Source organism: Mauremys reevesii, linkage group 18 (genome assembly GCF_016161935.1).
Source record: "Mauremys reevesii isolate NIE-2019 linkage group 18, ASM1616193v1, whole genome shotgun sequence".
Classification (NCBI taxonomy): Eukaryota; Metazoa; Chordata; order Testudines; family Geoemydidae; genus Mauremys; species Mauremys reevesii.
The window spans coordinates 4,848,306-5,088,559 of NC_052640.1; the positions used below are offsets into that span (position 1 = coordinate 4,848,306).

The 240,254-nt window shown below is 45.3% G+C and overlaps 2 protein-coding genes across 8 annotated transcripts; both read right to left on the minus strand.

Moving 5' to 3' along the window:
* Window positions 1-1,346: 1,346 nt before the first annotated feature.
* Window positions 1,347-135,158, minus strand: RPH3A (rabphilin 3A). 7 transcript variants are annotated; one of them, XM_039505229.1, is made up of 22 exons: window positions 135,033-135,158; window positions 79,918-80,013; window positions 63,637-63,780; window positions 47,178-47,298; window positions 46,176-46,262; window positions 44,761-44,926; window positions 43,464-43,505; window positions 41,249-41,287; window positions 40,662-40,769; window positions 37,858-38,019; window positions 30,806-30,889; window positions 30,272-30,331; window positions 27,324-27,560; window positions 24,812-24,891; window positions 21,866-21,940; window positions 19,108-19,217; window positions 17,224-17,350; window positions 16,016-16,072; window positions 14,566-14,717; window positions 12,177-12,258; window positions 9,679-9,775; window positions 1,347-8,410 (listed from the first exon to the last, which is right to left on the minus strand). In XM_039505229.1, the coding sequence occupies exons 2-22, from the start codon at window positions 79,992-79,994 to the stop codon at window positions 8,280-8,282; spliced, it is 2,238 nt and encodes a 745-aa protein (XP_039361163.1). In that variant the 5' UTR covers window positions 79,995-80,013; window positions 135,033-135,158; the 3' UTR covers window positions 1,347-8,279. The 7 variants fall into 7 exon arrangements, with proteins under 7 accessions (XP_039361163.1, XP_039361162.1, XP_039361164.1 ...); XM_039505228.1 differs by lacking the exon at window positions 135,033-135,158 and adding an exon at window positions 114,094-114,575; XM_039505230.1 differs by lacking the exon at window positions 135,033-135,158 and adding an exon at window positions 114,442-114,565.
* Window positions 135,159-198,457: 63,299 nt separating this feature from the next.
* Window positions 198,458-237,899, minus strand: PTPN11 (protein tyrosine phosphatase non-receptor type 11). Its single transcript, XM_039504915.1, has 16 exons — window positions 237,731-237,899; window positions 230,924-231,046; window positions 228,667-228,861; window positions 227,242-227,434; window positions 224,027-224,143; window positions 223,315-223,428; window positions 214,316-214,412; window positions 213,707-213,786; window positions 213,419-213,577; window positions 209,650-209,781; window positions 208,071-208,225; window positions 207,827-207,894; window positions 206,788-206,939; window positions 203,237-203,349; window positions 201,715-201,816; window positions 198,458-199,160 (listed from the first exon to the last, which is right to left on the minus strand). Exons 1-15 carry the CDS (start codon window positions 237,742-237,744, stop codon window positions 201,744-201,746), a joined length of 1,785 nt encoding a protein of 594 aa, XP_039360849.1. The 5' UTR covers window positions 237,745-237,899; the 3' UTR covers window positions 198,458-199,160; window positions 201,715-201,743.
* Window positions 237,900-240,254: the final 2,355 nt, after the last annotated feature.

The following is a 240,254-nucleotide window of genomic DNA, read 5'->3' on the forward strand; positions in this document are numbered from 1 at the left end:
TTTCTGCTTGCAGACCAATCCCAGTCAAGTCAGTTGTATTCATCGAATTCTGCCTCAGCACCTAGATCCCTTAAACTCCCTTCTGGCCTGACAGTTCTATGAGTCTATGACTAGTTTGCAGGTGACCATTTTCAGATCAGGTCTCCACAAACTCTGCTATTCGACATTCATGGTGTGCAGCTGCTCATCTATAGGTACATCTACACAGCCACCAGAAGGTGTCACTTACAGCTCGGGCAGATGGACAAGGTCCCACGCTAAACACTGCAGCGCAGCTCCAGTGGCATAGGCAGCTGCTCTGGCTAGCCATGCGAACACCACCTCATCTGCCACCCTGGGTACGTGCTTGGGTGGCTAGCCCGAGCCACTGCCCCGGCTGCAGTGCCCACGCTGTTATTTAGGTGCTAGCCCGAGCGGAACTACTGCGGGTACCTCTACCTGAACTGCGAATCGCCTCCCAACTGCAGGGTAGATGCAACCTAAGTTACACGGGGCTGTGTCTGGATTGAGGACGTCCCTGGGAGTTAAACACATGCTTAAATGTTTGACTGGGCAGGGGCCTAAGGGACTGGCATGCTTTAGCTCGGAGAGCACCCAGCAGCAGAGGTGCCGTACGACGTTGCCGGTGACCAATCATTCATGGTACAATCGGATTCACAAACATCTTTGCCATATGTGGGGGCTGAGATGGCAGAGACCTTGGGGAGTTTTACCTTCCTCTGCAGTGTGTGGGTTTGGGTCTCTTGCCAGGATTATCTGGGTGTCTCTCACTTAATCAGTTCTCCTGAGGGCTGTAATCCTTGGTCTAATTCTGGTTGTTGGGTTTGGTGTGCAGGGGCTGGGTGCTGTTGATGGTCTGTGCCATACAGGAGGTCAGAACTGCATGGCATGGGGTCCCTTCTAGCCTTAAATTCTATGATCCATTGTGGTTGCTGGAATACAGGTGAATAATAATCCCTACCAGTAACTGAAGTGACGTGACCTCAGGTCTTGGATTCACCATTCTGACTAAAGGCCAATTCCACAGTGTTCCTACGATTTGAAGTAATATCATTCACTAAAGTCAGCCCACACTAACACAGTATGGTATACACCCATTCCTGAAACACGCACTGTGTCCCTAAACTCACAGTGAAGCTAAACAGGACTTTTTACCATTAGACACATTAAGCCAGATCCTCCGCAGCGGGGGTAAATCTATTGTGATCAACGAGGTCATGCTGATGTATGCCAGCTCAGGATCTGGCCCATTTGGTTGTCCTATTGAAGTCCTCTTTGCTGCTTCTACTGAAGTGACTCTCCTTCAATCAGGTTGTTGAATTAAAATTAAAACCAAGAAGCTGGTCTGGGTTTTTTCCAATAGTCTTACTTTATTAGATATCACACGAAGAGAGAAGATGTTGGTACCTGCATGCAGCGGAAGACTGGAGAGTATTTCTAGTTTCTGTGTTACATTTCTCTTTCATTATTGGTAAACTGACATTTTGCTGTAAAATCACTGCATGCTAGTTAGAACGCAAACATCAGTAGACAAGGCTCCTGCACCATTCCCAAGCCATGTGTGCATGCTTTATTTACAAAGGCAAAAACTAGGTCAGGTCACAAATCGCCAACACAAAAATCAAACGGATGAGAAATGGAGACATTTAGCGCGACTTACGCAATACTCAGAAAGTGGTATCAGCAATGGAAAAATGTTTGACTAAGTATATGACTTGAATATAACTTCTTCAAAAGTAAAGCAGACCAAGTCGGGAACGTTAAGAGAGGTAATGGTAAGAAGTTGCCAGGTAAAGTCAATCTTTGTTTAATTGTTCTGTGTGTATATATGTATATATACAAAGAAGGCTTTACTGCCATTATCTTTTAAAGGAATTGCTTAGAAGGTTTTTTTGGAGGGGGAGGTGTCCCCCAAGAATTAACATCTCCATCCAAACTTTGCTCCTTAACACATCAGGATTAGCTAAATTATGTCATCAATTCTATAATAGAACATTACAGCACAGGACACTGTTAGATCTATAAATACTGTGAGCCCAATTTCCACACTCAGCATCGAAGGTGGTCAGTTCTGAATTGGGAGAGTCTAATGCAGATTATCTGGACGCCTATGACAAGGTAAGTACTCAAATTAATGCCCCACAATAAGCATCCAAGTTTGAAAATTAAGCCTTGTTTGCAAACCACTTTTTATATACTTAGCATAAAAAGGCAAATTTATATAAAGCCTCTGGAAAATAGGGAGGGAATGATAGATTTGGCAAAAAAGGCATTTAGATTTAAGAAAAGACTGAGGGCACTTTAGACGTGTATGCTCAAATTTACCACTAGGAAAGGTACTGAAAATGGGGGAGGGAAGGCAGAAATAGACCAGAAAAGCAGAACAGGTAGAAATGACAATTTTAGTTCGGATTCTCAGTGTAGATCAGCTACTATGGACATAATTTATTTGGACTCTGTACATAGCTGAGAAGTGCAATCCACGAAGGAAGGATGGAAGGACATTTTCAAAGTACACAACCCCCATTAAACTTTCAGGGGGCACCTAACTGCCCTTGTGAATATCCCTCTAAGTTTCTTGAGTGAAGAAATAAATGAATATAAAATATAGAAGACACTCAGGTGTGGAAAAAATATGGGATGGAAGGAAGGAGCAGCCTTCACCGGCCACGGGAAGTTAAAAGGATCAGTGCGAGGGTTTGCATCAGTTTTGTTCACTTTACGTCTCAATGGCCTAAGAGAACAGCCTTGCAGAGGATAATGAGATGGTAACGTTTGCCGGTGATACAAAAGTTAGCAAGGCAGAGCCAAAAGCAGCAGCTGTCGGTCGAAAGGACAAAGGCAATAACATCTCACTTGACTTCAGGAGTCTAGCGGCAGAGAACGGTGAGCACTTTATGGAATTCTGTGCAGAGAAATGCAAGGTAATGAGGCTAGGAACCAAGGACATGAAACAGAAATATGTCCTTAATTTAAAAAGAGTCTGAAAAGCATAGATCTACAGGTAGCAGGGGATAAAGAGAACATCTTCAGGTTACTTAGCAGCAACACTGCAGAGAGGCACAGAGGTACTGAACTCAAATGGCAAAGAAGTTAAGCTAAATGTGCATAATGGGTTAGCGAGACCCCAAGTGAGTACGGTGAACTGCTCTGATAGCCGTAATATAAAAAAAGACTATTCTAGCAATGGAGACAATGCAGCCAGGACTGGCCATAAAGAAACAGGGACTGGAGAATCTGCGGCCATGACCCTGCGTGATGCAATTGCCGTTGGCTTCAAGGATCAGCTATTCTGAATGGCCAGATAAGCTGCCCTTATGTATCGCTATGGAAACAGGGCTTAAGCCTCAGGGAGATGCAACGTTTCTCAATGGGGGACACAACATCAGAGCTGGTTTTAAACAAACAAATTTAGGGAGGGCACTACAGTCTCATTCAGGAAAGCTCCTAAGCATGTGCCTAATTTTAAGCATATGCTTAAAGTTGAAGACAGTGGATTTAAGAAAGTGCATCAGTGCTTTCCTGACACAGGGCCTAGAAAACACTGGGCAGAATTTCTTCACCCAACTATAGAGAAAAATAAATATGTCTCGATGGGAACTAGGTTAATATTTGGAGAGAAATGTTTCAGGGCTGTGGCAGGAACTCTGATCTCAAGAGCTCCTCTGCAAAACGTGCTTTTAAGAGAGTTGGCGTTAACTATTTTAGATGATTTCTGAGATCTCACCCATTTCTAAATCAGTTTTAGTGTCCCAGAGCAACGACTCATGTCCTAGGCCTGAGTCTGTGTTACCTTGTACTGTGTCGTGGCAGTCACACTGGTGCAAAATGCCTCGGCAGCAGGTACACAAACACTAGTGTTTTATGCCCTCTTAGCACAGTGTAAATGAGGACACGGGGTGCAGAACAGCAAAGAATCAGGCCCTCTGCTTTTAACTGGTCCCACTGGCTGAAAGAGGCTCTCAGACTTGAGGGTTTCTATTCTGCATCACAGTGGCAGCAGCTTGGAGTTACCGGGAATTCCGGTTACTTGCAACGAACGGCCATTCACAACCCAGACTTCACTGGGGGGATCGGGGGCTGCCTTCCTGGATTCCTCTGTCCTTAGAGCAGCTTTGACTTCTGAACCCCCCTCACCTGTTCAAAAGGAGTTGAGAAAGCAGCAATATAGATGCACACCCAAGAGTGAGTCTAACCCAGGGAAAGGAAGAGGGTGGAGAGATTATTGTACTGAACCCCCCCGCCCCAAGCCAAATTGCTCTGAAATAAATTAGGAAGGGTGTCTCAGTGTGGGGCATTGGAGCTAAGAAGGGTGTCTCAGTGTGGGGCATTGGAGCTAAGATGCCGAAAATAAATGTACCAATGTAGAGAAAAATTCCCTTCAAACCAGAGCTGAAGGGCCCTGAATAATCATCATTGCTTGGTCAAGCAGAAGAAGCTGATAGAAATGTGATCATATTCCCCAGACATTTGGATTGTACAATCAGAAGCGCATCTGCAAAAGGTGTCCCATCTGGGGAAAGATTGTGAGCATTTCCCTATGCTGCCTTGCAAATCTTCTCTACGCTGCGGTCTTGCCTTTTACTGGCCACCCCGGCGTCAAGTGTGCGCTTTAACGACTTTCCTGTGGAAGCCTGTCTGCTCCCAAAGGAGGGTTCAGCCCTTCACTGTTCAGGCCTGAGACATTTTGGTCATAGTAAACCTGCCCAGCTGTTTAACTGCAAACCCCAGAGGAAAGTCAGGTTCCTCCATTACCGAGTTCCGGAGGGCTTTCCCCCCTCCCCCCCTCCCCTGAGGCAGGTGTCTACAAGCAGCTGGGCCCCTTGTCCAGAAGGAACCTTTGCAGGTGGTTCGAGTGGTTTCTGGCTCAAGGCACAAGTTTCCAGGCAGCAGAGCTGGGGCTTCAACAAGAAGCCCTGAAAGCCGAGCTCTCCAGAACGAGCAAAGAGCCCGTAAGGACTGTTGAGGAGAGGCTCTGGAGTAAGACGCTGTCCCTTCTGTTTTGCTGCATCTTGCAGAGCCTGGTCAAGGTGATTACCCGCAGCAGAAAAGGAGAGCGAACCTGCCTGCCTGAAGCAGCCTGGCTGTCCATTCTGCCAGAAAGGCGCACAGCTGGAAGGCTGCTCTGCCACTGCATTATGAGCAGTAGTGTGTTTTTACACTGGACAAAGGGAAGCCCTGCACTATATCAAGGAAGAAACCCTGCAGCCAGGAACTGACAGGCTGCTGTCTCTCTCCTGAGCCCAGCACGGGCAGAGAACGTGGCATCCAGGAACTTCCACAGGGTAGTTACCAAATACACAGGGCAGCCGATCCGACACCCAGTGAGGTCGCTGGGAGTCTTTCCATTGACGTCAAAGGACACGGATAAGCCTCAAGGCTCCCCCTGGACGCGAGTGGCAGGAGATTTGATTGAGAAGAGGACAGGATTCATTCGCACTGGGAATGGCCTGGTCTCCTTTGGTGCAGTGCCAGAGAGAAATCTGAGGAAAGGAAGTTAGCAGGGTGCCTATACATTTCAGTGGACCCTCCCTCACACAAGTATCCAGGCAGATTCAGCTCAGAGAGGCTGGGCCTGGCCTGTATGCCCCGTTCAGTACACCAGTCACCTCAGGGGGCAGACGGCCCCACCATCTTGAAAAGGGAAGAAGGGCTGAGTAGACATGCAGGTTCCTTAGCCGAAAACCCAGCTCTGAGTCCCGCAGCCTTGGGAAAGGTCAGGATGTGACCTTCACATCACGGGCCCAACTCCAACACTCTGGGTTGACCCGAATGAACCATAAAATGCCTGCAGCACGGACCCACCCACTCTAAGGCAGAGAAAAGACTGGCCCTCCGAAATCACAGCTGGGGGAGGAGGGACAGTCAGAGGGGGAAGGGGAACCAAAGGAAGGCACCATAAACATTAGCATTGCCACCTGCCTGTCGAAAGAGGGGAGGGGACATGCACCAGGTCTGGATGTGACCCCGTATCAAATCGAGGGTGCAGCAGTCCCCTGCTGTGGTTTGGCCCAGAGCAACAGCATCCTGCAGTGTTGTGTGGATGGGTGTCTGAGGGAGCAGAAAGCCTTTGTTGGTTTTAATCAGAACAATGCAAACAATATTGAGCTTTATTCACTTTGGAGAGGGAGAGAGAGAGAGAGAGAGCGCGAGAGAGAGCTCATCTCGATTTTATCCCATTGACATTTAAATGATCACAGGAGCCAGCACTCCCTGTAACGCTATACATCTATGTTCTACGAGCGTGAAAGAATCACACTGCACAAGAGGACAAGAAACAATCTACAAACTAAAACAGCAGCTCCGGAGACATGCGCAGGGCCCACGATCTGGTGATGCGCTAGGAGTGAGGTTATTCAGTTGAGCAATGCACTTCCTTCACTTGCAGGGACTGCCCTCATGGTCTCAAGGCTCTAAAAGAAACGGCGGGTAAAGAAAGCGAAAGACTCTGGGTAGGAGAATTACTAGCCTATAGTTTCTTCTGTATAAAAGCACATCACAGGAATACAGTACGGTGACAGCCCATTGAAACCTTCATGCGGGAGAGAGGGTTGGATTTTCCCCTCTGTCTGTGAAGTTAAAGCTTTATAAAGATGTTCATTGCAAATGACTAGTACTATTAAATTCCACTGAAAAAAGCCAAGAATAAGAAAATAACTCATCAAAATAGAAAATTAAAGGACACTGAGGTACAGCTCAGTTCAGAATACACCACGCAACACCACCACCGTAGCAGAGAGGAGAGCAGCAGCCTGCAAAGGAGTCATGAACCAAGGAGCCTGAACCAAGGTCTTTAGGTTTTGTTTAGCATGCTAAGTTTGTAGCTGAGCGACCATATATTCCAGGAGTACTTACTGTACTAATCTTGACATTGCTATGCTTGAAGGTTGTACAAAACAGCAGATGGATCAGACTGGTATCAAAAAGATCAATATCAATTCAAGAGCTTGTCGACTCTCCTTTTGTTGATATGAAATAAAATACCCACAAACAAGAAATTAAGCACAGATTGAAGCAAATCTTTCTTTTGTGCAATAATAAAAGGAAACCCACCAGAAAATTGAAGTTGGAAGACCACTAACTGTTCCAGATAATTTCATTAAGTGCTGTATTTTAAAAGGAAAACAAATACTTAAACACATCAACTCCTTAGGAAATGTTTTCCCACCTGCAGGTGGTAAAATGAACATCTATGAAATTATTATGAAACAGAAAACACTGTCACAAGAGAGCTTAACAAACTCAGCCCCCAAAATACAGCTATTTGCTAGATTAGGTAGCCATATCCAGTGGAATGGGAGGTGGTCACAAGTCTAAGACAAGGAAGGATTCCTAGAGTAAGAGCATGTGCAGGTTCCTAGTTCCAAAATTAATTGTGTCTGAAACAAACCAAAACTCAGATCTGGTGTTTCCAAAATGAGCATGCAGAAGGTGGCGCTCTATCTCCAGTTATTTATTGAAATGCCATAACACTCAGTGTCCTTTCTGTGAAAACTCAAAAGTATTTACCACCCCATCTGCTAGCTCTATACACTGCAAAAATGTTCCCTTTGGAAAAGAAGCCAAATACCTAGTGCTCTCCGGATTATACCAGTGGAAATGCAGTTACTAAGTTATGTTTATAACCAAACCCAGCACAGAACAAAGAGCCTTTTGCTTATTGCAACGGAGGTATTGATATCAAATGAACTGAACTGTCCGATGCTGTGATACCAACTTTCAAACTGCTCCCCCCCCTCCACATGCTGAAAACAACAACAGGGTAGGTTCAATGACTGTGCATCCCAATAGACAGAACTGATGTTAAAAGTATTTCAGTTGGCGAAGAGAAAATGAGAGGAGTGGAAAGAGACGTGCAGAGAGAAAAATAAACGCACTTGGGTTAATGAGGACAGAACAATGAGCACCCAAGTGAAACACCACCTCACGAACAAACATCTTCAACAAACAGAACAGGAAGCAATATTATGATGCAGGTTAGACTGGTGAGAAATGAAGACAAATGAAAATCCTCAGTGTGTGGCTATTGCTTGACAAAATCATACATCAGAATGATGCACTGTCAGAAATGGATTTGAACACACGAGATCCAGGTTGCTCTTTGGGATGAGAATGGTGAACAGAGGATGCTGGCGTCAAGGAGACAGGGCAGCATAACGTTCCTGGGATCCAAAGAGATGTAGGCAAGGCATGTAGCATCGGCTTCGGAAGACAGACATTGGAAATCTACTGTGACTTGGCAGAGGACGTGGACTTCAGAGAGACTTGTGCTGGGGACCTTAATCGCTTGCAACGTGGTTCTCGTTTTGTAAAGTGTGCCAGCGTTCAATTTTCTTATCCTTATTCTTCAGACACTCGTACCAGTGTTTCAAACGCTCCCCCTTGGCGGTGATGCCCAGCTGACATCCGCCTGCAGGAAAGAAGCAGGCAGGACAGTCAAAGACGACACCAGGGTTCCAATTACCCATCTCTGTGGTGCCACTTTTTTCTGTATTTCTTTTTTTCCTCCCCAGTTTAAAATTTCATGTGAATTTAATGCTGGCAAAAGGGCCCAGACTGACAAGCTCTGGAGACTGGGGTCTTCTAGTCAGCACAAAATAAAGGCAGCACCACGGACGACCGAAACTTGTCTAAAATGGAGCCCCAGTGGGAGACCCTCACCCCACCCCTCTGCACAGGACAGCCTGGACCCTAGGATTCTGAATAGCCGAACACGAAATATTTCGTTTTTCAAACCATGTTCTCATCCTACAACCCCTCCTCCTATTATTGTCGGCTTAACCCAGCGGAAGCAGCGTGGCATGGGAGATCCAGATGCACATTACAGTACCCTGCAGCTGCAGCTGTAGCTGGAGAAGTTCTTCCTGTGGCATGATCCTGCTGGGATACAGGAGCCGCATACCCAGGTTCGGCTACTTTGATATTTATGTACAGGGTGCAGGCAGAAGAGGGTGATAGCCACGCCGATATTGGGGGGTCTAGCACCATGCACTATTGATACCACCTTCCCCTGCCTTCAAGCGACTGGGCTCTGGCTCCTCCCTGCTCAATGCACGTGGCTGAGAGCAGAGCTGTCTAAGCACCCGCCCGTCTGCAGAAAGGCCACAATCTGGCCTGAAGTTTCCCTGCTCCCCAGGTTCCTCTGACCTAGAGCCAGGCACCACGTTAGAGTTCGAAAAAGGTGCTGACCAAAAAAAGGGGTCAAATGGGCAAATTTTATAAAATCGGCCCAGAGCAGAATCCGCTCGTGAGCCCAGGTCCTCTATACAATGGTGCAACATGAGGAGTCGCAGCTGAGTCACCGGACCTGCTGCCCAACGAGGTCCTACTTCAATGCTTAAAATGAAACTTCTTTGTATTTCAGAGCATTGAAGACAGGTGAGTCATTTAAAAATCACTGAACACTTCAAATACAGAGAGAACACTTTGTGGCAGAGAGACTGCAGCCACGCTCCGATAAGCCCAACCCACGCTTAGCACCCTCCCCGCCAAAGTGCTTGCCATTTTTAATCACACCCAGCACTTTGATCACTTCCAGATTCCAAAGCAGAGCCGGCCAGCTGTCAGCAATCCTTTGCCTCTCCCCTCTGACCTGGCACTGTGTGTGACCTCAGAGCGACTGCAGGGAAACACCCTGTTCCCATCAATCAGCAGAGAGCAGACAGACCTGTAACTCACCGATATAATCGTTAGATTTGCCAATATCATAATCCCAGACCGATATGTCCAGTGATTTCTTGGCCAGATCGCTGTGTTTTATGTCATAGAAAAACTCCTGGAAAGCACAAAGTATTAAAATTACACCCAAACCTCAGCTTTAAGAGAAGAATCTAAGGAAGCATTACATTCTAAAGCTTATTGTGCACACTGAATTTAAAAGACTCACACAGAGATTTAATAAACTGCTAGCAAATAATCATACTCTGCTCTTTGACCGTGGCTCATATCCTTGGCTCTAAAATGCACTTACATGGTAAGTTCTCCCCTTATAACTATCATAGGCATTTGCAAGGCCCCTATCAAGGGGACATCTAGGCCGTGGTGAGGTGCCAGGATTGTCCATTTTACAGACTGGCCAACTCCAAAGCCAGAGATGAACTCTGGCCTGATTCTCTGGGGGTGCTGAGCTGCGGGTGCTCAGCGCCTCTGAAAAATCAGTGGGGCCAGGATTTCCCGCCCAGGAGTCCAGACTGCCAGTCTCCTGCTCTGACCACTAGGCCACCCTGTGTGTCATTCTGCGAGTCGCACAGTAGCAAAGCCTCCTCAATCCAAGGCTTGAATGGCGGGAACTTGCTCTTCCCTTCAGCGCAATCTCCAGACATAGCAAAGGATCAGTCATGGAGGGACGGCATTTGGCCTTTGCTCCTGAGCTGAGCCTCACTTCAAACAGCTGCCCGAGGAGCACCACTGTTCATACTGCCTTTTTAAAGCCACGGAGAAACTGGAGACCAGTAATACAACCCAGACCTGAAAGGTGCGGGCTGCTCCCAATTCTCCTGGAAGCCAGTGGGGAATCAAGGATGCAAAGTACCTCACAGAATCAAGCCCTTTGTAAGGTAAAATGTCTTATGGGGAGCTTGTGTGTCATCGCTGGGTTTTTTTTATAATAATAATTCAGACTATCCCTACATTTCAGAGACGTTTTAACCATGATCCTTTCCAGCAGCAGGAGAATATGGTGAGAAGAGGTCTGATCTAGGGGACAGCAGTCAGTTCCTTGCCAGTGTCATCTCAGCAATCTTCGTTTGCAATGCACTCCTTCCCAGGAGTTTCGAGCATTTGGAAGCTAGTTATGAAACTGATCACACCCCAGAAGCTTTCCACATAGGGACAACATAACCCCTGCTGCTCACTACTCACTCAGCCCAAATTGTATTGTGGGAAGAGACTAGGTTATACTGGGGCCTCTGATTCAGTCAGTGCAGAGATCTCAGCATGTACCTGTGGTGTAGAATCGTGATTTAGTTAGATCACTCGCTCTCTCATAGAGGGGGAGACGACACTCAATTATTGGGATTGATCTAGCATGTATATTTCTCCCCGATCAAGGAGATAAGGCCAAAATATCAAACACTTCAATTAGGCTGCCAAGATTCCTGACTCATAGAATCATAGGACTAGAAGGAATCTCGAGAGGTCATCTAGTCCAGTCCCCTGCACTCACGGCAGGACTAAGTGTTATCTAGATCATCCCTGACAGCTGTTTGTCTAACCTGCTCTTAAAAATCTCCAACCTCCCTAAGCAATTTATTCCAGTGCTTAACCACCCTGACAGTTAGGAAGTTTTTCCCTAATGTCCAACCTAAATCTCCCTTGCTGCAGTTTAAGCCCATTGCTTCTTGTCCTGTCCTCAGAAGTTAAGAACAATTTTTCTCCCTCCCCCTTGTAACAATCTTTTACGTACTTGAAAACTGTTACCATGTCCCCTCTCAGTCTTCTCTTCTCCAGATTAAACAAACCCAATTTTTTCAACCTTCCCACATAGGTCATGTTTTCTAGACCTTTAATCATTTTTGTTGCTCATCTCTGGACTTTCTCCAATTTGTCCACATCTTTCCTGAAATGTGGTGCCCAGAACTGGACACAGTACTCCGGTTGAGGCCTAATCAGTGTGGAGTAGAGCAGAAGAATGACTTCTTGTGTCTTGCTCACAACACTCTTGCTAATACATCCCAGAATGATGTTTCCTTTTTTTGCAACAGCATTACACTGTTGACTCATGCATCCGACGAAGTCGGTATTCACCCATGAAAGCTCATGCTCCAATACTTCTGTTAGTCTATAAGGTTCCACAGAACTCTGTCATATTTAGCTTGTGATCCACTATGACCCCCAGCTCCCTTTCCACAGCGCTCCTTCCTAAGCAGTCATTTCCCATTTTGTCTGTGTGCAACTGATTGTTCCTTCCTAAGTGGAGTACTTTGCATTTGTCCTTATTGAATTTCATGCTATTTATTTCAGACCATTTCTCCAGTTTGTCCAGAACATTTTGAATTATAATCCTATCCTCCATAGCTGGTGATTAACTTTGTACTCATTTATTTCAGAAATATCCCTGAACAGTATGAAGACAGGAAGGAGTCTGAAAGAGCAGTTGTCGCTTGGCAATGCCTTGTGTTTTACACGCACAAAGAATTAATAGTTTGTCCCATTTAAAAAAATGGATCCATCCTTACCTCATTAAATTCAGGATTCAATGTCTTCCTTTTAATCTGCGTCTTATGCTTGGCCTTTTTCCCCATGTCAGGTTTCAGCCAACTAGGAGCAACATAAAGCAGTTTAGAACTGAAGTGAATGAACAGAGCCAGTTTGCAAGCTAAAGAAAAAGGAGTTTCTGGACTGGAAGAATAGCAGCTAAGGAAGTTAAAACTTAATAAAAAATAACAAAATGAGTAAAAAAACCTGTTTCAGATCATCAGGTTAAAGTCTAAGACTAGAACAATTCACTTTGCACTGGTTACTGAACTCAGCATAAATCTCTCTATATAGATGCACTGTTGGTACTTAAATTAGAAAGACAACCTTTAAAAAGAATCATGCTAAATCCGAATAGCTAGCACCCCTCTCACTTGGATCTGTTGTAGAATGAGCTTGTAGAAGAGATCGAACGGAGGCAGTTTATTTGTAACCTGCTCCACAATTTTCTCACAAGGCACCTCGATGGAAAATTGCAATGATCAAAGCAATGGCTAGAGGAGTGTTAAAATGCCCAAGGGACTAAACTGAAAATACACGTACAACTCAAAAAGGGCTTCACTGATGCTAGTGAGAGCTACAAGCGTGGCAAGGCTGAAATAATCATGACATTGACAAGCAGTAGACAAGTTGGTTATTATATGATGCCAAACCACTTTTAATCTCCACAGCAAGCTAATCCATTGTGCCTCTGCTCCTGAGAATTTCAAGAGTGCGCAAACACAAACTAGTCTAGAGAGACTTGAAAAAAACCCCAACTACTACTGATAATCAATTAGCATTTAATGAAGCACAGATTAGCATACTGAATTAATTTTACTTATAAGTATGGAAACAATTAGCTGTCTTAACAGTCCAGTCCAAACTCAATGCTAAATTGTACAGTTTGTGTTAATTAAATCTTTGTTTAAATTACCTTTGAAAGTAAAAATTTCAGTGTTCTATTTGTTGAGCATGAGAGAGAATGAAGCACGACATTGGAGGAAAACATTCAACTTTGTTGAACAGCAAACAAGACTTGCAGATCGCTATGGGCAGGGGTTATCAGTGTTTTTAATTTCATTTTTAGGGAGAAAGTGTTCTTGTTGTAAGGGGAGAAAGGAAATGGAAAACGACCGGGGGTGGGGGGGAGAGGGAGAATATATGTGGTTTAGGTGTAGAGCAGGGGTAAGCAACCTATGGCATGCGTGCCGAAGACGGCACACGAGCTGATTTTCAGTGGCACTCACACTGCTCGAGTCCTGGCCACCGGTCCAGGGGGCTCTGCATTTTAATTTAATTTTAAATGAAGCTTCTTAAACATTTTTAAAACCTTATTTATTTTACGTACAACAATAGTTTAGTTATATATTATAGATTTATAGAAAGAGACCTTCTAAAAACGTTAAAATGTATTACAGGCACGCAAAACCTTAAATCAGAGTGAATAAATGAAGACTCGGCACAGCACTTCTGAAAGGTTGCCGACCCCTGGTGTAGAGGGAAGTTCTATCCTGAAAGGATAACTGTGGAATATCTATTCCGGATTAAGAGCTTCAAATTAAAATTTGCCCAGTTTACAAATTGATTACATGTCATTTGACTTTGCAGCGAGCTGAGAACGTGAATAACTGTGTGTGTTCTTCCTCCCTCTTGCAGTGTCACATGTACCTGAGTTATTGTTAAAAAAAATGCATATTTCTGGATGCAGTGGGGCATCACCACCATGACGTGCAGTAAAGGCCAGCCTGGCTCTGCTCATGGCAAGGGCATGGGACAGATCAGAATCTGGGCAGCAGGGATGAACAGCGAATCTCATATGCACCACCATGCCCGCAGCCAACGGCGAGATTGTTTTGTGTATATACCACACGATTATCAAGACTTCAATCACAATGGGTCAGCTACTGAGGGTCTGATTCTCCACTCTGCTGCAGCCGTCTTACACAGGTGTGTCTTGAGGAGTGAAGAATCAGAACCCGAGTTTGGAATCGCTCTGGAATGCACGCGGAAAAGGCGCATCAGAAGCCCACGTAGTGTGTATGTATTTGCACCGTGTGAATGGCAGCATGCCTCATTGCAATCCCGAAGACTGCAGGTACAGTTCAGCTGACAATGTCACTGGTTTTGCATGAAGCTGGATAGAATCCATTTTGCCCTTCCACTGTTGTACGGGCTTTGCAGCAATAATGCCAGTTAAAAATGCATTTCGGGTGGTGAAATTCACGGAGCAGATACATGACAGAATTAGAAGCCATCACGTTTAACAGAGTTATTCCTCTGACAATAACCAGGCTTTAAGGTCACCCCCCTCGCACACGCTCCAGCATGGAGTTTGCTCCCCGCACGATGGCACAACAAACACTTCAGGACTTTTGGGTTCCAACTTACAGTTTAACGAAAGGATCCGAGTATCCATTGGCATCCATGGCAGCTAAATGGACACAACGGACAATGCCAACAATCAGGCCTCCCTGCTGGGTGCTGTACATGAGGGACACAAGGATCTTTCCTCGTTCTTCGACATCACCACCGCGGTCTACCTACGAGACGAAGCCAGAGGAATGAGTGGGGACTGGGATAAGAGAGACCAGAAACACGCCCACACGGGAATATGGAGCCAGGGACTCACCATAATCCATTGTGCAGGAAAGAGGAAATGACTAAGGGAAAAGCTTGAAAAGGGACCACACGAGATGACAGGAGGAAGCGAGGAAGTGTTTAAGCACAGGGACCTATTTGCTGAAGGTGAGCAATACAATGTGCAGAAGCCACGCCCAGTCATTATGATTCTATTTTTAATATTCGATAAGGATTGAAAAGCTTTGCACGTGTCAGTTAGGTTAAACTCGGCAGCCCCCGTTTAATGGTTTGCAAAAAAGTTGTAGCTGTTTTCACTTTGTCTGGGGGGGGGTCACACGTGGCACCTTTTAGTCTCAGGTTCAGGTTGGAATGAACCTACAATCTGAAAGGGCCTTGGCAAGCAGATGCTCTGAAGGCAGAACAGGGAGAGAGAGATCACACTTGTAACATTTCCACCTCCCACCTGGCACTTCGGCAGCTCCTTCTACAACCATTAACTAACCCTCTCCTCTTGTCACAAGGGGTCTGAGACAGGAAAAAAGTGACAGCTCATGGGGGAAATGCCTGAGTCCTCCAGGCCTGCAAAGCAGTCAGAGAAACTCACCTCCACTATTAGCATCAGCACCACGACTAGACGTTTGAGCTGGCACCAGAGAGATATGCACATCCCACCCAACTGGTAGCATGATGGGTTCCCCCGTGAGATACCTGGGCTCAGGAATGACCTTGGGATCCCACCCCCCAGCGGGCTCTATACTGGGGGCATCGGGAGAGCAATTCTGTTACTCACTCAAGAGGCGGATAACAGGGAAGCGGTGCACTCTTAGGGTACGTCTACACGACAATCAGAGACGGGATTGCAGCACGTGTAGCTATACCCAAGATAGCATCACTCTAGCTAGTGCAAGTACCAATAGCAGTATGTGCAAGCCCACCCAGGACCCTGGCTATGTACTCCAGCGGTAATCCACACTGCCAGCACTTGAGTGCTATCAGCACTCGAGCTAGATAGCTTACAGAGAGCAGATATATTGGCAAACACACCTCCGACTGCAGCGCCGTCATACCTAGAGCATGACTCTTGCTATGGCCCTGCACAGGTAACCTGCATAATAAGCAGCTGCTGAGATGCTCCAGAAGTGGGATTATAAAACAAAAAAGCTATCATTCACTAGGGGCACCAAGAGGATAGAAAACAGTGCCTCTTGCCCTTTAGCTAAGGATGCCCTTTGAAAGCAGAGCCAGAGGAGCCTCTTACCTCCTCTTCATACAGCGCCATCCCGCGAGAGGAGCCGGTCGTTCCAGCCCGCTTCATCTTGGAATAGGAACAAAGAGAGATTCCCTTTAATAACTCCACAGGCAGAGAGAGGCCTCTCCCTACAGAAACAATATTCATGCACACACCCAACAGGTCAAACTCAGCCACGGTGCCCCTCTCACTGACCTCGGGGGGAGGAGGGGTGTGAATTTGTCCCACACACCTACAGGCTCTTCAGCGAGTGATGTGGCTTCTGTCCACTCATCGAACTTCAAGAGTTTCTTTATTCCTATTTTCCGATGGCCAGAGCCATAGATCTGAATCTATTCCACGCACACGGGAGTGCAATGTTTTCCCCACCCATGTAATCAGTCATCTCCCCTAAGTTCCCTTCTGGAAAATTGTGGGCGGATACTGGATTGCAGGGCACTCTCTTGTCAGGAGAGCTACAGGCCACCAAACTATTTAAAGCAGCTTGTGGGTGTCCATATGAGTTATTTCTAGGGAAGGAAGCCACCCATATTCCAAAGCTGTACACAGGAGCATGCAATATGCTACTCGCTCATGGGGGTCAGTCCTTTATGTAGGATTCCTTCTCTAGTTTTAAACAGTTGGACAGGAACGCCACATAGGCTGCTCAGACAGGTTCCTGCTAGAACTATTAGTGATCTTACCTCAGCAATTTGCCTAGTTTTTCTTGTTTAAAGCCTATGATCAAAAATCTGCTCTCAATCCTAAAGTAGTGATCTCAGCTCTGTTACGCTGCTCTTCCTACATTTACAGAACTGTCTCTGGGAGACCAGGGTACAAGAGTCAGCATGCAGATCCAAGAGCAGAGTTTTGCCCTTTGTCCACATCACAGGATGTGTTCGGGGTGCAGCGGGGTTAATATCTTATAAATTAGACTTGTGCTAGTCCATGGAACATAGCGTCCCATGCACTGAAGAACTGTTCATCACACCAACAGGCTAGGCAGGCTAGGCAGATTCTGATCTCCATGACGGCCTACAATGGAGTTACTTCATATTTATACTGCAACCAGAAACTGGTCCTAAGGTTCTGAACACCTTCCCAGAGACCTTCACTTTCACAGGTCACATCGCCACTCAGGAGTCTCAAATTCACTGTCACTCCAAAGTCCATTGAATGCTACTTTTATATCAAGCACCAGAAGTAATGACAACATAGCAGAACTTCATGAGACTTACCGGTATTACTCTCTCCAAGCAGATGTTGAAGTTCTTTTTCTGGTTGGATTTGAGCTTCTTCAAAGAAACTCTAGTTTCACCGATAAATTCATTGTGGCCAAATTTGTCTTCATCGCACACCGAGATCCTGAATTGAACAAGAAAAAGGACCTAATATTGAATGGGCTGGAGCATTTCCCAGCTCAGACTCTGTGCTATGCAACCCAAAAAATTTGTTTACGGGAGTAATGTAGACAACAAACCCTAAAAATCTCACATCTAAGATACCTGCCAAATCGAGCAGCCTTGATTTAACTTCTGACCAGAGCTGGTTGGAAAACAGAATTTCCTTTCCTCAAGAAATTGACATTTTTTAATTTGTTCCAATTCAGAGCAAAAAGCCAAAATTTTGAAATTTCCTGCAGAACGGAAATTCTGAAAGACATCAGTTCAGAACCACTGAAATATTTTGCTAGAATAATGTGAAAACATCTAGTTTCAATAAGTTAAAAACATTTCATTTTGATGTGAAAATAGAATATAAAATATTTAATATTAAATAGACAATATATTATTTAAATTATAATAGTACACAAGTTTAAAGGAAATAAAACATGATGAAGTCAAAGTGAAATATTTTGACATTATCTAAACCAGGGGCAGGCAACCTATGGCATGGGTGCCAAAGGCGGCACGCAAGCTGATTTTCAGTGGCACTCACACTGCCCAGGTCCTGGCCACCAGACCAGGGGGCTCTGCATTTCAATTTAATTTTAAATGAAGCTTTTAAAACATTTTAAAACCCTTATTTACTTTACATACAACAACAATTTAGTTATATATTATAGACTTATAGAAAGAGACCTTCTAAAAACGTTACAATGTATTACTGGCATGCGAAACCTTAAATTAGACTGAATAAATGAAGACTCAGCACACCACTTCTGAAAGGTTGCCAACCCCTGATCTAAACAATTTGTTAAGACTTTCTTCCATCAAAAATTTCACTGAAAATCGACACATCCCCATGAAATGTTGTGGTTTTGATTAAGCTGCATTTTCCAATGAAAAACTGTTCCTACCCCTACCCATCCAGCTCTACTTCTGCCCAATTTCTTAAAGGGTTGCAAAGGTAGCTAACTTTAAGTGCTGCAACAGGGAATGACACTCACTCCTGTGCAGAAGGCGCACGCAGTTCCCCATCACAGTGCACTTTCATAGAATCAGAGAAAATTAGGGTTGGAAGAGACCTCAGGAGGTCATCTAGTCCAACCCCCTGCTCAAAGCAGGACCAACCCCAACTAAATCATCCCAGCCAGCACCTTAAAAAACCTTTAAGGAAGGAGATTCCACTACCTCCCTAGAGTAACCCATTCCAGTGCTTCACCATCCTCCTAGTGAAAGTTTTTCCTAATATCCAACCTAGACCTCCCCCACTGCAACTTGAGACCATTGCTCCTTGTTCTGTCTTCTGCCACCATTCAGAACAGCCAAGCTCCATCCTCTTTGGAGCTCCCTTCAGGTAGTTGAAGACTGCTATCAAATCCCCCCTCACTCTTCTCTTCTGCAGACTAAATAAGCCCAGTTCCCTCAGCCTCTCCTCATAAGCCATGTGCCCCAGCCCCCTAATCATTTTCATTGCCCTCCACTGGACTCTTTCCAATTTGTCCACATTCTTTCAGTAGTGGGGAGACCAAAACGGGATGCAATACTCCAGTTGTGGCCTCACCAGTGCCGAATAGAGGGGAATAATCATTTCCCTCGACCTGCTGGCAATGCTCCTACTAATGAAGCACAATATGCAGTTAGCCTTCTTGGCAACAAGGGCACACTGCTGACTCATACCCAGCTTCTTGTCCACTGTAATTCCCAGTGTAAGACACTGGGAGTTTGTCTTCAACTTGCCTGAGTGTTTTCCTTTGCATATCTTCATCCGTAATGCCATGATACACCAGTGTCTCATTCCACATGGGGTTGCGAGTGTTGCGCAGAGTCTTGGTCCTCAATTTGTTTGACTGTTGGGTTTCAAAAATTAAAACAAAGAACTAATCACACACACTGTCTGCAGCCTAAAATGGTCCCGAGTCAACCGTTATGCAATTCTGTGATCTTTCCTCACATGAGCAGTCCCACGGTTCCCCTGTATTTGACTTCATTGGGGGCCACTCACCCAAGCCTAACATTTTAAATTTTTTTAAGTAATGTCTGTAAACCAAAATTGCCAAACTAGTCTCATTTAAGAGTCAAACTCCAATCCTCATCATTTGACCCAGATCCACATGGCCTCTTCTTCTAAAGGAAGTTGAGGTGTTTACCATGCCATGGCAATTTAGAAGATCAGGCACAGCCCACTGGAAAATGAACTTTGTGGCCTAAAATAAATGAAAAGCCTAAGAAGCTGGAACTTTCTTGCCTCCCTCTCACTTGTTCATATTTACTTACTATCTGCCAATTCAGCCCTCGTACAAACAGAAAATTAACTGATTCCCAAGTTAGTAAAGTCTTGGTTTCTGCATCTCTTGTGCCACATGGGAAAATTATTCCTACTAATCAAGATTCCACATCTAGCTGGGATTCTCTGCGTGGGCAAGATTAGTAGCCTCCTTCCACTGTTGCAAAGTAGAAGGATACGCCATAGATGAAAATTGGATGAACAGAGGCACCTAAAGCTAACAACAAGATCCCAGATGCTTCTAACTGGAGAAGTTTTTTCCAATGTATGAAAAAAAAAAAAAAGGATGAGAAAGGAAGACTACACTGGGGACATAGACTACTCAGATCTTACACTAGGGATGGATTCTGTCCATATTTTGTGGTTGTGCCGGAATATTTCTTTTGTTTTGGTGTTTGAGCCAATCTGATCCCAAAGTGCATAAAGTGTAAATTACAAACTTTTTAACAACATTATTTTGAAAGAGGTTGGCACCTCAGTCATTTCCTTTGAGTATAATTCAGCCAGAGAGAGAAAAAAAAATCTTTGAATCCCCACAGGAAACAGAAGAGACATTTGTTAGGCAGTGGGCCAACAATGTTTATTTCTTCCTAGAAGTTTTCTCCACTGAATTCAATTCAGCTGGTCCTGGGAGCGAGAGTTTACAGAGCTTTCTTTGATGAGGAAACTAATTGGCGCATTTACTCACTTGGTGGAATTTTTTCATAACTCTAATTAGAACACGCAAAACCTTCAAAGTAAAATTGATCTTTCAGACTCCAGTAATAATTAGATTTTGTGTCAGATGTTTTGCGTTGCATTAACAATGTCACCTTCGCGGAGGCTTCTCTGTGCTCATTAACTAGGTATTAGTCTTTCGAGATGTTCTGTACGCTGCTCACTTCTGCAAGGCTGCTGTGAAACATGCAAAACCGAAGGCAATACGAAAAAGACACTCGTCCATTAACAAAGGCCACCGGGCTGAGCTATTCCGCTCCCTATTCACCAGTGTCCTATTCATTTCCATCCAAAATTAAGGAGGTGCTGATACCCTTACAATAATAAACACTTTGCTCCACTAACAGCAGAATTGACTTCATTGGGACAAAGGCCAAGGTTCTGTTTAACAGCGACGAGGGCGTTAGAAGCCGGTCATCGGGTGAAGGAGGAGCCTGCTTGGTACACGGTGTGTAAATAACACAATCAATCCAATTAATCTTAATGTGCTAAAGGAGAAAAAAAAAAAAGACTAGAGCTGACTCAGACAAAAAAAATCCAGATCCAGATTGGGAGGAACCAGCCAGAGATTCCAGCTGGTAGGAGCAGCGGCAGAAGCAGCCAGTGCAGAGGGTCCTGCTGTAAACTCTCCAGGGCAGAGACAATCTGCTGTTCTGTGTTAGTACAGGACCTCCCACCATGGGCCCTGCTCTTGGTGGGTCCTTAGGCATAACCATAATTAACATGATTAAAAAAATAATCAGATTCAAACTTTTCCAACACAACAAGTGTTCTCAGCTCTGGGGTTTGATATCAGCCTGTTGAGCCAATCCCATCTGTTCGCATCCAGATATGAACAGTGTTAAGGGGTGTTCAGATCGGTCGTCTCATGGGGTGGACCCCAGAAAGCATCTTTTTTCTGAACGTTAGTGAGCAGCCATCACACAGGAAATATCCTAGAAGGCCTGTGTGAGCTCTTGAGAGTGTCAGGGAACAGCGGAACATTTAGTGTAGTTCATCTCTACTGAGTTACTGTAGGTTTCACACTTCTGATTTTCCATGACCTACATCACAGTGTCAACAATCACCATTCATCCTAAGAGATGCAGGCGTCAGGAAGGTTGCTTGGCCCAAGACTTCATTTTCTTGAGCAGGCCACATACTGGATAACAGCAAGGGGAGAGACCCAGGCAACCTTCCGAATAGCAACAGAGCAGCTGCCTTTGCGACCTTCCCTCATTCCTTCCACACACGCTATTGTTATTTTCAGGTTTAAAAGTATCAATACTCAGGATTAACGCAGCATTGTAGGTTTTTCTCTCCATGTGGAATATTTTTAGGCCTGTGAGCTGAGATTTCCTGAGCAGCCTAGACGATTTGAATGTCAAGCTCTTATTAATTGTAATGGGAATTAGCCATCTTAGTCCTTTGGAAAATCTCCACAGCAGCACTGTAATATTTTTGTTCACAGTTTCAATGTAACAGAGTTAAGCAAATGAATTGATAGATATTTACCTTACTGGCTCCTGGCAATAGGTGCAACTTTACATAAGGATCAGCTAAACCATTGGAGTCCATTGGTTTTAAGCCCTAAAAGATAATGAAGGGGGTTAGCCATCTTTAAATACAATGCGGGGAAGGATTTAGCAATAGTTTATTACGAAATATAAATTAATAAAGGGAACGGAAGGTATGTGCTGGATAAATGGATAAGTGGAAATAATAAGTGGAATAAGTGGATCTGAATAAGTGGAAAGCCCAATATCCAGCTCCAACATTGAACCAACACTGTGAATTCATTTTCTAAATATCAGACCAATGCTACTTTCTGCTATTGACTTCCTCACATTGTGTTCGAGTCCTGTGCGACCTAATGGACAGATCTGCATTATCCCCAGCCAGCTTCCAAACTCACATCCAAGAAACAAAGGTTTGCCTCCATGTCTTCATCCCCTACAAAAGGGAATGAAGAGCTAGCCCAAAATGACACCGGTGGGGCACCATGTTTAGCACAAAGAGGAGAGACCTCCTTCATCCAGGAAGTCATTCCTGAACACGTAAGAGGATTGAGCTCTTCCAGAGAGAGCGAATGAATGGGAAGCTGGGATGCAGTAGGAGATGAGGCATGTTCAGAGGTGCACGTTGGCATTTTCAAAGTGGAAAATGCTGCACACTTCACTACCACCGGCACATCTACGCACTGGAATTACCAGCCTTCTCTACAGGACAGCAATTGCAGGAATTCGAGCATTCAATGGCAGTCACCCTACAGAACTGGTGAAATGTGAACATCAGTTTCCCCTCAGGCCTGCAGGATCCCCCATTACCTTCAGCGGGACCAACCAGAGTTCTACGCAGGGAGGAGAATCAGACTTCAGGACTTTACCTCTGTTTCTCAAGGCACTAGGGATGCAAGTCCATCCTATGGCCTCACCACAAACTATTGAAACACAGTTGGCTGCAGCAGAAAGCACTTGGGCCTACATTTTCCCACGTGACTAGGGATTTTGGGTGCGCACCTCAAGGCATCTTAAAAGGGGCCTGATCTTCTAGAAGTGCTGAGAACCCACCCTCTGGAAATCAAACCTATTTGAGGTAGGCACCCAAAATCACTAGTGGCTTTGGCAAATGTAGGCTTTTGTCTATAGGACTGTCTCAGAGTTAACCGGGGTATTCGCCTTTGTCAGGTGTTTCAGTTTGAGATGTTCACTGCTATGGGAAAAATCAGACTGTGTTTGTCAGATCTGAGGTTTGGGGAATTTTCACTGCAGAGCGCAGCCTGTTCCCATCAGGCAATATGGAGGAATGGCAGCCTGACGTCACCTGCTCTAACCAGATACGATATGAGCGCTGCGGGCGCACGGGCAGCCAGGTACATTATCTGTGAATGTCTAGTGACAGTAACAAATTCTGGATTCAGACCTGAATCTGTGCTGTTAAATTCAGAGCTTTTGTGGACTTCTCTGCTTTGCAATTTTAACAGGAGTGAGAGTAGAGTTTTATGACCTAGTCAGACATTGCTCACAGTGCTGGAGCTTGGGGTTTCACTGCACATACACTCAATGGCAGCTAAACGTTGCTGATTTTGCCCGATAGCAAGAACAGAAATGGCAGGTCGACTGAATCATTACAAACAGGAATCATGGAAATAAAGGGCTGACGTCTTAACTTGTCTGCTGCCGTCTCTGCAAGGTCCCTGCTCAGTACTGAGAGCCTTGGTACTAACGGCTGTTGCAGGTGGTTAAAGGAGATGGAATTAACTACCCCAATTATTTTCAGCGTAATTCAAGTAACTGTCCTGGTTACAGTTGCTATAATCAACCCGCTGCACATGGGCAGAAGTAACCCCAATAACCCCATGAGATGGCTGTGGGAAATCAATTAACCTGAGCAAGCTGGTGGGTAGTTACAGCGCACTCAGCCTCTCGGATGCACTCCTATCCAGAACACGCATCTGCACGCTAAGGCATACGTTGCCTCCAGCTAGGCTCAGGTCAAACATGTGATACCAGCTCCTGGCAAGTGGCCTCTGAAGCCGGCTCAAGTCTCCGTTATCTGCTCAACTGCTGCAAGAAATAATCGCCTCCTCTGGTCCATCGCCTAATGACATTCTTCAGCACAGGGATTCCAGTTCAGAGACACATCACACTGGAAATTACCTATTCAAGAACCTGATGGCCTTAAGCAGCTGCGCCTTAGCTATCCTGCCTACCCAAGTCTACTTCAGCAGATACATGCGAGGCGGACGCTACAGCAGATGATGATGAAACCACATGTTGTAACTTGCTGTGTCCAGGGACAGACTGTTTTTTGGAGGAGGAACCTCAGCAGGAGAGTTTGCTACCACTAGCCATTAGACTGAGCCCGTGACTTGCTACCTTTTAGGGCCCAATACAAGACCCTCCCATCTGCCTTTTTCTGTATGGCAGAACAGGGGCTCACTTATGCCTCCTACCCTGGAAAAAAACACTTCTGCCACTTTTAGGGACAGCAGAGGTTTCCGAGATGTTCCCTACACTTGGAATGGGGAATCTCTCTAGAACCAGTAGGCACTCTAGCGCTGGAAGGAAGCTTAGACGTGCCCAATGCTGCCCTGACACCTCTCAAGTCTGCAGCGAGGTGGAAGGGCAGAGAATCCTGCACCTCGCCCTTAAGGGAATTATTGTTACCTCCACCACCCAGCTATTACAGAAATGGATATCACGCATCCTTGTTAGTAATGCCTGTGTGGGTCGCCTGGCTGGGGCGGGAGAGAGAGATGGTGGCAGAACTAGCTTCAGTTCCATTGCATTCAGTTAGGTGGAAACCTGACGAGGTCGTGGGGAGCGTATGAAAATAGAGAGAGGTGTTTCTGAAATACGCTCTTCCAGGGGAGGACAATGGCCTGTGTACGTAGAACGAGCATGTGCCTCTGCCAACCTACTCCTAGGTCATTTTATTTTGCTCCAAGGGCACACTTACTTTGGCTTTGATGAGAGTGCAGTGCAAAGAGCTCTTCTCCTGGTCGTAGAGCAGACTGAACTCCAGCGCCCCCAGTGTGGCTAATTAGCAAGAGGGGGAGGGAAAGGTAAGAGACGGTTTTATTAAGAACAAAGCCACTAGAGATATTTCATCCACCCGGCCTAGCAATACCAATATGAAACCCTGGAGGCTCCTAGCACCAAAAGCAGAGCAGCACTAAGGAAGGGAGGGTACCACGCAGTCCAACGCGCATTCTGCCATGCCAGTGAGAGCTGACAGGACGGCAATTCCATTTCATGGCAACTCCCGAGGTTCTAAAATTTGTTTTCATTCCCGTTGGAACAAGAAAATCTTTTGAAGATTTTCACAAAAATGTGGGGGGAGGTGAGAGAGACCAGGTTTAAAGTCCCTGCTTGCCTGATTCAAAGGAGTTTTTCATCCCAGACCACCCCAATTCAGCCAGAGCAGGGGCTTGAACTGGGGCTCCCAGTGCCTTCACCAAGCAATAAAATCTCACTTCATCCAAAGCATTCTGACCAGCTCTCCATACCATTTGCCTGGCAAGTCTCCTCCCAAAACTCACCCCAGGCAGAGACACCATTTTAAATTGCTGACCGTGACCTTGGCCGCTCTCTCCTAAAAGGACAGCACCGCTCTGCCAAGGGCCATTCCAACATCATAGAGAGCCCAAACCTCTTGGAGTACAGGGCAACCATGGTGCATCACATCACGAAGACTTCAATCTACAGCATTATGACACGCAATACATTTTAGCTGCTAATTTAACACCCAGAATTGACTATGGGCACAAGTAATTGGGACTGCAAAGGATAGCCTCTAACGACCTGGTCTGCAGGCTTGATCTATATGTTCCCCTTTGCTCTTGTGACTGCAGGTGAAAAATTGTGTGCATGAGTTTAAAGGGCATTTAAAACACTGCAGCCATTATTACACACAGTCACCAACTAACCTACCATCACAGCATCTCCTGGCCAAATTCATGAGCTGCAGTAGTCAGAACATTATCAGAACAGAGCTATGCAAACATTTACCTGGAACACAGAGGAGGGACCACTGAGAGTTTTAGCAGACTTTAGTGATCAGCATGCAAACAAGGAAGTGACAGCACAAGCGAGACCTATTAAAGGCACAAAGCAGCTGCACAATGCAGATCACATCTTTATATGACCTGCTAATGCACTTTAGCCCTGAACTTCAGCAGCTTCTCCCAAGTGAGCAGAGACTGCCAATTACCCCAAGTTTCATGTTGTTCCAGCCTGGGTTCTGCACACTCGTTTCGTTGGGTGCTCACCCAAATTTAACTGGAGAGAGGAAATGTTAGACACGGGCTCCCATTGTACTAAATTTCTTCATGGCCACTTTCCTCTCTGCCTAATATTTATGCACTGCCTCGTGGTTCCTAACCACCCTCGTCCTTCTCCCCAGAAAAAGGTTTGAAACCATGAAGTGATGCCTTCTTGGAGTTCTTGAACTTCACTCTTATGGCCAGTAAACTCATGAATTAGGATGGGGGGGGGGGGCAATCTTAGTGCAGAAGTACTGAAATCACAAGGATCTCTCCTTTATACAGATGGATCTGTCTATTGGCATTTCATGCAGCTAAAGAAAAATAGAGGCTTCACCTGAACTTCTTTTCATATGTGTAGAAACGTGGACATCTGCATTTACACACACACTACATAATGGCATATATTAGAGAGAGTAAAATAAACTAAGGTCCTGGGGCCATAGGCTTGGGCGCCTACATAGCTTTAAAAATCTGGGCCCTGATCCTGCAAGCCGTGCCGAAATCAATGGGAGCGCCTCTTGAGGAACGTTTGTAGGATTTAGCTCTAGGTCAAAGCCATAGTCTCCTCTCAGTCTCTGCAAATACTGCGCCTTTAACGGGGCTCTGCATTATCAGTTCAGGTTTTGACTTTCCCCTTTTTCAAGGTTTAAAACCAAGTTGCACGGAGTTGCCATTTATACCCTTGGGCGCCTTCCTAAAAGGATGAATTATTCAACTCAAATGCTGAATTTTTGGAGACGGTTTGTTATTTTCAGTCAGAGAGCAATGGAGTCACAAAATAGCACAATTCCCTCCCTGATTACTTATTTACCAAGCATTAAAAGCACTTAGTGGATGCCGGGAACATGACATGAGCCTCCGAGGATCAAAGCTGCAGTCACTTAAAAAGGACGGTGTTCCCATTTTTTGCCAAATATAAAACATTCAAGAGTATAGGGCGACATAAAAAATAGAAGAGTTTCTCACAAGGTGCACTTTGCAGGGACCTGCTGACCTCACATTTATAGTCACATTCCCACAACGCAGCCCTCTGAGCCATCTCCACTCCCCCTCTGAATAAGGGGCACTGAGCGCTGATGAAGCCAGAGGGAAAAGCAGATCCTCAGCAATTCAGGATCTGGCCCAAGATTTGTTACTTTTCTTATGTGGCTCAAAATAACCCATCTGTACCGGAGCCGGACGGTATGACACAAGGCTACGTACTTGCTTCATCAGAATCGTAGCTGTTGGCCTCATCCTCTTCGTCATCCTGAGGCGGCGGGAGTTGACGTGCAGGTGGCGCAGGCGGAGCGGCGGCTTGCGTATATGGGGCAGGCTGGCGCATAGCCCTCTCCTCTCTGGCTGCAGGCATCGAGTAAGCACCGCCACCTCCTCTCTCATCCCTGGGTGCTGCTGCTGAATAGGCCGGGTCTGTCTGGGGAGGGCCCATCGACTGGCTCACTGTGCAAAAGAAAATAGGCATTGAACATAGATGAGATGGGGTGCAGCACTGGAGACCAGAACTCCAGGTGAAGAATGAAAGTTGCTCATGTCCGAAAGTTCAGCTAGGCCAGTTTTATCAAGGTTATTGGGCACCTGGGATCTGGATCTGCACAGTTCGTGATCCTACTTGATTTTCAGAGATTCTAAGACCAGAAGGGACCACGGTGATCATCTAGTCTGATTTCCTGGATAACAGGCCAGAGAACTGCCCCCAAAATAATTCCTGTTTGAACTAGAGCAGATCTTTCAGAAAAACATCCAATCTTGATTTAAAACTTGCCAATGATGGAGAATCCAGCACAACACCTGGTAAGCTGCTCCAATGATTAATGACCCTCACTTACATTTACAACTTTACTTGCTGTCTGAAATTTTTCTAGCTTCAACTTTCTGCCATTGAATCTTATCAATTTTAAATTCCTCTCCCCTCTGCTTCTCCCACCCACTAGATCTCTAGCTTATTCTGTGGACTCCTTCATAAAAGGGAGGAATCGCCTCATGGCTTTTTTACACTAAAAAGTATTTCCTTTCATCATTTTTAAGTTTGTTACCCTATACGGATTCACCCGCCAAGAAGGGCTCTGCCGCCTACTGCCAGTCTGGCTACCCACGGGTTTGAAAACCCCACCCGTAGATTGGTTTTGGTGTGTTTGAGACATGAGATGAGCATTGGAATCCTTTCTACGGCAACAGTGACACACATCTAGCAGCGGTTCTCCTGCCACTTCAAACCTGTTGCCTGTTGTGATGATTTGATCTACATAAGTTCATGGAGGATAGGTCCATCAATGGCTGTTAGCCAAGAGGGTCAGGGACACAACTCTATGCTCCAGGTGTCCCTAAACAACCAACTTCCAGCAGCTCAGAATTGCCCTGTTCTGTTCATTCCCTCTGAAGCATCTGGCCCTGGCCACCAACAGAAGACAGACCATTGGGCTGACCCAGCATGCCCACGCTTGTGTCCTTATTTGCATAAGCAAATCTGACAGTCCACATTCTATGGGACTGCAGCTCATTTATACAGGTCCTTTCCCCCTTCAATTGCTCGGTGGATGGGCAACCCGTGATGTGCTAAGGCGTTTGGGGGAAACTCTGCTTGGCTTCTGTGCCTTGTGTATATTATACCCAGGCTTGTGGGGCCAATGCCCAAGTGGGCAAGCTTTATGTTTGTTTCCCCCAAGCCTCCATGCGAGTAAAGCACAAGCTCCTGCTGAAAGCAAACACAAAAAGGGGGTAGCCTGGTTTACTGCCTAGAATGCAGGCCTGGGAGTCAGGTGACCTGGCTTCTAATCTGCCCCAGGCACTTAGGTGCTCAGATACCGAAGGGATGGATGTGGCATAAGGACCGCATTAAACAAAGGGGTCTGAGCATGGCCATGGTGATCGGCCAAGATGGCTGCTTGGCTTACGGCTGATTCAGCTAGTAAATTAAGCAGGGAGGAAAATCCAGGGTGAGCGAAAAATGAACTTCATCCTGGATTATTTCTTACCCCATTTTGCTCTATGTAAGCCACAGTAACGCGTCTATCTGGGGCCCTTTATGCTTCTGCATAATGCACGTGCGAGGGGTTTGGGGTTTTTAATCACGTGATCGCTACATAATAGGGTTCTCACAGTTTCCTTTGCCGTGGGATTAAGCCGTAAGTGGTGGAGGTGCTACATTTCAAGCCAACCTTTCGCTGAGTCAGAATTCCCCAAATACAAGGGGCTCAGTCAAGGAAAATCTAAAAGCTCAGAAACAGATAGCTGACCCACTTCTACTCTCAGATCTTGGGATGAAAGCCTGAGGGGAATACAGCAGCACCTTGTTAATGTGAATTAATAGAGGAGATGGAACTGAATGCTTATAATTAACATCTTGAAATTCAAATGTGGCACAGCTTGTTTCTCCAGGAAGGGAAGGTGAAAGAAGACATTCATTTTAATTTGAGCATTTTTTTTATTTTTTTGTAATACTACACAGGCAAAATTTTATTCTCAGTTACTCGGGTGCAAATCAGGTTACCCCATCAACATCAGTAGTTACTCCAGATTTACACAAGGGTAAATGAAAGCAGAATTTAACCTTCTAAGAGGAAAAGCAAAGCTTTAAATAAATCATAACCTGCAAAATTGCTCAGAAAGCCAGTCCCCTGACCTGGCCTGACAATTAACGTTGGCAGAGACTTAGCCATTTAATCCATCATTACGGGGCAGAATGAAAGAAATGGGAGCAACACAGAGAGATGAATCAGTGAGGCACATGGACTAAAAGAGGGGGAGAGCAATCTGCTCCCAATGCCACCATCAATCCACCTTTTCTAAGCCATGTATCTTTACGGCCATGCTAGTAACATACTGACAGGTCACTAGCCTAGAAGAATTTCTTGCCCTGATGCAGCGAACAGGCCGTTTACAATATGGAAATATCTGAAATGGTGTGTGTTAAATACCAGAGATCAGACAGGTAAGCTGCAGAAGAGACAGTTTAGGTGCAATAGCCCTGATTCATTCTGCTCTGAATGATATTTTCATCCCAAAATCTCCATGTTTTCCATTAACTCTGTCCCCTGCTTTGTCACCCTTTCGAAGCATTTTGACATAAGGGCGGGAACATCTCTTACAGCAGGAAACTGTGTGACCCCAAATAAGTGTGTTACAGTAGATGGGGACCCATTGAGATTCTTTACCTTGTCTTTCTGGATATCTCCCAGCGGGCCCGGGCTCTTGTCTGCCACCCACTGGAGGAGCTGTGGTATAAAAAGTTATCTTGTTATCCTGCAGCAGGCAGCAAAGCCAATGGCCCCTCAAGGGCAGGTGATTAGAACCCCCTTCTCCCCCCTACCCCACGGTTGGTCCTTGGGAATGGAGTCATTTTTACCACTGATCAAGCAGCAGTGAGAGAATGGGGCATGCAACCTCATTCACCTCCTGGCACAGGCCCAGGAAACAAAGACCTACCACAGCCTGTACCAAGCCGTGTGTGTGTGTGTGTGTGTGTGTGTGTGTGTGTGTGTGTGTGTGTGTGTGTGTGTGTGTGTGTGTGTGTGTGTGTGTGTGTGTGTAAGTAAAATGGGGGGGGATAACCCTGATCTACCTCAGTGATCAGTAGTGCCTTCAAAGCACAGTCCTGCACCCCGGGAAGCCATTCTGCACCGTCCCAACACAAGCCAGCACCTCCATGGCACAAACAGACCCAGAATACGTAAAAGCAGAACGTGTACCTGGCTGACTAGCCTGGGCAGCAGAGCTCTGACTAGTCACTGGAGGAGGCCTGGAGGCTTGAACGGAATTGGCACGTTTTACACCTACAAGGAGGAGAGAAGATTAGAGGCGAAACGGAGCATTTAGAATCCGTAGACACGGGCAACTGCAGAGCCATGACAGCTGTTCGGTAAGAGACAGAAACATGCACGTCAGTGAGTGGCATGAAAAAAATCACTGGATCTGGTGGGTGGGTCTATTGCTAGTCATGTCAGCATGGCTCCGTTAATCATCAATGGAGCACCACTGATTGACACCAGCGGAGTGCCTGGCTTTATTTTCAGAGAGGGAAGAGAACCCACCACCGCCACAAATTGCATTAGCACAAAGGCCATCCCCTGCTCGGTCATATCCAGGGGGAGTATGCGAGAATTCAACTCAAAGCCCATATCAAAGTTTCCTAAAACAGGGTCCCCGCTTACCCAACTGGGGATGTATTTGTACACACAGGCCCAGATCTGAAAGGTGTTTAGGCGCCTACCTCCCACTGAAATCAAATAGTTCTGAAAAACTGAGCCATGGGGACTCACCTAGTACCAGTCTCTCCCAGCACCTTTCGCTATAGCAAGAGTAGCTGCCTACACACTGAGATGCTCAGATCCGAGAAGTAAAGTGCATTGCAAAACTGGGCCAGTACTGTTGTCGGGGACAATGAGGCACAGAGCAATTCAGTGACTGACCTGTGGGTGCCCATTTACAGTGTGGACTGTCCATAGTAGATTCATTTTCCCCAAATTTCCCACCTTTGCTACTACCATTGCAGCCCTACTGGTGGCAGGAAGGGGAGCGGACTAGCGTGGGCCAGCGGCTGTTTTAAACTCTGCGTCTAGCCCAGTTCAGAACAGGCTTAGTAACATGATGATCAAACGCGCCAGCAGCCCCCAGAGCCCAGTCATACCAGCACTTCCACCGGGGCTAGCAACAGTGGGGAATGTTAGGAGAATAACCCGACGACAGCGTGGCCAAGACAGGGTTAAAATGGAGATTTCTGGTCTCCAACAGCCAGATGAAAGGCAGCGTTACTTAGCGACACTACAGAGGATGTGTGGCCCTGTGCATAGAGCGCTGGCAGTGAAGCAATTTGGCTCCACCATTGGCCTGCTGGGTGAGCTTGAGCAAGTCACTTCACCGCTTTGTGCCTCAGTTTCTCTATCTGTAAAATAGGGATAATGATGCTGACCTCCTTTGTAACTCACCTGGAGTTCTACCAATGAAAAGCACTATATCAGAGCCCAGTTTTATTATTATTAGATGCTACTATTTTCCCGGTTCTTCTCGGATATTCTTCATCTGTGTCAACAACACACAGTTGACTTCACTCATTTCTTATTGCTGCTGTTTCAATGCTAGTTCCATGCGCAGTTCTTTTAAAACCAGCTGTGGAAGCATGGCTTTAATGAGATACCCCCCTATTGCTACATACAGTGAAACGAGCCAGTGTACTGCATGCACTTAACATCCATTTATCCACCCAGCAAAACGGCTCACTCCACTTTGTGCTTCTTGTGTCCAAAAAACAGTAGGCAACAGAGAGAGATGGACGTGAGAATACGGTGAAGGAAATGGACTTTGTGGCCAGCGAACAGTGTGGAGTTTATTCCCATAGGGATTAAGCTATTCACGAAGGGCAGAACCACCATCTGCCAAAAGCCAAACAAAAGGGACTTTGAGCAGGGATGCGCCATAGGGGTTGGGTGGAGGCAGTCTACTCCCGATCCCCCACTGCCAGGGGCACTGATAGATGCTCTCTGGTCACCACTGCACTCCACTGACTGCACAAGTCTCCACAGCTGTGCACATCACTGTTTTCCCCCTTTAAAGGAAAGAAAGGGGCTTTGTCCAGTAAAGCCACATATTCTAACAGCCTGCCCTGTGCACAGCCCCAGGTGTTGCCCCAGCCACCATGACTAAGGCTAAGATTTTGTCACGCATATTTTTAGTAAAAGTCCCAGACAGGTCAAGGGCAATAAAGAAAATTCACAGAAGTCCCATCCAGGACATTTACTAAAAATATGCATGACAAAATGGGGAGCTGCAGGGTCCCCACATTGCCCGCGGGGGGGGAGGGGGCAGCTCAGAGCTGCAGGGTTCCCCCACCCCCCGTGGCTCGGATGGACTGCTGCCGGGAGCTATGGGGGCCCCCACCCACCCCCCGGGAGCCTTGCCTGTGGCAGCTCCCAGAGGCCCTGCTGCCCCGGTAGCTTGGAGCTCCCTGAGGCCCTGCTGCCCGCAGTGGCTGGGAGCTGCAGGGTCCCCCAGATGCCCACGGTGGCTCAGAGTTTGGGAGGTCCCCGGTACCCCACAGTTCCCCAGCCGCCACAAGCTGAAGTCACAGAGGTCTCTGGAAGTCATGGAATCCGTGACTCCCAGCAACCTCTGCGACAAAAACGTAGCCTTAACCATAACACAGCAGAACTAGGCCCACTCCGGGGCCTTTCAGTCCTGTCAGTCACAGAACTGGGGGCCTGGCTTCGGGCCTAGCCTGAAACATTTCAGATGAGGCTGAGGTAATTAAAGCCTCTTGATACCTATGTGACACAGGAAAATCACGCTGTTCACAGGAGGGCTGCAGAGCGCAGGGGAGAGGCACTGCTGCAGCCAAACACCATCCAGAAGGCAGGAAACAAGAGATTTCACTCAAAGGAGAGAGCAACTGGCTGAGCTCTATTTAGCAGAAATGAAATAAGGAGGAGATATATGTGGGACACTGGTGTGTGTGGGAAGCATGGAGTGGAGAACAGAAACTGATTAGGAGCCTTGTTACAAGGTAGAACGTCTCAAACACCCACTGCTATGAAAACTTCCATTGATCCCAGAGCCTGACAGGTCTCAGAACTGGTTTCAATCACCTACCCCTTCATTTCTGTGGGTCAGGTAACCTCTGGGTACAAGCTGGCCTCTTGCCCCTCTCCAGCAGCCAGGTGTAAGGAGGGCAGGAAGAGGTGAAGATTTGGGGCAGTCCCCACAGGGATCAGAGCAGAAAAGCTGCCAAGCATCCACACCACTGACTGGCACTAACACGGTCACATCAGACACGAACGCAAGCACCAAGAAGGTGAAGCAGAGTTTTTCAGTGACTGCTACCAGCAGAGGCTGATCAAGCAAAGCCAGATCAGCATGGCCTCTGGGAAGTTATATTTATAGGCAACAGAATAAGGTTCCGTGTCTGTTGCACAGCTGGAGTTATGACCTTACAGGATGTGATAGAACAGGTGCTCCTCTTTGTCACAGACAAGGAGAAAAACTGTGCCCCATAAAACTGAATACAATGGCCTGGTGGACAAGCAGCCCTAGGACCTAATTCTGCAAGCTGCTGCGGGGTGAAGGGAACTCAGCACCTTGCAAGATCAAGCCCACAACCCATTCACTTCAGACGATGTCTAGTGCCCCTATCAATACGTACGTGCACTGAGAATCATTTGAACAGGGCACAGAAAGAGCAAGCCATGCTTCCACCTTTATCTGTTACTGGCCACTATTAGGGACAATATACTGGACTAGGTGGACCCTGGGTCTGATCCAGCCCGGCAGTTCCTGCGTTCAAGTTCTTCTCAGCCACATATTGCCACAAGATCAGTTACACTCCACATCCTGAAGGGTGCACTGTGTTTTCCAAAGCAATTTTTATCTCCACTTTAATGTGAGATGCCATACATACAGCTGAGCAAATTATTTGCAACAAATAAGTTATTCAACGAACTCACTTCTTCAGCTCACACAGTGTTCACGAGCAGGTCGCAACTAACTCAAATGCATTTTTTTTTTTAAACAACCCTTTTTTCCCTGATTGATTTTAACCTGGGTAGAGACTAGAGCAAAAAAATCCTCAACAAAGATTCACCATTCAAGCTGTGCTGAGTGGGAATGAAGTGAGTCACATGGTATTGTTTCTTCCCTCTGATTGGATGAGTGTGTCAGGAAAGTATCCCTATTCCGGAAAGCATTTCAGCTTATGTTTAACTTTAAGCACATGCTTAGGCCCCATTGCTTTCTGGAACAGGGAAGGACTTAAGCACTTGTTTAAAGCACAGCTGAGCTGAATTCAGCTGCAAACCTTATTCACAGGACATTTTATGCAGTATTCACTCAGCCCTCACTGCGTGGGTGCACCGGGGAAAATCTTTACGAAGTTTCCTGATGCAGTCCTTCCAACCTACTGCACCGGGTGGTTAGCCCAGCGCGTATGACAATGAACTCTGCTGGTAGACAGATTACACTGATTCGCTACAAGTAACTCTAAGATAATAGAACTACTGTCTCAATCTCCACTGCACATACATATGGATTGGATTAAACAACGGAACTACAGCCAGGCTGTACTGTTAAACAGAGATTATGGTGGATGAGATAAACTAGGAAAGTACAGCTCAGAGGCCCTGAGGGCTCCTGCATGACCCGCAAGCTGATAGACACCCTTAATATTCAGTCCATTGTACTGCTTTTATTCACAGGAACATGAAATTGCAAGCACAGACTCCATCTGGCATCAGGCAAGGGAATTACATGATTAGTATCTCCAGCAGTTTGCTATTAAGTATTCCTTTTATAGCCAAGGAATTAAAGAGAACTTGGATTTTTTCGAGTGGCGTTTAGCTCAAGAAATAAATTTGCCAGCTCAGCTCTCAGCTGAAAGGCCGTCTCTGAAGTTGCCTGTCAACCTACAACGCCCCGTAGGGAGAATTCTGTCCTCGACAAGCTTTGGCATAAACTGTCAGTCATCAGTTTTTATCCGAACAATTTACAATAGCTTGGGGCCCATTAAATTTTCATGGAACAAGTGACACCGAGCAGAATCAATGCAGCAGCCTTCATCAATGAAGCTTTGAAATTACCACACGGAGAGTCACGTGCAGCATCAGTGTGTTATGGCGGGGATCATTCAGCACCTGTCTCCTCTTCCAAGATGAGGCGGACATGTTTGGGAAACTGTCTGAATTCTCCAAAGGTAACAATTATCTTGCATTTAATCTAGTTTTATAACAATAAAAATGCCGGGTACATAGCACCTTTTATCTGGGGATCGCAAAGCACTTTGCAAATACACACACACAGCCTCTCAACCCCACCCTCTGTGGGTTAGGGAGATATCTCCATTTCACAGATACGGGCATGGAGAAATGGGGCCCTGACTTAGTCGGGTCTCTAGGTGCTACTGCAATATAGATGTTAAATAAATAACAACAAGTGGCTTGCTCAAAGCACTTGGGGCCTCACTGAAGTCAATAAAAAAACTTTCCATTGACTATTATAGAAGTAGGGTCAGGTCTACAGAGAATCTGCCACAGAGCAGGGAATAGAACAAAACGTTACGGTCGTGTATCACAGCATCCTACTTTATACAGCACCCCCTAGATATTTAATATGGTTGGGTAGGATTGTGGAAGAAGAGGTTAGGTTTGATATAAGGGCGAAAGAATATACTTCACACCCGTGTATGTGTATAATACACACACACACAATTATATATTATGTATTGTGTATAATACATGTGTGTGTGTGTGTGTGTGTGTGTGTGTGTGTGTGTGTGTGTGTGTACACACACACACACATTATACATATATAATTCATATTAAACACACACACACACACAGATACACCTGCACACACCCCAGCATGAGAAAGGCAAGAGAGATTGACACATATTCAGCACGGTGGCCTAACGGAAGGACTGGGTCCCAGGACTCTTTGGGTGCAAAGTCTGGTCCACGTACTAACTGCAGGAGCTTGGACAAGCCTCCTGACCTTTGTACCTCAGTTTCCTCATCTGTAGAATTTTTACCTACCTCAAGATTAAGTACTGAGGATAAATTAAACAACCCAGCCCACGAGAAATTCTGTGGGAGTCTGGCGTAAATAATGACAGCAGGATCTCTCCTCTGTTTGTGCTTAAAGGGAGCAGCTCAGACAGACTGAGGGCTTGGCTACACTTACAAATGTGCAGCGCTGCAGCAGGGTGTGAAAACACACCCTCTCCAGCGCTGCAAAGCGCCAGTGTGGTCAAAGCCCCAGCGCTGGGAGCGCGGCTCCCAGCACTGTCCGTTATTCCCCACAGGGAGGTGGAGTACGGACAGCGCTGGGAGAGCTCTCTCCCAGCGCTGGCGCTTTGACTACACTTAGCGCTTCAAAGCGCTACCACGGCAGCGCTTTGAAGTGCTAAGTGTAGCCACCGCCCCAGGCAAACAATGGTGCTCTTTCTCTTCAAGGAGGGGGTGAGTGTGCAAGCCCCCTCCTACATAAGCACAGCTCCGTGCAAGCAGATTCACTTCTTGCATGGTCAGTTCTGAACGTAGCCTTTGGTGATTAGTTGTGCCAGTCAATCTCACTCCTACAAACATTCCTGGGTAGCAAAACCCAGTAGGGGGCACTGGCACGGCCAGAGCAAATTCAGCTGAGCAGCCCTGGAAACGATTTCTGACGTGCTCCCCGTTCTCCCTTACGCTGGGAAAGTGAAGAAGGGAAATCATGTCAGTGTTGAGGAGGGAAATAAAGTCTGTGTCTGCCCAGCATCAGTGACTGGGACCAGAGCTCCTCCTGGGGGAGGGAGGGAGGGACAGAGGCTGATCTCGTTATTCAAATCCGATGAGCCTGACTGGGCTCTGGGCTTCAAGCCTCCTGAAGCTGAAGGGAGTGTTGGGCTTGGGCTTGTCCAGAAACCCAGCCACATTCAGAGCCAGATTTATTTGGTCTGCAGCAGCATTCAGTCTAAGTGTGGTGTAGTGAGGCTTGTGTTGGCTGCTGTCACTTTAAGGGGAGGGATAAGGGGTCCTGCTTGCCAGCTAGGAGGAAGCTCTGGAGGGTCAGTTGGGACAAAGCAGGCTGCTCCCTATAAGGCAGAGAGGCACAACTTACCCCACTTCATTCCAGGCTGGCTCTTTCCAGGCCGACACTGATCGCACACTATCCTACACAACCCGATAGCCTGCAGGCAGGACCAGGAATCCACTCCCACCCTTCCACCCTCCCCCTGACACCCAACTGCCCCCACAGTAGACTTTTCATTGCTTTCTCTCACTTCCAGGGCTCCGGTTGACTTCACTTTCCGCTGCGTACTCCCAGTTCTCAGCAACCCTGCCAGCAAACTCGCTGCCACTTGGAGCCATTCTGACCTCAGACGGTTTGCGGCTAGGAGGTGGGTAGCTTCCCCGGCCAGAAGCAGCAGCCGTTGGTTCACTGCCTGAAAGCACAGCAACAGCAGCAGCAGGGAGGTTGGCTTTTCTCGATCACAGTTATAAATCCATCCCATTTACATGTATCACAATCACCCCAAATGGAACTCTGGGAATGTCGTCAGACCCGGGGATTTTTTTATTGCCCAGAACAATCGTGTTTATGAAGCTAACGTTGCTTTGTGGAAGGGCAGCTTCCAGCTTTATCACCTCCTCTGCCACGAGCACACGTCACAGCAAGGGAGGGAGAGACGGGAAAGGGCAGAGAGGAAAACTGAGGGGAGGGAGAAGAAATGTGCTAGCATTAGCCACCTAGAGGAGAAGGACAATGGGAATGAAGGATTAAGCCGGAGGGGATGTACCGTGGCCTGCTTACAATAGCCAGCTATCCCCAGCTAGATGATATTGGTTTCTTGGAATCACACAAATTTGATCAATCAAGCCACCAAAGCCAGCCAAGAAAACCGGCGGCTGTTAGCAACAGCCAGCGCGAAGGTGGCCGGCGGAGAGCACGCTTTTGAAGAACAAAATGACCCAGGACTCATTCCGTCTCACAGTAGGGTGAAACTCAACGGCATGAAATGTATGAGACTGCCTGAATTCATCCAACAGATCCAAGCAGACGGCTTCGCCACGTGTCTCCAATCCAACCATTTTGTTAGGCAGATCTGGAAAGAAACAACTTCTCAGCAGATTCTGGCTACGCTCATTGAGACCTCAAGTGAAGCCTGTCATCTCTAGCTAAGGGTTGCAGTCCTGCTCCTTCGCATGCAGTTCACTTCACGCTTTGTGCCAGCTGGGGGAAGCAGGAGCTCAATCAATTGAGTTGCTCCTGCTTATGCCAGCTGTGAATCTGGCACGTCAGCTGTTTGCACCAAACCACAATTACAAGCATAAATGCACAAAACACTGTTTGACAGCAATGCATTGGGACGAAATACCTGTAAGGACGCATGACCAAGCCCAGGGAGTCTTCTAAAGAGGCACATGTATGACTGGGTATTTTGCAATATTCAGGGTATGTTACGCCATGCAGGGACACTTACAGGTCCTACTGAGCAATGGCTTCTCCTCAGCTCAGCTGCTCGGGGGAGGCTTGTAAGAGTGGATGCTTGGGAGACAGAGGGGGAAATGCCTTTGGGAGGTCGGGTTCTATGCGCAGGGGCCATAGGGCTAAGTTGAAACTCATGCTGGAGACTTTTCCCTTTATGTTAATGTCTCGTGCTCACTAACGAAATGACAGCCTTACTGTGCCCTATATTCTATCACCTCCCCTTTAAGAGACAACCCCGATGACTGTCTTTGTCTTTATTTACATTCATCTGGTGCCAGCAGTCTGAATAGATAAATTACAGCCACGCTGGTTAGTGATTCTGGTCTCCTCTTGTTGATAAATTGCAACCCCCGGCTGGAATGCAAAAGGTCTCAGCACTTACCTGGCTTGTGCTGAAGATGCCAGGTATAAATCTTTCTTACGACATAAATGGTATCTTTACCCTTGGATGAATTCTCAGGGTCACCACACGCCAGGAGAGCGTGTATAGCAACAGGTGGGGGGCAGCTATGTAAGTGCAGAGAGAGTTAACGTGGGGAAAAAACGTGCCTCTCGCACCAGGAGCCTTGTCTCTGCAGAACAGCCGGGATATATACAAAAGGCAGCCTTGGGAAAGTCATTGGCACACTACGAGGGCTCTGATAACCAGGAGCAGCCTGGTTAAACAGTGATAAACGGTCACACGCAATAATGGTTTAAAGGTCAGTTAAGACCCTGCCTACATTGGGGGCAGAAATGCGCAAGCGGCAGCCATATTTAAACAGGGTGACTGTCTCCAGTCATCGTACACAGGAAAGGTTTTGCAGCATGGTTGGGCTGTGGGCTAGTGTGCTGTTTAAACCAGCTGCATGCTCAGGAACCCCTCCCCACCCACAGGGCTGCTCTCAGTGGGTGAAATCCGCCCCTGGGCAGAGGTCCCAGCAAAAGGCCTAGGCCTTCCCCTCAGCCTTGGATTGTGGCGGCCTCCAGTTTTGGGTGTCAAGGCAACCAAAAATCCGAGGCTGGGGGGACTTGAGCGGTGTGTGAGTGCTGCGCTAGCCATCCGCATAGAGCTGAGTTTTGCTCAGTATGGAGAAAAGTCTAAAGGCCTGGTTTTCATTCGGGCCTAGAACCTGCAACACTATCTGAGTTCAGTGAGAGCAGCAGGTGCTCATTGCCTGGGACAATCAGGCCAGGAAAGATTCAGCCCTGGCATAAACAGGGGAGACTCCTAAGCAAGTGCACCTGCCTACATCCAGGCCCAAGCTTTCCCCGAGCCAAATCAACCCCCCAGAGTCAACTGCATGCGTCAGTGCTGGGAGCGGAGAGTGCACGTAAAGCGGTGACGTAGCTCAGGGTGTTGCCTTGCCAGATTTCCTGAGCGAAAGCTGGGGGCGGCGGCAGCCAGCCTCTCTCCGCTTTCCATTCAGAGAAACTTTAGCACCTGAATTCCCGTTCAGGCTTGGACTGAGGCACCTGCAGGCGCATTGCCAACGGGATGTGTCACAGCCACCAGAGGGTGTTCTCTGGCCCATCAAGAGCCAGCAGAGCCATTGCACAGAATCCCAATCCTCCCTGCATTAGTCACTGCTCTCAGCCAAGCTCGCAAATCTTTACCTGCTTCTGGCCTCTGTCTCGTCCCCTTCCTTCCCCTGTAGGCAGCAGGATTCTCTTCTTCAGAACTATAGCCACGTTCAGAATCGTGGCTGGGGTCACGGGATTTGACTAAACAAACAAAAACAGACTTGGATTAAAACAGACACAAAACCCAAAAGCAAACTGCAACACCGTGCAAATCAACAGGCTAGTGTGTATATGCACTTCTGCCTTCTACTGGATGGAAACAGAATTGCTCAAGTGTGGGTCATAAGCCCTATACTGCTAATGGCAAATGGAGATTCTCCTTTAGTGCATGTGGCAGGGCCTGTGGTGTTGGAGTCTGGGCGCTATTCTGCTATCACTGTGGAATGCTGAGTGGCTACTGTGTGCTTCAGAGGCTAAAGCCCTAGGTAGCCATGGCTTTGTCAGAATATTGTGTATGCACTTGGAAATTAAACATGGCTTCACTAACTAATAATCGAAACTTCCAAGCTATTGAAGGCAGTTGGGCATCTGCCCCAGCAAATTCTGGCTCTGGAATAAATTCAGGGAGGAAACCCTTTATTAAGGAAGGGGAAAAAGGCATCCATAGCTTAGAAACAAACCTGGTTTCCTGCCCACTCCCCTCTTCTCCTCAGGGCCACCTGAAAGGAAATGGAGAAGGTGAATGTTTGCAGCGACACGAGGCTGAGGGTTCTGCTTTTGTACTGCTGGCCAGACCTCAGTCTGCAAGAGCCATACTGATCAGTGACACTCTGCTGCTCTGACGACAAAGTAACCAGCAGGCTAATCGTTATTCTGACAGCCTCAATGTGCCTGGCATTAAACGTGGGGGTCAGGTAATTCTATGGGATTTACACTGTGATTCAGATTTTAATCATGGGGCTACGATTCCAAATAAATAGGCCGACCTGGTGATGGCAGCTCACAGCCAGGCAGGAGAACTGAGCTTGGGACCAAGCACCACCCCTCGCTCCCCACCAGCCACGCACAGGAGTACAGAGAGAATGCTGCACACTGTGACCCTGGCTCTCCCCAGTCCAGGTAAGGGTCCCCAAGGAACCTCCATCCAGGACCAATGAAAGCAGGTTTCATCCCACCTCTGTCCAGAAGCCAGGGGCTGCCTGATACAAGGCCAGGTTAAAAATCAGGGGGAAAAAAAAATCTTGGACCACCCTGCCAGGAAAGGCAGATGTTAAGGAAGTGACTGTAACCCAATTGATAGGATAGATGTGAGTAACAATGCTGCCCCTCGAATAATACCACCTAGCACCTGTAGAGCACAGGTCACCTTCAAAGTGCTTTACATTCATGTATTTATTCATACCTGCCCCCCTGGAGTAGTTAATCAGCAGCATCCTCCTTCACCACAATGAGAAAAGTAAGGCTAACCCACCCCCCGGGTTCGGCGAGAAGCCAGGACTGTCAGTGCTACCAACAGGCAGTTCTTCTAGCTGGAAGCTGTAGTAAGCTCGTATCCTCTTTGTGGACCAGGCACTAATAGGGGCCAGCTTCCCACTCGGTGCTAGTATTGCCATTCTAGGGTTGTGGTCTCAGTCTCTTTAACGAGGTGTCATCGTCAGCTGCCCCTCTCTGAAGTTTCTCTCGCATGAAGGGTTTTGGGGGAGGGGTTGTGTGACTCGTATTAAATAACCTGACAATACAGTGAGGAGCATGTGAATCCACGTCAGGAAACACCCCCTACAGATACAGCTCGGCTCTTTCAATTTTAACATTTCAACTGAGAAATGGACAGGAGGTGGGAGTGCCCCCAAAATAACTAAATTCCTGTGAAATGGGTGGTGTCGGTGTAAAAATACCCTGTTATGTGACAGGCTTCCCACAACTACATTACAGGGATAAAAATAACCACTGCAGAAAGGGCTTAATATTTGCAATTGATTAATGACAAGAAAACAGTGGAGATTCTATTATGACTTGTGTTATGAAGGAGGTCAGGCTCAGTGATCACAGGGGTCCTTTCTGGCTTCATAAATCCAAGATGAGACCAATCCAGAACCCCAACTCCAAACATCCCCTGACTTTGGGAGCTTGAAATTTGGACCTGAATTTTGCAGCTGACCCATCTCTAACCATAGCTTTGGACAGAATCCTAAGAAGTTCCCGATAAAAACTCACAAGCAGCACAAGCCAACTCCCACTGAAATCAACAGAAACATTCCAGTTGGTCACCTGGCAGACTGGTCACCTGGCAGCAGGTTTTCAAGCCGATATTTACACAATCTCATGAACAGCACTGTTTTGCTATGGTCCCCGTGTGACTGCAAGTCCAGCCACGAATGAGTGAGTCATTTCGGGGCATGGGAGGGGGTCACAAGAAGAGAGGGAAGATTAAACAAGCTAGCAAGAGCTCTGGATTCTTGCTACAGAGAGGGGTAGGCTGCCGGAAGACGTTTTTCAGAATGGAGGAGTGGAAGCACATAAGAGGAACGTGGGAAACAAGAGGCGAGCACCTCTAAGCCAGATGCCACGGGCATCATTGCTCAGCAGGACGGTACTGGTCACCTCTCTGGGTAAATGAGCCTTTTCCATAGCATGGGAAGCGTTCTCTGAAGTCATCACACCCTCCCCCCCCCCACACACACACACACCTGTTTATAAATTACAAAGGAAAAACTGAAGAGGAAATTAAATGTAATCAAAAGCTTTCATGCACTTACTGGCCCTGTTGATGGATTGCAGAGGGGTGGGGGAGAAACCTGGCTGCTGCATGTCCCTGAGCATTAGCAGGCAGGCACTTTTAGCAAACGCGCTAATGAGAGAGCAGCCTGGTAGAGGTTTGAAAGCCAGCACTCTTACCGTAAGAGTCCTGTTCGGCAGGGGCCCCAGCCTCAGCTTGGCCTGAGCAGCACAAACAAAGAGCAATCAATGAATGGAGCGAACACTCACACCAAGATGAAAAGAGGAGGAGATCCGCAATGAGCACTGTAGTGCTGTCCTCCTAGCCAATGCAGCTGTTAGCTTGAAGCATATGTGAGAGTTCATCCTCCTGGGACAGGGATGTATGGCTTAGATTAAGGTAAAACCAATTTCCACTCACAGGGGGTTAATAGCCTACAGTACCCTCAGCATCGTGAATTTACAGGGAAGAGGGGACTAGGTAGAAGAAGCTGAGCCAACCGTTACAGAAAAGCCGGGAGAAACAGGCGAGTTGCAGGGCTTTCTGAACGTGGCCAGGATCAGAACTGGGCATGGAAGACAATGAAGCCTTGTCTTAACCACTTGAGGAATAAACTAAAGTAGGATGCCTCAGCCTCAATCTTCAATGAACAGACAATTATGGGATCCTGAAGCTCCAGGGACATCCCACCAAATGGAGGTCACCTACTGGAAGAATTTTAGCTGTGCTTCCCCATGAGGTTTTACTGATCAGGATTTGAACTCAGGATTGAGGCTCCCTTCCCTGTTTCACTCCATGCTGGAATTTAGCAGAGATCCTCCCAGCTGATTAGATGCATATGATTAAGTTAGCGGAAGCTTTTGAACAAGGCGGTGGGCGGAGTTGCTCTCCTTTATCTCCAGACCAAAATCAAAATCCAAGGCTCACTCTAGAGAGCACCAACCAGGCTGCTGGTTTACTGTGTGAACACGCCTGTCGTTCTAAAGGGCACTGCAGCCCACTGAGCGTTTTAACTGAATCCATAAGGGGTCAAAATTGTTCTGTTGAGATTTCTTATTGTAATTGCTGCAGTACCAAGGTTTCGCATTAATCCACTTTCCCTGCAATCATCTCAGTGACTTTGTCTCCCTGCACAGGGCACACTTTGGTACTTACCGCAAGCGTGGGTGGGGCTTAGGTTAGAGAACCTTTAAAAAGCTACCCGGGGCCTTGGAGATCTTCTAGGTAGATAGGGCACAAGGGCTGAGCCTTGAGGAGTAGGGGATGGAGCCACCCAGCTACCCCCAGGAAAAAAATAAAAAGGACAAAACTACTAGCAATAAAACAACTGGGTATTTTACTGTCAATGTGTGTTCACGTAGGGATGGAACTTCTGAACTATCACTACCAGATACAGTGCTCTATTGCCATGAGCCACCCCACCACTCCCTCAGGCTGCGTTAGAGAGAGACAGAAGGACAGAAATCCACCCCCTACCTCGGCTCGGTGTGCGGGAGTGAAGTTTCGGGTCCTGAGCAGGTGGCTCCGAGGAGGCAGGTTCGCCGGGGGCTTGCGGCGGCTTGTTCTTGCTGACGGGCATTGGCTGAGGCAGCACTTGCTTCGGCAAGCCCTTGAAGAACCACGCCCCTGAACGCTTCCACACCTGGGAAAAGAGGCAGAGCACGAGGGAGGTTCAGAGGGAGGTTCTCGCTCTCCCGAAAATGACAGCGCTTCATCCACAAGAGCATCTATTTATTAAACAAGGTGGGATGTGACCCACATTTAAGGGTCAAATCAGCTCTCAGCAGCTGCCCCATAGCTACATTCTGGCTGGGCAGATCAGCCTTCGAGAGCTCGTTTGATGCTTATCACCTTGTTTATTGAAATGATGAGCATGGTACCCAAAGTGATGGTGGGTGGAGCCTCCTGATAGCCAGCCTGGAATTAACTCTCCAGCCTGCTTGAACAAATGATTCTAGCTTTTCACACACAGCAGTTTTTTGACTCACTCTCCAACTCACAAGCATGCTGGGTGATTGTGCAATAGGCAGGGCCATGGTGAATGGTGTATCACATACACCAGTGCAAAGTGAGTGCAGAACCTTGCCAGCCCAAAATGGCAGCACCTTACGCCCACTTGGCACTGGGGCAAATGACCTGACCAGGCGCCATGAATTGGGTCCTTGTATTCCAGACTCAACAGACACATGGAGTACCAAGGCTCCAAACTTCACCTCTCTTTGAACAGACCCCATGTTACAGAACATCTATATCCACAGAGCTTGAAAGCAACCTGTCAGAAAGGGAAAGTCTCCAAGTAACCTAGTCTCTCAATTTGTGAGCGATAGTACAGAAGCACAGGGCAAGCCAATTGACAGGGCTGATGACCATGAAACCCTCTCCAGAACAGATGATCGTTACATGCAAAAGTGGTTAATTTTCTTGGGGGGAAACACATCTTCTTCAATCTGCTTTTCATTAAAAAAAAAAATTGCCCCTATCTATACCGAGAGGGTCCAGCTAACTAGGAGCTGTTCATCTATCAGTGGGAGTTTGTCCACGGAGTGAGGGTAGAGAATGTGGGGGAGAGAAGAGAGAGATTTAAATGATTGAATGGCTTGGTAAAGAAGTTGGCCCTATATCTAATTAACACAGTTCCTTCCGGGATTCTTGGGACAAGCCTACTCAGAATTAATATTGTACGAGCATGCAGCCAGCCCCTTATATAATGCTCCACGTGGCAGGATGCTTAATATCAAGAAATGCTTAGGACAACTATCGTTAAACTCTGACTTAAAACCGCTACCGATTGTGGAACCACTAACCTGCAGGACATCCCAGACACAGGATTTAATAAAGCATCACTGCAGTAGCAGAGAGGAAGTAAATCCAGCCAGGAGCATTGCACTAACCTCTCTCTGCTCGCTGCAGATCTTGCACAACCAGATGGAATGAGGGCGGCTGTTGGTCGCCTCGACGCCACACTTCGTGCAGACATTCTACCAACAAAACAAAGCACACGTTTATGGCACAACGTGACACTAAATCGCTGCAACAGAGCATTGCCAGAAAGGCCTTGTGCAGAACAATAACTGACTCCTGCTGTAGTTAAAGACTCACAGTCATTCACCCTAAGGGGTGTGTTTGGGTCTGATTTCAAAGGTAGAAAAATAAATGATCAAGGAAGTTGAAAAAGTTAAGACTGAGACTTTGCCAGCAATGCTCACCAGGCTGTGATGCGGCGTTAGAGAGAGTCCAAAACAGGAGGACATTTTGCACAGCATATGTTCTGCTATGTCAACGTGCAACCGAGGGACATCATTTCAGATTTAGTGATAATGATTACACTTGACATTTAATATGGCACGTCTCACATTCAAAATGGTTTAAAAATGATTTCTCATGAACCCCCCAAAGCCATGCGGGGGTAGGCTCATTTCACTGAGGCATAAAGTTTAAGGTTGAGATTTGCAAAGCTGACCAACAGATTCAGACTAAAGCTGGGAAATATTTTCTGAAATGTCTTGATTCAAAAAGACTTTTTGTTCTGAAACTTACTTCAATTTTTTTTTTTTAAATTAAAAACCTGAAAAAAACTCAAAACCTAAATGAAAAACTCAACACTTTGCTCTACCCAAAACAAATGTATTTTCATTTTTTCAGCACTGCAAGTGAACAAGAAAAAAAAATTATTCCGCCAGATCTCATTTAGACACACATCTTCCATTAAAACTAATGGGAGTGGTGTATCTTATTCCCCGACTCAGTTTTCAAAAATCTCAACCTATGTGATTTGCTCAAGGGAGTCGATGTCCGAGCCAGGGTAGAACACAGGAGTCCCCGAACACACAAGCTGAAGGTTGTACCATTAGTATTATCTGCTGTTCTCCAGCTCAGCCTAGGTGAGGTCTCACCTTTTTGCAGTCCTCACACACGACACAAGCTGATCCCAGCTGTTCTCCGCACAGGATGCAGCGATTGACCCCATCGCCAGCCACATTCTTGCGCATGTCTTCCAAGCGGTTCATGAGACGCCTGCACACAGAACATGACACGGTAGCACAAAGACAGACAGTGCAAGAGATAGGAGAATGGTGTTGGCGTGCCCAGTTCTGCTGGACCCCACAGATACTTATTTTAGCCCTTTAGTTCATGGTTTCTCAACTAACAACCCAAGGACCAGTGCCGGTCCAAGAGATCGCCCTGACACAGTTTAGGAAAGCATTGGTCCCGGTATCAAAAGGTTGAGAAACACTGCTAGTTAACAGATATATTTCCATTGGTAATGCCCTAGCAGCCACTAACATGACAAAGACTCTTCCTTTAGATCGGGCAAAGATATGTACGACCTTCCCTCTTTGATCAGGTTTTCCCCTCAGTAGCAGAGCCTCCCTCAGACTAACCCAACAAGGAGTCAATTAGGAGGGAAAAGCAGACTAGAAGGAAAGCAGCAGCATAAGGCGTTTGGGAGGAGAAGAAAGAAGAATGGGTACTGTCAAAGGTTAATGTCTCAAGTTCGCCCCCTTGGGGTGAGAGCAGACACCTCACTTACCTCCCATGTTATTCTCTGGGCAACCACAATCCAGTGGTCTTGTTGGAGCGTACAGCCCTCTGGCTGTACCTTTGAGAGAGTCCTCCCCGTTTCAGGGGATATAAAGCTGTCCAAACAATAGGAAAATATTTCCCTGACCCCCATTCTTGTGCTAGGGAGAGGGAAGCTGTGATGCAGCTGCCCTGCCATACACTCTCTGTGTAGCTGCTCTAAGCCGACAGGAGAAAGTTCTCTCAATGAGTTAATTAATCCATCCCCAATGAGTGGCAGCAGCTATGTCAGCAGGACAAGCTCTCCCACTGACATAAGTGCCGGTGTGGACAGCAATAAGTCGGCATAAGTTATGTCGCTCGGGGGTGTCTCATTCACATCATTGAGCAACATAACTTATGTCATGTAATGTAGCCATAGCCACAGAGTCAGATCCTTACAGGTGCTAAGCATGAGCACCAACAGCCCATTCAAAACCAAGATCAGGTTACAGGGAAATGGAACACTGGCCATCCTTTCTCTCTTTCCCAAGAATCCCAGGATCTGTAACTTTCACCATCCTGGACGGCCACCAAGGACCTGATCCAAAGCCCATTGTAGTCAATGGGAAGACACCCATGCACTTCCACAGGCTCTGAATTAGAACCCAAAGCTGGCCAAAAGGGACCTCAATGTAACAGTCAGCACTGCATAATAGACCAAGTCCCAGATAATCCAGTAACCATCCAACCCAGAGACAAGTGTTGCATCATAACTAGCCTGGCAGAACTCAATTTTTATTCTTCTTATAATTTTAATGGATAATATTGAGGTTTATTTTTAAGCATTTTTTCCTATTTTTATTGACTCGTTTTCATAGGTGCACAAAATTATGGGTTTTAAACTTTATTTGTTTAAATGTTCAGAGTTGCAGAAAATTATGGGAGTCAGACAATAAATATTTAATGACAGTCGATATTGATATTTGTAAAGTTAAAACTTTGTAACTGTTAAAAGAAGTTGCGAACATCACATGTCAAAATATACAAAGTAACTATCATTAAAATCAAACTCGCATAAATTCTCAAGCAGCATTTCTTACTTTGTTTATCTGTACATTTCAATTATTATTGATGGAAATATTTTTATCAGAGTGTGAGTGTGAGTGTGAGTGAGAGAGAGAGATGAATAAAAATCTAATCCTTCCAAGTCTAGTCATAGACTGTATGAGTCAGTATGGTTAAGTGAAGATAAAAAGATCCTGTAGGTTGAATGAAGTAAAACATAATTAGGAAACGTAAAAGTAATTAACCTGAAGAAAATGTGTCACTTTCCACTATCATTTTACCTGAAAATATTGAGAAATCTACAGCTGTTAGTGTCCAATCTAATACATTATGGGAATCTCTTGAGATACTCTTAATAGGCAGCCAATTTAAAACAAAACAAAAGAAAGTGCTTCTTCACACAATGCACAGTTAACCTGTAGAACTTGTAGTCAGGGAATGTAGTGAAGACCAGAGGTATAACTGGGTTCAAAAAATAATTAGATAAGTTCATAGAGGATAGGTCCATCAATGGGAATTAGCCAAGGTGGTCAAGGACACAACCGCATTCTCCGGGTTGCTCTAAACCTCCGCCAGAAGCTGGAACTAGACAACAGGAGATGGATCACTCAGAATTGCCCTGCTCTGCCATTCCCACTGAAGCATCTGGCACTGGCCTTTGTAGGAAGACAGGCTACTGGGCTAGATGGCCTATTGGTCTGACGCAGTGTGGCCGTTCTTATGTTCTTAATACACACACAGCATGATAGAGAAACGTTACAGCTAGGTGAATGCTAGACAGTATCTCCAATAAATATTTTCAGGTTTTCAAACAAGTTCCCCTCGAGTGTGTTGTCCCCTCTTTCGCATTTGCTTTACACATGTATTTTAGAAAATGAGTTTATCAACAGGAATGTTGACCCAGACAGTAAATATTGCAGAATATCCATGGAAAGCAAGCTTCAGACTGGGAACTGAAAGTATTCACAGTGGGTCCCGAGTCTAAGAGCCAGGTTAATCCATTCAGCGAACGAGAAATACACCATGTGATTTACACTTCCAATCAAAAACAACTCACATTGGAAATGCTCAATTTTCACAAACTGCTGAGGAATCAGCTACGGACAAGAAGTGTAAAGTATCTGGCAAATAAAATTAAAGCAAAAAAAGCATCTGTTTGTGGCCAATTTATCAAATAATCTCATTGCTCTGAATTATTCCCTAGCTAACAAACACCAGTGTACACTGCGTAGACTGTATTGGCATGCTCCCAGCGCTCAAACTGAGAGGGGTGGGGAAAATGTATATAGCTATACTCTACTCCAAACATACCCACTCTATCTTCATTGAAACAAGAGGCAGTGGTGAGATGTATGGGTACCGGAAACATTGTGTCGGAGGAAGCACAGTCTAACTGAGCAAAGGGCACCAGGTCAAAGGGTTGTACATTCTTATCCTGGCACTCCTATCCTATTGACTTGCTCTGCGATCTTGGACAATCATTTCTCTCCCTCAGTTTCCCCAGCCCAAAAAAAGCGAGGATTACACTGCTGTCCCTATCCGTCAGAGAGGCCATGACGATTAACCTTTGTCAAGCACTTAGAATATGTAAAGTTCTAGACAAATAAATAATACTGTTCCTCAAAATGGCAATACTATTTCCTTAAATACCTGTGCCCGCTAGTTACGGTCACAGCCTGCTTGGGAACTTAGTCAAAACCCTTCAGGACTTTTCTTCTAGAGCTGGTCAAGAACCGAATTTCCATTCTGTGGGAAATTCCAACATTTCAGGGAGAAAAAAATCATTCCAATTTGAAACAAAAAGCCAAAATTCTTCAATCTCCCATCAAACTAGAATTCTGAAAATGTGGATCCAGGGCCTTCAAAACATTTTGTTTGAATAGTGTTTTGGTTCATTTTGTTTCCGCTTTAATATCATATTTAAAATATTATATATTATACATGGTGCATATTAGTGAAATAAATATAAATGTTGAAATTAAATGACTTATAGAATATCAGGGTTGGAAGGGACCTCAGGAGGTCATCTACTCCAACCTGCTGCTCAAAGCAGGGCCAATCCCCAGACAGATTTTTGCCCCAGATCCCTAAGTGGTCACCTCAAGGATTGAACTCACAACCCTGGGTTTAGCAAGCCAATGTTCAAACCACTGAGCTGTCCCTCCCCCCATGAAAGAACACTATGAAGCATTGTGACTTTTGCCTATTGAAAGGTTTCATCAAAATCAACATGTCCCCATAAAATGTTTCAATTCCAAACAAAACTGCATTTTTCTATGGAAAACTTCTGTCTAAAAATTTTTGAGCAGCTCTAGTTTCTGTCTGTGAAAGGGATGCAGGATGAAGACAGCGTATTTTCGGGGATGGCATGTAGTGTATTAATAATGCCTTCTTTACTTTTCTAAGAAAAAAAATTAAATATTTTACTTTGTTGCAATTGTTAATCTTTTGAGTAAAATGCAAAAAGCCCACCAGAGACTGCAACTGTGCAAACCCATCTGTGTACTGTGCAGGTGAAGAGACACAACTAGCAACTTCTGAAAAGCCAACAACAGAAACAGAAGTTTGCAAGCTCTGGAAAGACACAACACCACAAAAGGTTTGAGTGGTAAACTGTACAACTGGTTAACTTACAAACCAGCTAGCTAAAAATAGCAGAATCTAAAATGCATTATTTATTCCATTCAAAGCGGGGGCGGAGGGGAAGCGGGGGAGAGAGATCCTTACTTGAGAGAATTTCAGGGGAAAAAAAAATCAAACCCGCAGGGGCTTTATACACTCCCATTGCAGTGTGACCCAAATCTGACAAAGCAGCTAAAACAGCATCCATTAAAAAAAAAAGACATCGTCCCTCATGTCTTATGACAGTTACACGGACCACACTTTCAGATTATTTACAAACTATATGATCCCTAATTTACATGTGACAAACTCTGAAAAAACTTTACTGAGAGCCATGAATTTCAGCCTTAAACTGCCGGTTGTTCAGAGAGTGGAACCCAAGAATACCATGTACTGCATAGAGAATACGTAAGCACTCGACAAAGGAATATGCCTTGACAGTGCAGCAAGAGATAGAAAATACATTGTATGTACCAAGCCATTTTATTTCAGTTCATACAGTGCCTGATCCAAAGCTGGTTGAAGTCAGTGGGAGTCTTTCCACTGACTTCTCTAGATTTGATTCAGGTCCAAAATGCTGAAGTCTTGTTCTATGGGTGTTTATTAAAGGGACACTATCAGGTCAAGTTTGACCCCAAATTCAGGTATCTCAAAAAACAGGAGTGAAATCTATTGAAATCAATGGCAAAATTCCCATTCACTTCAATGTTTCATCCTAGGTTTTTACTATACTGTACTTGAGACTAATAGAAAAGTTTCCAGTTTTAAGGGGGGGGAGGGGAAATAGGGGGGTTTATATTTAAAAAATGTCTAATATAGAGCACATATCTGCAATACATACAGTGGGAGCACAGCAGCTAGAGCAGGGGACCCTGAAACTGAATCACTAGAAAATGACTATTGGCAAAACTGAAACAGACCAGTCTCTCTGCATTGTCCAAAAGCAAACCACCAACAAACGGGGTGAAAACTCAAGTCAAGGGTTTTAATTCTTTCAGTTTGCATAATCTGAAACACTGTCAATAATGCAAGCAAGGCACTTTTTTTTAAAAAAGTAATTCTGATTTTTTAACCTGACAATATACTTTCTAAAAGGAATAAAATGGGTTAAAGATTAACAGTCTCTGGTCTGAGTTAGGTGGGTTGATGACTTTCTCCAATACTTTTAATGTTTAAACTATTTTCTAGCATAATTCTCTCTCATGCCTTCATTCCTTAAGCATGCTGCTATCTATCCCTTTCTTTGAGCCAGTGTTCAGGACACTGGAGATCATTCATCCATGATTCTTTTCTAGATGTTAACTCAGCTGTCAGACCTGGAGATGCAGGGGAATCACTCCTGATCTTACATCGATAGGTTTAACATTTCATGGGGAATACATTTAGTTGCAAACACTAAGGGTCCCATTGATTTTAATGGGCACTGGATTAGGCCCTTAATATTTAGATCAGAATGAAGATTATTCCAATGTTTCTAAAAAGAGAAAATTGGCTGTTCTCAACACACTCAATTAAATTAACCACTGAATTTCTATGCTATGGTATGGGCAGCTTCTCTGTCAACTATCTGCACAGGGCACTGGAGCATATTATGGAAGTGTGGCAAGTGGATGAAACCAACAAATCTGGGAATATCATTGTCTAGCATGTCTGGTGTTAGCGTTATATTGCGGACTATGGCAAGTACTGTATATCTTTGTTTAGAAGCCCCAGCAGCAGATACATTTCATTTTTTAATCCAGTGGTTTATCTAGGGACATAATCTGTTACTTTCCCCATAGATTGCATGCTACTGCTGCTAACCCAGGAGTGCCTTCTGCAATTCACTCCTTATGTTTTATGCAATTGGATGTAGAGGTTTTGTTTTGTGCAACATTTTTGGCAAAATGGCTATTTTCATAGCAAAAACATCTGCAAGTACAAATGTTCCCTTTTTTCCAATGCCAAACCAGCTATGCTACAAAATGGGTCCATTTCCATTGAGCAAATCTGCATGTCCAAACAAAGCCCTTCCATGGAAAATTGAAACAAATTGCAAAAACAAAACAAAATATCCTTTAACCTCAAGCAATTTTGAATTTGGCTCCAAATGTTTTGCAAAACCACCGCTTATAGGCATCATCATCACAAAGAAATTGAGCCTAGTGCAAAAAGATAACAATTTGTGTACTCGTACCGGGATTGCAGGACTACTTTAAAAACAAACATTTACCTTATTACAGCATTGATGCTATAATCATAAATGCTGCTCTTTTCTTAGAATGTAATGCTGCAGCCAGGAGTTTGTACCCCAAAGCGGTAAAGATTTTCTTTTCACAATTACACACACACACACACACACACTCCTTCCAAGCGGGGATGTTAAATTGAGGCCTGTGACCCATCTTTGAGGATCAGCCAGGCTAGAAGTTAAAGATCCCCTGGGAATCATCAGAAGGTTCTAATGTTCAGAACTGTGCAATAGTGAATTGTGGCTGAGTGCACAACAACTGATGATTTTGCCATGCAGCAATTGCACTATTAGCACCTAACTCCTAGTTTCTTTAAGTTCCTGGGGGTGCTTTAAGACAGAAAAGTGCTCTAGAAATCAGATTACATTCCATTCTGTCCCCCTTTTATTGGAGGGGAAACAATTCACAGAGCCACGGGATAGTCCCTAATACGAGCATCTGAATTTCCAGGACACTCAAAAAATTCATATCCGTATCTGCTCCACAATGACTCAAGGATCCTCAGGCAATGGTGCACCCCTATGCATCCCTTTGATCCCCCTCTCTTTAAACTTTCTCAGTCCCACAGCTTTGCCTTCCCTCTGTCTGAGGTTGATTTTTCATTGTCACTGCACCTGAAACAGCCTGCCTTCCTCCTTGCTCTGCTTTCCCTCCTTAAGATGCAGTTCAGACACCACCCCCCCTTCCATGATGCCAACAGCTAGGGAGCTGTCACAAGTTCCCCACACTATCACTTACCAGTCCTTCACGCTTCTCCTGATCTACTGCTTCCTCCTACTTACACACCTTCTGATTTTAACTGCTCTACTTTGTAAGAAAGGCATGCTATAATTAAATTGCAATAGACTGTACTTGACACTGGAACAAAAAGGTCTGGTTCTCATCAGCCTATGTCCTCCTCCATTATGAGGTCTGTTACTTTAGGGCTATCTACATACAGGATTTGCTCCAGTTTCACTAATGCACTAATTTAATTCAATGGGTACATCTGTGTGTGGACACTTGTACACCGGTATAAATCTGGCTTTCATTGGTTTAGTTTGCCCCAAGTTATTTAACTGGGGCAATCAACACTCACACTTGGCCCTGGTATGCAAACTGGTTCTCATCTCTATATTTAGTGCTAATAGAATCCTGAGAGGAAGGATGATCCAATGATTAGGATCCCTGTTCTGCCACGGACTTCCTGTGTGACCATGGCCAAGTCATCTAGCATCTCTTTGCCTCCGTTCTTCATCCCTAAAATGGGGGTGAGCAGTGCCCCACCTCACAGGAATGTTGTGAAGACGGGCTCGGATACCATGATAACAAGTCCATGCAAGTACCACAGATAAACCAGAATGAAATGTTAACAGAAAGGTGGGGTTAGCCTATCTGCTGAAGGTGGATCAATGCAGAGCCAGCCCCGTCTATAAGAGCGAAGGAAGGTGCATTACACAGGCCACCTAAATTATCCTCCGCCAGACTCCATTTTGGAAACCAGAGACTGATAACGAAGGACAGCGAGAGAGACCAGGGCTATTCAGCTCATACATATGGCATGAGGGCAAGCTGAACAGAAGCTACACACAATGGTAAGTTATTGATTCAAGCTTAATTACTGGGATCAAAAGGTCCAGGTACTCCCGACTGGAATAAACTCTGATTTCTTCCAATGAAACCAAATCCATAATCCATCTTTGCAGCAAGATGGATTCAATGTAGACTCAATTTTCACTGCTGCTAACAGCTAGAGAGATTTATATTGTAACAAACCATCTTCCGTTCGCAACACTTTTCAGCTGGTCTTACATTTTAGGTCAATCTCATTCAGCTAATACAATTCAATTGCAAAACATTTCAGTTTGCAAGAAGTCTATGTAACCGTATCAGTCTTACTCAACTAATGGCATTCCGCTGCTCAGTCATTGCTATGAATCAGCATCGAGGCTTCCTCGCGGCTTTTCCTCCCCTCGCCTGGAGATGTCATTTGTTTATCTTTCTAATTTTTGCTGCACGTATAAATTAACCATCCAATTAATCACTTTCTACTAAGTGTCTCTAACACAGTGGCTGGATTTTAATTACCATTATGCACATCTCCAAAGTGCCCATCACTGTGGTATCTAATAGGCTAATTTTAAAAAGCAGTGCATACATTTTATGACTATTAAAATCTGCAGCTGAACTGGCCAAGATAAGAGTAATCCAGTGCTTCTCAAACTTTTGTCCTGGTGACCCCTTTCACAAAACAAGCCTCTGAGAGCAACCCCCCTAATAAATTAAAAAACACTTTTTTATATATTTAACACCATTATAAATGCTGGAGGCAAAGCGGGGCTGAGGGTGGAGGCTGACAGCTCGCGACCCCCGAGGTAATAACCTCGCGACCCCCTGAAGGGTCCCGACCCCCAGTTTGAGAACCCCTGGAGTAATCAAATCACAGGCTACAGTGCACTCTATCAGAGGCACAGGGAGCAGTATTTTCCCCCGTGGACAGTCCTTATGGTGGGAGGAGCAGTATCCATCCTCTAACAAATCAGGAATTGGTCACTGACGGAAGCAAGATATGGGCCTCTTGGACTGGTATAATATTTCCTGTGTTCCTAACATTTTCCCCAGGCAAAGTAAGCTTATTATTTGTCTGGCTCTATAAATCTAGACTGTGCTGTTCGGAAGACAAAACCAAACTCCTTCGCCAGTTAGGGATACTCTACAAGCACCTCCTCAGAGTTATGATGGCTCTTGCTGAGCCCCCGAGAGTTCATCCATGTATGTCATCATCTCTAGACCAGTGTCTAAGCCACCATGGGTGACACTGTACCATCCTACAGAGCCATGAAGAAGACCTTGCAAGAGACTTGGGGACTCCACAACAGAGGTGACGTAGTCTTTCTTCAGAGGAGGGGGTATAGGACAGCATTATTCCTGCACCACCTGTTGGCCAGTCCATGCAACCATTCTGAAGAGGCTACAGAAGAGGCTTCGGTTAACGTTTGAGTGCCTAACATGAGGCACCTGTATCTATTTAGGTACCTAATTCAATGGCTTGATTCACGGGGTCCTGGGCACCCGCACCGCCCACTGACTGCTATTATTAGTAACATCACTGCAGTGCCCAAGAGCCCTAGTCATAGACCAGACGCCCGTTACGGTACGTGCTGCACAAACACAGGGCAAAAAAAGACCGTCCCTGCCCCCAAAGAGTTTACAGCCGAAGTGTAAGACAAGAAAGAACAGGTGGATATGGTCAGACAGGGGAGTACAAGGAAACAATATTGGTCAGCATGACAGGTCTCAGCAGCCTAACCATTGACTATATCAACCTTAGTGTCTCACTACCCTGGTCAGAACAAAGATGCTGTAGTAACAGTCCCTGCCCTACCCCACAGTGATGAATACGAAACAAATGTCTCGATAGACCAAGAGTATTTCAGCAGGAGCTTTGTGTTCAGCTTGACCTCTATTGCAGAAGCAGCAATTGCGCGCGCGCACGCACACACACACCCCCCATATACTGTGCCTCTCACTGCAGTACACGAGAGCAGCACCGTCCCAGCAACCCTGCAGCACCATGGCATGGCATTTTCTCTTGCTTTTTTATTCAGGACAAGCTGTAATCAACAAGGGGAATACAGAAAGAACTTTTATTAAATGCTGATTCCTCTGCAAAACAAGAATTGGCACCAGCGTATGCATGCAAAAGTTCTCTGTATTTAAATATTTATTGTAGCTCCACAAAAATGAACAACAAAGACAAGCCTAATGGGTTTGAAACAGCACCAAGCAGTAGGTTCAATGCAGCACGCAGTATAAACTGGGGGAAAAAAAAAAAAAAACCCTGAATCACAAAGGATAAATGGTTTTATGCCTGGCCTCGCAACTGCACAGAGTTGAACACTGAAATTCTATGATCAGTCTTAAAAAACACAACACTCCTGTCACAACAGATTTGACCGGAATAAGCTTGTATAGTGATTTTGCAAAGATTTCTAAGAAAAGGGAAAAAGTTAATGCAATACACAAAAAAAGGTCACCCAGCTAACTCCGGAATTAAGCCACTACTATTTCTACTGGGAACTCATGAGTATTAAAGGTCTGAATATTAAAACTAAACTTAACATGAAAGTCAAAAAAATGAAACATGTGATCCAATGTTTTTTTAAAAAATTAAAATTAGGATCAAAAGTTTAGGAGCAGTTTTCTTTATAGATGCACACACCTCTAATGGCAAAATGTGATTCTACCATTTTCTCAGCTTGAGATACTGAATTAGGGTGACCAGACAGCAAATGTGAAAAATCAGGACAGGGGGTGGGGGGCAATAGGAGCCTATATAAGAAAAAGACCCAAAAATCGGAACTGTCCCTATAAAATCGGGACATCTGGTCACCCTATACTGAATGATCACGAACTTGGTGCATTCAGTGTTTAAGTACATAGAATATCAGTGCAATGCAATGATGCCTTTTGTTAGGCTTTCAGCATTTTTATATGCCTGCAACTACTGTTTCATGTGCAGGGACTTTCATTTCTGTACACACACGAGTCACACTCTGGAGGTATTCCTGCACAGCAGGTAAAAATCTCACACATTTCATCAAGCCACCTTTGATCCAAATCCACCAGGATGCTAGCTAGTTACACACATGCTGAAACCAAACTGAGGCTGGCCATGAATAGAGAAAGGGGGGAAAAAACCAGAAAGGAAAACAAGAGAGCTGATACATTCCCTGCAGAACTTGTGAAGGCTGAACATCAGCAACATGAAGAGTTAAGGTGAAAAGTCAAGCCCATCTTATGAACCCAGCAATATGCTGTGCCAGATTACACAAAACCAGCCTGTCTATAGAGGACATTGGTACCTCCCGGCTGAAATCTGCTAGCCATTTCAAACAGGCAACGCCAATACCTACAAATCTCTACTGTAAACAAAAGGCGGAGATCACAAATGTTAAAGAGAGGAATTCAATATGCTCTTCTAAGGTGAGGGGTTGGAGTCACAAGGAGCTCGGAGATGAGGAGACAAACAAAATATAGAGCTTTTGCAACTGGAAAAATTTCCTGCAACACACACACAGACACAGAGTCACTCCCAACCAGAAATTGCAGAACTGGAATTAATTTGCAAACTGGACACCATCAAATTAGGCCTGGATAAGGACTGGAAGTGGATGGGTCACTATAAAAACTAATTTCCTCCTGCCGATTCTCACACCTTCTTGTCAACTGTTTGAAATGGGCTCCCTTTGATTGCATTGGCCTCATTAGCACTACAAAAGTAATTTCCATTCCTTCTTGTCAACTGTTGAGAATAGGCCACTTCCACCTTAATTGAATTGGCTCGTTAGCACTGACCACCCACACACTTGGTAAGGCAACTCCCATCTTTTCATTTGCTGTGTATTTATATCTCCCTAGTGTATGTTCCACTCCATGCAGGGCCGGCTCCAGGCACTAGTGAAGGAAGCAGGTGCCTGGGGCGGTCAATAGAAAGGGGCGGCAGTTTGTCCGTTGTGCGGGCGGCACGTCTGGGTCTGCAGCAGCAATTCGGCCGCGGCAAGTCAATCGCTTCAGTCTTGGGCGGCACTTTGGTGGCAAGTCAATCGGGTTTTTGTTTTGTTTTTTTATAAAAACACTGCTTGACGCGGCAAAAAAGCTGGAGCCAGCCCTGACTCCATGCATCTGATGAAGTGGGTTTTAGCCCACAAAAGCTTATGCCCAAATATATGTGTTAGGCTCTAAGGTGCCACAAGGGCTCCTCAAAAAGAACAGGAGTACTCGTGGCACCTTAGAGACTAACAAATTTATTTCAGCATAAGCTTTCGTGGGCTACACCTCACTTCTTCAGATGCATAGAATGGAACACACAGACAGGAGATATTTATACATACAGAGAACATGAAAAGGTGGAAGTACCCATACCAACTGTAAGAGTCCAATCAACTGAGATGAGCTATCACCAGCAGGAGAAAAAAACCTCTGAAGTGATAATCGAGATGACCCATAGAAAGTGTGAGGAGAACTTAACATAGGGAAATTGATTCAATTAGTGTAATGACCCAACCATTCCCAGTCTCTGTTTAAACTTAAGTTAATTGAATTAATATGCAAATTAGATACGAGTTCAGCAGTCTCTCTTTGGAGTCTGTTTTTAAAGTTTTTTTGTTGCAAAATTGCCACCTTCAAGTCTGTCACTGAGAGGTTGAAGTGTTCTCCCACTGGTTTTTGAATGTTATGATTCCTGATGTCAGGAATCCCCGTTGTTTTTGCTGATACAGACTTTTTAACACAGCTACCACTCTGAAACCACACACACAGAGGTTTCTTTTCTTGGAGACTTAGCTCTATTCCTCCGTGATTTCAAGAAGTGAACTTTCCCAAGTGGAATATCCACCATCACTCTCTAGCTGGGTATTTTACCATACATTTGAAGGTCTGCTTGGGAAGTTTGCCTCTGATCTCCCCACCTCCACCTGCCCATGCATTCCACAGAAAGTTGGGGAGGAGGGGGAGAAACAAGCACTACTGGATAAGGTTTGGCTTTGAATAGAGCATGTTGCTGCTCTCAGAACTGCTGCTGCTCTCTTGCCGACTCTGAACTAGCTTGCGAATGAACAAACATTTCAGGGCTTCTTATACAACCAGGCCTTTTATCCTCAAATTACACGTCAGCAACAGGGGGAAAAAAAAAAAACTAACCACCCTCACGAGGACTTCTGCACCACCAGCATCTCTGTGCTTTTCAGAAAAGCCAGTCTGACAGATGGTTTCCCCTGCATTGCTTCAGCAGCTCTTCAACTGTGTTTGAACCATAGGAGAAACTTTGGATTTCGCATGCTTAACTTCACCAAATTCAGCACCTCGGGAGCCCTTCTCCTCCCACACTCCAAGCTTCTTTCCAGCCCTATTTAGAGAAGAGTTCTAATTATATTTTTACAGCTTACTTTGAATTCACTTTTACAGTCAGGTTAACAGGGACTAGATCTCAGCTGAGTCAGAAGCAGCCAGGCTACAGAATCCGTGGGTTTGGTTTTCAAACACTCGTTTGCTTTTAACGCCCATGTGTTGTTTTTCCATTTTTGGGAGAGGGAACTGCTCTGCCTTTTTATGAATCAACTGCCCCTGAGGGCAACTTACTTGTAGTAAACAACTAGAGGGGTTTTTAACTGTTTTTCAGAGAATGTTAATAATGCTGGCGCTGGCTTGCCCGACTCTCACCCCAGATGGAAAAAACAAGGAGCTGACTAAGCCTGAATAGAATACAATCACCTGCTGTCCTTAAAACAAACACAGGATGTTAGACACGTAGGATTATAGGATTTCCCTCTGTGAAACAGTCACTGATGGAGCAGGTTGATATATAACAATTATTATTTTGCTCTTCTCGGGTATCTTCTCCAATGCATGGTACAAACATGGATGCTGAAAGGAACTGGTGGAATCTTCTCGTATTGCTCTGGGATCTGGGGCAAGGGACAGGATGCAGAGACCCCACGGCATTGGGGTCCCCCTGCGTGCTGCACAGCATTCCACCACAGGCAAGAGCATTATTATTAGGAAGGCGGGGGGCATGGCAGGAAACCTTCAGCTGCTGCAGGCTTGCTCGGGTGGAGGTCTGGAACCCAGGGAGGGGAGGGTGGATGGTAAGATGCTGTACTCCTTCAGAATTCCCCTGCACCAAGTCCATTTACTTGCGCTTGACCGAGGAGAGAGGATTTAGGCCCATTGATAAAAGTCAACGTGCCAATTTCTGCTCTCTCATTCATGCTGGGCTAAACCCAGAGGCACTCCAGTGGTGGCAATAGAGCAACTGGACTGGCCTGGGTAACATAGCAGTATCTGGCCCGGCAAGGAGGGCCTGGTGGCTGTCTCCATGGATGTGCTGGATGTTAGACTGTTACACAGACACGGTTGTATCCCACACTTACTCGGGGTGGCTCTCTCCCCAAGCGGCTGGACAGCTTAGAGGTTTGAGCCCACTGCTGGCTTTGAGCTAACAGGGCTGGGTCTTTTAGCTCATGCAATAGAGGCTCATGCTTTCAGATCCAGAGGTCCATGGTCTTCTCCCCACTGCCAGCCACCCATGCTGGGCATCATCTTACATCGGTACCCCCCGAAAAAGGCTAGACCGCAATTTAAATGGGTTTTAAAAACAGGGAGGAGAGGAAGAGCCCACCAACTAACTAAAGGAGCGCGAGAGGCCAAGAGATACTGACAGGGATACTAAGAGAACCAAGCTTGAAGACTGAACAGCACAAACCAAATGGCAAATACCGAGCACGTGACAGGTCAGTGGCAGGCAGTGAAGCTTTGTAGCGTGACAATCTACCTTCCAATGCATCAGCTCAAAGCAGGACACCATTTATATGGTTCACCCTGGAGCCGTCCCTCATAGCAGCCATAGGTCTGGTTTCCCAGGAACCAGGACGCACAGTTGAAATCTCTCTACATACTGCACGTGTGCGCACTTATCAGGACAGGTCAGCAGGGCGCCAGGAAACGGGCACCCAGGCACAACTCAGATCAGTCCAATATTCAGCTTCAAATCCCCTCCAGTTCCAGGGTGTCTAGCTCTGAGGATCTGACTTGCCCTGTTTGAGGGAGAACCAAAATGGAGATGTGGCTCTGACTTTGAATCAGACACCTCATGAGTTCAGGGAGGCTCCAATTCAGCAGTTTCATCTTCGCCCACCTAATTTTGACTTTTGGTGTAAGTCAGTCTCCCTGCCAGTGAAGGATTAATTACTAGATCCTTCAGCAAAACTCAGTCTTATATTGTCTTTCGTTGTACAGTAGTTCACACACACGGCATTGGGTGTTCTCAGCTTACTTAACAAAACTCTCCTTGAAAAACCCTTCTGCTCCCATCCTGATATGCAAGAGAACACAAGCTGAAACTTCCAGGATATGTTGGGACCCCAGTTTGTTCATTTATTTACTAAAAGAACTGCTATCCCAGTGTCCACGTATCATTTTCAGCAATTAAAGAGACATCCATACACAATCAAATCAGTACAACATCAAATACAGTAGCATGGCACTGCTACATACAACCACAGTCAACAAAAATTAAATTACAAAACAAAATCTCCCCACCCAAAGTTTCCAAAAGAACTGCCTACCTCCCCTCAGCCTTCCCCAAATGCCCTTGTGGTATGTCTACGCTTACCGGATCAACGCTGTGGCAATTGATGCACATGGAGTCGATTTAGCAGGTCTAGTGAGGACCCGCTAAATCGACTACTGATCGCTCTCCCGTCGACTCCGCTACTCCACCGGAACGAGAAGCGGAAGGTAAGTCGACAGGAGAATTTCTCCCATCGACCCAGTGCAGTGTAGATACCACAATAAGTCAACATAAGCTACTTCAACTCCAGCTGTTATTCATGTAGCTGGAGTTGCATAACTTAGGCCAACTTACCCCAATAGTGTAGACCAGGCCTCTGTCTCTTGTCTATTTAGATTGTAAAGTCTTTGGGGCAGTGCTTGTACAGCCCCTAGTACAATGAGGCCTTGCTGAGGCCTTTATGTGCTTCTGTAATACAAGTCAATAAGAATAATAAAAATGGATTTTCCAGGATGCCCCCTAGGTCAATAGATTTACGCTATTTTGTTCCAGGACTAGGAAACTAATTCCAAAATATAGGGGCCCTCTTGGGGAATCAATCTTCTTGTAATGGAAGATTTGATTTCAGCTTGCCCAGATGCATTGGATGGGCAAAGCCATGTTAGCATTGCACAAATATCTGGGCTCAAAGAGGTTTTGGAAGGAGGTAGGTGGTAGCAGGCAGCAAGCAGATGCAGTTCTGTGGTATGATTATCAAATGGGCTCCCCTATGATTTTCATGCCACAAGGCTGAATCTAATACATACAAAGTGAAGCCCATGCACTGACTCATGTTACCATCTCATGGGTTCCTTGGAGTGATTAGCCAGGTCGTTTCCTTACCCAATACGCTCCTGCTCCATTTCTTCCATTTTCTCTGCTCGAGCTATTACTCGGTTGATGATCTCCTTCTCTTCATCTGTCAGCTCTTCATTTTTCCGTTGCCTTTCCGGCTGGTTTCCACGTACCGACCATCCAGCAGGGAGTCTACAAAGCACACAAAGGCAGTGAGATTTGGAGCAGGAGGACAGGTACATTAGACAAGCACAGGGCCCACTAGAAATACGTTTCCCAGAATAGAAAGAGTGCGGACAATAAGCACACAGAGAGTGAGCTTTATAATTGTCTCATGTTTACCAGTTCTCTCCCCATTTATAGGTTTTAACCACTTGTTGAATCTCCATGCATGGGAAAAACTCCTTGTCAAAATTCACTGAGTGCCACCTTACAGTCTACCAGCCATCAGTCACCGCATTAGCCATCAGCATCTAGAACTTCCATCCTGGAAATTGTATCAGCAGCTGTGAAATTGGCTGTTGACATTTGAAATGAGAGATGGGAAGCTGTTTCCCCACTTAAGCTCCTCTCCCTCCCTCTCCAATCCTCCACTTTTCCACACGCTGGTCATGCTTTGACCACCACAGCACGAAGGCTCTACAGAGGAAAGATAGGTCTCTTTTGCAGACAGCACCGATCGTCCAAGCTGTAAGAAAAATGGTGAGACCACCACCCGGGTAGAAGAGCTGAGATTCTTTTACCCAGCTCTGAGCATTTTCTTAGCTAAATTCTTTCCCCAATACATCCTTTGCTGCTTACCCGATTCCAGTGACACTGCTCACAATAGGGACACCTAAAATACGACAAGTCCTATTATCCCATTTGGAAACGGACTGTGTTTCTGCAGAGTCTCCATGAAATTATCTACAACTCCCGTTTCTGCTTAGAACAGGCAACACCAAACAGATACTTATTAAGAGGGAGGGGAAGGGATAGCTCAGTAGTTTGAGCATTGGCTTACTAAACCCAGGGTTCAATACTTGAGGGGGCCATTTAGGAATCTGGGACAAAAATCTGTCTGGGGATTGGTCCTGCTTTGAGCAGGGGGTTGGGCTAGATGACCTCCTGAGGTCCCTTCCAACCCTGATAGTTTATGATTCTAGAAGATACGGTTCCTCTACTAGGTTCTCTCACACTGTTTTGTGCAAGAGGAACCTAACGGAAAGCAGAGCTCCCAATAGGATGGGTTAAAGCAGCTGGATGCATTAGTTTAACTAAAACGAGACTACCTTGATTGTGAGATGTAGACCTTAGTTGGTTCTTTACCAGATTTCAGGCTTTGTGAAGAATTAGCCATTAACCCATTCCCATTTTGTATGCATCTATACAGGAATTGCACATTTTGATTTGCTGACCCAAGTCCAGACATCGTTAACAAAACAATAGGCATTATTTGAAACGACTAATTGCCTAGGATCTCATTAGAAGGTGAGAGGCGTATCTGCCTAATTTCATTCAGCTTTAGCTAGTCAATCTATACCATTGCATGCAGACACAAAATGACTGTCCTCTTCCTTTCTCTCTTTCTCCCCCCTCAACCTTTTTAAATTTGAAATATATATAAACATCCCTGGCATAATCTTCCTTTTGTTTCTCCAAACCCAGTTCCCCTGGCACAATGGACACAACTGACAAATAGGGAGAGGCAATTTTGAAGATTCCCTCCCATATGCCCCTGTGTGTTTGTATCGTGATGTGGAAGGAAATCTCTGGAGAATAAAATTGGTTTGACAAACCGAACCTGCTGTTCTGAAATGAAAATCCATTTCATAGTGGTTCGTTTTCTGATGTTACTTTCAGTTCACCTTGGTCCCACTGGGAAAATTGTACAGGGGGAGGAAAGCAGGGGCATATGTTCAGTGACCAGCTCGATCAAAAATAAATAAAACATCCCGTCACAAGACCGGTATGCAATGCTTCCTTGACACTTCCAGCATCAGAATTCGATATTAAGTGATAAGCTCTGCATAAAGCCACTCTTTTCCTCCTGAAATCCAGTCAGCCACCTAGCACAGTACATGACCTTTCCAGTCAAGTATCATCAGTCCCCACGGACATGAATCTCCCAGAAGCCACTGCCCGTCCTCTAGACTAATGGGCTAGCATAATCTTCTGTGGGTCGCAGATAGTTGACAATCAGCATATCTAAAAGGCTGTGGGCCCAATCCTGCAATGTACTGAGTTCCCCCAGCAGTCTTGTCTACACTAGGGACATTTTTAGAACATTTCCCTCGTGTAGACATGGCTCAGGAGTTGAAAGCGCTCAGCGGCCTCCACGAGGTGTTCAGGCCCAGATTTAAGGCATTGCAATGGTAAGTGCAGCAATGCCAGTTAATTCAGGAGTCTTAAAATCTCCTAAGTGTCTAAATCCCATTGACTGTCAATGCCTAAGTGCCTAAATCCCTTTAGGAAATGAGATTTTAAGACTCCTACATCAGTTAGGCATTGCGATGCTGAGCACAGCAATATCAACACCTTTAAAAATCTGGGCCTTTGAACTACACACCCTAATTGCAAGAGAAGCTTGTTTATTCTGAAAGTGTGGGAGTCACACAACTATAATATCCAAGTACAACCTCAGAAAAATGCATCCCCATAGATCTAACACAGTTCAAGGGAGAAAGAAGACAGCGCTCTCTGTTTGCAGCTTGCTAATATGGGGATTATTGCTCTATATTACATGTGTCTGTAGGGCCGGTCAGAACATTTTTGATTAAATGAAATTGTCAAAATATGCAATTTCCTCGGAGCTGGGAATGTTTCAGTGATGGCCTCATCAGCAGAAAGCTTTTTTGGTTGAGAGAAGAGGTGGTGAGACATCCCGATTCATATCCCTGCTCTGTCTGAATCAGAGTGATCTGGATGAAAAAACTCTGCTCTGAATTAGTTGGAGCACAGACATGAACGAGACGCTCACACACAAATTGGTTTTGTTCTGCATTGCAGTGAAAACAAAACCGAGTTGGAAACCTCAAAAGTTGCTGTGAAATAGAGTTGTCATCCTCTAGTCAGCTGTAACCCCACGCTTGGTAGCATGTCCCAGCTAATCTGTGCGCTGCTTTGAATGTTTATCCCATCATACATTACTACACAGCCCTAGGTAACACATTTACCTTGGGGGGGAAACTACCTTGAAAAGAACACTAGAGCTCTGTCTGAAATTCACCGAAGGAACAAAATCTAGGCTTAGGGTCAACCCCTTAGAGATAAGAACTGTCATTTACTTTTCTTTTGTTGATTCCAGAGAAGTTTGACATTCATCTGCTGAAACACTTACAAAACGGTAAATGTAAAGTTACTATTATAACTAAACCCACTTCCTCTAAACAGTCTCTTCCCCAGCTCCAAAAGCTCAATAACTTCCCAGGCAGAAGACATGGCTGCAGAATTCCTCCTCTGATTTGCAGGATGATTTGCTAAATATATTATGAAGTTAGCTCAATCCCCATTCCTCTCCATTCCAGAATCTTCAGGCATAAAATGGGGTTGTTCGTTTATTTAAAACAGCACCACGCTGCCAAAAGAAATCCTGAGCAATTCAGCCTGTTCCCACAGCATAGGAATGTAATGAGATGGAGGGACTCAGGATTCTAAAGATTTAAAAATCCTGTAGAATGGAATGGGGGAGGGGCAGAGAAGGGCAACATTTTCAGTCACTTTCAAGGGGACTTGGGCACATTTGAAAATTGCACAACCAAACCAATAGGATCCTGTAGAAATTACTCTCAAAACCTACAGAAATGAATAGAGACTTAGCTCCCTGGTCTAGAGTTGTCCAAGTGGGACTGAAAAGTCTATCGAAAGGCTCCAATTCTCTGTTACACTCTGTGGCACTTTGCTCTGAAGGCCCTGCCCTCAGAGCTGAGCCATTTGTCCTAGTCATGGAGGGAACTTCTGAAAAAAACACGTCCCGCTGTTGAGCTACAGGCTAGGGACAAACGCACCAAGTCAAGGAGCTCCGCACACGGGCACAGGAATCTGCATGCACAAAACAACTGGAAGGGTCAGGGTCTTAGGGTCAGATTTTCAAAGGTCTCTAAGCACCAGATGATGCAGCTAGGCACCTACTGGGATGTTCAAAAGCATCTAAGCAGCTAGAAACCTAACTCCCATTGAAATCCCTTGGGAAGAGTCACCCTAGGCATCTACCTGCATATTTTGGCACCTATATACCTTTGAAAAGCTGGCCCTTTAGTGATAGATGCCCTGATCCTGCAAACACTTACCACATACTTACTTTTCAGCAAGTTGAATAGTCCCATTGAAATCAATGGGACTTCAAATTAAGCACATGCATGTTTTCGCATAAGGGTCTAACTCATTATGCTTAACTCTCCATCACTAGACAGACTGAAGGCACCAATTATAGACTGAAAGCACCAATTATAATGTGATGTTCCACGTTAAATCAGACTACGTTTCCCTGCTGTTTCTGACAGCTGTTAAACAAAAAGTGAACGACCTAAAACAAAAATCCTCACACGCACACCCGTGCACAGGCTTTTAAAATAGAGAAAAAACTCTTTGGTTGATGCACATGGGATTCTTGCAACATCTCTGGAGTGAGTATGTGGAATTCAACTCGCTGCCCTGCTTATGTGTAAAGTGAATCCTGTTTGCTGCTATTTGTACCGAGCGTGTACGTAGGGCAGCACTGTGACGGATTGTTGCACACTTCCTCCTCCATATCCCACACGGCGATCTAATGCGTGTGAGCTATGGAGGGAAGACTCTGATACCGTGAAGGGGAAAGAGACCCAAGAGCATTAAACATATTTGGGGGGGTGGGGGGAGAGGAAGTGGTAGACTTCTTTTAATGTTAGGTCCCATAGGAAATAACTTCAGTTACAAAGATTCCCATAGCAACTTCATAGCTCCCAGCTAACGTAAATAGCCGCCAGAGTTACAGCAAGCCTTTGTCAAAAATCTTTCCAGGCTGGTGATACATTTATTTATTCCAAACCCACTCCAGTCCCAGGCTGACTAGATCTGACTAGCCCCAGCTCAGCCCATGCTCCCTGGCCAAACTGACTCTTCCAAAGCCAGGGCAAGCTTTATAGCTCCAGAATCCCGCCTCCAACAAACTCCAGCCAATCAGCAACCACTCTCAGTGATGGCCACTCCAACACACAAAGCTACTACACAATCTGCGCGCTAACGTGGCTCCGTTATGTTAGAGACAGGGGTTCCTGTCCCAGATCTTCCTGACGTGAGCTTGTGCAACCCCTCAGTTATGTTACCCGTGAGATGGGTGAATGCTAACTAGCCTCCAACGTCACAGTAGGAGACCCCAGCTAATAATGAGGGTTGTGAAGGGCACAGAAATATTAAAGAGCAATCAGCAGAAGATCTGGGGCAAGAACTCTGAGCCTGCAGTTTAGAGCACCTTCCCCTAGATTACAGGAGACTGATCTGGGGATGGAGTGTCCTCCCCACTCCCAATTTTGCTTCCTGAACATCATGCAAAGACCTACAGTAGGGGCCAGAGTTGGGTTAATCATGAGAGACTAATCAGATTTGGCAACACCAATTCCCACCATGGAAACACAAAGTAAATGCATAAGGGTTTGGCATTTGTCTGTGAAAGACATGGATGGACAGAAGCTGTGCCACACTCATCAGAGGCCCCCAGTTATTTAATCTGGGCTTTGTAATAAATTCTTCGTGCTGAATTTATTTCAGGCTGCGCTGACATCATGCAAATAGATCTTTGCCTTCCAAGCGCTGCCTAAAGGTGTTTTCAGAAGGTCCCATTTTTAGATTAGCAGGTCCTTCTATTGCAGTTTGCAGATCACAAAAAATAAATTTAACAGGGGTGTAGTGACAAGTAATTTATTGCCAGTAAAGATTAACACTTGCAAAGAGGAAAAAAACTAGGAGGCCTGTTTCATACAGAGAAAAGCAATTTCCTTTCCTAAATTATTTCCATAATTTCAAGTTAAGCAAATGATCCAGTTACATTTTATACACTATTCTTTCCCTTATTTGTCAGCTAGACTGTGCAATAACACAAGGGCCTCCTTCTCTTGTCAGATATGATCCCTGCACACAAAACATTTCATTATGTTTAGATTTTTCTTAATTGTTATCCTTAACATTTCAAAACATCCCATTTGAAACAAAAAAAGTGCTTCCAAGTGATTGTAGTGTGTAAATAGGGTGACCAGATGTCCCAATTTTATAGGGACTGTCCCGATTTTGGGGTCTTTTTCTTATATAGGCTCCTATTACCCCCCACCCCCTGTCCCGATTTTTCACAGTTGCTGTCTGGTCACCCTATTTGTAAACTTATTGACTACCGTGTTAGTTCTGTATGTTAATGTTCTGCACAGAAAGAGCTAACTAACCACTAAAATTGCTAATGAGGGGAGTAAGTGGACGTTTAAGAGAGATGTTAAGATCAGAAGTTAGTTCCCAGTTCACATGCTGGTATCACATCAGGAGAGATTACAATTATATTCCCTTTCTGCTCAGCAATTTCTAGGCAAGCTGCTTCACTGTGTATGCAAAATAAACAAGCACAGATTCATCTCTGTGTTGGGGGTGGGCGGGAGGGAAGGTCTACAAGGAAAACATCTGTCAACATTTTATTAAACATTCCACTGCCTACATTGAATTTCAAACCCTATTGTAAAGCCATGTATTGTAAGCACATGGATGCATCATGCTTCAGGTATCTCGGCCAACTAGTCAGTTAAAGTGATGGTCCTATTCAACCACTTAATGGAGAGTGAATAATCCATAAGATGTCCCGAATGATCCTACAGAACTTTAACACCCCATTAGAGACATACGCTACACGTTATCCTCCAGTTGGGAGGACAGACTTGAAGGCTGATGGGCACAGTGCAAATACTACCCATCCCCAACGCCCAAGTGCAATCAACAGGAGGTGCACAGCTCAGGTAGCAAGATAACCAAGGCTGAATTCAGTCTCAGGGCCTGCTCAGCACGTTTGCCAGTCAGTGCAGGTGTGTTCTGTACCAATGGAAAACAGGTCGCTGATGGGTTCTTGCACTGAAGGGCATGGTGCTGCTGCTGCTGGCAAACCACTCAGTCAAACTAGCTGCTCTTTACTTATTTAGGGTTATTACTCCTGAGGGCATTCTGCGCCAACACATTAAAAATTCTGCGCCAAAAAAATAAAAAATGTTGTGCACAAGATTTTAAAATTCTGCAAGTTTTATTTGTCAATAAGTAAATGCAGAGGCTCCAGCATGGCAGTGCACAAAGGGGGGAGACCACGCTGCAGCCTCCCCACCCTCGATCCCGGGGACACGGACTCAGTGATGAGGCTGCATTTGACACAGCACAAGGCCTGGACCTGTCCCAGAAACACCCTGGGGCCCTGCTCCTCTGCACCAGGCTCAACCAGGCAGGATCCAAGTGTGGAGGGGCTCAGATCTGGATGCACAGAGGCTCGTTGGAGGGAGGGGTTCCAGGTGCAGGAGCAGTGGGACTCTGCAGGAGCTTCCAGGTGAAAGTGGTTGGGGCTCAGCAAAAGGGTCGGGGTGCTGGGGGTGTGGGGCTTGGTGGGGTGGGCGTCTGGGTGTAGCTAATTGGGGGTCAGTGACATGGGGGTCTGGATGTGGGGGCTCAGGGTGGCGCAGGGGTGTGGGGCTCACCAGGGTGGGGGTTTGAGTGCAGGAAGCTCAACGGGGATGGTCTGGGTGCAGGGGTGGGGATCCAGAGTCATGGGGTCTGGGTGCGGGGGGCTCCAGATGCAGGGGTTGAGGTTCAGTGGGGTAGGGTTCGGGTATGGAGGGCTAGGGGTTCTGGGTGTACAGGGTGGGGCTTGGTGGGGGGGGGTGAGTATGGGAGGTCCGGATGCATGGTGGTTGGGCGGATGGGGGAGCAGCTCCCCGTACAGTGACCCCTCCCCTTCACAGCTGAGGAGCAATGGGGGCAGGAAGCAGGGGAGCATGCTGAGCTTCCTGCAGCTGGGGGAGGATCTGACACAGCCCTAGCCACTCCTTGCAGGGGAAGAGGAAGGAGCCACTGGCTGGGGTGTCCCTGCAGTGATTTACCTCTCCAATGGCTGCTCTAGATGCCTGAAATGATGTACCTGCACAGCTAGGGAGTAGAGTGTGACTGCTCTTGCAGCTTCTCTGTCACAAAGTCATTTTTCTGCGGGGAAGCAAAGAAACCTGCAGGGGACATGAATTCTGAGCATGCGCAGTGCCACATAATTCCCCCAGGAGTAGTTTATATGGGACATGGAGAACAGAGAGCACCTAGCCAGGGCTGCAAACGCTTTTGCCATCACTGCAGCACAAGCAAAACTGAAATCTATTAAACATCCCAAAAGCACCCAAACAGCAACCATCAATGCAACCCTCCTTCCCCACAGCCCTGGGGAAAGAGGTGCACTTTGCAGCACACTGTGGAAGGCAACAGCCGCGGGCTATTTCAAATCAAGGGGCAAGAGGCGAATCCCACATTCAGAGGCTCTTAAAGACAATACTTTGGCAGCTGCTTCCTCCCCGTTAGACCGCTGGGACTCTGCTCAAGCACTTCTACTGACCATGGCTACAGCTAGGGTTGGCCGCACCCCAGAACTTCTGTTCCATGGGAAGTTCTGACATTTTTTATTCTTTCCAAGCTGAATCGGAACAAAAAACTGAAATTTTTGATATTTCCAGTGGAACAAAAATTCCCAAAACACCTCCCGTTTGGGATCTGACCTTTGATAAGGTCAAAAGTTTCATTCTGATAACGTCAGAGCGTTATACAATTATTAGTTTAGAATGTAAAAATCCAAACAAAATGAAACATGACTGAAATGAGAAAGGTGTAACAGTTCATTTAGACTTCTTCCGGTTGAAAATAACACATTCCTGCAAAACATTTTGATTTTGACTAACCAGCATTTTCTAATGGAAAACTATTCCATAAAAACAAAATAAATTTGGCTGGCTCTCCCTATGGTGGTAGAACACAGAAAAAGGCCGTCTCCTCAGGCAGACAGGCCCCGAGCTGCTAAGGGTACATCTACCCTGGAATAAAGGACCCGCTGCATGGCCGTGGCTGGCCCGGGTCAGCTGACTCAGGCTGCGGGGCTAAAAATTTCCATGGAGACATTTGGGATCAGGCTGCAGCCCAGTTTCTGGGACCCTCCCCGTTGCGAGGTCCCAGAACTCAGGGTCCAGCCCAAGGCTGAACATTTACATACCACTTTTACAGCCCCTCACCCTGAGCCCCTCAAGTCCGAGTCAGCTGACCCAGGCCAGCCAGGGGTGTTTAACTGCAGTGTAGACACCCACAGGGCTCTATAGGTCAAAAAAGCAGAGCCTCGGACTCCACCCTGCAGCCACCGGTCTGTACAGAGCCCAGAGCACTGTGGCTAACAGCCATGTATTGGAAGCGATTTATTTTTCCACTAATGGGAGTTGATAAGTTTCCTCTAGAAATGGACACAAGCTTTGATGTTTGGATCAGGATCTGAACAGCCCCAAATTCCAAGGGGATCTGGATCAGGGGGATGGTTCAGTACATTACAAAGAAGGGCCCGGTCATGTCAACATTTGGAGGGATTCAGAGGCAGGATTTGGGCTCCACCCATCTCTTTGGTAACCAAGAGCAGAACCTTCTAGATTTCCTGCTCCTTCCAGACCCTGGTCAGCAGGGTCTCACTGGTGCAAATCTCCACGAAATGGTTAGTGTCTCTTATCACACAGCCACAGCGTCCAACCAAGCCCCTTGTCTCAGCCTTAAGACTTCAAATAACTCTCTCTGTCCCATTCAATTACGGAAGGCAAGAGCAGCAGGACTGCTCAGCTGAGCGGTCTGCAGTCTAGGGGGATGACAACCCACAGCAGATTGCGAGGTAGCTGCAGCAGCAATACAAATTGCTCACACCCTCCGTGCCAACAGAGGCAGAATGAGCAGCTGCCGACATTCTGTATGGTGCATAAGGGGAGAGTGGGGGAGACAGACTTCTATGAATTTATAATGCAAGAAAAAACACAGTAACACACTCTTCCTAGTCCAGCCCAGAAGCAAAGCCATGATAGACATTTTGCAGTTCATCAGCAACTATTTCCATAAATCTTGCTGAGCTGCCACATTCTCTCCGTTTGAGAGACCAACACATCAGCATACTGGTGTTGCATTAGCTGCCAGGTTCTGCTGAGCATTTCTTTTCCAATCAATACAGAACGCATCTTCTTTTTTAAAGTCTTTATCTTATGCACTCTTCAGTGATGCACTAAATATTCCACTGAACTTCTTCATTAATAAAACAGAACTCCCCACAAAGGCCCCGTGATGGAGTCTAACCATAGTTTCTAAGACTCGGGGGGATTTTCAATCCTGTGGTCCTCAGAACACATTTTTCTCCTTCTGCACTATTCAGCAGAATAGCTAAGGCCCCTGTGAGAAATACAGCAGATTATGCACTCGCGAATCCTGAAAGAAAGGTATTGGCGGAGGGGGGTGGACGGAGGGACGTCAATTACACAAACTCTGCACACGTGCTGCTGAAGTACCTGGCAAATCAAGGCAAGCTAACCTCCTTACATCGGGACCGACAGGATAAAGCTATGGAATTTACAAGTGCCATTGGCAGAGGAAAATAAATACGAACTGACTGCCCTTGAGAACACCAACAGCTTGCCAGGAAAAAAAATAGTACAGTAACTCTTCCTTCTTGCCTACAGCTAGGGTTGCCAGGAGTCCGTTTTTTGACCGGAATGCCTGGCCGAAAAGGGACTCCGGCTGCTCCAGTCGGGACTGCTGACCAGGCTGTTAAAAGTCCAGTCAGTGGGGCAGGGGGCTAAGGCAGGCTCCATGCCTGCCCTGGCTCCATGCGGCTCCCAGAAGAGGCGATATGTCCCTTCGGGCGGCCCTATGGCAGAGAGGCCAGGAGACTCCACGTGTTGCCCCCGCCCTGATCTCCTGCTCTGCAGCTCCCATTGGCCGGAAGCCGTGGCCAATGGGAGCTGCAAGTTCGGCATCTGCGGGCAAGGGCAGCACGTACCACGCACCAAGCAGAGCCGCCTGGCCCCTCTGCCTAGGAGCTGTCCAGAGGGACATACTGCTGCTTCCAGGAGACACCTGAAGTTTGCGCCATCCAGAGCCCGCACCCTAATCCCCTCCCAGAGCCCGCACCCCCTCCCCCTGCCCCAGTCCAGAGCTCCCTCTTGAACCCCAAACCCCTCATCTCTGGCCCCACCCCAGAGCCCACACCCCCTCCTGCACCCCAACCCAGAGCCCCCTCCCATACTTCAAACCCCACAGCTGCACCCCTCAGCCTGAAGCCCCATCCTGCACCCCAAACCCCTCATTCCCAGCACCCCCCACACTCCAAACCCCTGCCCCAAGCCCCTTCCCGCACCCCAAATCCCTCATCCGCAGCCCCACCCTAGAGCCCACATCCCCAGCTGGAACCTTTACCCCCCACCCCAACCCCATCCCCCTGCTCCAGCCCAGTGAAAATGAGTGCGGCTGCGGGGGAGTGAGCGATGGGGAGGGGTGGAGTGAGCGGGAGCGGCCCCTGGAGAAGGGAAGGAGCACAAAATTTTGCACACTCAAATATTGATACCCTCCCCACCCCAACTTTGGGAAGAGCTTGAGTCAAACTACAAAATTACAGGGATTCAGATCCTGGGTTTGGGCTCAAGCCCGTGCCTTGCTGTGGGGTACCAAGGACTCATTTTTACATAAAAAAAGTAATTCTGGCACCCAAATGTGGGAGTTGGATGCCCAACTTCCTGACCTGCCCATGCAAAAAAACAAAAACAAAAAAAACTGAGTTTCTGAGCATCCAGAATCCTAGCCAGGAACAACGTAGTAGCTGCCTATGAGAATTTGCCATGTCAAGGTTAGGAAATTAGAACCATTTCAAGTAGTCAAAGGCTGCACGTAGGCCAAGTCTCCAAGTCAAAGGCTCCTCCAGCACGCTAACAGAAAACAATGGCTTAATCAGAAACTTTACAATCTGGAACACTGGAAATCGTCCATTAAGAAGTCCTTCCATAGGCAAGCCCCTGTCTTAACCAAGTAGTTTAGAGTATCTCCAGGTAACTTCCCCTACAATTGTAAGGGATTGTGGCTTAGGCAGTCTGGCCTAGCAGTCAGGGCTGATTTTGTTTTTAGCTCCATCCTAATGGGTCTTCAGCCACTCCCCACAAAGTGTGATACAAGGTGGGTAAATTAGGAGTTGCATCTGAATGGTTTAGCGACTATGAAAATGTGTAACGTAGATGGCAAGTGTTTGAAGCATCCAAGTCGTTTTTGAGGGATAAATATGATGTTTCTCTTTCCGGATGAACAGTGCTGGATTTCAAATGTCTGATTTCTTCGTAACATTCTCGACATGGATATGAAACTCTCTTAAACAAGGATTTGTCAACATGCCACTAAGGAGATTAGGCAACAGTGATTTACAATTTGTGTTTCAGATACACACCTACTGAATTGAACCGATTCATATAAATAGATGACTGCAACATAACAGCTTCAAGCAGGAATCATTTCTATTATTTCATGCTCCCTACATAGCAGCAGCTGGCGCTCCAAACAAAGACAGCATGCCAGGGAGCAAAATATTGTGTGTCTATATAGCACAAATTGTTCTTACTACTGCTTGCAACATGTGAATTGGACACTATGTTCCCTATTCTCATGTATGGGCTGTAGGATCCTGTGCGTTACACAGGTAGAACAAGTAAATGTCTGCTGTTCATTGCATTCTATTTCGTTGTCCAACTGCCTTGGCTGGGTCCTGCGTTAAAGTAAAGCCAGATCTGATTAATGGCAGATTGAGCAGCAATTTAGCCTTGCACTAACGTGGAGGAGAAGGGGCCTTGTTTTTAGACGTTCTAAGGCGTATTGACCCCAGATATCAATGTGGCAGGTTATTACAAAGGGTAACTTACCCCGCAGTAAGATTATGGCTTGTAATTAGTTAGGGACTGATTCAAAGCCCATTGTATTCAACGAGAATCTTTCCACTGACTTTGATGGGCTTTACTTCAGATCTTACAGGAGAAAGGCAGTAAGAACAGGGAGATAATACAGTGGCAAAAATGTCTCGGAGGCTGCTCCTACTGCAGTTCCCCTGCAAATGCAACAGTGAGTCCGCTGATATTTCTCCAGCCAACGCCACAGGATTAAGTAGGGGATTCACTGTTAAATTGTTTTGCACCAGGCTTGACTGCGTGAGCCACATCAGTCATTCATTTACAGCGCTGCCTCCAAGGCAGCCTGCCCCCGCACCGCCCAAAGGCTGAGCACCGATGCATTGGCACAAGCGTCTTCAGTCCGGCCCCTGGCATTAATTTCAACTCCACAGTCTGCAGGGCAAATTGTTTTAAATAAATAATAACCCACTCACAGGGCGTTTCGTTTCTGTCTCTCCCTGTCCTAAGGGCATCACAGAGGCTCATTTGTGCAAGTGGAATCCTAGCTAATTCAATGCGTTTGAGTTAGGTGTGTTTGCACTTTTGCAGTGATTCGGGTGTTTTAAGAGAGAATGGTTCTGATCCAGATCTCCTACCAGTGTAGAGCAGGGGGATCTACACTGGCTTTAATGGAGCTGCTCCTGATTTACACAGGAGGTGAAAGGAGAGGCGGGCTCTTTCAGTTTCACAAGTCCACTAGGTCAGAAATGCTGGCCAGAGATTCCCCTCAGAAGAGTGCTCTCTCAGGAAACACTAGAAGATTGTGCGTGAAGGGGAATAAATCTGGATCCCCTCCAGTTGAGAAGGTTCAGCACATCTCACCGCAAACACCAAGAAGCCAAAGATCATTTTTCATACAGACGAAGATAGAAAATAAAAAAAAAAGACTAAAAATTTGCTTAAGCAATTCTCTTCACTCATCCTCCAGCCAGCCATGCAAGTTTGCCATTGGGACTGCAAAACCAGTCTCCTCTGTAGCTCCCACCATCTGGAACAGCTTCCCTGTATCTCTCTCAACTCTGCCGGCTAGGTCTTCAGCCGATAGAAATCAATGGCAGTCAGGTCTGTTTACTTCTGGGGAGCCACACAGATACACACCAGCCAGGGATCTGGCCTGTCACCTCTCTTCAAATCTCAGATAAAGCCCTAAATCTCTTTCTCCCTGGCCTCTGCAGGTTCATTTTTCTCTGCCTGTGCTATTTAATGCAGTTATTAGCTCTTAGAGCTGTAAAGTGCCTTGGCATGCAAGATGTACATGTTACAGCTTGTACATATGCCCAATACAGTTGCATTGCATTACTGCATGAGGGGACAAAGCAGAGAGGTTTGGGGATGCTGTGGAGCTTTTTGAAAAATTCCCTGAATTTGCTTAAAATATATGACTTTTTCAAAAGCTGTTATTTGTAACGACATCTTGCCTTTCCTTTGAAGCCCATAAAAATGCCTCTGGGTGCAAGCAAAATAGAACAGATGAAGAAGAAAGCGGGATACTTACTGTTCCTTTTCACTGCAGGAAGGCATCCAAAAAAAGAGAGGGAATAAAGATTAGGTGAGAAAAACAATGACAACAACTCATTCCAGCAGCAGTAACGGCATTTCTTGTTTCATCCGTGATTCTAACTGACAGTTTGTCGCTCTCTCGAGACTGTTCCCATTACTCCTCCAGAACCCGATTCAGAGAAGCAGGCTGCTGAGCCCAAGTATCAGAGCAGGCGTGAGTCATCTGGGGCCTCCTCCTCCCCCCCCACCCCCCCACACACACAGAGGAGAGGCTACACGGTCTCCTTTCTTTCCCCAAAGACCCCGCTGCACAGGAAATGGAAAATGCATCTCAGGCACTGGAATACGATGGCCATGGCCCTTAGCAATGGCAGCAAACACACAGAGGGAAGGAACAGGGACAGGTCGTAACTGCTAAAGAGAGAGGTCCCAAGTAAAATCCTGGGCCCAACAGGCCTGAATTTAGGAAAATGCAGACCTAGCTCCAAACACCAACACTAACCTATGCAAGAGGCCTTAGCTCTGTATGGTTCTGAACAAGCTCTGAAAATCGAAATACTCCCAAGCTCTGGGGACCTTTAGATCCAGCTTCTGTGTAGCCATGGTCCCATCTCCTGTCATCAAGTCCTATTAACCTTTAACTTCTGTTTTCTCTCGGCAAATCTTTCCATCCTTGCAATAGTCGATCATTTTGACTGCAGTACAGATTCTTCCATAAACAATTAGCATGACATGCTGTCCTAGAAATTACTCAAGTCATTCACACTGATCTTCGAAGCTCACTTTCCCAACGCAGTAGGTTAATACAAATCAGTGTTTCCATCATAAACTCTTTCTCCCCCTCCTGCCCCCCACCCCCACCACACTTAAAAAAAAAATGCTGAAGGTTAGAAGTTGCAAACCAACTTGGCTAACAGGTCCGAGTCTTTCTTGGAAAGAAATGTTTCATGTGATCTCCTAGCTTGGGGAAGATATAATTAACACCAGTTCACCTTTTTCTTGTATAAATAGAGATGGCTCCCTTTTCTGAGGGAGTGAGAGATCAGGTATGTAGAACAATGTCACTTACACGGCTCTGAGATTTGATCAGCAAACAATTTAATTTCTGATCAACTCACTACAGAATACAGCGAGCTCTGCGAACGTCTATGATGTCTCAACATTAGAAAATAAAAACAAATCCCTGATATATTTATAAGGGATACATCACACATCCATTCATTTAAATTATTTGGATTTAATTCCAGAGCAAATTGACTGGCTTGATTGTTATTTTTTTATTTATTAAGGTCTGGTAACAAAAATTGGATTCACTAGCACAAGACCTGTTTGGATGCATCTAAATCCCGTGTTCACCAGAGACACACAGGGTATGCTTGAAGTGTGAGGATTTGTTGAAAATACCATTGTTGTGATCCACACAGCTCCGTCAGTGCTGACAGTGGTAAAAGTGCCAATGCAGACCAGGCACAGCATTTTAACCATCATATGAGGTATTCCTGTTCTGAGCAGACAAATTAGGAGACATGCTTGCACAAGCACCAGCATCCAGTCTACATTATTGCTTCCTCCATTGACAGAACTAGTAGGAGATTTTCACAGACAATTCAGCATGGTCAAGGCCACAGCGTCAGCTTCCTATCTCAACTGCAATGTAAACCCAGAATAACATCACCCATTTCAAAAAGTACTGACACCAAGGTGATAGACACAATACATGAATCTGGATTGACACAGCTGGAGTTACTTGGGACTTACATTGGTGTAACAGAGTAGAATCTACATTGATTAATCCAATTTTGTATGTAAATGTCAAATATATTTTTGTAGCAATATGTTTTTTAGCCACAGACAATTCTAGATTGACAAACAAGAATTCCCTTACTTGGCTCTGAGGGACATCGGCCTGTCATTTGGACACATCCACCGATCAGTACTGTTGCCAAACATCGTGTCTGTCATGGCTGACTCTTCAGGCTATCTGGAAAAATAAACAGAGTTTGCAAGTCACCAGTAAGATAAAATATTGGATCATCTTCCTCAGCCAAGTTAAGAGAAGCTACAGGAAACGCATACAGGGGAGTCTTTTTAAAAAAAAAAAATAAATAAAAAGGGTATTTTCCCACTGAACATTTAGATATTGCTGATGCATTTTCTGACACTCTAATCCACAATAAATCTCACTCTGGCACATAAATATGTAATGTAGAGCCATACTGAAATGAACCCAGCAATGCTAATTCTTCCATAAATCTGAAAAAATGGCTGGAGATCTTGTTCAGACAGGATGATTCCCATTCTAAATGGCCTCTGTAACATCATGAGAATTCACTTTGCACAGTTTAGGCTTCAGATGATAGCTTACACCTTGGCTGTCCAGCCACTCATGAGATGGAAAATTTAAGAGTTTCTGATTTTAAAAAATAGATGAGATGGGGAAATGGTTAAAATATTTTTGGCTAAGTTTGTTCTAAGTTAAAGGAAGGGGGAAGAGATGGAAAATCAGTTTCATCCACAGTCCAACACTACGCTCTAGACTGGGGTAGTATTTCCGGGCAACAGAAGTGTTCATAGTTGTGTGTGAGGAACAGCATGTCCAGCTCCCATTAATGATTCTACTTTGCACTAGACACAGGCGAGAACTGGATTTTTCCATTTCATGAGAAATTCCGTAATTTTGAATTTCTCCATTCTGAAGTGGAAAGGAAACAAAAGAAACTGAAATTTCCTGTGAAATGAAATTCAAAAATAAAAAATAAATAATTTTGAGACTATCAAAACATTGATAAAATCGAAACATCTCATTCCAATTTCAACCTGTTCAAAACTTCTTGCTATTTTTTTAATATAAAAAATTATTTCAATTTCAAAATGAAAAACCAAACCCACTATTCTGAAAGTGTTGAGATGGCTTGTTTTGACATTAGAAAAACAAAATGAAATGAAGTGTTCTGGTAAAGAAAATGTCAAAAATATATTTTTCTAAAAGTTTCAGTTTTGATGAAAATGGCATTTTTTGTCAAAAAAAAAAGTGAGATGAAAGATGTCCAGACAGTCGTCCTTTACAACTATGAGTTTGCACAAGTTGAACATTTGTTTCCTCTTTCCTAGAGCAGAGACCTGCTTGCCAGTCCTGCCAAAGCAAGTCACAGGATGAGGAGAATAACGTGATGTAATCTACCATATCCTCAGGAAATGATCTGGGACCATCGGATTTTCTCTTCCCATTCATCTTTTCTTTTTAAACTACGGCACATTAGGGGTTTTAAATGAACACCCTGACGAGCTACTGGTATACCACTATGTACAACTACTAAGCCATATACAGAGCTGGCATAAATCAAGTCAGACTGTTGAGTTCAGAGGATCTACGCCAATTTTCACGCACTGTAGATCTGGTCCACTGTGAGGTTTTTATTAAGCCAAATCAGCATGAATCCCAAAATGGTCTGGTTCTTGAAAAAGGAACAAAGGTAGGTACCAAGGGATGACTTCCTACCTACTGCATAAGCACTGGGCAAACACCCAAACCAGAAAGATTCGATCAAACAGATTTATCAACAGGCAGGGCTGTAGCAGTCACTGTTATCAAAGCCAAAACTGCCTTCACGTTGGGCCACTGCATCGCTTTTCACAATAACTAGCTATTGAACAACACGGTGCCAGGTGGTCACATGTCTGAGTGATTCACTGCAAGAGAAACTGCTGTAAATTTTGGAAAGGAAAATCTGAAGTGGAGGCTGCACTTTAGCGTACAGAGTTCTGAGAGCTTTGGAGCACTCTGATTCACTGCATCATGAAACCTCAATCATAGCTGTATTCACTGGCCCTGCAAGTTGGAAGTATTGAAATATCAAACAGCACCATGCCCAGTGGGGTGGGAGACCAAGCATGGGATACGGCAAATGTACCAAAAAAGTGCAAGCAAACAGAAGCAGTGGCAGGAAGCACAGAGGTGACCCAAATGGTAGTGACGTGTACTCTGGTGCACAAGAATATAAAAAACTTGGTCTCTCTAATATCCTAGGACTGACACGGCTACCACAACACTGCATACAAGAGAGAACTTGGCATTTGTGTTCATGATTTCCATAGGGCTCCTTTTTCCCCCTTTGGAGCAAACTATAGAACTGGCATAACATAAAAGCTGGTCTGTTCACGGTATTTCCACTGCTCTGGAATGGACCATGGGAAAACCCAATCTTTCTTCTTATTTCAGCTGCCCAAGAAGATCCGGCCCATGAAGGATGAAAATAAAAATGCTAGAATCTACACTTGCCCTGTTTGAATACTGACTGATGCTCCATAAAGCAAGTAAAGGGCAGGTACACAGTGCGACACGAAACACATTTAGGAAATCCTGCAAACATCCAAATATGTGTTGTGTGTGCACATAAAGCCCGACTCTGTCCTAAAATAACACAAGTAAACATGGCTGGAGAAATCTCAGCTGCTACTAAGCTGCAGGGATCAACCACCACTGAATAAATCATCCCAGAATTTGTCAGTTCATTCTGCCTCTTCAGGGGATAATGCCAACCGAGGGGCATTTTTTTTTTAAACATACAACACAAAATATAGTAGTCAGAACACCACCAGTCTTAGTTTGCTGGCATGGGTGAGAATTCAACTCAGCAGGTTCTCCCTATACAGATGATTTCTTCTGTTTGGTTTGATACATGCAAGCAACTAGGGAGATAATATTAAGGAACTACAGAACAATGGGCACATGGGAATGGGAGAGAGAGGATATTTAGGGCCTCTTTGCTCTCAGCTGTTAATCAGAGAGCTGTCAGATGTCCAGAGACCAGCAATGTGAAGGCACCAACACACCTTTCCTCGAGCAATTACAGTTTTCTAAAAAAAGATCCCAGCAGCAGCAGCTCCAGTGAAAGGACATTAATTGCAATTCTTAATCCTATTCCTTTGTCACAACCAATCAGCTAAAAAGAGTTAAAAGAACACTCCAGCTGCCCTATGGAGAATATAGGACATCTCGATATCAGGGTGATTGGTGCACAATGGATTAGACAGATACACAGATATGAAACCAAGGATTGTCTCGTTCTGTGTCGGACAGCACCTAACACAACAGGGCATCAATCCCAATTGGGATCTGCATCTGCTACCATGACATAAATATTTACTACCAACACCACTGGTGAAAGTTTGGTGCTGTGTTTTTCCACACACGGTCATCAAAAGACAATAGCAACACAGTTTGAGAATAAGGGTCACTGGAGTTACAGCTGCACTAGACTCTTTTACCTACTTACCAGGAGAGAAGTTAGATTTCCCTTAAAGTCAGTAGTTTGGGAAATAAAATCAGTGAGACATCTCCAAAAGTGTTCGTTTTGCTGCCGTTTTAGTGAGACCACAAGACTCCAGAACAGATATGAATTCTTCTTTTTCATTAAAAACTCTCTACAGTCAAGAGGAATACAGGCCCCCAAATCTCAACCCTGAGAGCAGGAATCCCCAAAAAGTTTTACGATTCCAGACATTTCACATCTGACCTTTTTTTCCTTTCCTGCCTCTCTTCCCTTCAGGGCTGGCTGATAGAGCTGCTGGTGCTGCTGTCATAGGGTGATCTGCTAGGATCACAGTTTCCTTGCCTGTGTTCATCATACAGTAGCTGATGCCTGCAGAGCTTCCAGCTCTTGCATTTGAATTGCCTTTTCCTGACTGCAGCAGAAAGGAGACTCTCCTGCAGAGCCCAAGTCAGTGTAAGAAGAGGGAGAGGGGGCTGGTGCATAGCCTGGCCTCCAGATTAATCTCTTCAAAGCTCATTCCTCACCTAGGAAACTGCATCCTGCTGAGCCTGAACCCGTCTCATTCTTTGTGCATCAAGGGAATGCTTCACATCCATTTTACCCCTGCATCACCCATTGTTCCAGGCACCGGCCAGTTCCTTCTTCCAGCGAAGCAGGTGCAAAGGCACCTTTGAAAAGGGACAAAGGCATTCCCCTCCCATGGCTCTAAAGGGATCCCTCCGTTCCTCCCTCTCAACAAGAGGAAATATGCCCTGCCATGGATTTGTCAATTTCAGCCATGGTCAATTTCAGCCATACTTAATATGCTTTCAGTAGCCTCCTTGGGGTCGCCTTCCTCACACTCTTTATGTTGACTGTGGAGGGCTAAGTCTTCTGCTGGCATGACTCCATTGACTTCGGTGGAGTTTCATGAGGGCTGAGAATCTGCCCCTGAATTTGTGCTGCCTGGGCCAAAGGCTTTGCTCCTTTACACCTATGCAACGCCAACCGTTGGAAGCTGTAGGAGGCTCGCGGAGAGCAGAATTTGTCCCCGAGAGCTTGATTCTCTGCTCTGGTCACAACTTCTGCCCAGCTCTAGCACAACAGCTGCACAGAGGCAATTCTCACTTACACCAGTGGCACAAGGTCCCATCCGCTTCCTGCCTCTGGAAGGCCCTGATATGCCCCCGTTGCTCTTACACCAGGGTGCGGAGCAAGATTTAAAATGGTGGGGAAACAACCATACAGCTAGACTAGAATCAAAAGCTCTTTGGGACCAGGAGATCCCAGGAGACCCCGTGTTCCCTTTAGAGACGGCACAAGCAGGTAATGAACCTTCTGGCCAAAGAACCAGCAACCAGTGGGGGGACTGGCTGAAGTGTGTCAACCACCCAGCGCTCCAAAGGGATCTGGTGTCCAACCCCAAAGACGTGCCATGAGTACGAGACGTTGTTTTGCGTCTGTTTCACGAGCCCCTGTGGGAAATGGTGTTTGCTTGCTTGCTGCGAGTTCCAGAAGAGATCCCGACATGGCTGCAGCCATTTAACAATTGCTGCTTGAATCACAGCCGCACAAATTAGCCTAACCCCTCCCAACATTCCCCTCCCGCATGTTACATCTCTCCGGCTGGTTGTGGCTAAATTGCTCAACTGTTAAAAATCATTTAAGGTTCTAAACAAGCTGGGCGTGTCCATATAAATTCGCCCAGGTTGCCATACCAGAGGTCTTAGCCAGCACTTAAAGGAACAGCATGAAGCCACTGCCAACGCTGCTGCTCAGCAGGGACTGGACATGCGATCTCCAGTCTGATGCCCACGCAACAACATCTCCACATCTAGCCTTACAAGGTGAACGAACACCAAGGACCAACAATCCCTCTAATTTTTTACGTCCATGTGCGGAATGAATTTTGCTAAGTGCACCAACATGGAGGTGATGTGTGGTGGGGGTCGGGCCAAGGGGTTCAGAGTGTGGGAGGGGGCTCAGAGCTGGGGCAGAGTTTTAGGGTGTGGGGGCTGAGAGTTCGGGTGTGGGGGGTGAAGGCTCTGGGGTGGAGGCAGGGATGAGGGGTTCAGAGTGTGGGAGGGGGCTCAGGGGTGGGGGCATGGATGAGCCGGGAGGTGGGGTGCAGTGGACCAATCCTGCAGCACACCCCTCAGCTAGCAGACTATAGGTATTTATTATGGCCCAGTGAAAAAACTCACATAAAAGAGTAAATCATGCAATGAGCCGCTAGAACAAACGTTCTGCATCGCTCTCGACAGTACATCTGTCTGTACCACGTAAAGGGCCACTACAGTTCTTGATTGTTCACCTGGCATCACTTGTGTGCCGAGCTGAACCAGCACCCGAACCGTTTACCAGCTAAACTAGACCCAGCACAGCAGTGAGGTAGTGTAGCCTAGCGGGTAAGACACTGGCTGGGAAAGTCAGGCCACCTGGCTTCTATTCCCAGCTCTGCCAGGAGACATCAGGCAAGTCCCTTCACCTCTCTGTGGCTCAGTTTCCCCTCCCACCTTTTGTCCATCTAGGCTGTAAGTTCTTCAGGGCAGAGACTCTCTCTTGCCACATGTCTATGCAACCCCCAGCACAACAGGGCCCCCGGTCTCCCCTGGGGCCTCTCTACTGCACTACGAACACCCCAATACTCACCACCACCATGAATGATCATTTCCAAGAGCCAAACATTGCCTTGGAGTCTCGTGGTGGGAAGCTCCTCAAAGTACTGAGTGCGGAGGAGGAATATGGCGGAGGGCATCGCTTGGCGACTGTCGACTTTTCTACATCTGCTCCAGCACCTCCCTGTCTTTGTGCTCACAGCATCACCCTGCGCGCGCTCATGCTCAGCAAACCCCAGCTGCATCCGCTGCCTTGTGGCCTCCTTTAGCTAGCAGCATGCCAGGCAGCCCTGATTCCTCTATGCCACCAAACACACAACGTTCCCTCTAACTTTGCAGAGCCAAGAAGAACAATCCACTTTGTCTGGCCCATTAAGCCCACATCCTTAATTTAACTACAGTTCTCAGTGCATTAATCAATCGGCTCTAGCCTTCCTCATCAGTCTCCTGAGTGCCATAAGCCTGTGAGTACCACCACCACATCCCCTCCCCCAGCACAGCAAGCCCCAGGCCTGGCACATCCTGGTGGTTCAGACAGAGTAGAAGTTAGATACGGGTCTGAGCTGAAACCCAGGTTCCAAACGCTGCACTTTTATAATGTGCAGAATCCAAACCTCACTTGGGGGTTGGAAAGCCAAGGCTGAACTTTGGTTTGCTTTGATTTAGGGCTCAAGTCAGGCCCATGAAAGAGATAACAGGGGTTATGGAGAACATAGGAATATTACCCAGCATATTTCACAACAACGATCATTAGATAGCACAGTCCAACTCAAAGGAGAACAAAGCAACTGATATAAGCCATCCACCTGGGGTGTTCATCCCATCCACCACAGAACTGCAACTATCTCTGGGGTGCAGCACAGCATTTGCTTACCAATGAAGAGCAACAGTTTCAGGCAGAATGTAGAGCAAAGCCCCCCTCAAGTGAGAGCCAACCTTTGTACCGCAGCCATGTTAGCGTTCACAGGGCAATCCAAAGGGCGAGAACAATTACATTTAATAAAAAGCCACCTCATTCCAAAAGCCCCCTCCGTTGAAACCTGCAAGGAGAACTGATTAGATTCAATGCCAGCCAAAGATATACACTTAGGACAAACAAATCGATGTGAAAGGAATTTTTTAGATTGTATCCAAGTACACAGAAGTTCACCCCAGTCTGTGCCTATAGCCAAGCAACCCAAAGCAGCCACTGCTGTGCATGGAACCTTCTTAACATTTACAGGGCAGATTTCAGCCTCCCCGGAAGGAAGAGGGCAGCAAAGCTAAGCAGCGTTACCGCAGCGGGTTTCCCAGGGCCAGGGCTCGGAGCAAAGGTTTCCAAGTCAAGTTTTTGCAATTTATTTCTAGTCTATAACCAGAGCAGAGTCATTCATGATCCCCAACACACCCGGGTCTTTTCGGAAGGATTTTCCTTTAACGACATGAACGAATCAGACCCAATTCACTTGGACTCAAGTCCCCAGGTCACAGATTCCAAGGCCAGGAGTGACCATTATGATCATCTAGCCTGACCTCCTGGATAACGCAGCCCGGAGAACTCCACTCAGTTATTTCTGCATCCGAACCATTGCTTCTGTGTGAGCTACAGCATCTCTTTCAGAGAGACATCCAGGCTTAGAATCATAGAATATCAGGGTTGGAAGGGACCTCAGGAGGTCATCTAGTCCAATCCCCAACTAAATCATCCCAGCCAGGGCTTTGTCAACCTGACCTTAAAAACCTCTAAGGGTGGAGATTCCACCACCTCCCCAGGTAACCCATTCCAGTGCTTCACCACCCTCCTAGTGAAAAAGTTTTTCCTAATATCCTAATCTGCCCAGCCAATCTGCTACCTTCCCTTCGTCCAAATCCCTCCTTAAGAAGTGCTTATCCCAAGATGCTCAGAAGCGAGTCAATAACAATCGTTATTAAAAGTTTTTGTGACTTCGCAAAAGCCCTACTACTGCTGCAGTCCCACACCTTCCTCCATCCCCTCATTTATCTAAAATTAGACAGTAAGCAGGTCCGGTGCCATTCTAGTTCTGCTGAGAAGGGTGTAGCACACTCTTGGGTACTGTAAAAACAACAGCGACCTAACAATTCTGGCCTGGCATAGATCTGGGCAAAAGCCACTGAGTTAATCCCAAATCTATGCCAGAGCTGAGTGAAACCTGCACTTAGGGTGACCAGATCGCAAGTGTGAAAAATCACAACACTTGGTAATCTGTAATGCTGACTCCTTCTTAAAGATCCATTCAGAACATGCACTCTCCTGCACATATCGTGCCCACCCATCAGACCCTAAGACGTAGCTACACCACCCCAGGAGACCAGAGAACAAACTCTGGGCTCAAGAAGCCATCAGAATACCATCACCAACCAAAGACTTCACAACTCATGAAGCAGGATCACACACACACACACACACACCAAAAAAATCACACAACTGGCTTAAAAATGAAGAGATCTACCCTTTAAAAACAACACACTGGGGGCTGTATGTGGCTTTTGAGCCTTTAGGAGGCACACTTTCAAGCTCTTCTCTGCAGCCACATGGGCTAGAGCCTTACTTTGTTATTTAAATGAAAACAGAGATTCCTGCCTCATCCCAGGACTCCAGGAGCTGGGCCTATCAGAAAGGCACCAAATATCCCAAGACTCACACTAAACAACCCAAGATTTGGCAAAACTGAGGTGATCAGATCAAACCTCCCGCCCCCCCAAAAAAAGTTAAAATGCGACCATGAAAAGGAGGCTTCTACCAGCCCCTGCTGTTTACAAGAGTCCTAACAGCTTCTGCATGGTAGGAAGAAGACAGAGGCATTTCCTCCAGAGATCAGGAGTGAAGTCTTGGCCCCACTGAAGTCAGTGGCAAAGCTCCCACTGATTTCACTGGGGCCAGGATTTCTCCCCAAGTGTCCCCATTGGCTCCTACAGCCTGTATTGTTTTAACCCTGACAATAATACCGTTGAACGAACCTTCAGGTTGCTTTCCCTGCTTCCCCTCGTCCCCTTCCATGGCACACTCAGCCTGGAAGAGAAATTGGTGGTGACTCGTACGTGGTTTAAACAGATACCGCTGCAGCCTGCCAGATACAAGAGCAGAGCCAATACAACAAGCAGATTCATCCTGTGAACTCAGTGGAGAATGGAACAGGAGGATTCTGGCCTAGCGTGCCTGCATCCTGCAGGTTACCTCACCGGAGGCATGAGCCAGCCCCAGGAGAGCCTTCCCCAGCCAAGCGGGTAGAAGCCGTGTGCAGCTCACCCCAGCTGGAGGACGCAGCTAGCCTATTTTGCAGTCCACACAACACGACTGCGCAGCAGTCAAGCAGCTGCTACGTTCCCAATGCCTTCTTAATAATACCGAGAATGAGTCCCATTCCACGTGTATTGAATCTGCACAGACCAGGAGCTGTCCCCGCCTCTCTGCTGAATTAAAGCCCAGCCCTCACTGAAGCCTGATCCTGGGAACCAGGGTTTCCTTGGTGACCCACTAGGTTCTCACTGGGAATTGTAGAATTTAGCTGGGAAAAGGCTTCTGCTAATACTGCGTATGAGTAAGTCACTCTGTTGGATATTCTGCTAAGCCCCCACGTGCCTCCCCTTACTCGGATTTGCCAAGGCTCATGGGAATCTTGCTCAGTCATTTTGCATCTGTGGGCATGTCTACAGCACAGCCACTCCAGGTAAACGGAAGGGAGCTCCCCATCAGTGTAGTTAATCCATCTGTGAGAAATGGTAGCTAGGTTGATGGAATAATTATTGTCAACCGAGTCGCATCTACCTGAGGGTTAGGTCCACCTAACTACGGTGCTAAGGGCACAACATTTTTCACTGCCCTGCACGACATCGCTAGATCGATCTAATCTTCAGGTGCAGACCAGACTTATGAAATATGGGGGCTTGGCTCCCACAGGCTGGTTCGTGCCACAATGAAACGTATGACTGATGTATTCGCACTTCGCTGTAAATCAAACAAGTTACTTTGCTACTGAGTGCAGATGAAAAGAAAATAATTAAAATTAATGGGAGTGAAGAGTCATAGCTGCTCAGGTCCCTTCTAGGCTGGCTTGTTCATTTGATTTAGGATGAATAGCGTGAGAGCCAGATAGGGTGACCAGATGTCCCGATTTTTGGGTCTTTTTCTTATATAGGCTCCTATTTACCACCACCACGGCCCCACCCCCCGTCCTGATTTTTCACACTTGCTGTCTGATCACCCTAGAGCCAGACCCCTACACAAAACAACATTTAGCGCCTTGTGCTCACACCTACTGCACACAGTGCAGCCCTGGAGAGGGGTGAGAGCCAGGGGCTGACTACAGCCCAGGATGGGAGGTTGCAGGAACTCATCATCATCTCCCCTCTACTGGTAGCATAGGGGTCCAGTGGCACTGAAAAGGAAGCCAATGTTGGCTAGAAACAGAGCACGGCCAGGATGGAGCTGCGGGGATTCAGAGCATCCCGTGAGTAGCATTTAAGACTGCCCTAAGCCAACCCCCCCTTAGGAAAGGCAGAGGAACCAGCACTTACCCTGCGGTCTAGTCTATGCAGGTTCTCATACCGTGCTCCTCACCGTAGGATCTGAGCACCACAGTGGGTAGCTGAGGTTCGATGGCCACCACATGCCCTCTTAAGCCTCTCGTGCCACACGGGGGTGCAGTGAGCCAAGCTGCTGGGTAGTTTGCCCCTTCTTGACCCAGCTCCAGTAGCTCCAAGCCAAAGGATTTTGCTTTGTGATGGGTTAGTTGTATTGGATTCTGGATGAATTGCTTTTGGCTGGCAAAGCAGCAGCCATCTGAGTGCTGCCATCTAATCTATGGCGCTGTCTCATCCCTCCCAAACAAAGAACATTTCACTCAGGCACACACCAGATCTGAACTACGATGAAACAAAGCAGGCCGCAAAACGAAGAATTTTAAAAGTCTGTTTTTCAGCTGGTTAACATATTATCTCCCCCCGCCCACACCTCCCAGTCCATGCCCTGCAGGCAAAAAGAAAGAAATGAATGAGAACAGGGCCCGCTAATGGCAAAGTTATTTACGCAAGCACTGAGAATGATCTGCACATTAAAGCCGAAGTGATTTGTATTGGGCTTGCAGAAGTTAGCTGGAAATGGGCTTCTTCTCTGAGCCGTTGTACCACTGATTATTAATGAGATTCTCTACTGGATTTCTGGCTAACCCCTGCCGTGCTAATGTTATAAACCCTGGCTTCTCAGATTCGTAATGTTTTTAGAGATGGAAATTCGCCATGTGCACAATGTATATTTATGCTTCCCAGCTAGGAAAATCAAATCACCATGTGTCCCCTGTTCATCCTGGCTTTTAAAATACAGATATTTCAATCCTGAAGCTGCAGTTATCGTTTTTTGGCTTGTTTTTCATTTTTTGCTGATGCAATAGAGCCAACTCACTTCAGTGCTGGCAGGGCCAGTCGGTTTGACTAGTTCCTCTTTGCCGCTGAGCATGGATTAGGACAGCATTAATGGCTGCAGACGGCCCGCTTAATGGAGAAGCCCCCAAATTCCTACCAGAAAGGGGCAAAAAGCAATGATGCTATTTATCCCTGGTCCCCTCCATTCAGGCAGGCGCAAGGCTGTGCTTTATGTGATGGAAACCTGTCAAAGGGCACAGCAGAGTCAAGCAAACACAAGAGAGAGTCAAGCTAATTTTGTTGTGGGTGACAGCGATCGCTCTGACGGATGACACCAGCACCTGACCAGCCGGATCCTGGGATCAGATCTGCTAGCACAGACCCATCAGTCTGCGCGTGGCCCCCCGGCAGGAAGGTGTCCACGTTAGCAGATCTGAATGCTGGAGCAGGACTAGAGAGAGCCATAGGTGCCCAGTTCAAATAGGTGTCATTGCACATGGGTCATTTCTGAGTCAGGCCCAGGTGATCTTCCGGATTGGGCAGTGGAGCTGCTGCTCTTGCTCCCTGCTCAGCTAAGGATGCTCATGTGGTCCCAGAGGAACACGGGCAGAGCCTGAAGCCCCAGCATGCCCTGGGGACTGGCTCTCTCAGCCCCCTGCACCAAGAGAGGCACGTTCTCATGTTCAGGTTGTGTAGAATGCAAATCTCCCAGCAGGGCTTCAACTCCTGCAGGGCTACAAGGCCCCACATCAGGCCAGGGCCATTCCCAACTGCTCCTGTGTCAGTCAAGGAGGTCACAATGGAGCTATCCAAGATGCCCTCTCTGGTCCTGATGCCAAGCCCACGGAGGTGAATGGAGAGAGGCCCACTGGGACTGCATGGGCTATTGGCTCAAGCCCGCTACGCCCCAAGGGCTGAATGCTACCGCTCCGAAACAGACTCGGCTGCAGGAGAGGAGGAGAAGAAACCTAACCGAAGTCTCCAGCATGGCAGCACAGAGTGGTATAGCGCCCTGGAGCCAGTCCACCATGTGCTTTTGCGCTCACCCTACAAGCTCGCCCTAGAAATATGCTAAATTGGCAACAAAAGACGGTTGCCAGAGGTCTTGTGGTTAGGGCACTAGGCTGGGATTCAGAAGATCTGGGTGTCACACTTTCAGGAGAACTGCATCTCACTCTCCCAATCCTCCACTCTTCATGGTCTCTCATGGGCACCCACTTAAAGGTTTCTGGTGCCCAGCCACCACCTCTCCTGGGTGGAGGCCCATGTCTCACTCCCTCCTGACCAACCCTCAGGCTGCATAGTTCCCTGCCTTACCCTGTGATAGCCCCAGCAAGCCAGACTGCCCAAAAGGCCATTGCCTGCATTTTTCTTTGTCTCTGAAGGCATAAAACAGGCAATCCACTGGTCAATAAGTTACCACACAGCTCCTTCTAAGCAAGCTCTTTTATTCTTAAGGTTACACAGAAAACCGATTAAAACGATAGACGTTCCTACACGCCTACTAGAAAGCTCACCAGAGGGTCACCCCAGCTCCAGCCTAGGGCTCTGGTAGGTTTAGTCCATCAAAACCCACAACTGGCTTTTCCCTGTGGCTATGAGTTCATACCCATCTTGGATCCAGAACCAGAATAAAAACTGGGCAGACCAGTCCCTTCTATATACAGCTCAGGCTTCTGAGCCTGATAATCAACAGACAGTGACCCTCTCCTCAGGGTGTGGTGTCAAAAGGCTGGTTTTTTGCATAATCAGAGTTGGGGAATTTGCATTAACCACTCCCTAGGGATTCCCCAGGAAATCCACTTAATACTTTTGTTCCAAGAGTCCATACTTGTCTGGCATATTCTCAGTGTAGCCTTTTGAACTCCCAGTTCCTACATCGGTCACATCTTCCCCCCAGAGAGGTTACATATAATCTCAGTCAACAATAATACACAAGATTAATACAATAAGGTCTTTCAAGGATACTGCAGGGCCGTGCCTAGCTCTGCCACAGATGAGCATGACTCAGTGTGCCTTAATTCACCTTCTGTAAAATGGGAGAATGATCCTGCTTCCCTCCCACTCAGAACGAGGAATGGAACAAGATGGCGTCATTCAGCCATTTTTTTCTTTTAAGAAAGTTAAGTTATTGGCAAAACTGAAAAGTGATCCATTCAAACCCACCCTCTGACAGGGTGGAGTTTGAGCCAGGAGAGAAACGGAAACTTTCCTAGATGGAGGCAGGGCAATAAAAACCCCAACCCGGCAACATTTTATTTATTCTCAAGTATTGCAAAGGTTTTTCTTCAATAACTAGGGCCCCTCTCTAGAGACACCAACTTGTAAAGAAAAAAAAAAACTATTCAGTGCAAGCAGCTCTGATTTGGATAAATAACGTTCCATTATTTTCCTACAGTGCAGATTCCGTTTTGGCACAAAGAAGATTAGGGAGGTCAGTTACATTAAACTAGTCATTTAATTTCAGAGTGCGTTAGCGGCCATTGGACTCTGCGCTGCAGTGACATACTCCTCCCAGTTATAAGCAGTTGGATTGTAGTAGGCCCTTTGGGCCATAATCTAGCATCAGGGCCCTATTGTGCGGGGTGCTGCCTACACAGAGAGAGAGGTTACTATCTCAGTCTATTAAAACCTATGGCAAACATGCAGTGTTTTTACCATGTTACCTTCATCTAGAGCAATGTATTTATGCAACCCCCCATTACCTGAGCACCCCACAAACTAATAATGCATTTGTCCTCACTACTTACCTGTGACTTAGGGCATTGATACATTATCCCCCATTTGTAGATGGGAGGGGAGGCACAGAGAGCTTAAGTGACTTGCCCATCATCACACAGATATAACCTGTAGTGGAGCAGGGAACTGAACCTGGATCTCCCATGTCACAGATTAGCAGCCTGGAGCATCTTCCCCCCACTTGATAGCTGGTTTCCCTTGTGCCACACGCAGCAGCAAAATGAAATCTAAAAAAGGGACCATCTTCTCACACTGTCTGTCTCCCTAAGCAGTCAGAGAAACCAACTGACCTTTCAGCCAGGAATAAGCAAAATTCGCTTCTTGTACTAGAACTTTCTGTTCATAATGGTTACGCCAACGGCATTTCCTACAGCGGTAGATACCGAAAAAACCCAGAGACCATCCCTGGTGAAATACACAAGCCTTTCTCTGTGCCTATAAATAATAGATTCTGAAGACCTAAATTGCATTACTTCCAGCATCCACTCTTGCTCATTCTAATGCCTGCTGGTGCATTTTTAGCACAAGATAAAGAAGAAAAACAACAGCTCACAGTTGGATTTGTCCAACCCTTTGCACTTGAGCAATAATACCCGACAGAGCAGACTGCAGGTCTCGATCAGTGGGGTGTGTGAAATATTTAAGTTAACAGATTGAAGTATTTTATCCCAAGACTTTGCTAAAAAGATGCTGCCAACTCCTGGATCATTTAAAACCATCTACTGGTGCTGCCGTTGCATTACGTCAGCCCAACGACTAACACATATGCGAGGAAGGATGGGCTTCCGGTTAAGGCACAAAAGTCTGGTCGTCAGGAGACCCGAGTTTTATTCCCAGCTGCTGTGCCAGTAATATCCTGTGGGACTTGACTGGCTTCTCTGCCTCTCTTTCAAGGCCAGTGATGTGGGAATAATACTTGCCAAGTTCATAGGGAATTGCGAGGCCCAGCTCATTAGCGTTTGTAATGTGCTTTGAGATCCTCAGGTGAGACCGTGGAGAAATGTAAAGAGGTCTGGGGGGGGGAAAAAAGGTCTCATACACACATCTCTGTACTGTACTCACTCAATTTGAGCCTCACACCCAGGGCCGGCTCCAGCTTTTTTGCTGCCCCAAGCGGTGAAGAAAAAAAATTTAAAAAGAGAGAGAGAGAGAACCCCGACTGAGCCGCCGCCAAAGTGCCGTCAAAGAGGAAGAGAGGGAGTGAAGGACCCACCACTGAATTGCCGCCGAAGACCCGGACATGCCGCCCCAATACCGGACAGAGTGCCGCCCCTTTCTATTGGCCGCCCCAGGCACCTGCTTCCTTCGCTGGTGCCTGGAGCCGGCCCTGCTCACACCCAAGGACGACTCACCTCAAATCAATCTGGCTTACTTGGAAGTGTCATATGAGACAAGTCACATGATAGTTTAAAACACGGCTACTAGTTCCAATCCCAGCGATGCTTTGTAAACCAGTTCCATCCAAACCTTCGCAGCAAGATTTGACAATGGGGAAATTTGAAGTGTTCGCGTAGCTTTAAGCTCAATCCCATTAAGGGATGCCAGGGCTTTGCACAGCAAAGACTTTAAATGCACCAGGACTTAAAGTGTTAAGATTACATTGGTGGCAGCTAATGTCATTTTACTTATACAAATTACATAGCTGGATCCTGGTTACTGCACGGAATAACAAGTAATCTTTGATTTCAGAGATGGGGAAACTGAGGCAAAAAGCAGGAACGTGACTTGCCCATAGTCACCCAGCAGACCAGTGGCAAAGCTAGGAACAGAAGAACCCAAATCTCCTGAGTGCCAGTCCAGTGCTCTATCTACTAGACCACACTGCCCAGCCTAGGTTTCTGCTCTTGGATCCTCCAGCTCAAGCAAAAAGAGGAATTCTGATCTCATTGAAACAAGCTTTTCAACTATTTCTTTTTAATTGCAAGATTCAATCCAATTCGTGGCTAAGCTGCATAAAAGAGAAAATGTATTTGCTTTGGGATCCTAAGAGGTGATGGAATTCACGGGACTAACCGAGCACAGACTAGCTGGAGTCAGATCAGATAATGAATCAGAGATGGACAAGAACTGACATCAGTACATCTTAAAATTCTCCTCTTTCCACCCCTAAGAATGCCTTTAGTTCTGCCCTCGGAAACAGGCTGGGGATTTGCGTTCCGTTGGTGGGAGAGAGTTGTCCAGTCAAAGCTGCTTAATTACTCGAGCTTAAGTTTCTGTATTAGGGAGTCAATTTTTCAACTGCTAGAATGAGAGAGTTAGTTTTGCTGGAGCTTACTACTCTATTGCATATTCTCTTAGCATCACACTTTGTGCAAATACAGCCCCACTTAGCCTGAGGATCTCAAAGCACTTTTCAAACATTAATGCATGTAGTCCAATATCAGCCCTGTCACACTGATCACCATTCAAAAGAGCTCTTGCCACTCACATGGTGGTATTTGAGATCTCAGATTTGCCCTGTACTAAGAATAAGAAATAACAAGACCTAGCCATGCGGTTACTTGGCAAGTGATGACTTTCTCATGGGGACTACCCTAAATAGTATTACAGCCATTTTACAGATGGGCAAACCGAGGCAGACATGGCTTGCCCAAAGTCACATGGCAAGTTTACGGAAGAGCCAGAAATAGAGTTGAGGTCTTCACTCCGGGCCTTGTGGAATAGCCGCAAGACTAACATCGCCAAATCCATTCTGTAGGAGGGAGCCCACAAATCTGCTAATGAATGAACTAACAGAAAGTCCTCTGTGAATTGCTCCAACTTTACCCCAGCATGGTATAATACCTGCTCTCCAGCCAGAAATCCTAGACGTTTATAATGCTGCTGCTGCTAAGCTCTTAATGTTAAATACAGTGGGACCCATTAGCAGGAACTAATACTATACACACGTACAAACCACAGGAGGTTACAACTTGAGTGCATAAAGGAAAATTCACACAAACACATTAGCTGCTTATCTTTGTATTTGGGACTTGTCTAAATGTTTTGCTGACTCCATATGAGCAGCCAACTGCTTCAGAGTCTCAGTCTGAAGATAATCAGAGCTTGCTTATTTATTTATTTATTGGCCTCATATTTGAAACTGGGCAAAATCAATTCAGGAAGCACAGCTGCTCCCAGGCACAAGCATATTTGTCTCTTCACCAGTAGAACAAACACGCAAACCACGTGCAGTCAGAAGTGGGCCGTCTAGCATGGACTCTCTCTGCCAGTCGGCCCTGGTTTTCTGCAGCACATGTCCAAGTACAACGTTTGTGACTCGCTCGCAGCAGACCGGAGACAGAACTTACATTTCTATACCGTCCATCTCGAGAGATCCCGGACTTAACTGGCATCTTTCCTATCCAGAAATCACATCATCAAGGCAAGATGGGTCAGCAGCTGCCACCGATTCTAGCCCCAAACTCGCCTGTATCAAAGCTGTATAAAGTCACGGGCAGAAGAAAGAGGTGTGGTCTGAAGTGGAGGGGTCCGACATTCACATCCCCACTACCAAGCAGGCCCCTGGGTCAGACGAGAGATTGTTCAGTCACATTCCGCTCTCGTCGCTCGGCCCAAGAGACACGTACAGGCAAAGGAGGGAGAGCGGGGAAGCTCACCGCTGTTCGGATGTTTCCTACTGAGAGTCGTGACCGGGCAGTGCCTTCCGAAGGCAAGAGGACCGTCTTGCCCTCCCTTGGCATGGCTCAAAGGGAAGATGTGTATTGGCAATGAGTGCTGTAGGAGGCCCGATTTCAAAGCCGCTGGGTGGCAACCTGGGGATGTCAACTACCTGGTACTAGCTACCAGCTCCTCCCTGACTGCTCCCAGCTACTTGGCCACCAAGGCCCTGCCTTACATGCTGTGGGAGAGGTCCCTGCAGCTCAGGGAGTGCGCTGAGGAGCTGCTCCCCATCAGCCAGCGGCTCCTCTCCATGCCCAACACTCCTGCTGCCAGAGGGCAGCCCATCCCCCTGGGCCTAGGCCCCTCTGTTCTGAGGCTGGGGAAAGACCCTCTGCAGTGTGAAGTCGTATTGTGCTGTGAAGTCAAGTAGGGCAAAAAAGCCCCAATCCCCTCCCGACCAGCATCCATGTCCCGCACAGCTTCAGTGCTGCTAGCAACAGTGTTCCAGCCAGGACACTTCAGCTCAGTGCAGCTCCCAGGCCACCCACACCCCACCCCACCCCACCCAGTGATCATCTGGAAAACTTCCCAGATTCCATGTCTGCTCCTCTAACTTATACCCCGAGGATACAGCTAACTAGGGAAGCAGCGAGAGTGACTGCGCTGATTCACAGCGAGGCGACTACTCTGGTTCAAACCATTGTGGTAACCCCCACACCTACCCCTCCCAAAACCAGAAGGCTGGTCGCTAGCAACTACACACTGAAACACCTGCATTTGCCGGTCGGCTATGCACAGCACAGCGATGGGTGCGACGCTTCTGAGCTCACTGCATGCCAAGCCACACTCCAGCGCCTTGACAGCAGGTGGATAGGAAGAGAATTCAAAGGGGACGGGGAGAATAACATTTATGTGTGGTCTAACAGCTTTTCCCTTTTTGTTCATTCAGCCTCACCTCGGGACTCAGGACCAGATCTTCAGCTGGGGCAAATCAGTGGAGCGAGGCCCATTTACACCAGCTGAGGATCTAGTTATAACAAAGAAAAAGGCCCTCTCTTTGGGGGGTTCCCAGTTCTCTGGGGGTGACTTTTACGTTGTCAGTTCTTCGGATCAGGTAGGGTTGGGTTGTGTCCGAGACAGTTCCGAGCATACTGTCAGCACTTAATAAGAACAGTGATACATAAATAATAAACTCCATTTCTGCTCAGTCTATGCAGGACAGGAGTCCAGAACACAGTTGAAACAATACTTGTGCCAGCACCAGGAAAAAAATAATCACTGAGTCGTTCTCCAGCTACTGATTTTCAACCCCCTTCTCTTCCTCCCAGGTATCAGGTTGGGGGATTGTATTAATTAGCCCCTGATATTTGGGTGGGATGAACCCAGCACAAAGGCAGTCCCAGCCCCTCTAGGAGTAGGAATAACTAAACAGATGCAGAAGAACGAGCCTGCAGTGCGAGCAACCGTGTGCACAAGAAGCTTAGCATCAAACCCAAAATGCATCACATCACCCGCACTTTAACAACCCTCCTCTCAAACAGATGCCTGTACAGAGAAGCCACTGAACGGAACAGCTAGCAGTCCCGCATCTCTCGTGTCCATGGTAAAAATGAAGAAGCTTCAGTATTTGAAAGATCATCAGTTCGACAGCCAAGTGCTGAGAGGGGAGCCCTCCATTTTGCACTTCACGCTGGCTGCAGAGATCCAACAGCCAAGATACTGACCCAGGCAACCTATCTCCCCAGCTTTCTCAGCTCTGCAATGCAGCTTTCTTAAACATTGAACAAGCCTGCTGCTCCTACACCACCTGCCAGTGCCAATGATGAGATCGTTTTTAACACTGAAAGCCTAATGCCATTAATCTGGTTAAAGAGAGCAGGCTTTAAAGCCGGTGCATTCAGCTAAACACACTTGATAATGTCACATCTGTAGCAGATTTTCTTTTTTTAGTAACTCTCTGGCAAACAAATAAATCGAACTGCAACGCCGGTTCTGGGCTGAATGTTTTTGCCATCACCAAAGAAGAGTTTTCGAACTTGAACAGATCCAAATACCCTCCTGTATCAAGCTGATGATTTTTAAACTAACCCACATTTGTGGTCCTCTCGGCCTGGGGGGATGCGTTCATTGAGATCTCTCAGCAGCGTAACGGAGTTTGAGAGGACAAAGGAAGGCTCTGCAGAATTGTTTGATAGATCCCCTAAGTTGAGTTCTCTGCAGGGCGGATGGTGCAAATTCATCCCAAATGACAGTGCTGCACGCTTCTGGGGTGTCAGCCAGGTAACCAAATACACTGTTATGAAGCTTGTTCCTTCCAAAAAACTCCCACCCTCACCCACAGCTTTGCCCTTCGTTTTTTGGCAGGAACTTTAAAAGCACTCTGAAGAAAGAAGCAGCTCTCAGCAAAGTGATTCTTCTCCACAGATCTGCTATCCAGGTGTTACTTCCATTCCACAGCATACACATGCTCACACACACAATTATCTGACCCAAGGGTTTTCTAATCCATTTCTGAAAATATAGTCTCAATTAGCAATTAAATATGCCATTGTCTCACCAGTCCATCTGTATTTAACAGGTTTAAACCTACGAACAGAGCATCCCACTTTAATTCAACTGTGCGACTTCACTATCAAGACTGCACTTCCCAGCTTAAAGTGTGCTCACCAAAGCCCAGAGCGCATGGACTAATAACACCACATCCACTGCCAAGAGACAGCCGGGGCTGTAGGATCGCTCTGTACAGAAGGCTCAGCACAAAGGTAACCTGATTGAGCAAACAGGGCTAGCAATGTAGCACACTTCCCCTGCGATATTACATGGGAAAAGCCATACACACAGGGGGCTAGAACTGATTTGGATCCAAGCTCCATATTACCTAAAAGCACCCAAGTTAGAGGGGTTTTAGGTAACAGAATCTGGTTTTGACTCCTCATATTTTCAGAGATGGGCCAAAATGTTGTTCTGATGGCTGTCACCAGGTGGCGCTGTTACACATAGTCTTCCAAGATCTTTTTCTTCATGTTCAAGCAAATGTTCAATCTTGGGGAAATACGCTGCGTGGTATTCTTCATTTTATAATGCAGAGGAGCTGGTTAGAGAGCTGTGCAAATAGCAAGATACCGTCGTTTGTTCTCTGCTTTGGCCTCTGATTAGAGTCAATGCTTGAGGCAGAGTTGCTCTCTGAGCACTGGGCATTGTTTTGGGCTAAAATCCCTGAAATAAAAAAGAGACTGTTCTGCATGCTGTTTGACCCTCTCTGTTCCAGGACTGGTGTACGTGTGTAAATAAAACAAGTTATCTTTATCTATATATATTTCAATGACCAAACTACTCCCCTCCAAAAATTAGGCTGGTAAAAGTGGTTTCCCTGTGGTATATACACTATATCATACACCGTAGTTGTGCATATGAATTGATCTAGGTACTATATACAAGATCTGTTGATACATACACCATATATTAGCCTAGATTTCTTGAGTAGAGCAATGAGATGGAGAATTGAAGCCCTAATATATAGCACAAGCTTCTCTTTAACTAGAAGGGCATTTAAAATATTTGTTCATGGGGGGGGGGGGCGGAGAGGCTTAAATTACAGAACAAATTTTGTGTGGCCCCACTCATCCCCAGTATCAATGACCTTTCCTCCCAGGAGCTAAGTGGTAAGAATTGGTTAGCGACAATGGTGTATTTTAGCATCCCAGCAGTGACCCTATGGTTAAGACTATGAAAACCACTCCGTTCCAACTCCTTCCCAGTATAACTTTCTCAGATTAAAAACCCCTTTAGGACAGCAAGTGATCATCATTTTAGAAAGTTTGGGCTGACTGGGATAAGCTGATTTTGGATCACATTGCTGGAAGTAGCCATGGTGAAGGGTTTTGTTGTTGTTGCTGTTTTTAAAAAACAGCCAGATATATTCCATTAATCTGAATTCTATTGGGGTAGCCACGTCAACCTCAATTCAGTGGAGCCAGGCCAATTTACACCACATGAGGATTGGGCTCAAACAAATCTAGTGTGGGCACTTTATCCTTACAGCACTGGAGAAATTCACAGTTAAAGGTGAAGTTTGTTTGCAGGAACAGCACCAATTAGCCTCATTGGTTAATTCTCAGCAGATGGCAGTGTCTCGGGGTCATTTCCCAGAGCCACTCGAAGGGAGGATTCTGTCCTTTTCGGCAGCCACTAACAGATAGCGGGGGGGGGGGGGGAGGAAGGAAGGAAAAAAGATGTATAGACTCAGGCTTTAAGGCCAGACAGGACCATCATGATCATCTAGTCCAGTGGTTGCCAACCGGCCCATCCCTCCTGCAGCCAACCAGGGAGTTCGGCCGCCAACAGTCCGGCAGCGCAGTGGGGCTAAGGCAGGCTCCCTGCCTGTCCTAGCCCTGTGCCGCTCCCGGAAGCGGCCGCTATGGCCAGCAGCGGCTCCGGGGGGGGGGGGGGGGGGGGGAGGTGGCTCCGCACGCTGCCCCAATAGCTCCCAATGGGAGCTGCGGGGGCAATGCCTGTGGATGGAGGCAGCGTGCAGAGCCACCTGCCCCGCCCCCTCCGGAGCCGCTGCCAGACATGGCAGCCGCTTCTGGGAGCAACGTGGGGTCAGGGCAGGCAGGGAGCCTGCCTTAGCCCTGCTGTGCTGCCAACCGGGAACCGCCTGAGGTAAGCGGCGCCCAGCCGGACCCTGCACCCCAACCTCTTGCCCCACCCGAGCCCCCCCACACACACACCCCAACTCCCAATCCCAGCCCTGAGCCCCCTCCTGCACCTCAACCCCCTCCCAGAGCATGCACCCTGTACCCCAACCACTGCCCAAGCCCTGAGCCCCCTCCCAGAGCCAGCACCCCACACCCCCTCCCACGCCCCAACCCCCCTCCTGCACCCAGAGCCCACATTCTGAACCCCCTCCTGCATCCCAACCCCTTGCCCCAGACTCAGCCCAGAGCCCTTCCCGCACCCCATCCCAGCCCGGTGAAAGTGAGTGGGTGTGGGGGAGAGCGAGCGACGGAGGGATGGTGTGAGCGGGGCCTCGGGGAAGGGGCTGGGCAGGGGATGGGGCAATTACTGTTATTTCTACATTTTCTTTGAGGTAGATCCTAGGTTGCACTTAAATTCAAAAAGTGATCTTGTGGTTAAGAAGGTCGGAGACCACTGATCTAGTCTGACCCCCAGCACAGTGCAGGCCACAAACCCTTACCCACCCACTCCTGTTCACAGATCCCGAACCTCTGTCTGAGTTACTGAAGTCCTCCACATATTGTTATTTGTGTTTCTGTAGTGCCTAGGAAGCTTAGTCACTGACCAGGCCCCCATTGTGCTAGGAGCTGTACAGACACAAAGCAAAAAGACAGTTTTTGATTTACTGCATCTGTGGCCTCTCTGCGGTGCCTGCCAATTAAACTGACAGCAAGTGACTTTTTTCGGTTGGCAGTGGGTTTTACGAGGAGGGGGCATAGGACCGATACCAGCCACGCTCATTTCACGTAGCTCCAGTCCTCAGGTACCCACTGGAGTTTCCCCTTTGTAAGCCTTACAGGGATTCTTGCCATTTTATAAAAGTGTTACAGCTCTTGGGTTTTTTGGATCAAAGTTTTCATTGCTATTGATACACCCTCTGCGACCGAGCGTGATGTCAGAGGAAAGAGAGAAATCAGGGTGTCAGATGGTTTGATTTCTTACACTAACAAAAGAAATCTTTTAAAAAAAAAAAAGGGAATTATTTGGGGAAGTGGTCTGAACTGAAGAACTCAAGGATCTGAATGTGGAGAAGGCCTGGAATTATTTTAAGTTAAAGTTGCAGGAACTCTCTGAAGCCTGCATCCCAAGTGGGGGAGAAATCGTAGGGCAGGGTTGCAGACCAAGCTGGATGAGCAAGCGTCTCAAACACGTAAGCAAGGTGGCGCTCATCTCCCGGAATTTGATATAATAAGGAGTCAGGCCCCGTGCTGGAGGAGACAGCAGTTAAAGGTTTGGACTTCAGTGGAGTCATTAAAAATAGCTGTACTCTGGGCTAGATTCTTGGTAATGAGATGAAACCTCAGTACTTTCAAATTAATTATAATATTTTGAACACTGTAGTGCCTAGGATCCTTCATCATGGACCAGAACCCCACAGTTCTAAGCCTGTTCCCCAAAGAATTATACTGATGTGAACTGAGAATAGAGGTGATTTTATTCTTAATTTTGGGCACGGCTGATGTCCAGCTTCGTGTCTGATCAGTTTATTTGCAGAAAAGCCCAAAGGATCTAGTATCAGAGGGGTGGCCATGTTTGTCTGGATCTGTAAAAGCAGCAAAGAGTCCTGTGGCACCTTATAGACTAACAGACGTATTGGAGCATGAGCTTTCGTGGGTGAATACCCACTTCGTCGGATGCATGATCTAGTTAGGGAGAAGGATTTCTTGTAGCTAAAGAACAGGACGGGGACTGAAGTGACCAGACTTCTAGTGCCAGGGTGCCACCAGTTTCCCATGTGACAGCAAGGAATGTGTCTTGTGTGACAAATGCACCACGAAACCAGTGATATACCTGAGGTACATCAATGATATTTTAAGCCTCTATCCAGAGGCTACAACTCCCTCATAGATTTCTTCCACAACTTCACCCACCACTGCCCATCCATTAAACTCTCTCTGGAGCTCTCCCACACCAGCATCAACTTCCTGGACATGCTGATCAGCTTCAACAATGGAACCCTACAGACAACTATACACAAGAAACCCCTGGATTCCCACACCTACCTTCGTAGACCCAGTAACCACCCAAACACACTAAGAAATCGGTTATCGACAGCCCGGCACTCAGATACCACAGAATATGCTCCGAGGAGATATACACCTTAACACACTCAGAATTGCTCTCGCCAAACAAGGACACTCCACTAGAGAGGTAGATTGCATCATGGAACAGACCACCCCAATACCCCGAGAGAACCTGCTTTGATACAGAAATGAAAGTCCCTCTGACAGGACACCCCTAGTTGTCACCTACCACCCCACACTGGAACCCATATGGGGCACCATCAAACAACTACAACCCATACTCGATGGAGACCCCACTGAGAAAGAAATCTTTCCTGCCCCCACCCCAGACTTCTGGCCTTCACACAACCCCCCAACCTCTCCAGGCTCATCATCAGAAGCAAGTTCCCCACAGACCAGGATACACCAACTCAAAGCAGCACCAGACCCTGCCAGAACAACAGATGCAAAACCTGCAGCCTAGCTCCAGTGCTACAATGATCAACACCCCCCACAACACACCTTTTAAGACCCATGGGTCTTACACATGCCTATCACATAATGTGGTGTCTCTCATCCAGCGCACTATGTAGGTGAAACCAAACAATCACCACACTCTCAAATGAACTCACACAGGAAAATGATTAGAGACAAAAATACCACATCACCGGTGGGTGAACACTTTCCACAAAGCAATCGTTCTACATCGGACTGATCAGTCCTCATCCTCCAAAGGAAACCTGCCCAACGCTTTCTAAAGTCGAGCCTGGGAGCTTAAATTCATTACTCTGCTAGACACTGAAAATCATGGACTGAACAGAGACACTGGATTTATGGCCTATTATGACCATCTGTAACCCACTAACCCCCCTTTCTGTTCTAGGGCTATCAAGGTTTTAATGGGCCACTTCACCTTGACCGGTCCCCTAGAATGGAGGTTAACTGAGCTGTCTGTTTGCTCTCGTACTTAGCTGTGACGCTCTCCGCACCCTTCCCAGACCGGAAGGAAAGCTCGTCTCTCTCACCAACCCAAGTTGGTCCAATAAAAGCTATTGCCTCACCCCTCCCCCTTCTCTCTGGCAGCAAGGAAGTCATTGAGGCTAAAACTTTCCCAGCTGGCCTCTGATTTCAGGTGCCCAATTTGAGACAGCTGGAGCCCAATCTACAGAGGTGCTGAGCACCAGCAGCTCCCATTGACTTCAGCTGGAGTTGGGGGTGCTGAGCACTTCTCCCCTCCCCCCCCCACCCCTGGGCACCCAGAAAGCAAAGGATCCTCAATCAGGGGCCACTCTGGAAGATTTTGTCCTTGATCTCTCTGTGCCTCCGGTTTGCTTGCCAGTAAAATGGGGCCGTTACCACACTTACCTATCCCGTGGGGGTGGGCTGCAGGCAACTGATTGTGATGCACAGGAAACAGGCACTGCAGAAGTGCAAAGGATCATGAGTAATCACCAGCATCAGAACCTCTGCAGACTACAGAACTGTCTCCATCAGGCTAAAACCCAGCCATTTCTACGGGCTCCTGAACTCTAGCACCCGGAGTACGAGAGGATTACAAGCCTACAATGCAGCCACCACTGGATCAATTCTCTGAGCTTGAAGGACAGCAAATGTGACGGCCGTTCAGTTAAATAACAGGACAACTAATTTCATGGCTGCTCTTGCTGAAAATCACTGGAACGCTGCCCAGCGTGTGTCTAACTGTGCAACCACAAGGGTGTAACACAGCTCCCAAAGCACTTGTGCGAAGGTATCGCTTTAAACAAAATAAGTCCATCTCCCCTAAATATCCCTCAGACACATTCAGATCTTCGCCACCTGTTTTCTCTTTGTTCCTATTCAGATCCACAGGGCCCCAGTAGGGATCACAGTGCCAAGGAGCATTCCGCCTGAAAAATAAGCCTCGGTGGATCTGGTCCTCTGTCCTACTGTCCTCTCCTTGCTGCCTCTCCAGGCTTTAATCTTCCTGCATTTTGCATACCAAGTTCTGCAGAAAGGGATTTTAATAGCAGCTCTGCGGCAACAGATTTTGGGGGATAAAACCCTGCCCGTATACTTTGTTTTATGGGTACCCCACTGATGGGCATAGTTGACTGTATAAAGGCAAGAGAGACTATTAGGCCAAGTCTACACTACAGACCTATGTCAGTATAACTACATCATTCGGGCTGTTAAAAATCCACACCTCTGAGTGACGCAGTTATACTGACCTTAACCCTGCGTAGACAAGGCTATGTCGACGGGAGGGCTTCTCCCACTGCATAGTTACCGCTTCTTAGGGTACGTCTACACTACCCGCCGGATCGGCGAGTAGTGATCAATCTATCGGGGATCGATTTATCGCGTGTAGCATAGACGCGATAACATCGATCCCTGATCGCTCTCCCTTCAACTGCTGAACTCCAACTCGGCGAGAGGCGGAAGCAAAGTGGACGTGGGAGCCACAGCAATTGACCCTGTGCCACGAGCACGCGAGGTAAGTCAAACTATAATACATCGACTTCAGTTACACTATTCTCGTAGCTGAAGTTGCGTATCTTTGGTCGATCCCCCCCGCAGCGTAGACCAGGCCTCAGGGAGGTGAATTACCTACGCCGACAGGAGAGCTCTCTCCCGGCGCATAGGCGCAGCTTCACTTAAGCGCAATGGCACCAATGCAGAGTTTGATGTGTAGACCTGCCCCAATTCTGCTCTCACTTACAGGGGTGTAAATCAGAAGTAACTCCACTGAAATCTTATTCACGCCAGACCAGCTCCACTGAAGTTAACAAAGTAACGCCAGCATAAGACCAGAGTCAAGTCCAGAAAGATTTAGCTAATTCCCCTTTCCATGCCCCCATCTCTTTTGTTTAGCTAATGCCTTCTCGTCAGCATTCGACTACATTTACATAGCATGCGACATGCGGAAAATGTCTTTTTTCACTCAAAGTTTCCCGTCAGTCTCTAGACAAAATAGAACAAAGGCAGCTAAGCTGTGGGGAGCGGGACATTTTATTTAAGCTGTGCAGTGACATTTTTCAAGTAACTCCTTCATAAACCAAACATCATTATAATGTTGTCATGTGAATTTTCTCCCGTTGATTAATAGCAGGGAAAACAAAAAACAAAAAATCAGTCCTTGGTTCATCTGACTGATCTGTGATTGCTAGGTCTTGGGATCTCTAGCAAGACAATAGCACGATGTAATTTACGCCTGCATTATATTATTAAACCTGATGGCAGCATTACAGTTTCTTATATCAAAGCTGTTGTGACAATGCTGGCTCGAAAGCGCTGCTCAGCAGCAGTTCACTGCACTGCTATAATGCACATCTCTGGATGCTAGCTCCTGCAGACTAGCGAAGGCACCACGCTGAAAGGAGGGGGCGGGGGGGGAAATCACTCACAGAGCACCTGATGCCTGCCTAGAGCTGCAAAAATTAATTGGCTTTATTAAAAAAAAAAAATGTTCAGCAAAATGAAAACTCCAAAATCAGGTTGACACTGGATTTGTACAGGGAAAAAAGATTTGGAGACAAATGTTCAAGAGAGCCTTGGGAGCTGTCTGTCTGTGGAGGATTTGTGGGCACATCTGTTTGTCGACACAGATCAGGTAAATGCACCCCCAAACCAGGTCACTGTACCCCGGTGTGTGTGCCGTTAGGGAGGGTCTTTTGAAAAGGGATCTCTTGGCAATATCTGGCTGCAGTGAAAGGCGCTCTCAGATACTACCGTGATGGAAGCCACATCAGTATCTCAATAGCTGCCTTTCAGCCCCAGTGACCAGGAAAATGATGTGAGATCCAAGACCACAGAAAAAGAACAAATTACAAGGTGAAGGAGAGAGAAACCTCAAGTGCCTTCCAGGAACTGACTTTTCCCTTCTCTGGCTTCCAGCTCCCTGCTGGCCCAGTAGCAATTTTGTCAGAGGCCGTCTTAGGTCAGATATTAAAACAATCCAGAAATATAATCCTGCTGTTAGACTAGAAATCACAGCCTGATGGTGCAATGACTGTCCATGGAGGACAAAGTCTAAAAGATGGCAACATTCAGTTGACCATCCCTGGTGATCCAGTGGCCAGCAAGGTACAGGTCTGTTTAAAGTTTACTCACCTCTGCAGACAGCTAGAAGTATTAACAGAATCTCTCTCTCGAGATCGGCAGCTGGAATGAAGCCAAAGGACACCCCACTAGTCCATCAGACTCAGGGACTTTAATCAGCCAAGCTAACACCCACGGGAGTTGAGTTTCCCAGGGAAGCTTAGGTTTTGTGCCAGAGGGTAGGTGGGATGAGAGGGTGTGTCGGGGACAGGATCAGCATTTTCTCTTTCAACACCCAAAACACACAGAAGCAAAAATGTTTAATTTCGTGCAGATTTTGCCCTGACCTTCCCTCATCAGGATTCATCAACAGAGCAGTACGTGGCCACACAAAAACATTTTGATTCCATTTCAAGTATCCCCGAATCCTAAGCCCTGTTCACAAAGTAGGCGAGAGGAGAAAGAGCTGTTCCTGAGCATGGCTGCAGCAAGGCGTTTGTTGTGATGGGGTACCTGAACGCCACACTGGGCCTGAGGGGGTTAAAAGAGAATATGCGGCCCAGGTAGACCCATCCCTCCAGGCCTGCCAAGCTGCAAGAGTGGGTTAAAAGGAGCTCAGAAACCCAGGCAAGGCGGGTAGACAGGCTAGTCCAGAGAATTCTTCCCCAGGAAGCCAGACAGAAGGTGGAGCCTGAGAGGGGACCACAGCGTGGGTAAGGCCCCAGGCAGAGCCTTCTCCAACCATCACCCCCTTTGAGAACCAGCAGGTCCTGCTGCTTTGGACTGAGAGATCATAGGTAGGAAGTAACGCAGGGTGGCAGACTTAAGACTTTCTCCAGAGAGGAATCTGCCACCGTTACTTCCCACAGGGCCCTCTGGGGAGGGAAGCCCTGGGTCCCCCTACCATGCCGCACTTAAGGGCAAAGTCCCAGATGCAGCAGGGGAGGACCAGACACACCCAGCCTAGGGTTCGGAACCAGGCACCACTACTGTCCCCCGAGAGAGAGAGGGTGGAGGTCAGACGTGCTAAGCTCCAAGCACCCTATCACACATTTTTTTCCCAGCCTCAAAAACCCACCACCATAATTAGTGCCAATTATGACCCTTGTTGACAATTTCATTGAGAAGGGATAGCTCAGTAGTTTGAGCATTGGCCTGCTAAACCCAGGGTTGTGAGTTAAATCCTTGAGGAGGCCACTTAGGGATCTGGGGAAAAAATTGGTCCTGCTAGTGAAGGCAGGGGCTGGACTAGATGACCTTTCAAGGTCCCTTCCAGTTCTAGGAGATTGGTATACCTCCAATTATTACCTTTTTATTTAAGGAATGACTAGAGATGGACCAGGAAGCACCACTTTGAGAGATATGCAATTGCTCAGCCTCCTGCCTACTCAAACATGAAGCTCTCTGCTTGTAGTGATTCATTATTACTGCTAATTACCACTAATTATGATGGTAGTTTTCATTACACAGATACCTGTGTACCAGGAACAGACTGAAGACACTCGGGTCATTCCATAAGGATCAACAGTTGTCAACTAGTAACTTTTAGTCACCACCAACTTGCATACTATTCAAAGTGATGATGAAGCGTTGAAAGAGTCACATGCCATTTTCAGTCCCATGACCAAGGCAGCCCCTCAAATCACTCCTTTAAACCCCAAAAAAACTTCAGATCAATGATGTTGACTGGGAAAATAACTTACATAGACTCCTTTCCTAACCAACGCGTCCAGCCCAGGCAGTTTCTTTCATCTTAATAAACTTAAAAATAGCGGGAATTTAAATTTACTCTCTCTCTCTCTCCCCCTCCCTCCTCCAAATATTTGCTCATCTCCAACTGCAAGGCTAGCAAAAGCCAACCAAATTCCATCCTTAAACTCCCCAGAGGTGAATGATGCACCATAGACAGCAAGAACCAAAAATATTTTCAATTCAGCATGTCTCTGTGAATTTACAAAGACATTACAAAAAGAGACATTATTACTGGGAAATATAAATCAGGTACAAAGCATGGATATTATTTATATCCAGACCAGTTCACTTCTTTCTCGCTCACACACACAAAATACTTCACAGGTAACAGACACACAAATCAAGGTTGCCATTTTGTTGAGCATCCTCATCTCTCACTGGAGTCAGTGGGAGTGGAGGATGCTCAGCAGAAGACTCTAACCTAGGGCAGCTTGTGAAGTTAGAAGAGCCATTAGGTGTCTGTATCACTCCGTAGCATCATTATTATATTTTTTTTTCAGGAAAAGGAGCCAAAAAATCACTGAGACCAAGTCCAGGTTCTCTGGGTTAGGGATATTTTGAGGCCTAATTCAGGTAATTTATTACCAGCCTACTGCCCTACTCCATTGCTTTGTGCCAGTGCCAAATGTGGATGCTGCTTTTCATTTATGTGAATTTCATGCTGTTGAAAAGTGCCAGATTCCAGCCTGGAGTCTCCCATTTATCCACAGGCCAGGCAACATCAGTGTTAACTTCCCCAGTCCTGCCCCTCACAGCTTGACCTGGACAGAGGGGAGTTTAGTATCCATGTCCATTCTGACCTCAGATTCTCTACTGATGATATTGGGGTGCCAGATGTGTTACAGACATCTATCCATCAGGGATATCCCAGGGACAGCAAAGGGCCACCAGAGGTTAACAGCTGTAGGCCACTGGTGATGTGAACAGGTGACATGGAGAACGAAGAGCTCATGCCCCATCACCAATTGCTGGAGCTACGGAGTGCTACTTCTGGGGATGACCGAGACGATGCTGGAATGAGCCAACAGCCTGCTACTGGTACAGGGTCTCTTTTCCAGAGATGCCAAAAGATATCAGAGCCCTGCAGCAAACAGCAGCCTGGCGAGAGAGCCCACAATGAGGGCAGTTAGAGGATTAACTGAGCGTGGCCATGCTGGCTTAGCAGCACTTGGGATTCAGGGATTGTTTCAGCAATTCCTAATTCGGGCCCAAGCCTAAAGCCCTTACTCTGTTTTACTCCACCCCCATCCCTGAGGAAGGACCGAATCTAAACCTCATGAACTGCCCCTTATATCATAGCTGAATAACACCAGGAATCCCTAACAGCCGATGAACAGTGTGCCCTCCAATCCATCCCAGCATCAAAACATTAACAAGATCTATTTCCATACTATATTACAGCACAAGCTTCAGCTCTAAGTAATTAAACCCAATTATTCATCAGTTCTCCTCGTCATATCCATTGTGGAGAATTCTCCTCTGAGTTCTGAAAGCACAATCTCACCCGGGGCGGGGAGGGGGGAGAATCAGTCTACTTGGTGCACAGACCTCAGTTTCCAGGAATGGCATAACACTGACAAAGTTCAAAGTATAGAAGCATTCAGGTGGAGCCATCTGGTTCAGATTTTTAAGTGGCAGCCCAAACAAACATTAATAGCTGAAACCCAGCTATTTGGTCCTTCGATTTTATTGATTTAAATACTGCCTGCTGGCGAGCAATACAAATAAAAGGCACAGAGAAGTTAGATAACCCTGGCCTGAGTTTAAATTACCTCATTATGCTATAAGCCTTAGCAGCATTACCACACTCCACTTGCTTTACTGCTGCATTTTGCCCACAGGAGTTAGGAGACTATGATCCTGATGGTCTTTTTTTTTAAAATGCCCCATGCAAGATTTTGTATGTTCAGGGAGCATGGTGGAGGAGAGGCACTAGCAGAACAATTGAACCAATTTGAGAGCTACCGCATTAAAAGCCTTGGCTGAATAGGAGGCTAAGAGGCCAGGACCACTGCAATACACAAATCAGACTAGTGAACTCTCAGTTCCAGCAGGGATGGGGCGGTTTCTACATCGCCACCGTTATCGTATTTTAAATGGTGTGGCGTTAGGTTGGGTTTGCTGTGATCAGCTCTGATACAGTAACTACTGTTCGCTCTGTGCAATGTTAGCGCACCATTTGCTGTTAGCACTAAAATCGGAAGGTAAAGGATATTTGGAGTATTTAACAAAATCTAAGTTGCTGGACACTATATTTTGCACTGGTCACCATGATCACTGCATAACCACAAAATCCATGATCAACATTTCTTTGAGACAGAAAATAGTTCATTCCCAGTATATCCCTCTGTCTACACTAAACTAGACCACCACCACCACACTACAACTGATACACAATTGGAGAGGTGAATGCTAATTTCACATACAAGTCCTGTTCTTTCGTAAAATCTCATGCTTTGTGAAACCAGTTTGTTAAAATGTAGGGTTGGGTGGGGTTTGTTTGTTTTTTTCTTTGTTTTCCAAACAAAAACAAAGGTTTTGATAAAAGCACCAGTCCTGCCCTCTAGTAAAACACAATGGTTACATTTGCCACATCTGCTGTGTTTTACCTCCCTGGAAATAGTCAGAGCAGAAGTAGCCTAGCTCTGAGGCTGCTGACCAGTTTTCATCACATCCATTCTGAAACTTTCCCTACATCCCTCTATTTGCTAGGTGTTGCCCCACATAACAGAGGCTCAGAAGGTGCAATGAAAACATGCTGTCAGCTGCTGTCAACAGTTACATAAGAATTCTTTTTCTTTATGCTATTCCATTAAGCCCCCCAAACTCACCACCCTTAGGACCATGAACTCTGCAACAGTCTCACCATGGCAACAATCTCTTGTCCCTCCAGAAAGACAAGCCAGCCAGCAACTAGCAGAGACACTAGAGAAACGGCAAGGAAATGGACACACAATTGCTCCTGAAATCCATGCAGGATTACTCCCTGCTCTGCTGAAATTTAAAATCCAGTCCAATCATAAAAAGATCAAGCCTCCTATTTCCTTAGACCAAACACATTTTTCATAGATACATTCCCAAGGGCTAATGCCCCACCCTTAGCACTTCCCCCAAATCTCAGATCTTGAGTCTCCAAAGTGAAAGACTCTTGTTCATACCTGTCTCACGCCTGGAATATTCAAAATATTGGAGTTTAAACCTTGCCAGAGTTTTGGTACAGACGGCAGACGCCATCCATCACTCACTCCTTTCCTTACACTTCAACCCAGATCTTTATTTTTACACTTGTTTCATATTTTAGCTACTAGAGATTATTTGCATCCCTTCCTCTCCTCCACCGCTCACTCGCTTTAATTTAAGGGGCTACGGTCTCTTTTTATGAACTAGAATTGTGAAAAACTCTTCTTAAAAACAAAAGCCCCAAAGGTTGATCTGTAGCAAACACAAAGCTGATTTCGCCAGGTTCATTCGAGCGAGATTAACCCATGAATTACTGACGTGCTGCAAGGTCCATTTTCTGTCACAGGCATTTTGTCTGGCGCAAGCAGCAGCCTCCTCTCCGGCGAGCAGTTTTAAGCCCGGGGCATCTCTCAAAGCGCAAGCAGCACATGCCGGCGGGGCGCACAGGCCCCGGAATACGGCCCCTTTCCAGACGCCGGTGGATCGAGCGCGCCCACCCCAGGGCGGACGGGGGAGCTGGGGCCCGTAGGAAATGCCAGGGTTAATGGGGGGGGGCGGGCAGGTTCCCGGCGTTCAGCTGGGGATCCCCGTTTCCAGGGGGGAGCCCAGCTCAGCGCGCAGCGGCTGCTGCGGGGATGCAAGAACAAAGGCACCATGCAAAGGCGCCCGGACAAGTTTGGCCCGCGGGCGGCTCCCCGCAAACTAATGCCCGAGCCTGTCCCCGCCCCGCCCCCGCGGGGAAAGCACCGAGCCCCTGTCCCCGCCCGCGGGGTAACAAACCCTCGCGCCGCGCACTTACTCTCCGGCCCCGGCGAGCGCGTCGGGTCTGCAGCCGAGCGGGTCCCGCGGGCGAGCCCCGACCCTGCGTGGGGCGAAGCGGGAGCGTTCGCCTGGGAGCCGCTTCCCCCCGCAGCGCAGCGCAGCGCAGCACAGACGGCGCAGGCGAGAGCGGCTCCAGGGGGCGGGTCGGGGACCGGCTGCGAGGGGCGGGGGTGGAGCAACCTGCCCCCAGACCGACTCCAGCTGGGGAGTCACGCCCGGGGCGGGGCGCCCCCAAAGCGGCGCAGCAGGGACAGGAAAAGCGGGAGCCGGGTGTGTCCCCCCCCGGAGCCAGGCTGCTGGGCTCGGGGGCGTTTCTCTGCCTTGCCTGGCTCCTCCAGCTCCAAGCTGGGGGGGCGCAGGCAGACCGGGGAGCTGGGCTGAGCAGCTGAAGATCAGTGCGGCCGAGGGTGTTTTCCTCCCGCTCAGCTCCAGCAGGACACGACGAATAACCGCCTCGCCTCGCCCACTCTCCAGCCTGAATCGGGGCTTAATTTTCAAGGGCTGAGCCCCGGCCCCTCTGGGCTTGGCCACTCATAGCCCCCGCCCCTCGGGGCTTGCTGCCTCAGTTATGAAAGTAACACAATTGCTTGAGCCCCGGCACCTCTTTCGTTCCCAGTGAAGCACTTGCCTGAATGCAGGTGGGTGAGGTGCTGGGGAGGGGATCTGCAATCCTCTCTCCCGAGCAGTTGCCACTTTGTTTTGCTGGACTGTAGCAGGGCCCCAGACTGCAACCAGGAACCCGGCCTGAGGCTTCCCGGGAGTGACGGCAGTCGGTCGCTTGTTCCAAGGTAGTTCCACCTCCTAGAGACAGGAAAAAGTGACGAAATTTGGATGTGACCTTCAGAGGCTGGGGGTGATGCTCTGGTCTGTCCCGTCTACTCCAGCCCCCAGAAGATCAAAGGGCCAAATTTCCAAAAGCATCTTTAAAAAGCACCATTTAGGAGCCAATGTCCCATTTTCAAAAGTGACAGAGAGAGCTAAGCGCCACTGACAATGAGATGACTCCCAAGTAAGTAGGTCCCAAAACATTATGGCCCTTCTGAAAATTTCACCCTAGGCACCTTTCAAAGTGTGTTAAGTTTATCAGGAATGAGGCACTGTTGTGCCAGAAGAAGTGTCCCCTTATGGAGTTAGCCAGGAATAGACTAACAAACCCTTAGTGAGTAGAAGGAATCCTAGAGGATCACTACTGTTGTCTCGTCTCTTTCCCCCTTTGGTTCTGGACCATCTTTAATATACTGTCTGGTTATAGCTACAGAATCGCTGCCCCCTGCCTCCCTTAGAAACCAGGCATCTCATCACATACTTTAAACAAACCAGACCTTGGCTCAGGTCATTGGATGCTGCAGCTGGCCCCAGTTTGGAGTCATAATCTGGATCAAAGTGTTTAACTGCTCCTTCCTTACAAAGTGGAGGGGAGCACTAAATGAATAGCATGTCTTACAAGGACTACGTCGCCCTTGGCTGCTGGGTCGCGACGAGACAAAGCAGGCTGGATTGTCTGAGGTCAGAGACCTCCACCTCTAGGTCAGTCATTGGAGATGCATGCTGGCTCTAGGCCTGACGTGACACTCGCTCCTCAATGGCAAACCACCCCCCCGCCTGGGGTATTTTCCTGCCCATTTCCTGTTGTTCTCAGGACAGGAGGCTGCAAGGGCATGGTGCCATCACGTACGTTGTGGCCTGTATGCTTTCTGCCTGTCCCCCACTAACAGCAACATGGATTTAGAGAAGTGGTCAGGGGCCTACGCTGTTGTTCCGAACTATTGAAATTCCTTGGCATTGGACAAGGACAGATGGCAGCTCTTCGAAAGCCCTTAAACGTAGGATGGGCCCTCCTGGGGCAGCCTCGCTTATGAAAATGGTTGTCGGGCTGAGATGGCCTCACCTGGAAGTTACAGCATCTTTTCAGGATATGATCCTTGCTTTGCTCCTGGATCAGGCGCTGAAGAGCACGTTCTCTCTGAAGCAAGCAGACCTTGGATTGATTTTAGTGATGGACAGATCTTAAGAACCGCAGTGGGGCCTGGCTGCCAAGCCAGAGTGCCAGAAGATTAAAACAAAGAGAACCACTGATCCAGTACCCTAGAAGCTGAAGTGTCCAGGGCTTTACCAAAACTAAACCTTCAGGAGTCTGAAACCACTCCCCATCTCTCAGGAATGAAGTTCACAGGAGAAAGTCAGTCCAATCTTGCATCCCTAAGATGATCTTTCGTTTAAGTTACTTGTGGCTACTTTAAGATATACTATTCTCAGGGGCAATATAAGCCACCCTCGTGCACACATGCCCTAGTGAGTCAGAAGAGGTGCACCGGATACCAACTGCGCTCCCTCTCTTGCCCAGAGCATTAGAGGTTCAGGAATGGGGAAGACAACAAGAGTCCAACTAAGCAGAGGGAAGTTGTGGGGCATAGGATTTGCCCGCGTGAATTTGGATAAATTTGTGGCTTTAACGTGAATCCGGTGCTTCTGTCCATGTTTCTCTGTCCGTGCAAGGGCTTGGCTGAAATCCAGGGTACGGGAATGCAACGTGGATCACAGGAGAAGAAAAGAAAGAAGCCTGGTGCACTCTTGGAACCAGTCCTGCTGAGTGTTGCGCAGGGCTGTCGCTGCTGCTGGTGCAGTTATACTGGACGCCTCACATTCAGAGCTACCAGAGAGAGAAACCGGAGGGGTTGATAGGGAACAACGGTGAAAAGCCAGGGGCTGACGAATGTTCGAGTTAAACAAGCTCAGCTTGGCCAAGCAACAGCGAAGGACAGCAGGACAAACAGCCTACAACTACCCAAAGGGGTGTCAGCGCCGTGGAGGGAGAGTAGGGGAGGGATTCAATTAGGCAAACGGAATGAGTCTAATAAAGAGGGAAACAGGCTGAATATGAAGGAAAGTTTCCCTCCAGGGAGACGTTTCAGGGCCTGGAATAGCCTCCCAAGGGTTGAAGCCCATCTCTAGACAGGCTTAATACTACAGCCTCCATGAAACTCTAGTAAAAGATACCATAGGGAACAATCCTGCATAGACTGGGAGATGGACCAGATGATCTAAGAGGCCTTTTCCATCTCTGCTGTCCATTAAGCCTTGAGTTATAAGCAGCATTAAATGAACGTAAACAACAATTCTTTCAGGGCCGCTGTCATCATGTAACATGCAGGATGGTGCATCAAGTGAATGATGATGTTCCTAGGGTGACGAGGTAAAACGCTCCCCAGAGTGATTCAGGGAACCCCCCCTTTAATAAGAAAGCCAGAGGCTCTGAGCAGTTAGAGGGGAGGTTGTTTTATTTTATGAGGCTCAAAGGACTGGGAGCACGGTGGAGACCGCCCAGGCGTGGGTGGGGGTGGCTAACATGACACTGAGTGCCTCTGATGGCCACCCCCAAAGGAAGACATCCAGATCCCTCATCAGCCAGTGGAGCGTTGCCATGGTGCAGGGCAGACAGGTCAAAGGCAGACAGGTCGCCAGTCAGACACGCCAGCTCTGATTTGTTACCCTGATTTCCTGGTCCGCTTGTTCATCTCGTCCACCTGTTAGACTGTGCGTGCTTTGGGGCAGTGTCACTGCGTTCCTTGCCCAGGGTGCCCCCGGGGTCAGGCCTTTGCATTCATCTGGCCTCTGGTCTGCAACATGCAGACATACCCCCACGCCAGTCCAGGCACATGAGGGTAAGGCCTCCGGCTGAGCCCTGGACAATCCAGCCTGTCCAGGGAAGTCAAGTGAACACAAATGAGTTGTCCCCAGGGTGTGGTGAGGCTGCTATGTAGCTCACAGGCTACTATGGAAGAACAGTCCCCTCAAAAGTGGATCAGCATCCAGCCCTCCCTTCCTTCAGGAGGAGCTGCTAGTCCACAGAGCTCTTGCCTTCTGCCAGCCCTTCTCCAGGAGCTGAGGCCTGGAGACCTGCCCTCTGCTCTGGTCAGCCACCATCCCTGCTGCATTGTCCCCTTCCAAGCTCCTCCCTCCAAGTCTGACCTCTCTGGCAGGTGTGACAAGGCGGGGCTGACGGAGCCCACAACGGCTCATTAGCCCCATGTTGCACAGTGGGGTGTGTATGTACCCATCATAGGTAGGGACTTCTATTTAAGAACATAAGAATGGCCAGACTGGGTCAGAACAAAGGTCCATCTAGCCCAGTGTCCTGTCTTCCGACAGTGGCCAATGCCAGGTGCCCCAGAGGGAATGAACAGAACAGGGAATCATCCAGTGATCCATCCTCTGTCACCCATTCCCAGCTGCTGGCAAACAGAGGCTAGGGACAGTGCCCAGCACAATGGGGTCAAGCTAACTGTGGCCTTTAATCCTACCACAGTACAAATGTGAAAATATGACAGTACCATGGGGGGAGCCCTGGACGATTTACTGAGCTGAGGATATGCTTGTTGTCTCTATTGAGGCCTTCTGTTTTCTGAGGTTTTAAACTCTATTGCTGACATTCCCACCGAGCTGAAATTTGGCAGATAAGATCCAAGCCCATGGGGAAGCTCGTCACACTCCATCAAGCCCAGTGACGGAGACGGGGAGCAATGTGTGATGATCATACAATGGTGATCACCCTAACATGGGGGAGATTTGACTGAAGGAAGTTTACACAGTACCAAGGAAAGGATAATCCAGGATGTGGAATTACAGCCAACCTAGCCACTCAAGCAATTTTCCCACAAGTTTGCTGCACAAACTTGATTGTGATTGGTCTTCTGTTGAGATGGTTCACCTCGGAAAGGAGGTGAATAAGAGGGGACACAATAAGTGTGTAAAATAACAAACAGGATAGAGACGGGAGAGGTGAAACTTCTGTTCTCCCTGTCTCATAACACAAGAACAAGGCCATTGAGTGAATTTTAAAAAGGTGACAAATTCAAAACTGATAAAAAGGAAATAAATGTTTCACACCGGACATAGACTGTGGAACTCCTGGCCACAGGACATTGTTGAGGTTAAGAACTTAGCAAGAGTCAAAAGGGGACTGGACACTTATATGACATCAATTATTATAACTCTGGATATTCTTAACAACAAACATGTTGGGAAGGATATTAAACCTCATGCTTTAGGGCTTAAGCCAATCTAATTACAAATCAAGCTGAAAACCAATGTGGGTGGCAGGCGCTTTATTCTACATCTGCCTACTGCAGGGTGCTCATACCTGCTCTAGCAGAGAAAAGAGATTCCTTGGCAGGGCCGTCCCTGGGAGATGCGGGGACCGGGGCAGAAGAGACGGAGTCGTCTCTTCTGGGACTGACCATGCCCACCAATCGCACCGGCCCACAGGGCCCCCCAAAACACGGGGCCCAGAGCGGTCGCCCCAATTCACCCTACCCAAGGGCTCCTTGGGGCTGATCCGGTCTGGGAATTCCTATGTTCCTAGGATATCTTTTTCTGGTCTTATTTTGTAAGCCTGAGCCATTTGCCAGTCTTGAATGTTTTTTTCATGCTCAGATATTAAATCCATAGCCTACTGTGTGCTTATCTATCAGCACTTTCTCGTTGCTCCAAGGTAAGGAAGTATTATTATCTCCATTTTACAGATGGGGGAACAGACACAGAAAGGTTAAGTGACCTTGTTCAAGGTCAAAAGGCAGCCTGGAATAGAACCAAAGTCTCCTGAATTCCAGGCTTGGGCTCTGGTCACGAGACCCCACCTCCCCTTGCTGTGAAAGTGGCTTTGATGTAAAGTATTGTTTGGTTGGTGTCACTTATGGGAAGTGACCATCACTTGATACTTCAGGAGGGAAGCAGAACAGGAGTTGGCTTAACTACTTTTCAAAGAAATGTCCTACCAATTGGTACTGCTGCCTCTTTCCCCAGGTAAACTAACACCCAGTGATCCGTGGGCAGGAGGAGACGGAGAGACAGAAAGCTGGAGTGCGCCTGTCATGTCTAAAGAAGACAAAGTCCAGTACGATCTTGACAAACACAGTGTCTCTTTCTGAATTCAGAGGCAGCTTCTCTAGGCATGATGAAATAACCAGTCACACTAAGAGACAAATAGACAGGAAAGTTTAATCAAATGAGTTAGACCAAAGGAAGCTGGGAAATCATATGCTGACATGGCTAAATAGGCATAGCACAGAAGGCTCTGGAAGCAGGAAAAAGGGCAAACATGCCTGGTGGCTTTGAAAAATCTCAAACATATTAAGGGATTTGGATGCTTAGTTTTAACGGGAGCTAGGTGTCTAAATCCTCTATGTGATTTAGACAAGCCCATCGGGAGCTTTCAGAGGAGTAAGTGGTACGATCTCTGGAGCAGAAACCGTCACCAAGTAACAGTCGAGACAGGAATATTACACACAGGAAATTTCCTAAGAATGATTCCTGCGAGTGAAACAGTTATCAATGTATTTAAGCACTATCCCTTGAAATGGGAAATGTAACACCTGTTTTGTGAGATCCCTATCCAGCCACGGCTTGGTGATGATCAAAGCTGATAATCGGGAGGACAAAGAGAACTACAGGCCATGGGTGGGGGATTTTGTTTCTTTGTTTGTTTTGGTTTGTTTTTCAAATAAAGTTGCTCCTTTCATTTACCTATAAGAGCTTTCAAACCTTTTCAATGCAATTTTTCTCAGAGCTGATTTATTGGAAAGATCCCTCGGTTCTCAAAAGGCCTCGGCTTTGATTGCTCTCTTCAGCTTCCTGGCCATGCCCTAGCTCTGGCTTTTGCACTCTGTGTAACAAAGGAAGGTGGAAGATAAATGGAGGTGCTCATGAGAAGTGGCAGTACAGCAGTTCGCTGCATGCTGGGATCACACAGGGAGCAGTGAAACCTGGTTACGTTGCCGATGTGTTTGAGCAGCCTGGCAGACCTTGTCCAGAGCTATAGCTAAGCTGATGGCTTTTCTGACAAAGGGAGCTCATGGAACCTTTCTTCAGAGTAAACCCTCAAAAACCCTAGTTGCCTTGGTGCATTCCTCTCTTCCACTTCCCCCCAAGCCACTGCTTTCTTGGAGTAAAAGGTGAGGAGAGCAATGCTCATTGAAGGTTTGCAGCAATATCCCAGGTGGCAACAGACTAGGGCCTGATAATGCACAGGAGCGAAAGATCTGAGTGGGGTGTCTAACATTCAGCAAATTCATTTCCTTTTCCTGCATGAGACTAGCTTATGATTTTCCAGCATTGATAACTCGCGATCTGAATGCTGTATGCCAGCAGTTTGTTGACACTATTCATGATTTCAACTGGTGGCTAATTTTATCTGGACACATGTGGCATGCGAGAGATTGTGAATTCTTTTTTTGTTTTGTTTTTGTGAATGCCATTTCTCATAGGTGCAGGCTTCTGATGTGACTATTTATGGTTAAGAATTATAAGCCAGATCCTCAGCTGGTGTAATTGAGTGTAGCAACTTTGATTTCAATAGAGCTGTGCTAAGGATCTGGCCCTTTAAATTCTCTTTCTGTAAATATTCTCCAGAACTTGCTAGGAAAACACTAAAAGGTCAACAACAGTCAAAAGAAATTTGTTTACAAGTTCACCCCCAAAAATAATTGTGAAGTATGCACCCAGTTCTAGCCCTGCATTACAAAGCAGGTGGAAGGCGGCATAATTCCTATTTAACAAACTCTTCATGAGGAGACAATGAGGAAACGATGTCAGTATAATTTTGTGGTAAGGAAAAGGAGAGAAAAGGCATTTCATTTTTCAGTTTGTCTCAATAAGAATAAAATAACTCCTAGAAGTTTCTTCTTCTAAATTGCTCTTTTTATTTTTTAAAGCAAGCTTTGAAAAGACAGAACTAGGAGATGGAATGTTCTCTTCCCATTTTAAACAAAGAAATTATTCCAAAATTCAAGGTTGACTCTTGACAGTCTTTATTATATAATCTTGATGGATATTTTATTCTGTCCTCTCTCAAAAAGCATATTGCATTTGGTTAAAGAATTTCCAATTCATGCCACAAGAGTTTATATATTTTAAAAAGTTTATGCATCCTCACAGTCTCCCTAGAGAGTTATAAGATAAACCTATACACAAATTTGAATACCTAATTTTAAGCTACTTTCAAATCAAGAAAGAATACCTGCAATTCTATGTTTTAAATACCTGGCTCTTTCATTTCCTTGGGAAGCTTGGATGGGCTAGGCTCTAAAAATAAGGGTATGTTTGATTTTGTAAATCATAAATACATTTTTGGCAGTCTGTCAGTTTCATGCAGCAGATCAAAGCAGGGATTTTTATTTATTTCCTCCTCAGTTTATTTTTAACTTTTCAGATACTGTAGCTGTCAAGAATTAATTATATCCCAACACAGGAGCTAGCCAAGCATATGGCAAAATGCAAAGTTCAGCTCTAGATTCAGAGTTGTCCAAAGGTTTGGTTCAGGCTCACCTCTAGCAATTAGCCAACATATTACAAGCGTTACAATTTTCCACCTTGAAGGAAAAATTCAAGCCTGGAAGCAAGGATCTCGCAGGTTGTTATAGCAGTAAAACATTTTCCTTTTCTAGATCTTCTTCATTCCTTTAATACTACTAGCTCCAACTGGTACATGACCAGTCAATGGCAATGATAAAAAAAACTTTCACTCATGGATAGCATGATGCTGAGTAGGCCTCACCATTTTTAACTCTGTTAGCGTAGGGCCATTCTGGAAAATTAAAACAAAAGTACAACATATGCAAACCTCCTGACTCCGAGCGATTTCTGCCTCTTGAAAGGCCATTAATAGTCTCCTGCTAAGCAAAAGAATTAGCACTGAAAATGAACCCCCATTAATAGATCAGTTACTCATTTATTAATATGATCAAAGTGGTGGGAAAGGAAATAAGCATAAAAGGTAGTGAGCCAATTTGTGAACCAAGCTATTCCAGTGTAAATGCCAGGTCAGGCCACTGAGTTCAATGGAGTAACCCCCTTAGTTAATGTGGTGTAAATCCAGAGTCACTCTATTGACTTCACTGCTGTGACTGATTTAGTTCAGAACTTAACGGTGTCTTTCTCTATCTAACTTCTGATGCTACTGGCACAACATGAGTTGCCTTGAAACAAAACACTAACGCTGGATTTTGAACAACCAATCCTAATCTGGTTAACTATAAATTATGCAAATAGCCACCATTTAACAACTACTGTTATAATGTGGAGGGCTCAAGGAGCTTTTCCTATTAACTGGCAAGTCAAGGACTTTAAGAGAGGCCAAACACTACAGTCCTTGCTCAAGAAAGACTCCCATTTCAATCGATGGAAGCCTACAAGGTTTGGCCTAAGGTTAAGGAAAAGCCAAAGAAAATTCCCACCAGAAATAAAATATAGTTACCAGTTGTGCAATGGACATGTGTGCATGGGAGTATAAAGTGAATTAAGAAAAGTGTCCAGTTCACTTAAGGGAAAACGCATCGTGATTTTTGCTAGTTGTGTTGTGCAGCACAACTGAGGCACTACTCAGACAAACCTCCCATTGAAATAACTGACGCACACACTATCATTGATTAGAAGGAGCATTGACTAGACCAGTTCAACTGCAGTCATTACTTGGGTCTTAATAGTTGCTTGCTCACGTGTCCATTGGCCAATTAAGGATTACACATGAGAATAAGGGGTTGCAGGCTCCAGCCCCAAGTTTAAAGACCCTCTTATCCAAAGGCCCGACTCCAGAGGGGCCCATTCAACCCAACTGACGCTCTAGTTTTATTTATTGGGGTTCAGCTTCTTTTTAAATATCCCAATTATTATTCCCTATGCCATAAACTACCCTCTATTTAACTGCAGAATACTAAGCAACATGTTCTGAACCATTCTGTTCTAATATCTTTAAAGGAGTGATTAGTTTAGTAGAATGAAGCTGGAATTCAAAGACAATCCCACAGAAAAAAGGAATATTGGCATTGGCTTTTTAAATAAACATATATCTTAGTGTTTTTAATTAGCATGGAAGCATTTCAAAGAAACCAGTGGAAACCCATAGATTCTCAAGGTTCAAACACATGCAAGCTGAAAGAGAAAAAAATAACTAACTCCAGTGCTAAGAAATAATTGAGTTTGTACTTGCAATCACATTGGTAGTTTTGATGTAAACATTGTTATACAACTTAAATTAAAATGACTGATGTGAATTCAGTCACACAAGAAAAGGTTTTTTTGCCTCTACAACGCCACTAAAAATGTTAGCTGATCCCTTCCTAAAGGAAACAAATGTATTTGTCACACACCACACAATATTCTTGCCCACAAATCACACAGAATGTCTGCGGTGGGGGGAATGTCTCCAATATGTGCCAGTGATAAAGTGATACTGCCTTCATCATAACTCATCAGCGATAACTTACCAGAGGACATGTTCTCAATGGCGATAAAACAAAGCGGTTTAATACTAATGTAATTATTTGACACTCATAAGAAATGGAAATTAGTCACATCTAGCCATCCCAAAGTCATAAACTTAATAACGGGTCCAGGGATACCACCTCTGTCTAATAAATTAAGCTTTGGAAAAATGTAGTGATCAAACGAGGGTGAAATAAGAACCAGATTTTGCATGGCTGGATGTGACACAAGAGATTTTGACCTGATTTTCAGGGGGGACAGAGTGACTGCAGCTCCCATTGAAATCAGTGGGAGGTGTGGATACCAAGCATGTCTGAAGATTAGCCTATTTGCTTTTTATTCCCTAGATAACATAGATACAAACCCTTTATTTAGGTTAGCAGAGAGGGGAGGGGGGCATCAGAATCTTCCTAAGTGACATCAGCAAAGCTAATTTCTGCATTTGAAATGGTAGCTGCTGAGGATGTCTTGCTGAGGTACAGAATTGATTCAAATTCCTTTTTAAATTTCACTTCAAAGTGAGACCAAATGCGTTCCCATTGCATGGGCGGGATCCTGCAGAGCCCTGCTTGCACGAGCAGCCCTTACTCGGCCAAGCAGAGTCCCATCGAAATAGGAGAGGTCTGCAGGATCAGGTCCTATGCAATTAACGCCTGCCCTCCCTTGCCCCACATCCTACTGACGCAGACAGTAACAAGTAAGCCAAGAGACAGAGGAGTCAAAATCTCACCACGTTTTCAAACACAAGTTATTGAGTGGAGTAAGGACATCATTCAAGGCTCTCCTGGCATCCTCATGGGCATGACAGAAAAACAGAGGATTGAAGGGCACAGACAGTCACGGGGCATAGCCCTCGTTAAATACAGCTTTGGCTGGATCACTTATGACAAAGCACACGCTAAAACCTGTCCATTACGTTCTCCTTCCACTTTCATTAGCATTCAGACCCCCCTGCACTCCATCCTTTTCTCCTTGCCGCACAGGGTGTCTGAAAGAACTTGGCACCCCGGGTAACGGATGGAGGGCTTTGAGCATCTGTCTTTGCTTAACAAAACTGCTCCCAAGGAACAGACGGAAGAGACAGCATCAGGACTGTAAAACACACCTTTCAAAAATTCTCTCTATTCTGTCATAGTACAAAACACCAGAGTCAGATCACGATGGACAGCAAACACAACCCACAGAAGTTAGTGGCCAGCAATCTTCCTCCATGTTTCATGGTCTTCAAACAGCCCTGAGAAGTGTGCTACGCTGCACCCCATCCAATCAGCCACATCATCAAACCAGACTCACCACAGGCGCCCCCTGCCCCTGGCACCAGTCCCTGCAAAACTTACTTTGGCAACCTCTCTCAGCGGGACATGTGGCTATGAGCAAACTCAAGTTTTCTCTCTCTGATATTAGGTATCACTCCAGTTACGGGTAAACTCAAGCAATTACCTCCTCATTAGTCATATGTGAGGTGTAGCTAATGTGCAGCAAATCACCTGTAACAGTTCAATTTGAAGGCAAAAAAGCATCGAGATAAATCAGATCTGAGACTCACACACGAGAGAACGTCTCAGGACCAGAACAGTTGCTATGAGGTAAGAGAGCTGGGGAACAACTGGCCAACATTTCAGAGAGAGAGTCATTTTCTTGATCCCAAATGGAGAAATACTGTAATGGGAGAGTTTACCAGAGCTGTACAACACACATACAGCAAGGAGATGGAAGGAAGACAGCAATAAAGCCCTAGGCCCTGATTCAACAAGGTACATATGCTTAAATTTGAGTTCAGGAGTACAGCCACTCCAGAGCTTAAAAGTTAAACACGTGCTTAAGTACTTTGCTGAACTGAAACTCTAATGCCGTGGATAAGGAGATAATTCCTCAGAACGTGGTCCCTATAAATGAGTGTATAACCCTCTTTAATGGTATGTTGTGTGACTTTTCCAGCTCAAAGGCAGTACACCGGAGGTTAGCTGCTGACGTGTTGGAATGACAGGTCTAAACGTAAATAAGTGATACGTCCATTTCAGCCAAGGATGTCAAAGAGATTTCTAAATATTAATGAAGCTTCAGAACACCTTTTGGAGCTGGGCCATGATACCCTTTTGAACTTGGGACAGTTTTCCCATATGGGTACCAATTCAGAGGGCCAGTCCTTACCTTTAGTTATTTTAAACAAAATACCGGTAGCTTCCACACTGTCCCTCCCCAAAACAGCTCTCCTAAGCTCATGCATTACAAGAGGCTCCCTGTGTGTCTCCTTGTATTTCAGACTTCAGAGATTTCACATACTGGCAGATACAGGGCATTCTAAAGCTGAAAGTTAACTGAGACCCAGAAAGGTTACGGGACTTGCTGAAGGTCACGCAGCTCATTTGTGGCAGAGACAGAAACAGAATCCAAATCCAGGTGTCCCAATTCCTAGTTCCCTTGCTAACCTCACTATCCCAGGCTCCCTCCCGGCCCTACATGAACCATCATCATCATATTTTACTTTATTTCTGAGCAAATGCCATATTTCATCAGTCGTCTGAGCGGAGCGAGAAGGTTTCTAGATTATATTTAGTCAGCAGAGCATGACGAGGGGCGTGGCCATTGTTAACTGATTACACTGATCATGACAGTGTTATAAAACCTCTAGGCAGATCCAAAAGCATCTAATCCCTCCCAAGGGTATGATTATTTCGTAACAGCTACATCCCCATGGGTCATCTTCTTGTGAAGTCTTTATTGAGTGGGAAAGAATCTATTTTCGTACTAGAGGAAAAGGATTCATCTTAAGGACAGTTGAGCCGCATTAACAGAATTGCATTTCTAGAGGAATATTCCATGCTAGTGCAAATGCTGGTTTTGCATAATGATCAAATCTGTGCTTTATTACTTCGCTGTAATGAGTTTAAGAGCACACATTGCTGAAATAAGTCTGGAGCAGCAAGCGAATGTTTTAATGCTTGAGATGAAGCTGTGTGAGCATTCCAAGCATACAGAAGCAGAGGACTGTACTGGACATGAAGGAGGAATTAATTCAGGGAAATCCTGTGGCCCTGCATTAGGCAGGAGGTCAGATCACAGTGTTGCCTTCTGGCCTTAATATCTGTGACAGAAACCCATGGCCTTCGCTCCCCATAGCCCATGCCTCATGGACGTAGCAGTCTGCTATGAAGCATGCAACAGCAGTCTTGTAGCACAAGAACCAATGTCATGGCCAACCCCAAACGTTCAAAACCCATGAGTCAGATGCCAAAACACCATGAGATTTAAAAAAAAAAATACATTTGGGTTCCTGTCTTTTGCTTTCTGGGTCTTTATGATGCACCCAAGCCTTATTTTTGAGTTTCTCTCTAAGAACTCTGGAGGGCCAGAAACTTATTGGGGGGTTTGCTGGGTTTTTTTTGTTTGTTTGTTTTTTAATTAAAACCAAGATTCTCACCTAATCACTTGGCTTCAGGAGCTGGGCTTTTATGAAAAAAAATCAGTTATCAGGAGAGAGAGCTAGCATTGCTGCAGCAGAGAGCTTTCTGCTCGTCTCTGGGCAATGGGCAGCAGAGAGCCCTTTCAGGCGTTTATACATCTCTACCAATCCAGGAGTCAAGAGGGCAACATTTTGATATCAACAAAAGCTAAGATGACTAGACAGCAAATGTGAAAAATCAGGACAGGGGTGGGGGTACTTGGAGCCCATATAAGTAAAAGACCTAAAAATCGGGACTGTCCCTATAAAATGGGGACACCCTAACAAGAGCTTCCAAATCTCAAGCATTTGAACAAAAATATGCACCCCATTAGTGAGGACCCGAGAATCAATGCAATGCAATTGCTTTTTGAAACAGGAAAGCTTCCCCTCTAGGTAAAATTATTCAGCAGGAGCTAGTATTTGCTGCAATAACCATTTCTATCCCACTCTATATTAATTTCTTTTTAACTGCACCCCATTCAGCTAGCATGCAATCAGTGAAGCAGGCCAGATCTGCCTTACTCAGTCAGCCCTGTGTCATATATGGCTCTTTAAATCTGTGTGTCACTGTGCTCTGCCGGCTTTTAAAGCCTGATTTATCTCTGCTTGGGGAGCAGAGACAGACCCCGCTGACAAGTGCAGTTCCTGCTGAGACCCAGGCAAGAAGAAAGAGAGGGGGAAAAAAGGGGGGGGGAAGAGCCCACTAAGCCCCTATCTCTGTTCTGTCCTTGCTGAAGCCACGCAATGAAGCAACTGCACATGAGTGCTAGGAAAGCGGAACAGAAAGAACCTGTGAGGCCACTGAGTGATCCCAGGCCTGCACTAGTCACTAACCCCACCTGAATCAGTTCAAAAGGCTGAGCCAGCTCAGCGCAGTGCCTTGAGGCCTTTGCTTTGTCTTTCTCCAGAGAGCGCCAGCGGTGACTAACTCCACGCTGGCTTGGTGAAGGAGCAGCAGTAAAACATCTTTATTAGGCACTATGCTAGCAAATATAATGTCATCTGAAGGAGGCCAGTGACTCCCTGCTTCTGGAACGCGCTTGTCTGCCTGACTTGCAGCTTCTTCTAACGAGGCACTCAGACGCGGGCCCATCCCTGAACTCGGTGGGGCTGAAAGGCTTACCTGGAGCTGGCCCTTTTTGATACATAGTGACCGTGTGGCTAATGCCACGTAAGAGAAGAGAGTCCCAGTTTGTATGACATATTTGGCCTGCTGTTAAATGGGTAACCTGCTTGTACCGCTTGCAGGCTTGCTGGAGGGGGGGGGGGGGGAGAACAGGCAAAGGGGGAAATTGCCCAGGGGGAGCAAAGGGGGCAATTGCCCAGAGCCCTGGGTGTTTTAAAAGGACCCCCGGCCGCTGCCACTGCTGCCAGCAGCTCAGCGGGGCTAAGGCAGGCTTCCTGCCCACCCTCGTACTGCTCCCGGAAGCGGCCGGCACATCCATGCAGCCCCTGGGAAAGGGGGTCCCTGCACACTGCCCCCACCCCGAGCACCAACTCCGCAGCTCCCATTGGCTGGGAACTGTGGCCAATGGGAGCTGCGGGGGCAGTGCCTGCAGGCAGCGGTGCACACAGACCCCGTGGGCCCCCCACCTAGGAGTCGCTGCCAGAGGGGTGTGCCGGTCGCTTTTGGGAGCCGTCTGAGGTAAGCACCAACTCCCTGACCCCCTCCTACACCCCAACCCCCTGCCCCAGCCTAGAGCCTGCACCCCCTCCCACCCCCAAACTCCCTCCCGGGCCTGCACCCCCTCCCACCCCCAAACGCCCTCCCGGGCCTGCACTCCTCCACCCCCAAACTCCCTCCCGGGCCTGCATCCCCTCCCGCCCCAAACTCCCTCCCAGGCCTGCACCCCTCCCACCCCTCCCACCCCCAAAATCCCTCCCAGGGCCTGCACCCCCTTCCACTCCCAAACTCCCTCCCAGGCCTGCACTCCTCCCGCACCCAAACTCCCTCCCAGGGCCTGCACTCCTCCCGCACCCAAACTCCCTCCCAGGGCCTGCACTCCTCCCGCACCCAAACTCCCTCCCAGGGCCTGCACTCCTCCCGCACCCAAATCTCCCTCCCGGGCCTGCACTCCTCCCGCACCCAAACTCCCTCCCGGGCCTGCACTCCTCCCACCCCCAAGCTCCCTCCCAGGGCCTGCACCTCCCACCCCCAAACTCCCTCCCAGGGCCTGCACCCCTCCCGCCCCCAAACTCCCTCCCAGGGCCTGCACCCCTCCCGCCCCCAAAAACCCGCCCGGGCCTGCACTCCTCCCGCACCCAAACTCCCTCCCGGGCCTGCACTCCTCCCGCCCCCAAACTCCCTCCCGGGCCTGCATCCCCTCCCGCCCCCAAACTCCCTCCCAGGGCCTGCACCCCCTTCCACCCCCAAACTCCCTCCCAGGCCTGCACTCCACACTCCAACCCCTTCACCCAGCTTGGTGAAAGTGAGTGAGGGTGGGGGAGAGCGAGCGACGGAGGGAGGGGGGTGGCATGAGCAGGGTCGGGGCCTCACAGAGGGGTGGGACAGGAGTGTGGTCTCACAGAAGGGGCGGGGCAGGGGGTGGGACAAGAGTCTTGGGTTTGCGCGATTAGACATTTGGCAACCCTACCGGATGGGTATGTGGAAGCCCTGGCCATGCCAGCAGCTCGCTGGGCACCAGTTGTGCAGCCAGCAGCTCGCTGGGCACCGCCCAAATGTCAGGCGGACGACATCCACGGCTTGTGCGTGCGTGGTGGCCCATTGACTGTTCTGCCCTGGGGCCCAGAATTGCTGTCAGCGGGCCTGACCAATTGTTCAAACATGTAGCCAGGATATTAGAAAGAATCCTGTATTATTTATAGCAAACATGCCTGGGAGGTATATTTGATCAAAGTAAATCTAACTCAGTGGTCCCCAACCTTTTCGGCTGGCAGGTGCCAGACGAAGGACTGTGGCAGCGGTGGAGCATCCGCCGAAATGCCACTGAATTTCTGCGGCATTTCGGCGGCGACGCCTCTCGATGACGTCGCTTGTCGGCGGCAAGTGGCGTCATCGAGAGGCGTTGCGGCCAAAATGCTGCAGAAATTCAGCGGTATTTCAGCGGATGCTCCACCGCCGGCCAGGACGCGGGTGCATTTAGATGCCCCCACGGGCAACATGGCGTCCGCGGGCACCACGTTGGGAACCCCTGATCTAACTGCACAGTATTCAGTAAGACAGATTAGAAGTGGGTGATTCCAGGGCCTGGAAATGAAATATGGACCATTTTGCCTAAGATGACTTGTTCAAACAGTGGTCAGTAATGACTGAAAATAGTTGCCATCTGATGGCTGTTCATCTAGCCTTACTCCCAAGTTACTAGAGACCCACATCATTAGACACCCTTCATGACCGCTAGCAACACAAAGACCACGCGTGAAGAATGAACCATTGTCTCTAGGGCAGTTCAAGTCAAAACAGGAGAACATTGGCCAGCCAGCATGAGGAAGCTTGCATCACACTTTAGTTCCAAGGGCTGTCAGTCCCATCCCTTTTTCCCACATTGTTTCATTTAGAAAAACAAAGTTAGACGTATCTAAGGACCATAAAGGGAATTCATGACTCGTGCCATGCTGCCAACCACAGCTGCTCAGAACCTCACAGCGACAGTGAAGCTAGAACTTGGAACCTCCTGCTTGAAAAACAAAGGTCCCTGCTGTCTAAGCTAAAGCTCTCTTAGCAATAAGCTGTCTATGATACACATGGCTGAGTAGTTCTGATTCTATCAGACAGACTCACTAGCCAGTTCATTACAATATTCTAATAAGATATGTGCTAGTTTTACATTCATTTTTCATTTCTGATAATGTTCTGTCCGTGTATAACAGAACTATTATCCTGGGTGAAGTGATGAGAAGAATACATTTCCTAAAAGATTGCCTGCATTCCTTTTTAAGTGCAATAAAAGATTTAATCTACAATTCCTTTCTTGCTAATGGGATCAGTATAATTTATTTACTGGTGTAATTAATTGGCATATTTTCCACAAAACTGAATACAGCTTTTGCATGATTTTACCAAGAATAACTAAAGTTAGTTTAATTTCAGAGAGAGATAAATGGAATGTGCCCTTAAGTCTGAAACAAGTTACCAGATAAAATGGCTTGACATTCTCAAAAAAGAGAGGGAGGGGATCTTTAACTCCTTAGATGTCCATGGACAATTAGCATAGGCTTTACTGATTAAGTAGTGTCAATATAGCTCCATTTCAGCCCTATTCCACTGCCTTACCTTATAGGTCACCAGGTGCTTACTGCTGAGACAGTGATGCTTAGTGTGCGGGAGATTGGACCCTTGGGTTATGCCTACACTGCGCTAAAAAACCCATAGCACCACGTCTCAGAGCCTGGGTCAGTAGACTCAGGCTCGCAGGGGTCAGGCTGTGGGGCTGAAAATTGTAGTGTAGACATTCGACCTCGGGCTGGAGCCCCAGCTCTGAGACCCGGTGAGGGAGAAGGTCTCAGAGTCCGGGCTCCAGCCCAAGGCTCAACATCTATGCTGCAATTTGATAGCACCCTCCCTCCCCGCGCAAGCCCGCCAAGCCCAAGTCAGCTGACCCATGCGAGCCGGGGCCATGCCGCAGGTCTTTTATCGCAGTGTGAATGCACCATAACTCTCAGTGGCGGTTTTCTAGGGTACAAAAGGATGTTAAGATACAGTTGTGTTATTTTCAGCTAAGGCTCCATGGCTTATCACATTCTCCAGCCAAAGATTAACTGAACAACACATCCCAGCTACAAAGACTATTGGAAACTAGAATAGACTCATGCAGTGCGGCAGTACCCAAGTCCATGGAACTGAATTTACACCGATGGGCCAGATTCTGATCTCAGTTCTGAGACCTTAATGGTGGCAGTACAGAGAGTGAAATTGAAATGTATGAAGATGAAGAAACCAGTTACAGAATAAGAGCTACACTTGGGACCTAGCTCACTGAAAGTAGTTTCACTGAGGTCAATCCTGTAGACCTGTTCCTGCGGTTACAGGCAGATCTCACTCGTGTTAAATTAGGATGGTCCGTTTGCTACATTTCTAAGCAGAGGCTGGACTATAATGTCCTCTTCTCCAGCCTTTTCTTTATTGCTGTTCCTGCCAAAATGCACAGCGGATTCACACTCCAAAGAATGAGTATTTCCTCACATTTCTTGTGACCAATGTAGTTTCCGTGAGATCTGCTAATTTAATGGGGGCATTCAAGCTGTCAAACCACCACTGCGGTCAGTCAGGACACAGAAGAATGCACACATGAGCTTTCTGATACACACCGAGCAACACACAATCTTTTCCTTCCGGTTATTTTGCACACCCCTCTGCAGGCTAACCCCTTGTTGATTTACATATTGGATCATCCAGTTGCTTTTATTTACATGGAGTAAATTTTATTTCTGACTTTAAAAACTGTTTTCTTCTTGGCTTCATTTAATTGTCACATTTCATGCATGAGATACCAATTTATCTGCTTGAGTTGACTTTTGGTCCCATAAAGGGGTAAATATTTGAACTCTTAGAGCATTATAAGTACCAGTTATGCATCCCATAGAAAAGGGCATCTTTAATTGAGACACTGGAAACTCCAAACTTGGCTACGAACCAGAACAATGACATGAACAATTTGTTCAACATACTCAACCACTGGCGAGTCTAGGAGTGATAAATACTGTTTGTTTCCAGGTCAGGGAGCCTCAGGCATTGTATTTTGGATCTCAGGTTGTTATGGTTATTTGTTGTTTTCCCTTTCATTTCTCTGGAGAACTCAACCAAGTTCCTTTTCACCCACTCTCACAGTCAGTTTGTTCTTTGGCTCTTTATTTCAAGAGGCTTTGTCAGAGCAGGAAAATTTTCCTAAATTTAAATCCAGAGGAAAGAAGAAAACAAGTTTAAACCTAAATCGGTGAGGAATTTTTACTAGGGCATTCAGAAATCTACTCCAAGAAATTACAGTGTAGCACTCTCTTACATAGAACTTTTCCTCAGTAGATCCCAACACACTTCACAAAGGAGGTCAGTATCATTCTCCCCATTTTATTGATAGGAAAACAGAGGCACAGAGCCATGACATGACTACCCCTTGGCAGAAACAGGAATGGAACCCAGGCCTCCTGAGTCCGGTGCTTTACCCACTAGGCCACAATACAGTCGTCACCACAGAGAGGCCAAGAACTGAATGGGCTGTAGAACACCCCCGCAAGAGGATCTGTCCAGCTCAGGGTGGAGGCATGTACATTGCTTCTGCCCCGAGGAGGATCCGGTCCATATTGAAACACAGGCCTTCAGTCTCCAGGACTGCCAAGATGGTACAAGTTGCATCTGAAGAAGTGAGCTGTAGCCCACGAAAGCTTATGCTGAAATAAATGTGTTAGTCTCTAAGATGCCACAAGTACTCCTGTTCTTTTTGCAGATACAGACTAACACGGCTGCTACTCTGAAAGCTGGTACCTGTCGTTAGTAGTAAGTACACACACACAATGTACTGAAATACAGAACTTGAGTGGAAATGTGTTACATGGAATCCATTTTTATTATTCTTTACATACAGGTTTGAAAATAGTTTTTAAATCTCCACAGTATACGCAAGCATTATGCTTTGCACAAATGCTTTTGGGAGGGTAATTAAAGGGTTAATGATTTTTCCATCCCATTCACATGGGCAAGGGAATGCAGGCGTGTGCAGGATGGGACCTTTTCCTGCAGCAAGAAAGCAAGACACAATTGCTAAGCAACCCCCAGCCTGGGCAGGTAAAGCTTCCTAGTGTAGACAAAGCCAAAGATTTCCCAATGTTGCTATCAGGGGTCAAGCAGAACCAAAGGCAGCCGCCATGGGAATGCGAGTGTGGACAAGGCTCTTGTGGCTGCAGTAATGACTCTACTGCAGAAATCTGCCATTGCTGAAGCTGAGCCTGTGGTAACAACAGTGTAGACAAGTAATCAAGCCCAACGTGTCATCTTACACAGTCAGAACTGCCAATCCTAAATATAGAAAAATCATGAGATTGGGTTAAAAATCATGAGATTTAAAACACCCACATTGGGTTCTTTTTAATTGCTTTCTGGATCCTGAGCTTGTAGGGTCACAAGGGTTACATTTTCAGGATTTCTTCCGCAGCCTGGAGGACTAGAAACTTACTTTAAAAAATATGAAACTGAGAGTCTCACATACATGACTCCAGGAGCTGGGGCTTTAAGGAAAAACACGAGTTATTGCAAGACTTACTTGTGATACAGTTGTAAGAGTTGGAAATCGCTGCCAGAGCTCTAGCAGAATCATGCATTTCTCATAGAAAGTGCTTTTCAGTCTGTCCCCCACAGAAATCAAACTCCTAGTATGTGCTGAAGTTATATATACACAGCTGCCCTAACTATACACATAATGCCCTGCTTGGGAAGAAAAACAGCTGACTCATCTTTAAGCTACTCAGTGCAGTAAGCCAGCCTTGAGGTGAGACTCATGCAAAAATCCTCTGTTCACACACGAAGGGCAAGCAGAAAGGCCATTCTTGCAATATGCTGCTTCAAACTCCCTCACTGATGCAATGAACTAAGCTGGAGTCAGATGCCATTTACTTAGAAGTGATTAGGAACATTTAAAAATTGAAACATTGTTGCAACTGACATTCTAGGCAACACCTGTGCTTAATCTGGAGGCAGCTGTGTGAGTGAGCAGTTTGACAGATGATAGGGCTGAATTTTTTATCTCTGGCACAGTGGAGTCTTATTTCTGTGTTTAAATAAATATTAAATATTGTAATGGAAATCCAAAAAATAAAAGGGCTTTGATATTCCAAATACACAGCACTATGAAAGAACAGCAGGTTGAAAAAAAAATCCACAATAGTTAATTCTATATTGACACTCAATTATGTTATGCTAGATAATGAGACATACTGAGAATATCAAGGTTTAAACTGAACATCAGACAGAGGAATACCTGTGGAATTGGCATTCCAAGATAAACATATAGGGTGTCAAATGAAGTGAGCTAAAAATCATAGGCTAGTAATGAAATGCTACAAAATCTGGGATCATTTAGTTTATATCTGGATATGTGAGGGGGCTTTATCCCACCCCATTGTTAAGGTTTCCTCCGGAAGGTATAAGGTTAGACTGATGCAAGATAAAAGCGAGGGGCAGAGCAGGGAAATGAAGTTTTAATAAGAACTGCTTAGTAACTAGTTTCTATGTATGTCATTGCCCTCTACTGGACAGAATGACAAATGACTCAACTGCGTGTCATAGGTAGGGCTGGGCCAGAAATGGTGTCTCCGTCCCACAAAAATATTTGAGATTTCATGAATTTTTCCCATCCTGAATCAGTTAAAAAAATCTCCATGAATGGAAAAGTCAGAAAAATTTTCAGTTCAGATCAAAATATTTTTTGACCAAAAAAAAATTCATAATTAGCTTACATTTCACAACAAAAAGTTGTTTCAAACCCGAAAACCAATCTTTTTTCATTTTGAAAACATCAAAATGGGGCATTTCAGCAATTTGAAATCTTTTTTCAAAATTCAAAGAAATCACCGTTCCCCCAAGAAGCTTCCGTTTCTACAAATCGGCACTTTTCGTTATTATTTTGTCAAAAAATTCCCAATCCGCTCGAGTCATAGGCTAACCACTAAAGCAGCAGATCCCAGGTTGTGAATTGCAAGCGCTTGGAGGTCTGGCGAAAAGACAACTAAAACAACCCATGGGAAATCAGGAGCAGCAAGCATAGTTGCCTAAACTAGAGCCACTGCCACACAACGAGGAAGAGAAGGCAGAAGTTTCTCAAAGGGAATGGAGCCACTAACTTCCTTTAGGAGAGGAATGGGGAGGGGCAGCTGGGAATGAGGCATCTGGACAGTGGAGCAGGACACCAAGTGTCTGGGGAGCATGTGCAGGGAAGAGGAGAAGAAAGGGACCAAGTGACAGAGAAGCACAGGCAGGGAAGTGGAGAGAGAGGAACAGGTGGATGGTGGAGATGGAATGGAGAACAAAAGCCTCAAGGATGCTATGATTGAGACTGGGAGTGGCTGGTTGGGCTCCAGCATCACAGATGGCAGGAGAAGTGTCCGCTGGCCACAGGCTTTCATAGAGTGGAGCACAGCTCCTTTGAGACAGCATGAGAATGGCCAAGCTAAAGAAAATTCTCCCTCAGCTCCAGTGGCAGGAGGCTGTGCTTTCAGAGCAGTCTGCTCAGCGTTCGCGCCCTGCTCTTGCTATGCCATTCCAAGAGCCATCATGAGCAGAAGAGGGATGGTGGTGGAGTCTGGATGGTCAATGATTAGTTGCACTATATTAAAATCGATTGAGGTCTTTTAGTTCAGTTTCCTTCTTCTGTTATTAAGTGGAGCACAGAAAAGTGTCTGAGCGGATAATCGGTTGGTTGATTTATTGATAACGCAGCAGCAAGTAACAAGTTAAAGGGATGGGCAGTGGCTCTCGCTCTATGGATTTAAACAGTTTCCTGACAAAGTGAATAGTCTTGTTTGTAGAAGCTGATCCTGCTGTGTTAGCCCTTGAAGAAGCAGCGCTACGTAATTTGCTTGGCTTTAAAAAAAATAGATCTCAGGAATTTTCCAGGTTAAATGACATGCAAACACACATTCATGATTTTGGATAAGGAATGGAGTCAGGGATACTTATTAGTAGAAATTCACTGCAAACCAAGTGTAAATGCAACACAGAGGTTAAAAAAAAATCTAGCTGAAGTTTTGCCTTTGCAGTTACAATGAAGTAACACAAAGAGCTATGAATTATACTTCTAGGCCTTTAGCAGAGACTTGTTTGGTTTGCTAATGTTGCAGAGGCCAATTCTCTCAGCCTCTAATGCAATGACGGGGTAATTTATTGTGGCTGAGATTGACTGGACAGAATGCAAATGGCCTGAAATTAGCAAACAATTTGACAAATGACATTTTGTGTATGTAACTGCTCCTCAAAGAAGACTGAAACAGAAAAGTAACAGAGTTTGCAATTGGCCTCGAGATGCAGGCCAGAAGATATTGCTCGTTCCACAGCACTGCTGGATTTTCTTAGCAGCTTCTGTGCTGCATGTTAGGCTTGGCGGACATCCACCAACTTGTCTCCCCCAGAATTAGTCTGCTTCCTTCATTCATAACATTTGACACTAATCCCTTTCTTAGATGTGTGGGGCCTGTTGGAGCTAATCTCAGAGACCGACCGTGCCCCTGGAATTATTTTGCTTGGAAATTCAATCAAGCTCATAGCCAGTGTTTCATACCATGCAAGTATGTCAAGAGAAAGGATTAGCATGGGTAATTGCAGCCCTAATTATATAATTTAAATTGCAAGGTGACGTCTGGGCTCATGACACACATCAGAAACTGCCCTCCCACCATCACTCACCACAGGGCCAGCGTACAAGAAAAACAACAGACTAAGAGCTGGTTATTAAAGGAAGAGCTGTGGGGCAAACAGCATCGACCCCCTACACCTTTAGGGGAAGTTGGCTTAAGGCAGAAGAGTTCACCTGGCCTATAAATCACATCGTCAATCAGACACAGCTGCTGGAGACCTATGGGCCAGATCCTCAGCTGGTATAAATCAGTGCGTGTCTACTGAAGTCAATGAAGAGTTGCCAGTTTACATGAATCAAGGATTTAGCCTTATTTCTCCATCCCTCTAAGAGAAGTGAATGTTCTGGCTGAAAGGACCCATTCTGGAGAAATTTGGCTGTAAGGTGCTGTTTTCGGGGAAGAGGGAAGGGTTAATGTACATACACAAAGTGGAATCCTTGGTCGGAGTCTCTCTCCCATTAGTGAAAATGGATTGCAGGGGCTAGGCTAATAACTGGGGAAAACAGCTTCCTGGCCTCCTTGCTCCCCATTAACATCTGCTTTTAGATCAGCGGTTCCATGGCCAGAGTGTGTTAAGTACCTGCTTTGGGTAAAGGAGGGGATAGTACAGCTAATCATAAGTGTTGGCCAGTATCTGTTCTACTGGGGATTGCTAAATTGCAAGAAAAAACTCTGAGCTGATTACATGGTGTGACAGGTAAATAGATTTGAGCCCCAAAGTGAATCCCCAGGTTCTGTATAGTTCCCCTGGCCATACCACCCTAATAATGCTGCACATCTTGATCTTGCAAAGAAAACTTTATTTGTTTATTTAATGACATCAGGTCCCTCTGAAATGAAATGGTCTGTTAGTGGAAATCAAGGGGGAGCAATTCTTGGCCTTGTCACTTATCACTAAGTCTGGGGATGATTTGCCATCGCTCCAAACATTGTGGGTTAAGTGCAAAAAAAGTTGCATTCAAAGCATGTCCTTAAGGCTGCGTAAGAGCTCCATTCTCTGGCTCACGTATGGGCTGTAGAAGGCACTAAATGCCGTGGAACAGAAGTCCACACAGGGGCCTGCACAACCCAGAGCTGTGATGCAAAGCAGCTCCCAGCAGTGGCTTGGGAGAAGGGACAGAGAAGTTGGGCTGATGGATGGATCCACAACTGTGGAGACCTTCCAGCCAACCTCCTCCCCCACTCCACATATAAAAGCTGCAGCAGGAGACCGTCCCCTCATTCACTCAAACTCCACACAAAGGAGAAGATTTGGCACCAACGTCACCCAGAAATTCCTGAGCACTAAGACTCTGCCCCTCGTGGCCAGGTGGCATCCTGCATGACCCTGCGGTGCTCAGTTATAGCCGCTGCAGGAAAATACAGTTCCTGGCTTAGCAGCTTTAAGTGCTGTGTTTACCCAGCATTTTGCATTTAATTTCTTTTTCTTTAAAAGAGGAAATAAAATTAAAAAAAAAATCACTGGAGTTTTGGTTGCACAGTTAAAGAAGGACCAGTTCTGACCTCAGTCATATTCGGATAAAACCCGCATGGAGTGGAGTTACTCTGGATTTACTCCTACATAACAAATCAGAATTGAGTCCAATAGGTTACATTGTCTTTCATGCAGTTGCACCAGGGTCGAATAGACCTCATGGGCTTGTCCACACTGAATTATTCCTGCTTAACTCCATGTGGAGACAAGCCATTAGTTTGGGTAAAACACACACACAAGCAAGCACTTTTATAATCTTTCTGAATCTTATAAAAAGCTCTTTTCATTGTGACCTATAGCCTGTACCATGTGTTTAATATGAATCTGGGTTTATTTCACCACTCAAAAGACTGTTCTAGCTTGTTAACTGAGAAAACATTTGGAAAAATTATTTCTTCTGCCAGGAACAGCCTGACGTGACCTGATTTCCAGAACAGCATCGAGTTCCCATCTGCATATGCCCAATTGTTTATTTAACCAACTTTGCTAATTAATTATTTCCTGCCCCTGACACACACAGTTCTGTCATCAGATGCACACTCAGTTCAGGTGGTTACATCACAGGTTTGTTGGCTTTTGGTTTTACATTGTACAGCACTATTATTTAATTTGCTTGTAATTCTAGACTGTGACCCCAAGCTATGCTGCCATCATGGAGACAGGCCATAGGGTTTGGACCAAATTCAAATACTGCCAAAGGGGAGAGTAGAATTCCTGGGTACACCTGGATAGAGCAGGTCACGCTCCTGTGATGTGAGAAGAGAAGGATTCAAAGAGACCCTCAGACAGAGGTGACAGTTCTCAAGGGGCCTGAGAGAGTCACCTTGTTACCCCCTGCCTCCAGCATGGGGGAGTCTTGTTTGGGCCCAGCTGGTTGTCAGGTCTCTAACACCACCAGCCTTTCAGCCACTCAAGCACTGTCCTCTGGGCAATGCCAGTCCTGTCTTCACCTTCCAGGCTAACCCAGCCCCTGAGTCCCTTTGACTTGTTCCCCTGGGAGATCCAGCCCCTGATATCCCCAGAAATTCCAGATCCTCTGCACCCAAAGGTGCAGTGCACCCAAGTTTACCAGTTTTACCTTCAATCACCATTCCTGTAAACCACACAGCACTTATGACAAGGTTTATTTAAGAAAGAATAAAGATGTAACTAGAACCAAGAGTGGCAGAAGCAAATGGTTACAATACAAAACAAAATCACAAAGAGTGAACCTGAGTCTACACTTATCAATAGTTACCTTTCCCATCTAATGAAGTAGATTTCCCCCAGGCCCCACCCAAAGTTCAGTCTGTTGCAGAGCCGGCTCCACAAGGGGTTTCCTCAGTGATGGGCTACAAAGTGCTTCTCCCTCCTCTGCATTATACTGAAAACAGCTTTTTTGTTTCTATTCATAGCCAGGGGGAACCCCTGTCTTCTTGTAAAGTTTCTTTTCTGCCTTTAAGTGGTTCCAATTGTTTGTCGTTGCCGCTGATGGTTTCCTATTCAAAGTCTGAGAAGTGTGCAAGGCTAAACAATTGATCCAACGAGGATGGCGTCAGAATTCCCCATTGCCCAAATGGGCCATTATGAGACACATTATCTCCTGGCGGCTAATTTCTACATAAAGTCCACAAAGCGTATTTTCAATAGAAACACATGATTAGCGATACATACATCTTGCCATGATTATGAATCTTGACAAGTTCTGAGCTTTCTGTAGAGCAATACCCTGCAAGACATGTATTTTGTGTAGGGAGTTTGTCAGTTCTGAGGTGAGAGAGATGTTTGCAAAGAACTGGAGATCCTTTGCCAAGGGAACTCTGTCACAGGGTTTCCTTCCATCAGAAGGCAACAATCCTGGTTAATTTATTTAACTGTGGGGGTGGGGGTTAATTATTATTTTTGCACGATAATGGTGAGCATTTTAATTTTTCCCTGGCTGGCAGACTGGCCATGCTGCAGCTGCAGGGTCACAATCACATGTTGGGGAGGTATTTTAAAGATATGCTATAACACTTGGGTAGAACTGAGCATAATTCAGAATGCAGTGAGCAAGTTTTTTCCCCTCTTTGTGCAGCATGTCTGCAAGCAAAGTGCCAGTTTCTTTAATGCATTCAAAGGAACTGGGACAGACATCTTCACAAATCCCATTCGCAGTACAGCTTGCCATTTGATACTCCAAATGTGCAGCTCCAGTTGTGCTGATCTGTGAGTGGTCATGTAAGTCACATGTACTGTTTCTGTTGTGTGACTGGGATGAGCCTGACCTTTATGAGGTTTCTGGCTCTCGAGGAACCACAGGTCTCGCACCCTGGTCCACAGAGCTCTTGAAAGCTAAGCGATCGTAACCTGCCACCCAGTGTCCTGCTAACAGCTGCTAGAATAGCAGCTGAACTCTGACAGAGGACTCCAGTCATGGTGTCTGATTGCTGGAACCCTGGGAGCCCTGACTGGTCCCCAGCCTCTATTTAACCCAAGCACAAGAACAGGAAGGTGTTCATGCAACTCGGTTCCCTCGGTGCAGGCTGCTTCCCTTATGATACCTGCTCCTACTGCTGCTCGCCTGGTAACCCTGCCTGCCTCCTGACACCTGATTCCTGGTTTGCCTTCTGGCCTGCCTTGGATTCGGACCTCCTTGTATTGGACCCTGCCTGACTCCTGCTCTGACCACTAGGTCAGACAACCCACGTCCCGGCTTGTGAAAAGGACATTTAACAGTCCAAGAAAGCATGCTCTCCATGAGCCTTCGAGCCTAGCGGGGCACTGCTCCCTCTAGCACAGAGCTCTCTGTACTGTGCGAGCTGTACTCATTTCAGCCCAAACCACCATCGCAAGCCTGATATTGCAATTTGTCATGACTTCTTGTGCAGGCCGTAACCCCACCGAGTGCTGATCTCCCGCACCCCACTGCTACAGGCTCCTCGTCTAGAGTAGAGCACTAAGAGAATGGAAAAAGTGGAGGGAGAAGATTTCCACAGACAAAGTGACTGGCCACTGCCATGATTGTGGTCCCCACTGTCCCACTCTGACATGATCCCATCAGATCAGTTATAGCGGAGTACACAGTTGCTACTACTAGTAGGAGAAGAATCCATAAAGCCAACAAATAGCTTATGCCAAGAGGCTTGATGCTTTCTTCAGCTCACTGTCTCCCCAAGCAGCCTCCACCCACAGAACAAAAGCAGTTTCAAAGCTCGGTCAGGGCTCCGAGTATTAATCTCTCTGTGCACGTAACTCATAAGGTACCCTCTGAGTCATGCGAAACCTCACCTCCGCCAACGCCAACAGGCCCAGTTGTGAATTACCGAGGCTCATTCCAGATTCTGTCAGGCATGGATCCAAGATGCAATTAGCTGGTGAAGCGGAGACATAACACTGTCTTGAAAGTCAACGTCTGAGCCTGACCGGCAAGAGGCCAAGCCAGTCTCCTAAGGGGCTTCTTAGCACCAGGAAGAGGCCGGGTGAGCAGATCCCAGACGCAGGGATGATTCTTCTCCTGGTTCAGTCAAATGTAAACTCAGGTTGACTGAAACAGGAGCAGGACTGGGCCCTCAGCTCCCCCAAAGGATAAGTCTCCCATGAAGCTGACGGGTTACAGTCCAACAGGGCATGTCCAAGAAACTGTCCTACCATCTCTCCTTCCCCCACTGCCCCCGCTCATTTAGTGAAGAAAAAGCTTAACAGAGCCCACAGCTCTCTACCCCAGAAAGGTCCCCTCTTCTCGATGTGTCTATTATTGATTGAAGACCAGGTTTGATTTAAGCTGTTTTGCTTTTGATTCCTGCCAACTGCATCTCCTCTCTCAGGGCCCAATTACAGTCCAGAGACCTTCTCTTTGATTTCACAAATATTCTCTGCTTCCCCCACCTGCCCACAAGTATCTAAATTTTTGCCAGTCTTGCTGACTGATTTCCAAAGTTTCAGATTTCTTTTCACACACAGGACTGAGGAACTTGGGAGCAAACAGGGCAATAATTGTCACAATCACCTATGGCAGCAGTTCCCATCGCTACCCGATCGATAACTTACATGCACCACGTTGCAGTGAAATAAATCAGACATGTAGAACACTGATCAGAAAACAGCACTTCTGGGGACCCCTACTGAAATCAGATCACAACGGTCTATAGATCACAATATCCCCTATAGATCACTACGGTCAAAACACAAACCCACACTAACAGATGGGCAAACAAAAAAAGAAATTACGCACCAAACTATTTCACACATCCCTGTTTCCCACTCCCTACCCCGAAGGAGGCCGTAACTAGCTGGGAGCAGAAAAAGAACTGGTTCACTTAATGCAGGAAGGGGACAACTTCTGTCTTCTAAGCCTTTTCTGAGGGGGTGCAGAAGAGCAGAGACCTTGCTACACCCTTGCCTGACCATTAGGCAGTGCCTGTGGTGAACAATCCCCTTCACAGGGGTGTGCCTAGGAGAACATGCGTGTGCAGTTCTGCTACCCTATTGTTTCTGTACTATGACCACTTGTTTCCAGTCTCTGCCGATTTCTTTGTCTGGTCAAAATATTCCTGCGTGCCTCAGAGTTCTACTTGCTCAGCGTGTGAATTCGAGCTACAGAGACTAGCCGGGAGAGCAGAGTGCCAAGACTGTGAATGTGAGTTACCAGATTTTCACAGCATGGGCTGAACCAAAGTAAATTGGGCATGGCTTGGAGTTCATTAGCTATATTATCCTCACAAGTTTAAAAAAATAACAAACACGAGAGACTAGTTGGAATTAAAGGTGAAAGGCTCCATCTTTCAAGTCACTGGTTCAAATAATCTAATAAGATGTAGCTCCCATCATGGCAGCGCTTGTTTTGCAAAACAATGGTGCTCTGTGCTTCATTAACTCACATGTGACTGAATCACATCCAGGCAGGTCAGATAACTACATGGGGAAGAACAGGGAAGGAGCACTGTGAAGCTATATTGCAGGATGCTCTCTGAGGATGCCTGACATGGTCCCATCATTGGGAGTCAAGAGCACTCAGGACCTTGCAGGATTAAGCAATAAATGTCCTTCCGTATGATAGCCCTAAATGTTGTTCTTGTCTTGTCATAAAGGTACAATCATGGTGACATCCATCGCTGGAAGCTCTATTAAGTAATAAAAGAAATTCCCAGGAGCTCTTTATATGACAGAGAAGCTGAGCATTTCTTATTAGAACCACAGCAAATAGATTCTTTTTTGAGACATCTTTTTTCAAGCTTTGCAGTGTACAGGATACATTTAAATGGTCTGGTTCTTATCTCAGAATGGTTTTATACCAGTTTAACTTCAGTTCAATGCAAGTGCTCTCAATTTGCACCCAGAGATCAGAAATCATGTACAGTGCCCCCTCCTGAAACAAGCAGCAGGAGCATCATCTAACTAGGTGTGAGCTCTCCATGGTTCTGAAAAATCCAAGCCAATTTTAATCCCTCCCTATGTGCTGATGGTTCACCCAGCTGTAGAGACATTCTGATGGCTACATCTACTGAAGCCACCATGGTGGATTGTGTTTCTTCCCATCAATGCCTGTGGAGAAGACAGACTCCAGGGACCACCCAAGGAAAAATGTGTGTGTCATTTCCGATGCCATGTGCTCGAAGGAAAAATACTCAATCCTATCTCTTCCCAGTGCGAAATGCTGGGCAAATGACAAGTCACTGAGGGAGCCTTCATGGCAAAAATGATGACACGGCATCAGCAATGGGGAAAATGGATCTTATTTTCAATGTAGTTCTAATGGAATCTAATCTACCACCCCAGCCCTAGAAGGGACAGAATTAAGCCAGAAGGGGTAAGTACAAGTTTGTCAGCCTCCAAGATCTGAGCTATCCCAGTAATTTATTTCAGTCTTCCTGAACTCAGGTCCCCTTTTTACATGTAATGTTTTCTAGAACTCCTTCAAAAATTCATTACTATGATGATTAGTATCTCAACATGTATCTGAAGCCAAACACGGTCCTAAGCGGCTTTGGCTATCTTGAAGATGCAACAGTCTGACTTAGCCACATCTTCAGCACAATTAGCAGAGGATGGCTGTGTTCCACACACTGGTGTTTGAGGCCAGCTACACACTTGCCAGGACTTCTCAATCTACCTAAAATAATGGTGATTACTTCTAAATGATCTAGTGGAGATCACCCTATTTACACTACAGAGTATAGTGAACCCATCTTCTGTGACACGTTGACTGTGCCTTGCAAATTAATTTTGTCCACAAACACTAACCAATTTACGTACATGTTCACATTTCATGTTTTTAATTGCTGCAGAAGACAGTGTCAATAGCTATTAAAATTGCATTCTGGAAACCCAGCACAAGTGAAGCCAATAGAAAGACACATATGCTATGGGAAGTAATATGTAAATAGAAGGCTAAAAAGGGAATTTTAAGAGCAAGTAGCCAAAGTTAAAGACAGCCAACAAGAAATCATTTAAGACTATCAGCAGCAGGAACCCTGCAAGAGAAATTCATGGATCTGTAACTCCCACATTTGACATGTGTATGTGTATTTTAGAACTTGACAATACTACAGTGAGCAATTTTGTATGTTTAGCCATTGCCAGCTAAAATACAAACAATGCATAGCTAAAAACAATGTTAGGGCTTTGTTAAGTCAGGGTAAACAGCTGCATACTTGCAGTTTGCTAATTAAAATAAAACAAAACAAGTATGAAAAATAAGGAAACAACCTTGATTTTAAGTGCCCCCAACATATTATTGTAATAACTAAAAATTAAAAGTGTTTTAAAATAAGTTATTAAATTTAAAAAGATTGGTAACCCATGAAAGGTTACTATGCTAACCCAATAGAAGTCACTATCGGTTAGGTGTTTTGTTAAAGTTAGTGATAAAAAAATCAGATAAAAGTAAATACCTCAAAGCCGTCAGAGGCAGCTTTCTTCAGGCAAAAAGCTGGCACCTAAACTCACCATCAGCTGGGCAAAAAGGGGGCCCCTGAAAGCCCAGCCGATAATCACTCAAAACCATCTCAAACTGTGGGTGACTAAAATGTCCTAAAACTATTGTGTGTGCGTGTGCGTGCGTGTGAGTGTATGTACTTAAAATCTAATAGTTTTAAATAAAAGCACATAAGAAGGTAAGAATGGCCCTACTGGGTCAGACCAAAGGTCCATCTAGCCCAGTGTCCTGTCCTCTGACAGTGGCCAATGCCAGGTGCCCCAGAGGGAATGAACAGAACAGGGAATCATCCAGTGATCCATCCCCTGTCGCCCATTCCCAGCTTCTGGCAAACAGAGGCTAGGGACACCATCCCTGCCTATCCTAGCTAATAGCCACTGATGAACTGATTCTCCATGAACTTATCTAGTTCTTCTCTGCTTGCTTGTATCAATCATTTATCAAATGAATAAGCTGTGCCCCCTATTAATTTATTCCTGACACTGCCTAAAAAAGAAAAAAAGAAAGAAAGAAAGAAAGAAAGAAAGTTAAGTTACCACTGCTTTGGCTTCTAAAAAAACCTGAGTAACAGATTTGGCGAGCCAGTTGCCAGGTGTGATGGAGAGGAAGGGACAATTGATACAAACTGTCTGGCACAGAGGAGGGGTACTCGGAGCAGGGTCATAAGCCTGTAATTTTCCATGTTGTAGTCCTGAACTGATTTGTGGATACATTCCATTACTGATTCAGGGCTCCAGCTAATAAGCCTGGTCGAGTGAGAAAATATGTCAGAAGGAAAGGGAACATCTGGAACATTAGCTATAGTGTTGGAAAACAGCTTGTTTGATTTTGTACAGGAGCATGGTAATGACTTTTGGAAACCTGGAGACTTTATCGACCCCAGAGCATCAGGGCCGCCCAGAGGATTCAGGGGGCCTGGGGTCTTTGGCGGCAGGGGACCCTCGCCGCCGAACTGCCGCCGAAGTCCCGGAGTGGAAGGACACCCCCCCCACCGCCAAATTGCCGACGATGACCCGGAGCGGAAGAAGCTCCGGGGCCCCGGGCCCCGCAAGAGTTTTCCGGGGCCCCAGGAGCGAGTGAAGGACCCCACTCCAGGGTCCCTGGAAAACTCTCATGGGAGCCCCTGCAGGGCCTGGGGCAAATTGCCCCACTTCCCCACCATCACCCCGGGCAGCCCTGCAGAGCGTTCCTGCAGCTCTGTAAGCAATGGGAACCCTGAGTTAGTGTGGGAATGTGAATAGCAGCAATGGTTTTAGCTGAGTTGCCAAAGGAGTCCCAGGATGAGACCCAGGCAGGTCACAGGGAATACAAGAGACAAAGTTGTGCTTTCAGAGGCACGTTGGAGGAGAAAAAGGGAATTGTGGCTGCGACCAGAAGAAGTCATAGCCTAGGAAGGCGGGGGGGGCGGTGTCAGAGGAGGATCTTGACTCATTCTTCTCATTATGAGTATAAGAGGGATGATCCCCATGCGCTTCCTTTTCCCTTGGGCACTTCCAGGCAGTCCCCATAACAGATCCATTTTTCCTCCAGGGAGTAAAGGGGGCAGTTAAAGAAGATAAGGACATTGTATAGCATCTAAATGATTTCTTTGCATCAGTCTTCACCACAGAGATTGTAGAGGAGATACCTACTTTTTCTAGATCCTCAAGCCGAGACATCATCAGAGATTGAGGTGCACAAAACAGTAGAAATGGAACAAACTGACACATGAAAGAGCCATATGGGCGCGAGACTGGATGTACAGCCAAATGTTCTGAAGGATCTTAAGAAATGGCTGCTCTGCTCACAATAACTACTACGAACTGACAGTAGCTAGGGAAAAGCTTCCTCTATCGGCAAGTTATTCCAGAATTGTCCAGTGGTGGGGTTCTTGCCCCTCCCCCTGATGTAGCTGGTGTTGGCCACTGCCAGGTTGAATCCTGGAGGAGACAGATCATTGGTCCTATTCAGTGGAGCAGTTCTCATGTTCCTAGCTAATATAGTCCATGCCTCCTCTTCCATCTGTTTCTCAAACACTGGTGTCCTGAACAGTTTGTCCTTTACTTTATTAGCCACCTTAGATTTTAAATCTAGTCTCTGCTTCATGGATTCCCGACTTGCTGTAACAATAAAGCATTTTTAGTTCTGCCCCAGTCAGTGGGCCAGGTTCTGAGCTCAGCGACACCAATGTAGATCCAGAGTCATGCCATTTCTACCAACGGAGTTACTCCAGATTTACACCAGAATAAGTGAGACCAGATTCTGTTTCATCATGTTCAGCAGCACGATTTTAAGAATTTATTTAAAATTCATAGAAACATCACCACATAAAGGACTGAAGACAAGACTTGAGGGTGTAAGAGTCTAAAAGCAAGGGCCATATGTTTCCATCTGCTCTGCAGTGCCCAGGGAATCAGCCTGTAGTAAATTAAGACACACTGACATAGAACTTCCTCACACACCTCCTGTTCTGTCCCCTTGGACTATACAGTGCATGATTGTGTCAAGATGTCAGCAGCACGTCTGAAACAGGGGCTTACTATGACCCCAGGTAGGGAAAAGCATCTCAATGAAGAGCTAGAGTAGGTAACTATTTTCCCCATGGGTCTTCACAGGCCTGCAGAACATAGGCAAGAGTTTCTCCCAGAAACCTTGTTAATAATTTAACTTCTGCCAGTAAATGGCTATAAGATACCTTCAGTTTTTGAAGCTGAACTCCACAGTGAAATCAACAGCATAAGATGGTCCGAAGTAATATCTAGAGTTGGTAAATCAGATCAGTGAAATTTACATTTGCCAAAATACTTACCTGGTTTGAGCATCGTTTTTTTTATTTGGACACATCACACGTTTCAAGCTCAGCTGGTCTATCTGGAGAGTCAGTGTGCAGGAAGCTGCAATGTACATCTACAGTGCCCTAGCCTGCCATGCACTAACCGGCCATGCCGAGCCTACCACCATGCACGACACAGTCCATAGTGCACAGAACTTTTAATGTGCAGTAGCAGGAGGCATGTGGCCGGTCAGCGTATGGCAAGCTAGAGCACTCTAGATTCACACTCCAGCTTCCTGCGCACTAAGCGTCCAAAAAGGTAAGCCTGAAGAATTATCCTCTGTGTGGCAACGTGTTTCCTGACAGATTCCATCACCACTCATTCATCTCCAGGGCAGCTGAATTCCGTTCATAGAGTTGCTCATCAAGAAAGTTAATGCTCAGACCTTGGGTGGATCCATCATTTTAGCAAAATTCAACATCAGTGCAAGAACAGCTACATCTACCCGTTCACCAAGATAAGAAATATCGCTGAGTCCATCCCACTATAAAACACATTTAAATAACATCTTAACATAAAACAGATCTCAGGTCTTGCTTTTCAGACCGAATACATTAATGTGTGCCATTTGCTAATTGAAGACAAATCTTGATCAAGCTCTGTGCCTGTATTAGCGTCCTCCTTCCAGTACACCCTTCTTGAGAAAACAATCGGACGTATTAATCAGCTACGGGGCTCCTCTGATCACCATGAGAGCTGGGTCAGCTTTAGGATTAAGGACTGGAAGAGTATCTAGAAAGGAAACTTGGCTCAGAAATATGGTCATGATTAGAATGGGGATATTTCCTGGAGGAAACTGCCTTCCCCCATTATAAGCAGCTCTTGGAGTTCATCATGCCTCTGCGTATTTTGCTATGAGAAATCTCTCAGAACCAGACTCTATTATTATTAATTGTCCTGTGGTAGAACCTAGGAGGCCCAGTCATAGACCCAAACTCCATTGTGCTGCACAAACACAGAACAAAAAGACAGTCCTTCAACCTTAGTAATGTAATGTTTTGGGGAATTCAATGGAAAAATCTCAGTTAAGGTGAGAAAAATTGCTCTGTAAATATGGCAGCTTCTGGCTAAAGAGATCTGCTCCTGGTGCGTATCCAGAGTCGTGTTTGCCAAACTCAGTGACAAAGGGATTTCCAGCTACATTTTACCCGTTAGTCCCACAAGAGCCAACACAGCCCTGAAAGGGGGAGTTGGAATCTGTATTGATTTGTGTAGCATCAATTCATTTCTACGGGCTTAACCCAATTCTCCCTTCAGCTTCCTCCGGTGCAACACATTGAATATGGTAGGATTGCTCATACATAACAGATGGCAGAATTTGAAGGCAATTGGGCTGCACAGACATAATGCTCTTGATAAAGAATCATTTAAAAAAACAATCATTTATGGCACAACTTACTGATACCATCAGCTACTGTGCAATGTGCATATTGCATCTCATTGGATCAAAACCGATTTTGAAAACAATAAATAAAACACCCTTAGGTTTAAACATACTTTTGAAAAATAAATCCTGGCATAGTAAAGTGTCTTTTCATGGCCTTTTCTCTGCACTGTTCCTCTTATTGCTAATCCTTTCAGCTACTTCACTGCAACAACAGCTTTTCCCCTTTCCAGCCTCCTTGCAATGAGCCACTGGTTCACCCAACCGCTAATATTTGACATGTAGATCAATTAAAAAAATATTCGCAGTGAATCACTGTTCTCTCCTATTTAAATACTCAAGGAGGTTGGGTATTTTTCCTTCACAATTCCAACGGACTCCAATTTTCAGGAAAAATATCTTCTCCTAAAACAAGAGAGAAAGGAGTAGCCAAAATGGAAACTGAACAGTTTTACATGGACAGGTCAGTGTAGGCTGTCATTCATCTTTCCTACAAGTACATATCGATAAACTGCTCCCACAAATAGGCTTTGCATAGCAGACGTCCGTATTTATTGCCCCGTCAACTTGAAGGCAAGCAAAAATTATTGCTTGCCTGTTAATGACAGATAAAGTAGGTTCTCTGCAAGTAATACATCACAGGGGATTGTTTTTCCTTTCATCACATTGCATGGATATCATTACAGGCGCACACAATTCAAAGATGTCAGACACAATTCAAGGATGTCAGTCAATGATGCTTTGTCACAAAAGGGAAGAGGCTCATTCTATTCAGAGTGAGCCACACTGAGCAGGCTATTTCACTCCAAGTATTCCCTCCCATGAGTGTTATTGTTATGTAGGCACCTCTAGAAGCATCTACAACATGGTAGGTGCTTTCCAGACAGAAGATGGTCTGCACCAAAAAAGCTCACAATCTAAGGAGCAACACACAAAGGGGAGCAGAGAGGGGCACATGGGTTAGAGTTGGCCACATCTTAGCAAAATAAGGTTTGGTGCAGCTAGATTTCCTGTAACCATCATGGTCTTTGAGGAAGACCTCGCTATGGAGAGGGGGTAGGCCTTGGGGGCTTTGCATGCCTAGGGTGTAGTGTAGGAGAAGACATTTATGTGAGAAGCTGATAAAATGGGCAGATGAGGCTGGGGACACTGGTGGAGTGGAAGAGGTGGTGAGAGGGACAGAGCAAAAGTAGTGGGCACTCTCTCTTTCTCTGAGGAATGCCTCCTACACTAGTAATGACACAGATTCAGAGACCTATCATGGCCAAAGAGCAGATGTGCGGCCAGCTTCTCGCTCCACTGACATATAGAACAGGTGTCACCAGGACTGCAGCCTGCATGTCACATTTTCAGGTGTTCTCCCAGGCCACAGCCTCTGTGTGCATGTCACATCCCAAGGGACTGAAGCTCTGTCTTGCATGGGAGTAGGAGGCAGCTACAGTCCAGCCGTGAAGGAGTGAAGCACTGGACGATCTTAGGAACCCCAGGAGAGAACAGTTTTGATGGGCTATATGGGGGCATGTCAGGTTGACACCCACCCCTTATCCTGGCCATATTATATCCCTCCTATGGAGAGAGGGCAAGATGAGGTGCTAGATGCTAGAAGGAAAATGGCCAGTGTGGGGTGGGGCTCACCTAGCACAGAGAGATGCATGTGGTGTCTTGGGAAAGAGGTGAGCTTCGCAGCTCCTGGTGAAGCCATTCGGGGTTGAGAGACTCAGCCCCTTGCAGGTTGGGCTGAGGATAAAGAAAAACCAGCCTTCTCCGTGCTGCCAAATTTCTTCATTTTCTCGGAATCCTTCCAAATCCCAGCGTTCTCCAGCTCCGGGCCTGTCCTCTCAGCCCCATTCATTGGCTGCCGGAGGCTCTTGCTGTCGGGGGAGGGAGGGGGCAATGGTACATATGGCCCGTTATGAAGAAAGCCTGTTTCTAAGAAATGACGGGCTGTCCATTCCATTCCTTCCAGCACTGGCGCAGGCCCCACCACAATACAAAAGAAGCCCAGCATTAGAGCCAGCCAACGGGTACCCCGGGGGGGGAGGAGGGGAGGGTGTGTGGGGGGGAGGAGGGAATACAAACAAAGGCTGAATGCGGAGTCTGCCACCCCTCACCTTCCTCTGGCAAACACGATCCCGGGTCCCAGCTGTTCGTTAGCGAGGCCACCTCCTCTCGCCCCCCGCCTCAGGCCTCCCTCAGAAAGGACTGGTTCGTTCCTCTCCAGCAGCTCTCCAGCTGGCCTGCTGCCAGGCAGTTCCCTGTCATCCGTTACCAAGCTGCGCACAATTAGCCTTTTCTGCCACCTCCTCATGCAAGGGCCTTTGAGGCACCTTCCTAGTTTCCGCTTGGGGTCACTCTCGGGTGCTGGCGTCTGGTAAGTTTGCAGGCGAATGCTTAGCTCCATGCTTCCATTGCCACACAGTCAGGTTCCCAGCTCCTTCGCTGAGAGCCTGGTGGAGTCTGCAGTGCTATTTACAAGCAGGGACTCTGCCTCCCTCCCTTCCTCCCTCGCATTTGCTCTTAGCACACGGCTTTCAGTCCTCCTAATGAGCCATTAATGAGCAGTCAATTATTTATGTAAATCAGAAGCAAACATTGATTTGTTTCAGGCTACAGCAATCGATCACCCCAGTTTAAATGAGTGATGGGCCTGAGCCAGGACAGAGCCCAGCCCACCTCTGAATTTCAGGGTATTCATGTCTCCAATCCTCATATTCAGACCCAGCCTTTCTTGCCTAGATGCTTCCTGTCTGACACACAATTTGTCCCTCTTTCCCCTGTCAGAAAAATGCTCCAGCAATCACCACCGCCACGTCAACCGTCCCATGTGTTCCATTTGCGGCAAGCTGCACGAAGCCCATTTGTGCATGCGGAAGTGGGTACGCCTGGGTGCAAAGGAAGCAATCTTGCTTTGCAAGTGCCCCCTCAACCTCTTAAGAGCCCATTACAAGTAGCATTGGGCCACACCAGCAGGGCCAACAGCTAGGACTAGTCACCCACGTACGTACCCAGGGGACTGGGCAAGTTTGTACTTTGAACACTAGCCTGAGTGGCCATCTGTGCCACCACGACTGCAGTGCTATTTTGAGCACACTGGCTAGTGCAAGCCTGTCTCCCCACACTGGAAAGTGCATTTCTCAGTGGACATATCCATAGGGTCTCACTTCTACTTGGTTTGACTTTCTAATATTCCGGGAGGGGAGGAGGTTTAATTCCTGAGACTGGACAAAGGCAGGCTGACGTTTTAAAGTCATCCCAATGTCTTCTCATTGTGACTTGCAAGCAGCTCAAGTGAGTGGGGACAGGAAATTCATGACCACCACGTTCCCCGCAAGCTTCTTTGACATCCACAAGACAGCATAAATCCCAGCAAAACAGAGGCTGAGCCAACAGGTCTGCGCCAGGTCTCAATGTCTGTCCTCTAAACTTTTCCAGAAACAAATAGAGCGTAGTTGATATTCAGGTGAGGCAAAGACAGCGGAAGCCGGCCAACTCTTCTCCCCAGGGCAATGCAATCAGTCCCTCTGCCCTCCCCATTTGGAAATGTTAATTATACTTACAACTAGCCAGCGCCTCCTGGTTCACTATAGCCGCCATCCTCTGGCGTTAGCTCATAGGAAACATTCAGGACCAGATCCTCAACCAGTGTAAACTGGCATAGCTCTGTTGATTTCAGTGCAGCGACCGCAATTGACACCAGCTAATGATCTAGCCCCCAGAGTAGGTCTATTGCCTACATTTCAGGTAGGTCAGAATATCCCAGTGCAAACGGAATGCCCTTTAAACCTTTGTACACCAACAACGGCACCTTATTACGATGGACTCAGCTAATATCATGTTGATATCAGTTTTTTATACTCCAGCGCCTGAGCTTCCTCAGACCCTTAGCCATTGATGAGACTGAAGACATGGCTTTTCTTCATATTTGTAAGTGTTCGTAATTCCAAGCAACCCATTTTCAAGATTATCTGAGTCCTTAAGCTTCAAAAAAAGAGAATCAGAAATAGAGAGGGCCCTATGCCACCACCAAAAGGAAAAAAAACGACACACAGGTGTGACATTTCAGAGTAACAAAGCCATAAAATTCAATTAAAATCCTCCGACTACAGTTGCAGAAACATTATATGTTCATCATCAATTGCTGGGCTTTTTTTCTATAAAATTACCCACTAACAGTTTTCTGATTGCATCACTTTAGGCATTGAACATAATCCAAAGCATAAAACACTTGCTAAAGGTAGATTTGTTTGCAAAGGGACGTATTCCTGTGTTTGTCAGCAACTTCCCTGCTCCCCTCTCCCCCACACACCTCTGCCAAATAAGAGCAGAGACAGCTCGAAGTCAGGGGTCGGCAACCTTTCAGCAGTGCTGTGCCGAGTCTTCATTCATTCACTCTAATTTAAGGTTTCGCGTGCCAGTCATACATTTTAACGTTTCTAGAAGGTCTCTTTCTATAAGTCTATAATATATAACTAAACTATTGTTGTATGTAAAGTAACTAAGGATTTTAAAATGTTTAAGAAGCTTCATTTAAAATTAAATTAAAATGCAGAGCCCCCCGGCCCAGTGGCCAGGACCCGGGCAGTGTGAGTGCCACTGAAAATCATAGGTTGCCTACCCCTGCTCTAAGTCTTTCCATTCTGTACTGATCTATCGACTAGGAAATGGAAGCACATGGCTCCCAACAGCTCCCTTATCTTGTAGTCCATTCTGTAGATGAAAGATCTCTCCATCTTTACCAGTTATATATTTATTTACATGGAGATGTTTATGACTTTTTCCACCTCACCAATTTGCATACCATGATTTTTTAGCCAAGTCACAGAAGTCGAAGTTAAACAAAGCTACCTTCAGTCAGGGTTGCCTTTGGCAACTTTATATCAAATTAGTCCCTGAATTAGTCCCTGTGTTGGTTAGCAGTTGTTTTGTTTCCTTTCAAGCAAAAGGAAAGCACTTCGATTTCACCTGGGGGGCAGTTCTCACTGAAGTCTGCCTTCCTTCAGTGAACAGCCATATTGTCTGAGGATTTCAGAGCCGTTGGGCACCGGTGGAGGGCGTGCAAAGCAAAACATGAAAGAAAAAAGCAAAAGCTTGAAAAAGACAACAAGAGACCTAAGTTTATATTTTATTGTAAGTGGGAGTAAAGTTAATTATCCCATGTCTCTTTGTCCCTCTGTAAGAACTACTGCACCAAAACAAATATTGCAAGCCATTATGTAACTGGCGGCAATTATGCTCCATTTTTGGCATCAGCTCTTTTTCATCCATTTAAAGTTTTCACATAAACTCTTCCTCTTCCACCTAACTATATAATCCCTGCCCTGAGGGGAACAAAGTCCACCCTCATGGAAGGAGCAACAGTATCTTCATTATAGCGCATGATAAGGTCATTGCATTGTTCCCAATACTGAATACTAACGGAAATCAGTTAGCAGACGCCAGGTTTAAATAACACAGGGACAAACCCAGCTCAGTAAAAATGAAATCAGATCCATGGTTCTTAGGTAATGCTACTGGGAATTGTAAGATACCACGGCCAGGTTTGCAAAGGAACACTGACCTACTTAGACAACACATATTTTTCCATGACCAGATCTTTACCTCTTGGAGTTTGTCCTGTTGTATACTTGCCTGTTCGTAACATACACAGTGTTGTAGACATGTTAGTTGCAGGATATTAGAGAGATGAGATAGCATCGTTCATTGGATCAACTTTTGCTGGAGAAGGACAAGCTTACATAGAGCTGCTCTTCAGGAAGTCTCTCCTTTGACCCAAGTACTGTAGTGTCTGTGCAAACAAAGCTCCTGCCCAGACAGAAAGGTTTGGCCCCAATGATGAGGAGCCCTGGGGCTAGAACCTGGATCAGCATGTCCCTGAGTGACTGCCACATTCACACCACCACAGCAGCGTCCAACGATTGGTGAGTGTTGGCAGGCCAAGCACCACTGGATGCCCTGCCCACAGAGGCCCTGAGGCCTTAAATAGCATGCCTGGCCCAAACCGTAGGAGGCTGGCTGTGCAACAAGGTAGGTCCCTGACCTGCTGCAGAGATGGACCCTGACCTTTTCCTGTGTCCCAGCCCGGTTCCCACCTCAGACCCAGCTCTGCTCCTGCCTTCCCTGACTCCAGGTAACCCAATTCTGACTCGGCTCGGATTCCTGGCTCTGACCCTCAGTTCCATTTCCCTGCTCTGACTCCTGCGCCAGCCACTGGGCTCGACTGCCCCGCCCCACTTCCTGACACTAACTCACATCAAACACCCATTGACGCCAGCGGGAGTTTTGCTCACCTTTAAAAGGGCTGGGACAGCAGGATTTACTTCACCAGCTGTAGTAACTTAGGTCTCAGTTATCCTGATTACAAACCTCTCAGGAAAGGTAACTAAGACCATGAGAAATAGTAGTTGCAGCAACTTCTTGGCAATGTCAACCCTTGCTTCAGCTGCAGGCAGGGATTCCAGCCACATGGGATGAAATGAAATTCACAGAAGATGGAGCTTGTGCCCTTCTCTGTCAGGAGAAAGGGACGGCCCAGCAGCTCAGAGAGGATTCAGACGCTCACCATTTGGAATGGGAAAGAAGCAGGAAGAAGCAGCAAACTCAGGCAGTGCAGCAGTGCCTTAGAGAATCACTGTCTTGGCTCATGAAAGGCTTCTAAAGCTGTCAGCAAAGGAAGAGACTTTCAGTGAACCAAGCCTGCCTAATTTTATGTGAAAATAATACAGGAAAACATTGGGATCAAAAGAAAAATATCAACTGGGAACATCAAAAAAATAAAGAACAGTACCCTGCCATCTTAAGAGCATCTTAGAACAAAGTGATGATTTAAAAAAATAAAACCACACATACCCAGAGATGGGGAGTTGGAAATTCATAAACTTGGTGCCAAAGGGGCTTGATTCTAATGTATCAAATGTATCAAATCCATGTGCTGGGGACAATCCATGGACACATCTGCAGGGCTGGGACTTGATCCAGTACCCTGCCTCTCCACAGAGAGTGTTCTACTAGCTGACCTACAGGAGAGCTCCCTCAGCTTGCAGCAGTAGCAGCGCCTCCATCCTCCGAGGACCAATCACTAGAGGGCAACACCACTGACAGACTAAGCCGGTCAAATAAGTTCCTCTGAATATCTTGAAGGTTTTACTGGAAATAGGAGGAGTATTTGAATACATCACTAGACCTGCCTATAAAACTTATTTTAAAACACTAACATGACATTTCAGCCAAATCAAAAAAGTTTACAGAAAATTTGTTTTGGTTGTAATTTTCTGGATTTTCAATGAAAAGCCAAAAAGAACCCAATACATTTTTTGGCCTTTCAAAAAACTAATTTGTTTTAGCCCAGAGGTAGGCAACCTATGGCACGCGTGCCGAAGGCGGCACACGAGCTGGTTTTCAGTGGCACTCACACTGCCCGGGTCCTGGGGGGCTCTGCACTTTAATTTAATTTTAAATGAAGCTTCTTAAACATTTTAAAAACCTTATTTACTTAACATACAACAATAGTTTAGTTATATATTATAGACTTATAGAAAGAGATCTTGTAAAAACATTAAAATGTATGACTGGCACGCGGAACCTTAAATTAAAGTGAATAAATGAAGACTCAGCACCCCACTTCTGAAAGGTCGCCGACCCCTGTTTTAGCCAAAAGTCAATTTTTTTTGAGCTTTCAAAAAAGTTTTATTGGTGGGTAGGTGGGTTTTTTTATTTATTTATTTTAGGTTTTTCAAACAAGAAGTTAATGGGGAAGTTTTGGGGGGGAATTAAAATAAAACAATTCCTGCAATTTTTCTGGCATTTTTCATCCTGCTTCTGCATCAATTGGTGAGCTATGTCAGAAAGATTAGTCCTCAGCCTACCACTCAACAACACAAAAAGCCTATCTCAGCAGAGAACCCAGGAATCTAATGGGCATGGAGACTGAACTATCTTCTCATCCAGGCATACTGAACGGACAGATGGTATATTAGGTGCATGACTCTGAAAACCAGAATCACACAAGATTAAATAGGCAGCATTACAGCTGATTGTATTCAGAATGGATAGTTCAATTTGTCCTGAATTAGTCCCTGTGTTGGTTAGCAGTTGGTTTGTGAGCCAACCCTTTGAACTTATCCTACTGGAAAGAATTTGCCAAAGAGGTTGCAAGTTACTTTAAGAGGCTTGTACTAAACTTCCTCTCCTTGCATTACATTTTGTTTGGTTATTGTGTAATGCTGCTGTGAAAAGGAACAAGTGACGGTGCAGGGACAGTTATCCCCAACATCAAACACGCCTGCGAGAGGCCGGGAACAGAGTCATCAGCAAGATGTTCAAGGAGATTTTGCTGTCTCTTCTCTTCGTCCTGGCTAACCTACCACAGGGCACCTTCCACCCTCCTCCCCCGCAACGTCTACAAGGAAGGGCACACTGAAAGCAGGAGACACCTTCTGCCTCACCTCCACTTGTTGGCAAGCCGCCATCCCTTTCCCCTTGCAAAGCCTCATTACCACTTCACAACCTTCATTGGAGAGAAAACGGTTGCAGAGCTTTATTTACCACAAGTACCATATTGGAATAATTTATATTAACCCAAAAACCCAGCTCTGGACATATCCCCACCACCATTGGCTCTGGAGAGGAAATTCCCAGTGGCCTGACCCCAAAACTCCAGAGTTTTTAGGTGGTACCTATCACTGTGGTATCATTAGAGATTCATAGATTTTACAGCCAGAAGGGACCATTAGATCATCTGGCCTCCTGCATAACCATAGAATTCACCCAGGGATTCTGCATCAAGTGCGTAACTTCTGGTTGAACTACAGCATGTATTTTAGAACATCATCTAATGTTGATTGAGACTTCAAGTGATGGAGAATGCATCACATCCCTAGGAGAGTTGTCCTAGTGGTTACTTAACCTCATTGCAAAAAAAAAAAAAAGTACTTATTTCTAATCTGAATTTGTCTAACATCAGCTTCCCACCCTGGAATCTTGTTGTGCCTTTTTCTTCTAGATTAAAGAGCCATCTTCTGTGCAAAATTGTTCCCCACATAGGTACTTGTAGACTAATGAAGTCAGTGTGGTGCTCATAAGGTGCTAGATTGACAACCCAGGAAAGGGAAGGCCGATGTTTCTCAACAGATCCCAGGTGCAATCAGAGCAAACTTCCCCTACTGAACCCTGAGCCGGATCCATCAGAACTGGAATAGAGGGGAGGAAATGCTGAAAGAGAGAAAGAAAGAGAGAGCCACAATAATCAAGGGAAGTCAAGGAGAGGTGATGAACAGAGTTGGGGATGAGGCGAGGCCCTTGGACTTCTGAGCATGGAGAAGTCATTTGAAACTTTAGCAAGAGCAAGAGCTGTGACAGTGGCAGGGAGTGGGTGGTCCAGGAATGAGCTAGAGCAGCAGCAATCAGGGCAGCCATTGTAAACAGCCCACTGGAAGCTCTCCGAAGTTAAGGCAGATGGGTCAATAACTGGAGGATACAATGGTGTCAAGGGTTGGTTGTGAGCACGAGGGACAATACCAAGTGCTCTGAGGGGAAGACGGGAAGTCAGTCTCTGGGTGGGGGCGGGGGGAGATTGGATGTTTTTCCTAGAATGTACATACTGGTTCAGCAGCAAGTTACTGGAGGATGCCAGAATCACTGGCAGACACACTATGTTCCATGATCATAACTGCTTCCTTCTGGCCTTAAAACGCTATGACTGAGACAAGGAGCCTGTTGGAGTGGTTGTAAGTGGGGGGTGAGAGGCGTCTAAGTCAGTGACTAGGTGCAGAGCAGAGAGAGGAGGGAGAAAGTCACACCAGAACTTGTCATTCTTCGCCTTGAAGGCAGTGAGGCTCTGGACGGAGAGGGAAGGAGGCGGATTAAGGCGTGTAAAGGAGGGGAGATGGCAGGGGAAACAGAGCTGCTCAGCAAGCCAGGGGGCAGCTCTGAATTCACAGTGGAAGGGACCCAGGTAGTTTCCCTGTGGAGGGGTTCAGCAGCGCAGGAGCAGAGTAAGGGGGTACAAGGGTGAGATGCAGAGTGGACAGGACAGACAATGCTACAGGAGCAAGGGGCAAAGGAGTCAAAGCTGGAGGAGAGACCAGAGTGGGGGAGGCTGTATTTTTGGCATCTGAAAAAAGTATATTCTGAACAACTAGGGAGGGAGGAGGGATCAAACTTCCTTTACTCCTCACAGCACATTTTCCTCCCCGCTGTGCTGGGTGTGTGCATGATGCACCTTTTAGGCCATTTTACATTAATCTTTGCAAGTTTATTGCTAGCATGACTCACAAATGAATAGTGGGCACCTATCTTCACGCACACGCAGTCACCCTCCAAGGCTTCGCTCGTTTGCAAAGCTGTCACGTCCTTGAGTGAGCCCGAGCAGAGACGCAAAGGCACCTACCAAGCAGAAGAGCCCCTTGGTGACCAATCTGCACACTTCTTTACCTTTGTATCAATAAGGAGGAGAGCCTCTGCCAGACAGCTGCTGCAAACGTCACCTCTTTGGAGACAAAGAGAGGTGGCTGCTTTTTTCATAGAATATCAGGGTTGGAAGGGACCTCAGGAGGTCATCTAGTCCAACCCCCTGCTCAAAGCAGGACCAGCCCCAACTAAATCATCCCAGCCAGGGCTTTGTCAAGCCTGACCTTAAAAACCTCTAAGGAAGGAGATTCCACCACCTCCCTAGGTAACCCATTCCAGTTCTTCACCACCCTCCTAGTGAAAAAGTTTTTCCTAATGTCCAACCTAAACCTCCCCCGCTGCAACTTGAGACCATTACTCCTTGTTCTGTCATCTTCTACCACTGAGAACAATCTAGATCCATACCCCTCAGGTAGTTGAAAGCAGCTATCAAATCCCCCCTCATTCTTCTCTTCTGCAGACTAAATAATCCCAGTTCCCTCAACCTCTCCTCATAAGTCATGTGCTCCAGCACATGCTTTCCAGCATGTCGGTGCCATGAATTGGAATACAACATGGTGGTTGCCTGGGAATTCTTTCCCCTAAAAGCACTTCAGCTTCCTTTGTCACCAGCCACTGAAACATCAGTCCTGTTTCCCTTGGAATATTGCCATAGCATAAAGAGTGGGAGCAGTAGGGAATGGGGACCCTGGGATTCTTTTTTGGACAGGCTTATGCCATGTATCTTCCATCAGATAAGAGTTCCCTTGTGGTCACTCTTGCACTGTGGTTCTTAAGTTAATGCACTGTTGTTTGAGTTACCCATATGGCACATGGAAATTCTTATCTCAAAGGCCTATCATTTACTTTGATTTCTGCATATCAACAAGCTGTGATGGGGTGGAGTAGGCCCAGAGGCCCCCTGCTGGAAGCCTTGGGGTTCTGCTACACCCGTCCCAGGAAAGGAGCAGCAGAGCTAAGTCCTCCAAGCAGCCAATCAGAGAGACTGTGCAGGGAGCAGCCAATCAGGGCCCAGGAGAGCCATATTAAAAGGAGCTGCGAAGATAGATACAGGTAGTTCCTTGCTAGAGCCAGAGGAGTGTAGATCAGGGGTTCTCAAACTGAGGGTCGGGACCCCTCAGGAGGTTGTGAGGTTATTACATGGGGGGGGGGTCTCAAGCTGTCAGCCTCCACCCTAAACCCCTCCAGCATTCATAATGGTGTTAAATATATTAAAAGTGTTTTAAATTTATAAACACTCAGAGGCTTGCTATGTGAAAGGGTCACCAGTACAAAAATTTGAGAACCACTGGTGTAGATGGTGCTTCTGGCTGGCCAAAGGGAACTGCAGCACCATGGACAGTTCAGTTCTGTCGGGGACCAGGGGAGTGAGGAAGAGCCCTGGGCTAACGGTGAAGCATTGGTGAAGGCTGGAACCCTGGGGAAGTGGCCCAGGGAACCAAAAACAGTTCATTAAAGGGATACAGTGATGCATGGCTGCTATTCTTCAGGTCCCTGGGCTGGGATCTGGAGTAGTGGGTGGGCCCAGGTCCCTCACATAGGCCGCTGAAGAAGTGACCTACAATCAGACAGCAATAAACCCTGGAAGGGGAACTGAACTGTTAATAGGCCCAGCTGGAGAGCTAGGGCCAGAACAGACCAAGAGGGCAAAGCCCTGGGGGTCTGGCCCGATACCAGGGCCAGGACTGTTTAAAGACCACAGACACACCCAACCAGAAGGAGTGCTCATGAGAGGTGGTTGCCATACCATTACACAAGCCTATTAATTATAATCTCTAGCTACATGCACCCTAATCAAGGATAAATCCTACCATCTCCACCAGACTCCCAATGGCCCAAACCACGCAATAGCCCCATCAAGCCTGCCTAAGGAATGCAGACCATTAACAAAATCAGAATGTCCCGGAAGCAGCTATTAATTTTTGTATTATGGTAGCACCTAGGAACCCCAATGTAGGACCACGGCCCCACGGCGCTATGTGTTGTACAGATATGTAATAAAGAAGATAGTCCCTGCCCCCAGAGAGCCTACAGTTTACATGGCAGACAAGCCAACAGCAAGGGTGCAAGGATAAGGTAACAAACTGAGCCGTGTTGAGTAGAAAAGCCAAAGTTCCTAACTCAATCCATGCTTAATGACCATTAAAGAGGAGAAGGCGTGATGGTCAGGGAGAGCCTGTGTCCTCACTGCTTTCCATTGGCTATTGGTCAATAATTATTTGATAATTTGATAATTAAGGTGATTTACTCCTGAAAGGTGCCAAACTCATCACCCTAGAAACCAAACTCCTTCGTCAATCCCTGGAACAGGCCCCAGTCCGTTTCATTCCTAACCGAAAGAGCAAGAGGGTCAAATCAGTCTATGGCCCATTTGCAACTGGCCTCTTGTGGGGAGGCTCCCAGCAAGCAAGCCGCTCTGTGCCCATACGGCAGCAGGTTTTGTAACATGCACAACTGCCCAGTTCTGAGACCAACCAATTTATTCCACCTAAGCCACTTAGCAGCCAGAAGCCCTTACTGAACTAGTGACCTAGAAGTGATGGGTAATCCTCAGAGCCCTATCTCTGCAGCTAGCCAGAAACAAAAGGACTCAATATTTTAAATAAAAAGGAAAGATCAAACTATTCAATGCAAACAATATTAGTTACAAACTTTGACCCTGTTCATTTAGCAGAGCGTTTGTGAGCTGAGCCAAATTTTCTTCACGTGTCTTTGTTGGTAGTAAGGAGCCATCAAATTGCCTGGGCAACGCTGCTCCTTGAACACAATGGAACTTTCTACCATGAGGGGAAAGGTCACCCATGCAGGAGACAAAGCTGTCTCAGGGGCCAGTGGAAGAAGTCCCACAGGAACTAAGGACCATCACAAACCTCATCACTTTCCACTCCAAGCACAAGGTACATTTCTTCAGTCTGGCTGCTCTGATAGACACAGAGCAGTGTGGGTATTTTACTAAGTCCCCATGAAACAAAATCTTACCCAAACAAAACACTCCACTGTGCACCCACTTCTCTTCCTCTTCCCCTTCCCCTCCAGGAAAGATGACAAGAGAGAGCGAATGAACCACACGTGACAGATATCAGTCACGTCACTTCATGCATGACAGAGATGCTCCAATATTGTACTGCTGAGTGGGCCTAAGAACCTCTATCGAATAAAATAGAGCCTTTTGAGAAAGGAGTAGTAGCTAAATAATGACCCAGTTAAATTGAAGATGATCAAACTAAGGGTGAGTTAAATATTCCTCTCAGGAAAAAAGTTTCCATCCTAGGTCAGTTGAGTGGAATGACTGGGGAAAAGGATTCTAAAAATGCAAGATTCCAGTCTGGAAAAGAGGATTCTGACTGTTGGGCCGATTTTATTTCCAATTAGGATGATGACTAAAACTGAAGGCTGACATTGAAGGATATACATTATGGTTCTGCTTACAAGCATTCTTGCTGCAGTGAAGCCATAAATATGGTGTTCATGCCTCTCCTGTAGATTTACTGTTGTATTATGTGCTTTACTTTCATTAGCAACTAGGATACTTTGCAAGTAAGGATGCCTTGAAAGCTTTGATACAGCCATGTACAAACCCTAGGCAGAGACAATGTGGCAATAAGGTGGGAAGTGATGGAAGACTGGTCAGAAATGGGTTTTGTGATAGTAACCATGGCTATGCAGCGCTACAAGATTTGCACCTTTCACTGTCATGGAAGAGCTGTGAGGACCAGGGTATCGTCAATCTCTAGCATTCAAGTCATGAGTTAGGCCCCCCAAAAGCGTGAGATTTTAACCGTAATGCAGTTGGGTCCCTTGGTTCTCACATTTGAGTCTTTAGGGTTTACAATTTCACATTTTTCTTCACAACCCTGAGGGCTGGAAATGTACGTTTTATTAGTAGTAGTTAGTGGTAGCTCCCAGTATGTGCCAGCCACTTTTCCAACACTTGCCGATGGTCAATGCCCCAAGGAACTCAGAATCTAAGGAGCTAACTTTAAAACAAACAAAAAAAGAAATCTGAGAATCGCACATAATCACGACTCCAAGAGCTGGGGCTTCAAGAAAAAAAAACACATATCACAAGAGTTTGCAAAACTGAGCCTAGGACAGGACACCAGGCACTCTAGAGTCACAGTCTGGTCTTTGCTATTTACTCCCTCTGTGACCTTGATCAAGTCCCTTCATTTCTATTCTGGCGTTTCCCCAGGCAGGAGAGGATTGACATTCAACACACGGCTGAGGAAAGGGAGGACTCAATAAGAGAAAGCCCTTTGAGGGGAAGCAAAGCAAGCTGCACAAGGCTTATTGGTGAGTGAAGTTGGGGGAAAGAACCAGCATTCATCCTCCTGGTAACCTTCTCAAAAACATAGGGGAAATGGCCTCTGACCCAACAGCTGGGGCAGGTACAAGCCCCTACTTCCCAGCGCGGGCAGGGCATGCTATTTTCATTGCTCCAAGTGAATTGCACTAGCCAAATGAGACCCACCTGTTTCTTAGGGCTCTAGTCTTCCACTCAGATGCATAATTGCAGTACATTCAAGAGGAGTCAGCAGCTGTGGCACGAGTCTGTAAAAAGCTGGCTGTGTGCTTGTACCAATTGTCCCTGATGGCTGGGATGCAATGACTCAGATCTGCAGCGGGAAGTTGCAGGCAGGTGCTCCTAACAGGGAAGTTATTAGCTTCTTCTCTGGAGACACTTCTCTGGTCTCATCTCTTTGCACTGCTCATGGTCCCGTTATGTCACCCTTCCCCAGCAATCTCAGCACCTTCTTCCAAGCACCCCACGCCTCTTGGAACCCCCTTCCTATCCCTGTCTGCCAAGCCATCATCCTTTCTTCCGTTAAGGCTCTTCTTAAAACAGCTCACTTCCAGGATGGTTATAGGCTTCCCCATAAAGACAAAATAGACAACAAAAAACCAGGGGAAATTAGCAGGATGTGAGCCATCTACCTCCATCCCAAGAGCTGGAATCGGTGTCTTTCTACATAGCTACCCACATCCGAATATCTATCTGGCCACTTACACCGCATTCATCCATGTGGTCAATGTCATCACTCAATCACTTTGTATTTGGCTGCCTCCCATTCCCCCACCTCCATCTGTAAATTGTCTATTTAGATGTTAAGCTCTTCAGGGCACAGACAGTCTCCTGTTCGCTGTCTCTAAAGCACCTAGCTCACTTCGGATCCCATAAAAATATCTGATGCTAGTTAGATAGCAAGCACCATGGGGCAGAATCATACAGCCAATAAACGTGACATCCCCATCCCCTTCTGCCTTTCATGCTTCAGGCAAGAAACCCACTGTCATCTCCTGACATATTTATCAGCAGCTAGGCTGAGCCATCTCTCCCCATGTTTTCATTCTATTGCTCCTAGAACTGATAGATTGGCATGTCTCATGCCAATCAGGAATAGCTTGCTATTGCAGGTGCCCATTAAGGGAGTCACACGTAGGGACCAGTTGCAATGGTATCGCCAAGCTGATATGGTGTTTAATAAATCTGTCCCTAGAAAGGTTATGGATGATGAGATTTAGCCAGTGCAACTAATGCATAGCTCCAGCGCAGCAGGGAATCTGTTTTTCCAAAGCATAAGTTCTTTTTCTTTAGTAATAGCCGCTCTTTTGGTGTGGATAGTAAAATACCAGACAGGATGGGCCATCCCTCTGCTGCACAATTCCTCTGTTCCGTGGTGTATATTTTTAGTGTTTTCCTAGCTATTGATTTCCCCCTTCTCTCTCCTCCAGCTCCTTCACCTTAAAAAGCAGCATTATTCACAGACCCTGGGTGGCAAGTTCACTTTAACAGCCTTTGACCATTGAAATGATTTCAGTTGTCTCCTCAATGTGATATACTCCTGGCAAACTGTATTAATCTGCACAAATAATTAGCTGTTTGTTTTAGTTTAATTGGGAAAATTAAAAGTGGAAAAATATGTAATGTTCTCCCACACATCTCCTTAATGGTCTGAGCAATAAAAGATAGCCTATTAAAAAGGCTCTTAGAAGAGTATAGATCGGAAGTCAGCAGCAAGCAAACCTTTCCCTCATCTGTAGCATAAAAAAAGTAATCACGGAATCATTGCAAAGTAAATAACTTTAACACAGTCTAGAATTACTTTCAGTCACTTCATAATCACTTATCCCTGCTGAGTGCAAGTTGCAATTATGTCTCAGTAAGATACAAACCATTCTGTCCCCATTGTGAGGAGAACAGGAGATGAGCTTTGCTTTGACATGGAAGACACCTGCTGGAGTCGGTTCGCTATTTAGGATGAGCAATGATTGTTTTCATAAAAAGTGTGTTAATAACAGATTTTTGTGACCCAATGAGTGCTTTCAGTTCTGGGTGATCATTGGTTTCTATCATCTCCCCAGACGCCCCAGCCAAGATCATGGCCCCATTGCGCGGGCAAAATTGCAAAGTAACAATGTTTTTCTGAATCGTTTTAAAAGAGATTATGAAGGATAATCTCTTGAAAAGTCTCTTGATGGATTTCCATCAAATCTGTTTGCTGTTTACCCATCCAAGAGGCTTTTAAAGCTGACGTGGGTAATGAGATACTATGGGCGAAGATTAAATAAACTCATTCATAGCACAGGAATAATAATGCCAGGCCGTATTTTTCAAGCATGCCACATTTCAAAAGCAGTGCCACTGTGAACAGATAAGTGTTTTGATTAATGCTCCTTCTCGCTTCATTTCAGATTAAGAGGCTCTCCTTTGCAAACTCCTCCACTGTGACATTCAGCACAATTCAGTTTATTTCTGCTTGGCGCTCATTGCCTCCAAAGGACACAATCAGGTCTCTACCCATTTAGACCCCTTACCTAAGGGATCAGGTCCTGTTTCCTCTCATCAGCAAGAACGTTTGGGCTGTTTTATACCCCCTGCTTCAATTTACATTTGACTGGAATGTGCCGTAGGAGCTATTGGCTGGATTTTTTAAAGATTTAAAACTAGAAAAATGGGTGAAAGCCAGTTGAAGATAAACCATCCCTTGTTGTATGTCAGCTTAAGCTGGTATTTTCAAAGGAACATGTTAGGTGCACAAGACTGTTGAAATTCAAGAGGAGTTGGATGTTTAATGCCTTTGAAGTCATTTGCAAATCTCAGCCTGAGCTTTTAACCATGTTTCATTTTAAATAGAGTCCTAGAGTTTAAGGCCAGAAGAGACCAGCAGAGCATCCAGTCTGACCTCCTGTAGATCACAGGCCACTAGCCACCACCACATGCCCCTGTATGGAGCCAACTCACCTGGAATAAAGTGTCACTGCTGTCTGGAGACTAGCCTATTGTGTGCCGAAGGCAGAGAGTAGGAGGGACCAATGTGCACCGATGCCTGCAGTCCCTGCAGTGGCAGAGAATTAATTTGGTGACATACCTCAGGATGATCCTGGCAAAAGAGCTGAGCCCCATGCTGCAGAGGAAAGCAAAAAACAAACAAACTCGAGGTCAATACCAGTCTGACCAGGCCGGGGGGGGTGGGGTGGATGGGTGAGAATTCCTTCTCAAATCCAAGAGTGACAATCAGACCCTGAGCATGTGAAGCCAACCAGCGCCGGAGAGAGAACTCTCGGTACTTCTTCAGAACACCAGTCCACCCTGTCCTGGGGGTTAGTAACAAAAACAGATGGTTTTATTACCATCATTTCCGGAGAGAAAGGGCCTGGCCCATGGTAAGCTAAAACAGGGTTCATTTTAAAAATAAATGTTACAAAACTAGGGTCCAAAACTAGGCTACTCAGACGAGTAAGGGATCAGGAAGCCCCTAGTGCTTGCTATTCAGTTAACGTTTGCAGACACTGCATTGTGAACGCAAAGGGCTCTCAGTGTGGCGTGGTTTTGGCCAACCCATTTAAGAACAAAGACTATGCTCAATAGACACACACCAACACACTTTAAAAAATGGACCTCAGGAAGTACAGGTGGGGCTGTTTTCGTTGGTGGTTGTTATTTTTAGATTACTATCAAAGACTAAGGATTAATTCAAACCATAAACCACCTGAAAAAAGGCTGCGTTACTCTATGAAATTGCTGTAAGTCGGGGTGGGGGGTGTGCGGCACATTATTCGCAGTTACTGTGGTGTGAATGGCACTAATTATCAGAGCACTTTTCCGTGCTTGTTACAGCTTGTAAGTTTACAACACATCTTCACAGTAACCGCATCTGAGACAGCAACCTCCCAACCACCGTTCCCCGAAGGAGTCACACACGGGAGTTTTTGCAAGTTACCCACAAAACGAAAAGGTCTCTGATCCCGTGAATGGAAAAAGCCGAGCAGTGAGAAACAGCACCATCCTGAGGACGAAGAAGCAGGGTGGGCATTAGGAATGGACAAACCTGCCCCAGCTTTGCTGCTGACTTATTGGGTGACCTTGGGCAAGTCACTGTGCCTCTGTGCCTCAGTTTCCACAGATGGGGATAATACTTCTCCCCTACCTTAGGCATGGGGGGATTGGGAGGCTGAATGAATTGATATTTGCCCAGCCTTTTGAAGAGTGCTGAAGTTGCATCCACTTACACTAGGTGTGAATTTGGCCCACACAGCACTGTTTAAGCACTAAGTATAATTATGTTCCCAATGAAAACTAGGCTCATTTTAACAGCTGTTGGCTTCAGTTATTCGTTACTCCAGCTAAATCTCCAAACTCACAATATGGCCAATCTCAAGCACTGAAAAATCCTGAGTCAAGACCCCCAAAAGTATGAGATTGGCTTAAAGATCATGAGAGTTTTTGTTGTGTTTTGTTTCCCCTTAATACAGGTTGGGTCCTTTCTTTGATTTCTGGGTTTTGAGCCTTTAGGGGAGGATCAGGTCACCTTTTCAAGCTTTTCTCTGCAGCCATGAGGGCTAGTAACATTTCTTTGTAATGGAAGCTGAGATTTTTATGTAGTCCCTTGACCACAGGAGCTGGAACTTTAAGAAAAAAAAACCACCCACTATTGCAACATTCACGATAACATCACGAATCCTGACATACAACCCCATGCCCAGAAGTGCATGTCACCCATCATTAGATATGGGAAGTCCAAATCCTGAGAACCATGAAGCAGCCACAACTCCAGCCCTGTGTGATTTGTTCAACAAGCTCACCAATCCCCCTCACACGTGAGGCAAGTTGTGATTAAAGCACTGGGCTGGGACCTGGCCGATCAAAGTTCAGTCCTTGGCAACTTCACAGCCTCCCTGTGTGACCTTGGAGGAGTCATTTATCCTGTGCTTTAGCTGCCCATCTGTAAAATGGGGATTATAACAACCCTTCTGTTGCCTAACCTTTGTCTGCCTTGGCTGTTTAGACTGTAAACTCTCTGGGGCAGGGAGAGTCTCGTGTCTGTACAGAGCCTAGCACAATGGGACGGCAATCTCATTTGGGTACACAAGGTGCTATCATAATACAAGAGGATTATTTCTAGTAGACTGGATGGAAGAGCCCAAATTAATCTACTGATTTCAGTGAGGTTATACCAGGGAAAAATTTGATCCCAAATGTTAACAGACATCCTTGTAGACTCAAAATTTCTTCTGCTCCAACATTGGGAGACAACAGAAATATTAAAGAAAAAGCAATAGCCCAACTCATAGAAGTGTGCCTTAAAAAACAACAGTCAAAAGCAGGAGTTTCAGAAGAGTGAATCTACTAGTTTTATGTATTCTAAAACATTTAAGGTAATAGGATGGGGTGGGGAGGCCGCGCATAGAAGGCAAAATTTTATGCTGACCTTTACAGATTTGATTTTTTTCGCTGCAGCCAAAGTGAGACATTTGTCATCATTTTCAACAAGAACTATAGCAGAAGAGCAGAAAGTGGAAAGTCCCCATAATTAGACAGTGTTGTTTTGTGGTATAGCAGCAAAGCAGGAGGCAGCCTGCAAACATACCCTCCTATATGGTCATATGAAAATAATAAGAAACCCAAGCTGGCTGCAGAGTACCAGGTCCTTCCTAAAGATACACTACTTGGTGGGGTGGGGGTTATTGTTGCAAATTCAAAAGGCAAGTCAGCCTGGCCTCTGATCCACGGAGAGTGCAGAAGGGATAATTAAAACTGAGGGAGAAGGCAAGGATTGCACTGCGTTAACTGTTTCTCCCCCGCCCCCATTCTGAGCTTTCTATTTCTTTTCTGTGACAGCCAGTTGAACCATGCACATATTGAACCAAGCTCTCCTCGGAAGCCAACTGTCCTCCTACGCGGCTAGAAAGGAGCAACAAGAGCTCAGGCATTAGAGATACTTCGGGGCAGGCCAATTCTCTGCATTCTGTGCCCTTGCTAGCCATCTTCCTGCATTAGCCAGGCCTCCTGCTGGAAGGCCCCGTCACACCCACACAGGGGAAAGAATAGGAAACCAAGCTGCAGCGCCTGCTCCTGTAGATTCAGAGTGGGGTCCTGTCATGGGGTACATCACTCGCCACTGGTCTGGCGCCTCCTCCTAGTCACTCTGGGGATTAACACGTGAGGTTGACACCCCCTTCTGCTGCTTGCCCACCGTTGCTCTGTCTCTCTCATAGACTTTAAGGTCAGAAGGGACCGTTATGGTCTGCAGCTCCTCTCTCGTCCCAGGAACCGCAGTGTCCTCTTTCTGACTCAGCCCTCCGGCTGGGCCACTCACAGGTCCTCCCTTCTGCAGTAGCAAAGTCCTTTCCCCCTAGGAGTCCTAGACAGTCTTCCCTCTCACTGCCCGAGGTGCCACTCCCTCAGTGGCTGGTAGGGGAACCCGGGCCCACCCTCTATCCAGGTTCCAATCCAGGGACCCTCAGCTCAGCAGTTCTGGGCTTTCCTCTCTCAGGCCTCGCTGCTACCTACCTCACCTTGTTTCCCTTCTCTGTCTGGGTGTACTTGTTCCAAACCCTCCTCCCTTTTCCCAGGCCGTGACTGCTGCCTGCCTCCCTGCAGCCTTTCTAAGCAGCCCATCTGTTGCTAGCTACCTGGCTTTATACATTGATTTCAGCAGAGTCACGCCAGCATGAAACTGGACTATGCCATGGGCGAACCCAACCCTGGGAAAGGTCACCAGTTTTAGAAACGTCTGCACTAGATAGTGGTAGGCACGATAGCAGAGAACTGTAAGCATTTAGGGGCAGGGACAATCTAAATAGACAAGGGGAAACAGACATAAAAAGCCCAGCTCCCTCACGCTGCTCAATGGTTGAATCCGGCCACATGACTCCACAACTGCTTATCTGCCCCTGGATGACCAACCCAATAAGACACCAAGAGGCCACTGAGTGAACATCGGGGCCAGGAATGTTCCAACAGGGGTTTGAGGTGATGCATTCGCTCAGTTAAAGAAAGCCACTTGGGTTACTTTCCCAGCACCCTGTAAGTGCAAATGGCCTGAATACGTTAATAAGGAAGAACAAAGCCTCAAGTGGCAGGTCAGTGTCTCAGGACAGCCTCAGTTTACACAGCCCGCGTCCATCAGCGCTGATCAGCGCATGTCATTAGGCCCTGGGAAGATGGGAAGCAGAAGTATCACATCGGGACTAATGAATCCAGCGCTCTGCAATGCGAACTAGAAAACTATGGCTCAGCTCCCTAAATGGGCAAGCCTGGGATTTTAAACAAAGGCACCTAAAGCAAACGATTTTGACAAATGGTGGGAAAATTATCTCAGAGGAAGGCACAATGGGTGTCACCTAAATAAGAACCACACGATTCCACCCTGGGCCAAATGTTCCATTTCTAGGCACCCGTCCAGCCAGGATTTGGATTAAAGATCTGGATTTTTGTTTAAACTAAGTCCCAAGTTTACCCAATTAGGAAGCTTAGCTGTAGTTTTCTAGTTTACACTGCAGGGCACTGGATTAATTAGTCCAGAGATGATACTTCTCCTGCTGAGCATCCCAAGGCCTAATTACATGTGCTAATCAATGCTGCTAGGCACTGACTATATAAGATGATACCATCCTGGAAACTGACCAGAGAGCTTTAGGCTTCATTCTTCCTTGTTAACTTATTCAGGTCTTTCACATTTACAAGAGGGCAAGAAAAGTAAAATTTCAATTTAAACAACTGCACTAGAGCCTGTGACAAGATGCAGGATGTGTGGAGCTAGGCTCGGAGGCTTAGAAAATTATTATTGTTCAATATTTATATTGCAATAGGAACTAAAGGCCACAAGCAGACTGGCAATGTTGTGCTAAGGTCCAGCACCAGGAATTGAACCAGAGACCTGCAGAGCTAAAACACAGGAGTTTCCACAGCTGTAGCTAAAGAGCCAGGCACTATAGGAACTGTAACAGACTCTCACCCTCTGCTGATTGGCCACAGACAGGGCTATGTAGGTCACACCAGCTGCTGTACAAATATAAAATGAATGAACATCCAGAGGTAGCTGTGGGGGACACATGGACACATGTGGCCGGTGTTATTTTGAGGTTCCCAGATCGCAAAGAGCCCACTGTTTTTATTGTTAAACTAGCCTGTGGGGAGGGGAAGAGAGAGAAACACAAAGATTTCTTTTAATTAAATGCAAACTGCACTATCTGATTCCCTTGGTAAGCCTATGAGCCAGCCCCTCAGCTGAGGTCAATCAGAAGGTGGCACATAGGGTCCACAGGAGTTTGCAGTGTTGTAAATGAGCACACAAACTCGGCTGAATTTTCAAACATAACAAGTGATTTTGGGGCCTCCATTTTAGAGTACCCAGCCTGACACATCCTTAGAGGGTCAGACTTCCAGAAAGTGCCAAGTACCCATCATCTGAAAGGTTTCAGCCAAACCAGTCTGAATGTACTTAAAACCACAGTAAGCTAGTGCCAGCTTTTTAAAAATTCAACTCCCCCCGTCTTCCGTTATTTTATTTCCACCTCTTCGATTCAACAGTCGCCCAACCTCATCTGCAAAACACAGATTTGGGCTCTTCGCTATTTAAATGCTGGAAGAGAAAGACCAAATTTAGGATTGAATTCTATCCTCAACAGCCCCACCTCCTCTCGAGGTGGGCTCTGCCCTTTTGTATTTGGGACCGGTCACGCTGGCCAAGTAATGGAAAGGTTCCATAGCTTCGCCGAACTGATTTCCCAGTTTTGAAGAACATGCCAGTTCTTTGTTGCTTTGACTATGCCAAATGGCCACCAGGGGCTTGTCTACACTTGAAATGCTACAGTGGCACAGCTGCGCCATCGTACTGCTTCAGCATAGCCTCTATCTCTGCCAATGGGAGGGGTTCTCCAGTCTGCGTAGGTAATCCACCTCCCTAAGCGATGGAGCTAAAGTCAGCGGAAAAATTCTTCCATCAACCTAGTACGGTCTATAGAGGGACTTCAGTTGGCTTAACTATGTCGCTCAGAGGTGTGGGGATTTCTCATACAGCTGATCACTGTAGTTAAGATGACTGAATTTTCTAGTGTAGGCAGGCCTAGGACCATGTCAGCAGTGTCAGTAGACTGTAATCTGTCAAGTCCCTCTGAATCCTCCTCTGGAAATGGAGTGCCTCAGTAGAGAGAGTGTCATTGTCTTGAACTGGGACTATACCTGTACAATTTATGAATTCCGATTCATATTGTGAAGTTGTATTGTGAATAACTTTTATATCACGAGTACCTCTCTGTGTGTGCATCATCCCCCGCTGACAAGCCCTGCAGCAGGTACGTACCAGACAGATACAATAGAAAGTGTTTAGCAAAGTGTGGCAAAGAGATCTTTGCTGCTGGTTTAAGTCAATGCAAATACCTGCATGAGGCCGCATTACATCGAGGACGAGTGAGGAAAGATCGGTGGCTGAAAGTCTCTCTCATCTGGCTCCTGATTCCTTACACTGTCCCGTGAACCAGTTGCTATGGAGATTCCCTCCGATACTGGCCTGCTGCGCAATGAGAATGCTTGAGGCAGCGCCTGACAGTGCGTGAAACAGCCGCAGCGCTGGGTCTCCAGGGTTCATCCTGCCAAGGAAAGGAACGGAGAAATAAACCAGTTCACTAGGAAGAGAGAAATCATTTTGCTGCCACAGTAATTCCTTTCGGGGCTCATTCCTGAGAAAGATTAGCAGCTGCTTTTTTCCTTCTTCAAAGAATCGATGACCTTGCTTTATGTGAAATTCCTACAGCATTTATGAGGAATTAAATCAATATGTTCCTAGAGAAATTTAATAGAAATCACTCCAAAACCAGAAAATTAGCTCCTTTCTATAGGTTCTTGGAATCATCCTATAGAATTCTCCACTGAATTCTGTAGGATGGTCCAAACATTTGCCAGTGAATTCTTCAGGGCTTTCCCATGAGGGTAACACTACTGCCATATTTACAGGTGGTCGAGTCTTATTCAAGTGGTCCCTGGCAGATCTTGCAATAAAATTCTGACTCCTGCTGTCCTGTCTCAAGCACTGGCCCCCATTCCCACAGCACACATGCTATTGCTAATGTATGTTCTATAGGAAGATCCCCTTAAAGCATCCTAACCTATGTGACAGCATTTCTCCTTATTTGACCAGCCTCGGATAGTCCAGCCAAGCCAATGGAGAGAGATTTCACCAGGATCTGGAGAAGTCAGATGATTAATGTCGGCGCTGCCAAATGTGGAGGTTAATTACTGTGATCGAAAAATATCTCGAGGGGAAACGCTACACACAGGTATTACCAATTAACCCAAAGATCTAAACTGCTGCAGTTAATAGAATCCTACATCCGCTCTAATTACAACCTCTGCACGAGAGGCTGATACAGAGAGGAAAGAGAGAGTTTCTCCAACAGTAAAATTAGGGCCTGCACATTTCCTCTGTGCAGTCCAGGAGGGACGGATTTACTCCTGTCCAGAAGTGACCTGCCCAGCTGATCACAGCATCCTGTGCTTCTTAGTATTAATGTGTACTATGGGTGTGCCACAAGGCTCCAATCAGGTAGTTTTTACAAGACAGTCCCTACACTAGAGAGTCTACAGTCGAGCTTTCGAGCTGCTCAAGAATTAAACTACAGCAGATGACAAACAAAGCCAACTCCCTCCTCCATTAATTAACCTAATTATAATGCTCAGCACTCACACAGTACTTTATCATTCCAAAGCTCTGTACGAACCCTAATGCATCCTTGCAGCCCTTTGGTGAGGTTGGCGAGCAGTATGAGGAAACTGAGTCACAAAGGGAGTCAGTGGCAGTGCTGTGATTAGTATTCAGGAGTTCCTGGCTCCTAGCTCTGTGCTCAGTCCATGAGGATACCTCCTCTTTGGCCTCTTCTAGGATGACAGAGATCATTTAGCTGATTGGAGGCCTGGTATTACAGCTTCCTGAAACCCAGCATCCAAAGGTACGTCAGGCAATGGACCAAGCCTTGACAGAGTCAGGTATCTGCCTGGGGATACGCAGCCCAGACAGCAGCCAAAGCCCTGACACATGGAGCCAGCCAAGCAGAAGCAGGAGAGCTTGGCCTTTAGCATGTCTTCCATCACACAAAGACAAAGACATTGCTCCCTAGGTACCTGTCCTCTTCTGTGGGCTGAAACGCACACTCAGGAGCTATCGTTGCTTGGGCAGTTATGCGCAGGTGCAGCTAGAATTTTCCTGGTCATACACACAGCGTGGAAAACACTGCACCTAGCAGGCCACGTTCTGCTCTCAGTTACATCCTGCCACCAGGCCTGCCGACAGCAATTCTGGGCCCCAGGGCGGAGTCAATGGGCCTGCTGGGCATGCTCTCCTGCCACGGCCAGGGCTTCCAGAGGCCCGTCTGGCTGCCTTCGCCGCCACCAGTACCACCCCACGCATGCCTAGGAGCCCTGCGGCCCGCTCGGGTGATTTAAAAGGGCCCAGGACTCCCAGCCACTGCCACCACTACCACAGCAGCGACCAGGAGCTCCTGGGCAAGTGCCCCCTTTTCCACCCCCGTCAGCAGGCCTGCCGGCCACATCCAGAGTTAATTCATATTTGTGACTGGGGATGCACAGGTTTTAACTGGGAACCAAATTCACCCCACTAAGGACCTGATCCAGAGCCTGAGGACATCCTTCTAGGGGGCTTTGGATCAGGCCCTGGATATTGAAAGATTTTAGGTACAAGAAGCAAGGTTAATAGTGTCAATGAAAACACCGTGCGTGTTTCAGACAATATATCTGCTCCAGCTCCTTTGGCTGAGTGTTACAGTAGAATGTACGCTGGCCCCTTGTTTCTTACATGCAGAAAGGGCAAAAAATGGTATTGCCAGCCTAGATAAAATGGTCAGGAAAAAATAGCCATGTCTTATTCTTACAGACAAAGCTCAGGAAAAACCTGTGAGCTCCAAATTTATTTCTCCCTTAAAATCAGCAGAGGGACTTTTTGACTGCCTGTCTTGGGTTTGTTGCAGATTCACATTGTATTTGGACACTGGATTGCGAAAAGAAATGTGGAGTTAGATTTGTACTCTTCACAAGTATCTGCGACAGCTCTCTGTGTTTATACATGCCACCGAAAATTCTCCTCGGAGAAATATGGAGGTCTTCAGAGCTGTATGTGTGGCGATATCAGGGGACCCTACAGTCCGTCCTCAGGCAAAACTCCCATTGACAGCAATGCAGCAAATGGACAGCAGACCATGGTGATTTTTATTAATAGGTTATATAGCACCTTCCATGTGAGGATTTGCACCTTGCAAACATGAAGTGATTCACCAGCATTGCCACCTCACCTGGCTAGATGGGGTCTTACTGTCCTCATCTCACACTGGGGCGCATGAGACAGAGGTGAAGTGACTGTCCAAGATCGCAGAGCAAATCTGTGGTAGATCCAGTATTAGAACTGGGCTCCCAGTATTGCATACAGACCCTGCCTCTCACGGTACTAACATTGACTGATCTCTCACACCATGGCGTGACGCTTCCTAGCAGTACCCAGGCTTGTGAGGCACCTAACACACACAATGGTTCACCAAGGAGATAAGCACCTCCCACCTCCTGTCTGAAGAAGTTGGTCTCAAGGCCCACTACCTTCGAGTGTCCTGCCTTTAAACTACAACGCCTACTTACATAACTCTTCCCATATCTGCCATGCGTACATCTCACAATCATTATGATCACCAGTGTGACACTGGCGTTCAGTAGAGACCTTAAATGATCCCATTTGGTGAAGCCAGGAGATCCCTGTACCCCTGTGCCCTCTGCCAGTTGGGATCAAGAGGCCATTGGGTCACACACGGCAAGGTGATTCAGTGAAACTCGCTGCACCGAGGGGTGAAGTGACTTGCCCCGGGTCTCGCACTATCCATAATAATAACAAACGGTGCCTCCTATCTTCTAACTTCAAGCTCTTTCATACTTAGGGAGCTCCCACCACCACCAGCTTCACACCAGCCTAGGACGACATCCTCATTTTTATACTCAAGCTTTTTGCACTCTGGGGGTTTCATGCGATCCCTTATAGATTCTTAGATTCCAAGGCCAGAAGGAACCATTGTGATCATCTCGTCTGACCTCCTGCATAACACAGACCAGAGAACTGCCCCAAAATAATTCCTAGAGCAGAGCTTTTAGAAAGACAGCCAACCTTAATTTAAAAAATCATCAGTGATGGAGAATCCACTGCGACCCTTGGGACATTATTCTGCTAGTTAATTACTCTCATTGTTCAAAAATGTACACCTTATTTCCAGCCTGAAATTGTCTAGTTCCAACTTCTAACCATTGGAGCATGTTAGACCTTCTGCTGCTAGATTAAAGAGCCAATTATTCAATGCTTGTTCCCCATGTAAATTCTTATAGACTCCGGATCAAGCCACCCCTTAACCTTCTCTTTGTTAAGCTAAACAGCCCTAATCTGGTCCTAAAGCTTCTGGGCAAAACTGAGCTGCTGCTGCTGCATGCACGCACAAGTCCTGAATGTCCCAGCCTTGCCCCTGGGTGGTCATTTACCCCTTGGCAAAGTAACTGTGCAATGCTACCAATCAGAATGATAGCAGAGTGGGTGGGAAATAAGAGATGGTCACCAATGTTGCTAGGCAGTGAAGAACCAGGTCTACAGTGTTGGTGGATCTTGAAGAGCTGAGTTCAGTGGATGCAACATCTGAAAACATTAAATGAAATGTCAGCACAGTTTGAGGGGGAAATATACTCTTATGATGTACAATCCTACTCCATCACAGCCTCGACCGTGCTAAATGCTAGTATTTTATCACATCTATCAGCTTGAAAATTGAGCTGAGCAACTTGACTAATTAAAACGGCCCCTTTAACAAACTCTGGTTTTTCCAATGCACTTCATTTTACAGATGTGATTGGCAAACATATATTTGCTCATTCTTTCACTGACTATGGGTATGGCAAGGTTTGATATATTCCCAGGAGAAAGCAGCTCTGCCTAGGAATTCTTTTAATACTCCCCCCATCCCTCATCTAAAATAGACAGTCTGGTCTCTGAAATATATGAAGCCTACCCCTTCTCTTCAGAAAACTGATGTAGCTGTTGTACACCTTAAAAACAAACAAGAATCTTTCCTTTTCAACAACTGACCTACTTCAGAGCTGCTCATTTTGGAGAATGAGGTTATGTTTCCAGTAGAAATAGGAAATAATTTATTATCTCAAACCAGGTACAGCATATTCCCGTTGGTGATGATTGCTCAATAAATGCATCAGGTGATGTGGCTCAGTGGATGATCAGCCAACCATTGGCTGCAAATACAAACAGCAGATTATATGATGATAACAGTCCATCAAACATGGATTTGTTCGTAGACAACATTTGCTGTTGTAGTCTAATACACCCTCCATAACTGAGCCTGATGAAACAACTCAGGAGGATGAATTTTCGAGTGCAATTGGGCGACTGATCTGAAATATTTTCTGTTATCAATTTAGAAGCCATAACTCATCATATAAAAACACTTGGTGCAACAATCATGATAGAATGCAACAGGTACGCCCTCTATAAAGAAAAAACAAATTTTAAAAGGTTTGTATAAAAATATTAGACTATGTGCACATGGCTTTACACACAGTCAACAAAAACCTCTTTATTTTTACGACTGATACAATTGCATAATAAAGAGAAGGACAGCGAGTGTATTTAGTGATAAGAACACTAACAAATCTCTTCCAAATTCATTTGAATACCGAGAAACAACCCTCATACACTGGGCATACAAGAGGTGACATAATACATGTGAGTGTTTGCAGGATCCCAGCCTAAAGAAATACCCAAACAAGGCCATGCTCTTTGTAGGACCTACAACATATTTTGTACTTGGCTTATTGTTGCTGCAGAACTCACAAGGGAACAGACGGTTAAATTGACACCAACAAAGATGTTTTGGCACAATACTGTGCTATATAGAATAGTTTTGGGGCGGGTTTTAAAGATAGGCAACCATCTTAAATGGTTGCCAGATGAAAGCATGAAAAGATTGGTAGCAGCAAATTGGCTGCAGTTTTCAGACTCAGGATCAGAAACAAAGAAAAACGTAGAGCTATTAAAAAGGACCAGTCGATTTCACTCATCATTTTTTTTCTTTAATGACTTCTGGAAAATTAAATCTTTACTCGGGGGACACGCTTAGGCCACAGGTAACGGGCTGCAGTTTGATCACCTCTGGGTTGCTGGTTCAGATTCAATCCATGTTCGTATTGACCAAAAATCTTTACCATCTAATGCTGGGTAGCCTGGGCAAACGGAGCCGCTGGTGTCAGTCCAGGTCCCAGCGGGACAGGTGTCCAGATGGATTAGAGCTGTGCTGAGAGCAAACCAGCCTGTCAGCGCTAATAACTGGCCTGCCCAGCTTTCACTGTCCCTGACTGCATTGTACCTGCTCCGAGGGCGAATAATAGGGGACTTCATTCTCAAGAGCCGTCAGTCTGACCCATTTCACAACCCCTGGATTCAATTTCAAAGCTTTTCCATAACTGAAGAGTTAAATATTTATATCATGAGTAAAACTAAAAGAAGGAACAAGAGCCAGCCTGGTCCCTGAAGGGCAGGTTCCTATCGCTTTCCATCCCTGCTAATAAAACAGTCACCGGCTGGCCTGTAGGATCATTACAATGAGCCATTTAATTGACTCTCATTATTGCCTCTTTCCAGCCCTCCTGCTGGGAGGGAACAGACTTCAACTCCAGCAGCTGCTGCTCTGCTTCTAAACACAAAGCTGAGCCATCTAGCCATGTGCATGCAAATGCAGCTCCCCGAGCAGCCTCCTCAGCATGGCTGCCCCTTGCTGCCAGGGAAGAGTGGCCTGTCCCCCCAGGATGGTAGGGCATCTTCTCAACCCCCGTCTCTTGCTCACTAGTAATAAATGGGCACCTGGTAACTGTTACCGGTTTAAATCAATAAGAAGACTGGTCTGGGACAATACTGAAACCAACCACAACATTTGGGAAGGGGCATAAGACCCAATAGGGCAGAAGTTTAAGCCAATCTCTAACTCTTAGGAGTTCGAATGAGGCCTTCATGGAGGCAGATGACTCCGCATCCACCTACTGGAGTGTTTCTTGCACCTTCCTCTAAAGCCCTGGTCCCTGTCAGAGCCCAAACACTGGACTGGGGCTCTGATATTTCTGGCAATTCTTATGTTAGACTTTTGCTTCCTGACCTACTTTTTCCCCGGTCTTCTTTGGCTGCGCTTCCGTTTTCTGCACCTACCACTTTTCACTCTCTCTCTCTCAATCTACTTTTGCTTCTCTGCTTGTTCTTCCTGTGTGACATGAAAGCCTCCACCAGAATGCTCCACTGACACATCAAAACACGGGCTGACGTTGAGAGGTGCTGAGCATCGAGGGCCATGGGGCCCCAGCACCTGCCTCTGAAAATATACATCAAGCCACAAGTGAATTGCTACCCGCCTGGCATGAGCGCTTTCAAAGCTGTGGCATCTCATTTACTGCCAAACCTCTCCTAATGAATACCAGACACCTTGCCAATGGGTCGTGTTATTTACCTGAGTGTCAGATGCAAACTAGAGGGGAAAGCTGTGCCTTTCTCCTACAGAATTTAGCCCCCGTCTCTGCAGTTAAAAAGGATTAGCATCCCCTTGATTTCCGGTTCCCTGTGCAATAGGCACATCACAGCATGAGAAATAAGGGGGGGCGGGGGGGGAACACAGATACATTTTAATGAATCAAGAGCAAAAACTGCCACAAGAATGTGCTGGTTTCCTTCTATTTCCTATTCTCACTCCACTCCTAAAACACTAATTCTGTCACTCATCAGGTGATTTATGTACTCCACTTAGATGCCCCAAGGCACAGCTTGACAACAAATCCAAATAAATCCCAGAAACAGGGCGGCGGCAGGCTGCTCAGAGACAGCACGCACCGTACGCCCAGAAAGGACGAGCGCAGGCTGTAAAGAAGCAGAATGGGCAGTTCAGTAACAGAACTGGAAAGCCAGACAGGAAGCTTCACAGGCCAGTTGGTGAATCTGCACAAAGTGACCCTCAGCAGGGGAGATGGGCTTGAGCAAAAACCACTGTGACTTCGGGTGGGTTTCCCCCCCCCCAGTTCAACCCCTGGCAATAACTTGGTGAAATTCACCTGCAATGGCCAAAGATTGAATTTGGCAGTAAGCAATTCAGAGGGCAGAGCCTTGCCCCTGCTAAGTCTCTGTGCCATTGGAGTGAGGTAGAGGTACTATAAACCTGCCCTGGAAGAGTGTCTGAGGGTTATCCTGGCATTGGAGGGGCAACGATCTGGTATAATCAGCCCCTGCTAGTCAGGAGGTACGTGAGGACTGCCTGGGCTGGAGTGCAATGTGCTCTGTAGATCCCTGGCTGGCGTAACAGCCCCTAGGGAACCATTCAGGGTGACATAAAATAGAGCAGCCTTGTGGCTGCTGTAACTGGCGCTAGGTCTGGTTCAGACTTCCGCAATCTCAGGATCAGAGGGCAGATCAAGGTGGCTTACAGCAACCTTTGCAAGATGCATCTGAGAAGTCATATGCAATGCTGTCCCACTAGAACCTTGCACGTTTGCTGCAGATACAAAGGCACCCTGTACTCTCATTCAGGTCCATCCAAACTTACCTTTCTAGACAAACTCTGGGAGGATGAGTTATCTTGTTCGTTTGGGTCTTTGGTAACTCAGACAGAATCAGCTTCTTGGAAAATAAATGTGGAGGCACTATCTGGCCAGAGTCCCTCGGAGGCATGAATGAATCAGCTTGTGTTGTAACATTGATTGCTTATATTTTAAGTGTGCTAAAATCTGAAACAGGCTCAAAATACAGAACTGAATATATCATCGGAGTGTAAATATATCACATCACATGCATATTGTCAGCAGTCGGCATGTATATATATTTTGTTATACTGTGACAAACGTTTTGACTGGCCAATTTTCATGACAGAACATATTTTGGGTGAGGATTACATTTTGTATATATCACACAATGTTATGCATTCACACCCAGAGACTGTATTTAATGAAACCTAAGTCTAAGCCATGATACATTTTTCCATGAGGATTTTTACGCTTCCCCACACTTGGAAGGTTGCTCTCGAATGCCCTGCCTATCGTTCACGATAAATGATGTGTTCAGTTCCAGGGTAAATAGGCAAGATGGGGAAAGTGTTGCCATGGTAACAGAGGGATTTCAGTGATTGGTATCCATGGCAATTGTTGCTAAGTTCTGAGAGATTTGTAAAATGCTTTATTTAAAATCATAATAACCACACAGCTGTCTAGCATGTTGTGTGTCCTGGTGTGAGAGACAGTGCGTGTGCATGCACACCCTTCCAGAATGAATGTTAATCATGCATGAGGAATGAGGCAACATTATTTTAAGGACACTCAGATACTGCGTAAAGCTGTTTTGTGCTGTTAGCAAGAGAAGATTAACCCTCATTTTTGACTCTTGTCTCTCCATACTGGTAAACTGCTGCTCCACCCCTAGGAGCTCCGGCTCTGCGTCCTGTGAGGCAGGGAGATGAGAAACTGCAGGGATCTGGGGTGGTGCCCCCATTAGAGTCCATGCTTGGAGCTGGAGGGACCTAGAACTGCACTTTGAATGCAGACTTCAGCCCATTGACTTCATGGGCAGTACTGCGTCGGGATCAATACAGATTAGTCCTGCCTTGGGACCAGCCTGTTTTTCGGCTGTTAAAGAAGGAGCAGCAGTTGTTTCCTTAATTATAATGCTGCTGGACGGGACACTGAACGGCATGGACAACTCACTCAGCAGGCCCTTTGCTGGCCAAAGCGACATTCTAGCTCCAGCTGTGGGGCTCTCGGAGAGGCGTCAGGGAAACTAGAGGATGCTGCAGAGCAGCACCAGTGAAGTGGTCTGTTCGGTGATGAGGACCAGACAAGCACCTCACCATCTGGAGCCTATTTATCCTCACACACCGCCGTGAGGTAGGGCAGTGCTGTTATACCCATATCACAGATAGGGGGACTGAGGCACAGAAAGATGACATGACAGGGAGGCTGCGGCAGAGAAGGGAACTGAGCCCACATCTCTGGAGTCCCAGGTCCTGAACCACAAGAAAGTTAATCTTCACCCAGGGCACTTCAATAAATAAAAGGAGTGATTTTTTTTTTAAGTGAGACTGTAACCCCATGGCAAAAGGATGTTACTCATTCCCTTAGGTTCCTGTTGGGAACACAGTACAGCCCCATTCTACAGAGCCAGGTTCGTTAGCTCAAGCAGCAGTGACTCACACTTTGAGCTCTGGGCAGCTCCCGTTCAATCCCCGCTGTCAGGCATTCGTCACATGGACGTTTGTAGCTGCTAGCTCTCGACAGTTAGTGGTTTTATTTAGTCCCAGTGACAGGAGCTGTGGACACACACACAGATCACATCAAACCTATGGAACTACCACCAGCCTGCCTCTCTGCTCAAACATTGCACTGGTTGCTTGTCTTTTCAGGGGTGACTTGTCCAGGCCAAGAATCATGCCTCTGTATGTGCTTGTCCAGCCCTAGCACATTCTAGGCATCATGACAATATAAATAATAGAGCTTGTTGCTAACTTTACAGTAGACGCTTTCCATGATGATTTGTTTCACCCTTCTCTTCCTGGTCTGGAAAATCATCCTCAACATGGCTTTAGTCTCTATGTAAAATTACAGCTGATTCAAAGACATCCGGCAGCATGAGACTTCCTGGAGTTTGTTCCATGGTGTTTTTACTGGATCAGCAATAGCGGTGTGAATGCCCTGCCTCCTAGCTTCCCACTAGAGGCAGCTAGCATTTCGCTAGAGATGTTAACAGAAGCAGAACTGGGTCCTTGCTGGAAGTATCTCCTCTTTCCACATCATGATATACTCAGAATTCCTTATCACTGAAATAAATTAAATACTTAAACACACCAACCTCAAAGAAAAAGACACGCCCATTAGTGACTGAGCTAAAATAGAAGATTAGAAATGCTGTCTGCACTCTGCTTTTCACAGTCTTTCCTGAGCCATCACTGATGCTCTGTGCAGGTTTGAAGGCCTGCTTCTGTGTCTCATGTGTAATCATGGATCTTCTGTCAGGAGAGCTCTAGATCCCCAGCCAGTCTGCTGGGAAGGTAAAATAAGGACTCAAAATCCTCATCCATGTACAAGCAGCCCATTTTAAGAGTATGGTGCAAGCTTGAACGCAGCTCTGCTTGGTGTGAATGATCCTTTGCCTTTGGCCATACAGCATGCAAGACTGGATTTCAATGATGTACCAACCAAAATGGGTCATTACTTCCTCGAGGGAATCCTAGCTCCAAGGATACCCTCTCCTCCTACACAGCAATGCTGTAGGATAGAAAGAAGCCAGGAGCGCCACACAGGGGCATCCTCTCACCCCACGCCCTGCTACAACTCCCACTTGGCCTCTTAGCCAAGACCTCTCCATTCATGGTTACAGGGATTTATTGGAGTTTATAGTCTCTTCCCCATGTTGATTACAGCCTGTTCTAATTAACCACACTAACAGGCTTCTTGTTTTGAAAGCAAAGTGTGTCTGATTGGATGTCTGCATTAAACAACTCTCAGTAATTACTGGTTTGTTTGGAAGAGGGCAGGAACTCACATGCAGTTGGACAATTATCACATGTAAGGGATAAACAGTTATTTAAGTTGACTTGTATGTGATGATATGCAACACTTGCTTTTTCCTCTGGCAAAACTGATAGCCATCGACAGCAGGTATGAAGTAAGGACTATATGTGAGAGTGCAGTGCTCTGCCCTTCTCTCTCACCCCTCCTAAAAGCAACAGTCCAGGCTATGCCTGATGATCCTGACAGAAGAACAACAATTCGTTTAATTTCAGTACATGGTCTGTCTCCCCGCCCCCACCTCCCATCTAAATTATGCAGAAATTGTTAAGTCCTATACCAATGAATCAGGGCTCAACAGAATCTTTAAATTTGTTCTGCTTTCTCACAGGAACATGTTGTCCTGAAATTTATAACATTAGGCAGATCTAGGCTTATGAAATGGTCCAAGCCATAGAAATTTACAGTCACCAATAATTTGTACAATTATGAATTGCTATGAATCAAGAGGTTAATCTGCAGACAGATCCTCGTGGAAGCTTTGAAATTTCATATAACCGTTAGCCAAATCTCTTTATTACACAGAGACCGTAGTCATGGCATTATGTAAATGACAGATCGGGAGGCTATGCAGGGAAATAGAAAATTGGTGCAGGAGAGCAGGAGCAGGAATTCAACATTAATCAGTGTAAAGCGGGTCTTTTGTGGGATGCAGACTAGAGCAGGAATGCAAAAGAAGCTGGATCAGAGATGACAATGAGTACCCCCCTCTCTGGCCCATGTGATGGGTGAGGTGCCCCAGGGGAGAGGAGATATAATCTAAAAATCAGACTCACCTTTGGGGAATATGAATGGCCTGGCACAGTTCCAGTTCAGAAATCTCTGCTCTGTGCGTTAGCTGCAGAGAATTCTTACTTGCCAGTTGGTCCTGGAGAACATGGGTCTGGTTCCATCTCTCTTTAGGAATCTAGCTCCACCAGCCTTGAACTATACCTAATAGCCACTGATGGACCTATCCTCCATGAACTTATCTAGTTCTTTTTTGACCCGTTATAGTTTTGCCCTTCAGAACATCCCCTGGCAATGAGTTCTGCAGGTTGACTGTGTGTTGTGGGGTGAAGTTACTGCCTTTTATTTAAGCCCGATGCCTATTAATTTCCTTAGGTGGCCCTGGGTTCTTGTGTTATGTGAAGTGGCAAATAACACTTCCTTATTCACTTTCTCCACATCATTCATGATTTTATAGGCCTCTATCATATCCCCCCTTAGTCGTCTCTATTCCAAGCTGAAAATCCCAGTCTTCTCTTTCCCACTTTCTGAGGTAGAGGCTCTAACTCCTCGCTAACGATCTGGACCTGCCATAAGCATGGGCACCAATACACTCCCTGGGCCTCGGTTTGAGAGCAGGCCATGAGAAGTGTCTGTCCCAGAGCAAAGATTGGAAAGCAGGAGGGTCTGGCTTGGCTTCTTGGTCTCCAGCCAAACCAAGGTGTTACAGGCACAGTATTTCCCACAAAGCTGGCTGGTTTGTGTCTTGTTTTTAGTATTAACACGGCTCTCCCTACTTTCCGTCATCTTTCGACGTTTCACAGTACAGAGTCAATAGAATGCATTGAACGGCTTCAAAAGACTCAACGGAACGAGCGCCCTGTGGTGCAGACAAGTGAATGGATCCAAGCAGTCTGGAGTGCACTTTTCTGGAGATCATACCCCTTTGAAGAAACACCCCTTTCATCAGACGCCTTCCAGAGCAGCAGGGTACCCTGCTAAAATTCAGCACGTGGCGCCCAGCTTTAGGAAGAGGAAATGCAGGGTCTGGCTAGGAGCTGCCTTCTTCTCCCTCCGCTTGGTGCATGTGAACTATCACCCGTACACACAGCAACAGAGATAGCTGGTGCAACTCAGGGCTAAGTAAGTGTGGACTGGGTGGGAGTTCTGGATCTTAAAAGAGCCTGACACCAGATTTTGGCTCCACTCGGAAGATGCTGCACCCGACCAGGATGGGTGTCCAGGTTTGTATGTTGATCTGGCGGGGTGCACAAACCCCAGAGCTGCCAGGCAATGGTTCATGAACTGCTATAGGCACAAGCAGCCCCACCCTGTGACTTCTGTAAGGCGTATCAGGCCTGGTGGTAGGGCATAAAAAGGGAACAGACCTTCAGACCCCAGCTCCCAGAGAAGGGCATGGTTGAGGACAGGGGCTGCTCACACAATCACTGCCTGTCTGAGCCCCCTGAAGGGAAAGTGGGCCAGACCCCAAAGAATTACTGTAAGACTTTTACAAGTGATCTGCCAGAGGCACTGCACAACGACCTGCTGCAGGCTCCGTGAGGGGAGGGAAGCCAGCTGCCGGCTTGTTGCAGTGGGTTGTTCTCCTTGTCAGACCTTTCATAGCCTTGGACGGGAAAGACTCTTGCAGTCCTCCTCACCCAGACCTGTGCTACCAACACCCCGGACCCAGAGTCCTGGAGACCAGGTGAGTGCAGGGCCAAGGGGGCATTCTGGGAGACCATGTCAATGACCATTGGATTGCAACACCCAGCTCATTGCTGGACATGATCACCAGCAGGAACACTTCTCACATGTCAGGGAACAGGACAAAGACATTATTTGTGCAACCTACAATCAAGCAAATTCCTGAAAACTGAGCAATGATTTAGATGCTGAGAAGCCCATTTCACTTTGGAGTCTGCTACTCTCCAGTGGAGGTGTGAAGAAACATTGCCATGTTCTCTTGCCTGCTCAGTTGCTGCTAGTTAAACTGTTTACATTTCTAAAGCACCTTCTGTCCCAAAGTTCCTCACAAATCACATATCCAAGGCCCACCAAATTCAGATACTTCTGGGTGGAGAACATCTAGCAGGTAAATCATTGACCCACTGCCCATTATAGTACGGAGAGAAAGTGAAACAACCAGAGCAAACTATGTTACCTCTTATGGGAGCCATGGGAGCTTGAACACATACGCACAAGAGACAGGACCTCAGCTTTTCAGGTGCCTCTGAGGAACATAAACTGTAAATGGCATGGTACTCATTTCTATGAATGGCTGAGTCAGCCATCTGGGAGCTGAACTGCATGGTTCCAGGGATCACAGGAATTTCAAAACTGCTGCTTCGACAACTAATCCATCCTATTCCAACGATTTAGGAGAAGGGAACTGCCTCCATGTATGAGCGAGACAAGGTGGGGGAGGTAATATCTTTTATTGGAGCAACTTCTGTTGGTGACAGAAACAAGCTTTCGAGCTTACACAGAGCTCTTCTTCAGAGGCACTGCATTTCTCACGTTTGTTTCCCGCCTCTGGAATCAAGTTGTCTTTTGGGACACTGGCTCTTTTGCACATCAGACTTTTAGAGGGTCATAGGGGGGTGGGCTAGCTCAGTGGTTTGAGCATTAGCCTGCTAAACCCAGGGTTGTGAGTTCAATCCTTGAGGGGGCCACCTAATGATCTGGGGCAAAATCAGTACTTGGTCCTGCTAGTGAAGGCAGGGGGCTGGACTCGATGACCTTTCGGGGTCCCTTCCAGCTCTATGAGATAGATACAGCTCCATATATTCTTCATTGCAGCAAAGTTCAGGCAGGGAGCACCACACACACAGTATTGGGAAAGACAGTAGGCGCCCACAGGGATGTTTTATCCCAAATGCCTAACATGTACATTACTGAGTCAGTCTGGTTCACTGGTGATGCAGAGCTGGAAGCACCATGTCCAGCCAGAGGCACAAACAAAAAATGCAAGATCTGGTACCAGAAATTCAGATGACGCAGATGTACTGTGACAAAGCTCTGAGCCTGTATTGGTGGGTCCCGTGCTTCCTGGTGGATACCATGGCCTCAGAAGCTGGCTAAGGCCCTCAGTATGACCTCTCTTTCCCAGTGTGGTGGCAAAGGTTACAGCTTATTGAGCTATTTTCATCACAGGCTGGTATGGGAGATGGGAAGGTGGAATACCCCCAGTCTCTGTTGCTCCGTAGGCACCATTTGGTCTCCTGCCTGGACCAAAGTCTGTTTCCCCTCTCAAAGGGATCTCCGTAGACCATGCAGGGGGGGAAAGGAGGGAACCCAGGCCTGCCCTCTACTCCATGTTCCAGCCCAGGGACCCTAATGATAGCAGCTGTTAGCAGCTTCCTTCCTCCAATGACGCTGCTTTGATTCCCTGGGCCACTTCCCCATGGTCCCCTTTTCCAAGCTTCACTCTTCTCTCAGGGCTCAGTAATGCTTCCTCTCCTCCAGCTCCTTTCACCTGGGCTCCTCTCAAGAGAACTGGCAAGGACAGCTTTTAAAGCAGTATAAGTGGGACCTTAATTGGTTCCAGCTGTCTCCATTAGCCTAACAGCCTTAACTGGTTAACTTGGCATCAGGTGTCTTCATTGGCCTGGAGTAGCCCTTGGCTTGTTTAGCTATCCAGGGAACAGGGACCTGCTCATTCTGAGGCTAATATACCTGCCTTCCACTACCCTCTTATATCCTTCTGGCCTGAGCCCATCACAGTATGTGTGTACACCCACACACACACCATAAGTATTTAATTAAGCAGGAAAAAAATAGACAATTTAACTAACATTCCAAACCTGTAGATTTCACCCTTCAAAGCTTGTCCTTTATCTAAAATGCACCTGAAAACATTCTTCTACAATAAGCTATATAGTCTCCATTAAGATTTTATTAGGGACACTATGTTTTCCCCACCCAGCTTCTTATTACGGTGGAACAACAAAAAGCTGAACATTTTCTATAAACTTTGATTTACAACATGGAGAAAATTAATTAAAAATACCAACACAAGATTTGCTATCCTTGGGCAGGGCTAAACCGGCCGTATCATCGACAGTGAGCATTATCAATCCATACAGCGAAGGTAGCCAGCTGGTGAGCTGCTTTGCATACTTGGTCTGAAAGCAGCAGCCAGGATGCAGCCATTGGTTATTTTAAGAATGTTTAACCCCTCTCCCTGTAAGAGCCTTAAGGGGAAAGCAGGAGCACAAGACCTGCCAGTATGATAACCACGACCTCTTGTGCTTCTTAACTATTTCTTCTCTCTCCTGTTTCGGTTAAAGCAGGAAATGGGAAGCTGTATAACTATCATTGATACAAGGTGGATGTCTCTCAGACCCTGGGACCAGCACAGTTACAACAACCCAGCACATATCATTTACACATGTTGCTGACCAATAGGCCAAGGGGCCTATTGTTAAGCAAAGGCCTGTTCACTGAGCAAAACCCCAAGCAAGCTTTAAAAATAGTATGTTAAATTGTGCCGTCTTTATTAGGAATGAAAAATATGCAACATGTACCCGACAAGGGAAACGCGCAATTGCGTGTATGATACAAGGGAAGTTACAGATAGTAAGTTTGCATTATTGATCAGAGCAAACAGAACTGGGCTCGGACGGTCGTCAGCTGCAAATGTGGTTCCATGATGATTGAGTACTGAATCTCGCTCCTTGTTATGTGCTATTCTTAAATAATAAAAGCAACTTCTTAATAAGGCAACCAAGCTTCACTAATCCTGTCTATTTTATTGTTACTAAGACCAGACTACTAATCAATTTATGTTATATATAAAGGTAACAATGCATCGTGCTGTACAGACAAATAGGAGACTGGACTGTAAACTAAGCTTAGACACAACACAATTACTAGATGTTAAGGCCCAAAGGGACCACTATGGTAACTTCCTGTATAACAAAGGGCAGAGAATTTCACCCACCCACTGAGCAATGAGACCAACAAGGAGAAGAGGGGAGACAGGGGAAAAGCATTATGACAAGATCCAGGGGATCTCCCTTATGTTAGGGGTAGATGTACTTATAGTTCAGAGAAATAGCACGGTATAAAAATGACATGAGAAGTACAGCAGAGCATATGACCCCTCAATGACATTCCTCAAGAGAGCTGTGTTCTCTTCACATGCAGAGTTTTGCTCAATGAACTGTTATGAACCCTACTCCATGGTCAGACATGTGCCTACGGTGGCTCTGGAGATGGCTGGAACGTCACCTCCTTAGATGACTTGTAATGGTAACTTCTTCTACAACTATCATGAAGAGAGGTTTATACATATATTATGTTTGCCTTTTAACAAAATGCAGAGAAAGTTTCAGGCAGATGCAGCAGGGACACTATACAACATGCCTGAAGATGGTTATAAAAACAAAGAGACTAGGGGTTGGGGTGCTTAAAGGCTCAGACCGATGTAGTGTACAAGGACTTCACATGAAAAGTACGTCATCCTGGAAACAAAACAGCAGCCTCTGGACTTACGCTGGCTGTACTTAACAGCAAATACGCTGGGTAAAAGATACCTTCATTTTCCACCTTTCTGAAACCCAATGGCCCTTTCAGGTTTCTTTTGCTACCTATATGGTTGTATGACCCTTTGTACAGGTAAATGTATAAAGAAATATCAGGGAAATCCACCTTTCAAAGTATCCCACCCTGAACACTAGAGGACAGATTTTTAAAGGTATTCAGGCAGGCGTGGCCAGCCTGTGGCTCCGGAGCCACATGCGGCTCTTCAGAAGTTAATATGCGGCTCCTTGGATAAGCACCAACTCTGGGGCTGCAGCCACAGCCGCCAACTTTCCAATGTGCCCAAGGGGGAGGAGGGGTGTGCTCACTGCCCAACCCCTGCCTCTGCCACAGGCCCTGCCCCCACTCCACCCCTTCCCACTCCCTCCTCTGAGCCTGCCATGCCCTCGTTCCTCCCCACCCACCCTGCGAGCCTCCTGCACACCACGAAACAGCTGATCAGGTGGTGTGTGGAGGGAGGGGGGGGTGCTGATTGGCAGGGCTGCCGGTGGGTGGGAGGCACTGGGAGGAGCTGATGGGGGGCTGCTGACGTATTACTGTGGCTCTTTGGCAACATACATTGGTAAATTCTGGCTCCTTCTCAGGCTCAGCTTGGCCACCCCTGTATTAAGGCAGGGATGTACTCAGCATGGCAACACCTAACTGATTTAGGAACCTAAACCTCATTTTCCAGATGAATTAAGGCACTCAGGAACCAAAACCCCATTGACAGTAAATGGGATTTTGGCCACTAAGCATCTAAATCCTTTTTGAAAATGAGATTTTGGCTCCTAAACCAGCTAGGCATTGCAATGCTGAGTGCAGCAACACTTCAGTACCTTTTAAAATCTGGGCCTAATTTCCTGTATCTCATGGTTTCTACTAAAGACAGGACAGATGGGCAGTCTCAAGGGGAAAAACAACAATATTGTCATTAACTAGTTAACCACCCATCTAGGTATTTGTATTTTTTTCCATTCATCTGCACTGTATCGGAACACTAGGGGGAACCCTCAGGGGAGCTCAGGATTTTCCTGTAACTTATCAGATATTCACTTGTATCACGGTAAAGCCTGAAGGGTTCAGTGAGAGGGCCCCAGTGTGCAAGGTGACTGCACACACCTGTCGTAAAGAAATAGTCACTGCCCAACAGGGCTTATAATCTTAGTTACTGACAAGCTGCACCTAGTGGATGATACAAATGAGTGGAGATTGGTGGGGCGGTCAAAGTAAAAGGAGCCTGTTTGTACTTAAGAGTAGCTGGGGGTTTGGTTTGGTTAAGGAGTTTGGTTCACGTCTATAAAACAGATCGAGACAATAAGTGTGGGAGGAAAGGTATTGCTAGAAGCTGTCCAGGGAAGTCATGGGGTGAAGGTCAGAGGAACAGGATAGGAGCCATTATTATAACAGTCTAAGTCTCAGCCCAATACCTTGACCATAAGGACAATCATTCCTTTGCTGATTATTTCGATTCTGAAGTACAGTTCTCAAACCAGACTGAATCACTCCAACCCCCGCCGTGGTAGGCATTTCTCATGCAATACACAAAGGTGGAGCCAAACCCAACGTACCCTTGTTAGACACATTCAGGCAGGATTATAATCTTCAAACGGAGATGTCCTCATTTGAATTCCGCTTGTGTTTAAACCCACAAAGGCTCTAACAGGGGAGATTTGCTTTCTTCCCGATATTTCAGTGAATTATTTTTAGGCTTTTCCATTGCTTTGAGACTGAGCTTGTTTTACAACAAACTTGGCTGATATTTGCTCTGTGTCCAACTGGCATCTCCTCACGCTGTCCGTATTGCAACACAGTGCCTGCTTCTTAAAGAGCGCAGATTGGCTCTTTTGTATTTCCACAGATCAGCATCTGTAAGCACAATCTACCAAGGGGTTTAACTCAGTATCATTGTTCCATTCACTAGAATTAGTTCCTATTACTGTGAAACAGACTCAGTGTTGCAGACTGCCTGGTTGTAGAGAGCCAATAATGGTAACAAAACGCCTAGTAAGAGTTGTTCCCAGTTGCTTTTATGGTGTGATACTGCCTGGGCTGGCAGGCCTAAAATTAGACCGAGCTGCTGTATTTAGACTTGGGGGCATGTGTATCGTCTGCTCCACTCCAGGGCCCAGGCAGAGCACTGGATTTTAAATGTACCCTGCTCCAAGTGCTTCGGAGAGCCGAGGATTTCAATAGCTTTTGAAGTGCCGCAGCAGCAGCTGGCAGAAAGGAGCCTGAGGTGCAGCACAGCCCCTACAGAAGCACCAGCACCACCTCTGAATCAGTGCGTGGAGCCGGCACACAAGGATCCCAGGGTGCATCAGAGCCCTGAAGACGTGAGCTCTACAGTCGACATCTCTGCAAGCAACAAGGAAGCAGCTTGGAGAAGAAAGTATCAGAAATAAATGAAAGCAGCAGCTTCCCTCCCCCTACGGAACTCAACTGAAGTCCCCAGATACACAAAGGGAGGGGTGGGACAGCTGTTCTCTCGTCTCCTCCCCATTGAACTTTATATTCCCTTTGCCCTTTCAAAGGGTTCAGTAACACATTCAACATTCAGCTGGAGAGGAAGCTATTGCACATCATGGCTTTAGGGATCTTTCCTGCACTATCTGAATGCAAACAGCAGCAGCCTTACACAGGTCCAGTCAACCAGGCAAGTGTCCACAAAGGGAGAGGAGGGAAACCAGACTCTCTTGTAGATGTCCAATGAGGCGCACACAAAAAAAATCACAGGCCTCTGGAAGTTACCAAGATGAGTTGTACTGAGGTAGGAGTGAGTGTTTTGCTACAGGGCTATCCAATTTGCGGTGGGCAGTAAAAGCAGTGGGTTAATAACACTGAAATACCATATATTACAAAAGAAGCTTGTCTATGCTCAAGCTCATCTTGTGGGAAGCAAAGACCCTCTACATAACACAGAGCTACACCATGGAGGGAGGTTGACTGGAATTAGACCAGAAATGCTTCCCAGTCTAGAGTGGGGTTACCTAACGAAAGAAACCTTGACTTTAATATAAGCGCTACAGAAAAAGAATCGGAGTAATGGTCCAAAACCATCTTATAAGAAAAATTATTTTTATTCCTAATTTTTAATTCTGCTGTTTACAAATATGCTTTTATTCTGATAATATAACCTTGCAGCAATAAAAATCACAGCGCAGCTTGCAAAGCAGCTGAACTAACACCCATAAATACCAGCAGGGAAAACAATGAACAACCACTAGTATTTCTATACATGAGCTATTCTTTTAATGTCACATTTTGACAATTGTAAATGATCTACAGAATGTATGTGGGCAAAAGGCAATAAGTGAGTCTTTTGAAACACTAAATGTATCATAAAACAGCGCATCATCATTAACATTTACATGATTCACATCAAATTGATGACACCCTAAATGTCCTCCTTTTAAAGGATAGAGATTTTCAATAAAATATTACATTTCATTTAATACTCTGGTACAATACTTCATACGTTGCAGGAAAAAATAAATGTACGGTCTAGTCCACCTAACAAAGAATCTTTTTCCATTAGCCTTTAGTACTGTAATAAAAAAATCACAATAGTGTCATAAATAACCAGGTCTGCAATTAATTACATGTTTTGCTATTTTAAAATGGAAAAAAATAAAAATTAATTTGAAATAATGAAGTTATGAAAAAATTGTTCTAGTACCAACTGTTTGATTTATCCCATCCCTACAATGAAAAAGGAAACAAGTTTTATAGCTAGGATACAGCTAACGAAGTTGTATTTTTGAACACATATCCCTCAAGAGAAAAAAAAGTTTGGTCAATAGAAGAACTAATCAGTCCTAATAAAGGTTACCTGAAATGAAAGTAAACAGGAGTACTTGTGGCACCTTAAAGACTAAAGTACTCCTGTTTTTTTTGCAGATACAGACTAACACGGCTGCTACTCTGAAACCTGAAATGAAAGTGTATGCTATAAAACATTCAGTAAATGAGGGTCTGCAGCAGATTCTTGCTGACATACAATACTGTGCCTTCGGAATTGGTTTAAATTTCCCTTGTGGTATAAAGTCTTCTACAATAGAACACTTCAAAACTGCATCCCTTTTCCATTCCATTGTTACAGCAATAGCTTGTAGAGTGATGTTAAATCAGTTTTTAAAAGCCCACTAAAAATACATGAAACCCAAGTATCCATTTTTCCCCTGTACCACAGAACATTTATATCTTTTGTTTGATTTGTAATAAAACAACCAATGTTTAAAATAATATTAAAAGAGAAAGACACACTAAGAGTTACCCCTCTGTCGGCTATGTTTGAAAGGCAGCTGGTTTGTAACTTGCAAGATCCCCCCTTTGGTTTTCAGCAGGGCCAGACACACCAATTAAAAAGAAACAGCTCTCTCTAGCATACAATCTTTTGGAATCTTTTCTAATTTAAAGAAAACAAAACAAAAACAAAATTCATCCATCATGTGCTCCCTAAGATTAACACACATTCTAGACAAATAAGATTTCCCCAGTTCCAAGAAGAAATAACTACAGAGCTGAGTTCCACAGATTTTAAATGCTATCTTATGATAGGCAGCTTTATGCTGAATACATCACCATGTTATTGGTTGCAGCCAATACAAGTCAATCTTTAGGACAGGTCACATTAGTGCAGTTCATAAGCTACTGCTTAGAGGATCTTCCTTTGAACTTTAATTTCGGTACAAAGCATTTCTAATCCTGAACATGCACTTCATTTCCTCCTGATTTAAAACCTGGCAGCATCCAAGGAAATATAGCACCACATAATGCTACACAAAATTTTCAATTAACAGATATTTAGACTGTTATTGAATTACTCAATTCAAAAACACAACTCGGCACTTAAATGATCCCTATTTAACCTTTGCAGAAAAAGTCAACATGATGAAACTGTACACGGAGGCTGGGGAAGGAAGGTGATAAAAAGCAAATGTTCTATTTGTGACTGAATGAACCCAAGTAGATGAAAACTGACCATCCTTTCATCAAGCCATAAGAATTTTAGATCTACAGAGGGTACAAATATTAACGACTGTGCCAGAGATAATGACATTAAGACACAAATATTATGGTGTGCTGGTGACAGGAGTTCCAAGACCCGAAGACAAGAGGTATTATAACAAAGTACAAGAGGCAAAGTAACGAAGTTCAGCTTAAAGTTAAGATGCACCTTCATTCAATTCAGACAAACACAAAATGTGAAGCATTTGACTCTGAAAAGCATTCTCAGGGAAAGCTAATGCAATCCCCACATGAATGCAGGGAACACAAATGCTACACTAATTACATTCCAGGCTTTTGTGTAATTTCACTAATATGACCAATAATGTAACTTAATTACTCCTGCACCCTTACTGCACATACAGAAATGCAACGCAGTGATTACCATTATCTGCATCCTCTAAATAAAAATGATGAACATTCCACAATACCACCTGGTGGCTTCCCCATAATTCTCAGAACTCCACCAGCAGTGAGAGGAAAGATGCTGCTAAGACACCACTGGTACCTACTCCTCGAACCCGATCCTGCCATGAGCACACACTCAGCTACTACAGGCTCCAATGGGAGATCCAGATTCAGACAACAGGACAGGGCAAAGTTTCTTTAATGCAGGAAACTGAGAAGTGTTTACAGCCCTTCTTCTGCAGATGAAGAAACCCAGGTAACTGTGGCACTATAACAGCATCTCTCACTGCTGGCGTCACTCTGGGAGGATTTTGTTTAATTAATAACAATCAAAAGTGTTTTTATAGATAGATGCAGTATTTTTTTTTTTTTAATTAAAACATGGACAGCAAATTGGATGTGGCTCTGAAAGGCACTTTAGGCAGAATGTTAATGAAACTCCTGCCTGATGAAATAGACCAGAACAAGCTGCTGTTGACTGGTACCTGCGCTGCCCTTTTCACTAAGGCAATTTTAGGTGATAGCTAGTTTCCATATAGTCCTTTTCCCCAGGCTACCTTCGTTAGTGTAAGGCCTTACTGAGAACCAGAAGGCCCAATAACTGTATTTTTTAAGACGAGGTTCACTTCAGCCTAGGATAACAGCCTGCACAGGGGGTTACTAGTTTCATTGTTTTAATACGATGTCAAGTGTCACTGTGGAGCTTCCTAAAATGTCTCAACTCCACAGGTCAGATCTCCGGCTTAATAAATGAACACTGAAAAATTAATATAGGCAGCGTCCTCAAGGCTGCTAGACAGCTGCCTTTTTTTTTTTTTTGGGACAGAGTGGCTGTAAATTGGTATCTTGGGTACAGGTCATCTAGAGAACGTTCGTCTGATCTAAAGGCTACTTTTGTAGTTACTCAAAAATAGCCCATCCAGCAACTCAGCTAAGAAGTAATCAAAGCCATCAGCTGTCACAAAAAACATCTTCATATCAAAGATTAACTGCTCACCCCTGTCAAACTCAGACCAAGTTTGAAATGCATTAGGACTAATTTTATCATTTAGCTGACTATTAATGTGGGTGATCCACTGTCTTCAAACAATCAAGAATTGTTCCCATTAGTATTTTATATTTATACAATGGATTCACCCACATCATTGCTTCCCCACTCAAAAAAAAATTCCCCACAACTGCTCTGATAAGAAATAATGCTAATAACCAGATTTTGAAACAAAAATGCTATCTGCACCAGTCTAACAGTTGGCTGGATTCACAATTAAGATTCTACAAAATATCTTTCTACATTGTAGAGAGGATTTCCTTTTTATCTGAAAAATGAGCAATTGTAAATCAGGTATTGGAGAGAAAGGATATCATGATCTTTAGATGGTCTTAAGTTTTGCTTATTATTGAAGGGTTAAACACCATAAATAAAAAGGTACCAAGCCTTCAAAGTTCATTCTTCATGTGAAGCTTGTTCCATCTCTTTCTTGACCTTTTTAAAAAAACAATATTCACTTCTGGGAAAGGGAAAAAAATTAAAAGCTTGTTAGAAACATATACTATAATAATTCATCATTCTGAACTTACATGGAAATACTTCATTTTGACACTTAAACAGCAGTGATTGATATTTTAGATCTAAAATATCAGATGGAATTTCACACAACTAGAGGCATCCATCAGTTTAAAGAGATATAGTCTGGTCTTCTCCCAACTTTCACACTGAGTGGCGTATCCCATCTTTTCCACGTTCACTTTACAATTGTAAACATGTTCTATCAAAGGGACAGAGACAGGTCGGAAGTCCTTTTTTTAAGCAAAAAAGGAAGCAGATTTACCAACTTCTTAGAGCAGAAGCTGGCAGAATCAAGATCTAATTTACTTTTCAACATTTACACTGTTCACTTTGCATTTCAGTTGGCCTGGACAATAAAAAAGCCTAAACTGTTAATTCTTGAAAGGGTCACCATAAGGTAGCTTTGGCCCAAAACGTAAGAATGAATCAAAAGGATAGAGAAACCTAACTTTAGAATAAAGTTCATTTAAAACGTAAATTCCAATTGCAATGTTTCCAATTGAGAACTGCAGCACTAGGCTAGTTTATGAGAACCAGAAAGAGTGAAACAAATATATTCAATTACATTTGACTGGGGAGCAGCCAAAAAATGATAGGTATTTCAATATAGTGTAAGACAAAATCCAAGTACTTATTTGAGTGATGGTAATGGTTTAGTTTAGTGATATTAGATCAATAATAGGATGAAGACCCTTCACTTCCTACTCCAGAGCCTTGGCTCCAATCTGCCCATAGCTGGCAGTGACAAAGTCATTCACATCCAGTTGTGACCTGAAGTCAGTTAGTGGTTTCAGTCCTGTTCCTTGCGGACACCTGTCCACATCATACAAACACAGTTGGCACTTTTCTGACAGTGTCAGTAAAGAGGCCAAGGATTAGACAGCCTGCTGCCTTGCCTCTTTAGGTGGTCTCCAAGTCCCTAGTGTAGGCCAGGATCAAAGCATACTTGCAAAGCAGCATGGGCAAGCTTACATTGCAGCTGTCTATGTTGGATCTGTTCCAGAGATAGATAGTCCTGAAGACTAAAACATTCTATGTAATATCTTCTGTAAGCCCCCAGTTCACATAAATTTAAAGGAAAGAATTCCAATTCCAACACACAGAACTCAGGCCATTCAGAGCAAAGACCAGAGCGAATATTCCATCTTTCTTATGAAGTCTGAAGGCAAACTCCCATTGTAAGTTAAAATTGGTTTTAGTAGTTAACTCCCTTGAGGGCTGAGTGGGTGGCAATACATAAGTGAGAGGATTTTTAGATGTGTACAGTTCCCTGGTTGCAGGGAATACTAATTAGGGAGCTATTGAAATGTAGACTCCAAAACAGGATATCCTGCAAAAACCCATCAAACAGATCATCAGACCGTGACTTATTTAACAAATGCCTAGTTTATGGACCACTTTCCAACTCTGATACGGGTTACAGTCTATTGGGTCAGGGCGGGTGCTGTGTCCTGTATATGCCATAATGGCTCTGATAGAGAGTCATTACAATCAATCTGTCATACAAAGGCCTACATAAATCGCATGCTTGCAGATCCCTGGCCCAGTCACCTCTCTGAAGCAGAGGTGTTCTATCACATAAGCATATTAAACCCATATGCTAAAATCTTGTACAAAGTTTTAAATTTAAGAAAGTTTTAAAGTTCAGTTATTCTCTGAAAGGGGGCTCCATGTACAAATGCCATCATGAACCCCCTATATTTATTTTATCACTGACTTACAGAGCAAATTGGCCCAGTTTACAAGTCCAAAATTATTCAATGTGATACAAAAGTGGCTGGTGTTGCAGACTCTCCCTGAGATCTGAAAGTTTATCTGATTCTTGCTTGCCTCTTACATCTGTGCCGAAAATAGAGATTCTAGTCAGAGGCAGAACAGCATCCACACCACCCTCCCCTACTGTATCAGCTCAGCAATGCTAACATGAGCATATAATATATTTGGTCAATAGTTCAAAATGAGAGGGTTTTAAATCACTTACAGCCCAACCCAGCAACGCTCACTAATACTCTCAGACTCAAAGAGCGCCACCATCTCAATTCTGGAACGTATTTAATCCAAGAATCTTTGCCATAGTGTGAGTTGGTTTAGCAGTTAAAGTTTCAGTCAGATCCTGCAACCCTTGCCGATGTGCAATAATCAAAACCAATTTTAACTTACAATGGGAGTCTGCCTTCAACTTTATAAGCAAGATGGAGTATTAGCTCTGATCTCTAGTCTTTGCTCTGAATGGCCTGACTTCTATGTGTTGGAATTGGAACTCTTTCCATTAAGATCTGGCTCTGCTGGGTCCAAAATATTACCCTCCTCAATTGGTAAATCAAGTTGCTGTGAAAATGATGTTGAATATTTTAGCTGCTAAACCAACTGACGCTATGGCAAAGATTCTTGGCTTATATACATTTCATGATCAAACTGTGATTATGTTAAAACATGCCATGGTGCAATAAAAAAAGCTTTAGGCTAGATCAAACTAGAATTTCTAATGTATGTACCTTCCTTTGCATGGAAGTTTCTGTACATCTCATCTGAAGCTTTTCTGCTGCTGCTGCATCAACCCCACGTTTTCATATACTCTAGCACTATCTTCTCTCATTCTAAAATGACAGATTTTTATAGGGGGGAAAAAAGTCAGGTTTACTAGAAAATAAATACATACACATAATTCAATTAAGTTAGATAATAATTTGTTCAATTCGCTTCAAAACACAGAGCATCTGGATTCAGAATATTGGTGATTTCTGCATGACCCAGTCAATGGGGCAGATTCTGCGACAACTCCACCCCATGCAAGCATTGAAGTTGCCCACTTTAACATCATTACAGTTGTACAGAGTTAAGTCAGCACAAAACCTGGGACAGGATGAAGGCAAGATTACAATAGGGTAATCTTACTGCAATTCTAGTCTTTGAGGAGGTTAACAAGAAAACCCAACATGGTAGGGAAACAGAATGGCAAAGTATTAACAGTTTTTCCTCCACCTTTCCGGACAACTTTCTGAGAACCAGGGGCCTTTTTCTTCACCACTGCACCCCCAAGTATGGAGGTATTAACCTCGGTGTCCTGGCTAAATTCTAACCTAGGTCACTGAATTCTTTCAACCTACATTCCCCTATGCTCAGATACCATAGTAATTGTCACCATAGAAATACACAAGACAGACAGATCATTTCAATGGGGTATGGAATTCTTTACTTCCTGTACTAAACTATTGTTAGGCAATGCTAATGTATGCTTGCTAAACAGTTCCTCTATTCATTGGTGGCTGCAGGGACCCATGTATAATTTGTGCTCTATGAATAGAGCAACCGGTATATTTTTCATATCTAAGTACTTCACACCCAAGATAACCTTTTCCTGTTTTAACGCCGGGATTCTCAACATTTTTCTTTCTGAGCCACCTCCCTCCCCCAACATGCTATAAAAATCTCCACAGCCCACCTGTGCCACAACAACTGGTTTTCTGCCTATAAAAGGCAGGGCCGGCATTGTGGGGTAGCAAGCAGGGCAATTGACTGGGGCCCCATGCCTCAGGAGCCCCCATGAAGCTAAGCTGCTCAGGCTTTGGCTTCAGCCCCGGGTGCCAGGGCTCTGGCCCCAGGCTTCAGCACCATGTGGTGGGACTTCGGCTTTCTGCCCTGGGCCCCAGCAAGTCTAACACTGGCCTGCTTGGCGGACCCCCTGAAACCTGCTCACGGTCCCCCAGAGGGTCCCGAACCCCTGGTTGAGAACCACTGTTTATCACCAAGGCCCCATTTATGTCAAATGAAAAAAATCAGTGCAGGATTGAAAAATTCCGTTTGTGGGGACACCAGAAAAAATTAATAAAGGACCCTCAAGTGAAAGTGAGTAGAGAAGGAGAGCAAGAGTTTGCTCAGGAAATTCCTCTTTGTTACATGATTAGAAATAAACTTTTACAGGGAAAACAGTTCACAACTAGACTCTCTATTGCCGGATCTGCTTGAATTCACAGGCATTTCAGAACTCACTTGTTACTTTGAGAAACTGCTACTTACTCTGGACAGGTTGGGGTCGGAGTACATGGTGGAAGTGGGCTCTGATCCCCACTTGTCTGGTCCGATAAAGAATATTTAATGTTTGTGTATTCATGCCCTTTCCTCTTACTCTTCTGAAAAAAGGGAACACAAAAATTAAACAGGCTTAGAATTGTCAATAAAAACAGAAACCTACATTTTTAGAAGATAATAGATATAAAGTTCAAGAAATTAAATATAAATTAGCCAAAGAGGTTTTTTATTTTATATAAAAAAGTTAAAGCATGAAAGATTTCACTTCTGTAACTACAACATGCAATCTGGATATTCCTAGAAGTAGAAGTTCTCTTTAACTACTGGAAGCTTTTGGTAAAAATCTTCACAGAATGCTCGGTCCCTGCCTGCCCGCCCCCAGTCTCAAACCAGATGTATCAACTCTGTGAGTTCACACACGTGAATGTATTTTCTTTATCCAAACCTGGCAAAAAGATCTACCCTTCACTGTACAGTAGACAGTGTCAGCCAGTGGGTCTCTAGGGCAAATGGGCATCATTCTCCAGTTTAGGATAGACATTAACAATAGCTAAATATACACCAAAGTCAAGGTTTAAATGGTCAAATATGAGTGCAAGCCCCACTCCAAACATTTTCCAAGGTGTATTCTTGAAGTGCTCAGACCAGCAGCACCTAATGATCCAGTCAATCCTATGATTGAGATTTTCAAAGCATCTTAGGAGACTAGAGGCAGGTCTACACTGAAAAATTACATCCTCATAGCTATGTCCCTCAGGGGTGTGGAAAACCCATACCTGAGACACATAGCTATGCTAACATAGTCCCCAGTGTAGACAGTACTAGGTCGATGGAAGAATTCTTCGGTAGGCCTAGCTACCGCCTTCGAGTGGATTAATCACAGTGACGGGAGAACCCCTCCATTGCTGTCATGAGTGTCTACACTGAAGCACTGCAGCATTTTAAATAAAGACATAGCCTTGGATTCCTAATTCCCATTCAGGCAACTTTGAAAATCTCAGCCTATATTGCTATACGCAGCTGGCACTAGAAATGGGATGTTCCTACCACCTGCTCCTGACAAATCACTTTGCAGGGACCCTACTCGAAAACAGTTATTTTGTTGCTGTAACCTTTCAGAAATCAGATTTAAGGGGAATAAAGGTTCAGACCCTGCCCAAATTTAGAATCTGTGAGGTACACACCTCTCACCTGGACACAGCTAGTAAAGGTCAATTTTCTGCTGCAGCCTAAAATTGGATTTTGAATTCTTCTCACTATGCGATAAATGCCAATTCAACCAGCAGGCGTATCTTAAGTGTAAAAGCAGCAGAGAAGGAGAATCAAAGTCAGCTCTGTTCTTTGAGCTGACTAAACTAGAGAAAACAAACCATGAAGATGTAAATCTAAGGCTTTTCTTCCTCTGACTTCGCTAATTCATTATAATTATTCCTACTATTCAGTTTAATTATTGCTACCACATTTCCATTATTCCTAATTAGAAACAATTACTCAAGTTACTTCAGTGTTACAAAAATTATATATATATCTTCCAAGAAGAAAATTAACCAAACAAGTTTACTTTGCGGTTTTCATACATACGGAAGAGACAGGCAGTATTTAACACACTACTTGATTACATCAAGACTCCCGAGGTTCTCAATGCCAAAAGGAAACGGGGAATATTTCTAGAGCAGAGCTGGGCAAACGACTCAACACATTTTCTAAATTAGGGCAAGAATATGATACTGAATTTGCTTTACCCATCAGCTTTTCTTTCCACAACTATTTGGGGGGGAGGGGGGGGAGAGGAGAGGGGGTGGAAAGGATGACAGAAACAGTAAATTTCACCCCCCAAATAAACTGCAAATTGGGGACTGAAGATACTCAGCTGCTTCCTTCATTCTACTGATGCTCTCAACCCATTTCCATCCATTTTTGTTCCTCTCTCTCACTGCACATGCGGCACCACATCAGGTCATCACAAGGCTGCTCAGGATCACATTAGCTTCCTACAAGAGCTTCAAAGGGCTTTTTAGTCCAAAATTAGAAGCACTATTACTGTACTAGAGTAAAGAAAAGCTTAGAATCCAGTTTAAGTCTCGTTACCATTTTAGCATAATAGTATACATTTTACATGACTACAGATTTAATCTGACCATCACAGGAGAGAGAGAGATTCCTCTGTTCTAGTATCAGATGCTATTGTAACGGTATTAGTTCCATTTATATTGGAACAACTACACTGGAACTAAAAACAAGCGCCAAGAGACAGTAGAGGCAATTTTGTGAAGGGCTGCAAGTGAATTGAACAATATATAATATTTGAGGGTAAGAGCTTTGCAGAGAACTCCATGCATTTTCAAACTTCAGTGAGCTTTAAGGCAAGGTATGACATAGCAGAGTCATAAAAGAAAAATGTCTGAAGCGCCTGAGGACTCCTGTTCTGCAGGTGGTGGTGATTAGGTGGGTAACAGATGGTGTGAATGGTCTTGGAAGAGGGAGAAACATCAGTAGCTTTAGCTATATAATTGTTGCAGAAGTATGGAGAACTGCAGAGGAGAACAGCCCCTGCTGTTCCAGACAAGGCTAAGAATCCAGGATGGCAGTCATTTAGGGTAAGGATTGAAAGAATGAAAGCGCCAATGAAGAAAAGGACAGAAAAAGAACCACCCTTTCTCCATCACAACACAATATGAACAATCTGCAAAGGCATTTTGGGGCTGCTGGAGCTTTCCAGAGCAAGGAATACCTCCATGATTCCACTTTAACTAATCCTGAGCTCACCAACACTCATTCCAATGCAGTCACTCTGCCTTGTTACGAGGGTCTCTGCTCCAAATGCTCTCTCTTCCCTGGCTATTATGCTGCAATAACATTGGCTCCATTGTTTAAAAAGGATTTCTTTCCAAAGACTTAATCTAAGTCCAACATAATCACCTTTTAATCATTAAACGCTTAAAATGTTCGACTTCCAAAACAGGTGTTGCCGTGACTGCTGATCAAATACATTTACTACACTTCAAACAGAGATTTAATGGAGAGACTTGAAATAACTCATGAAATCCATGTTATGCACAATGAAGCATAAGGGAGTCTTCTTTATTAAGACTGAGAGTCTTATTTTTCATTTCTTCCACATCCTAACCTGATCAGTGAAGTTAATGGGAGTTCTGAGTGCACTAGGAATGCTGCACTGGGCCTCAGATATTGTTGCACCTTCCATGAAAATACTGTAGGTAGGAATGGTGATGGAGGAATCTTCTCCCCCTCCTAGATGGCTGAAAAACTACCAATAAATGTTCTTACTACTTTAGAATTACCTAAATCCTTCAGTTTCAATAAGTCTTTTAAGATAGTGACTTGAAATGGATAGTAAAGCTCTTTGAACGAATAGTGTAATAGAACAAGCCTTTTCATGATGTATACAATCAACATACAGTAGATATGCCTCAAAAAGTCAGACAGCAACAGGGCAATTCTGCTCATTGCCATCATCGCAGCAAGCTCCTAATCAGCATCACTACACAAAGACCATGGTAGGTTTGGGACGAACATACCTGCTCCTCTTCAATTCTACGCTGTAGCGTTTCAATGTAGTGCTGTACTGCCATGTAAATAAATCTGTACTGTGCTTCTGTTTGAACCATCCCTGACCGCTGCGATCTCACCATCTGAATGGTCTTTGGAACATCAATATCACAATCGACGCCTAGAAGAGACCACCAGTGTTAGTGCAGCAGTGTAACAGATGCTTTTTTTTTTCTCTCTCTTTTTTTTTTGAGGCTGCCAACTCTTTGGGACAGACTCTGTTTTCCCTTGTGAATATATAACACACAGCACATTTGGGTGCTACTGTAATTATGATTTGGTGTGGAAACCTGAGTTGGAGACTCTTGCTTAGCCATTTGTACATAAACTTGCAGTACTGTAAAGACGAGATGCCAAGCTGTTCTGGAGGACGAAAGAACCATCACTTTGCATTACCCTATTAGACTTCAAATGAAGTCACATCCAGTCTTCAGCTGAAAATGTTCATCATAATACAGAGGCACTAAAGTAGAGGTGGAATACTTGGAACTTAAAAAGTCCACCTGACCATAGCTGAGAAAGGAGACACATGATGAGCAGTCTTCTGATCAGGAAAGACCTTATATCAGTCTAGTGTTAACTTTATGTTGAGTTATATAAAAGACAGTAACATGGCATTGTCTGTCCACTATAACTTTAGAGGACCTCACAACTTGTCCTTGCAAATAGGAAACCAAGATCATTAAAATGCTTTGGACAGCAAAGATTGCAAACGGTAGGTACAAATGGATAGTCGCAGAATAAAGGTGTTGGCAAAAAGCAGGTATGCTAGCAAAAAATATGGAATTTACAAAATCACTGTAGGTGAGATGCAAAATCCTCATTCCGGGCTTTGGCCCTATGATTCCCTTTGAAGTCAATGGGAGCACATCTTAAAGGATGTGATTTCTGCCAGGCACAAACATACACTTTGCAACTTCTTCCTGATCTTCACCAATTGTCTCCTTCTCACAGATCACAGAATGGCACTTTTACAGCACTTGTGAAGAAACTAAACTGGGGACCTACCTTTTTCTCGGATTATGTCAATAAGAATATCAATCACAATAAAAGTTCCTGTTCGTCCAATCCCAGCACTATCAAAAAAAAAAAAAAATAAGGAAGTGATTATGGTTTCCTTTCTGAATAGGCAATAAAGTCAGAGTAACCCAACCTAAATAAGTGTCCAATATAAAGATGTACTGGACTTCCAGACAGTATTATCAAGAAGAAGCTTATTGCAGAAGCTAGGAGATAAGTTGCATTATTGTACCTGCAATGCACCACAACAGGTCCTGAATCAGCGATGCTTTCCTGCTTGTGGTGGACCTCTTCTAAAAAGTCCAGGACACCACCAGGATCACTGGGTACTCCATGATCGGGCCAGGTTCTGAAGTGATATTGCCAGACTGTTCTCTCAGTGTTCCCCTGAAAGAGAGCCACCAAAAAATTAAGCATATCCAGAGAAACCCAACCAAAAGCATCCATTTACTCAAGATGAATCAGACTTGGTTTAAAAAAGGAAAACACAACGGCCTTCTTAACACCATCAAAAACTAAAACGGCCATGCATTCCTCTTGATTACAGTAACCTTCTCTCTAACCTCCCCAACATCCACACTGCTCCCTTCCACTCCAAATGAACACAGTCTCCAAGACCGTTCTTCCTGGCCTGGCAATCTGACCATGCCATCTGCTTCCTTGCATCCCTTCATGGCTCCCTGCTTCTCTATTGCATCAATCTCTAGCTTCTTGTCCTCACCTTCAGGATGCTGCATGACTCTGTCCCTAACCTAGACCCCAACCTGACTTCAGTGGGATGATCTGCGTGCTTTCCTACTTGCTGAATCAGGGTCTTAATCTCTTACCACGTTGTGCTCTTCTCCCACCGGCACCGACCGTTCATGGTCTCACTCTGTCAGTGACATCAGCCTAAGCAACTGGCTTGTTTGCTTTATCCCTCAGCAGTTTTTGTACCTTTTTCCACACACTTGCCTGCACACAGAATGCTCTGCCTGAACTGGTTTGCCAACCTAATACCCTCCCATCATTCAAACCCCTCCTTCAAGAGTCACTTCTAACACCTTCAAGTAGAGTCATTTTCCTTTTCATTCATATACAAGTCAAGCATGCTATGCACATGCCTTTGCTGAGCAACCACATACAGTAACTAAGGCTATCTCCTCCCTCACTGCCACCCCATTGGTATGCAGCTCCTTCTGTCACAGACTAAGCTCTTTAGGGCAGTGACCCTGTGCTATATACACTCAAACTTAGCATACTTTTGCGTACTGCAGAATAAATGAGAAAAATAAAACAGTAAAGCAATTAAACCTGGCAATATGGCAGTAGTGAATTGCTCTGGTACTGCCGAACAGGGAGGCTCCCACATCAGGAGCAGACTAACAACAGTCATTACATAGGTGCCTTAAGAATGAAGGTGATGCAAGGCACTCGGATACTATAGTGAAGGGGCACATGTGAGCACCTAAATAGACTGAAGGATGGTTTGGTTTGCACCTTAACTTCAGGTCTCCCAATAAATCTACAGAGACACGTTCTCTGCTGAAGTGCTTAAATAATGGCTACAAGAATATGGAAAATAAAGACATTATCCCAAGGTCAAAAGACCAAATTCTTTGACTTAGAACTCGAGCCTCAAAGTGCAGGACAGGGACTTAATTTATTAAAACTAAAAGCCTGTTCCTGGACTGTCCCTTTGTGGCCAATAGAAGGTTTAGTCCTTTCAGCAATTATTTTTTGCAGCCTAAATTAAAAGATGAATATTTGTTAGAAACTCTAAAAGGACTAACCAAAAAAAGGGGAAAAAGGAAAGCTACTGACATACTTACCTGACCAACTTTAGAAAGTTTCAGTTCTCTTAGCGTATAGTCATGAGCTGCACTTTCCTTAACATTCCTAACACGCATAACCCCGTATTCCTTTAATGCATATTCGTCAGGCCAGTATTTGACACACTTACTCTGGAAGACAGAAGAAAAAAAAAGCAATTACTATCTGATTTCATGGTCTATATAAATACCCAGTTCACACAGTTACTAGCATGGTGCAGATTGGCTAAGACTAGCTTAACAGGCAAAGCTAGGTTTGCCTGTCTTACCCAATGTCCATTCAAGGTGGATATTTCTTTTTCCTGTACAAGATGGGGGGAGAAAAGAGAATGTAAGGAAGCTCAGAGGGTCCAAGACAATAAGGATAAATTGGGGGAGGGGGATTTGCTTTCCAGCAGCATTCCTGATGTTGTTAGCTTCAACAGATTACAAAAAAACAAACAAACACCCACATCACAGTGACAGTGAAGAGGAAAGCCTAGAAGCATATGACACACTCACCTCAGAAGTAGTTTTAATACATGGAGAACTTCAAGAGGAATGCATTAACCTCACAAGTAGCTCTAAAACCTAATATTTAAAGCTATAAATATTAGTCAAAGAAACTGGCCATTTTTAGTATAGAAGCATCTTGGAAGAAGTTTGCCCTTCGCCTCATCTAGAAATCAAAGCACAGAAGGTTCACTGGGCTCTTCAGGTCATCCATCAAGCAATGAGGAATTGTTCTCCATGGGGTGCAGAATGCGGTCTCTGTTGCTATTTAAGCCTGGTTCAGAGTGCTCCACTTCCCTTGGAAGACTTCTATAGTCTGTGATGATGTATTCCGTATAACAAGGAGCAAGTCCTCCAGAACTAAGTGAAAACAGTAAAAGGGAATAGCTAGATACAATGATTCTTGAGAACCTAAGAATGCAAGCCTAGTCCATGTACTGTAAGGATGAACAATCTGTAATAGATATAGGGACAGATTTTCTAGCAATATCAAATGCAGACCACCCACAGATTACTGTAGGGAACAACTTCCCCATAAATGTGCATCTGAAGGTCAATAATTTCACTGCCAAAACTCAACAGCAGATAGAAAACACAACAGAGGAAAGGATCTTGCTGCCAACATGAGAAGATATTATGCTAGATGAGGGATGTATGCATACTCATTTGCCAGGATGCTTTGGATCTAAGCTTTTGTTTGTTTGTATTTTCTGCAAAAAGCACAAGCTGCACTGAAACCCACATCTTGTATTTAAGTAGACAGAGATAACAATTTGCAGTTTTAATGCATGATATTGAACAAGGAAGCATCTGTTGGCATAAAGAGTCTCAACGGTAATGTGTAATATTAAAGAGTCATCAGTATGGGAATGGGGACGCATTGTACATCAGCTCAGTGGATCCCTTCCAAGACTGCATTACTTTAATTTGAGAGAGACAAGGTGGAGACAATTATTGAAAGAGAGAATTATTTTAATTTGTAATGATGTACTTTAGTTTGCTTTGCCTACTGCATATTTTGCAGTCTGAAGAGTCCTAGATAGATCTGAGACAGTTTCAGGATCCCCTACTGCCTGAAGCAAACTGTTCCTAAAGTCATCCTCTCTGGGAAAGATACTTCCCTCTACCTCCTGCAGATCAAAAAGCACCTTGGCCTGGGGTGTACAAGCTTTCATATCCAACCAGGCCAGCAATCAGTGTCTACTGAAGAGAAAAGGCTGAAGCGTATCTCAAAATGATGCACATGATGCAGCACTTTAAAATGGTTCAGTAATCGGAGCGCTAAAGGGTTATGTCATTAGTGCAGAGAACAGACTGGCACAATTTAGAGAGAAGTGCCAAGAAACTTGGGGAATGTGCAGCAGAAGTGTTGACTTGTGGAACAAGGAGTGAAGCCTCTGCAAAACAGCTATTGCTGGCGCATCCGCAACATCTAGCAACCCTTTACGAAAAGCAGAGATCAAAAACTGAAAGTCAAGATGAGCCTGGCCCACTTGATCAAACATCACAGAAGTTATAGGATCCTGAGGGTGCTCTGAAGCGTGACTCCTTTGAAATCACCCAAAATCTCTTCATTTTGTTCCAGGAGTGAGGAAGCCGAAGCACAGCTCCTTCCAGTGAGCCAGCTGGTCTTTCTTCACTGCACTGTGAACAGAGGGAACCTGTCACACATCATCAAGCCAGCCAGGGAGAGGTCTCGGTTTGGTTCTGTTTGGTTTTTTTTTTTTTTAATTAAAGGCAGGCAGGATTTTAACAACTCAGAAGTCAAAACTAATCACTAACCCACCGCCCTGCTGATGGCAGGCTGGAGACTTTAAGGTGGGAGGAAATGCCAACAAAAGCTACAAATATCCAGCTTCTGTACTAAGATTATTAAAATTCCTCATTACATATGGTCAAGCAAAGGAAAAAACATTGTCAATTATTTGTTACATAACAGAGCACTAGCCGTCTTCTTACTCCGCCTTCTTCCAGGCCCTCATCATACTGAGTGGAAGGATATTTTCTTTTTACTGAAGACATGACGTATAAGATTCAAACACAAAATATTATAGTCACAAAGAGATAGAGGAAAGAACACAGAAAAAGCACAGAAACTAAGAGAACAAGTACAGACCATCAGCAAAAGTGTTTGCAAAAATCCAACGCAAAGGACTCCTGAGAGCGAAAACCAGGCTGCACACAATGGAGTACTACTGTTGCCCCTCTGTCAAGATTTGTGAGCCATTTCTCTTTCTTCTGTTTCCCCTCATCGACCCACTCACCCGACAAGTTTAGGATCCAGAAACAGAGTAACAGCCCCAGGTCGCAGGAGGGGGAACAAACAAGATCTCTCTGCATTTCAAGAAACAAGAAAAGGTTCTGGGGTACATAACTGTAAAAGTTCTCTCTTTCAAAGTAATAAACATGCTGGTACTGCCAGAGCAGTTCACTATTGACTCACAGGTCACTAGGGTTGAGTGAGCACCTGTGCTCATGCAGAACATGGCTCGGAGACTGCATTTGGAGGCAGACGACAGGATGTTAGAAATAAAAGTGCTAAATCGCTCCTGCTTTGGGGAGTCTCATCTGGATGCAGTTACAATCCAAATGACTAGCTCATTGTACAAGCCCAAAGAGTTTTATCAATACCAAGTCTGGAAAGTAGCGAAAATAAAGAAGGAAGAAGAGAAACACATTCTGGTAGTCTCATAAATGCTACTCAGGCTAGCATGAATGCAAGGCAGAAAATTTCACTTAACACTGTCGAAATTTCTAGTTAACGACTGATGCACGCCAATAAGTTTATTTTCATAGTAATAACCGCCTCCTCCCCCCCCCCAACCTACAAATAGAATCCACAAAGGCTTTGCAACTAATAGAATTTGGGCTTGATACCAATAAACAGCAATATTTTAGTTTCAAGCACACAGCATTAACTCCCTTAAAGCGTACAGTGTGCCAGCCTGGCTGCACCAGTTCCTTCACTGTCCCCTCCCTCCCCCAAAGTAATTTTGCAGTAAGTAATTTCATGTAAGGCAGCTGTAACTTAGTCAGCCTTTATTAAACAAGAGACTGATCCTGTGAGATGAGTGTGCTCTTGATTCCAATCGTTATCAGCAAGAGGAGAGGGCACTCTGCATCTCGCAGATCAGGGCCCAGGTCTCCAATGGGAGTTGTGGCTGACTTACAAGCTTAAAAATGGTGATATTGTGCAATGTGACTGAAGTCTGGTTAGTCCTTACTTGTGTTGAAACTTAATGACTTTTACTGGGGCCCGCCTGAGGTTCCATTTTACCTTTCCTCTTTCAACTTCTTTTGTTGTCATAACGATAACACGAGAGTTCTCCTGGAATACCATTCTCCAGAAGTCATTCACTGTGTTCTGTAGGCAGCCTTGAGTAGCAATGTAACTTTTTTTTGGCTTTGAATTGTTGCACTTAGTTTCAAATTCAGGCTAGAAGTCAAAACAAATATCAATGAATGATGTGATTGTAAAATGGCTTTAATTTGTTTTTAGGAGGGAATACAATAGCAAGCATGCTCTGTGCCAGTGACAGATTGAAGGAGGCAATAACACACTTACCATAATAATATTAGCATTGATATAATCTGAAACTGGCTCATTTGGATCTCCATCATGTAGAACAACTCTGGTATGATCAACTAGAGGAAGGATAAGTAAACAGCATGTTAAACTGCTGCATTCTGTGACTGCTAACTAGCCAACTTGTAATTGGTTCCTTAGTACCAAACAAACTACATGAAGGTCAAGTTTCGCGTGTACTTGACTACTTACCATTTCTAATAGCTAAGAAAATGGCAAGATGACTCAACCTTTCCTCTCTCCCTGCTCCCTAGGACAATTTCAAATTTCCGAAGAAATTAAAATCAAACATCAAGTTGTTTGTGTTTTCTTATTTAGTCAGTGCTTCATATTTGCAATTAATCTGAATATGAGATATATAAAAAGTATATATAATTATTCTGTCCTGCACCCCTACAGCACAAATTAATCCTCTTAAACTGACTGAGCACTAGTGCTGATCACTGAGCAATAGTTTAGCTTGTCGGTATTTTAATAGAACAGCACTGTATTACTGGCTAATAATGATTAGCTTCCCAGTGAAAGGATCCGTGAGTGTACCAGCACAATGTTAACAGTGAAACAAGAAAAAAAGTGAATGCTACTTACAAGGTAAAATGTTTTTGTATCTATTTTTGTTTTTGCTTTCTTGCCGTTGACCCTCTTTACGACTATACAGGAGCTTGCATTCTTGCTGTTGTAAAGTCTAGATGAAAAGGGCACAAACAACTGGTTTTACTAAAACTTGCACCACATTGGGAATGACGATACAGAGCACGCACAGTGGTGGCTCTCGAGAAAAATCTGACATTTGACTATCATACTAGACATCATTAGAAAAATGAAATCTCATGCGTCAGCATTCAAGTTGGTTTGATAAGCTTGGGAAATTCAAAATTGCAGAGTTACTAGAAATAATGTGTGATGACTTTGAAGGCAAAAGCTTATGTCTGGAATCCAAACTTTTGTAAGTCAAGTAACCATTGCATCGGTAAGTTTCCATTCTATTGCTTTGGGGCAGATATCTGCATATACAGGTTGGTCTTTTTTAAATTCAACTTCCTACAGAACTTTATATTCAGAAACAATATTTGGTTACATAAACCTGGCATAAAATTTGTTTATTTTTTTTAATGCAGAAGTTTGGCAGTCTGAAGGAAACCCAAACAAGCCAACTGCAAAATGAAAGCAAAAGCCTAAACGTGAACACACTGAACTGTGAGCCAGATCCTCCAAGTGTTAAATCTTCTGGCAAGCATTAAAACAGGATCACCTCAAGTCTAATTCCTAAAATCCACTATTTAGAGGTAACATGTTACAAAGAATTCAGGAATATTGGAGTCTGCCCATATGTGGCCATTCAGCATTTAAACATAAGAACATAAAAATGGCCGTACTGGGTCAGACCAAAGGTCCACCTAGCCCAGTATCTGTCTACCAACAGTGGCCAATGCCAGGTGCCCCAGAGGGAGTGAACCTAACAGGCAATGATCAAGTGATCTCTCTCCTGCCATCCATCTCCATCCTCTGACGAACAGAGGCTAGGGACACCATTCTTTACCAATCCTGGCTAATAGCCATTTATGGACTTAGCCACCATGAATTTATCCAGTCCCCTTTTAAACATTGTTATAGTCCTAGCCTTCACAACCTCCTCAGGTAAGGAGTTCCACAAGTTGACTGTGCGCTGCATGAAGAAGAACTTCCTTTTATTTGTTTTAAACCTGCTGCCTATTAATTTCATTTGGTGACCCCTAGTTCTTGTATTATGGGAATAAGTAAATAACTTTTCCTTATCCACTTTCTCAACATCACTCATGATTTTATATACCTCTATCATATCCCCCCTTAGTCTCCTCTTTTCCAAGCTGAAGAGTCCTAGTCTCTTTAATCTTTCCTCGTATGGGACCCTCTCCAAACCCCTAATCATTTTAGTTGCCCTTTTCTGAATCTTTTCTAGTGCTAGAATATCTTTTTTGAGGTGAGGAGACCACATCTGTACACAGTATTCGAGATGTGGGCGTACCATGGATTTATATAAGGGCAATAATATATTCTCAGTCTTATTCTCTATCCCCTTTTTAATGATTCCTAACATCCTGCTTGCCTTTTTGACCGCCTCTGCACACTGCATGGACATCTTCAGAGAACTATCCACGATGACTCCAAGATCTCCTTCCTGACTCGTTGTAGCTAAATTAGCCCCCATCATATTGTATGTATAGATGGGGTTATTTTTTCCAATGTGCATTATTTTACATTTATCCACATTAAATTTCATTTGCCATTTTGTTGCCCAATCACTTAGTTTTGTGAGATTAAGTAAAGGGACCTCCCAAAGACTTGTATAATCATATGAAGCAAGAAGCTGGGCTGGGATTTTCCAAGCGGTTTAACCAGAGAATCACAAATGCTTTTCCAAGTGGTAACTAAGCTTCATAACACACCAGTGACATAGTTATGCCCATTTTGCAGATGGAAGGAACAGGCAGAGAACAATTGAAAGGGGCTTGCCCAAAGTCACAGACCCTGGCAAAGCCCAGAAGACAATCCAGGAATCTCAACTTGAAGTCCCCAGCTTACACACAGCTAGTTATTGTTTCCTAGGCAGCGACTCACACAAGAGTAGGAAATGTGGTCTAGGGGACTGAGCAGAGAAATGGGACCCAAGGAGCACCAAGTTCTAACCCCGTCTCTGATATGGACTCAATGGGGGACACAGAGAAAGTCTTTTAGCATCTCTCTCCATTTTGAGAAGTAAGAGGCAAACCCTGCTGCCTCAGAGAGAGCTGAGAGTACCAATCAGTGTTCACCCTGCTTTGAAGGGGAAGTGCCAATACAATTAAAGCAACAAGAGAGACCCCACTCCCTCAATGACGTGGAAAAGGAACGGAGCATTTTGCCCAGACAATGCTAGATTTTTGCTAGAGTAACTGCCTACGTTAAGAAGGAAATTAAACAGGGTGGATTAAGGAGTGGAGGTCCTCAAGGAGAAAGGGTGAGGATGAGGAGAAGAAAAGAAGCCAAGCAGAGTTTCTGCCAAGTAGGTCTGAAGAACAGAGCCACAGATCATTGGGGGTTGGGCTGAACTCTCCTTGTAAGATTTAAACTAAACATAAAGATACTTAGTATCAGAGGGGTAGCCGTGTTAGTCTGGTTCTGTAGAAGCAGCAAAGAATCCTGTGGTACCTTATAGACTAACAGACGTTTTGCAGCATGAGCTTTCGTGGGTGAATACCCACTTCTTCGGATGCAAGTAGTGGAAAGATACTTGCTTATATTTCTCCCAGCTGCTGAGTTCAAGGGAGGAGAGAAAGTCTGCTTAGCAGCCTGGTACTACTTTTAATGCCGCTAATAATTAACTATTAGAGAGACAAAGTGGGCGACATATTATTTTTTATTGGATCAACTTCCATCAGTGAAAAGACAAGCTTTCAAGCTACACAGAACTCTTCTTCAGATATTACCTCACCCACCTTGTCCCTCCAATATCCTGAGACCAACACAGCTACAACCACACTGCAAACAACAATTAACTTTGGTAACCATTTGAGCACTCTATAAAGACAGTGTGGCACTTTGTGGTCTGGACTTCTCTACCTGAACTGGATTCCTTTGGGCCTTATTTGACTTTCTTCCTCCACTTCCGGCACTACCCGTATGTAGCAATATTGCTGGGAAGTCCCAGAGACAAGCTGCCAGAGATTATATTGCATTGCCACAACACAAGCTTTCAAGAAGAGAAGTGGATTTTTGTAAGCAACAGCCAGGCAAATCCTAAATAATGAGGGAAGACTAGGAGTGAGTGTTAAGAGAAAAACTAACAAAGACCCTCTATAAGCAACTCTAGATGAAAACCGGAAGGTGATAACAAGAAGAAACATCCTGAAAATAAAGGATATTACAGTCTTGTTACAAACCATTCTCTCATCTTAATGCATGCCACACTAGAATAAAAATAATCACAGCAGACATGTGCTACAATAGGACCAGAGAGCAAAATTGGCACACAGCGCAGGAACAGGACTTACGCTTTTGCATGAAAAGTGCTATATATGCTTAACCTTAAGGAAGCCTTGAGGTATCCCTCTGAAGGGAGGCAAGTATTATTAACCCCTTTTTACAGATGGAAAAATGGTGACATAGCTCAAGTGAGCAGAAGGGTGGTCCCGTGGTTACAGTACTAGCCTAGGAGTTGGGAAACCTGGATTCAATTCCCCACTCCAGCACAAAACTCCTGTGTTATCTTGAACAAGTCACTGAGCCTCTCTTCCTTTCAGTTTCCCCATCTTTAGAATCAAGATAAGATCTCCATAGGGGAGTTGAGATTCTTAATGTTTGCAAAGTGCCAAGAACAGAAGATGCTGTATTAGTACAAAGTAGTAGTAGTAGTAATCATTTATGGTGCAAAGTTCTACAGAAGGTTCACTTCAGCTGATAACACGTGCCTGGCATACTGCAAGATTCTTCAGGTGCTTGAATAAGCCAATTACACTGAACACCTTGTGTATAATTAGCACTTTGAAGCTACCGTAACTGCACATTTAAGTGTGTCCATTTTATAATCTGCAAGGAAAGTTTGCCCCCAGATTCTTTCGGCATGGGATTCAAACGGGAAAGACTACAAACATGTCCTTGCTTCATACAATTCATTATTATTGCTCTGTGCATCCCTGAGGAGAGACCCAGAAACAGCACTGACCTGTAGCTAGCCCATTAAAGTTGTACATAGTGCAATAATAAATCTGGTTGCAATAATAAATGAAGGTTCTCAATTCACTAGATCATCCAAGCACTAAAGTCACCAAAAAGCCTTTTTTCAGAAGCAAAAGAGTAAGGAACCCTGCCAACATCTCCATGCAGTAGTTCACAGGAAAAGAGGGATTACATCCTTAAATATACTTAAAGAGAAAGTAATTTATAAGCGCTATGTGGGTAGTAAGACCATAAATGGTACATGCAGAGTTTCATGGACATCCTGGAGTCTTGCACAGAGATAGACAACCAATGGCTGTCAGAGCTGAATTAAACAGCAACATTAACATTTTATGAGATGGTTTCATTTCAGAGACCACCACATGACACTGTAGAGACATTTAGGATTAATACAGCAATTTCCAAAAGGCAGTGAAGGTGAAAGGAAGAAGCTCACAATAAAATAGCTCACAATAAAGATTTTCTGGTGTTATAACTTTTTCCCCTTTCGTAAGTTTTTGGCTTCCCGGTGAATATATGCATTCAGGAAAGTCAGCGCATGTATTTGCCCCATTTCTCCAAGGGCCTGCCACAATGAATCAGGTACATTATGAGTTTCCCTTCCAGTACTCCACCAGGCCACAAATCATCTCAGGCCAGGCCAGAAGGAGAAGCAAGAGGTACATTAACAGTGCTAGCTCTGTGGTTTCATAGATGAGTCAACAATATATTCAGAAGGACACTGTATGGGAATGCTTATCCCTCTGGATACATTACATTACATCCCTCCTGCACCAATACTGGCACACAGGGCGGAAACCAGTCTCTTCCATTCCTGGGCAGCTAGACATTAATCCACATAATACCACCACCAAAATCATCTCATCAGCCAGCACCAACTAGATCGGGTGGGGGGAGGTGGAAATCAAGAATAGGGTTGGGACCTTTGCTAGTGAAGTCTGAGTACCGGAAGGGTAAACTCAGAGTCCCCTAACTGCAACACACGCTTTTGTTCTTCAGCCAATTTATTGTGGGTTCAAATCAAGTCATGTAGCTGTCACATGCAACACAGTTTAAATGCTACAATATGGCAGCTATTGCAGTATACCACTGACCCCGGTTCTGCATACATGCTCTTGGTCACATCCACATGGAAAATTTAGCTAGAGCAGAATGTGGCTGTTTGCCTACTTTGTGTCATTAGCTACGTGGAGCATATTTGTCTGTTCTGTATGGAAGCCAATGATACACAGTTTGATACACAGATCCTTATATCTGCTGGGCCCTAGTTACCCAAGGCTGCATCCTCTCTCTCCACCTTCCCTCATTACAGTGATCAGCTGAGATAATTCTATTGACAGTCCCTTTTCTGACTGCAGAGGGCAGAGAATTTGTGGGAAGAGGAGACACTCAACTCTGACAGAATGGTGACCAGAAACTGTTTCCTTCTTCCTCTTGTCTTTGTCTGAGCAAGACCAACAAACTGCTTGTTTCACTCTCGTGTTGGTAGAGAGAAATTTCCTACCTCAGCTAGTGACGCTCCTTTGTGCTTTTCATTTGTTTAATTCTCCCATGAAGCCCAGCTGGCTGAATAATCATCATGCGGATTTTATTCAGCTAGTGAATGCATCTGCAAATATATCCTCATTATCTGAGAAACGGTAGTTACTCTCCCCACCCACTCTCAAACCCCAAGAGTGTTCAAGAAGTTTCTCAAACAGTATTATGCAGCTGGAACTGCCCTCTTTATAAAAGAAGTTGACATCACAGGATTCCTTGATTTCCTGTCTCCATCTGCTGGTGGTACAATATATATTCCAGAATCAGTTAAGGAAGTTCGTCAATATAAACCTGTTTCACGGGAACCATTTCACTACATTTACACCAGGGCCTTTAGAAGCGGCTATCATCTTCACTCTTTTCCTCTTTGTTCCTGAATCACTCCAGTTGGTAGAGAAAGTTTTGGAGCCAGGAATGTCTCACTGTGGTTTGGGATATGGTATACAGTGGTTATATTTAATGTTTCTTCCGTTTGAGGGGAAAAATGGGGAATACTGTTGAAACTGGTAATTTACGTATAGAGAATCACTCTCAAATCAATAGTTTGGTTTTTTTTAAAGGAAGAAACCAGCACCAGATGCTATTAAAAATGTAGAAGGTGCATACACTATGGCATGGAGGGGAAGAGATGCCCCCCTTACTCTCTTTCTGATAAGATGGTGGTAATGCTAGCTCCAGATGGAGGGGTTGCACCCAAACAAAATAATAATAAATTCCTAAGCAAAGCATACAGATTATACAGCTGTCATCCCAACACTATTTAAAATTAACCTGGAAAATGGCTCAAAGGGTCCCTCTGCAGTAGTTTTATTTTAGCATTCCCAAAATGTGAGTGTCAAAGAAGCAATGAATTCAAGGACAAGAGAGTGTTTTATATAAATAGCTGGGGAGGAAGATTTGTATTGCAGTGAGTGTGTTTGACCAGTTATCCCTCACGATCCTGCCATGATCAGCACACTAACACTTGGGGAGTTTTGTTTTCTAAATTGCTTATTTCTCTCCCCTCAGTTTAAAGGGGTATAATATAAAAAACTGAATGGGCCAGCTTTTAAATGGATTATTTTCCCCATTTGCAGCCATATCACTATTCACACATCCATTTCTTATTACCACCAAAAGGAACACTGAAAAAGCAACAGGCTATGTTGGAAATTTTTACTAGTATTTACTGGGCATAAATTCAGGTATGACATTTTGTTCTACTGCATATAACTGCTTAAGCAAAAACTTTATGGATTCTCCTGAAATTTCCAGTAAGCTGAGTTATGTGAAAGATTATCCTGGATTCTATTTTTACAAGACCATTGTTACTTAACATGCATAGACGACTGCTTGACTACACAAATATAGCCAATTTATACTTGAAATCAATAGCAGAACAGTATAGAAAGAGAAAAAAAGTTAATACAATACCAATCTTCCTGGGAAGCAGTTTCTCACAGCGCTGTTCAAGTCACCTTACACAGTAAGTGTGGTTCGAAATACACCTCTAAACCCTCTTATATTTATAACACAATTGCTTACAAATTAGAAAGCACTTGATAGGTCACCTAAGATTCAACCCAGTTTGTACCAGTTCTTTAACTTGTTGTTCTAGATCTTTCCCTATCTCTGCTTTGGATATGATACTTTAAACCAGTTGCCTGTGAAGGTACCTGTATTAGGACACAGAACAAATATATCTTGCCTTTGACAGGCTTTATATTTGCTAATGCCAAAAGCTACATTTTGTTTTGCAGAGTGTTGTGGGATATACATCTCTTGACATAAGTGAGCAAAGTGGACAGGACTGTGGGAAGGACATAATACAATTCAGTTAACTGCCCACATGTTGGATGTAATACAATATTAATATGGTATGCCCTACGCCTAACATATATGCATTGGCTAACACCATGTAGTTGTAAAAACAATGCAGTCTCCAATCTAAAGAAACTGGAAACTTTCTATTGCCATCAAGTATGGTTTTAAAAAAATCTTTTCAAATCAACTGGCAATTTAAGCAGAGAGTTTTCTTGGGGAACAACTGCATTCAATTTTCTCCATGCAAAGTGCAGTTATTGCAGAAGAGAAAAGCTGGGATTTTCAAAAAAAAGAACCAAAAGGCTGTCTGCATGAACACTTAGCTTACAGCAAGATGGGATGTCAAGCTACCCTACGCTAGCCAGCCGCAGACTAGCTGTCCCTGATGACATACATCAACAATCTGATCTAGTCCTCTTTGAAATGGGAGTACATCAAAGTGCAATTATTAATACAGGCCAGCAGAGTCCACACAGAGAACTAGACCATGGCAAGCTAGTGCAGGGTATTCACTTCCCAGCTTCTTGCGAATTAAATATTTGTGTAGAGTTAGAGCTTGTCTACAAAATGCTATAGTGGTGCAGTGTAGACAGCACCTATTCCAATGGGAGGGGTTCTCCTGTCGGCATATGTAATTCACCTCCCCGAGAGGCACTAGCTAAATCGATGGAAAAATTCTTCTGTCAACCTAGCGCTATCTACATGGAACTTAGGTCGGCTTAACTATGCTGCTCAGGAGGTGTGGATTTTTCAAACCCCTGACCAACATAGTTAAACTGACCTCATTTTCTAGTATAGACCAGGCCTCAGATGCCCAAATCCTATCAAATTTCAATAAGAGTTGGACACCTATCTCCCATAGGCTCCTCTGAAAATCACAGTCAAATCCTATAAAAGCATAAACAAAAGTCACTATTTTGACTATTACATCCAGTGCAGTTGCTAACCAGCCATCTAATGCCAAACTTGTTTGTACTTCACTTGTAAGGAAGGGGGTGTCATCTAGTGGTTAGAGTGGGGAACTGGTCATCAGGACTCCTGGCTTCTGCCACTGACAAACTACAGTACCCCTGCCTCTCTCTACCCATCAGAAAAAATTACCTGCCACACTGGGATGTCACAAGGCTCAATTTTTTTGTAAAGTAATTTGAAATCCTCTCATAAGAAGAATTAGAGAAATGCAAAATTATTGTCTCTGGGACTTTCAAGAGAGCCTACAAGAATTCCCACTGAAAGACAACATGAGTTGCTGCCAACATCCCAGCCATTCCTGTTAAGCAATGTCTACTTTAGCCCAGCACAGTATCAGCTCGACATGGGGTGGGGGCCAATGCTCAGGGTTAAAGGAAAAGGCACCTTTCGAGCACTCATCTTTGGCTGAAGCCTGAGTGCAACGGGCAAACTGGGGGAGATGCAATATCTGGCACAGGAGTGGGGAGCAAGAAGAAAGATTTGAGGGGCAAAGGGCCCTAAGTAGCTGGGAAACTGTGGTAAAATTATAGGTCTATCACTGAGACACACCCGCTTTACGTTTGAAACATTTCAATTACCTCAAATTCTTCCCAGAAGCCTTGCTTGACTTTATCTGTGGTCTCTGCTAGCTTGCTTAGTTCTCGCACCCGGCTTTCAATCTCAGCAGCATTAATACGGGTTGTATTCAGGGGCTAATCAAGAAAGATATTTTATATTAAACCACAGCACAGCAATAAGAACAGGATAAAGTTAGCTTACACAGATCTCCTGTAGTAAACATAGTGTATGTAGGTACCACTCAGAGTTTTAGGACCCAGGCTTCACTCCAGATTTTGAAGCACCCCCCCCCCTGCTTTTTTTTGTTTGTTTGTTTTAAATCAGATTCATGTGGTGGCAGTCACACCATTTCATGGTTCCAGTTTCAGTGCATTAAGCTTCCTCTCCTCCTCTCTTTTTGACAGGATTTTAAAATCCTTGTAGACCCAGAACTCTCAATGAAGCCAAGGGGAGTTCTAGATGCATCAGAAATGGAGAATTAGGTCCTTTATAGATGGCTAAAAACAACTATAGCAGCTTAAATCCAATCATTGGACCACCCTGAAAGATTAAGATGCTGTTGTAAAAGAGGATGGTAAATTCACTTTTGGCTTTAACGCTGAATGAATGTCTTTCAACACTTTACAGAATGAAAGAAAAAGGTTGAGCTCCCCCCACCAACACCCATCCCACCTCTATGTCCTGAAGTTAAATACTGTTTATGATCAAAGTTCTAGCATTTACTAAGCTCACCTGCTTGAGCTGTAGTACTGTGCCCAAAGTTTCTACCATGGGGTTCTTCTTATAATGTTCCACTAGATCTGTTAGAGAGTCAAATTTCTCCCCTCCGCCAACATCGTATTTCAGCTCCTTCCAAGAAAGATATTCAAAATGTGCTCATTCATAGCAAGGTGCACAATCATCAAAATAAAGTCTGCATTAATTACCTCTTTAGAATGTGCAACCAATCACAAGATCCCTTAAATGAGTACTCAAAAACCTATTTAACTATCCCCTGCCATTCCATACTGAAATGATAAAAAATAATTTGCTACAACTTTTCAGTGGAATATGACTGTAATACATTTCTAATTAGAACATTTTAATGTTACCTGCCCCCACTTTTTTTTTTTTTTTTTTTTAAAGGAATACAGTGCCCCTATCTGATACTCACCCCAAGTAGAATACTTGAGGGATACAATCAGAGAATCAGACGTGAATTTATGAATAAATCAAAACAAAAACACAAAAGAATCTAACATTAGGTCCTGGAACACAGGTATTTGTACTGTAGTCCTTGTTTAAAAAGCAAGTCAGCAATATCGTTACTATCTCATCTACCATTAGCATTTATGAGGTTAGCAACAGATCAACTGAGGCCATGGAGAACTCTAACAACTTTATTTCCCAAACTTTCATAAACTCAAATAATTAAACATGTTAAAATGGCTAATATACATAAAGATCTGCAGACACTTATCGCCTTATTATCTTCTAGGTAACAGTCAGCATGGATTTGTCAAGAAAAAAAAATCAGGTCAAACCACCTTAATAGATTTTTTTGGCAGGGTAATAAGCCTTGTGGATGCGGAGGAAGCCAGTAGATGTGGTATATTTTGACTTCAGTAAGACTTTTGATACTGTGTCGCATGACGTTCTCATAAACAAACTAGGGAAATACAACCAAGATCAGGGGCTCTCAATCTTTTTCTTTCAGAGGCCATCCCCTCTACAGCCACCTGTGCCACAACACCTGTTTTTTCTGCATATCCAGTAGATTAAAAGCCAGGGTTGGCATTAGGGGATAGCAAGCAAGGCAATTCCCCAGAGCCCCACACCACAGAGGACCCCGTGAAGCTAAGTTGCTCTGGCTTTGGCTTGCAGCCCTCAATGGGCATCAGCTTTTTGCCCTGGGCCCCAGCAAGTCTAATGCTGGTTCCTGCTCTCTGGTTTATTTTGGCAGACCCCCTGAAACCTGCTTGCGGCCGCCAAGTGGGTCCCGGACCCCTGGTTGAGAACCACTGACCTAGATGAAGCTACTGTAAGGGGGGGGGGGCATAACTGGTTAGAAAATCATTCCCAGAGAGTAGTTATCAGTGGTTCACAGTCATGCTGGAAGGGCATAACAAGTAGGGTCCCGCAGGGATCAGTTCTGGGTCTGGTTCTGTTCAATATCTTCCCCAATGATTTAGATAATTGCTTGGAGAACACACTTATAAAGTCTGCTAATGATACCGAGCTGGGAGGGGTTACAAGTGCTTTGGAGGAAAGGATTAAAATTCAAAATTATCTGGTCAAACTGGGAAAATAGTCTGAAGTAAATGGGATGAAATTCAATAAGGACAAATGCAAAGCACTCTGCTTGGGAAGGAACAGTCAGTTGCACACATACAAAATGGGAAATGGCTGCCTAGGAAGGAGCACTGCAGAAAGGGATCTGGGGAGTCATAGCGGATCACAAGTTAAATATGAGTCAACAGTGTCTCACTGTTGCAAAAAAAGTAACCATCAATCTGGGATGTATTAGCAGAGGTGTTGTAAGCAAGACACGAGAAGTCATTCTTCTGCTCTACTCCATGGTCATTAGCCTCAACTGGAAATACTGTGTCCAGTTCTGGGCGCCACATTTCAGGAAGGATGTGGCCACATTGGAGAAAGTCCAGAGAAGAGCAACAAAAATGATTAAAGGTCTAGAAAACATGACCTACGAGTGAAGGCTGAAAAAATTGGGTTTGTTTAATCTGGAAAAGAGAAGACTGAGAGGGGACATGAGAACAGTTTTCAAGGACATAAAAGGTTGTTTCAAGAAGGAGGAACAAAAATTCTCCTTAACCTCTGAGGATCGTAAAAGAAGCAATGGGCTTAAACTGCAGCAAGGGCGGTTTAGGTGGGACATTAGGAAAAGCTTCTTAACTGTCAGGGTGGTTAACCACTGGAATAAATTGCCTAGGAAGGTGTGGAATCTCTGTCGTTGGAGATTTTCAAGAGCAGGTTTGACAAACCCCTGCAGGGTGGTTTAGATAATACTTAGTCCTACCTTGAGTGCAGGAGACTGGACTAGAAGACCTCTCGAGGTCCCTTCCAGTCCTACGATTCTATGATTCTATAAATAAAGGCAGGAAATTACCTTGAAATTTTGACGGCATTTACTGAATGCACAGCCAAAACCACAAAAACCTCTAGCAGGCACTCTCACTCAGTTGCACCATTTCCACCCCAAATTCCTGATTTCTCTATACTAGGCATGTGGGGAGGGTTGGTTTTGCTTTTTTTTTTTTTAAAAGACAACTAAAGATATTACAAGAACTGTATTTTCTAAAAAGGATTAAAGTACTTTCAGCAGATTTGACCCTTTAACACCAATACTTGGGCACACATGAAAATGTTTTGAGATTAAAAATAGCCATCAAGAATTAATCCTGGCATCAGATAGTTTAAACATTCTTTAGTAAAGGCAAACTCCCCTACCTGAAGTTTAAACTGTAGGACAAAGTTTCCCTGAATTAAAATATTTACTGTATTTTGTTTGTTATTATGGAAAGACATTATGAATAAGACAAAATAACCAGCCTCCATAGTACAGCTACAACCCCCCACAAACCTGAATGGATTCTCAGATCTATTATATAAAAAGAGAAGCAGCAAGACAAGAATGCAACAAGCTTAAGAGAGATTCATGAATGTGAAAGGCTACATGAGCAGAGGCTTTGAGACAGACTCTTGATGCAGTCAAAGGGAAACCTCCTAGAAGCTCCTCAGCAATATAGATATGCAATGGCACGATTCAGTGAAAAAAATAAAATGCTAACAGTTTGAGCAAACAAACAATATGCTGTACATACAGCTTTGTCTGACCAAAATCAGTGGACTGAATAGTCTTGAGAAGTCTGTAATGCCTCTCCTGACAGAATAAGCATGCAAACCAGGAAGGAAGCCTTTACAGTCAAGAAGTTCCGGCTTTGTTGTACCTGACACCGAATCATGACATGGGTCACTTTCGATTTCCCATCATTACTCTCGCCTTTATCATCTCCTGTCCGGACTGAAAGAACAAAGTCTCCTGGGTGGCTCTGACTCTCTCGCACAAGGAAGCTTCCATGTTTTCCTTTTTCTGTTAATAACTTTTCAGCTTCTTTTCCAGAAAGGTGCCCGTGAAACCACCTTAAATTCACAATAAAAAAAATAAAATAAATATAGTTGCCCTTCTCCTCACTGTACCCATGACTGGGCCCACCTGGCTTAAACAGCTATAACATGCCAAAATGTTCATACTAAACTGAGGTCTCAAGGGCCACAAGTGTTGCTAAAGGTACCCAAAAACCTAGAAAAGTACAAACTTAGAAAAAATATGAATTGAGAGGGCGTGTGTTCGCACATACAGAAATACTTCAGAAGAAATGAAACATTATGCACAAAATAACTCTCAAAACAGAACTTGCATACACAGAAAACTGATTAAGATACTTCAATTCTTATGCATTTAAACCTTGGAAGAAGGCCACCATTGCTTAATAAAAATCTATACAGATCACAAGAAAGAAATCCTAAGAGAAAAGTCAGCAAGAACTGAAGTGGGTTCTAATAAAATTTCAGTTACTGCAATTAGATACCTCAAAATTCTCTCATGTATTTTTTGCCATTGCTTATTTTATGCATTTGCATGAATTCAGTGCTCTTATGTTAACAGAAAGTTTTCCTTAGACACTATGGATACAATTTCATCAGACCTTATGATGGCGTGGTTCTATTATTTTTCCCTGCTTTTCACTTCTGAGAATAAACTGACATCTACTGGCCGTAATGCTGAATAATGGGTCAAGACTAATTAATTCCAGTTTCCAAAGACAACTAACTACATTCATTTCTGAAGAGTTCCTTCGCTATACTTCCTTAGTAAGTATTCAAAGTCTGAGATCCTACTGATCAGTGCTGTCTTGTTAAAAATGTCAGTTTCAGCAATCTGTGTATTTGCATTTGACTTTTGTTTTCTTAAACCCACATACAATACAGCGTTACCAGGATAAAAATATGCTCTGAAATATATATTGAAGTCACTGCAGTAACACAAATAATTCTCTGAAGCTTTTGCAACCAATGAAATTTTCCAAGAAGGATCGGAAAGTGGGTTGCGTATTTTACTTTGTTTTTGTTTTAGTTACTGCAATGTATAGGGTCTATCCTCTTCAGTCTGGATTCTCCCACCCTTACTCAAGTTGAGTAATAGCTTATTTTGCAAGTAGTGCCACAGAAAACAGTAGGACTACTTGCAAGGAAAGGTACTGCCACCCTTACTTACACTGAGTAAAAGCAAATCCTTAAGGTTAATAGGGATTACATGCATACGTGGAAAGGAGAATGGACTCCATATTTTCACCACTATTTATCTCTCTCACCTTTCAGATGTAGGATCAGCACAATTCAGTGGATATTTTAACTCTATTACATCTCCATTCTTTTCTTTGAGCTGCCCGTGGTGTTCCATGTAATACTGGACTAACTCAGCCAACGTGGCAAATTTTTCTCCTCCATACAGGTCGTAGTAGTCTCCTGTGTTCTGGATCTTGATGTGCGTGACAGCTCCATTTCGCCTAAATGTTTATTACACACAAAAAAAGGGGCAACTTACACAAGTTCGCCAATTTCAAACCAATCACTTTAAAATATTCCACGCTACTAGCTTGGAAATTGTAGTAGTTCAGCTTTATATGTCAGTCACCTTCCAGCAGATGAATTGTAGCATATCTAAATTACTGCACACTATGAGTGAAGCAACTATACATCTAATAGCAGGGCAATGAAACAGCATCAAGGATTACACGAAGAGGAAGTGGTTGTTTAACAGTCAGTATAGAAAAGAGATTTTTTTCATTCCATAATTACTTAATGGCTCCACTGAACCATAACAGTCTTCATGAGCCCACAGGGTAAATCTACACTGCAAAAGACGACCCACGGCAGCAAGTCTCAGAGCCCGGGTCAACTGACTCAGGTTTGCGGGGCTCACGCTAGAGGGCTAAAAACAGTGTCGACGTTCAGGCTTGGGCTGGGGCCCAGGGACCTTCTCCCTCCCTGGGTCTCAGAGCCCAAATGTCTAGACTGTTGTTTTTAGCCCTATAGCGTGAGTCCCGCAAGCCTGGGTCAGTTGACCTGGGCTCTGAGACTCACTTCCATAGGGGCTTTTTTGTTTTTGCAGTGCAGATATACCCACATTGTCCAATAGAAGCTGCACAGACCTCCTGTCCTCTATACGCAATTCTCATGACGGAGGGAAGTCTTCATCATTCACAAGATGACTCATCAGGGGTTCTGTGCTACCACTTTCTTCAGAGTGGAGTCCAGCTTTGCCCGGTATAGCAGTCAGGCTCTAGGAATGGCTGGACACACTCCAACTGTCACATTCAAGGAGCAACCCAGACATCCTAACATGGTTCCCCAGCATGGGGATTTCCCTTAAAGACAGGTCTGCTCCCTACAATCAGTCAAGGATAACCATTTATGTAAGCACTTTGCCTCTACCGCCACTAATATCAATGACGAGCAGAGATCAACGGCCATCCTAAGACCACCCTAGGTAGGACTTAAATGGAATTCTCAGTCAGGAAACTTCAGCCACCCCTCCACCCCTCCAATGCATAGATCTTTGATGAGGTCTCCTTCCCTTGACTCAGCTCCACTAAGACTACCTTAAAATCTAAGGCAACAATGAAGTGTCAGACATGCCCTTTTCCCCTTCCCCATCCCCACATTGTCTCAGAGGACATGTGCTCCAAGAGGTGCATTTTAGAAGCTGGAATACATGAGTTGCCTTTAAAAACTTGTTCATTTCTCCTAACAAACAAGAGCACCTCAAATATTTCCTTATTCATGTTATAGGAAAGTATCTTGAGTGTGTGTGGAATGATCTCTTTCTATTTGACAAGCCACCATCCTATTCTCATTCAAATCCCCCTCACTTCTTCTGCAATCCCTACGAAGTGAGACATTACGGAGGGAAGAAAAATTATGTTATTCCCTCCTTTGGATTTTCCCCACAAACCCTTTCACGTATGGGTTTTTAGGGGGTGGGCTCCTTGGGGAAAAAACTATATTTGCATGCTGTGTTGAACAGTGCCAAGCACATTTTTGGCATTAAGTTACACTGCAAATATCTATCTAAGGTAACTGGCAAGTTTTTAAGTACTATCAGTGTAGCTAACGGGGTGATGAGGGGGAAAAGAGAAGAGAAGACAGAATGCAGTATAAAGAAGCACAGATCTTACCTGCATGATCTTACTAATGCTGTCAGCTCTGCTACTTTTTGGACAGGAACCCTAATGGATTTCTTTAAAAGGGCAGGGAATGGAGAATTTATGAACTGGCTGCCACTTCACCTCTACCTTTCTGGCTCACTACAGAGCCAGGATCCACAGCCTTCCAAGCTCTGCACAACTTGGAAAACCAAAGACATTTGGGTTCCTATGCAGAAGAAAATGTACAACTATCAACATAACAGACCCAGAAGTCAGAAATAGAGAAGAACATGTAGATCACAAAAGTCTCATCTCTCTACCCAAACAGGATTGCTCTCCACAGAACAACGGCAACTGGAGACTTCTATATGTTTGGGCCAAGTGGGTATTAAGGACAGAGCCTCTCAAACACTTCACCTACCGAACAGAAAGTGTAAAATCTCCTGGGTTACTTTTACTGGGCCGGGCCAGAAAGCTGCCATCAACGCCTCTTGTCAGCAGTAGATTTTCTGCCTCCACTCCAGTAATATTTGGGTGAAACCATCTACACAAGATAAAGAAGAAAAATAATTTAAAACCGGAATCTCTCTTTAGCTGATGCCACATTGCCACACAAATATCAGATAACATTAAAAATCACTGGATGCAATATTGGATTTTAAAGAATTTTGTTATGCTTTGAAAAAAAATCTAAAAAAATTTCAATATAATTCTAACTTGTACTTTTCATGTGACCAGTTAAAAGTAGGTTTTCTTCTACATAGCATGAAGATCCTCTGATAAGAGATGTCATATAAGTGAAAGTACTCTAGCCACACCATTGGAAACTGTTTATTTCAGAGGAGACATGATAAGAAGTATATAAAACAAATGGTATAGAGCAGGGAAGTCAGGCGCTCATATTTATCCTCTCATAACACAACAGCAAAGTCACATTCAATGAAACTGAAAGACAACTAATAAGAACAAAAACACGCACTCTTCACCACCAGCATACACACAACTTGTGGAACTCGATGCCACTGGATTCCATGGAGGTCTACAGCTTATTAGAACTGAAGAAAAAATTAGACACATATAAGAATACTGAAAACATCCAAAGTAACATTAAGACAGTTTTATTTAAAAAGTAAAAATAAAACAAAACCTCATGCTTCAGGGCATAAATCGATCACCGACTGATGACGGGGAGTCAGGAAGAAACTTCCCTTGTGGACAAGTTATTCCACAATTGTCCAAAATATAGCTCTCTTACACCTTCCGCTGAAGCATCTGGTACTGGCCACTGCCAGCGACTGGCTACCTGACTAGATGGAGCAATGCTCTGATCTGGTCTGTCAGTTCCTATGGTCCTAAAATATCACACTCTTAAAATACAAAACACAGAGGAACATCATATTGGTTTTCACCACCCACAAGCAGCCTCCTGAATGACTAAAACAGTGGACCTCACCGGAGGAGAACCATATATGGCCTATATCTATAACTAAAGAGTTCAGCATCACCACCTATGGCATTACATTTCAGCAGACTTATTCGTAGTGATTTAGTTAACAAGTCCATGTTTTCCGTATCGTCGTACAAGTTTTATTCTTCTGCTGCAATAAAGAAGTAATGCAACATTAAGATGACCAGCAACTCTACTGCCCACAAACACCTGTCAGGGATGGTCTAGATAATACTTAGTCCTCCCATGAGTGCAGAAGACTGGACTAGATGGACTATTGAGGTCCCTTCCAGTCCTATGATTCTATGATTTAGATAACTGGAAATGATATCCAGGCACATGCTTGGTGAACCAAGGAGAGACTAGGATTATTATACTATCAATGCAATCAACTGAAGAGAAAATCTGAGGTTTGCATCAGCCCTCACTATCCATTATCTCCCTCTCCACCATGGCACAAACTCTCTCACTCTGAAGTGTAAGTTAGGAACAGAAACTGAAAAAATGACTGATACAAGACAGATATATAAAACAATACAAAAAAATTTAATAACACATACATCAGCTATCAACAAAAAAAAAAAAAAGAAAAATGAAAAGAAACAAAAAAAACCCCACTTTTTTTCATTCAGAGAGACTGAGCATGGAAAATTCCTACCAAAAGGTGTTCCAAAAAAACAGAACAGAAACTTAAAAAGATAATTAATTATAGCTGTAAATATATTTATGGTCATTATTAAAGGTAAGTCTGATTCCCCTCTGATTCTCTCACCCTGTCCTCAAGCCTGGTCCAAGTGTCTCAGCGTGTGCTGCTGGTGACAGACAAGTATCCGCCTAAATGCCATCGACAAGCAGTGTCATCCAGAAGCGGCGGCGGCATTTCGGCGGCGACACTTCTGGATGATACTGCTTGTTGGCAGTATTTCGGCAGCGACGCCTATTGACGTTGCTGCTTGTCAGTAGCATTTTGGCGGATGCTCGTCTGCCGCCATGGTCCTCCGTGGCTCGTAATCTGGTGCCCGCCAGACCAAAAAGGTTGGGGACCACAACCCTGGTAGAACTGGAGCAATGGAGAAACAATACATAATCAGATGTCTGGGTAAATTGGGAACTCTCCTCAGACATGTTTTAAAAGCTGAGAAACTAAAAGCAAGACTGCCTCCACTGCCACCCAGATGGCCAAGACAGAACACAGAACAAAATACAGCACTGTCACAGAAATGCAAAATGCTGGGCAAACAGCGTGCAACTATTTGACTCCAGTGGCTTTGCCAGACTACTTTGTTGGGTTTTTATTTTCACCTCAGCTCTTGAAATTGAAGTCTTCCTAGACATTTGAAAGGCTTCATTATTTTTGTAACCGCTATAAATCATGCACCCCGGACATATGCACTTTGATTATAGACTTAAACAGCATATCTGAGAGAAAGCAGCAGAATCCACTGCTCTTGAAAAACCCAGTGAGTTTTTCCCTGAGTAAAGCAAAACAGCACAGCAATACAGACACTTGGCTGCTTGGCAGAAATCTGCTCAGTTACACTTATAAAAATACTATAACTAAAAATGTACATAGCATTTCTGATTATTCCCAACATAAATCCACATTTCACAGTAAGCTGCCATAACAGAAAGCTGTGCAAGTGCATGTTTAAACAGGGCAGCTCTTTTGACTGGTTCAGCAATTCTTGAAAGGCAGCTTAAATTGAGAAATACTTGTTATCATTATTACAATAATGTAATATTCCATACTCCCTACTCTGGCAAATTTTTCCCAAAGAATCCTCTGGACACTTTTAGAGCTTCCAAAACAGCTAAGTCCCCAACAGAGTCAGTCTAGCTAATAAACCCATGGAAATTAGAAGTAAAGGTACACAAGTGCAACTTAAAAAGGAAGCAATTCTACATGGGAACCTTAGATCTGCCTGTGTATATCCTATCTAACCAAGAGAACCCCTTTCAGAATATTTCACCTTTAGCAGAGCCACCAAAAAAATAAACTACTCTGGGTATAGCTCAAACCAGAAAAATATAAGTAAAAATCCAACTACAGTACTTTGCGTTATCACAACAGACAAGAGTTAATCAATTGACAGATAATCTTACATTTATCCAATGCTCATGATCCTGAAAGACCTCAAAGCTCTTCAAACTATAAATATGCAATACCACTGAAATGCAGCTGCTTCTGGGCAGTAATCAATCAGCACAACAGCGAGACATGCATTTTGGCTAAGAAAATTGGGGAAAACCCCTACTCTTCCCTAAGAGACTCATGGGATCTTCAACACCCACTCAGGACCTCATCTTTCCTCATCTCCTTTGAAAAATACACACGGTACGTGCATGATATTCAACATAGTTGCCTTGAAAGACTGAAGAGAGTAAAGCCTGTTAGCTGGATTGGCAAGTTTCTACCATCACCAACTAAACCCAGCAACATGACCTGACTGTCTGCTACTCACTTTCACCCAATTAAGTAACTGATAACTTTAACCTCTTCTGGACCCCAGATGATCACCACACTTGCTTAGAAAAGAGGAATGTATGGTTAACACATAGTGTGCATTATGTGGACTGTGCATTATGAAAGACGGACTGGTGACCAGCCATTAAGTGGCAACAGGATGACAGACAAGATGACCCTGCCAAAAAAAAAAAAAAAAATCTTAGGGTCAGAGGGATTGAATTATGAAGAAAGATTATATTGACCAAGGGCTAGACTTTTAAAAGTATTTAGATGCCAAAAGATGCAGGCAGGCATCTAGTACAATTTTCAAAAGCAGCTATCTTTAGACACCTTTAAACATCTGGTCCTAAATGTGTACAACTAGACTAAGCAGTTAGGTGGAGAACACAGAAACACTCTACAAGTACCTGGAAGGTGTAAACTCCAAGAAGAATTGTATGTGGTATACAGGGAGTCACAGGGATAGAACTAGGATGAAATTAATAATGGGAAAATTTTGCCTGAATGTCAGGAAAAGTTTCCTGATGGGGAAATGTATTAATCTTTGGAATAGTCTGCCAAGAAAAGCAGTGCAAGCCACATTGCCTGGGATTTTAATAACCAGACTGGACTGGATGCTAGAAAATGTACTCCAAGGAACAATCTGGATATGTAGGTTTCCCACAATCACACCCCACTATGTAACTTCTACGAGAAGCAATACTTTCAAAACATTGCCATGCAGGAATTTTTAATGTATGTGGGATCTAAGTGAAGATTTTATTGAATTTTAGTTATAATTACATGAAAAAGTGAAGCATAGATACAGGAATGTGAACATACTGGAATCAATCCTACAAGCATGCCACATGCAGAACTTCCATTAACTTCACTGCGAATTTCCACACATACTACTTGCAACGCCTGGCCCTCCAAATACACAAATATACATACCACCACATTACTAGTTAGACACATCATGTAAAGTTATGCCAAAAGACAATACATCTCAGTGAACAGAAGGGACCCTAATATAACATATTTGAAAATTGGTCATGGAATCATGTAAGAGATTGTGAAAGGAGGATCTTTCTTCCTGTAGGCCACCAAAGCTGGGGTTTGGGACCAAAAAAGGTACATCCACGAAAGCGATCAAGTTTTTGCACATGTTGTAACTTCTGTTCTAATGGTAACTGGTTCTCCTGCTCTCTCACCCTTGTATTTTTGGCTTTGAGTAGGAAGATGCATTTGTCAACCACCCCAAATAGAAAAAAATGGGGGTGTTAGTGACCTATGTTAAATGGTTCCGGACTGGTGATCAGGGTAACCTCGTTTGGCATATTGCCACCACATTTGCGCTTTTGAACCATGCTGGCCACATCCTTTCCAACACTGGTGGGAGAGCAAAGAGTAATATAAACCCTATAGAGGATTTTCACTTGCATTCCATTCCTATGAAAGGAAATGTATTTTAGATTTTTTTCTGCTTTCCTTTTCTAGCTCTGTTCTAAGCAGACACAGGAGTTACTCCTAGTGTAAAATTGACCAAGAGCCTATACTACAGTCAAAAACCCAATACATAGCAACATATTCTATTTATGCCCACAATGAGAACAGAGGGTTTAATGGTCCCCAAAGCATGATTTAATGGTTTCAGCCACATAGCATTCTACTTGGTATTTTACAATAAGGCGAAAATGCTTGTGGAAAGATAACCAATGAGACAGTCAAACATCATTTACAACAAGGACAATGGGGATAAGTAGAAGGCCTTTTCCAAGAGTTTTTTTTTTTTAAATATAGAGAGAGAGAGCGCGCGCACGCGCGCAGGGAACATGCCCTTGTTTCAGATAAAGAAATATTCTGGAGAATCAGGGTATGACTGTACAAAAGCCTGCTTTGCAGAACTCAGAAGGTTTAGGACATTCTTGAATCACACACTACATTAACAGTGTATTTCTCTTTTCTGATTAGAGTCAGCAAAATTTTGGAGGGAGGGAGGGAAGAGGAGCATAGTATTGATTTACCACCTTGAAAAGAGAAACAAAATCAATATGATTCTCCATTTCATGATTGGGCTACTCAGATCTCCGTTTTGACTGCAGAGCAGATTAGAGTGCTTCTGGGTTTTGGCTGACACAACTAGACAGATCGGGAAAGCTGTGAGTTTTAGTTCAATTATTCCTACTTACAGGCTCACTGGTTTGTCTGTATTTCTAATCTTTATTCACTCTCTCTCATGAACCCCTTTTAATTTTAACTTTTGTATGGGCTAAGGCGGCTAATTCTCAAGAGTCAGACAGTGAGCAAAGACTGTAAAATGGGCACTTAACTAATGCAGGCACATGTATTTTAGACTTTATTTTAAAAGGGGGGTGGGAAAGCATCACTGAAACGGATATGAAAAGAAATACTTAAGATTCCACCGTCCCATTTCAATTTTAAAATTTCCCTCCCACTTTAAATATCTACCCAAGCTGCTGGAGATCCAAACACAATAATATGGTGCTAGGAGGGAAGAGAACCCTGAAATGAAACTGATAATCTAGCTTCATCATTCTGAACTGAAAAAGAAAAAGTAAACAGACAGTGTAAAGCAAATCAGATCTTAAAAAATACTGTCAGCTTTCATAATCAAAGGAATTAAATACAGGTAAAATTTAAATATTATATTTCTATCTTGATAGTGCTCCTTTAATTCAATTATTGTGATAGACTGCCAGTCCAAAAAGAGTGAATAAAAGAAAATAAACGGAAAATGTACTGACAAAGTATAAACAAGAGTCTTCTACAAAGTAAAAATGAGATGCGGAAAGACACACAGATCTACAATAAACAAAAACTGAACTGAGTTTTTCAAATTCTAAATCCAGCAATATTGCAGGTATTTGGAAGTAGATTGTACGATGCTGAACTACACGTATAGGCACCTAAAACATCAGCCTGCCCTTAATAACTGTAGAAGCTGTTTCACGTTTTAATTCCCAACCCCGCACACTCGGTAATGCATCTGCTGCTCATGCCACGGCCCCGGGGGGGTGAATGCTCCACATCCTGGAACGCCAGACGGACAGTTGACTGGGTCGCTGACTACATTAAACGGTGATCTGCAGGGGGAGGGCCCCTGCCTACACGAAACAACACCGGGGGGGGGGGCTGCTGCCCTTTAATTAACCGCAGCAGAGCGCGGCCCCGCACCAAGGGGGGGGAACCGGGGGCTCGCCCTGCCCCAGTGGAGCCTCTGCCGCCCACCGCCGGGCCCTTTGCTCCGGGGGAAGAAGGGGCCCCGCCCCCCCCGTGAAAGGGGCAGGTGGCCCCGGCCCCCCCCGCCTCACCTCCGCGATGTCATTTTCCCCCGCGGCGCCTGCAGCTGCCCGTCCCCCCGAGTCTCGGCCTCTCACGGGGGGGCCCCTCCCCCGGCGGGACGCGGCCTGGGGGACCCGGAGGGGAGCGTGAGAAGCAGCCGCAGCCAGGCCGCGGCGACACAGAACCCCGGCGCAGCCTGCCAACGTCATCCGCCCGCGACCGGGTGGGGGCGGGGCCCGGCTGGCGCACGCGGGGCGGCCTGGCCCGCGGCTCTGCTGCTGGCTGCATTTCCTGACCCCAGGGGCTCCGCGGGCGCGGGGGGGCTGCAGGGAGGGATGGCTGGATGGATGGATGGTTTAGGGGAGCTCCGCATGCACCCCTAGGTGCCTCTTCTGAGCACTCTCCGCGTGCACAGGATCAGATTTTAAATGTCCCATGGTAACACCTGGTACTCAAAGTAGCACCTTTCATCTAGATCTTTTACAGACATGATCTGAGGAGATACTGGTCACTTGATTTTAATGACTGTTTTAAAAAAATCAGTTTGCTGATCGAGATCCTTTTTTAAACAGTAAAAAAACCAGGAGTACTTGTGGCACCTTAAAGACTGCTGAACTCAAATTAATATGCAAATTAGATACAATTAACTTAGTTTTAAACAGAGACTGGGAATGGTTGGGTCATTACACCAATTGAATCTATTTCCCTATGTTAAGTTCTCCTCACACCTTCTATGGGTCATCTCAATTATCACTTCAAAAGTTTTTTTTTTCTCCTGCTAATGATAGCTCATCTCAATTGATTAGACTCTTCCTGTTGGTATGCATACTTCCACCTTTTCATGTTCTCTGTATATATAAAGCTCTCCTGTGTGTTCCATTCTATGCATCCGAAGAAGTGAGTTGTAGCCCACTTTTCCTTATTTACTTTCTCTACACAACTCATGATTTTACATACCTCTATCATACCCTGCCTTAGTCTCCTCTTTTCCAAGCTGAAAAGTTCTAGCCTCTTTAATCTCTCCTCATATGGGACCCGTTCCAAACCCCTAATCATTTTAGTTGCCCTTCTCTGAAGCTTTTCTAATGCCAGTATATCTTTTTTGAGATAAGGAGACCACATCTGTACCCAGTATTTAAGATGTGGGAGTATCCTGGATTTATATAAGGGCAATAAGATATTCTCTGTTTTATTCTCTAGCCCTTTTTTAACGATTCCTAACAGCCTGTTTGCTTTTTTGACTGCCTCTGCACACTGCGTGGACATCTTCAGAGAACTATCCACGATGACTCCAAGATCTCTTTCCTGATTAGTTGTAGCTAAATTAGCCCCCACCATATTGTATGTACAGTTGGGGTTATTTTTTTCCAATGTGCATTACTTTACATTTATCCACATTAAATTTCATTTGCCATTTTGTTGCCCAATCACTTAGTTTTGTGTACTCTTTCTGAAGTTCTTCACAGTCTGCTTCATTTGCATATACTTCCCACAAGCTGTCCTTTATTACCTAACTTGTTAATAAAATTTTCTAATGGGGACATTTGTTTGTTTGTTTTCCCCCAGCTATTGTCTGTTGATGTTGTATAATCGCTTATAGTAATCTGTAGAATGAGCCATTTGATACAGGAAGCTAAAATTCTTTCCATAAGAAATTGAAGGAAACTAATTGCTGGAAAGAAATTAACATTGCCAAAAAGAAGAGCAGTGAGTCTGAGCACCATTTACAGGTAGGGTGACCAGATGTCCCGATTTTATAGGGACAGTCCCGATGTTTGGGTCTTTTTCTTATATAGGCTCCTTTTCAGGAGGGACAGGGTTTGTGGTCAAAAACACTCACATTCTGCTTCCTCCTGGCTAATGTGCCAAATTGACCTATTGCAGGGTTCTGGGGGGTTCTGCATTTTAATTTAATTTTAAATGAAGCTTCTTAAGTATTTTAAAAACCTTATTTACTTTATATACAACAATAGTTTAGTTATATATTATAGCCATAAAAAGAGACCTTCTAAAAATATTAAAATGTATTACTGGCATGTGAAACCTTAAATGAGAGAGACAAAATGAAGACTCGGCACAGCTCTTCTGAAAGGTTGCCAAACCCTGATCTTTTGGATGCTTGAGGCATGCTCTTTCACTTTTTTGTGTGTGAATACGTGAATAAGGAGGTAAGGTTTGTGGGTACAGAGCACTCCCCTGACCCCAAGGTGATAACCATAGTGGTCCCATTCATTTTTTCCACTGGCTTCCTCCTTGATTATTTCTAATGACTTGGCTGCCTATGTACCTGTCACTGGTCCAGAGATGGTTGTGCACCTGTCACTGGTCCAGGGATGGTTGCAAATCTGGAGAGATGGGGTTTGCAGTCGAAAACGCTCACGATTTGCTTCCTCCTGGCTAATGTGCCAAATTGACCTATTGGATGAGTGAGGCGCGTGCTTTCACTTTTTTGTGTGTGAATAAGTGAAAAGGGAGGTAAGGTTTGTGGGTACAGAGCACTCCCCTGACCCCAAGGTGATAACCAGAGTGGCCCCATTCATTTGTTCCACTGGC

Bases quoted from the DNA above. Each gene is read 5' to 3' on its own strand.
- RPH3A (XM_039505229.1), bottom strand. From the start codon at position 79,994: ATGACAGACACGATGTTTGGCAACAGTACTGATCGGTGGATGTGTCCA. The intron at 46,263-47,177 runs GTGAGACCTCAC...TTTTGTTGGTAG, and splicing joins TGTGTGAGGACTGCAAAAAG to AATGTCTGCACGAAGTGTGG. The intron at 30,332-30,805 runs GTACACGTTCTG...TTTATACCACAG, and splicing joins TGCCCAGGCTAGTCAGCCAG to CTCCTCCAGTGGGTGGCAGA.
- PTPN11 (XM_039504915.1), bottom strand. The intron at 208,226-209,649 runs GTAAGTATGTCA...GCTCTCTTTCAG, and splicing joins AACTTTCTAAAGTTGGTCAG to GGGAACACTGAGAGAACAGT. The intron at 206,940-207,826 runs GTAGGTCCCCAG...GGTCTCTTCTAG, and splicing joins TGACATAATCCGAGAAAAAG to GCGTCGATTGTGATATTGAT.